We start from the raw sequence: 249,282 nt of genomic DNA, 5'->3' as shown, positions 1-249,282 counted from the left end.
TAGCTGAAATGCTGTCACATTTATTATTGCAAAGTGGAACAAATTTTAATATCCCTATAACATACAAGACTGCACGGCAGAATGCCTTTCATTGCAGTCCGCTTTCCTGTTTTCTTTCTCAAAGTCTTCCTTAGCTTAACCCAAGGTAGACTTTAATTTCTGCTATGTAGTCTTATCAAGGTGATTAGTTATACTTGACTGACAGATAGCCACAGTGAGTTGTGCTTCTTAGAAACAGAATGTAGAACGCAGGATGTTAGCATAGTTATCACCTCAACGAATAGTAGCAATGTTTCTGCAGATTCCTCTCCTTTTCAGATGTGTCATTTCTATAACATTTCTGTGACTTCTACAAATATATGTGGCAACAGTGTGGTAAGTTTATGTTAAGAACTAGAGTCATTTCTAGGACTTTTTTCATGTTATTTTATTGTAAATCATACAGCAAGGTGATAAAAATAAGCCACAGAATCTTCCCTATTAAAAAATGCTGGATAGAATTAAAAAATTTAAGCCCAATATCATTTTAGAATGCTACACATGTATTAATAATTCTTTCAATAATAAGGAGGAGAAAAACAATGTTATTCATTACATAGAGGAAGACTTAGAGCTATATTTTTATACCATTAAAATTATTAATTATATTGCTACTATTTAACATTTAGTTCCTTTATTTATCACTGGGGACTGTTTCTAAATATATCTGTACACCAGGAACCCTGAGAGCTATTTTACCATTAAATCCACTGGTTTGCCAGTGAGGTGATTCAGATAAAATTATCTGAATATATTCATCATGTTAGAATGGGAGGCTGGCCTTTGAAACTGCAGCGCATCATTGACATTTGCAAATAATTTGCTGTGAGATCTTTGCAAATGTCCAAATTCTTTCTACCAGGGAGTATATAATAATTCGAGGTTTTTTTTCTGTAGTAAAAAGAGAAAGAGAGAGAGAGAGAGAGAGAGAGAGAGAGAGAGAGAGAGAGAGAGAGAGAGAGAGAGAATACCTTAGTGTGACTGTGAATACCAATGAAGTTCAGTATCAATAAAAGAACATTAAAATTTCACTGAAAAGCCAATGCTTGGGGGTTAGTAGGCTAGGGCCAGCTTGAGCTAAGTTCCTTGTTTTCAAACATTTAAAAACCATGCTTAGAAGAAATACTGTAACCATGACGCACTTGGATCTCCAGGGTTGCATAAAAATGGGCAAAATAGTATTATATGGGAAGTCCCACTGTCTACTGTACATGAAAAATGATTTACCTTGTTCGTTTTAATATCAGTATTTTCCTTAGATGTGGTCATTTCTGTTATCTGTGTTATTAGCATACAGAATGAATGAAGTGCTTTTGTTTAAATATATTAAAACTTTACATAAAATTGCCATGGATCTCAAATAGAAGTATGTAATATGTTACCTATCACTTTCTTTGTAGTTTCACTCTCTGTTGAATATCGATTATTAAATATCAACTGATCTTCAAACCTATTTGTGGAGAGAGGAGAAATATTCTTCTTGTACTTTATAAATAACAAATAAAGTAAATACATGTTGAAGTTCTATGATGTGTTTGATGGTATATATATAATGTGAAGACATGAAAATTTACAGGAATATAGTGTAAGATATCTCTCAAGTCAGCAGAAAGGCAAAGACAGACTTCCAATGACATCTATTGGAATGGTTGAATAGTTACTTGAACAACTGAAAAAGGATCCATAATTTCTATGTGAAATGAACCAATGGAAGTTCTAACAGAAATACAGTGATGAAATTAGTTGCCATCTTGTACCGGGGGAAATCATTCTAAGTTTGACTCAGTACATAGCATCCTCCATGTGAAGATTAATAAATTTAATAAGAAAATGACACAAGAAAATTCTGCATAAAAATAAATGCTGAAGGAAGAGCGTGAAACTGGAACAATGATGTTTTACAGACAAGGCTGACATTCCTGCATGCAAAGAGCCCCTGAAAAACTATGTAGAAGATGAGTGAAAAAAAGAAGGCTATGTGCATATTGTTCAGGGAGAAATAAATTGTACTGGTGAATGATGAAATGCAATCATTTTCCTACCAGGCTAGTAAACATTATGATTAATTTATACTTTGTTTTTTAAAAAGTCTGAGAAGAATAAATCTCTCTCATATTATTACTGAGGACTAAAAAAAGGTAAAAATATTAAGGAAGATTTAGCAATATATATTAATATTTGGGGAGGTTTTTGGTTTGATCATCCTACATAGGCTATACATCCTAGAAAACAAATGTGTATGAACACAAGGTGGCATTTGCCCAAGGCTAGCAATTTTATTAGAAAACTTTGTAGTCACCCCTATAAGGAATGAATAAATTATGTAAATCTACATGACATAATATTATGATTGGATGAAACAGAAATCTATATATTCATGTGAGCTGGTCTCTAGGTTTCAGTGCTGTGAAGAGTCACTGTGACCAAGGCAACTCTCATAAAGGAAAACACTTAATTGGGGCTGGTTTATAGTTTCAGAAGTCCGGTCCACTGTCATCATGGTGAGAAGCATGCAGGCAGACATGGTGCTTGAGGAGCCGAGAGTCTACATCTTGATCCACAGTCAGCAGCAGACTATGTGTCACACTAGGTGTAGCTTGAGCATAGGAGACCTCAAAGCCCACCCTCATAGTGACACACTTCCTCCAACAAGGCCACACCTGCTAATAGTGCCACTCCCTCTTCACTAAACATTGGAACATTTGAGTCTATGGGGGCCATGCCTATTCAACCTCCACAGTTGGGTTATAAGAATTCAAACTCAGTACCTCATTTTTGTGTGGAAAACACTTTAAACATAAAACGACTTTGTCAGCTGAAGGTAGTCTTTATATTTCATTTTCTAATTTTTACCAAAATATCTTTACATATTTATGGAATATAGTATGATTATTTGGTACATATTTAAAGTGGTGTAACGATAAAATCAAGGCGATTTTACCTTTTCAAACACTTGTCATTTCTTTCTGTTGTGAACCTTTGGACTAGACTAATTACTTTGAAATATGGTATCAGCTATTGGAATGCATTGTTAATTTGCTATGCTGTAGCGTACCAGGGTACTCTGTCCTTTTGGCTGGATTTGGGTGGTTGTTATCTAGTCTCCCCACCACCATCCTGCCTGTCTTTCCCAGCTTCTAGCATCACTGTTTTCCCCTCTCCTTCCAAGAGATCAAAGCGGGAGGCTAAATTAAGCCTTGGTGTAGTAACGGGGAGGTCGTAACAGTCCAGGGAATGCAAGGGATGGAAGTTATCTGTTAAGTGCTAATGGGGAAACCAGTTTACTGAAGCAGAACTCTCTTCTTCTTCTTCTTCTTCTTCTTCTTCTTCTTCTTCTTCTTCTTCTTCTTCTTCTTCTTCTTCATCATCTTCTTCTTTATCTTCTTCTTATCATCATCACCATCGTTATTGTTATTATTATTATTGTTTTTATTAATATTATTTATTGGAAGTGTCATGTTGAAATGCCAGAAGAGTGATTGACGGGTAGTGAATTCCCAATGTGCTCAAACCACTCAATGGACCAATGGGCTGCTCATCCTTCTACATGTGACAGCACTCAGCACTTTGCACCTTGGTGCTTGTTTTCCTACCCAGCTAATAAGAAACCTTGTCAAGAACCTCACAGAATATGAGTGTGGGCATAATGTACCCAGGCCCAGGCTTTGAATTTTCACTTTTTTGAAGCACCACTCTATTTATTTATTTATTTGTTTGTTTGTTTGTTTTCAAGAAGATGGACTCCTTTCCTCCTCCCATCAGCTCTGGGTTCCCTTCTTTGTGGACCTCCGTAGAATTACAGCCATGAATGGCCCAGAGCACTAGGTAAAGGACTCTGACAAAGATGAGGAATTCACTTCCTGGAAGATGAACTCTGAGCTGTGAGTGACAAGTGAAGAGGCAGCAGGCAAAGTTGCTTCTTCCACCCTTGCTCTTCTCAGAGGTGGGGCTTCATTGACTTTTGAGTTATGACTGTGTCTTCTGATGGGTGTGTCTCACTGTCTAGTCATGGCTTCTGCTTGATTTATAGCTCACCTGCCTTACCTTACTTCTCTCAAACCAGTTCCTTCGGGGTCTTTCATTAGTGTATGCACATACATTTGTATATATTTCCTGATTAGCAAGGGGCTATTATAAGATAAAATAATTTTTCCTTTTTTATTATTAATTTATTCAAATTACATCTCAGTTGTTAGCCCATCCCTTGTATCCTCCCATTCCTCCCTCCCTCCTGCTTTCCCCCCTATTCCCCTCCCCTATGTCTGTGACTGAGGGGGACCTCCTCCCCCTGTATATGCTCATAGGGTATTGAGTCTCTTCTTGGTGACCTATTATCCTTTCTCTGAGTGCCACCAGGCATCCCTATCCAAGGGACATGGTCAAATATGGGGCACTCAGCTATTAAAAACAAGGAATTTCCGAAATTTGTGGACAAATGGGTTGAACTAGAAATTATCATAATGAGTGAGTTCACACAGAAGCAAAAAGAGTTAAATGGTATATACTCACTTTTATCGAGACACTAGTCCAAGGGGTACGTCCCCAAGATAAAATAACTTTAGCACATAAAAATCAAAAAAGACTTTTAACTGTTTCCTGTGCCATTTTGGGAAGAAGAATGGGAATCAAATTCTCGTCAACTGTTCTTATACATAATGCATTTCTGTCTTTTTGGTTATTTTTTGCTTTCTTTTCTCCCAGCCTTCTCTCATCTTGAACAAAGTTTTCTTTAAAATAAATAATGTTGAAATTCTTAGAATTTCTGTTTTTGGGTCTGTGGCGCTTCACATTGGGAAAGCCCAGGCAGGAGGATCACAAGTTCAAAATCAGCCAAGGTTACATAACAGGTTCAAGGTCAGCCTGAACTATCTAGTGAGAAGCCAATCTTAAGAAACCATGGTATATGGGTAAAGCTCAGTGATAGGATGCTTGTTTAGTATACAAGGGCCAAGAGTGTGATTCTCAACATACACACACACACACACACACACACACACATACACACATACACACACAATGGCATGCACACATACACACACACTCACACACATACACACACTCACATACACACACATACACAAACTCCACCCACACATATACATACATACATACATACACACACTCACACAATACACACACTCGCACACACACATATACACACACGTAACACGTTTAAAATTTGCAGACACGCTCATCCATGAGAGTGCGAGGTAGGAGGATTGTGAATTTTAGACCAGACTGAGCTGCAGAGGGAACCTTGTCTCAAACAGCAATGACAATGACATGTATCTCTCAAGAACTGGCTGAATTTGCCATATGGTGTTTGGATTGCGTGCTGTCGTGTTGCTGTAATTAACACCATGGCCCACAGCGACTTACGGGAGAAAGAGTTTACTTTGTTTTATGGTTCCGGTGGGGTTAGAGCCCACTTTGGTTGGAAGGCGTGGCAGCAAGTGTCAGGGATGGAGGCAGGAACAGGAACCAGAGAGATCACACCCTCAAACACAAACAGCAGACAGAAAAGAAACTGGATGAGGGCTGATGTTATAGGACCCATGAAACCTGCCCCCAGTGACATATTTCTTTCAGCAAGATCCTACCACCTAAACATTCCCCAAAGCCCCATCAAAGAGGGATCCACTTTAAATACATGAAACTCTGGAGGGATGGTGCTTCTCATTCAAACACCCACAGCATTCTATTAAAAAATGAATATCATACTATTTTAACTAGTGTCTTGAGGGAGATATCTCTATATTTTTCTATTAAAATCCATAAGGGTGAAATAGAATTAAAGTCTCAAATGACATCAACATGGAAATTCCTAGATATGTCACCAAGTTTGCCTTCTATTGACTACTTCTAAATCAAAGCTTTACTCAACAAATTTGTTTCCTTCATCTTTCATCACCATCATATGTTCCAGTTAGGCAGAAATAGATAAGCTAATTCAAATAATAAACAAAAATATCCATTCATAGGGCATAAGGGATCTGAATTTGTGAGATAATTCAACCTAGTTATATATTCACTGTAGTTTTTCTTTTGTCTATTCTTCTTTATTTATTTTCCCACATGGTAATTCCACAGTACCCTATAGAGATACAATTTTGCAAATATCAATTTACCTGTCTCATCTCCATCTTTCAGGCTACCTTTTAATTAAAATAGTCTGGCATACATGTTTATATTAATAGATGAATTCAAATTAATTACTGATTTATTCAATTCATTTGCTCTGAAAAGGAGAAAAGACAGATTAGGTATCTTGGGGTTCTAATGCCTAGCAAGGGAAAATAAGCCCTTAATAGGAGTTAAAAGGTTTTTTTTTTAAGTCTTTGTAGAAAATTAATTATCATGCAAAGCTTTACGATCATCGTTCATATTACACAGAGAACAACACTAAAGTTTGGAAAACCTAGGTATCTTCAAAAATATTTTAAAATGATTTGTGGTTATGCAGATTCAATAACTCTCTAAATATTGGCTAAGTGTCTAGCCTAGAAAGCTCAATGAACAGAGTAGATCCACACATATTTTCATATCCTAAAGCACTGTCACCGTCAATGGCTGTGCATTTTGAGTGTTTGATTGTTATTTCTTATCTGAGGTGCAAGAGAGTACTGAAGAATTTTGCCTGTTGATTAGCAAAGCTACCAATCTGTTTAAGCACTGTCATGATCACTTATTGAAAGTATCATGGTTTGATGAGCAAATGGATAAAAAAAACAAAACAAACAAACAAACAAACAACAACAACAACAAAAAAAAACCAAGAAGAGAACGCAAAGGTGTGAATATGACTAAAATATATCGTATACACATGTGAATTTCTGAAGAATAAACAGAAAACATTACTCAGCTCACGTTATGGCTTCCAAATTTGATCATTTTCATCAAAACTTAAATGCTGATTCAATAGCAAACGAAGTATTTTCATAGTGTAGGACCTTCCCATAGTTGGCATTCTTGAAGACTGAAAGGGTGCACAGAGCCCTTTGTCCACCTGGGAGTCAGGCAATCTGAGGATGGCTCATTTGTAAAGCTGCCTGATTTCAGATAGGTTTTGTGTTTTGTGTTTTGTTTGCTTGTTTTTGCCATCTTAGGCTTCTAATCTAGGTACAAACACAAACACATAAAAATAAATATTTATTCTACAGCAGAACAATGTTCTAGTATTAAAGTATTTCCTGATGTAATTGTTGTCTGGGAGGCTCACTGCCTCTGTCTGCTAACCAAGGCCTACTCCTGGAAGCTTCTAGCCTCCATACAATCTAATCTAGGCCTAGAATGTTTTCAGCCTCCGGGACTTAAAGCTGACTTAAAGCTCACCCTTTTTAGTTCCTTCTGAGCTCTGGCTAGCTGGTTCAACTCAGCTGCTCTGGCTCAAACTCCTCTTCTGTATTCCTGCCGGATCACACAGACTGAGAAGGTCTCTGGATGTGATCTCTAGTCAGAGCAGAACTGAAATTCCCCTACATCCTGGAAAACAGAAGTTCAGATGTTGGTGGTCTGTCACTTTCAGTAAGTGATATGTCAGGGCTCCATAAAAGAGAGAAAGGACAGTTGAATACTGAGCATGGTGAGCGGGCATTGTAAATGTCACACAGGCTTCTCAGTAAGCACTCTACATGCACATTTCACAAATGTTATTCTGGATAGCCAAGGGAAACTTGCAGAATCCAAAAGGGGAACAATCCAGACACTGGTTTTGTTTTTGTGCTTTTTTTGAAGTAACTGAACTGAGCCAAGGATAGCTCAAAGAGGAAACATCAAAGAGGAAAAGATCATGAATTTAGCTGTTTTAAAGATGGTTTTGGGTTCTGTGTGGGAGTCATCCAGATGGACAAATTACCCCTCCCCACCGAGCTATAAATACAGTTTTGAATCATTTGAGAGAAATGAAATCCTAAATAGTTTGCTTGGGAATCTTGGATATGGATGAAATCATCAAGATGAATGAAATAGCCCAGATGTCACTATGGATCAAGTATGGTTTTTAAAAGCTGAAATGTCAGAGGCTACAGTGAAGTGGACTAAAAAGACGGAACAGGAGCAAAACCCCCAGATAAATGAAAACAAGGCAGGTAACTGAAGAAGATGGTGACGATAAAACTTCATCAACTGCTGTAGGGCAAAAAGTCATGCTCAAAAGAGAGTGTGCCAGCACTCGGGAGGGGGGGGGAGGGGGGGGAGGGGGGAGGGGCAGAGGCAGGTGGATCGATGTGAGTTCGAGGCCAGCCTGGTCTACAACGCGAGTCCAGGACAGCTAAGGCTAACACAGAGAAACCTTGTCTCGAAAAACCAAGAGAGAGAGAGAGAGAGAGAGAGAGAGAGAGAGAGAGAGAGAGAGAGAGAGAGAGAGAGAGAGAGAGAGAGAGACAGAGAGAGAGAGAGACAGAGACAGAGACAGAGAGACAGAGAGAGAGACAGAGACACAGAGACACAGAGACACAGAAACAGAGACAGAGAGACAGAGACAGAGACAGAGACAGAGCGCATGCGTAGGTCCATAATGTTAGATCTCAAACCCCAAGATCTCAAACCCCAAATGGCAGTGCTGCTGACAATATTGTAGATGACAGTCTGGGCTCAGCTCAGGCTGGATTTTGATGGGATAAACTTTACTTGGCATTCCTAAGAAACCTTGTAAAATAGGCCAGTGCTTTCTTATCCGCCCTATGCCCGCTACCTCTGCAAAGAGCATCTATCTAGTCCTGTGTTAATGGAAACAAACTTGCAACAGAGCAAAGGCCCACACTGCTTCCCAGGCTATTCCAGCGAACTGTCTTCCTCACCTTTCTCCTGTGACAACATAACCTCTTACCATTGCCAAGACTCTCCAGCCATGGCAGTTTTGAATTCTCCCAAACAAAACCTTTTTTTTTTTTTAACACCATGGGGAGGTCTAATTAGGTGGTCTCACTGCACCCTTGTTTAAACCTACAAAGCCACTTGTATAAATTTAAACCCAAGGTAGTCTGTTTATAGCTATGTAATCCTCTTCTTCTTCTTCTTCTCCTCCTCCTCCTCCTTTTTCTTCTTCTTTTCTGGCTTTCATAATATGACATGTTCTTACTTGCTTGCCCTTCATTGCCTCTGCTTCCTCCCCTTGTAAGTACTGAGCACTTTCAACAAGGGTGCTTGGGGACTAGCCTCCCACTCCTCTCCCCTTCAGTTTTGCATCTCCATGGAGACCATTCACTCAATCCAACCCCAGGAGACAGCGTTGTGGTGATGGTGGGGGGTGGAGAAGTGGCAGAACAGCCAGGGAAGAGCCAGAGCTCTGAGATCTGGAGGAAGGGGCACGGAGGGCGATGGGGGGGTGCGGGGGGTGGTGGTGGTGGCCTTAGACTGTGCTTTGTGGTGGGGACCTGGAACCTTCCCTGCGACAGGATAGAGCTCAGGGCAAACTGTGGGGCTTCAAGGCACCAGAAGGCATCTCAAATGTGCAAACCCTGTGCTTTGACTAGCTAACTCTTTATCCTTCATTTCAGCCATTTTTAAAATATATTTTATTAATTTATTCATATTACATCTCAATGGTTATCTCATCCCTTGTATCCTCTCATTCCTCCCTTCCTCCCTCCCATTTTCCCCTTACTCCCCTCCCCTATGACTGTGACTGAGGGGGACCTCCTCCCCCTATATATGCTCATAGGGTATCAAGTCTCTTCTTGGTAGCCTGCTATCCTTCCTCTGAGTGCCACCAGGCCTCCCCATCCAAGAGATGTGGTCAAATATGTGGCAGCAGAGTTCATGTCAAAGTCAGTCCCCACTCTCCACTCAACTAAGGAGCATGTCCTGTCCATTGGCTAGATCTGGGTAGGGTTTTTTTTCCTGCCTGAGGGGTGCCTGTCCACCTCAGCCACCAAGGCCACCTTGAATGATTTAGGAAACAGTGCATTTGAGAACATCTGGTCTGTCTGTGTTCACCAAAGGGGTAAACACTGTGACGTATGGTCAATCAGAGTTTGCACCATAAGGGAGGGCAAGCACTTTCCGATCTTCAACAGCACAAATCTTTAACATCCTAATTTACATGTAGAGTTGGATGGACACCCAGAGTACAGAATGTTTACATCAGATCACCAGTAAAATGAGCAGTGTGAAAGCATTGTCATTTTGTGCCAGGGCCTGGGAGTTTGCTGGTTAACTGTGTCTTTATAACTGGTGTGTGTTTTCTCTAAGGCAAACACCTGCTTAATAGTAAATAAAGAGGATTTGCAGAAAGAAACTTGCTTCAGGGTGACCATTTGAATCGATTCTGGGGACCTGTTTGTTTGTCTCTGTATTGTTTTCTTTCCTATTTTAAATTTTGTTTGCTTCCTCCCTCTTCCTTTTCCTTTCTTTGTTTATTGAGACTTTGACACAGGGTCTTATTCTATAGCTGGACATATTCTATAGGTGGGCAATTTTTTAAAAAAGAATCTGATGTGAAAGTTGGGTTCCTGAAGATTTCACACATGCTTTTAGGCAAAAGTGTTTAAAAAGTAAAACTGCCCTTGCATAGCTTTCTAAAAGAAAACAAAACAAAAGAAGTACCTATATATATATATATATATATATATATATATATATATATATATATATATATATATACACACACACACACACACACACACATATAGTGTGTTTCTAAACTATGAAAAGAAATATTTAATTATCATAAAAATTTAGAAGCTTTCAATAAAAAGTCCTTATACTAGTACTAATGTGAAAAAAATTAAATTTCAATTTTATCCACAATATTTGAAATATTTTTCATAATGATGGTGTCATTGTAAAATGTGAGGGAATACTTGCAATGCAGTAGCAGTGTGTAGGTGTTTTAATTGTTCATCTATTGAGGTTAAGTAGTTTGCACAATGAGATGTAATTTTGTGTAATTGCTTGGTAATTCATTTTATTTCTACAACTTTCTTCATATCTAATTAAAACGATTTTCAGAAGCAAATTATTTTCCTACTTGCTGGTAAGTACTGAAGCCTTCAATTTTATTAGATGGAGAATATTATGTATCATGTGCTCATTAAAGCCTTCACAGTCACGTGGATGAGCAGTCAATCTAAAACTGAAAAGACAGAATATTGAAGTCACACACACACACACACACATACACACACACACACACACACACACACACACACACACGTGTGCGCGCACGCACGTTAAAGAATGTCAAATACTTTAATTTTGAATCTAAATATAGGCACGCTTGCTTGAACTGGACATGCATTATTTTCCAGGTGGAGAATCGTTTTTCTACTGCTCCATTTACATTTTCAGTGTGCCTTTTTGACAATAATTAATTAAGATATAATTGATTTGAGTTGAGCCTGTCACTTTGGAAATGAAGGACATATTAAGAGGGAATAAGTATATGAGGTTCAATTCATAAGACAAATTTCCTTTGTTGGGTGTTGCATCTGTGTGCATATGTATATAGCACCTGTCTGCAGTCCTTACAAGATGGGATTATTAGTCAGCGGGGAAGAGATCAGAGTTTGGTAAGGGGTGGCAGATGAAGCGTCTTGAGGTTGGCTTTTTGAGTGTGATGAACACAGATCTGTCTGTACAGATGCTGCAGTTGCTCAAGCGTTTGATGCTCAAGTTCCTTATATAAAATGACATGGTATTTGCATATAGCCTCTGTGTACACTGTTCTGTATTTTAAATCAGGCCTAGACTATTTAGAATATCTAATACAATATATGGTACACAATATTGTTGTGCTGCATTGCCTAAGGAACAATGCAACTATTCCCAAGGGTTTTTGATCTGAGGTTTGTTGGGTCCACAGATATGGAATCCAGAGGTCCAGAAGGCTGACTGACAGTCAACCTCTTGAAACTTAAAGTTTTTATTTTGTAATTTAAAGAAAGTAAGTCATGTTCGATTCTCTAGTTTATTGAACATTTTCATTATGCACAAATAAACCAAAGACAGAAAATGACTCAAGGTTAACCATTCTGCGCTCAAATGTCACATTGTGTGACTCATCCATGGAATATACACTATTGCTCTCATAGGAATTGAAAGTAGAGTAGTGGTTAGCAGAGCTGGGGAGAGTAGGGAAGAGGATGAGATGGAGAAAAGTTCACCAATGGGTACCAAGTTGCAATTAAATAGGAGTGTCTGCCTTATAAGAACGTGTCCTCAGACAATGGTCATGCCCTGCCTTCTCAAAAAGGTAGAGCACAGGACTTTGAATGTTTTCGCCTAAGAGAAGTGACAAATGTTTGAGACAGACATGTTCAACACGATTATGTAATGTATACAAGTAATGGTACATAGAATACCCCATAGATATGTATAATTCTTGTGTCCTGTGTATAATTCTTATGTCCTTGTGTATCCATCAAAAATAAGTTCAAAGAAAATGATAAGTACCCAGTAATACCACTTTACTTAAAAAAGTAAAGAATTGCTAGCTGACATATTTTTATGGTAGCTCATGAGTTACAATTAGTAATGTAAAACATCTCCCCACACCCTTCCGTTGACCATAAACAATACAAGAACTCCTGAGATGTAGGGTTGAGTCATCACTGATGGGCACATCTCCAAACTGGCTGCAGTCTCCAGTCTTTCTTAGTGCACATCATGAAAGACAAAATCAAGCAGTTATCCCAACTTTTTCTAGAAGGTCAAGATTTTTGAAACCAGGAGAACAAGAATAGAATTTTTGCAAGATTGTCTATTACCCTGAAATATAAAAGAAAGAGAAAGCATTTAAAAATGAAAGAAGAATAAATCTAAAGTTGTATTTCCTTTAAGAAAGGAAAACATCTGTGTTTTGTTCTAATGGATTTATAATTGCACACAAATTCTGCACAAGTAATTCTAGCAGCTACTTTAAAACTTCTTTAACTGGTGACAATTCTTTTCCTACTTGATTAATAAAAGCATTAACATTTTTATTGGTTTGGGAGATGTTGAGTAGAACACACTGAAAACTAGGAGGTTTGCATTGTTAAATCTCTACATATGTCAATAAGAGTAGTTGTATGACGTTATTTACTGAGCTGATCTTTAATGTGACATGTTTTCGTAGGTTCATGTTCACAAGGAAAAATAGCTGTTGTAGAATTACCAGTGTTAATAAGTCATGAAAGACAACAGTACCAAGTTCTTCACACCTTGTAGACATGAAAGACAGACAGACAGAAAGAAAGAAAGAAAGAAAGAAAGAAAGAAAGGAGATGAAGAGGAAAGGGAATTTGTATCTGCACATCTTACGTCAAAGAATCACATAATAATATGGAGTAGACTTAAGGATATGAAGGTCAGCAATGAGCTATTGTAATAAATGCAACTTTTGTCTATGTTCATTCATTCATTAGTCCTGACTTCATTATTCAACAAATGTTTATATATTATTTCATATACTAGACATAGTTTCTATTTCTGTAGAATATTTATATCAGCCTCCTTGATTTCAGCCTCAGATTCTTGGGATAATTATGTTCTCACAGTGGCCTTCCCTTGGTCAGACTAGATTCATATGGATGAGACTGTCTCACCCATTTCATAGCTTACAACCTTATCCAACTGAAATTGTTACTGACTTACTGTCTTCCAATGAGATTCAGACATTTGCATGGTTTTCTTAATAAGTGGTTGGTCTTTTCCACAGCTATTTCAACATTGTCAAACTGAATGTGTAATGTCCCTCCCCTCAAGCCTATTCTACTTTCTGTATTTGTCACCTCTTCTACAAAATAATAATAATAATAATAATAATAATAATAATAATAATAATAATAATAATATGACCCAACATAGGTGTTTGTTTTATTCTTTTCCCTCCATACACCTAAGGTTGTGATCTTGGTTATACTAAAAGACAAAGAAATGAGGCTTGTATGTGGCATTTTTCTTCCATTTTCCTAAAAGCGTGGAATGTCTCACAAACTTTCATTCTGGTCAGCGATTGGCTGAAACACCCAACCTCTAGCCCAATCCCCAAAGACAGTTGTCTCTCCTCTTCATGAACCTACTACCTTTCCTGGCACTCTGTTTTCCAGATGAGCTCCTCTCTGTAAAAGAAAGAGGAACTTTAAGTTGTTCCTGAAAACACACACAGGTGGAAGAGCCTGGGTATCCATTTTCTTTTTAAAATGCTGACAGCATATTTAAAAATATTATTTTTTGAAGCTTACATTAATTATTTGTGGTATACATTCTTACAATTGAGTATGGCTCTGATCGTCTAATTACAATTATAGGCGTGGATTCTAAATCCTAATTTACTTAGACCCATTGAGCTATTTTACATGGTTTTAATCTATAATTTTTCCTTCTAGATATTCCATAGTCATCTGATTTATATTAACTTTTACCAGAAAATAAATTAATCTCAAAATTTTCATGAAAAACTAAATGATATGACTATTACTCAGTATAGTAACATTCAATCTGAAGAGTAGATAGCTACATTTTAATCAGTTTCATTTCATTTCTCACACAATGTGGTGAGTTGACCTCTAGGGGTCAGTCTCATCACAGGATTTTTGAAAAATTCACTGCCAATCTATCACATGGAAATGTTTGAGCCCTTGTGTAGATCACAATTATTAATCTACTGTGTAATTAGTCTTATTTATACCATTTAATATAACACTGTATTTGTATAATATGAAACACTATTTTACAGAAACATTAAGCACATATTCTGAGTGTAGTCCATATTGAACAGGCTCTCAATAGTTACATTAATAATAGATTTTCACCATCTATATATCTATATCTCTCTCTATATATACATATATGTATACACACACACATTCTCCAGCTGAGATTGATAAAAATCCTGTCTGTACACATCCATTATGCACATCCTATATACACTGGGGATATTTGATGTTCTATGAAAATAACAGAAAAGTTTAATATTTATCAAAAACAAAAGCACACATTCCATGTCCCAAATACTAAAGAAAATATTTTCCTAACTGGGTGCTAGTAGGCATGTGTTTTATCTTCTTGGGCTTTGAAAAAGCATGCTTCAATTGCCAAAGGATTGGTTGGAACCCTTACATTTTGGGGTGGTGCTTTCCCTCCAACTAGAAGGCACCCTGGGAGGAACTGTAACCTGATGTGCAATGGATTGATTAATGGTGGAACAAGAACAGGGTCCAGGTGGCTCTGCAAGATTAATTTTTGGGTCCTTTGTTGTGTGCAGCGACTGTAATCTGATATAATAGCACGCGTCCAAGATTTAGGAGTCCAGCACTGTTTTACTCTCTTAAGGGTGAGAAAATAAGCGTTTATCATTTAACCTTCACTCAGCAAGCTGTTTACAATATCAAGAACTAGAGACAGGAAGATGAGAAATATGCATCTTCGATGGCACAAAGCAAGCTCACATAGTGACAACACTGCTTTATAATTGCTGTCATGTGGGCTTCACTCTGGATTCTCTGGAATCACAGAGAAACAGCTAATAATCCAAGGCCAGGGGTCAGCTCCATCACCAAAGACTTCATAAATGACAGACTAGGTCACAAAGAAAGAGAAGGAGTCAGCCAACAGGTGGCGATAGAAAGAAAGGTTATTTAAAGAAAATTGTTACACAATTTTAAAATCATATAACTGCCCTATTGACTGTACATCCCTCGGTATAGCCCCATCTCCCGATATATTGCTTTACTTCTTATCCCCTTCTTAAATTTACCACAATGTACGAAGATTTCACAAAGCTTTCAGTGATTACTTATTGAATACATTAATCATAACTCAGGAAACATGAAACGATTTTGTTGTTCTCAAACATTTTATCTTGTTAATGTACACGATGTTAATAATCTAATGAGATATGTGCCATTATCGTCCTTACTTTGCAAACCAAGGCATAATCAGGTTGAATATGTTGCTCCAAGTGACTCAAAGGGTGGGACTGAGATTCAAACCCAGGCAGGGCATTTTTTACTTTGAGGAATTATAGAACATTTTTAGGGGAAAATGCAGATTGCTCTAAGTTCCAAGATTGCTGTTAGGTAGGACACACCCAAAATGTACTTGAATACATGTAACCTGCTCCTGTAGGCTATTATCAAGGAATATTTACATTACCCTTCACTTATAAATATCTCATAAGTATGGAAAGTATTGGAATCTCATCTAGAGTCCACTCAGCAGTTACCAGCCCACTCTGGCGCCATGAATACCTGTTGCCACTCCAACAGTCCATGCCATTCTATGGATGAGTTGTTCAATCCTGAATCTATCTGATTTGTTTACATAACGCTTTATGATATGACTTGAATCTCACACAGGTTTGATTTCAGTGTGGATATCATGGGTTTCTTCGTTCTGGAAGTTTCCACTGAAGACCAAGGCAGTTTTTCCCACATCTCCAAGTTTAACACAGTCCTTTTGAGACTGATTAATACCTTAGAGAAACAAACAAAAAGAGGGACATGTTTCAGTTTGTTGCCATTTTTCATACTGTTGAGTAAAAGCATTCCAATTCCATATTAATTAAAGTTTAAAGTAAACTTGACACATATATGCACACATATATCAACATATCTTGAAAAAGATCAAATTTAGAGAAAAATATTTTGTTATGTGGAATATTTATCAGCAAGACTAAATATATGCATCAGGATTTGAAGAAAGCTGGACTATAAATCCTCGTCTTTGGCGTCGTCATCAGCCTTTTAAAGAGTGTCGTCAGAGTAATGTTCCCATTGTTGAAATGAATCACTCTCTCATTAACTCTGTATGGGTATGCACTCTATATCCATCACTTGCATGTGTGCAAATGGCACCTATAAAAACACTTCTGTCTGTGACATTTATATTCTAATGTGTGTAAATAGACAATAAATAATGCATGAAATAAAAACCATCCATTATATAGAACTATGTGTGTAAGTCCTTAAAAAATAAAAAGAAAAAAGAAAATAGAAAGAAAACCAGAATGAATATCAAAATTATTGTGATCTGGGGGAATAAGCCATGTTGTTACATAGTGACTTTAGGGCAACGGTCCATGAAAAATAAATGAAACTTTTAGTAAAGTGTTAAGGAGGTGAAGGAGTTAGGCACATGTATTTCTGGAAGAACATTAGAGCTTAAGAAAAACATGTGCAGAGGCCTAAAGTTGAAGGTTACCTTAATTCTCAACCTGTGGGTCACAACCCCTTTGGGAGGTCAAATGACTCTTTCACATGGGTCACATATCAGATATCCTGCATATCATATATTCATATCATGATTCATCACAGTAACAAAATAATAGTTATGAAGTAGCAATGAAATAATTTTATGGTTGGAGGTCACCACAACATGATGAACTGTATTAAAGGGTCACATCACAGAGAGGTTGAGAAACACTTGGGTAGTTAGATGTTTTTAGCATTTCAGAACTCATATTCTTTAAAAGGAAAGCTCCAGTTTTCTCTATATGACTTCCCTGATTTTCAAAGTTATTAAACATTTATAAACAGACAAGAAGTTAGCAGGATATGTATCATTCCATAAGAATATCATTGGAGACTCTTCTTTGTATTTCACAATAAGAACTGAAATGGGTAATTCAACATGTTTCCTTATCCAGTTTTTTTCCTGAATAATAAGTCTTGTGCTTTATGTGACCATGCAATTCTCATAAAATTGTTAATATCGTATAGTCCTCATTGTCTCACTTTATCTCTTTCTGGGCTTTCTCTCCTCAGACACAGCAGTAAATCAGCAGCCCATGAGGATGGAGATGTGGGAGAAACAGCCTCAGTCTTCAGTGGAAACTTCCAGAATGAAGAAACCCATGAGATCCACACTGAAATCAAACCTGTGTGAGATTCAAGTCATATCATAAAGCGTTACATAAAGAAATCAGATAGATTCAAGATTGAACAACTCATCCACAGAATGACATGGACTGTTGGAGTGGCAACAGGTATTCATGGCGCCAGTGTGGGCTGGTAACTGCTGAGTGCCCTCTAGATGAGATTCCAATGCTTTCCACACTTATGAGATATTTAATGTAAATAATGTAAATATGCATTGATAATAGCCTACAGGAGCAGGTTACATGTATTCAAGTACATTTTGGGTGTGTCCTACCTAACAGCAATCTTGGAACTTAGAGCAATCTGCATTTTCCCCTAAAAATGTTCTATAATTCCTCAAAGTAGAAATGTTTGCCCTGCCTGGGTTTGAATCTCAGTCCCATCCTTTGAGTCACTTGGAGCAACATATTCAACCTGATTATGCCTTGATTTGCAAAGTAAGGACGATAATGGCACATATCTCATTAGATTATTAACATCGTGTACATTAACAAGATAAAAAGTTTGAGAACAACAAAATCGTTTCATGTTTTAAAGTTATGATTAATGTATTCAATAAGTAATCACTGAAAGCTTTGTGAAATCTTTGTACATTGTGGTAAATTTAAGAAGGGGATAAGAAGTAAAGCAATATATAGGGACTACGTGAAGAAAGATGGGGCTATACCGAGGGCTCTAAAAGAAGGAAGAGACACTTGAATAGAAGTTGAAAGGGTGAAATGGTAACAGCATGGGACAAGATATAAGGGTGTCTCAGGCATGAAAGCAGCACAGACTGTTATCTAGAAGAACCACAAACAAACAACTCATATCTTTGAGTAGAGTATCTATTTAGGAGGAAGAAATGGAGGGGGGGATTGGAAATTGTGCAGAGGTACTCAGAGGTCAGATCTTTGTAACAGCCAATGACGTGCTTATTTTTCTTGGAAATAGGAAAATCATCAAAGTTCTTGTATAATTTGACCTGTGTTTCAAAACATCCCCTCTCTGGTTATGTATAAAAAATGATTTGTAAAGGGGTAAGGCTGTAAGCAGAAAACCTGTCAAGGAGGATATTTTAGATATCCAGGCAGAAGATTGCAGTAAGCAACATTATGACAGTACAGAAGGAAAATCCATCCATTTTTCTTCTCTCTGAAAACATTTAAGACATTGAGGCCATTATTTTAAAACACTGTTCATGACAAAATGCCACGTAATTCTTTAACTTGAGGATGCCTGGTTATGCTTTAGTCCCTCTTTATCTGAAATATACGAAATTTGCCATTTCTTTAAAGGTGAGTATCTTGCCAAATCCTAGGAAAATACTTAATTTTTAACCTATGTCCCCTAGAATAGATTAATACTTACTTATTGGCATTAGTAGTGACATTTCTAATAGCATTTTTACTAGTAGAATTTTTTAAAGTAGGACAGAGTCCTTGTCAATTTTCTCACCTGATTTACAGCTCCAAGTGTTGTATTTGAGTATCTGGGACTCTCATGGTTTACTTACATTAATTTCGGATTGAGCTTTTTTCAGGGAGCACTGCAGAGCCAGCCCCCTCCCCTGTTTACCCAAGAGCCTGTTAAACGTTACACATCCACTAGGTGTCCTTGCTTCCTGCACTGTTGTTCCTCTGGGGAAACTACCTCTATTTCTCCATATCCTCCAGGAGTTCCAATATGCCCCACACTGTTATTGGGTATTGTTTTTATTCCTAAGCTTGATAATCACTTTCAGCATTGGATTTTTTCTAGAATCATATTTAGTTCCTTTATTTGATGTCCTAAAAATATTAATCTATCCCAAACTGCATAGGTCTAAGGTAAGGAGTTAAGTATTTTTCTTGTAGTCATTCAAAAAGTATTTTAAAACCCCCATCTTTCCTCAATGATATTGTATTTATCTATCTTTGATACATTTTGAAGCAGCTGTGGACATGCAAATTGGGAACTAAGGACACTGCAGAGTCTGTGTGATCTCCATTGAAGTAACGGACTGTAGGGTGAGCCGGCTATGAGAGAACTCATGTTTGGGTTTCACTTTTTTTCATGTATGTATAGCATTATTATTATTATTATTATTATTATTATTATTATTATTATTATTATTATTATTATTAGTGACAGACCAAACATCCCTCAGATTCATTCTATGTTGCCTATAATTACAAATCCTTTAGTTTAGTCTAAGTCTAGTTTATCTCATATTGAAGAACCCATAAAATCCTTGATAGTGTCATTGTCTTAATACAGATACATGAAGACAGACCTCATAGTCAAAAGAGATAAAAAACCATGGGAAGCCCCTGAATGTTTATTATTATTATTATCAAAATATGTCATGTGAATGTCGAGGTGTTTTGAAGGGAAGACAGAACTTTCCATTTAGCTGTTTTTATGTCTGTTTGTCCTTTTCCCAGGATAAGTAGGATTGTTGGGAAGTCATATGATTATCCACTAGTGGCAGGGCCACTCTCTTCATACATTTTGCCATTGATATCAGACTATGCCTACCTGCTTCTTTTTTTTTCTTTCCCATTTTGCTATTCTTTTTTTTTTTTTTTTTTTTTTGGTATTTTTAAAAATTAATTTATTCTTGTTACATCTCAATGGTTATCCCATCCCTTTTATCCTCCCATTCTTCCCTCCTTCCCATTTTCCCCTTATTCCCCTCCCCTATGACTGTTCCTGAGGGGGATTACCTCCCCCTATATAGGCTCATAAGGTATCAAGTCTCTTCTTGGTAATCTGCTGTCCTTCCTCTGAGTGCCATCAGGTCCACCCCTCCAGGGGACATGGTCAACTGTGAGGCACCAGAGTATGTGAGAAAGTCATATCCCACTCTCCACTCAACTGTGGAGAATGTTCTGACTATTGGCTAGATCTGGGTAGGGGTTTAAAGTTTATTGCCTATATTGTCCTTGGCTGGTGACTTAGTTTGAGTGGGACCCCTGGGCCCAAATCTGCCTATCATAATGTTCTACTTGTAGGTTTCTAGGACCCTCTGGATCCTTCTACTTTGCTATTCTCCCATGCTTCTCTCATCTAGAGTCCCAATAGGATGTCCTCCCCTCTGTCCCAGTTTCCTGGTAAGTGAAGGCTTTCGTGGGACATGCCCCTTGGGCTAGTATGCAGATATAAGTGAGTATATACCATTTAAGTCTTTCTGCTTCTGGGTTAACTCACTCATTAAGATAATTTCTAGCCTACCTGTTTCTTTAAGAAAAGCTCATTAGCATTCAGAGAATGGAAGACATTTGTTCTTGTGACTATCCTGGCCATTCATTTCCCATCCCTAGGTCCTTTAATCCCTTTTCAAGATACATTTGGATGCCTTCATAGAGCATTGTTCACAAATGCAGAGGGATTACAGCTTTGAAAAGGCCATAGTTATTGTAAGGCCTTTGTAACTGAAGAAGGTTGTATGGAATTTAAAGAGAAAACCTACAAACATACAAGTGATGACAGAGAAAAATATAATTGGCGAGGGGAAAGCCTGGCAAATGCACCTTGAACCTCAGTAGGTACCATATGGAATCTGTTATGGGACGTTTATTAAACACTAACTTCCTCATTACCACCCAGGATGGAAAAGGCAAGAAGGTTCCAAGTTACAGCTGGAGGGACGGGTGGAACTATTGCATGACTTTTCATTTCTTAGGATACTAATTATAGACTGTGTGGAAATTCTTCCACACAGTATGGGCCCTGGGTAAAGTGGCAGAACAGCATTAGCAGCTACTACATAACAACTCGGAATAAATCCCATTGCATCACTCCAGATGTTACAAAGAGGACACTATCCTCTAGAGGGAAAACGTGCATCTTAGAGGATGGTGTCTGCTAAATAAGATCAACAGACTTGAGGAAGCACTGAATAAGATATCCCACCAATCCAAATATAGAATAGAAATAAAAATTTACTTGAAGAAATATGATATGAGCAGAAATCATCTAAAGATTGAATTTTTTTCCAAATAGCATAACAGGCAAAGTGTGACAGAGCAGAGGTCAGAGAGAGTGTTAGATGTAAACAAATTCTTCCTTTAGACTTGCCCAGACCATGTTTCTAAAAATGAAATGGCACACCTGTTTAGCAGCCCCGTTGCGTTCAGGATACAGTCTTACCTGTTGGCCTAGTACAGACTGTTGCTGCAGAGGTGGCATTTCCATGGCCAGAATTATTTGTTTCTCATGCACACTCCAGATTTTAACTACCCTGATTGCCTGTTATTATCTCGGCCCCCCCCCCCAGTTCCCAATAGTGACACAGAAACTTATTATCATTTATTATAGCTCTATTTCCAAACTAGCTGATATAACTTAATTATATGAATAACCAATTTATTCTATTCCATGTTTGCTACGTGGCCCATTACCTCTAACTCAGTCCTGGCATGCCAGCCAGACTTCCTCTATGTCTGGCTGGCAAATCTCCCATGCTTAGTTTTTTTTCCCCCCTCACAGTTCCTATGTCTGCCTGATGTTCTGCCTTTCTTCTTCTGCCCGGCCTTAGGCCATCAGCTCTTTTTTAACCAATCAGAAGGTGAAGGTAGTGAGTGTTTACAAAACATGATGTAGAAATTGCTGAGCAATAAGAATAACAATACTGAATTCTGGACCATACCTAGCTCTCTGCTGGTACAGAAGTCAGCCTTTGAATGGTACAGAGACAGCAGTTCCATGGTGCACAAAAAGATTATCCCAACAGTCACATGATGGGCATTGCTTGTGAATTAATTTTATTTAATTATTTAATTAAATTTAATTAGCATTTTTAATTATTATGACGCTGAGGTGTAGACACTACCTCTGCATTTAGGGATGAGATCCCCAGAGCACTGAGAAAGGAAAGAATCAACAGAATTTGGGCTATTGGATGCATGATGCTCACTTTGGGTTTTATGTATTGCTCAGGTTTTTGACTTTACGTAGAATTCCTTTATCTGTCACACATAATTTTTTTCCTAAGAAACTTGCAGTCTCTTGAACAATACAGACAAAATATGTTTGACCCCAGGAAACATTTTACCAAGAATAAACCTGATCACATGATGTTTTGATTATTACGTGACAGGAGGATTTTCTGGCTCAATCTATTTGGAGTTCTGTAAGCTTCTTGTATGTTTATGAGCATTTCTTTCTTAGGGTTGGGGAAGTTTTCTTCTACGATCTTGTTGAAAATGTTTTCTGGGCTTTAGAGCTTGGAGTCTTCTCCTTCTTGTATCCCTATTATTCTTAGATTTGGCCTTATTATAGTATCCCAGATTTCTTTTGTCTTTTGTGTTAGGACTGTTTTGGTTTTAATGTTTTCTTTAATTGATGTATTGATAACTTCGATCTTATCTTCCACAATTGAGATTCTCTCTTCCCTCTATTGTATTCGGATGGTGTTGCTTGTGTCCCTGATTCCTGTTCTCTTCCCCATGGTTTCCAACTCTAATATTGCCTCAGCTTGTGTTTTCCTTGTTACTTCTAATTCCCTCTTTAGGACTTGAATGGTTTTATTCATTTTTCTCTTCTGTTTGATTGAATTTTCCTGTAATTTGTTATAGGATTTATTCAATTCCTTCATCTGTTTGAATGTATTTTCCTGAATTTCTTTGAGTGATTTATTTTCCTCTTTCAAGGCTTCTATCATTTTCATCACCTCAGTTTTAAAGTCTTCTTCTTGCACTTTGTGAGTGTTCATATCATGCATGCTATGATAGGAACACTGGTTTCCGGTGGTGGTACATGGCTCTGAGTTTTGTTGCTAGTCTTCTTGCACTGGCCTTTAGGCATCTGTTTGTCTCTGGTGTTATCTGGCCTAGAAGTTGCCCCAATAGAGTTTCTGTCTGTGTACCATTTGGGCTAGGCAGGTTGGGAGCAAGAAACAAGAGTTCCAAGCCAAAGGTTGTTTGCTAGGGCTCCCTAGAGGCCTCCTCAGGATGTTGGACAGTGGGTGTTGGAGCCTGCACCCAGCTCAACTCAGCTAAGTTCTCTGGAGGAGAAATAAACCTGTTTTTTATGATCCTAAGTGTAGGACCGGAACAGTCTTGTGAGAGAACAGGTGAGGTTAATCCACTAGAAGACCAACCACCTCATGCGGGAGCTTGATTGCTGCCAGCTGAAAAGATCCTGTGAACGGACTCTGGGAGGAGATATATAAATGATCCAGAACTGGAGGAGGGAGCCACTGAAGACTTTGGATAGTTTTTGGCTGTTCTTTGCTTTACTTCCAGATGCTCCTAGAGAGAACTGCTCAAGAGAAGGCTCCAGGGTTCTGACTCCAGCTGAGGTTCTTGGATCTGGTTACTCCAGGTACCAGCAGAAGAAATCCTGCTGTTCATGCCAGGAGAATCATTCCTCAGAACTGATATCCATACGGTTTTGTTATTGTGTTCTTTAATTCTCTTTTCCTATTGTTTTGGTTAGTTGGGTTACAAGTGATGAACACTTGGTTAATAAGTTGTAATAACATATATTAGTTAAGAAAATTGACCATGTCCCCTGGAGGGGGAGACCTGGTGGCACTCAGAGGAAGGACAGCAGGTTACCAAGAAGAGACTTGATACCCTATGAGCCTATACAGGGGGAGGTAATCCCCCTCAGGAACAGTCATAGGGGAGGGGAATAAGGGGAAAATGGGAAGGAGGGAAGAATGGGAGGATAAAAGGGATGGGATAACCATTGAGATGTAACAAGAATAAATTAATAAAAAAATTAAAAAAGAAAAAGAAAATTGAGCCTACAGTTCCCTGTCTGTATCCCAGCTGGGTCAGGCAGGAAAGAAGTAGGCTGGTAGAATTCCAAACCCAAAACTTCTCTGGTGCCCTAAAGTCCTTTTCAAGATGGCAGGGCTCTGCCTATCTGCTCTGTGTTCCAGATGGGCTAAGCCAGTAAACAGCTGGGGAGCTGTGAGAGATGCCAGCCTGAAGTGATATGAGTTGTGGACCAAGCCAGACTCAGTTCTGCCTATCCTCTCTGTGTCCCAGATGGGACAGGCTAGTAGGCAGCTAGGGGGCTAAAGGGGATCTGAGTCTAAAGCTGCTGAGGTGCTCCACAGGCCTTCTTGAGATGGCAGGGCTCGGCTTATCTGCTCTGTGTCCTAAATGTGCTAGGCTGGTATGGTGGGTGGAGAGAGATCCAAACCTAATGCTGCTCAAGAAATAGCAGCCAATGTGGAGTGTGCCCAGGACTGAGACTCAGCTCTGCCTGTCCGCTCTGTGTTCCAGATCAGGTAAGCAGCCGATGATGGGCAGAGAGAGCCCAAAGCTTCATGAGTATCTCACAGTGTTTCTCAAGATGGCGGCTAATGTGGGCTGTCCTCCAGGACGTTTTTTGTGAGTTAGATGGGTGGCCAGGGGTTGAACCCACCTGTGCTTCACACAAAGTGTGGATCCCTCTCACCTGGGAATCAGCAGCACTGGTGTTTTGTAGCTCTCAGTTTGGTAGTTAGGTCGCTGTGCAGTCCTGGTTGCCCTGCTGATCAGAAGCGGTGTGTGATCAGCGCCGCCATCTTGGATCCTCCTGATCTTTCCGTTTTTATTTAAACTACCTTTCCATAATATAATACTAATTTGATGCTACAAAACCTCATTATTTTGATAGAATTTAGCGTTGTCAGCTCATTATGTTTCAAATTGCATTTATTTATTTTTATTTATTGTTTTTGTGTGTGCAAGCATGAATGTCACAGCATGTGAGTGAATGTCAGAAGACTACCTGCAGGGTTGCTTCTCTCTTCTGGTGACAGTTCAGTTGATAGAACTCAAGTCATCAAGCTTGACGGCAAGCACATTAATTCACTGAGACATCTTGCTATCCCTCCTTGTAGTGTGTGTGTGTGTGTGTGTGTGTGTGTGTGTGTGTGTGTGTGTGTGTGTGTAATTTTTGCTTGTGGTTTTTATGCCCTTTTAATATTAGAACTCTATTCTCTAATTCCCTTCTTTATATTATAAAGTGTTCTTCCCCCTATGAAAACATGTAATTCTCTCTCTCTCTGTGGTTTTTTTTTCCAGACAGAGTTTTTCTGTGTAGCCTTTTCTTCCTGGACTTGCTTTGTAGGCCAGGCTGGCCTCAGAATCACAGTGATCCACCCAAGTCTGCCTTTCAAAAGTGCTAGGATTAAAGGTGTGCACCAACATGCCTGGTTCCAAGTTATAAAATTTTTGATTACATATTCATTAGGTGATATGAATTGGCAAAAGAACTATATACAATGATAATTTAGCTTATGCCATTTTCCTAGATAATTCTGATTTATTTTTGAAGGTAGATGGGATCTTCAAAATGGTGCAAAAGCATACTGTATTCTTCCAGACAAAACTTGTTTTATTCTCTGGTGAATATTGAATACAGACAGGCTCCTCTTCTCTCCTTCATGTAGACTTCATGCAGCTGTCCTTTTAGCTCAACAGTTCTCAACCTTCCTAACGTCATGACCCTTTAATGCATTTTTTCATGTTATGGTGACCCCAACCATACAATTACTTTTGATGCTACTTTATAACTGTAATTTTGCTACTCTTATATAATGTAAATATTTATATTTTCTGATGGTCTTAGGAGATCCCCATCTCCTAAGTCACAACCTCAGGTTGAGAACCAGTGTTTTAGTCTATTCCGTGCATTCATGAAACTGCAATCTATTTTTTTATCCTTTGAGAGTATTGTAATTTTTCCTTTGGGTTTCTCCTGTGTAATTTTTGTTGTCACATCAAAATTAAATGCTTCCAATAGCATTTAAAGGGGATTCTCATCAACTGTAAGTCATTAGAACATTTCAAGAACTGATATTGAATATATAACAATTATTTTCAACTTGGATATAGATAGACTGATTGGTAAACTTTATCTCTTTCTCTCACTGTGCATTTTACTTTCTTTAGCATTATAAAAGTGTGTGTATGTGTGCGTGTGTGTGTGTGTGTGTGTGTGTGTGTGTGTGTGTGAGAGAGAGAGAGAGAGAGAGAGAGAGAGAGAGAGAGAGAGAGAGAGAGAGAGAAGGAGAGGGAGAGAGAAACCAAAAACAACAGCTAGAAAACATCCAGGAGTAATTTATTATTTGTGTTATAAGTTTGAATAGGTCTAGAGTGCCAATGATCCTCCATAAAGGCAGAATGATTGACTCTTGGTAGACATTGTCTGGCAGCAGCTGATGGAAAATTTCAGCATTATGAAATCACATGCAGAAACTGTGCTTCTGCTTTCATGGTGCATTATTAAAGGCGCTTGGAGGAATTAAACTTGATTTGCTCATGCTGAAACCAATATTACCGCATTCTTACAGCAGACAGGAGTGAAACTAAATACGCCTGAGCTATTTTGCTTGTGTAAGCTGTGCAGTCCTTCTTAAAGTGAACACCCAGTAGCTGATTCCTTGTGCTGGTCCAAAAAAGGTCCAGAAAGACATGCAAGACATGGCCCAGTTCTCTCTCTTCTGTCTGGCCACCCTGCACACTGTTTCTATTATGGTTGGAAACTGTTTTAATGACAGTCCTCTAAACATTAAAGAAATACTAACAGGTACAAAGACTATAAGCACATATTATATTTCAATATTCAAATAGCTCTCTGTCTCTTTAAGAATAATTAATTAGACTATTTTCAGGTTTATATTGTGAGCATTACTTCTGATTTTCCTTTCCTCCTCAATATGGACTTCTACAGTCTTTGCATTCTTTGCGGGTGTGTTGCCGGACAATAGAGTTGCTAGCTGCTTGTTGTGTGCCAGATTTTTCTTTCTTTTCTTTTCTTTTTTTTTTTTTTTTTCATTTTTCTCTTTTTTTTTTTTTTTTTTTTCTTTTTTTTTTATTAATTTATTCTTGTTACATCTCAATGTTTATCCCATCCCTTGTATCTTCCCATTCCTCCCCCCCCATTTTCCCATTATTCCCCTCCCCTATGACTGTTCCTGGGGGGGATTACCTCCCCCTGTATATTCTCATAGGGTATCAAGTCTCTTCTTGGCTACTGTTTTAATTTTACCATTGTTCCATTAAGCTGAGAATGAACCACTACTTTCCTACTGCAAGTAGCATTCCAGCTGCAGATGGTGGTTTACACTGTGGCAGTCACAGGAGCTAAAATGATCAACTATTAATCTCTATGAACATAAGTGTTTTAGCTGCTGTTGACACTGGCGCTGTTGTATTTATGGACTTAGAACTTGGCCATGGCTGATATTCTTTTCCTATAGTCAAAATAAGATTGAGAAGTGTATAACGGCAATGTAGGTCCTTCACTTTTATTATTCAGATGAGTATTAAGAAGGAAAAATAATCTTCATTACTAAGGATTTGAGGTCATTTTCTTATGAACTCTGGTGCCCCATATTTGACCACCTCCCCCTTAGTGGGGAGGCCTGATGGCACTCAGAGAAAGAACAAGCAGGCTACCAAGATGAGACTTGATAGCCTATGACCACATAGTGGGGGAGGACGTCCCCCTTGGTCTTAGACCTAGGGGAGGGGAGTAGGTGAAAGCGGGAGGGAGGGAGCAACAGGAGGATACAAGTGATGAGATATCAATTCAGGTGTAATCTGAATAAATTAATAAAATTAAAATTTAATAAAAAGAAGGAAAAATATGCAATATGCATTAAGTGATTTAAAGGCTTTTTTTTTAAATGAAAGAAGGGTGGCATTTTATTCATATTTCAGCTAGAAGAATCTACTCAGGATACATAGCAATAACTACATATGTATGAGGTTGTGTTTGTATAAAACTAAGATGTAGCGTATTCCCCACACTTTAGAAAATAGAAACATCCAAGATAGGCCGATTTGGGCCCAGGGGTCCCACTCAAACTAAGGCACCAGCCAAGAACAATACAGGCGGTAAACTTTAAACCCCTACCCAGATCTAGCCAATGGTCAGAACAGTCTCCACAGTTGAGTGGAGAGTGGGATATGACTTTCACATGTACTCTGGTGCCTCACATTTGACCATGTCCCCTAGATGGGGAGACCTGGTGGCACTCAGAGGAAGGATAGCAGGTTACCAAGAAGAGACTTGATACCCTATGAGCATATACAGGGGGAGGAGGTCCCCCTCAGTCACAGTCATAGGGGAGGGGAGTAAGGGGAAAATGGGAGGGAGGGAGGAATGAGAGGATACAAGGGATGGGATAACCATTGAGATGTAACAGAATAAATTAATAAAAATTTTTTTAAAAATTAAAAAAAAAAGAAAAGAGAATAGGGTACCTTTGGATGCTGCGACACTACTGAGACACGTTGCTCCTTTTAGTTCAAAGTTTAAAATGATTCCTCCTGTGGTTTTTCTCTTCCAACTTTTAGCTTCTCACACCTGCTAGGCAGAGAAAAGGACACGTCTTAGTTACTCTGAGTTTACACAGGGGTAGCACAAAGGACAAGAGTGTGTCAGTGCTGTCTTAAAGCAGGCACTATACACTGGAAGACTGTGATTTTATTGTCTGTGTCTTATTTGATATTTATTGTTTGCAGCCCTAAGTGAAGCTGAGCTTATGAACTATAATAGAAACGGAAAACAGGAGCTATTCATTGACTCCCAGCTAGAACTCTTCTGGGCGGAGGACGATAGTTCAATATTCTGTGAAACAGTTTGCCTTTCACTATGAGATATGACAGCATTGAAAATTATTTGTATTAAATTACTTAAACTAAAATATTAGCATTATGTGTGTGAATGTGTGCATGAAAGGTATGTCAATGTATTTAAATAAGCAAAAGTTAGAACAAATTTCAGGGTATTTTTAACCATAATAAATTAGAACAACTGATGCCAGCACACAGCAGCGTTATAACTGTAAGTACGTAATAATTCAAAGCAGTCTCCTATTCATACAGATAATATGAAATTTTGATTTAAATGAAATTTCTCTACAAAGAAAATATAGCTTAACCACTTGTTCATAGGCACAAAAATTATTTCCATAATAGACAATGAAATAGAAACACAGAAAGCATGAATAAAGTTATTTCTGCAGATGGTGTGAGAAAATAGTTTTCCAAATGTTTCTGAGATAAATGTTTTAATAAGTAGCTTTTCATTAACCCGGAGAACAGTGCCGTCTAATAGTGTTTCTCCAGGGGTGGACTTTTTAATTAGTGTTATGACTAAGAGAAACAAAAAAGAAGCTGTCTTACCGTCATCACCATCAGCATTGGTAAGTTCACTTTATAGTTAATTAACATCTACAGGATTAAAAAAGAAAGGAAATAGCTATGTTTGGAGTCAGCATCCCGTTAGAAACAAATGACTTCAATGTCGGATGCTGACAGCTCTGAGAAAAGGCAGTGGTTGCATGGAGAATGTCTGAATTAACAGTGCTTCCTTGGTCAGTTAGACAACCCTAGGCAAAACAATTAAACTCCCACTTGGAAAATAAGGAGAGTTATTCTTACATAGGTAAGAAAACCTTATTAAAAACAAGTGCAAAACTATTTGGGAAAATTAATAGTACTCAAAACTCAAGGCACTATTATGATGAAATACACAATATTTTCTGAATGCATTGGCTATTTATACCTATTAATATTTTATGAGAAAAAGAAGTCCTGGAATATGAAAAATGGAAGATGTTGCCTTTTAATTGCATTGTTTGGACTCAATTAGCCTTTTCCAACATTATGAATACCACTTACATATAAACTTGCTCTGAACATATACAATCAAGTAAAATATCCCTTTAGGCTGTGGGGTTCCTGGTTGTAATGAAGTATGTTCAAGTGCTAACGTTTGTTTAGTAGTGAGAGGAGACTTCTGCTTAGAACCTGACATGTGTAAGAAATGAAAGGACTTTAAAATGCAACCACAGTCACATCAATTGCGGACAATTAAACAGTTTGAGCAGTTATTACGCCGCAGCATGGAATTGCGCATTTACAGTACTGCACTGAGCAGGTGCACATTCCCCAAGTGTAGAGTAAGGCTCAGAATGTCTCATAACTCATCAAAGGTGTAATTTTAATCTGCTTATCTGACTTTAAAGCAGGTGTTAAACTTTTGTTTTTATCTGCCTCATTTTTCAATTTCTTTTGTCTTCCTCAGTTTATTAATAATTTTGTCTGTTTATATTTTCTTTGTGATCCCTCTCAAATACATTTAGAATTAGACAGATATTAATAAACAAACAAGTGGAACTAAAATATATTATAGGAATAAAAATGACCTTCAGTTAGAAGAAACTATGCATTGTAGAATCTAGACAAGCGGGGAGTTAGAATGGGGGACAGGGTTGAATATATCAGCAAGCTGAATTCTGATAAGCTTACATTAATCAGTGTGTGTTTAGAGACCAATAGTTTCCCGTGGATATAGACTTTCCGTGGTATAATTATTCCACAACCAATTTAAAATTAAATTTCTCCCTGTTGAGAAATGAAGTATGTTAAATAGAAACATGAGGGAGAAACAGAGACCAGGCCCCAGCTTAGAAAGTAAACCTCTGGGCTCTTTGGAAAAGGGAATGGAAGCTCAAAGAAGGGAATAGGAGCTCCACTTCTTACCTTCCAATTTCATCCAGTGCATAAATTATGCTAGAAAACTTAATGCTAATAACTTTATTTTGAATTTTCCTGTGTGAAAAAAGTAACATGAAAGTCCATTCCTTACCTGCTTTTATTCTTGGAAGAGGAATTATGACTTTTTTTTTCTTTTCTTGGCCTTGGTAAAATAGTTTACACCAGACCATATAGTGCTAAAATCTACTAGGAAACCCTGAGTGTTCCATGTCCTTGAACGCATATTTTTAAAAACAATTACTCTAGATTGAAGTAGATACCCAATCTCGATCTAATTGGACAAAACATGCATTTGGCCTCTGTCTTATAATGATTTAATTAACTGTAGTTTAAGCATAGAAGAAAGACAGAGATGAGATTTTTTTAAAAAAGATGAGTAATATATACACATTTAGACTGAAATAGAGAATGGCCATGGGGACAGAGTTCAATCACTAAACAAATTGATGATGAGCATTGGAAGAGGTCATTTGCTAATGGTGTGTTCTTGTCTTTATGGTGGCTGTGATCTGGCAGAACCATAAATAAAGGAAAGGATGCTCACTCACTACAACAGTGGCTCAAGAAAGGTAGGGGAGGGGAGGCAGTGCCTCCAAACACCCTTAGCTTTGGGAGCATCAGATAAAACTATTCTTTAAGAAACAGAAGCTGAGTCTCACAGCCAAAGTTTGGGCTGAGGGCAGTGAGTCTTATGCCAGAATGGGGGCATAGAAGGACCTGGAGAGGACAGAAGTGCCACAATACCAACAAAGTCAACAAATATGAACCCCAGGGGGCCGGTGGAGGCTGATGCACCAAATAAGGACTATGCCTCAGGAGGACCTAAACCTCCTGCTCAGATGTAGCCAACTGTCCTTGCTATGGACTCTGTTGTTTGCACTTTGTTCATTTCCGCCTGGTAGAGTTGCCTTACCACACCAGAGAGGAGAGGATAAGACAGGATAGGGTCAGTTGGTAGAGAAGAAGAGCTCCCCCTCCCTGGCGACTAGAGGAGGAGTATAGGGGAAAAGAGGGAGGGAGGGTGGAACTGGGCAGAGATGAGGGAGGGGGATACAGTGGGGATATAAAATGAATAAATTTTAATACATAAAAAATAATATTCACTGTGCTAAGGGGAAAAATAACAATCTTATCCTGTGGCTTATTATAAAACAACTTTAAATCGCTATTTTGCTTCATATGCCAAATTCAAAAGATAAGTAATGTTTACTACTATAGATAAACTGAAATTCATTAAGCTCCAAATTTTTCTCCTACTAAGTAATTCTCTGAAACTATTTGCTTCCTGGCTTTCCTTCCCTGACATGAGGAGTGAAGGAAAATTTGTATCTCCTAAGGAATCCAGAACTGTGGTAGAAGAGAAGGCTATCGTTATTCTAAGCGTTAAAAAACAAACAAACAAACATGTAAAAGAAATGTATTTGCTCACATATTTAAGACTGAAAAAAAGTTCCCTGTGAATTTAGATAAAACAGCAAAAAGGAACATGCAGTGGACAGAGAATGCTCACAGAACTTTGTCATTTCTGTTTCTCCACCTTCAGCTGGATTTTATGAATTTGGAGTAAATCTACATTCTATCAGGTCAGTACTGTACAATAGAATTAAGAAGTGTACCAGGAATGTGAGACACTTAACTTCAAATTGTCTATCAGAAACGTGAAAAGTATAAAAAAGGAATCAAGATAACTTAAGTAATATATTTTACCCTAATATGTATGCAAAATTCTAATTGGTAACCAGGATAAAAATAACTGAGGAATTTTACATATTTTTTTGTCATATTAACAATCTCTAAGCTGGCTTCTATTTTGTGCTTGAAACACATTTCACATCCACACCATGCATATTTGAGACATGCAATGACCATGGGTGGCAAATGGCTGTCACAGGCAGAATAGCCACAGAGAGTAACCATTGTCCTGTAATTTTCATAATAAAGTGGAAGTGTGCCAAAAATCGCTTTTTTTGATGTCCAGCTCAAATCTCACATCTGTTTTGAAGCCTCTCTGACATTATCAGTATGAAGTGATATGATCTTGTACAGGTTACTCATGAAACTCTCTTTTAACTCTTTTTCATTATATATATATTTTTTTCTTTTATTAATTTATTAAGATTACATCTCATTTGTTATCCCCTCACTTTTATCTTCCCATTCCTCCCTCCCTCCCTCTTTCACCCTTTTCTCCTCCTCCAGGTCTGTGATAGAAGGGGACCTCCTTCCCCTCCATATGGTCACAGCCTATAAAGTCTCATCCTGGTAGTCTGCGAGACTTTCTCTTAAGTCTTACTGTGTTCCTCGACTGTGTTTTTGTTACTATTGAAGTTTAAATGCTAACTTGCTCGTGTCGTTTTTCTTGAGGACACTTTAGCCTGTTTAGCAATAAAGTCACAGATCTGTGTACTGAATAAAGCAGTCATTTATTTGTCTTCAGAGCTTCCTCTTTCAAGACTCCAGGGGATAGCTACAAAATGCCATTCAATGCAATTTTGATATGCTAATCTTTGGACAGTTCTTAGGTGATTTTACAAGGTAGGATAGACTATGTGGAAGAGTCACGGGCCAAGAATTCCTTACTTTGAATTCTGATTTCATGCCCAATGCAAAACCCTGAACTACAGCTAGTTACACATAACCAGTTCTTCTGTGATCCAGCTCCTCACCTGTGAGAGGATTTTCTATAGATTGGTTGAGAAAAGCCCGCGATACGACGTTTAGTAAACATTCTGCTTTGCAAATTCCAGGACAAGAATTTCTTCTGCTTTTATCCCATTTTTTACTGAGACCCGAGGCTATGCACAAGAGAAAAAATAATTTAGTGAAAGAACTATATTCCCAGTACTTGAAAGCAAGCAAGCAAGCAAGCAAGCAAGCAAGCAAGCAAGCAAGCAAGCAAGCAAGCAAACCATATTTAGCCTTCTGCTCACTTTCAGGAGCATGGCAGTCATCTTTAACCTCGAAGGCAGACCCTGAGCCCATCCATTTCCACTATAGACCTGTTTCATTTCTTACCAAGACAAGCAATCCAAGAGACACAAGGTCTTCTCTTCTGACAGTTGGCTATGGTTTTAGTTGTCCACTTGTTTTTCAAATACAGCCTGAACTATGGTCTTGGAAAGCTATCCCGGTTGATCTTTATTTAATTTTCCATCCCACTAAGTTACTGTGCAGCAGGTGTTTGTATCTTGTTGTTCCTTAAACATCCAACCACATTGCCCTTAAACCTTAAATGGTAGAAACATTCACTTTGCTTGGACATTCCACATTCAGATTTGATTAACTTTTTCCCTATCATTGATCTTTCAGTTTAAACGTGGTTTTTTATCTTCCTCCATAGTTGTCAAATTCAAATAAAACCTCTCTTTCTAGTATATCTGTCATTTGGTTATGTTATTTGTTTTCATGGTCATTTGTCAGCAGGCACCAACACTGAAGTAACTTCCTTTGAGACAGAAGCCTTTCTGATTTGCCAAAACAACACCGGTCCTAGAATCACACTACCCTTTTAGAACGTGCTCAAAAAGTATTTGCTGAGTAAGTAAGTAAAAAACCACATACACAGTGATTTCCACATATGTTTGTGGTGGTTATGAAAAGCAGATATTAATTCTGGATGTCATTATTAGAGAAGAGTTGAACTTGAGATGACCTTGCCCTAACCCACAGCATCAGACTCATGGAAAAGAGGACAGGATATTCTGTATTAGCAAGGTCATGAAGTCAGGAGTGAGCATTCTATTTGTCATTTGTAAATGTCATTCAAGACAGAGACATCCTGAATAATAGATCATTCATGAAAAATTCTGTTCTTTCTACAATGATTCAATTCATTCCTATATTCAGTGTAAGTATTCTGAGGTAAATAGGAAGAAATTTTTAATGTTAACTGTAAAGGATTTTCATTTTTCTCTGTTTATCTGCCCTAAATTTTGTATTTTAGGTCAATTGCCATATGGAATGGACTTCTCATGTGTTGCACTGAGGCCAGTTAAAATTATTCATTGTTAAACGGAATATATGAACATGCAAAGGTATCTCACTATATGTTCTTCAGACTGATAATTATATATCTTTTATTAAGTAAAGATGTTTCTAGAAGCACATTAATCTTTGGAATTCAAATCATTCTTATGGACAACATTATGTTACCAATGGTTATCTGATCCACTTGCAATCAATGAGATTATTTGTTAAAGTTTAATGAATTGTGCAACAATATCCCAGTTGCTCAGTGAAGTGCACTTGCATAATTGGGATCGTTTCTCTCTTCATATAAAATTTATCATCCCAGGTCTCCAAACACCCTTTGTAAGTTCAAATAAGGCACAAATTATGTTTTCTTTAACTGCATTCTGGTGGGTGTACATTCTTTATGTGCTATTTTGGATTTTTGTTTGTTTGTTTTTTGTTTTTTTAAAATGAGAAGTCTGTATGTTTTTATTCCATTAAAAGGTTATACAATTTTATGATTAGATCACATAAAATTCTTTTTCTTCTACCTTTCATTAATGTGTCAATATGATTCACTGTGTCTTTACATAGCTCTTCATTGAGATAATAATTTCCATGTGTAATTGTGTGGTACTTCCTACTACTACCCCTCTCGTACCTCAGGTTCCTAGCATTCTACTCATTTCCCTTATCTTTCCACTCCAGACAAGCAAGGAATGTTGTCAGGGACAGCCATGAGTCAATAACCACTGAAACACATCTAGAGTTCATGAGTTTCCCCTTTCAGTAAGAAAGTTTTCTTCCCAGAAGATGGATGTGCTCGTCTGCCTAGGAAACCAGTTTCACTCTTACCACACAACAGTGTGTTTATCAAAGTGAATAAAGTCTAAATAATTTATAAAGTTAATATAATTGTTTTTTTATGTAGACTTAGAAGCATGGAGTAAAGAAGAATAAAGTCTTCAGTGAATAAAAAAAAATATTGGTTTTTAGAACTCTCAGATTACCGAACTGGGAATGTCTAAATTCAGTGGTGATCCTCATGGTTTTAATGAGCGATTTAATGGTGTGGTCCATGTTACATGAAAGATAGAGCAGCATGAAGTGTGTCATTTATCAGTCATTGATGCTTTTCACAGTATTTGTGGCGTCTTTTGTATTCTAGCTGCACATTTTTTGTAACTCTTTCCTGTTGATTTTTACTATGAGTGTGAGTCATGGACAGGCTTTCAGTGACATGTGTTTAATCATGGCTCTCTCCTTGTTAAATAATGTCCATATGTGGGTCTCTCCTTAGAAACATGTGTGAACTAGCTGCAGGACCCTGGGAGGGGAGGTCATGGTTCCCACTAGACCTTCTGCATTGACAACCCAGACCTGACTCTGGCTTCCCCTTTGTAGTCTCCTATTAGCTTTTCCTTGTGGCATCATGATCTACTCCTTTGTGTTGCTGGGGTTTCCTGGCAAGGCTTCAGAGGTGGGAATCGATAAGATGATTTGAGTCCAACCCCTCTAGGTGCTAAAGCAACTTAATAACTACATGACATCTGGCTGTAAGGCATTGTTAAATTGAGTCTCTTAAGCTTAAATGATGACCTTAAACTTTGAAAGAGAAATGATAGATCATCCTATTTGATGGTAAAGTGTCCCCTAAATGTGACCTCATTCTAGATTTTTGAGGATGCTGCTATTTTTTTACTATATGAAAGTTAGACATGGCAGCTCCCCTGTTGATTAAAACTTGAACATATTACCCTGGAGGTAAATTTTGGCTGTGTTACTTACCTGTTCATATGAGAATTGGTTAAAATTAACTAACTTAGTTTGCTATTTTGCATGGAAATAATAGTATCCATTGATCATGTTGTGTCATAACCTTTCCAAGAGTTCTTTTGTTTTGCTCTTCTTAAGCTTAGTTCCATTATCTATCAAAGTATATTATGCCCAACCTATAGTTTAGCCACACAAATATTTAAATGTGATATCTAAAGCTTATCAGGTAGTTTTTATACATAGCAAATATAAATTAAATGTCACAGTCTTTCACTTCTTAATGTGTTTTGGAAGATCTCTGTGAGCATTTATTGTGCTGTTGAGGGATACCACACTTCCCACTGTGCATATATTCTTTGGAAATGAGAATTTAACAAGACCCAGGCAATGGTACAATTCACTTTCATATTTTTTTATTTGTTCACAAAGGTTATTTATCTTTTCTGTAAGGAAAAATTCTTAACATCTTTGAATTATTTTCCTTATAGACACTGACTACATGACAAAATGATTCAATCACTCGATGTGCAAAGACATTGACGATTAACTTCTGCAAAGTTATCATCCAGGATAAACATCTAAGAGTAGAATTCCTTTGGCTAGCCCCAACCAAACTTAATTTTACCTGTTGATATTTTCATTATTATTTATAAAACAATGACGTTGTGAGAGTACCTTTGTACTTTGCTTTGTATTTTGCCACATCTGGGAGATTAAATTCCATGTGCATTTACTCATAGTCTTACTATGGAAAAGTCTTTTCAGGGAATCCTGTCTTCAAGCTACCCAGATGCTGCACTATTCCACATTACTTTGTCTCCTCCTTTTGTCTCCTCAGATTCCCACAGAACCCTACTTTTCATAACTCCATGATTCATATGCAATAATCCAAAGTCATTTTTAAAACCATCAAAGCAAGTAAGGCTGTTGTTTTTCTACTTAAAACTGTCCCTATTCCTTTAGGGGAAAACAATTTCATAATTCCTTATATGGCCTCCATGACCATCAGACTCAATGCCAGAAACAGTCTATGTTTTCTTGGTTATCCCATTTTCTATGTCTAGCCTGTTTATCTACTATTTTTAGGAAGGCCTTTTCTCTTGAACAGATTAGCATATTTCCAGACAAATAAATTCTTCCTCTTCTTCGTGAGAAGTGTTTCATTCCTAGTCAAGGGACTTTCAGTGTCTAACCTTGAACCACAGTCTAGGAGGCCACATCCAAGGTCAAAGCCATCCTAATCACTAGTCCTTCCTTTAGCTTTCCAAGTCTTATACTAGGTAACTTTTACTGCAAAGCTTCATGGACTTTGCTCAGTTTCAGAGATTCCCAAAGAAGATATTCACTCACAAATCAGGACTTGGGCCTGACAGTTGGTTGGACTGATCAGTTATGGTGTGCTTCTGTCTATTTTAGTATGCTTTAACATAAGCAATGAAGAAGGGCAGAACATCTCTTTCCCTTTGTCCCCAACTCTCTTCCCTCTATCCTTTCTCCTCCTTCTTTTGGGACAGGCGCTCCTGTGGTCCAGAATGGACTAGAACTCACTATGTAGTTGAGGATGATCTCGAATTCCTGACCCTTCTACCTCCACTCCTGTCCTAGTTAATGTTAACTCTCAACTTGACAGCCTAGAGTGACGTGGAAGAGTCACAACTGAACACCATGACTAAGGCAATTTAAAAGAGGAAGCATTTACTTGACTTTACAGTTCCAGAAGGATAAGAGTCCATCCCGGGAGGGAATCCCGGGAACATCAGTTGAGAGCTCACATCTACTGCTGCAAGAAGAAAGCAGAGAACGTGCCCCACAGAATGGAGAGTCTTTAAAACTCTCAGAGCCTTCCTCCAGTGACATGTGTTTTCTCACAAAGCCACACCTCATAGGATTGCACACATAATGCATTCAACTGGGGACTAAATAGTCAAGTGTCTGAGACTATGGGAACAATTTCATTCAAACCACTGCATGTGTGTACACATGTATGTGTACGCACATGTGTGGACACACACACACACACACAAAATAAACAAATAAGCAAATAAATAAGAAAAATGCAGTAAAATGTTCTCTCTAAAACACTGAAAAATTTATATTATGTTACTTTCAAATTTATGTGAGTGCAAAGCACTTTTGTGAAGAAGTCCGAATTTTATATCATTGTCAAAACCTACCTAGGAGTGGAGCTTTGAAATGGTAAATGGAGTTCAATAACTCATCGCAGACCCCACTTCTTCGGTGTTGGCTTCGGTCTGTGTCAGATGTGTTTTGACAGGCTTTGCTCCACTGCCTCTCACTCTCCAACTATATTGTTTGGAATGTGCTCTAAAGATAAGGCAGAGCCCAAACATGACTCACTGGCAAAACACTCTATGTGCAAGCTCTGGTTAAGAATTGCCACAGCAGAAACATCAGTGGGATACAAAGGTAGAATAAAATAACTGCAGTGGTGTTGACAATTGGTATTTTTAATTTAAAAACTAATTCCATTTCCAGTATGAAGACTAACTTAAAAAACATGAACCTAAATATTAATCAGAAAATGTATGAATTTTGGTCATATTTTTCTGAAATTTTTTCCTATGGGAAACTGTTTGTCAATCAGGTAGTCTACATTGAATTTTAAAATGACTTTAATGTTCATATAGATGATAAAGTTAAAAAATACAAGCATATTAACCAACTAGTGATATGAACTAAGTAATATCAAGGAATAAAAATAAATTCATATATTCTCATAACTATATTTAAAAATTAAGAAACTAAATGTCATTGAAGATATACTTTCTTTAACATCCCTGTATAAATACCATTTCGGAGTCACTGTTTATCAACAATGCGGTTATTTAAAAATGAAACTCTAGGCTGTTGGTTTAAAAAATTTGGGGGCGGGAAACATTTAAGAAAACAACTGTATTTGAACCTCTATTTTTTCAGTATCTGGAAAAACCTGAGAGCTGTAAAGGCTTCATTATGTCTACAAGATGCTTTTGTGTGCACTGGAGCCTGCCTGAGGTGTAGGGAGAGGCTTCTAGTGGATTTTATTCCTGGCTGGGGCTTTGTTACTATCACAGATCTTGGAGGTGGAGAATAGCAAGTTTAGTTTTCGTGCTTGTACTTGGCTTGCCTGAATGTAGTTATATTTGGTCCTGGCTGGAAATTTTCTTCAAGAAACTCATAAACTATGGAAACTTTTTCCTTGAGAGGTTTTTAAAAGCATAAGATGTAGAAAAAAGAAACCCAACCAAACAAAAAACAAAACAAAATAAAACAAACAAACAAAAAAAACCCATTGATGTCGAATTAATGAGTACAAGTTTCAGCATGCTGGAGTTTTATCTTAGCCATGTCTCTTCTGTCTTTGTCTCTGTCTCTGTCTCTCTATGTCTCTTTCCCTTTCTGCCTCTCTTTTCTACCTCTCTCACTCCTTGCCCCTCTCTTCTTCCCTCCCTCCCTTTTCTTCTCTGCTTCCCTCACTTGCTCCTCCTTCTCTCCTGCCCCACCCCGTGTGTGTGTGTGTGTGTGTGTGTGTGTGTGTGTGTGTGGTGTTGTGTGTGTCTGAACCTACAGCCATCCATCCAAGAGTTCATGAATAGTTTAACAAAGAAAAGGCAGAGCTATTGAGTAATCCAGGCTCATTAATTGTGTACTTGCCAGGAGGATCTGACTTTAAATCATTAATGCAGGCAACATTTCTCTTTAGAGCCATCAATGTGATTCTACCGCCTGAAAAATGTAAAAACGATGGAGTTTCTTTTATTTTTTCTTTTCCTTTTCATTGGAACTTCAGAGACACAGGTATTTTATATGTTCTCTTAAAAAATAAGGGGCTAAATAACAGGCTATAGATGTTTTGAAGATGTCAGTGCTTTCTTTGTTGACAAAGAGCTGGCTAAGGTAGAAATATTGATTTTGAGTTGATAACATAGGGTATTTCATAGGTTTTTATTTTATTTTATGTTAGTTAGTAAGTATATTACATAACAGAATCATATTTTATAGTGATGTGGAACTTTATTCTTGCTGTTTTGATCAGTACAGTTATGTAGACAAGTGTTAACTTTTGAAATGATGCTGGTTTATTATGTTAACTTGCTTTTCAGAAATGATGTGGTATTTATTTTTTGGCATCCTAGGTTGATGTTTCCAATACTGTTTACAGCACTGGGTATGATATAGAGCTCTCTTCACTTTCTGCTACAACACTCAGCTCACCCGTGAGCAGAACAGTGACAACGAATGTGACTAGTAAGTCCGTGTTTTAACTTACTTTTTATTGAGTGCATTAGATCATTATAACTCTGCTGAGTAGAGGTACTTACACTGGCAGCATTTGCATTACGTGTTAAAATCAGCAGAGAGTAAATCAAGGGAAGTGGAATGAATGTTAAGAAAATGTTTAGAACAAGCCTTCCAAGGGCAATCTTGTTTCCTTTATTTTCAAAGGGAAAATGTAATTATATTTGTTTGTGCAGTGGATTGGAGAGACCGTTAATGGTGACACTGAATTATTAGAGCCAAGAAAACAAACTCACTATTCTTGTTAAGAAAAGATTATTCAGTTTCTCAGGCTGTTTTTGTTTTCTTAGTTCTTACAGGTGTTCTTGTACTAGCAAAACCTTTCAAAAAATGGCTTGGCATCAGAAAGGATATTTGGCATGTAACATTTAGTAGCATTCCATTTTTTACATTTTTACAAAAGAATGTTTGTGGTGTTACCTCAAAGAATTTATTAGGTTTTTTTTTTTTAAATAGCAAAGCTCTAGGAAGAATAAATTCATACTTGTTTCTGGGAACTTCAAAAGTTTATGCTTATAAATATCTTTTTTTTGGGGGGGAGGAAATCGAATAATTATCTAATCATGCAATAATGTGAAATTTTAAAAATAGAACCAGGGCCTCCAGTCTTCCTAGCCGGGGAGAGAGTTGGATCTGCTGGGATTCTTCTTTCCTGGAATACTCCACCTAACCCAAATGGAAGGATCATATCTTATGTTATTAAATACAAGGAAGTGTGCCCATGGATGCAGACAGCATACACCCGAGCGAGAGCAAAGCCAGACAGTCTGGAGGTTCTTCTCACTAACCTTCATCCTGGAACAACATATGAGATTAAGGTAAATAATGTGTGAGTGTATGCTTAGTATTAAAACAGTACATCCATGAGAAAAGCGAAAGTTTTTGCCCACTTTGTAAGTCAGCTAGATGAACACACTGACTCACCGGAGAGTAGTGACAAGCTATCATGTGTTCAACATTCAAATGCAGAAAACAACAACAGCAACAACAACAACAACAACAGCAGCAACAACAACAACAACCCATTCAAATGCATGTGTAAAATCTGCTCAAGTATTCTGATCTATCATCTCTATGTCAGTGAATGTTTACATATATAATTATTTTTAAAAAAATTTAGCTTAATATTTTCTATGAAAAGCAAATTAAGTTTACAGTAAGTACTTTAGGTTTCAAAGTGAAAATATTACAAGCCATTTGTTTATTATTTTAAATATTTTGCTGTGCAAGGATGGAACCCAGAGCCTCATGCACGATAGGCAAATACTCAACAACTGTTTTATATCCCAGACTAAGATACTGTTCTTTTTAATCAGACTTAAACTTAGGGTTGGCATTTTTTCTAATTGTTGAAACTGGGTGTTTTAACTTTTGAACAGTGGATTGAAAATTTATGGGGAGAAACAGTTTTACTAAAAATAATGAATTCAGTTCTGTTTCTCTTAAAAAAAAACTTGCTGAATTCTTACTTTCTTTCGTGTTTCTAAAAGTTTGGGATACTTTACAACGTTAACTATTCCCAATTTAATGTTTATTTGAACATTAAGTGAAGATGAGCTTATACAAAGCAGCATTGTGTTAGATTAAATAGGAATCTTTGCAGTAAGGGGCAGTTATGACATTTGTAGATGAGAAAGTAACGAACAGGAGTTTCTGCTTCATTCCTTGCTATATTCAACCTAAGATGGACAGCTTTTCTCTTTAGGAAACATTTATTTATTGTTTGTTGGTTGGTTGGCTGGCTTGTTGTGCTGTTTGGAGATGTGCATGGCATGGTACAAGTGTCCATGTGTAAAAGTCAGGGAACAATTTGTGGTAGTTGGTTCTTTCCTTCCACTCATGGCTTACAGAGCTCTGCGTCAGGTTCTCAGGCTTGGTGGCAACAGCCCTTACCTTATGAGCCATCTTCCCAACATGCACTTTTTCTTTTAGTCTTGAAGACAAGTGAGCATATAGAAGGAAATTGTAAAATCTGAGTGTGTGGACTTATTAACTGTTGTACCCTTCCTTAATAATAAGACATGACAGAAGAGCTTTTCTAAGAAAGGTTTTGATGCCTGAAAACTGCAAAATTTATTTTCTACAAATATGCACATATTTAGGTAAACTAGTAATGCAAAATATACTCTTGGGTGTAATAAGTCAATAATAAATTTAATGAAATGTAAGAAATTATTGTTGAGAGAATGTCAATTTGCCCAGACTAGTTCTGCTTAGATCTATTTTTATGAGTTTGCATTTTATTTCTCTCAATTCTCTTATTTCAAGCTGATTAAGAAGCCTCCAGTGCATGTTTCAGCTCACACTTCATAAATCACTATTGTGACATTTGCTCTCTTCAAATAAATGTTAGCCATTGATGAATTCCAAAGGGAATTTGGCATGGTACATTTGATATCTTGAGTATTAGTAATAACTGTGGGGAAAGCCTGTTAAGTGGTCTATGTATATGATTTCAGCTAGTCTCGGAGCAGCCCTATGACATAGGTAAATTATTATTCCCAGTTACATATGAGAAAAACATGTACCTTAAAAGAGTTAAGCAAATTACTTGAAGTTTCCCATCTGGCAAGTGGAAGACTCCAACAACAAGGCCGTCAAGTTCCACTCATGGCGTTCTGTAAACACTTAGGGGGTTTAATGCCATTCTCAGTGTCTTCTCCGCCTACTAATCTACCTCAGTAAACAACGCAAGTAAAAGTAGTTATGACTTTGTACTCTATGTTGTTAATCAAGCCTACTCAATTTTCACTTACACTTTTTCTGAGTACTCATTTGCCCAATTATAGAATGTGAGCCTTAAGGTCTGACACCATATGTACAGCCAGTCCTATATATTGTATACTGTGGATAAAGACTGAACACTGCAACATGTATTTCAACTGAATTCATATTGTGCCATTATTTCTTGTATGGCCCTGACCAAGCCTTTTGACTTCTCTCACCCAGTTTTGTTTTGTTTTGTTTTTCATCTAAAGGATGTTGGCCAGACTAGTTCCTAGTTTGATCACTTGAACACCTTCCCCCACCCCCGCCACCATGTTGCTTTCTAGATGAGGAATGTTGTAAGAATTACAGGAAAATCCTTTTAGAACATACCTTGGGTTTAGTGAAAGTTGTATTATTTAAGATTCTATGTGTTAACCCCCTGATCTATTTCAGGTTGCTGCTGAAAACAGTGCTGGCATCGGAGTGTTTAGTGACCCATTTCTTTTCCAAACTGCAGAAAGTGGTAATTTTTCTAAGTCATCAATTCTTCATTCATTTAATCCTGAGGTTATTTTATTCTTTTAAAAATTGGAATGTAATGAGACTATGGGGCAAAATGTTTAAAATTATTGAGAATGGCTTTTAAATTCCTTTTAGTTATTTGGTACAGTAAAAATAGCCTGAAGATAACTTTGTTTTTAACCATCACAGCTACTTAGCATCACTTTTGGGGCAGAACATTTGAATGCACAAGAAAAAATAAAATAAAAAAACACTTATTGTCATGTTAGGCAAAACAGCTCTATTTTTTATTTTAATTTATCTATTTTAAGGGACGTTCTTTCTCAGCATCCTAGGCTAGACTTGAAGTCACTATGCCATCCAGTTTTGCCTTAGGCACAGGCTCTTCCTCATACATGTCCTGACTGCTGAGCTTATAAGTAGGTACCATCATGACCAAGTTATAAAACACCTCTATGCATGTTTTCATACATTGGTAGCTCATCTCCTTCTCTTCCCATGCATATATGTTCCTGTAACTATATAGTGATATAAGTAAGCATTTGCCATGTAAGCATATATCTCCTTTTGTATTAGCACCAGTGATATAAGTATTTTGTGACGTTGGACACAAATGCACAGACTTCAGTGATTGACACACCATTCTGTAACACTCAGCCATCATCAAGCCAGTTTATATACTTCCCTTCTTCCTGTGGCTGACAGGAATCTTGATGTCATCTTCAGCTCCTTCTTCCAAGTAATGTCTAAATCTATCAGCAATGCCTGCCAGTACTTTTGAAAAATTTATTCAATGTCCTAAGACGCACTGAAAATCTTGCTGTTCAACCTATTTTCGTTTCTTCCTTGGATGACCAAAATACCTTCTAATCCAGTTAGAATCAAATAAATGTATAGAAAAAATAGCTAATTAGACAACAGTATCTCCAATTAGCAAGTATTTAACATGAATCTTATTTTCTAATGGAACAAGATAAATGAATATGTGAATTAATATGCCAGGTAGATTTTGACTATATAATAATTTCTATGACTTTTTGCAATTATGAATGTTATGTGTATCTAAGTAAAATTCTCTCAGTTTCTAAGTGTAACTGGGCATGGTTCCTGATATGTAAAAAGGACACAACATTATAGTCAGTATAGGAAAAAAAATGTGCAGTACATTCAGCAATCAAGTTACTGGCTTAAAATATGTTAAATTCCACAGAATACATTGAATGTGTAATAATTAAATGTAGAAAAATTTGTTTTATTGTGAGAAAAGCATCTTAAGAGAAGAGCATACATATTAATCAGTGATTCTGAGCTGAGCAAGTATCCTTGTGCGCACCAACATTAAAAGCCCCTCACTTAACTCGCTAAGGAGCTTTTTTTTTCCTGGAAAGTAAGTGTATACCTTACTTCAGATATTAAAAGGAGAACTTATACCTTGAAGTCTAAATAGAAATGTACAAAATAAACAACCCCAGGAAAACCAACCAACAAAACCAACAAAACCAACAAAACCCAAAACTGAACACAAAACCCAAACTGTGGAAGCCTGTGTCTATACAGGTGAAAAGTTTTTGATGCATGGGACTTTTGGTACTTTGTAGTAAAGCTGAAGTGGGATCAAGATGATGAAGTCTCTCTCTATACGACGAATGCGATCTAGACATACAATTTAGTAGTAGAATATTTAAGTACAGAAAAGCACTCCACTCAGGAAAGAACCAGGATTAATTTTAAAATACAAAGAAACCTCAAAAACAAAACAAAACAAAAACAAAGAACAAAACAAAAACAAAGAACAAAAAACAACAAACAAACAAACAAAAACAAAGAACAAAACAAAAACAAAGAACAAAGAACAAAAAACAACAAACAAACAAACAAAAAAACAAAAAACCCAGAAATATTTCCTTGAAGCAAAATCATGTGAAAACGTTAATATAAACATGCTTCCTCAGGAATTTATTAATATATTGTTATCTGATTAATGTTTACCACTTACTGTTTTGGAAACCAATATTCAAAGATTGCTTTATAAATTCTATTGATTTGATCATTTATTTATGACTGTTATTATTATTATTATTATTATTATTATTATTATTATTATTATTACTTTGAGGAAGTGTTTCTCTGTATAGCCATGGCTGTCCTGGAACTCACTTTGCAGACCTTTCTGGCATGCACACAGAGATCGCCTGCATCCACCTCCTGAGTGTAGGGATTAAAGACGTGTGCCACCCCCCACTCCCCATTGACCCTCCTCCTACTCTTTACAACTCATTGAAGGCCCAGCTAGAAATATGTGTATTCATGTGCAGTCTGTCATTGGTTTGTAAATATTTCAAGGATATTCATGTAATCATGAGAAAATTTAAAATGATTAATATTTATGAAAATTAATTTTAGAGTTGCACAGCATCATGCATTTAACAATCTCTGCCTCTTTGTTTTATTGTACTTCATATACCCCAAGTGAATTAAATATTAACTATTAACAGACTTCCTAAGCTTCAACTCCATCTCATCAATTCTCTTTAAGAAAAGTTTACACTTATTATTTTATCTGTTAGTTGCCATTCTCAATAACTGTGGTAATTTTGTCATTAAATGCATTTTGCTTAGTATTTCTCCATTTTTATTGTCTAACTGGTATTGAATATTTCTTCTCAGGACTTAACTTCCTGTGTACATGCATGATTTACACAAATTTCTTTTACAAATCAGATTTTGGCGAGTTTCATACAATGAAAACCTAAACTCCAGCCATTTAGCATCTTAATACCAGTCACCATTATGGCTAGATGTAGTCTTACCTCAAGCACTGTTGTTTTATTCTATAATCTGAGAGAGCTTGGTTGTTTCCTTGCATACCTAAAGTGAGGTATACATGTTCTTTTCACTCTGATGAAATATAGTTTTCACTAAAGCTAGAAATACAGATTATCATTATAGATAATTAATAATTTATAATAAGAAATTGACAAAATATTGACTTTGAAGGTATATAAAATTCAAAATAAAAGAATCATGACCATGTCCCCTGGAGGGGGAGACCCGGTGGCACCCAGAGGAAGGACAGCAGGTTACCAAGAAGAGACTTGATACCCTATGAGCATATACAGGGGGAGGTAATCCCCCTCAGGAACAGTCATAGGGGAGGGGAATAAGGGGAAAAGGGGAGGGAGGGAAGAGTGGGAGGACACAAGGGATGGGATAACCATTGAGATGTAACAAGAATAAATTAATAATAAAAATTAAAAAAAACCATAAGTTATTATTTGTATCCACTTCATGTTAAGCACTAGATATTAATAAACTTTCAGATATGAATTTTGTATATTTTGGCCACTAGTTTGAATTTACCAAAATTCCAAAATTTACATAATTCCAAAATATTTAAAGAAGCACAACTTCAGTCTATATTTGTTTGCATCTTTACAAAAAGACACCCTACTGATTGAAATGTTTTCATGTGTATTTGAAATGCTTCATTGAATAATAGATGTGCTGTACCAATAATTCTGAAATATGTGCATATAGTTCAAATGCATTTTGTAAGACATCTTGAGGTAAAACGTGTGTGTGTGTGTATGTGTGTGTGTGTGAAGAAAGTTGTTTTTCTTCAATGTATTACATATGTAGTTTCATATTATGTGGGAATTTACTATCTCTAAAGAATGCAAATACCACTTTAAGTCCCACAGCAGTTCCCCCTTTCCTCCAATCTCTCTGTCACTTCCAGCTCCTGGTAAAGTGGTCAATCTCACCGTAGAAGCTCTCAACTATTCTGCAGTAAACTTGATTTGGTATTTACCTCGGCAACCAAACGGCAAAATCACCAGCTTCAAGATCAGTGTCAAACATGCCCGAAGTGGCATAGTCGTGAAGGATGTGTCCATCAAAGTAGAAGATATTTTGTCTGGGAAATTACCTGAATGTAACGTGAGTCTTGTGCAACACATATCATGCATCAAAAAATGTATAAGTTTACCTTTTCAAGTTTTCATATTTTGTAGAGTTATACTCTCTTGCCATAGTGTAATGCCTTGTGAAGTTGACTGTACTTCAGGGGTGTGAATTAAAAATGAGAATAGAACATCTCTAAGACAGAGTCAAAAGACTTCACTACTGGGGAAGCATTTGGTTCAGCAGTGGAGGAAGGGCATACGGGGATAGACTATGTGGTGGGCTGGATTCCAGCTGGTGGGACACTGAGGTGGTCAAGTGTCATTTTACTGGAGTAGAGGCCAGAAGTCTCTGTGAAACAGGAGACCGTGCCTGTAGGACATACATAGTCTAGGTTAGAGTAAACTGGTGGGCCATTTGGTGGCATATGTTTCTGAAAACATTGCTGCTTTTGTCATTGCTGTGAAACCTTCAGTAATACTATGGTAATGTTTTATCCTTCCTTCCCAAATTATCTTTGTAACTTTTTTATGTTGTTATTATTGACGGAGAAATAGCCAAGCAAAGTTGTTTTCTTTTAAATAGTTGAATGAAGTCTCAAAAATCTTTTTTTTTTAAATTGAGATCCATTTTGAATACTCACATGTGTATTTGCATACACACCTTAATATCTAGGAAGGTAAGTTATTGTTGTTTTATTTGGGTACTTATCATTTAAAAAATGGTAGGAATAGTTTTAAGAACATAAATGGAAACGATCTTAGGTTTTTTCTCCACTGGGTTAACATAAATTCTAAAAATTCTTATTGATGATTTAGCTGTTGTTTTACCTTCATTTTATGCTACTTTCAATCCCATGTAGGATTTCAAAATTAAAGTGTAATGAATACAATAGGTATATTCTGTACTAATATTATAGACTTTAGCAACTATAATTAAAATCTATCATTTTCATCTGGAAATCAACTTGTTAAATTTTTCACACATTGAGAAATGTTATTTATAGTATAAAGAAAAAAATAAATGGGTTGTGCTTTTTTTCTATGTTTACCTAGAGATACCATGTGAGTATTCCTCCTGCTGTCTCCTTTCCCCACTAGGAGAACAGTGAGTCTTTTCTGTGGAGCACCACCAGCCCCTCTCCTACCGTGGGCAGAGTGACGCCCCCACTTCGCACCACACATTCATCCAGCACACTGGCCAGGAGTAAGATCAGCTCTGTGTGGAAAGAGCCCATCAGTTTTGTGGTGACTCACCTGAGACCCTACACGACATACCTCTTTGAAGTGTCAGCGGTTACAACTGAAGCAGGCTATATTGACAGTACCATTGTTAGGACACCAGAATCAGGTAGGAGTTGATTTTCTCAGAAAAAGAGAAAATGACATGAAGTTATTTATGGAATAATTTTTCGTTCTGATCATAGAATTTGTTGTTAGCCTTATTTTCCTTTGAGTAACCCTTTCTCCCACAATAGATAATAGGCATCCACTGGGAATATATTCAGTGCTAAGCTACATATCTAAATGGAAAAGAGGTTTGAAAAGGGAATTCTTTAGTTAGTATGAATGACATTTATCTGTCCATGACCTCTGTAGTTCTTCCTAATTGTCTTCCTCTTCCAATGAGTCTTAGTTATTACCAGATGCACAAGCTACTACCTGAAACAGCAGAGCTAATGCTGACCAACATTTCCTTATTAGATGATAGCAGTAGTTAAATATATAACTACTCATGTCTTTATGCACAGTATTTTTCTTGCTTGAACAATGGAGGCAGTTATACAGCCTTCTGTGTGTTGGACTTTTAGGATTGAATGGGTATAATTAGACAGTATTACTACTATTAATTTTTAAGAAGTCATATTTCTAAGTATAATTTATGTATTCATGTGTTTAGGTGGATAGCATATAGTAACATGGCATATAGGGTAGGCACTATGAACATAATATGTACTTGATATTTTAGTATATATAGTAATACAAAATAGATATCTGACATGCATATTGTAACAGTAGGAGGCATCAGATATGATTGGTAATTTTTGAAGATACTGAAAGTTATTGGTAGGTTAATTTCACTAAAGAGCATTACCTTTTTTTACAAAAAGATATATTCTGGTCCTATTATTTTTCTTCATATGTTAATTTGAAACTATATTTGAATCATTTTTATCCTTCTTTTATATCTCATATATAATATAAAATAATTTCATGGGAGTCATGTAAAATGAAACTTATTGGACAAAAATTTTGAGTAAGTATTCAGTCATTTATTTCAATGAAAGAGAACAATATATAAACACATTTAATATGTTTCAGTGTAATAGTCATTATTAATTTTTGTCTTTCCAGTATTATATTTAAATCTATCTGTACATTATTCATTTCTTCTTAGGACAAAGACAAATACTAATTTTGACCTAATTTTGAAGTTTATTTCTTGACATTTCCACCTGTATGTCCATCAGATATTTGTTTCTCAGGCCAAATATACATATTGGTTGAAAAATATATGATTAATATATGTATTATATGTTATATCTGGATACACATAAGTAGCATGCATATGGCTACACTAGACTGACATTGACAATGATTATATTACAGTAATTTCAAGAATAAAGTACATTGTATCATTATATACAGTACTAAGTACTATATATGTGAGAACTGTGAGAAGAGGTTAATTTGATCTTTTCTTATGTCTTATTCAAAGTGTTCAATTCTAGACTATTCCGACTTTCCTTCATGATAAGCTGACTTTGCTCATAGTGTGTTTTTTATACTTCATGTTGTACTATTTGCTTTAGCATGGCATCTCTTTATCGTAATCTATGCCATATGTTTATTTTCTCTGTAATAATCTCAGTGCCGGAAGGACCACCACAAAACTGTATAACAGGCAACGTCACAGGAAAAGCCTTTTCAATTTCTTGGGACCCTCCAACAGTTGTCACAGGGAAGTTTAGTTACAGAGTTGAGTTATATGGGCCATCAGGTAAGACTTGGTTGATTCTGCATTACCTTTTAGAAAGAAACCTATAGCATACAAGGATAATTTTTAACTGTTAAAAAAAAACAGAACTTTTTGAAAAGACCCTAAATTGAGATAAATACCAGAAAATTCATGAGAAAATCAAGTCGGTTAGGTCCTCTGAAACCACACATGAGTATAAGGGTGTTCATGTGCTATTTATATTCAAAAGAACATTAAGTTTAGACTATGATGAATCAAGTTTCCGCATGGAGCAGGCCGTCCATTTCTACTCACCGGTGTTTTCTGGACACATTATGAGCGATCTGTGTACCCTGTGCAATGCTACTGTGAACCTAAATCTGCTGCAGAAAGGTTTTTCAAAATGATGGTGGTGGCCTTAAATGGTAACAAATCCTCCATCATATAAAGAAGCAGGGTTTGAGCACCCTCCTGTCAGGGGTAACTAGAGGAGTTCCAATACTGTACAGGAAGTAAAGTCAATCATCAGTTAAAAAAAAAAAAACTGAATATGAGATCCTGTAGTTCCAGTGACAGTTTAGTTGAAGCAGTGATCAAATAGCATAAACTCCCATATTGTTTGCTTGAAAGCACTAACAACCTTGAAGTTCCAAATCCTTTCTTTGTGAAATGTCTACGGTAGGCACCCTGTGAATAGGCTTATTTCTAAGTAACTTTTGCTTTTAAAAATCTGAAATATATGAATTTTTTAAAAGTAAATGATAGTTCATATACTGTATCTAGTCCCAGTGCAAACACACACACACACACACACACACACACACACACACAACACACACATACACACCTCACACAAGTACATACTCACACACATCTTTTCTAACTGGTAGTACTTTTCAGCTCTTGGATGATGTACATGTTCTTTTACTTAGAAGATTAAATGTGGAAAAATGCTAATGAGGGAGAATAGGCAGGGCAGTCAATAGAGTTGACAAATATATATTTATTAGGAATAGAAAAATTGCTAGGTTGCCAAAATGAGAAACGAAAGGAAAAATGGTAGAGGTAAGATCTTTTCTTCACAGACAGGGATTAGATTACGATATGAACATAATATGTCAATAGTAAGGCAGAACATAGAATTGGGGGGGTTCTGCTGGTAGGAGTGTGCAGTCAGACTTTTCTAAAAAAAAAAAAATTGATCTAAGTATTTCAATGTAATGGAAAACAAGACCACTACCCAAGATTCAAGAGGGGATAGAAGATTTTGGATGTCAGGAGGAAAAATGTAACATAATCATTGAGAAGGCCAGACCACTTGTCTATAGAAGTTGAAGACATGCAACGCACCATTTTAGGACTCGTTTTTGAATGCGGTCATGGCCAAAGTCGTGTACATTGGAATGGGTTTGTGTTTTCCTCTTCCTCCTTCAACAAGAACAGTTTAAGAGCACTGAAAGTTTATATGAGGCGAGTGACAGTGCCATTGCGTGGAAAACGAGTGGCTATCAGTAATGACTGTGCAAATAAAGTAAAAATATAGTCAGTGGTAAGATTCCTGCATTGTAGGTTTTAATGAAAGTAATGCTGTCTCGGGTTCTAGAGTAATTGGAATTCAGATAGAAACATGTACATGAAAATGATCTAATACAATTTTTGTAGCTATTGGTAATGATGATGTTTATGATCAGAAAGTTATTTAAGAAGTTTTTTTTTTTTTTTTTTTATAATTTAGTGTTTTATCTCAGGATAATGAAATCACCACACACTAAAATGGTAGTGTTGAGTTAAGAGCTATACCATATACAAAATGAAAGTAAGTGACCTGAGGCTGGTGGATATCATGTCGACATGGGCTTGAAGACTGACAATGTTCTATAAGACGGCAGAGCACTAGAGCGCCCTTCCCCTCCTTCCTCCATCCCCAAGCTCTTAGGTCTTGAATTACATACACATGCTCCTCATCATATGTGCTGGGCATCTAACCCAGGGCTTCGCGTATGCTAGGCAAACAGTATCCTAAATGAACTACATTTTTGCTGCGGTTTCCATTCATGTATGTTAAAAATAATACAGCGATTCAACAGAACCCTTTAATGTAAGAAAAGCTATTTAGGCACTTCATGCTGTTTCTACTGTTCAAATTTCAAGCTTTAGACAAAAATACATAAAATATATTCACTCATAATGACAAAATTTTAGTTTAATACTTTGGTTATTGTCTTTGCTTCTATGTGTAATATGAAGTAATTGTATATTTCTTAAAAGTAACCCATGGGTCTACTCTACTTTTTGCAGGGCGGATTTTGGATAATAGCACAAAAGACCTCAGATTTGCATTTACACACCTGACACCATTTACAATGTATGACGTCTATGTTGCTGCGGAAACGAGTGCTGGGGTTGGACCTAAGTCAAATCTTTCAGTATTTACCCCTCCAGATGGTAAGAACTTTCTCCTTTATGGTGTCAATGTGATATTTGTGAAATGCATGTGAATTTTATTGAATTAGGAAAGTGTAATTTGGGGAGGAATTTGGTTTATGTTTACTTAAATCTCATCTTTTCCTTGTGAAATCATTACCTACTTTCTTCCGAACCAGTGATTTCTAGAATATTAAGCCTGCAGCACGCTTCATAAAGGAAAGGACCCAAGAGCAAGGAGGAGTAGAAAAGACTGTGTGCACTGAAGGGGGCAGAGATTCACAGTGGCTCTTTAGCAAGATGCTAAGAAGTCCTAAGTGAATCACACACATTCAGTACTGCTTAACTACAGTATTAAGCAGACATGGGATGTATTTTCACACAGAAGTCATTTCCAGAGAAATCACAATATTCCTACCATCCAGAAATATGTATTTTTTAAAAATATTTTTATTATGTTTCTTTTTTAACACATACATTTATATTATTACACATGAGTAAAATAAACTACACACAGTAGGAAGAACCCTGAGACAATCAGGAACAATATAAATGTTACATTCATAGTGAATTGGCCTTTTGTATTTGGAAAACTTCAAGTAAACATCTTTCCTATCTTGTTGGGTATAAATTTCTGAATAGAGATTATTATCTATCATATCTCATCTCTATTAACTTGAAATATCTATCTTGATCTAAAAACATCTTAACGCCCTAACCTACTAAGCTTAATTGAAAGACTAAACTATCTGATCTTCAAACCCATCAGAGACTTGAGTCGTTTTCTGAAATAGTAAGGCTTCCTGGTGGGAACAAAATAGAAAGTTTTCAGCACTTATGGAAATTATGTAAACAATATGTCTCAAGGTATTATCATATGTGTGCTTATTAAACACCAATATTTTGGGTCAAATCTATTGCTGAAGTATTATTCACATTTTCATGGTTCATCCTAAATGTGCTCAGTGGCTTCCCTGCTGTTTACATACAACCACTGGCACGAAGGCCATACGTTTTGGAATGAACTAACACTAGGTAGTTTCCAGAGTTGGTGTGGCAGCTAACATAAAAACAACTGTTAAGTTACATATACATATATGCGCACACACCTACCTACACAATTCAGTTGGGTATGCATTCATTACATTATCACTTATGGATTAGACCATTAGAGGGCAGCAGCCATCAGGAAATTTTATCTATCTGTCCCTTCAAAAGAAAACGAAACTTGAGTCTATTTTGTTGTTGAAAGAATGTTAAAATAAAAACCTTATGTTTATATATTTCTAGTGAAAAAAATCTATGTATATAAACATATATATATATACTCTATGTATATATACATATGTTAGACATATGTATATTTTGAATATGCAGATTATAATGAGAATGTATACTCATGAGGGGAAATACTTCACTTGTTGATGTTGAGATTTTAGTGTTTTGCCCTGTTCAAGAAGCCTTTGTGTTGTGTGATTTTCCTAAAGTTTTCTCCAATTCAATCCAAAATGCTCTTGAGCATTTCCCAGAACACTAAGCAGATTTTTGGGTGGCTACAAAGCACAGCAGAGATTTTTCTCAAACAATGATTTAACCAACTATTTTTTAACATCTACTTAGTGTGTGTATTTGTGTGTGTGTGCATGTGCTTGTCTGTTCATTGCATGTACGTGTGTGTGTGTGTCTGTGTGTGTGTGTGCGTGCATGCTCCTGTGCCAAGGGGCATGTTTGAGATGACCAGAGAACAACTTTCGGGTTCAAACTCTGGTTGCTTTTACCTTTGGGTCCAGATCACTCTCAAGTGATCCTGTTTATTGATAAGTGCTTTTAGCCATTGAGCCATCTGGTCAACCTTATTATTTTAGTCTCAACTTATATAATTCAATACATTTCAAACTTTTGTATGCTTACAAGTCTGACTTGGGGGCTTTTAGATTGTTGCCTGGGCAGGGATGTAGCTCAGTGGCAGAGCACATGGTTAACGTGCATTAGGCACTAGGTTCAGTTTGCTACATGGAAATAATCAATGCAAAACAAGTTTAAGAAAACAATGAAAATCGTTGTTTCTTATTCTCGATCTTGCTGTCCACATTTGACTAAGACAAAGAAAGAACTAGATAACACATTGACACCAACAATGTTATCTTCCTTGGATTGAATGCCTCTTAAATTTTGCTTTTCTTTATTTGGTCACTTTTTATGCACAAAATACATAGACCCCTAAAGACCTTCTTCCGGATTTTTCACATGGGCTGTCTTTCAACCCAAAATATCTTGAATGAACCACTGTATTTGGTTTTCTTAAATTTATTGTAATTTGTATGGGTTACATGCCAATTGTTATTCCCTCGGTTGTACCTTCCTGTTCCCACCCTCCCTCCCTCTTCCCCCCAATCTCCTTCCTTAGCCTCTCACAGAAGGGGACCTCCTCCCCCAGCCATTTGAATCACTCTATTTGTTGAACAGGGAGAGCAGTTTGTCCTGTATTTCTTCGTACCTTCTTCATCAGCTGCTTATCTTAGAGACTACATCCTGGTGGCTTTTAGGGGGTGACCACCGGCTACAGGGGACCCCAACAAAGGCAGGAAAGGCATGGTTCTTACCTGCTCAAGCCACCTTCTGACATTAGATATTCCTGATCCCAATAATTAGGATTGTACCATAAAAGACTGCTGAAACCAGCTGAGCCTGGTGGCACATGCCTTTAATCCCAAGAAGCAGAGGCAGACAGATCTTGGTGAGTTCAAGGCCAACCTCTCCTACAGTATGAGTTTCTGGATAGCCAGGGCTGTTTTACACACACACACACACACACACACACACACACACACGCGCACACACACACACACACCAAAACAGAAAATAAAAAAAAGTGAGAATCCAAAACTATATCATACAACCAAATAATGCATCACTATAGTATTGTACAGGATCTGTATCTAAGGTTTTAATATATGTATTCTTACTATTTTACACAGTGCATATCTACTTAGGCATGAGGAGAGTTGATGGAGGATAAAATGGTAATTTAACAATATTCCAGTGTTCCAAGTGTCATATGGAAAAACCACTGAGAGTCTTATCACTTTGTGTTTCTCATAAATCTTGTTGCTTTGATTTTAGTGTTCCCTCCATGCTGTTTAAATAGAAGTTTAATCTGCCTACATTAAATTGTGGAGAAAAGTTATTTTCAAATATTTTCTTTGTTATAATATCATCATTCCAGTTCACTTTTTTTCTAGTAACTTCTCATCCAAAAGCATTAAATTATCCAGAATTTACCTTTATTAATTTTTTTGTGTTCTATTTCTTACTTATCCATAAAACTTAGAAACACATTGTCTTGAGAATGACTCAGTCTCTGTTGCTAACAGCTTCAGAATTGATTCTGCACTGTGACTAACTCCACCATGTGCTTGCTTTTCTTTAATTTTGTATCGATATTAAAGGGATCAGCCTAATCCCCACTTCTCTGGTTTCTCTGTAAGAATATGTGGAATACCAGATAAGTGTCTTTCTAAAGAAATAACACAGTGCAGTCAGCTCCACTTCCCTTACCCACTGAGTGTTTTGTAATCAGAAAAGCGATATAGTCCCCTAATCTTTACTTGAACTGCAATAGTAGGCATTAGTGTCATGATGCAAGTTTTAAGTTTTTTGGTAACTATATGTAAAATGTCTGATATTATTCATAAATTTGACTCACATATTAAAAAATACATGCCTATTTTTCTAAGGTATCTATATAGTTGATATGTTCCCACTATGCTTTCACAAAGAAAAAGGGACAATTCACCTATTTTTCTTTTTTTAATTAATTTATTCAGATTACACTTCAATTGTTATCTTATCACTTCTTTTGTCCTCTTCCACCCTTCCTCCCTCTTTTCACTCTATTCCCGTCCCCTAGGTGTGTGATAGAAGGGGACCTCTTCCCCCTCCATATGGTCACAGCCTATCAAGTCTCATCCTGGTGGTAGCCTGCTTATTCTTTCTCTGAGTGCCACCATGCCTCCCCATCAAGGGGAAGTAAAATTCACCTACTTTTCAAGTAGAATTATTGCCTGATTAAACAAAAGTTTAATTATGAATTGTGTTTTAATTGAAATTAATGGAAAAATGACTGATCTTTTCCATGATTTATATTATACCATGCTAAGTTCTTTGCTCTATAGCAACTCCAAAATAAGGTATAGAAGAAAGATAAAAGAGCTTTTCTGTGTCTTTCGTTCTTTTTATAGTTACCTGAAAAAATTTTCTATTCTTGGATATTACCTAATAACAAAGGATAAATATAGTCATAACAACACAAGTGCTAGAAACAATGATTTTAATAAAAGAAATCTTTTCTGAGAGACGAACTGTTGCAGAGGGCTTTATGTCTCTTTCTTCCTTGTGTTTTCAGGTACCTAGACTAATGATGAGTGGCTCACTGATCATGGGGTCCTACTCTAGAAATCTTTCCCCAACATCTTTCTTAGACCCAAATCTATGCTTTCCTCAGATCAGAGCATCAGCGGGGGAAGAGTCTGAAGAGTTAGCCTGTAGTAGGGACCATGTTTTTCCTCCTGGCTCCAAGCTCCTGGAATAATGACCCATGAGACTCAAAGTATAGTTACAAATAAACAACTAGGCCATATAGCTAGGCTCTTCTCTGACTAGCTCATAACTTAAAATAACCCATTTATACTAATCTCACATTCTTCCATGTGTCTAGTTACCTCTGCACAGGTACCATGTATCTGTCCTCCTTACATCTTCCCAGACAAATATCCTGCTCCTGGCTCCATCCTAGAATCTTTTCTTCCTGCTGTATGTCCCTCCTTCTATTCTACCATTTCCTATAGCCAGTGTTTAAAAAAATGACAGGCAATGCATCCATATAATACACAAGATACTCTCTCTATACTATCCTTCATTACAGACTCAAATTGGCACTAGTAACACCGAGCTTACCTCACACTTTTGATTATAGCTTTTGCCCATGCTAGATAATAGAATCTTAACAGCCAGAATGATGATTCAGTCCTACAGTATTCAACAAGTAATTAGAAATATTCACGTTGTTACATTGTCTAGGTGGTTTCTGTACTGATAACTTCATGGTGACAAAGAAAAACAATCTATTGGAAACAAAATTTACATAGTTATAGCATACTATGTGTTTGAACTTGAAATAAATATGTTCTCTGATCATAATAATACTGATGGGATGTGTGACATTATTTTCTGCTTCTATCTATTGCTTTAGAAATGTAATGGGTCCTTCACTTCTGTTTCTTTGTGAGGTAGTGTAGCTGTCTTCTAACTGGAATTTGCTAGCCCTAAACCAGTGTGCAATGGCTAAGTGAAATGAGCTCCATGTGCTATTATTTCTAGAGCATAGATGGCAATGTTTTCATATCATATTTCCTCTTTCTTAAGCCTGTGGTTTAGACATTATTTTGATTTTGACCTTACATTAACCTTATTGGAATTAAAGGAAAGATAAAAATGCATTTATACTATGTGTGTGGAAAGGAGGTTGCCAGGTTACTCACAAACATCATGTGCTAAAGACAAAAGTGATAGAATGCCCAGCCTTGCTTATCCTTGGTTTATCTTCTTCAAGGTACTGGGAGGTTTCCTAGATACCCAGCTTGGCAATTTTATTCACAAATCTTGTTTTAACTACTTAGTGTTTTACATCAACAGTTGCTTACTTGTCCTATTTTAGGACACCTTTGTTCTCACGTGGTTAACTTGTGAACTCAGTGGACAAAATTCAGTTGAGTCTTCACATAAGTTCACATACTAAATTAAGAGCCGATTTCACATGTCAACTATATTTCATTGTATCCTGAGCATGCCAGATAGTGGTTTTGGGTATGTTGTTATAATCTTTATAAAGACTTCAAGGTTTGACTGGCTATCTCTATTTATAAAGAGACTCTCTGGGAAATAATAACTATTATTATTATTATTATTATTATTATTATTATTATTATTATTATTATTATTATTATGTGTGTGAACTCTTGGAGGTGTGCACATGCTGTGGTGTGATTGTAGAGGTTAGAGAACAACACTGGGAAGTCTATTCTTTCCTTCCTTTCATCCTGAGTTCTGTGGATCCAGCTGAGATGCTCAAGCCTAGGTTGTCAGGCCTGAAGGCAGGTGGTTTAGCCCTTGCCTGGAAATTGTTTTAGCAATGTGGTTGGATCAAATGGTATGACATTTTGTTTCAGGGAAATAATTCCATGTTATCTTGTTCCTCATATTTTAAGAAGAAATCAGAACAAGTTAGTTTTAAATTTCCATGCATTTAAGGAATCTTTTGCCACACTTAAGATGCTAGTAATTATTCCAGTCAATTTTCCCAGAGCTCTTTGTATATCTAATAGCATGGCCTAAGGATTTAGGGCATATTTTGCACTTTCTATTACTAGTTCTATTTTACAATATATATATATATTTTAGTTCCAGGTGCAGTGTTTGATTTACAAATCACAGAGGTAGAAGCCACAGAAATAAGAATTACTTGGAGGAAACCCCGACAACCAAATGGAATCATCAACCAATACCGTGTGCAAGTGTCAGTCCTAGAGACAGGAGAGATTATGGAAAATACTCTGCTCACTGGACAAGATGTGGTACTACACTTTCATCTCCTGTTTTGTTGAGCTCTTCCTGTTGGTTCTGGTTCTGGTAATTTGGCTGACTTGCCAAACTTCTGCATAAAGTCTTGCCAAACTTGCTACCAGGAAGTAAAATAAATTGAGATATGTTGGGATATTAACTAGATCACAGTTTGTTTTAGGACTTGTTAAGTGTTACTACTCTTTTCCCTATGAAAAATGTCCATTGGACCATCACTCAGGACGGAAGGCACTTCTTCTATATGTGGGTTTTATTATTTTAACCAATTTATTGAGTTAGATGGAGACTATGATTATGATTTAAATGATCTTGCAGAGGCTTATAATTTAGAACAGTTGCAACCCGCCCAAAAAAAAAAAAAAAAAAAAAAAACCAACAACAAATAACAGCAGAAACAAGAGCAGAAACAACAACAAACCTAAAAAAAAAAAAAAAAAAAAAACCGAAAAAACAAAAAACTACTGTCTATCAGTGACTCTGTCTTATTTGAACTCTAGAAGCTGGAGGCCTCAGTGTTGCCTTTATTAGTGAGAACATGTAACAAAATGTACAGAAATCTTAGTGTTCCCTTTAACAGGAGAGGACTTGGTCCTTGTTAACATGTTGTGTTTAAACAGAGTGGCTATCTTATTTTCTTCTTTTGTCTCTTCTATGAAGTGCCGTCTGCTGATAGCTTTATTTCCTTGGCCGAGCCAGCCACACATCTTTGAGGACCTTTGACGTCCCCAGACTTCTCATGTCCTCATGTTGGCTGCTCCCTGTGGCACTCTCTGGCTAAGTGTTCTTAGGACCAGAGTCACAATCAGTGGGCCACTAGAAATATGTGTGATACTTATTAAGAAATCGGCTTCTGCTGTTTTCAGTTCGGAATTGCTACATTTGTAGCTCCTATAGTGCTACTGTAATGTTTTCCTCCCTCTCCACACTCGCTCTAGCTCTGGTAGCCCACTTCCTTTCCGTCTGACGTTGATTTTTATCATGGGACTCAGCAACACTATGCAGCTATCCAGCACCTCTCATTCCAAGTTGGTACCTACATTGTCCCCGGGTTAAACTTTAGTCCTATGTTGCATCCTTTCTTCTGCGTGATGGATACTGAGTTATATGTTGTTTGATATTCTAGCTGGCAGCTCATCAAACAGCATAAGCTTAAACATTTGTTCCTCCTGAGAACATCTTAAAATAGACACTTGGTTTTCTTTGAACCGGGTGACAAGCTCCCCAAATTTGCTAGTGGCATTTGTTAGACAAACCAGACACACCTGTTTTTGTCTAGAAGTGTAAAAGGTTCTGGAAAGGCCAGCTGGAGATCCTGTAGCACAGTGGAAGGAACGTGATTATCAGAGCCATTTAATCTGCATTTAAATATGGACCTGGGCTATTACAGGATAAGGTGCCTAAGAGTGTAGGTACAGAGGCAAATGCTTAGGGCTTAGGGTCTAGTTCTGCTGTTATTAATGGTTTAATCTTGGGAATGGTGGCCTGACTCTTCTGAACTTGAGATTTACATTACAGCCAAATGGTGGTGGTACACATTTAATCCCAGCACTCTGGGTGGAAGAAGCAGAAGGATCTTTGTGAGTTCAAGGCCAGCCTGGTGTACAAAGTGAGTCCAGGACAGCAGGGCTACAGAGAAACCCTATCTCAAAAACTCAAAATGAGAAAGAGAAGGAGGAGGAGGAGGAGGAGGAGGAAGAGAGAGAGAGAGAGAGAGAGAGAGAGAGAGAGAGAGAGAGAGAGAGAGAGAGATTATATGCACCCTTGCGTTCTTGCATTCCAGGATGCACAAGTGTTATATGAACCATGGGTAGTGGGGGGAGGAGTTTGGGGTATGAATATATTTAACTGGTTGAGGCTAAGGTGCTTGTGAGGCTCTATTTGCATCTAGGTGCCAGCTATTTGACTACCTGACCACCTTGGGGGGGGGGCGGGTCTCCACGCTACCTGCTTAGAGGCAGGCACAGAAATAGAAAGAGTACTTGTCCCACCCTTGCCTTCTCAGGATGAGATTTTACATGTCAAGTTTGACATTTCCAGGTTTTGAACATGTTCCACCTTGCCAGTCCACTGCCAGTTCTCTTGGTGGCACCGTCCATGTGCCCCACAAATGCCAACCTATAAAAATTTTTTTATTTCCATGATTTTTAAAAGTGTGTGTGTGTGTATATGTGTGTGTGTGTGTGTGTGTGTGATTTGTATGTGAGGTGTATGTGTGGTTGAAGTGCACATGTACCATGCATTTTTGTGGAAGTCTTATGTGACTCACACTTTTTTGTTTGAGGTAGGATCTTTCATTGGCCCAGAGTTTTGCTGCATGAACTGGGATGGCTGCCCTAGGAGCTTGCAGGGATCTGTATATCTGCTTCCTTTTCCTCCATCATGGTGTGCCATCATGCTCCGCCTTTCTGTAGGCTCTGAGGATCTGAACTCTGGCACTCAGGCTTTTCAGGAAGTTGCTTTACCCACCAAGTCACCTTGGCAGCTTCCGCTTCTCCTTTATAGCATTTTATACCCTTGTTCCTTAATTCTTCACCTGCTTTTATATACTGCAACTTTTCAATATTTTGAGTTTAAATGATTAAAGAAAACAGCAAAGCTAACAGCTGTCCTTACGATTTTCTAACACCTTTACAGAGATATTTCAAAGTTCTTTTTTTCATTCCTCTTACATCCTATAGAACTTTATTATGTAATTGTTTGTTTGTTTGATATCAGGTCTCCAAGTTAACCAGTGTGTACCACCATGTACCCTGAATATAGCCACTGTTAGAAATGTTCTCACATTTTCAATCATTGCTTCCTCTTTGTATGCTTGTTTTCTACCTTTTATTTCTGATATTGTGAATTTCTATCAGGGATGATTCTGCCAGGGTTCATGTGAGTCCCATGAAACAAAATAAGAGGAAACCAAACCAAACAACCAATGTTCCAATGAATAACAGAATAACAGGGAATAGGAAGTTAAATTAGGATCTTAGCAATAGAAATGTGGGACAGAAAAGCTGTTGTCATGTGAAGGTTCCATAGGCTACCCAAAAAAAGGTAGCCAGGGCAATTCATAGTTTTCAAGTGACAAGGACACTGTCTGAAGAGGGGCTGACCTAAAGCTTAAGCACCAAGCTATGGGCTGAGAATTACTTCATCTTTTGGGATGATTAAGGTTCGAAAATTGTTCTTAAAGAAGAGTGATTCAGAAGACTTTAAAATGAACATGATGACATTGTCTCAGCATTCAGGAGTCACACAGTCAGCTGCTTCTACTTTCAGAGCGTGACTCCTGAGCCTCTCTGTCTTATTTCCGTGTCATCCCCAATGCAGCATTGCAGTGTCTTTCATAGACTCTCATTGTTGTCTCATTATGTTAGTTTCCCACTGTTAGGTGACAATTTGGCAAAAGCTCATCAGCTACAAGCAATGCACACTTGTTACATCACAGCTTCTGACAGCTGGAGTGCAGAACAGATTAATCTAGACCTCTGCTTAGGGGTTCCTAAAGCTACGGTCAAGGAGTTAGCTGGGGTGAGGGCATATCCAGCAGCTTGACTGAAAGATCATCTTCTTCTAAGCTTGATCATTGTTTTGCAAGGTTTAATTTTCTTTTGGCTGTAGAACCAAGGGCCTTGGCTTCTCACTGGCATTTTAATTTAGTTGGTACCACTTTTTACTCCTGAAAGATACTACAGTTTCTTACTGAGGAACTGGCCATTCAGTCTGGTGTTTTACTTCATTAGACAAGCAAAGGAAGGTCTGTATAATGCCATGTGGCTACATCCCATCACCTTTGTAACAGTAACAGTTCCCATCACAGCAACAGGAGGGCAAAGAAACTACCTGAAGTATGACAGCAGGAGGTGGATGACAAGGGCCTGGCTGAGAGGATGCTCACTGAGGATGCCATGCACACTCTAATACTTACTGCACGATCTAGTTTATGATAGTGAGAACCTACTATGCGAGAACAGTTGAAGAAGCTGTATATGTATCTAAGTCATCATCTAGTCCCTTCCTGTCATAGCAACAAAGTAAAAAGACAGTAAAGGCATTTTATTCAGAGATTTTAGAAGTAAACATAGAACCCAAACCTGAAAGGCTTAAAATGCTTCTTAGGAACAAGGTCTGGAAAGGGAAAGCAAGGACAGGGCATGGATAGTGTCATTATAATATTTTATCATTCCTTTCATCCCCATCCTTTTGTTCTGTAGCTCATGGACACATGTCATAATGATGAAATTATAAGGAAACAAACCTATTCTATGCTTTGTCTCACAGGTATTATCTACTGTACTTTTGTGGTTTTCTTGTGTTTCTTTTTCTACATAGAAATTATTAAAATAATATGCAGTATCTTTAGTATATTAGGTTTCATATTTAAACAAAAATTAGAAAATATGTTTGAGATCTGAATACCAGAACTTGAGGACTTTTATTTCAACTTCTCAACTTGTATTTGAATCTCATTTATAATACTTTTAATCAGCAATTGGAAATTCAGACTCAACTAAATATTTTGCGAGCTGTGATATTGGGATATTAGCACCACAAAAGCAGCTGCTAGCCAATAAACTTTAAAACATTTAGCATTGTTCACTATGGCACACTGTTTTTGTTTGTTTGTTTTTAGCCACTATGCAGTCTTATGTACTCTGGTAAACCTAGAAGACATGTAGATGAATAAGAATCTTTTATCCTTTTAGTGTTTTGGGCTGAAGTATTTGCTTGGTGATGGTTTTTTTATTTTTACTTTTACATATACATTTATGTTATTACATATATATATATACAATAAACTACATACAGCAAGAAGGACCACAAAACAATTAGGAATTATATAAATGTTACATTCATAGTGTTTTGTCTATTTGTATTTGACAACCTTGGAGAAAACATCTTTCTTAGTGGGTCTACAATTCTGAATGTAAACCATCTATCTAGACCTAAAAACTTCTTCTTTTTTTTTTTTTTTTTTTTTTTTTGCGTGTTTTGCTTGCAGGCTAGAAGTAGGCACCAGATCACGTTATAGATGGTTGCCAGCCACCGTGTAGTTGCTGGGAATTGAACTCAGTACCTCTGGAAGAGCAGTCAGTGCTCCTAACCTCTGAGCCATCTCTCCAGCCCTAGACCTAAAAACTTCTTAACCCTAAACAACTAAGCTTAATTGTAAAACTAATATAGCTCATCTTCAACCCATCAGAGACTTGAGAAGGAATAAAATTAATTATCTGAGAAAACAGGAAGTGCAAGTTAGCAGCTTCCAAAATGAGAAGATGACAGAGACAGTTTGCTGCCTGAGCAGTCACCCAAAACTCTCTATAATGATGGATCACTGTCTTCAGCCTTCTTGTCCAATATATCTGACAGTCATATTTGTGAGGCAGGAACTATTGAGGACTTGCTTACCCTGTCTTGGCAGAGTTTGGCCATTGACTCTGCCTACATCCCAGATTCCCCCTTTTAGACCAAATTCTATCTGCATTAGAAACAAGAACATTTGCCCAGTGGCTTGTTTGCCACATCTGAAGCCATCTCCATAAGGAGGTTCTTTGATACTCATCATCTTCTTTGAGGTAGACTGGGCGTTGTCAGGAGTTAAGCGGTCTTATTGGCAAAGGATCCTTAAACTCATAAAAGCATCTTTAAATGCCATATTCTGTAGGTCTATGAGGTTTTGAGGACCTTAACTAACTATTTTACTTTATCTATCTATAGAATTATATCTATCTGTTAAACCTGGGGTGTATATTCTTGTAATGAAAATAGACTAGTTATTGGCATGACCATGAGTTGATCAACTAACAATTAACTTGCAGTACTTAATATCCTAAACAGCCTGCAATAGCACCTTCAAAGTATTAGAAGTAAATTGTGTATTATAATTGAGTTGTATGGGTGTACTACCTCATATTAGAGTAGAACTATGCCTAATGTGTGTGAAGAATATTTTTGAATTTGAATTCTATACCAATGTATCAAAATTGAACTCATTTTGCATCAATATACAAAATTCTTTACAATGAATTAAAAATAACCTTGTTTGTGAGTAACAATTAAGGCCTTAAGTTGAGATGTAGGTTCAATAATCTACTTTTTGTCCTATCATCTCTATATATTTCTATGTTCCTCCTTTCTTTTCAATCCATATTTCTATAAATAAGAAAGGAAGATAAAAGAAACGAGAGAAATCCCTGAGTTCTAGTCATGCCCACCTTTCTAGAGCAGTAGTATTTATTGTAGTGATTCATGGGGATTTGAGATCATGAAAATACAGTGGGACCCACTTTGCTGTCACTGACTTGATCAAACGACAGTAGAAAGGAGTTGAAATTTCATTAGTATAATCAAGGGATACTTCATGGGCACAAGTGTTCAACATTCTATTTTAGATATGGTATCTTATACTATACTATTCTGTATAGTAATACAACAGTACCTAAAGATTTAACTCTTTGTTGTTGATGGACCTAGGCTTCTTAAGCAATAGTATCCATTTTCATTAGCTCTGTTTTCCAGATCATCTCTACGGAGTCGTTTTTCTGTGTATACTTCATAATGTGACCACAATCCTTTCACCAAACTGAGTATGGTGTTCTGTATTGAGTTAAACTAGAACCATGCCAAGCAGAACTAATTTCTACATTAATGTAAAATTTTGTTCAATCTTTAAACAAAGATTAAAATTAATTTCTTTGGATTCCATATTCTTATAGGACTGAAGTCTGAAGACCCCTAATGTCATCTCTCCATGAAATGATGTTAGTTGATTATCACACTTTGATACTGCCTGAGGCACCTTTTTCCAGTTGTCATCTTCCTGCTTGCTAGCATCACATACTTCAAAGTTTATTATCGTTAATTCTTTTCATTCTACAACTTTCTCAGGTACATCAATCTTTTGCCTGATGACCCAGAAGAGAGAGCTGGTTAGTTGATACAGAGGCGCCTGGTTAGCTAGGAATGCCTTAGCAAGAGAATATTGAACAGTGATGAAGCAAAGCCTGATTAAAGCCTGAAGTATTTGTCCACCGAAGTACTGTCTAGAATTAGCAGCATCCTTTAGAATGCTTTTAAACATATTAGCTATAAACTTTCCTCTTACAGCACTTTTTTTTGATAGGAACACAAAAGATATATTGAAATAAAAGTATCTCCTAATAAGTCAAACATCCCATTAATTCAATCCAGCAGAACTCAAGTGAGGCTAAGTTGATAGGAACCCCACTTGCTTGCTGCAATGAAGGTTATTACATGTGAAATCAAGCTGGTTTATTCAGGTGGATTGGGAATTTAACTCTGCAGACTTCCACTTCTTTCACATAAATTCCAAGGATTCCTTCTTAACATATGCTAGGCCTTTCATGTTGATGAATTGTGACATCCCCTAACTCTGTGGTCCTCAAGCAGGGGCAACTTAGCTGTTTTTCGAAGCACAGAGTAACATCTGAAGACATTGTCTTTGTAACAACTGGGAATTAACTTTTAGTGGGTAGGCTCCAGGAATGCTGCTAAGATCCCTTAATGTACAGGGCAGCCTATGAGTAAGACTTGCAACAAAATTACTTACTACATAGTGTCAGCAGTTCTCAACTCCAGTCACTTGCACTCAGTAGGTGTCAAATTGTAAGTGTTGCAATGGTTTTATTTTTCCACTCTAGCTCCTTTATTTCTACTTACTTCTCGCTACTCCTTTCCATTTTTAAAAGTCTAATTCCATCTGGTATTTTTTTGCTCTTAAAATTTGCTGTCTTTTCTCTCTACAAGAGCCTAACATCTAACCTAGTGCCATTTTAAAAGAGACAACATGTGAGAATTATTCACAGCAGGAAACAATTACTGATAATCTCTAATATTCTAGGTTGATAGGAAGCCAGATTCAATTCATTGCCCAGGTTTAAGATGGAGTTTCCAGTGAAAATCAGACTTGGGGTGAGATTTGGAGTCAAAGTGTTCAAGCCAACTCTGACATCAAAATGGCAGTTTGTCAATAGGTGTGCTCAACTTAGTTAATTGAGGGAATGCTATGGTTGCCTGGCCATAATTTATTTGATGTGTGGTAGAAACTATTGAGAGATTTAATGCAGAATCACAGTTCAACAAGGTGAAGCTCTTTGTGCTAGCTCATGGTTTCCATAGTGCTTTGTGAATGGTAGCTTGTCAGAGGGCAAATGATTGATAGTAGCAACAGCTGTGTGGTTCTGACGTAGCCTATTGGCTGGAATACCAGAGTGTTTCTGAATCCTTTGTTTGCGATTCATGTCTTCCCCATTTATTTCTCTGTGGAGTCAGAGCTCAAATGAGATGTAAGAAAATAGAAAAATCTTTACTTTGTCCTGCCTCAGGTTCTCTTTTCTAGGTTCTTTAGCTGATAAGGGTGTTTTATGGGTGTCTTCTACTTTCCCCCCAAATACTTTAGGGGCCAAGATTAAAGATGATTGATGATGATGGTGATGATGGTGATGATGGTGTGGTGGTGATGATGATATATGCGTGTGTGTGTGTGTGTGTGTGTGTGTGTGTGTGTGTGTGTGTGTGTGTCTGTGTCCGTGTATACCTGTTATGGGTGAGCCTTCCCATGTGTGTTTATTTGGAGGTTGATATCAGAATGTCTTTCTCATTTGCTTAATGTACTTCTATAATCTTTTAATTAATTTCTTTGAGATTTTCAATGTCTTTTGACCATATTTACCCTAACTCTTTCCTTTATTCTTCCCAGATCCACCCCTACCTTCCTGCCCTACCCAACTTCATGCCTTCAATTTAATTTATTTATTTTAATTTAATTTATTTTTAATAGCTCTTCAACTTCAATTTGTGTTGTCCATGTAGTTCAGGGTGTGAAGATATTTACTGGAGTGCCATTGACCTACCAGGGGTCACACGCTTAAAGTAAATTGACTTTCTCTGAAGGACCTTTGCATCTTCAAATACAGGGTCTTAGTTTTGAGGCAGGATCTCTCACTGAACTCACATGACTCATGGCTTTGGTCACACTGGCTGATCAGTAAACATACTGCACCCATTTGTCTCCTCAGTACTATTTTTGTTTTGCATGTGCGTGTGTGGATGCACGTTCACATGTGTATGGGAGCATGTGTATGTTCATAAGTCTGTTGAGGCCCAAGATTGTTGGTAGGTATCCCCTCAGTCTTTTTCCACTTTGCTTCTTGAGGTGGGATTTTCACAATGAAACCTGGGCCAACATAGAAAGCTAGTCTAGCGTGGCAGCCTGTTCTGAGCACGGACATTGCAGGGAGGTTACCACACTGCCTGGTACTTGGGGAGGTGCTAGAGGGAGCTGAGCTCAGGGCCTCCTGATTATGCAGTAAGCATTTCTCTCTCTCAGCCATCTTCCCAGATTCTGGATGATTTTTTTAAAATTAATTTTAGTAATGTTATTAGGAAGACTTGGAGATCTCTTGACTCATTCATCCATTTTTTTAAAAAAGCTCAGAAAAGTTGGCATTTAAATGGTATGTTTTATAGGTATTTAAATTAATTGAACTACTCTAAAATTCTTTACTTTCTGAGTTTTTTTTTCTTGAGCATTGACTATTAGTATTACTTTTAAAACACTGAACACAATAACAACAACAACAACAACAAAAACAACAACAACAAAGAAAACAGAAAACCGGCTTTGGATCCAACAGTAAAGACAACCAAAAACATAAAAGAAACTAGTAGGCAGGTGTCCTAGTACAAAGCAATGATCAGAGCCCACCTGGCATGAGTCTGTAAAGAATGGACATTTTCTTTTTTTTTTTTTTTTTAATTTATTTTATTTTATTTTTTTTTTATTAATTTAGTCTTGTTACATCTCAATGTTTATCCCATCCCTTGTATTCTCCCATTTCTCCCCCCCTTCCCCCGCCATTTTCCCATTATTCCCCTCCCCTATGACTGTTCCTGAGGGGGATTACCTACCCCTGTATATTCTCATAGGGTATCAAGGATACAGAAGGTCCTAGAAATCTACAAGTAGAACAATATGATAGGCAGATTTGGGCCCAGGGGTCCCGCTCAAACTAAGGCACCAGCCAAGGACAATACAGGAGGTAAACTTTAAACCCCTTCCCAGATCTAGCCAATGGTCAGAATATTCTCCACAGTTGAGTGGAGAGTGTGATATGACTTTCTCACGTACTCTGGTGCCTCACATTGGACCATGTCCCCTGGAGGGGGAGACCTGGTGGCACTCAGAGGAAGGACAGCAGGTAGCCAAGAAGAGACTTGATACCCTAAGAATGGACATTTTCATCCATTGCGTAACCCCACTGCTACAACTAGGAAGATTATTGTCTTGACATCATCTAATCTACACTATAATCAAATGTTTCTGTCCGTCACTATGTTCAAATTAGAATCAAAGTCCATATGTTTCTGTGATTCCTAAATCTCTTGCGGAAATACCTTTTAATAGGGGTTAAAATTTGTTTAGAAGTTAACATTTTATACAGCATTTGAATAGATCATCTTTCCTCTATTCTGCCCTTCTCCATTATACTGGATTGGGACTGAGGAACAAGGCAGGAACAAGGACAGTTACTGACACTATACCTCAGAACCGTGGGCAGGTGGGCGGTGACCCCTGCTTGAAACCTGTTACCTTCAAAGTTTCTTTTGTCTGTAATTCTTTGGATTGAATTATGATATATATATATATGTATAAATTATAATATCACTATTATTGACAGCAAGCACATATGTAGCCACTCATAAGTAGTATATGACTGAGGGTGCTTAGATAAGGAAACAAAACTTGCTTTAGTAATATGCTAAGAATACTTACTATTTGTGGACCGAAAAGTTAAAATGCTTCAGCTATGAAACCATTGTATGGAATGTCTAATTATATCATGAAGAAAATAATACAGGTCTGAAACTAATACCTTCTTTCCCCCAAAATACAGTATCAATCTAATAGGAACTAGAGCGATCATATTATGTTACTGTGGTGCAAGATTTTAGTTGAGAACAAAATCTTGGAAAGTAAAGAACACAATAGTCATAGAAATATTATTTCCTTTTAAGATGCATAATTCCAAGGTGACAAACTTTTAAGTCATGGAGCATTGAATGCATTTTTATTGTTTGTAAATATCAACTTTTCATTACAGTATATAAGCAACCCCATGTCTCCGGAAATGATGAACCTAGTGGACCCAATGATAGGATTCTATGAGGGCTCAGCAGAGATGTCTTCCGACCTGCACTCCCTGGCTTCCTTCATATACAGCAGCCATCCACACAATGGCTTTCCTGCTGGGACTAGGGCTGAACAAAGTTCACCAATTGGTAGATAAAATTTTAATTCTTTCTGAACGGCTTTGAAACCAGTTTCTAGCAGAGATATGAACCTGAGCTTAGAGTTCAACCATGTTATTAATGGTCTGTGGGCTGGAGTCAGATATTTCTTTTTAAGTGTCAGAAAACCTCCTCATGAAACAAATGGAGAGGCCACACAAGCGGTGGCTGGCCCCTCCCAACCCATCTGACCTTCTTCCTAGAGAAAGTAGCACCCTAGGGTCTCTAGCCGAGCTGCATAGACAATCAGTTATTACAGTTGCCAAAGCAGGTGTGACGGGGAGGGATTAACATATCTTCAAATCATTTACAGGCCGGGCAGTCTCTGCAGCTTTTGACAAATAGGTTTTCAGATGTCACTAGAGGTAAATAGGTCAGAAAGTTACAACTCTAGTGCATGGCGTAATAAACAGGTGTAGGTGTCCCTGGTATGTGGTGATATCATTAGCGTGCACACTTGCTCTTCGGGGGTCAGTGGTTCTTATCGTTTCTAAAGGGAGAGTTGTTTCTAAAGCAATCTTATTGTTTCTAAATGGCAAATGGAAAGTATGTAGTTAGATGACACAGTGCCACACTGCTGCTTTTGGTTATTAGAAAATATTAGCTAGAAACAGCATACTGTTTCACAGCCTCCTGCATGATCTGGTGTGCACCTCATTCAAAACAGAAGTGTGATGCTCCTCCATTCATGGCAGAATTAGTAAAAGAAAATGACATTTCAATCAATACACCTTTCTCTTGTTGATTTACTTTTCCTGTGCAAAGTTGACTGGAGCAACACTATAACCTAAAAGACTCACAGATTTTAATACAGCTGCTCCCTTATGTATTTCAAATTTAGCTTAGTCCTTAGTTAAAAATTCATAGGCAATATTTATAAATAAAGTAAACATCTTAGACCTTTTGCAGGCACATGCATGTGCCAGTTAAGTCCTAAGCAAGAATACTTGCTTGAAGCAATCATTGGGACTGGTAAATGTTAATGAATTTTGTGTCTGAACAAAAGGTTCATTTTTTTTTTTTAAATCTGCGATTAAAGCTTAGCAGTGACTTATAATGTTTCCTTCTTATATTGTTGCCTAGTGTTTTAATTCAGGAAAAAAAATGTCAGTCTTTCTTAGAAAGTTTTTTTTTTTTTTTTTCAAAACACTGCTATTATGTTTTAAGACACTGTATGACAACTTACAAAGCCATGCGATGGGAATGAGATGTTTGTAGATGGTAGGAAGTCTAGAATGTTCATATTTACTACAAATCATATGTCTGCCATTCTGCATATGATAGCATATGAAGATATTAATGCAGAATGTGCTACTAAGTTTTATGAAGAAAAATAATTTTGATGGTAAATACAAATATTCTTTTTTTCTTGTTGATTTAAAATAGTAACCACCAAGAATCAGTATATTACTGATATCACCGCTGAGCAGGTGTCTTATGTTATCAGGCATCTTGCACCGTTCACTGAGCACACGATTAGTGTATCTGCTTTCACCATCATGGGCGAAGGACCACCAACGGTTCTCACTGTTAGGACACGTGAACAAGGTACAAATGCATTTCCTTTTGAACAATTTCTTGTGAATATTTTTCATGTGATTAATACTTTGGCTTTTTCATTCCTACTGACTGTTCATTCTTCTTTTCAAGTGCCAAGCTCCATTCAAATTATAAACTATAAAAATATTAGTTCTTCATCTATTTTGCTATATTGGGATCCTCCAGAATATCCCAATGGGAAAATCACTCATTATACAATCTATGCCATGGAACTGGATACCAACAGAGCGTTCCAGATGACCACTGTAGATAACAGCTTTCTCATCACAGGTAGAAGGAAAAGTTGTGTTTCTTCTTGTACTCCTACTCTTTTGATGGAAAATGTGCACTTCTTTGAACCTTAGATGCTGCAGGACATGTTCCAGATTTTGTGGATGTTTCCTACTTGGATGTTGTAGACATGTTTGTGGAAATGACAACATACCATATTTCTTTAACTATATCTTTCTACACAAAATGAAAAGAATATTAGCACAGCTGTTACAGAAATACACTTAACCTAAGAATTATTGTATTTAGTATGTGAAAATAATTCATTATTGAGGACCTAAATGAGTGCACTCACATGGAAACCAGGGTACATGTGTGCCAATTTTCCTTGCTGTGTGCCAATTTTTTTTTTCAGCTTTAGGTTAATGCCTTAACATTACAGGAAAGATCTCCAATATCACATGTATGGAAAACCCTGAAGCCAGAGGCATTTGGGAAACTAAGAGTTAGCTGACTTAGAAACCCAGTCCTAATAAAGTATTCACATTGTCCCTATGGTAAATGGCACTAAGCTAAGGATGCTATTTTTTGAGATTTTAAACAATATTTCTTTTGTCTTTTAGGGTTAAAGAAATATACAAGATACAAAATGAGAGTTGCCGCCTCAACTCGTGTTGGGGAAAGTTCTTTGTCAGAAGAAAATGACATCTTCGTGAGAACTCCAGAAGATGGTAAGAAGAGAAACTATATTTTTAACATAAAAAGAAAGGAAGCACACAAGGAAGGAAGGAAGCAGGCAAGCAAGGAAGCAAGCAAGGAAGGAAAGAAGCAAACAAGGAAGGAAGGAAGCAAGCAAGGAAGAAAGCAAGGAAGGAAAGAAGCAAACAAGGAAGGAAGGAAGCAAGCAAGGAAGGAAAGAAGCAAGCAAGGAAGGAAGCAGGCAAGAAGAAAGCAGGCAAGCAAGGAAGAAAGCAAGGAAGGAAGGAAGCAGGCAAGGAAGGAAAGAAGCAAGCAAGGAAGGATAGAAGGAAGCAAGGAAAGAAGGAAGCAAGCAAGGAGGGAAGCAATTAAGGAATGAAGGAAGCAGGCAAGGAAGGAAGGAAGGACAGATGGAAGGAAACAGGCCAGGAAAGAACGGATGACTTTCTCTTGCTGACTCTTCCTCATGGAAGTGTCAGTGTCTAGAACCACAAACATTAAGCACATGTTTTAAAGTTTTGCTCTATCACCCCTAGAGCCAGAATCATCACCTCAAGATGTCAAGGTAACTGATGTGTCTCCAAGTGAAATGAGGTTGCAGTGGTCCCCACCTGAAAAACCTAACGGGATTATTATTGCCTACGAGGTGCTTTACCAAAATGCAGACACCTTGTTTATAAAGAACAGCTCAACCACAAACATAATTTTAAGTGAACTGAAACCTTATACGCTCTATAACATTTCTGTCCGGTCATATACCAGACTTGGTCATGGCAACCAGTCATCCTTATTACTCTCTGTGAGGACTTCAGAGGCTGGTAAGTTTTTCCTGTTTGTTTGCTTAATAATTCTTAGTTATATAGTAACTTGAACGACAATTTCCATGCTGTTTGTGTTTTTATGAGACAAAAACTTCATTGTTACTTCCTATTTCCCATGTAAATTATTTTAAAATAAAAATCAGTGAATTGTTCAAATGAAAGACCATTAAAAAAAAACAACAAGGACTCATCCAATATGACCCCAGACTTTAACAAGAGACACACTCAGAAAACTAGTTCAGCCTGGGTCTTAATGATGAGTGTAGGATGGGCAGGAGGATTCTGTACAGCCTGTGGAATATGCAGAGAGAGGTGTGGTGGGCTACTCCAACTAACAACACAAGCATCAAAGTCATATGTATCTCAGTTTCAGTGGTGACTGCACAATTAGCACAAGACATAATGCTTTGTCTGATAATCTTGGTTTATTTTCTTTGATGTGACATGAACACACATTGGAGCAATTACTATCAGGCCAAATCTGCGGTGTATGTTAAGTAAGATCTAACTGTGGACTTAAACTGTTTCATCTACACATTCAAATGAATAAACTTACAGTGACTAGCTACTGTCTGAACTCCATAAAGTTCTCATTTTGGAGGTCACAAATAGTTGAATATTGGCAACGTCATTTAGGTTAGCCATATATAAGTATGAAATTCTTTCCTTGACCTTGAAGATCTAGAAATCTAGCAAGGCAATAGACCTCATCCATTGAGATTTTTTTTTTTTTTGCACAGATTTAATATAATGAGATGTCGCAACATTGCCTATATAGAATAATGATCATAATTACAACTGCAGTACTAGGAGTAGCGAAAGGAGTACTTTATAGCATTGAGAGCTGTTACACCCTTGAACTAAACTTAATTGATATTGGATTACATATTGCCATGCTTTGTTGCTTTTATGACTATTGAGCCTAAAGGAAGAATTTTTTTTTAGAAGGATAATTGCTCTTTTGTTACTCGGTTTTATTTTACAATATTTTTGCTTTTGTTTTTCTTTTTTTGTTTGTTTTTGAATGGCTGTTATGTGTCACAGTTTCTGTTCCTGGCGTTTATGTAAGTTATCATCGTATTTCTGGAGTAGAGTACTGCACTAAGTTATTGTTTTTTCATCATGAATAACCGAGGCACTATGAGGGTCATTCATTCTGGAAACATTTACAATGTTTCAAAACCTATTTTGCATACAGCACAATAGAAGGAAATGGTTTCCTTTCCCCCCATAGTTCATATTAACTAGTGGGAATTTAATTGCTTAAGGCTAGCCAGCTGGCAAGTGATAAAGCTGGAATTGAAACCAAGCCCATTAGTCATATAAAGCCCATTTTGCTCTCAAAGCACATGCTGAAAATTATAAAATGTACGGAGGATCTCTTGGTTCACGGTGGTCGTTGGCTATCTGAGATTTGCATAGCATGGGGAAGAAAATTAAGTTCAATTCTATTGTGATTTTGAAGAGCAAAGTGCTTATCAGATATTTTAATTATTAAGTGATAATCATATCAAGGGTACCCCATTTTAATAGTGAATTATAAAAAATTGTTTTCTGGACATTGCAGACAATATGATGTTTTACTTTGTATTGGAAAAAGTACACTAATTTCCATCTCATTATCTGTCTTACAACTTTCATCCTAAGGCATGAATAAGTGAATACAATAATTTAACTTGATATGTAATTTAAAACGAGAACTTTAGTCCCAGAAAATATTTAAGAAAACATGTTGAACTTTCTGTAGACAAGGCAAAGTAGGGCTATTTTAATAAAATGACCAATAAATCACAGCGGATAAGGTAAAGCTAACGCTTGATGGGGGGTCTCCTGAGCCCCATTTCAGGCTTCATTTATTAGACTGCTGATCTAGCTAAGAAATAATAGTGTGGATCGGAAAACCTACCCCTGACTTCCCGGACCACCTGTTCTGGTGGGTCACACAGGGCTGGCTTGACAGCCTCCTGAGAAACCGGGGGCCATCTCATGGAGGATTGTGTTCAAGGCTCAAGAGGCCCACTCCTCTGCAGAAGTAGTCGCAATGTCTCCTGCACATTAGCTGCCTGTGTAGAAGACAGTGGGATTGACACCAGTGAGATTTCCTAGCTCCTGTTGAGCTACTAGCTTTAGCTCCCCTGACAGAAGAAGGGTTCAATAGAATTCTAGGATATCACCGAAAGAAGAGTGAGCTCAAAATAGCTATCTTTCTATTCTTAGAAGCTAATAATATTATTAAAATAATTTTTTCTTATAAAAGGCCTGCATTTCCCTTAAGCTTTATGTATAATTGTTGTGGTAACTCATTGATGTGATGCTTCTGCTAACTGTAAGTAAGAGAATTAATAATGTGTTCAAGAGCCTCATTGGGTTTAGATAATTCAAGTTTATTTATTCTTGGAAGTAATACATAGAGTTAAAATAGGGAAGATTAGTACAGGTTAGTTTTCTTATGCTTAGAGTACAGTAATTACTAAGATAAGGAAAAAATGAATAAAAATGAATCCTCTAATGGGATAGACAGAGTCTCTTTCCCTCTTTCTATATAACATTCTTTATGGTAAACTTTTATGTAAATTTTGAACTTTTCTGACTTGGAAAAATAACTACTAGGGTGAGTGTGACACGTATGCACGCCAAAATTCTGAACAGAACTTTATGAATTTTTACATTTTAAGGAATAACATCCTTTAAGTTTGTCTATTGCCTCACAATTTTATATGCCAAGCCAATGCTTTTAGGGTATCTTCGTAATTACAGCCTTTTAATAATCACAACTCAAATACATCTTTTGTTGTTAGATTTTAAATAGATTCAGTTCATTTCAACTGGTAGATGTCAATGTGCTATTACTACCATCAGGATACTTCCAATGCTAGCTGAGAAAATTCTCAGAGTATCTTCACTCTGCAAAATCAGTGAGTCATTTCTGTGCCTGAAGACTTAGCTCTGGTTATCTCCGAAGAATATATGAATAAAACATGAAGACTGTCCTGCTGAGTTCACGGATGTATCTCTGTCCTGATTATTGATGGCAGGCAAGCAACGCTGAAGGCACACCTTTCCAAAGCATCTTCTAAAGTCTCAAGTTATACTGCATTAATACGTTGTTTCCACAGCATTGGAAATAGCTTGCCCCCTTATAATTAGAGGCGTTTCTTTCCTTTTTTTAAAAAAGTGAAGGGGATTATGTAATTATATTTTAATTAAAATTATTACTTTAAAAAGAATAATATTTTAGTTAAACTATAATTACATCTGTGACTAGGCTCCACAGATTTGCATATTGATTGGCTGTGGTTTTCTGTCATAGTCTCCATCTGTTGTAAAGAAAATTTCCCTTGATGAGGGGTCAAGAATACACTTCTCTGCGGGTATAAGGACAAAAGCTTATAGATTGTTGTTAGCGATAATGCTGGTTTAGCAAATGAGATTTTGTAGTTTCTCCTCCCAGAACCACACTTTCTCTACCTCTGAATAGTTATATAAAGTTCTCAGTACCAGGCATGGTCTCACTCTTTAATTGTTTTTGAGATTTTAATTTAGTATCATTCTCCCTTCTCTTTCCTCCCTAAAACTCTCTCATGTACCCCTCCCCACTCTCATTCAAATTCATGGCCTCTTTTCTTACTAGTGATATTGCATGTGTGTGTGTGTGTGTGTGTGTGTGTGTGTGTATGGAAATAAATAGATAGATAAATGATAGGTAGATGATAATACATACAATGTACACCCCTACAATATATTCCTAAAACTAGCTGCTCAGTCTGTATAATGTTACTGGTATGTATGTTTTCAAGGTTGCCTCTTTGGCTATGGGAAAACAACTGGTATGACATCCCTTCCCTACTCCCAGATTTCCTCACTGGCTGTAGTTTTTTTGTGTAGGGTTAAGGTCTCATGGACTTTTCTTTCCCACGTGTGGCATGTTCATTGGTGTCATTCTTGTTCAGCTCACATTTGAGTGATCCCCTTGGTGAGATTTTTATGGGTATAACTTCGGATATTACTGGGAGTCGCAATCTCACAGCAAGGTACTGGACTCTTTGGCTCTTAGAATCTTTCTGCCCCTTATTCCACTTGTTCTATGAGCTTTAGATGTGGATTTGCTTTGTGGCTGTGGAGCTGGGCACCACAAATCTGCATTTTGATTGGTGTGGTGGTTTCCATCTGTTGCAAGGACAAGTTTCCTTGAGGATGGTGAAGACTGCACGTATCTCTGAATATAAGAACAAATGTTCTTAGCTGGAACTCAGTAAGCCCTGATAAAGAGGGTGAGAAAGAGGCAGAGGGGTTAAGAACTCCACAGGAAAACCCACAGAATCAACTATACTGGACTCAAAGGCTCACTGAGACTGAACTGACAATTAAGGAGCATCCATGGGTCTAACTTTGGCCCTCTGTATATATGCTATATGGATGTATGATATATGTATACATGATATGTGTAGGGGGTCTAAGTCTGGCCCATGCATGCCCTTTGGTTGGTGGTTCAGTCTCTGTGAGCCCCCATAGGCCCAGTTAGTTTACTCTGTAGGTCTTCTTGTGGTGGTCTTGAGCCTTGTGGCTTCCTCTATCATTCTTCCCGCTCTTTCACAGAACTCTGTGAGCTTGACCTATTGTTCGACTGTGGGTCTCATGTCTGTTTCCATTAGCTGCTGGATGAAGCCTCTCAGAAGACATTTATGCTAGGCTCCTGTGGGTAAGCATAACAGAGTATCATTAATAGTGACAGGGGCTGGCTCTCTCCCATAGGGTGGGTCTCAGTTGGGTCAGTCATTGGTTTGCCATTCTTTCATTCTCTGCTCCATCTTTATACCTACATGTTTTGTAGGCAAGACAAATTTTGGGTCAAAGGTTTTGTGGGTGGGTTGGTGTCCCCCGCCTTTCACTGGAAGCCCCACCTGACTACAGGAAGTGATGACATCATCTCCTTAGCCCCCACTGCTAGAAGTCTCAGCTAGGGCTACCCATAAAGCCTATCTTGTCTTAGAGATGCCTCCAAATGATTTTTGTTCTCTCTCCTGTTCTCCTCCTCCCCAATCCTGCTCTCTGCACACTCGTAAGACACCCCATCACTCTCTCCACCCAGTTCCATCTGTCCATCTACTTCAGATGTCTATTTCTCTTCTAAGTGAGATAAAAGCACATGCTGCTGAGGATATGGTGCAAGGGGAATGCTCATCCGTTGCTGGTAGGAGTGCAAACTTGTACAACCACAGTGGAAATCAATCTGGAGGTTTCTCAGAAAATTTGAAATAGATCTACCTCAAGACCCAGTTATACCATTCCTGGGCATATACACAAAAGATGTTACACATGCCATAAGGACACTTCCTCAACTACGTTCATAGCACCTTTATTTGTAATAGCCAGAAACTGGAAACAACCTAGTTATTCCTCAAGCAAAGAATAAATAAAGAAAATGTGGTACATCTATACAATGAAATACAACTATTAAAAATAAGGAAGTTATGCAATTTTCAGGCAAGTGGATGGAACTAGAAAAGATCATACTGAGTGAGGTAACCTAGACCCAGAAAGACACACATGGCAGGTACTCACTTATAAGTGGGTACTAACCATAAAGTACAGGATAGCCATATTATAATCCACAGACCTAAAGGAGCCAAGGAGAGCTCAAGAGTAAGAATTTTTAAAAGAATCCTTATATTTTTCTTGAATTTGACATTGTAGAAAGGTCACAGAAATTCATCAATTAACCCTATTTGGATTTGGAGCAATGATACTTTCTGTGAAGAAATGAACACACACACACACACACACACACACACACACACACACACACACACACACATACACACACACCAGGAAAGAAAATTAAAATTATATGATAACTTAAAAGTGAGGCAGAGAGCAATTCTCACTAAGAAGATTGCATTTACCCGCATGCATTTATAATTCTTTGTATGGGAAAAGATAAGGAGAACTATGGAGAAGAACATATTCCACAAGGAGAAATTGCTACATTTTGGAAGTAGGAAGACATGCTCTATGCTTGAAGAAGGAAACTCTTGTCTCTTTCAAGCTGGGTGTTGCTGGCAGGGAGCTGACTGTTCTCTCCAGTGTAAATACAAACAGGCATAAGTGGGTAGAGCTGATGCCTGTGTGCCAGTCTAGGAAATCTGATGATTCTTGCTGAGGTGAAACTATTGGATAACAATGACACACTAACATGATACAATAAAGCTATTAGAAGGCTTCTGATGGACGTATTATATATGGGAACAAAGTACGATGATTGAACTGTTGTCACCTGAGTATCTTAACGAAATATAGTGCCATTTATTGTGAGAGAGAAATTCAAGAGGTCAGTTTAGAGAAAGTTTATTTCTCCTTTAGGTAGGTGTCTGTAAAGGGCCATCAAACAAATAGGTTTAAATCTCAAAGAATCCATAAGTTGGAAGAGATTCATATATCTCTGATATACAAAGCCAAAAGAAAAGAAAGTTCCTGGAGGACCAAGGGTGAAAAATAGGTCAAGAAGCAATAACATACCATGGAATACATGACAGAGATATTGTGGGGTTGAGGCAGAATCAATAAAGACCTAAGCATTAGTAGTCACTTATGAACCGGGAGAAGAACCCATGGCTACTTACTTGATAGGTGAAGAGGGATAAAAACATGCATTTGGTGGGTGCTGTGTAAGAGCTCATGGTATTAGTGACTTAACTGAAGTAGAATTCACGGCAGGGGGAACACCTAATTGAAGTTATGATTTAGAGAATATGATATGTAAGAGAAGTTGGGATTTCAAAACATTTAGATATTAAGTGAAAGAATGGAACCATATTTGAGGGGACAAGTATTTATGAAAACTGACTTTATTTTTACCAAGATAGTATTACAATGCAGGTGTGTTTATGTATATTTCTAGGTCATTTTAAGTGTAAAGTCTGAATAAAACAGGGAAATATCATCTAGAAGAATAAAGGCTTTGGAAAGCAGGAAGGAGGGGTAGGCAGTTTATAAGATTTATGGTAGGAAGAAGTCTTCTGGGTTTTGTTTTGTTTTTTCCTTATCAATGAAATGGGATACAAGTCTATCGGGTCAGAACAAGGAAGGGAAAGTTTATTGGTCTTCTGAGGGTAGATAATGGAGGGCATAAATGCACATGAAAGAGTAGAAGAGTGAAGTAACCAAAAGAAATATAGGTAACCAGGAGTGAAAAAGATCTACTCATGATTTCAGGTTTTAACATTCAAGTGGGGCTATTCCACAAGGAGAGATACTTCATGCAGCCATTTTCAGGCATTTCTCTGGAAATGTGCATATGGTATAGGATAGAGCTGGGTCACACATATATTGAGACTTAGCCAGGAAAGTAAGGCAGAAACTGGAGTTGGTGAAGGTCTCTGGGGAGTAATTACAGCAGATGCTGGGAACTAGCCTAATTGTAGCCAATAAGGTCACACCAAACAGAGTGGGCAATGAAAACCTGGTGAAAGGCAAAGAGCTTTTGGACCAGGAGTACAGGAGTCAGAAGACTATAAAGGTAGGAGGGAGCAGACAAACAGAGGAAGACTAATTACCATTGGTAATCACAACGTCTTAAATGTTGCCTTGAAAGCCAGCATTGAGATGAAGTGAAAGAAAATAGTATTAGACTTAAGGAGATCCAGGGATGGAGAATTTAGGGGATTGCATCATTTGTGTGGATGTTGACCACTCTAAAGGTGGTAGAGAAAAAACTAGTTTCCTGAGTGGCAAAAAGTCTTTAAGATTTTTGCAGAAATTATATCATGAGACCATCTTAGAAAAATGATACAACCTATTTAAGTAATGTGACCTAGGAGTATGTCTTAGCGATGCCTGATGCCAAGTGGAATATGATTGTAAAGGATCTATAGGTCTTTAGGAGGAACGAAGTCAAAAATAACTGCAAGGAAGAGAGGCATCATAAACATAGCTTGCCAGGTCTTGGGCCATAGTGCTACTTGGGTTATGATAGAGAAGCAAAGCCATTCTCTTGGGGCTCGTGTCCTCAGCAGATTTAAACTTTTATTTGGATACAGAAGATGCCGGAAACAGTTATGGTGGTTGCTGAGAATTTTTGTAAATGTGGCCCATTGGTTTGAAATGGCGCTAACAATTTGGAATTCTTTGGATGAGACAATAGGATTATATTGTTAGATATTGCTACTAATATCTATGTATTAAATTGTATTCTTATTAGAGTTTTAGACGCTTTTGCATTCTTGTGTCAGTTTTTCTCCTAATGCCTTAGTTATAATAAGCCCCCATAACTGGCAAACACTGAGGGAAAGATATTGTATCAACACTTTCAGGGATTTCTGAATCTTATTACTTTACTATGTTTGTAAGTAGGAATTTTATGTCTATTATATTTAGAATACCAATAGTAAAATGTTAAATTCCTTTCTTCACAGAGAAAAAAGTCTTATAATAGGACCATAAAATGCAATAATGTTTAGAGATTTAGTTTGCATTATTTAATTGCTTCATTGAATAGCCATTATTGTTAACTGCTTTGTGAAGGAACTTTTAAGCCAGTGCTGTTGTAACCGTGAGTGTTCCTCTCTGACAAATACTCTTTGAAAAATGTATCAACTTGTAGCAAAGATGTGTTTCTTTTATGACAGGTAAGAAAAACACTTATCTGTGAAGATAAAAATAAATATTTGGAATAAAGTTAGGGCTGCCATAAGATTATAAACATGTAACGTTACATAGATTGTATGTATTTAAGAACACATATAGATATGATTTGAATAACTGTAGGTATTAATTTTTGAAATTATAATAAACCACATTATCTCCCTTCCCTATTTATCTTAAATATACTTAAGGACAGCCACAAAATGTACCCATGCTCTCTTGTTTAAAATTTAGTATATATAAGATGTACTCATTGTATTCTCGTTGGGGTTTTGAGAGTCTGAATAGTTTTTCCTTTTGCTCTTGTTAATTTTTTGGTTGACTTCTGCTGCTAATACAACCCCTTCTGTTAAAATGACTCTAGTCATTTTTTCATAAATTATTTGGGACTCCATAGTGTATTTATTCATTGTGTGAAAATAATGTCAATTTGAAACTCCTCCAAAATTATATAAAGTTGCTCTGCAGAATCATAGATTGTATTTCACTTTGAGATGACCTTTAACCCTCTACAGTTGTTAGCAGCTGTGGCTTATGCACACCTCAGTCTATTTAGCATGGGTAGCACTGTAACTCTGGTTCTTGTATTTACATATCTTCTTGAAATTATATGATACTTTTAGTTGGTCAAGTTTAGGGTGAAACTGTTTTGTAAAATTTTATCTTCATTTTCCCTCAGTACCTGATAGTGCACCAGAAAATATTACTTACAGAAACATTTCCTCAGGAGAGATTGAAATATCCTTCCTTCCTCCAAGTACTCCCAATGGCATCATACAAAAATACACAATTTACCTCCAGAGAGGTAATGGCAGTGAGGCAAGAACTATAAATACAACCTCTTTGACTCAGAACATTAGAGGTGAGATACAATTCTACTCTTGGATATTTACCTTTATAGTGACAGCATGACCATGAAATATTAACCTAACATGTTAAAAATAACGTCATTGTGAGTATCTACATACTGAGAGTGAGAATTCCTTTTGGCAAAACAGAAAGAGAATTTATGTTAGTCATATGTAGAAATACTCTAAGATAGTATTTTCTACAATGTCTTGTATCTTGTATTCATCCTGGAAAGGTGTGTGTGTGCATGTGAGTGTGTGTGTGTGTGTGTGTGTGTGTGTGTGTGTGTGTGTGTGTGTGTCTGTGCCACTACACACATGTGGAGGTTAGAAGTATTTGTGCTTTCCTCATTGGAAATGCAATCTCTTTGTTGTTTGCTTCTGAACTGGATGTGCCAGGTCAGATGGCCTCTGAGCTTCTGAGGACCCTCCTGTCTGTGCCACCCATCTCTGTATGAGAACATTGGGTTAACACAGTACTGTGCCTGGCTTTACATGTATTCTCAGGATTTGAATTAAAGTCCCCAAGATTGTACAGATGTTACTTTACCCACTGAGCCATCTCCACAGCCCCGTTTTAGGATTTTCAGACTGCTAATCAATCCTAGTTTACTTTGCTTTTACTTTTGGAAGAGTGTTGGATTGTTTACCTCTTGCACCTTATTACAGGATATAGTGGTTGTGTTAATTTATCTGTTTATTTCTGTTTAGGGCTGAAAAAGTATACCCATTATGTGATTGAGGTGTCTGCTAGTACACTCAAAGGTGAAGGAGTTCGGAGCATGCCAATAATCATACTGACTGAGGAAGATGGTAAGATGATATAATACATACTGATATACTTAGATTTTTTAACATTTCAGGGACCCCGTGTAGAATATATTGGGCTATTAGGGGTCGTTTGTCCATAGATTGATGACATATGTAGAATGAAACATAGTGTAAAAATCCCTCTCACATAAAGTACCATCTGTACACAGCTCCATTGTAGTGGAGACTTCATTGTAGTGGTATAAGAGCTGCTACGAAAGCTAGATTTACATTGAGTAAAATCAGATAGAAACACTATTTATTGCCTTTGAGGCCAACTGTATCATGTAAATGTAAGTAAAAATTTTATGGGAGACTTTTAAGGCTCAAGTTTTAGGTTGAATAGTGTGCATATTATGTGTCCCAACAGTGTTCAGCGTTTTTAATGGCATTTACGGAAGTTTTGGAGTAGAATCTATATAACTTTCAACATGTCTTATGGTATTAGGATTAGTGTGTTAATATATTCATGAGATAGTTTTAGATTTCTCTAGTTGTTAGGCAGTGTGATACCCCTGAATGCTAATATTTTTTTCTTAATTGAAAATAGAGTCTTCTCTCATACAATGTGTCCTAACCAGTTTCTCCTGCCACCTTGCCCCTGCTCTCTCCCAGATCCACCCCACCCCCTGTTTCCCTTCAAAGAAGAGCAGGTGTCCAAGAAACAACAAGCAAACATGACAAAAACAAGATATAATAAGACAAGGCAAATACTCTCTTGTTGAGGCTGGGCAAGGCAACATAATAGCAGGAAAGAGGCCCAGGAAGAGGCAAAAGACTCAGAGACACACACTCTGACAGGAGTTCCTCAAATCCCACCAAGCTAACAGTCATCATCTTACACAGAGGAACTGGAGCAGACCCATGCAGACCCTGTGCTACCTGCTTTGGTCTCTGTGAGCCCAGATGAGCCCTGTTTAATCGATTCAGTTGGCCATGTTCTCACGGTGTCCTCCATGCCTTCTGACTCCTATGTCTACTCATGCATTTTCAGAACCTGAATGAAATCAACCTTTCTTCCATGATCACTCTATATTGACACCTCAGCAAACCACAGGCATATATTGCACTAGAAAGTGACTCTGAGAGACATACTTTGGAAAAGTGCTTGGAGTTTATGCTTTGTATGCTATATATTTTGAAATGATTGGCTTTTTATGTAAAAGGAACTCTTACTATCATGTTAGGTAGCATGTATGTTTATGGTACATTTTTCCATCCGTTCTTACAGGATGATTGTGTCTTGTGGATGTTCAGGATCTAAAATAATTCATTACCATGAATGTCCAATGAGTCTACTGACACTGCTGGAAGAAGAATGTATTTTCTCTGCACCACTCCTATTTTGTTTTACATAGTAAAGCCCATTTTAGTACTCCTCTTCTCTGCAATTCCTGCTTGTGTTGTCCTCACAAAAGCATTCAGGCCACATACACTGGCCTGTCAAAGTTTCTGAGAGCTTTGCCTTCATGGCTTAATATTTCCTCATCGTTACCAGATAGGCTATGGTCAGACTCAGTGACTATATTTTGATCTTACTTTTATTTTTCCTGACACATCTGAGGTTGAGGAGTGCCATTAGTCTGGGTGAAGTCAGTCATTCTAACTTTCTTCAAAATGTTATGCTTATCACTCTGAGTGTGTGACACCTTTCCTCCCAACTTTTCATTATCTGAGGAGATCTTTTACTCTGTGATACATTTATTTACCCCAATAAAGCATTTGTTTTTATTAGAGGATGATAATTTACCGAAATGTTTGTGAACAGTCAATGAGTCACCATGACAGACCCTTCTTGTATTTTCTCATGAAATACTTTTTTCCATTGAATCACAGGAGCAGATGTTCCAACAGCAGCACCATGAAAATTCTTCTTTCATCATTTTATCTGAACGTAAACAATCAGGTCCTGCTGTCTATGAAGAGAAGTGCCAAATCTGATTCATTTACCATAGAGTTTATCAGAAAAACAATCTATACACTCTCATTTTCACATTTCCATATGTATTTAATGAAATATGTCATTCTTTGTCACAAATTTCCAGCTCCTGATTCTCCTCCGCAGAACTTCTCTGTGAAACAGTTGTCTGGTGTCACCGTGATGTTGTCATGGCAACCACCCTTGGAGCCAAATGGAATTATCCTCTATTACACAGTTTATGTCTGGTAAGAATTTTTTGGAAGTGGTTCTGAGAACAAATATTAATTTGTAATATAATAGGAATGCAGTGTTTACTTCAGAATGGGATGCTGCATTAGGATCCTGATTATTAATAGGTCAGTTAAAATGCTTTTTATTAAGAAATAAGTTTAACTCATATTATGCAGTGGATCACCAAATAAAAATCTTTGCAACTAAAACAAAAGATTATGTTATGAAAATTTATACAAAATGTGTACTCTATTAGGTCTGGATAATCAATTTCTGTGATTGCAAGCATGGTTTAAAATATTTGAAAGTTTTAAAGAAAATACTCTAGACAACTATTTTCAAGTTTCCTTATCCAAACTAATTTCAGTTGAAATTGAAACCAGTGACATGCTCTTAGATATGTTAAGAGCGACTTTCCTTTGTTAGCAGGCAGTGATTTACTCGTCATTTTAACCTTCGTTACTTATTTATCCTTCAATTTTGAAAACGATAAAATCCCAAAATGTGTTAACAAACAGCTGTGCTGCTTTGTGGCAACCCAGAAGATTGAAATTCTCATTTTCGTGAACTGTGTGTTCATTGCACAGAACCCATTAGTCATGTTACATGTTTAAAATTATTTCAACTTAGAGAATAAAATTTATATAATATTTTGTTTAAAAACTGATACTTGCTTATATTTTTATTTCTGACTTGAGAAGGCCCAGTATTGGACAAAAACTTTATATTAGTTTTTTTTTTTATTTTCTAAATTAATATTCCCCCTAATTCCTCTGTAGATATTGTACATACTACTCTTTATAGTTTGCATTTCTTGCATAAATACCTGATTTCTCATTGTTTTGCCGAGTTTTGGAATACCATAAAATATGCTAGTGAATAGGAAATAGTGGAAAGGAAGATTTATATGCCATGCGTCTTTCCTCTTAGTTCATCCATCCATCCATCCATCCATCCATCCATCCATCCATCCATTCATTCAACAATATTGGTAAAATTCCTCTTTACCTCTATACCTGTAAAAAAGACTCTCTAGAGCCCCTGCCTCCTGGGTCTATACTGTGAAGAGACAGCTGGAGTGTATTCCCACAAAACAACCAAATGAGAAATCATCAGCTGAAAGAAGAGGACTTCTCCATCGCCTTTCTTCCTTGTGATCTGAGTTACAAAAAGATATCTCTTGTCTTGCATTGATGTGTAGGGATCTTTACATCAGGAGATAATATTAACTCCACTTTCCCCTGCGGGGAAACACGACTTGCCATTTTGAAGATCAGAGAGTCAGGATTGATAAGGATTAAGGAATCACAGGAGAGTAAAATTGTGACCGGGCACTGATGAAATTCAGGTACCAAGTCATGGAAACAATTTGGTTTTCATTTTAACCTGGGTTAGCCAGAACATTTCCATCACTCTGAATTCTTTCCAGAGACTGGATTGTAGGGGATGAAATTGTTAGCAGGATACCAGGAAGTAGGTTATTCAACAGCATAAGCCAGAGATTCTATTGGCAGGAGAGAAAGAAGGTGGCAGCTTTGTGCTAAATTTAGCAAGAAGAGCCCAGTGGACCTGGCAAGGCACTGATTTCTTATAGGGATAAAAATAAAAAGAAAACAGAGATGAGTTAGCAATCCCCTCTGGATGGTTTAACCATGCATGTTGAATTCTGCCCATAAGATAGTTTGGTACACACCTTGTTCTTTTGTGCTGTGACATTGTCTCTCTTCATAAAGCACCTGGGAGTCTCAGCATGATGCACACCACACATGAGACTAGAGAATACACCAAAGGGTACGGCTGCACCAAAGGGTTCGTGTCTTTCTGGGCTTGAACTGTGAGGATCTATAGTAAACACCTATTTCAGCAGCTTTGCTACAGTTCTAATTGTCTGTTTTTAATATTGAAGTATGTAAAACTAGGAGGACTTTGTGAAAACAAGCTGTGGCAGATATTTTATATTAACATTCTAGCAAGGCTAGATGCACACACTGGGAAGACATTTCAGGTAACTCTTACTTTTCACACTCTTTGCACTTAGTTTAATTTTCCTTGGATAAACAATACATTCAAAATTCAATTCTTCCACATCATTTTCTCTCATCTTTGAATAGGTTTTCCTTCTCTCATTCCTGTCAAGATAAGTTTGAGCACAAGAGAAGTTTGGTGAAGGCTGGGTGCGGGCATCTCCAGTGTGTGCTGCTGTAGCTCACTAAACCTGCCTCTTGAGAGTTTATCCGACACCGACCTACAGCCGTAGTTCCTTGCTTTGAAAGTTCTTTTTTTTTTTTTTTTTAACTTTTTAAAAATTAATTTATTCTTGTTACATCTCAATGGTTATCCCATCCATTATATCCTCCCATTCCTCCCTCCATCCCATTTTCCCCTTATTCCCCTCCCCTATGACTGTGACTGAGGGGGACTTTCTCCCCCTGTATATGCTCATAGGGTATCAAGTCTCTTCTTGGTGCCTGCTATCCTTCCTCTGAGTGCTGCCAGGTCTCCCCATCCAGGGGATGTGGTCAAATATGAAAGTTCTTATTTTCTGTTTTGTGCTTTATTTTCTCAAGACTTCCCCAAGTCTCCAGGTTCTCTTGGCACATCTGTCTTGACCCTCAGACACAAGGCTCTTTCAGTTATTTTCCTCAGCCCCAGTCTGCATCTGTGTAGTGCCTGCTGCAAGGTTCCTCACGGCTTCCTGCCACTCTGAACCTTGCTGTACAGGGTGATACAGGATGCTGAGATTTTCAAGCTTTTCACTTTTCTCTCTGCCCCAAGAAGAAGTCTGCCCTCTTTCCATGGAGTTTCCTTCCCAAATCTATTTGGGTATTTTCATCATTCCTCTGAGACACTCTGGTCTGACTTGCTTATGCCACTCAGAACCCTCTCAGAATGCTGTTGTTGTTTTTTTTTTTTAAATCATGACAACAGAACTTTCCTTTCTTTTTTTTTTTAGTTTTCGAGACAGGGTTTCTCTGTGTAGCCGTGGCTGTCCTGGCCTCACTTTGTAGACCAGGCTGGCCTTGAACTCACAGCGATCTGCCTACCTCTGCCTCCCGATTGCTAGGATTAAAGGCGTGCGCCACCACGCCTGGCTCATCTTTCCTTTTTCTTGAAACCTGGCAAAGGATCCTTTTTAAAAAAAAATTATAATGTGGTGTATGTTCTGCGCACATGTCCGTGCATGTGTTTGATTCTGTGTAGCGGCAGGAGGCCAATGGGTCGTGTTCCTCTATCCTTCTTTACGTTATTTCCTTGAGACAGCATCTTTCACTGAACCCGATCTCAATATTTTAACCTGGCTGGGAGGCTAGAAAGCTCTCAGTAGCTGCTAGTCACCACCTGCACTCACTCAAACGCAGGGCTTATAGGTCCACATAGCCGTGCTCAGATAGTTTTTACATTAATTATTCATTTTACATCCAGGGCATAACTCCCTCCCTCCTCTACTTCTGGTCCCATCTTCTCTGTTTCCCTCATCCTCCCTCCCCAACATTCCGGAGAAGGGAATCCCCCTACCCACCCACCCCAGCTCGTCAAGTTGCAGGACTGAGAGCATCCTATGGCTTGGCAGGATAGCCCCACCAGGAGGACATGAAGGAAAAGCAGGCAACAGAATCCATGTCAGAGTTAGTGCCCAATCCCCTTACTAGGGGACCCAAAAGAGGACCAATCTGCCCATTGGTTACATCTGTGTGGAGGACCTAGGTCCATCCCATGCATGGCCCTCGGCTAGAGCTTCAGTCTAGCTTTTTAAAAATGTGTATTGTGGATTGTAACTCAGGCCCTCCCTCACGTCTACAGAGCAAACGTTCTTGCTGGCGGAGCCATCTTCTCACGCTGGCTTATGACGTTTTAGAGTCTCAAATCACACCCTAGCTCTTAATCACAGAAACTCTGAATATCAAAGGGTATATGAAAAAACTTGCCAACACATTTGGCTTTGCTAATGAAATGCAAAAGCACGAGCCAGTGCACGCACACACAGAGAGATATAAATAGAATACACATAGCATGCCCACACACACACATTTAAAGACATACTTTGTTCATTGTTGAACTTAAGACAGTAAACTACCACTTGAAATTGATTGAAACTTTATTATCATTTGTTGAGTAGGCAAGTAATGAAAAATATTAAAGTTTTAAACTTAATCTCTACTCTTTTAGGATCTATGACATAAGAGTAATGTTGCTTACATATCCAATGGTTACTTTGGTGGGGTGACTTTTCATATAAATAAAAAGTGGAAAATACAATACAGATTATATAATGACACACATATGAATGATAATGAAATGGGTAGAAATATAGTTTTTAGTTTCTACCAACTTTTTACTAAGACATTCTTGAAAGGTTTAGACAGAATTGCTATGAAGAAGTTTTTTTTTTTCTTTTGATGACTGATGTTTTGGGGAACTTTTGTTCAAATGGGAAAGTATGCATGTATCATCATTCACTATACATGGATTTCAAATTAATGAGACATAGGATTGAATCCTGGCTCTCATGCCATCTGTGTGGTTCCGTGAAAGCAAAGGTTCTCAACCTTCCTAATACTGAGACCTCTTGATGCAGTTCCTTATGTTGCCGTGACCTCCAACCATAAACTTATTTTTGTTGCTACTTTGTAATTATAATTTGGTTACTGTTCCATATATATATGTATATATATATATGTATATTATGCAGGATATAAGTGACTCCTATGAAAGGGTTGTTTGAGCCACAGGGGAGTTGCTACAAGTTGAGAAGTGTTAAAGTCTTGAAAAGTGGTGTCTTCTGCATGGAGCCAGATCTCTATCCCAGAATTCCCATATTTCCCATGAATCTCAGTTCCCATCATTCCAATTGTTGCAATAATTATAAGTTCTCATAAAACCATCATTTTGGGCAGTTTTCTCTTTCACTGTATTTTTGAGATGAAGGACTTCGTATTAACATTCCAGATGACTCTTCTCCTTGTCATGACTATTTCCCTACAAAATTCTTCATGAGGCCTGATGTGTAATCATTTTGTTCCCACAACCATGTTAGTCACAGCTTGTAGATGAGTTATTTAGGAATCCATCTTAATCTTTTACAGTTTAAAATAATTTGTTACTCTAAAATTTTCATCATGAAACAATACTCATCATATCGATATGATAAAGCAACATTTTCCCTCATTTATGTCAACAAGTTATATGTTTTCAATGATACACAGCCCTTGATGAGGGCAAATACATTCATTAAATAGCTTTGTTAGAACACTGCACATTTATTCCTTCAATGCACTTTAAATTGAGACACAATGCTCTTGTAAAGTCATACAAAGCTAATTTACTTGCTATACTCCTGAGTGTAACTTGGATTTGTTTAACAATTTTGTCCCTGTATATGTCAGTAAAATTGAGAAGTAGTCTTATTCAAAATTCTCCAAAGGAATATCCATCAGGTATACATAAAAGATTATGATGTAGTGATGCTATGATCCTAGCTTATGTATAAATCTAGCCCTGAACATGTTTTTTTTTAAGTGAATTGCTATTTATTTATACTTAAAGTGAAAACATTGTATTCAACACCCTAACACAAAGAAGTGGATTAAAAAGTGTGATGATGTCACAATTGAACATGTTTGTTTCCCAAATACTATGAAAAGAATTATTGCATCGCAGCATGGCAGGTGTTTATTAACACATACATAGAAAATAAAATCTGTGTAGAACCTTAACGTGATTATAAATTCATTAAATATGTAGTGATATGCTAATGAAAAATAATTTAAAAGAACTTACTGAAGGTTTTTTGATTGGGGGCTTTAAAACAATTCTAATAGAGCTCTTTATGAAATGTATAGGTTTGAAGATTTCCAGCGTAATAAAGAAAGTAATCTTTATTCATAACTTTTTTTGTGTGGTGTGAAATTATGTATAGTCCCATTTTATGCAGTTTTCAAGATTTTCGTCCTATTGAAAATGTGATGGTATAATAACACAAGTAACAGCAGTACTTGGGAGGCAGGAGAGCCACAAGTTCACGACCAGCCTGGGATGCATAGTGATGTCATAGCTCAAAAGAAATATTGCCTAAAGTTTAAAGCATTCAGTATAAATCAACACTAAGACTGGGCTATTTCATGACTGGAGTTCTCATTTTGGAATGTTGGTTGCAAAGATAGATGAATGACTCTGAGAGTATCTCTTCAGAGGCAGCGTATGAACAATGAAGTCACCATGAGTCTTAGGAGGTTGGAAGGTAGCATTTATCTAATATTTGGGTTTGAGTCTCAGCATCTGTTTCTAACTGCTATTGGGTGGAGCCTCTCAGAGGATAATTATGTTAGGCTCCTGTCTGCAAGCGTAGCAGAGTATCAATAGTGTCAGGGGTTGGCTCTTTTTTATAGTGCTGGTCTCAGTTGGGCCAGTCATTTTTGGCCATTCCCTCAGTCACTGCTCCATCTTTACTCCTTCACATCTTGAAGGCAGTGTAAGTTTTAGGTGAAAGGTTTTTGGGTGGTCTTCAAGTTGAGCAGTGTCGGTATCTGACATGGACTCTATTGCCTACTTTTGAATCTTTTTCCCCAAGCTGGGCTGCATTGTCTAACCTCAGTGAAAAAGGATGCACTTAGTCTTACTGTGACTCGATGTGTCAGGGTGGGATGATATAGGATGTGTGTGTGTGTGTGTGTGTGTGTGTGTGTGTGTGTGTGTGAGTGTGTTCTTTCTCTGTGGAGAAGGGGAGGCATGGAAGGAGGAAGAAGGTCAAAGGGTGGGATCGTGAGGAGAGGAGGAAGGGGGCTTTGATCAGGATGTAAAGTGAATAAATACACTTGATAAATTGAATGATGCAAAATGTCTCTTTTAGAGATTCAGAATTGAGTAGCATTCATACACTTGAAATATGATATGTTCATGATTTTGGGTATATAAAGGTTAGACATGTCTTCCTGGTCATTTCCCTGCCACATTCTCCTCCTCTCCTTGATCTGTAGTATTTGGTGCAACTGACTTTTCTCTTTTTTTCAGTTTAACAAGGTCCTATTTATTTTTAATATATTTTATTAAGTTATTAATATTACATCTCAATTGTTATCCCATTCCTTGTATCCTCCCATTCCTCCCTCCCTCCCTCCCATTTTCCCCTTACTCCCCTCACCTATGACTGTGAATGAAGGGGACTTCTTCCTCCTATAAATGCTCATAGGGTATCAGGAGACACTAAATCAGTTAGAAGAAAGAGTGGGGAAGAGCCTGGAACACATTGGCACAGGAGACAACTTCCTGAACAGAACACTAACAGCCCAGGCCTTAAGGTCAACAATTAATAAATGGGACCTCATGAGGCTGAGAAGCTTCTGTAAGGCAGGAGACACTGTCAGCAGAACAAAGTGACAGCCTACAGACTGGGAAAAGATCTTCACCAACCCTACATCTGACAAAGGTCTAATATCCAAAATATATAAAGAACTCAAGAAATTAAACACCACCAAACCAAATAACCCAATTGAGAAATGCGGCTCAGAACTAAACAGAGAATTCTCAACAGAGGAATATCAAAAGGAAGAGAAACACTTATAGAAATGTTCAACCTCCTTAGTCATCAGGGAAATGAAAATCAAAACAACTCTGAAATTTCTTTTTACACCCATCAGAATGGCTAAGATAAAAAATTCAAGTGACACTACATGCTGGCGAGGATGCGGAGAGTGAGGAACACTCCTTCATTGCTGGTGGGAATGCAAACTAGTACAGCCACTTTGGAAATCTATCTGGCACTGTATCAGAAAACTGGCAATAGAGCTTCCTCAAGACCCAGCTATTCCACTCCTTGGGATATACGCAGAAAATGCTCCAGCACACAGCAAGAACAATTGTTCAACCATGTTCATAGCAGCCTTACTCATAATAGCCAGATCATGGAAGCAGGTGACTTTTCAAGTGAACAATTTCCAATATCTTTGGCTTTACTATATCCTACTTTCCTGTGCTTTGGTCATAATTAACTATTCATCTCTTTAAAAATTTCTTTTATCAGAGCATGGTAATGCACACCTTTAATTCTATGAGTTCAAGGCCACCCTGGTCTACAAAGTGAATCCAGGACAGACAAGGCTACATAGAGAAACCCTGTATAGAAAAACAAACAAAAAATCAAAACAAGAAAAAATTATTATTTTTTTACTCTGTGAAGGGAAAAATTGTTCTGTTCTTATAGAAATCACATTGTAACTAATGAATTTTTTATATTTAAATTGTTGATTGTTTCTGATTTGAGGATAAAAATTTGTTTCTTTTTAAATTTTTATTAATTTATTTATTCACTTTATGTCCTGATTGCAGTTCCCCTCCTCTCCTCCGAGTCCCCCCTTGCACACCCCTTCCCCCACTATGCTCTCGTCTCTGTCTTTGAGAAGGGAGAGATCCTCCATGGGTAGAGCAAGTTGCTGCAGAACTAGACATGTTCTTTCCCACTGAGGCCAAACAAGGCAGTCTGGTTAGGGGATCATGGTTCACAGGGAGGCATCAGAGTCAGAAGGGGCCCCTGCTCCAGTTTTGTGAAGATTCACATGAAGACCAAGCTGCTCATCTGCTACCTATGTGTAAAGAGCAGGAGTCCATGCACGCTCTTTGGTTGGTAGTTCAGTCTCTGTAAGCCTCCATCGGCCCAGGTTAGTGGGCTCTGTAGGTCTTCTTGTGGAGTCTTTGACCCCTCCAGCTCCCTCAATCATTCTCCCCAACTTTTCCACAAGACTCCCTGAGTTATGTATAATGTTTGGCTGTGGGTCTCTGCTGAGTGAAGCCTCTTAGAGGAGTTATCCTAGGCTCCTGTGTTCAAGCATAGCAGAGTATCATTAATAGTGTCAGGGGTTGGTTCTCTCCCGTGGGGTGGGTTTCAAATCAAGCCACTCTTTGGCTGGCCATTCCTTCAAACTTTGTTCCATCTTTGTCCCTGCACATCTTAGGTTGAAGGTTTTGTGGGTGGGTTGTTGTCCCTATCCCTCCACTGGCAACAGGAAATGACCACTTCAGGATCCATATCCCCCATTGCTAGGAGTCTCAGCAGAGGTGACCCCATAGACTTTCTGGGGCTTTCCGTATCCCAGGTCCCTGGCAAACCCCAGGGATACCCCCTACTTCTGATTTCCAGTCTCTCACCAAGCCCTCTCTCCCCTGATCTCCATGCTCCTAATCCTGACCTCTGATCCCCTCCCTATCCCATCTCCTGCCCAGTTTTCTGCCTCCATCCACCTAAAATTTGTTTATTATTATATTTATGCATACCATGGTGTCTCATAGAGAACAGGTGTTGAGTAAGCTTGGATAACCTCTCTTGAGTATTAGTTTCATATGATCATCTCTAGTTTGGCAAAAGTATCTTTTTTTTTTTTTTTTTTTTTTTTTCAGCACCATCCAAAGACACACATGAAAGACTGTAATAGGAGACAGGTAGGATGTGTGTGAATAGCTTTTATTAAAAGTGGACTACATGTCACCAATGGACACACGAGCACACATACCACGGTTAGGGAGATGCAAGTGAAAATTAGAAAATGTTGCCAATTTATGCTTGTTCATGTTAAGAAATTAATTATCCAGATCAATATTAGAGTTTGCCCAATGTATATGCTCAGATGACCTTGATCTGACTCTTCCAATAGTTTAGAAATTGAAATGGTAGTTATTCAGAAGCAACAGTCATGAAGACAAGTATTAAACCCATTTGGCTTAATGGTCACACAATTTAAAAAGGAGAAATAACACGATCATAACACAGAGATATCTGTTGAAGGATGATCACTGTTTTATCATTAGTAATAGCTAAGGAAGGACAAAGTAATATAATCTAAAGATGAATTAGGAGTATTCATGGTATGCCTCTATGAAGTAGTTACAAAGTAGAATGATGTCAACTATATTTACTAACATATGAGACAATGTAACTAACTTATTATATAAAAACATATATTTTATACATGAAAATGAAATATTATAATGGAACACGTAGAAATTCTATTAGATGTTAAACTAATGAGTACAGAGGACAGAAATAGAAACTAACACAGTGAGAAATAACCACAATTGCAGTGGTGTCAAAGCTAGGAGGAGTGACTTCTCCAGGCTAGAGACTTGCTCACCGATGGCTCTTCAGAGACAGCGATGTTACACTTGGTCCAGAGACTTATGTGCCCTTCATGCCTAGTAGAATCTACTAAGAGTCAGAAAAGCAGGTTTGTCATCAGTGAGAGTCCACTTCCCTCTCCTCCTTACTTCCTCTTTTTTCTGTTTTATGGCAAGCCATTCAAAGGAATCTGTGAGCTCTATAAATATATATTCATTTATTCTCTACCTAATTTCTTAAAATGCCATGCCACTGCTTCTGAGATAGCATGTCTAACAGTACTGTTTGTTTCCAGTCACACATTCTGAACTCATTTCTTTCACTATCTTGTTATCCAATCATTTTTTTTTTTCAGATGGCAGTGCCATTTGGTTTAAACAGGTTCTTTTGTGGCAGCAAAGGGAGACTGAAATGTGCCTCTGCGGATACCATCAGTTAACACAAAATCTATTATTCTCTTTAAATTTGAGGATTTGGATATTTTATTAACAAGGAAGGGACATTTTCTGTTCAGAGGGGAAATATACTTCATTTTGGGGGCCCTTATGTTTCTAAAGAGGCTACATGAAACATCTTTTTCTGTGATATTACTCTATTCCCTTATATAAATTATTTAATAATGTATCACTTTTATATTGTACATTTATTTGTAAATGCATGTTGTAGGACCACTACATAATTGTTCCTGTATTTAAATACTAATTAATACTCAATTCAAAACTATGGAGAAATGAGTGAATGTGAATGAAATAAAACAATTATGTTGCTCTACTATTACATTTTCATTCTTTTAAAACAATAATTCTTTCTCATAATATTTTGGTAGTTACTTAGAGAGCTCTAAGTAATATTTATTCAGTTTATTTTATTTCTTTTTTTTTTTCAGTTTATTTTCTTGTCAGAAGCAACATCCTAAGTACTTTGAAGATTTTAACTAAATAACATGTGACATTTCTGGTTATGTCTCTTTTTTGTAAATTATTTACTTTTAGGTGGCATTTCAGATAGATAGATAGATAGATAGATAGATAGATAGATAGATAGATAGATAGAAAGTATTAAACTCCCTCTGGGTATATATGTACTCTCAGTACTTGGTTCAGGGAAGTAGGAGGATCAGGAATCACAGACACCATGATTTTGAAGCATGTCTGGGCTACACAAGTCCTTGTCACTAAACAAACAAAACACAAGAAAATACTGTCTATTTGCTTATTTACAATACTCAGTACTGTCTATTTACTTATTTGAATTGGCTTAGAAGTAAAGCTTGTTCTTATACAACATATGAGAAATGCATTTATCTGATAAAATAAATAAGATATTGTAAACATTAGGAAGAATAAAACATGTGAGCAACTAAACAATGTGCAAAGTGTGCGAAAGTAACTTTGAATACATAGTATTTTTGGATGTCTGGTTTGCTCTTCTGTTACTGTGGCAGAATACCCAAGCAGAGTGCCTAGAGAGATTGCTCAGAGGTTAAGCATGTGTACTGCTATTGCACAGAACCAGCATTCAGTTTCCAGCACATATGTTGGGCAGCTGACAACTATCTGTAACTCCAACTCCAGGGCATCTGATGTCTCTGATTTCCACAGGCCTCGTCTCTCACCTGTAGACACCTGCAGACAGGAAAGAAAGAAGAGATTCTATTGTCATCATTTATGTGTTTGTTTGACTCATGGGTCACAGTTTTAGAAGTTTTAGTCAATCATGACATGGGGCATGGTTTTGCAGAAAAGTCTTGCCTCATGGCTGTCTTGAAGAAGAGAGAACTACAGAAGGCTGCCATTAGCTTTTCTCTTTTTTACAGTTTTTCTACCCAGACCCTCAACGCTTGAGATGAAGTCACCCACAGTCATGACATTGTTTTTTGATAGTTAATTCTTTCTGAAGACACACTCTCAGACATACCAGTTGAGCTATCTCAAGATCCACTAAAATTGGTCCAGGCTACTTGTAATTATAACACCCGATTAACACTTGATTGAATCACTAAATATACTTGGAAGCTAATGAAGTTAATTTATTGAAGTACTCTGAAATGTTCTATTTTTGATATTTAAGAATAATTGGCATTTTTATCAAGTTAAGTGAATAAACTACTGTATATGTGTTACGTATTTTCAATGTACTAATCCTCAAGAGTATGTGGCATGATTTCATATAAATGTCAATTTTACTCTTTCTCTGTTTCTCTTAGGGATAAATCATCATTAAAAGCCATTAATGCAACCGAAGCATCACTAGAACTGACTGACTTAGACTATAATGTTGACTACAGTGCCTATGTAACAGCTAGCACCAGATTTGGTGATGGGAAAACAAGAAGCAGTATCATTAACTTCCGGACACCAGAAGGAGGTGAGTCCTTAGGGATATCAATGAATTTGAAGACTACTCAGATCAAAAGATAACATCAAATGTCAAAACATATTATAAAGCCTAAAATTCATCATTAACTGGATGCAGAACTGCATCCACTTCCTATCTGTGTGCTGTCGCGAGATGGAGGTAATCTCATTATGCCTCAACTTCCCATTTGTTAAAGTGGAACCACAGTATATGACATCACAGGGGTCTGACGAGGAGTAAGACGTTGGACCCTGTGCATGGATTCAGCACAGGACTTAACACATGCTTTATCCATAGGCCCATATCCATATCCATATGAATTGGCACTTTCTCCATGGTTTGAATGTAGCAAAATAAGACACATGACGCTGACTTACTGTTTGCATTTAGCTTTTATTATGTCAAGACTACCAATTAAGAGTGGATTTTATAGTCATGTGCTCTGCACTAGAAATTGTCTACGATGTCATCTAAAATCAAGAGTGGTGGCCATCTTTTAGAGACAAGGTAGTATTTTGTGAGTAAGACACCCATCTCTGCAAATATTATACGGTGAAAGAGTAGGAGGAAGGCCCACTGTGTAGTATGGATTTCATTTCTGACATTCACGTAGATACTATTTGTTACTAAGGCACCAGCCAAGGACAATACAGGAGGTAAACTTTAAACCCCTTCCCAGATCTAGCCAATGGTCAGAATATTCTCCACAGTTGAGTGGAGAGTGTGATATGACTTTCTCATGTACTATGGTGCCTCACATTTGACCATGTCCCCTGGAGGGGGAGACCTGGTGGCACTCAGAGGAAGGACAGCAGGTTACCAAGAAGAGACTTGATACCCTATGAGATTATATAGGGGGAGGAGGTCCCCCTCAGGAACAGTCATAGGGGAGGGGAATAATGGGAAAATGGGGGGGGGGAGGAATGGGAGGATACAAGGGATGGGATAAACATTGAGATGTAACAAGAATAAATTAATAAAAAAAAAAACTTAAAAAAAAAAAGATTTTCCAAAAGCGATTATTTCCCTTTTCAATGTAAAACTGTTAGAAGACTCAAGTTCACTTCCGGCCTTGACTGCAAAGTTTCTGAACTGCTTGTTTTGCAGCACCCAGTGATCCTCCCTGGGATGTCCGTTATGTGAATCTCAGTTCTTCATCGATAATTCTCTTTTGGAAACCTCCTGTAAAACCTAATGGAATCATACAACACTATTCTATTTACTACCAAAACACTTCCGGTACTTTTGTGCAGGTAATGCTGAGTATTACTTTGTTTGTCCCTAATATTGTTGATATTGTGGACTATTTGAATTGATAATTGTCCAGAGATGTATTTTATAAAGTCTCATTGACGCATAAAATAGTGGTGGAGAAATGTCAGGTACTTTTAAATTATCTGCCTCAGCCCCCGCCCTCTGTGTTTTATGGATGTTAACATCAATGAAGCTGGAACCACATAAAAAGACTTCAATTCTATTTTCTACTATATTTAAAAGGAAAAACAATGGTTTAATTTACTCTCATTTACTTTTTAGCTCAAAACATACTTTTTAAACATTTTTTTATTAATTTATTCTTTTTTTTGATTTTTTTGATTAATTTATTCTTGTTACATCTCAATGTTTATCCCATCCCTTGTATCCTCCCATTCCTCCCCGCCCCCCATTTTCCCATTATTCCCCTCCCCTATGACTGTTCCTGAGGGGGATTATGTCCCCCTATATATTCTCATAGGGTATTAAGTCTCTTCTTGGCTACTTGCTGTCCTTCCTCTGAGTGCCACCAGGTCTCCCCCTCCTTCTTGTTACATCTCAATGATTATCCCAGGAACAGTCATAGGGGAGGGTAATAAGGGGAAAATGGGAGGGAGGGAAGAATGGGAGGCTCAAAACACACTCTAAACTCAACAGTTTCAGCGGTTAAATGCTCTTGCACATTTTAATTTTTTTCTTTTAGTTTTTGAGATTATAATATATTTACAGCATTTTCTTCTTTCCTTTCTTCCCTCTAAATCTCCCTATATAACCCTTCTTGCTCTCTTTAAAATTCATGACCTCACTGGGCATGGTGGCGCATACCTTTAATCCCAACACTCAGGAGGCAGAGGCAGGCGGATCGCTGTGAGTTTGAGGCCAGCCTGGTCTACAAAGTGAGTCCAGGACAGCCAAGGATACACAGAGAAACTCTGTCTCAAAAAACAAACAAACAAACAAACAAACAAAATCATGACCTCTACTTTTCATTGTTGTTACATACATATGTATATATATGTATATATTCTGAAAAACATAAAGAAACCTGCTTCGTATGTATAATGCTACATGTATGTATATTTTCAGGGCTGATTATTTGGCTTTAGATAGCTGAACTGGTGTGTTCTTCCCTGGACACTATTCCCCCACCTCCAGCTTTGTTTAGCTCTTTGTGTAGAGCTGAGGTCTCCAAGGCTTTCCGCATCTACTTTGGCATGTTCAGTGATGCTGTCCTGGTTCAGCTCACACTTGAGCAGTAATGAGGATGAAACTTGTGGGTGTGTCTTCTGACATCACTAAGAGACACAATCTCATAGCAATCTGTTGTGATTCTCTGGCTCTTAAACAATATTCCTTTTTATAGAGATATCCATTGTGTCTGGCCTCCACAACTCTGCCTTTTGGTTGGCTGTTCTGTTTTGTATTGTTCCTTGTCTGTTGAAAGCAAAGTTTCATTGATGAAGGCTCAGGACTATACTTATCTCTGGGTATAAGGAAAAATATTTAGAATATAGTAATTTTTATTCAATTGAAATATTTTTTTGATTGTGAGCCTACACTTTAACCACCGAGCCAAGAAACTGTGGTACATTTACCTATGAAATACTACTCAGCTATTAAAAAGAAGAATATCCTGAAATTTGCAGGCAAATAGATGGAACTAGAAATGATCATCCTGAGGGAGTTAACCCAGACCCAGAAAGATACACATGATATATATTCATTCATAATTGTACACTAGCCCAACAGAGATGTCCCCTGAAACTCTTCACTTAGCAGATTGGGATAGATACTGGGGCTTCCTATTGGGACTCCAGGTGAGAAAGGTAAGGGAGAATGGGAAAATAGAAGGATCCAGAGGGTCCTAGAAACCTAAAAGAAGACCATTAAGGCTGGCGGATCTGGACCCAGGGGGTCTGCTCAAGCTACTGTACCAACCAAGGACAGTGCATGCAGTAAACGTAGAACCCCTATCCAGATCTAGCCAATGGACACCATTCTCCACAGTTGTGTGGAGAGTGGGGACTGATTCTGACATGAACTCTGATGCTCCCTATTTGACCACTTCCCCTTGCTGAGGAGACCTGGTGACACTCAGGGGAAGGGGAAGCAGGCTACCAGGATGAGACCTGATAGGCTGTGATCATATGGTGGGGGAGGAGGTCCCCTCCTGTCACAGACCTAGGGGAGAGGAATAAGGGAAAAGAGGGAGGGAGAGGGGGAACAGGAAGATACAAGTGAGGCGATAGCAATTGAAATGTAATCTGAATAAATTACATAACTTTAAAAAATGGCACTGAAAAAAGAAATACTTTCTATTACTGGGAAGACAGCTTTTATAGTCACAATGATATTATTATTGCTTATGTTCAGATATAAAAAAAAAAAAAGACCAGTAGGCATATGGTTTTTACTCTGTAGAACATAGGTCATGAAACTATAGTTTATAGAAGAGAATCATCTTTAATATGAATATGGAGGTAATAAAAAAGCCAAGATGAATTTAATTTAGAGAAATGTTTTCAATTTTGCTCGTTATATTATTTTTACAAATTAAATATTTTTCATATTTTTAACATATAAAAAGAAAATGGTGTGAGTCAACCAAAGGCAGGGAGTTAGAATACAATCAGGAAAACAGGAATGCAAAGAAATACTGCAATTTACATAATAAAATTTATACTGGGAGAAATGACTTGCTGCGTTGTTTGGGACTTTGGCAATTCTTTTATTTATTTATTTATTTATTTATTTTTATTTTTTTATTGAAAAATAAAATCATTCATATTACATCTCAATTGCTATCCCATCCCATGCACCCTCCTATTCCTCCCTCCCTCCCACTTTCACCCCATTCCCCTCCCCTATGACTGTGACTGATGGAGACCTCCTCCCTTTGAATATGATGCTAGAGTATCGAGTCTCTCCTTGGTAGTCGGCTATCCTTCCCGTCAAGGGGACATGGACTTTGGCAATTCTTATTTCTGGGTGTCTTCCTAGTTAAAAGAAGAATGCTGATGCTCTATACTTTGGGGGTGGCTTAGCTCCATTTGCTGCTCAGGATGCTTACTTTGCTCAGTCACAGTCAGGACTTGTGGTTGAAGTCAGGTCAGAGGTCACATTCTGCCTTCTAAATGGAGTTATGTAATTTCATACCTAATAAGAAGACTAGGGGGTGGGGGAGGAGGGAATATGGAGAGAGGGTGGCACCGGGAGGAGATGAGGGAGGGGGCTACAGTCAGAATATAAAGTGAATAAACTAAAAATAAAACATTAAATAAAATTTGAGCAGGACCCCTGGGCCCAAATCTGCCTATCATAATGTTCTACTTGTAGGTTTCTAGGACCCTCTGGATCCTTCTACTTTGCTATTCTCCCTTGCTTCTCTCATTTAGAGTCCCAATAGGATGTCCTCCCCTCTGTCCCAGTTTCCTGTAAGTGAAGGCTTTGGGTCCCGCTCAAACTAAGGCACCAGCCATGGACAATACAGGTGGTAAACTTTAAACCCCTACCCAGATCTAGCCAATGGACAGAACATTCTCCACAGTTGAGTGGAGAGTGGGATATGACTTTCTCACATACTCTGGTGCCTCACGTTTGACCATGTCCCCTGGAGGGAGAGACCTGGTGGCACTCACAGGAAGGACAGCAGGTTACCAAGAAGAGACTTGATACCCTATGAGCATATACAGGGGGAGGTAATCCCCCCCAGGAACAGTCATAGGGGAGGGGAATAATGGGAAAATGGGATAAAGGGAAGAATGGGAGGATACAAGGGATGGGATAACCATTGAGATGTAACAAGAATAAATTAATAAAAAAATTAAAAAATATTAAATAAAAAGCCTATTTTATATAAGATGTATAAATATAGATACACATGTAGTTATAGGCAAAGAAATTTTAAACAGATGCCTTAAGAACGAAGAACAAAAGAATGATTTGCTTCCCCCCCCACCCCGTGCACCAAACAGATTTCCTGTACCTTTTTGAAAACTGAATAGAAGCAAGACAATTACTTCCTACCACAGGGTCACTCACAGACTTAACATTGTTTCAGTAAACCATGGAAGATTTCAACTTGATGATTTTCCTTCTTACACATTTGAAAGAAGCATCACAGAATTGTTGTGTAGTTTGAGTTCTTAGCAATGGTTTTGCCTCTATTCAATTTACACACAGTTGGTGCTCAATTATAGCTTGGTTCTTGTCTGCAACTGTACCTCGATTTTGAGCATCTACACACAGTTTCAGCAAGATCTTCTAAACTAAGGCTACAGTATGATCCCATTTTCCAACTCATCAGTCTTAAAACATGTTATCGCCTATTAAGTAATCTTAAGAATGCTTTTAAGTGTGGCAGCTGTGAGAGAGCCCAGGCCAACGATGCTGAAAACATTTTAGAAGTACAGTTTCATGCTGGCTGACATTCACCCAAGCATTAATGTACTCCTAAAATTAATGCTTGAAGTAGCATATCTTCTCTATCTGTTTTTTTTTTAAGTTGGTAGAAGAAATACTTGGAATGAACAATTATGTAGCCAGTTATGTATATAGCTTTTATCTTCTCCTTTCCCCTTCTCACGGACTGTGGAGCACCCCACGCTTAGAATGTTTTATTTCCCTCCTATTCTACACATCTGGTTCATATGTTAGGATCCTTCTGTTATAGCCAACAACTTAAAGAAATGGGACATGACATGAGACGTTTATATTCCCGCTATGCTCTTGGAATAGTTTCGCGCATAGGCTTAATGATCAACAAATATTTTAATTGAAATATCTTTAAATTATTGCCGTGGACCAATATTTTCATCACTTAGCTATAATTCAGAAGTGTTTGATCATGTACCAAAGCCATCTTCCCCTGTTTTCTTAAGGAGTTTAAGCTCTTTGCTCCTGCTCAATGATCTACCTCTGTTCCTTCAGTTAGCACCTGTTGTGTTTAGCAGAGCACCTTACCTCTTATATTGTTCACTTCCTGCTGAAATGTGTTTTGCTTCCTTAATATGTCTGACAGAATGCCACATATATTAAAAGTGCTAAAATAAGCTTTCCTGACAACAAAACTTGAAAGCATTTGTCAGATCCCTTCTGGACATATTTACATGATCAAAATACTAAGGTTTAGTTAGATAATTTGAGCATCCCCCCGCCCTGAGGCCCCCCCCAAAAAAAACCATTAAGAGGCAAAATTTAAAAATACAAGGTGAGGAAATGAATAAAATGATCACCTAGATAATGTCTAAAGTTTCAGGAATTTGTTTCATGTCTATGCATGCTAATCGTACATATATATATAACATGAATGAACTTTGGTGAGTCAAAATAATCTATTAGTAATTTGTGATGTGTATAGATAATTAAAACAAACACTATTCCAAAGCAACCCTAAAATTCAATCTAATAATCTTCTAGTAATGAATTCTTTTAAGTGTTGCTTATGTAAGCCAGTTATTCTAACTGTAAAGTTGATGAATTGGAAGGCATCCAAACTTATATGTCATATTTTTTGAGAAAATTTTACATGGCTTTCACAAGTCTCTTGTCAAATAAAATACCACAAAACCAAAGCAAATCCTTTCTTGTACTAACAGATGATGAAAAAAAGAAACCCTCAAAATATTACTGAATTTTTAAGTTGATGAATTTTAGAAACATCTTGAGTATAAACGTAATCAAATGGCATATCCTGCATTAATTTTTAAGCAAATTATTCTTGCTTTTATTGTGATTAAGCATAGCATTGATTAGCTTGTGTGTATCATTGGAGTCTGATCCTCAATAACTCCCTATAAAGTGGAAACAGTTATTCCTATTTTATTGTTAGAAAATGGTAAGCTTCAAGTTAGGTATTGGTCCAGCCCTGCATTGCTGTTCTTGAGTTTAGATCTGTAAGATTTAAAGTGATTTGTGTAAATTGTATGGTGCATCTTTCTCATTATACACAAACATTCTTATGAAAGTGTTGAGACAAGGTCTCACTATGTAGCTCAGGCTCCCTGAAACTCACTGTATAATGCAGACCGACCTAGAACTAGTCAGTTTTCCAGGTGCTGAAATTACTAGATGCACCACTCTTGACAAACTTGGTGTTTTTACTGAAATTTATATTCTTTATTTTAGATTGTTTTTGCTTGGTTATATATTTTATTTTAAATGTTCAAAGAGGTAATGGTGGCACAACTTCCTTAAATAACCAAAAAAAAAAATTGAATTTTCTTCTTACTCTGTATGTAAGAATGTATTAACTACCTTTTCTTTGTGTCCTACAACAGTACAATAAAGAGCCTCCAGGGATGAATAATAATAATGGTTTGAGTTTGTAGATAAGGCAAATACTTTCATTATTATTAATTGGAAGAAGAAAGTAAAAATGTGTTTCAATGTTTTTCAAATTTGCTGGGAAATATCCAATGCTTTGAAAAATACCTAAAAGTTTCTAAGGAAAACTCTGCTTGGTCAGCATAGTCATGGATTTTTCTCTTGACCATTTGGCATTTTCTGCTATGTAAAGCATAGTGCTTTTCTCTTTAATATTTTACTTATTGATCTGGTAAGAAAAACTGCTACCATCTAGTCCAATTTTAGTACAAGCATAATTCTGGTTTAATGTTTTAAAAGTGTTAACGTGACTTTATATTGTTTCTCCTAAGAACTGAAATATTAAAATGATAGCAGAAAGTTTCTGGTAAATATCTATTTTTTGCGACATCTGTGCATACTAACGCACACTCTGAACTACTAAAATAACGTGCTTATTTTTCAGAATTTTACACTCCTTGAAGTAACCAATGAGTCTGACAATGTGACAGTGTCTGCGAGGATATATAAGCTGGCCATATTCAGCTGCTACACATTTTGGGTAACAGCAAGCACTTCAGTTGGAAATGGAAACAAAACCAGTGATGTAATTCATGTGTACACAGATCAAGACAGTATGTAAATGAACACGTGTCTTTTCTTTAAGTAGAAAAATTGAAAATCTCATAATCACCTTAGAAATTCTCTCTATTTGTGTACATTGGTATTAAAAATCTGTTAGACATATTTAACTACTTATCCTAGGAGTTTAAATGTGTTTAATATGGCTCTAAGACTACCGCAACAATTACAGCTTGTTCTGTTTTTTTCTTTCCTCTATAATATTATTTTCACAGGGATGCTGGTAATAAATTCTAATACTGTGATTTAATGAGCGGAGGTTTCTCTACTGGAGGGTTCATCCTAAGCAAATGGAAGTCAAGTGCTCTTTCTATGATTCACTTCTAATGTACACTAAATTTCATTTCACCCCTTTGTTCAGTTACAGTGTCCTGTGTAAGATGTACCCCATTTTCTGCCCACTATACTTTATAGCAACATTTGAACAATGTATAGATTTAAAAAAGTCATATATTCACCAATATAAGTGTGACAAGAGAATACTTTGCTTATCCTTGGCAAAAATAACTTTTAGATAATGGACCGGTTTTCTTATCACCCATTCATTAGAATCCTGTCAATTCTGTTGCTTTAAGAGATGTCACTGTCATCCAGAAAGGACAGGGAAGAATGCTCCTGCAAACCTGGATGACCTGTGTTATAGTTTATACACCTGCTATTTGTTTCAAAAGTTGCTTTCAACGAATCTCCAGCATCTAATTTTCTTTTCTGACTTTGAGTCCATGAAGGAATTAATGAGATTTTTAATTAAAAGATGTTTTCATTTGTATACAGCTTTTTTCAGAACCCTGTGCAAGCTGAACATTCACAAGTTTATGATGACCGAACTCTTGATTTTATTTTTCGTTTGTTTCAGTTTCAGATTTCAGAATGCAATGGAAAGTGGATCACTGCACATTTCCCAAATGGCTTTTGTTTCCATTTTGTTTAATAGTAAAGATTGTGTGTGTGTGTGTGTGTGTGTGTGTGTGTGTGTGTTTCCTGAGTGTATGTGAGTGCATAGGTGATTCTGCCCTTGGAGGGCAGAAAAGAACTCCCCTCCCCGACACCCGGAGTTACAGAAGGTTGTGAGCCATCATGTGGGTTCTGAGAACCGAACTCAGGTCCTCTGGAAGAGCAGTCAGCACTGGCAATGTCTGAGCCATCTCTCTAGCACCTCTACTTGTTTTTAAAGATTATTGTCTTATTGAGAAATGATTTTGACTTAAACTTCTACTGAGTTAAATCCCAGTGTTTACTATTTGAAAAAATCATTAATTTTCTGATATCAACATAAAAGCTTTGCTTGTTCTTGGCAGAAATAACTTCAACAGTGGACGCGTTCACCCACAGAATATAATCAATATGTGAAAATCTGTAGCTGGTGAATGTTTAACAAAAACTTTTAGAATAACATTGTCAATATCACTTCAGACACTCTTTAATTATAGCTATCTCCCAAGATCATTGCAACCTATAATAAGTATTTATTATTTATTATTTACTGTGCATTGCACCTTGTGGGACTTTCAAATATACACTGAGTCTAGTTGATATCCAGAAATTAAAAATTAATAAGTGGAAGAATTTCTTAAAATTCAAACACAGGTTGCTGTTTAGTTGACCACGGCACTCAGAAAAGCTTACTTAGCACCAAATATTCTTACTACAAAAACGGCTTTGGCCAAGTCTCCTACAGATTCTGAACATCATTATATGTATATTCAAGAAAGATTATCTTTGGAATAAGGAAAGTAAAAGCATTGTTTGAATTATTATTAAACTCTTTATTCTATGTAGAAATATGCATTGTGTATAGACACATATAATACTCTCATAGTAAGAAAGGAAAGTAAGGAGAATATTATAGAAGTATAATTCTTACATGTCTTAAGAATGATAAGGCTTATTTCAAATAATTGTCATATTCATGTGAATATGCATTTATCTGCATATGAATAATGTACCAGATTCAGCTGGTGATGTGTTTCAGTAATCACAGTCAATTTGTAAATCGCTATAGCTGGGATAACTGATGGCTTTTGTGTTCTGGTCACTACCTACCTCAGTACCGGAAGGGTTTGTTGGAAACCTGACTTTTGAGTCCATTTCGTCAACTGCAATAGCTGTGAGCTGGATGCCCCCATCTCAACCAAATGGCCTCGTCTTCTACTACGTTTCACTGAATTTACAGCAGAGTCCCCCTCGCCATGGGAGCCCTCCTCTGATTACATACGAAAACAGCATATACTTTGAAAATCTGGAAAAATATAGTGACTATATATTTGAAATCACTCCGTCAACAGAAAAGGGATTCTCTGAGACCTATACCGCCCAGCTACACATCAAAACTGAAGAAGACGGTAGGAAAGACCCCATCATGTCTTATTATCTAGATTATTATTGTTCTTTGTTTACATTGTTTTAAAAACACTATTTATAATTATGTTCTCAAGTAATTATCTTTTCAACAGTAAGTTCTAAGTGACTTAAAACTAAAACACTCTCTAATAAAATTAAGTCCAATTATATTTGAAGCATCTTATTTACTAATGGAAATTTGGTTTTGTCTCATTTAACATTCACTCTTTCTTTTATAGTTCCAGAAACTCCACCAATAATCAACACTTTTAAAAACCTTTCTTCTACCTCAATTCTCTTATCATGGGATCCCCCGCTAAAGCCAAATGGTGCGATACTAAGTTACCATTTAACGTTACAAGGACCACACCCAAACCACACTTTCATCACTTCTGATAACCACATAGTATTGGAAGAACTCTCGCCGTTCACCTTATACAGATTTTTTGCTGCCGCACAAACTATAAAAGGACTTGGTCCTTCCAGCGTTCTTTTGTTTTACACAGATGAGTCAGGTAAGCTGGGAAATGTGCCACGCCCACTGATTTCTCTATCCAGCCTGCACTTTCTGTTTTTAAGGAGCAGCCTGAACAAAGAAGAACATTAGATACGTTTGCAGCCAACATATAGTCATTCACCGACCTTTTCCCTTTTCTTTTTTTTCCAAGTTCAAGCCTCAGAATTACCTGTTCTGTTTAAAGCTATTTTGAAGCATGGGGTTGTAAATATAACAGCAAAATTGCTTCTGGATTTTTTATAACTCGTTCTGAATTAGTTTCTTCAAGATGTTAGAATTGAGATAGTATTTCTGTGCTATACGTTTTATGAACACAAGTTTTACAATGTGTTTTCCTGCAGTGCCTTTAGCACCTCCCCAGAATTTGACATTAATCAACTACACTTCAGATTTTGTGTGGCTGGCATGGAGTCCAAGTCCTCTTCCAGGCGGTATTGTTAAATTATATAGTTTTAAAATTCACGAGCATGAAACTGATACTGTATTTTATAAGGTAGGTTGATTGTAACAGCGTATATTTATGTAAGATACTCAGAAATTGAATTTAAATATTTTGAGCTGGTGTCGGGTGAGCTGCTTCATGTTAAGCAAAGGGGAGGGTTTAAAGAAATACCTCAGTGGTGGGGTATTTGGCTTTTGTGTGCAAACCTCTGGATTTGATCCCTAGTGCCACAGCAATTAATTGAGCAAGATAACACTTATTTAAAAATCCTTTTTCCTGAACCAGGGGATGTTTGTGGAAAACATAGGGGACCATTTGTCACAAATGAAAATGGAGTACTTCCTAGAATATTTTGCCTATACTCACAGCTTCTACATTTTAAGAACTAATTGCTAATGCTAGTAAATATACAGTAATTTGTGCGGCTTACTTAATATCTGTTACATAACATGCTTCTTTTTATTGATAAAATAAGTATCAAATGAAGCCTTTTAACTTTTCACAAAAATGTTTCTTTGGTCTTGTGTTTGTCTCTCTAGATGGCATGGGGATACTACATCACTTGGTCTTTTGTAATTAAATTTTGCTCTATGACTTTCAGTGGTGATGCATCTGTAATCCTTGGTATCTCTTCCTTCTTCCATTTTTTAGGACACAGAGTCAATGAAAAATATTCAAAGAGCCAACAGAACAGTGTGTCTGAAACTTGGGTGCATGAGTACTAGGGCTTAATTGCCAAAATATATTAAAATTAGCTAGTAGTTATTTAAGAAAGTTGTCTCCTCCCCCCTTTTTTTTAATGACAGAAAATGAAGCCCTGGGGTATTTTCACTTGCAAGAAGGTTGGAAAATACAGAGTGAACATTCAAAATTGTATACATTATAATTTACATCTATGATATACCAGTTTTTCTAGAATGTGCAGCTTACAAAGTGAGAGGTAGAAAATCAAGTGCAACAATTACAGCTCATTATTGTCATCCAGAACAATGTCTCCCTTCTTGGAAGTTAATATATTATTTTAATACCTGAAAGGTTGAAGAGAATTTGTTATGTAACTTTCTAAATGTGGACCGATTCCCAGAACTGTAAAACTTGTATTAATGACACAAGCATGTAGCCCTTTATTATCTACCCTAAATTTAATCTCAGGGTTTCCTTATATTTTTATAGTGCCTGCGTGGGCTACAGAAAGTATTCATAGGAGAGAAATAATTTTCTTGAAGTAATCCCATCCTTAAGATTACCTTGTATGTGCATTTAAGTGTACACACACACACATTTACAAAACAGTATAGCAAAGTATTTGATGTCAAATTACCTGGTTCAAATCTTGCCATGGAGATTTACAGTAATGTCTCTATTTCCTTCAAGTGAGAAATAAGAATTACAAATCTTCATATGCTAATGAAGATTATAAGAGTAAATACTTATATAAAATTTTGAATAATTCTAAGCGTATAATAAATGCATTAGCAATCATTGCATACAGATTAAAAAAGAATAAAAATTCTCTCTTGTGTCATGGTAGGTCTGACATAAAAGAACAATATACTAATGCCTGAATATGATTTCAATATCTTTAAACATTTTTTTCTATTATGTGTTTTTTCATGAATATTTCACTAGTATCAATAACACAATTTTATGCCACAGAACATTAAGTATATGATTTTAGAGCAAGAATTTTTAATCAAGTAAGCAAGTACTTTTGATTACTTCTGTTTGTCATTATTTTCGATCCTTTTTAATGATTATATTTTCCTTCAAATACCTTTAAATCTCCTCTCAGGTTATCTCACCCCTAAATATTTAATTCACCATGTTAGCTGTTTTCCCTCCTTCTGTCTTTCACTGCTACGGTGTTTATCAACATTCCCGGCCGGGATCACTTTATGTTCTTTCTCATTCTTTCTGTGTTGTTTTATTCCTTTTTTCCTCCCCTCCATTACCTGTGGCTTTGTGGAGACAGAACAGCATTAGTGTCATTGCCACCTCTTCAGCCTACACAGGGACCCTGCCATTAGTTGGACACTTAGGTCACTGTGATGTCCAGCAAGAAGTCATTTATTCAGTGAAAATCTTTTTGAAGGCTTACTTTTGTGTAAATGTATTCAACAGACAATAAGCTAATTTATTACATTGAATAATTAAACTCTCAAGTGCGGTCATTTCCCTGCCCACTACGTCTTCTGAATCAAAACCAAAATGAATTTGTATTATGCTTAATTTCCTGTCAGTAACACATTTTGTGGACTTTAATAGTCAATATAAAGTGTTCTTGCTGACAGGGGCCATGCTTTATCAGCTCTTATAACTCGCAGATCATCTCCCATCGTGGTTCATAAATAATAAGTGTGAAATCAGAAAGAGGTGGTAGGAACAAGTCCCCATAGCTGCTAGTGACTTCCTGGAGATCACTTCCTTTTTGAAAATAAATTTGAGATTAAAATTGCAACATTTTTCTCTTCCACTCCCTTCTTCCAAACCCTCCTGTAAAGCCCTTTGTTCTCTTCCAATTTAATATTTTTATCATTAATTATCTTTGCATGAATATATATTCTTAAATATAAATGCTTTTCATGATGATGGCTTTAAAATGTGACTCTAGAGTTAATATCAATGTAGTGCCCTAAGACTTTGGATGGCCCAATAGTTACAATGGTTCTTGCTACCAACCCTGACTACTTGAGTCTAGTTGCTGGAAGTACATGGTGAAAGGTGAGAACTGATTCTCACAAGTTGTCATTTGACCTTCACACAAATGCCTTGGCATTCCCCCCAATAAATATTAAATGAATAAATAAGATAAGATCCTTGGTAGAAGTGTGCAATAAACAGTCAGTGTGGATTATATTTTGAGACATAGTTTAGTATTTGTTAGGCTGTTATAGCCTCCATATGAGTTCTTTAGCTTGACTTTTTACTTTTATCAGGGTACATTTTCAAATCAAATTTCTTATCATTAGTTGAGAAAACTTTATAAGAAAGCATATTTCTTTTGGGTCAACTATCATGCCTTTTTAGTATTTTCCTAAAAAAACTGCTAAAATAGAAATGAGTTGGATTCTCCACCTAAGTTCCATGGAGACAGAGATTTTGTTTCATCAGTGGCTTTCTTTCCACTGGCTATAACACTGAAGCTGATAGATAAGTAAACATATAAAGCTAAGTTGGTAGACACTAGAAAATAGATGAATGTGATTATGGAAGAAATGAATACTATTGACTGGCCGTAACTAGCATTTAAATTTGAAACTTTAACTTAGCAAAGTGAAATGGAATTAATAGATGATCATTAACATATGATTCTACAAAAAATTGTGAAATTCTTCAAGACCAAAATGACACCTTGTTCAGCCTTGTATCACAAGCTCAGCGTATCCCCAAGTACAAAATGTTAATAATTGTTTTAATCATACCTATTCATAAACTCCTAGGTTGAATATAAAAGGAGTGCATTCAGGAAACATTAAAAAATTTGTAATGCCTTGTGACTAAGGATCTTTTGTTTTTCAGAATATTTCAGGTTTTCAAACTGACGCCAAACTTGCTGGACTGGAGCCTGTGAGCACCTACTCGATTAGCGTGACTGCATTTACCAGAGTTGGAAACGGCAATCAGTTCAGTAATGTAGTGAGATTCACAACCCTAGAGTCTGGTTAGTCACAGTTCCCATCTCTATGACATGTGCTCTCATACTTAAAACTTTCACCATCCCTCTCTGTTTAATAAAGTGCCACTAGTGTTCCACTCAAAGGCAGACTGAATCCAGTGATGAAAATTGGCCTATGTCATATCTGGAAAATATATATTGATATAGACACATTCCATATAACACTTCGTTGAAAACTGAGAAGGACAAAAATGAAAGGCTGTTTTTTTTAAGGAAGTGACAAGGTGGGCTTCCGACATCTGTGAAAATGTCCTAATTCCCAGTATTACCTGTGGGGCTCAGAAGAGCTTCTATGAGTCAGTCACTGCTAATACCCTGTTTAGATTTTCATGAATTGTGACTACAACTTTCTCAGGAAGGTGAGCTGTAAAATCTGAGAGGCAAGAGTCAAAGTTTCCTCTTGTATGTCAAGGAGTCCCCTTGTCACATGAAGTGGTATAAAAGGCCACTTGGCTAGTTTCCCAGCAACTGAACTACTGAGGCACAATTACATGTGCCACACCTAGCCTTTTTTGGCAGGTCATGGGTCATTTTCATTTACGAATTACTTAACGTTAGGTTAAATATACCCCTTTCCTTCTACTAACTAGGTCATCTATTTAAAGACACCCTTATTCCTTTTTTTCTTTTTTAATAATGATTACTGAGTGACTGAAAAATTCCCTTTCTAGTCAGTTCCTAGCAGCCTCAGATGTCCTTGTTGTATTAGAACCTTCACACTGAGATTGGAGGCTAATGATGCAAAAATCAGTAATTTACCCCATGAACTTATGGGCACTTGAAATCTTCTTTCACAGCATGCCTACAGACGAGTCAAATCCCTTCTATTTTAGTGGATAAAGTCCAAGCTGTGCAATCAGTGTCTGGATTAGAGTCTGAGCTCCATGGTTTGCAGTTTGTGTCACCTTGACAAGGACTTGGGATCTGAGCTCTGTATCTTCAACTGAAAAGAAGCACACATTAACCATGTACATTGCAGGAGTGGCCCAAAATACATAAAAAGATCCATTAGATCTTGCTTATTAGAGAGTTAGACAGGCATAAAGTGCTGTGTAAATATTATTATAAGCATTCCCTGCTTTGCATGAAGGAGTCACTGTCCATGCAGAAGAGGTGGAACTTGTTCAAAACTTAGCGAGCAACCCAACTGGAATCTCATCCTTGTTGCTGGTAGGAACTGGTGCTGATGACTTGAGGGAAAATATCTAAGGATTTTCCTTTTACAAAATATTTAATAGAACTCACACAAAATGAATAACATTAAGGATTATCTTCCATAAACTACTGCATAAAGTAATATTTTTAGCAGTAACATAAAGTTGTGTCACAAAATGTAACGCTCTGAACTGAAACATAATAGAATTTTTATGTGTATATATAAATTGCTTATTATTTTTTTAGGGCATTTATAGAGTCAGTTAAGTAGATGTTTTCTAAGCCTTTGATTTCTGTATGTCAGACACATCTTTATACTGTTTTTATGCACTGTAGAAGAAATGTTTAAAAAGTTACACATAGGTCCAAAGAACAACTGTTGATAATGTACAGATTTTTTACACCTTCTTTAAATTACATTTATATAATAGCAGCAATCCCTTTGCTCTGCTATGCACAGTTTGCGAACTGTGAATTAAACAGACAGTGGTTTTCTTCCACCATGCTCATTTTACCCTAACAATGAAGTTGTGCTATTAATACTAAAACTAGGGGACATTATTGGATATTCCCATGGAGAGAGGCCAGTGTCTCTAGCCTATAATCATGTTCACGGATAGGGTATTTCTCTTCAATCATGTGAACTACATGGAATGTACCCCAGAGAAGAGAAGTTATTTCCAAGTAAATTGAGAGAAGTTCTAGTAGGAAAAACAGAAACTCTTTAAACAATCCCTCCAATGGCTTTCAAAGAACTTCAACAAAATGTTTCTGCTTTGTTGATGGACGTCCCAGCACTGTTGGGCCTGGAATAGCAATGATTGATGGATTTGTGTTGGAAAGTGCTCAGTGCTAAGCAATGAGATAATTGCACTGTCCTGTTTAAGAAAGCTGGTATCTGTGACTGTCTGGGTGTGAGGCCTAAAATATTTGTTTTTGTTTACTCAGATGAGGGGCTGAGATGAGAGTCATACCCAAGCCTTTCTAGCTCTTTCTATACTCTCACTGGCTGGTTCAACTCAGCTGTTCTGGCTTCAACTCCTCCCCAAGCTGACTGATTCAAACTGACTTCTCCCAGATTCTGACAGAATTCCTCTGCCTGCCCTCAAACTAGTTCTTGCAATAAGTATTAATCTCTGGATCCTTCTCATCCTATGGCTTGTCTTCACCTGTGTCTAACATCACTCTTTGCAAATTCTCTATGAAAATGTCCTGGTAGTCAACTCTCAAAAACAAAACAAAACAAAACAAAAATCAAAAATAAAACAAAACAAAACAAAACCCAAATAAGCCCAAAACTTTTTTCTCTCCCTGTGCTGTTCTTAAGTGTCCTCATTTTCCTGTCTTGTTCTCGTGGTAGCTTGGTGTGTTCTATCTCTGGTTCATTCTGTAAAATCTTACTCTGATTCATCACTATGTCTGTCTGCCAATTATACATCACTATTAAACATGGCTGCTTCCTTCTATAAACTAACCTTACCTTTATTGTTTGGGATTAAAGGTATGTACTAAGGATATGTCTGTATTCTAGCTAGATCACACTGTTATTCAGAATGTGTCTACATCCAATCCAAATCGCATAGACCTAGACAGTCTTTAGGTGTGATCCCTTGCCAGTGCAGCCATGTTGCTGGATTAGAATTCTTGTGTAGAGGCCAGTGAGTTTTTGAGACTATGAGAATATGTTTGCTGCTTGGGCCTAGGAAAGCATTTCATCAAGAGCTCGGTATTGTGAGCACTTGCAAGATAGGAGAGAAAATTGTCCATCAGCCATTTATGTTAAGAACTTGTAATACACACATTGGAAAAGTTGCCACATTACACATGTATTTTTATTTGTTTATAGAAATCTTATTTGTCTCTTGGTTGCATAGCTCAGTAGTTTACTATGTGTGTATAAATTTTAACTGTGGGCAAACGTTTTTCTCTTAAGTTCCAGATGTTGTTCAAAATACAGAGTGTGTGGCACGCAACTGGCAGTCAGTATCAGTGATGTGGGACCCACCCCGAAAATCAAATGGAATAATCACTCATTACATCATAACAGTTGGAACGAACTCTACAAAACTCACTCCCCAAGAGCACACGTACACGTTCGCAGGACTTCTTGCCAATTCACCATACAACTTTGAAGTAAGAGCGTCAACCTCAGCTGGTGAAGGCAACGCAAGCACATGCAACGCCAGCACGCTCCCCGAGACAGGTAACTAGGATGAAGTGCATAACTGACCTAAAACAGGTAACTGGTGCAAAATACTTAACTAAGCTGAGACAGGCAACTGATAGCAATATGAAACGAGTCTCGGGTGTGAAACAAGGAACTGACTAACACGACAGCAGGCAAACAGTGTGGAGTAGTAAGTGACATGGAACACTAGTAGGAAACAGGTTACTAGTTTCAAACAGGTAACTTAACATAAAATGGGTAGCTGATCTGAAACAGGTGTCTATGCTGAAACAGGTAACTAGTGTAAAGTTGGTAACTAACCTGAACAGTATTAGCCTGATAGACCTAACATTAAATAGCTTGAAGCTAGTCAGTAATCTGAAACATTTAGCTATTCATAAGTAATACCATACATTTGGCAATAGTATTTACAGGACACTTATTTTTATTAATATGTCTATGTAATAAGTATACCTTGCTATGTGTTTGCATGTTAGTATGTGTGTTGATGTGTGTATGAGTTGATAGACGTACATGCACATTTGTGTATGAATCTCAAGTTGCTTGATTTCTATCCACCTTCTGAATGGAGTCAGAGTCCCTCAAAGGAACACAGAGATCTTCAATATGGCTACTGTAGTTAACCAGCTTCCTCTAGAGAGCCTACATCTCCTATTCCTTCCAAGCTCTGGAATTACATGTAAGCCGCCATGCCTCAACAGCATTTATAGGACCTAGGGGTTCCGATATGGGGTCTTTTCACTTGAATGACAAGTGCTTTCCACATTCAGCCACTTCCCCAGTCACTGTAACACATTTTTATGAAGAGATAAATGTTTTGTTAGAAAATGCGTGTTTACTTAGCCTACCCATGAGTTCTCTGAGTACCGACTGACTTCATATTTAACCTTCTTCACTATGATGGGAGATTGAAATGGGAAAACAAACACAATTATACAAATATAAAATACCCTAACATATTCAGCGCGTTTCTTCATCAGTTAGATGAAGTAATTAACATGCAAACTTTCCAGGCTATGTCTTCTTAATAATTGTTTTCTTGGCATCTTTGATGCTTCTGTAGACTCTTAAGGCTTGCAGTATCAGAGCCATGTACATCCATTTCCCTTTTTAAACACTTAGATCTATCTCTCAGATTATCTGAAGAAAAATGTTACTCAGCTCTAGTCTACAAGAAGATGTCCCAGGTTCTCAGCAATGCTTCTCTGTGTTGTAGCTGCCTTCTTTCTACCTTCTCGTACATTCTACCTGCTGGTAGAATAGGTAAAAACTGGACTCACTCTTTGTCGCACTATTTCTCTGGGTGTTGTCCCTAGTGAGAAGCACAGTGTGTCATCATAACCGCGTACTATTTCACACATGCTTCTTCATCACCCCAGCTCCTGGTGAATGCCACAGAACTTAGTTTAGCGTCACACTTGTATCCATGGGGATACGTATCTCAGAACTTTGAAAGGCCTTCCTTTCTCTCTGGTGTCAGCATTAATTAAATTCCAATTTGCCCTTCCAGTGCAATGCTCCTTCCAAGCTCTCAATATCCTTCCTTTGCAGATTAGAATGGCCTTACTGCAATAGCATGTCCTGCCTTTAAGGTTTCAAACCATGTTGTGATCTTTCTCCCAGTAAGAGCATTAACTTTGAAAAGATTCTACTCTTTACCCAAAGTTCTACCTGCTGAATACCATTGGAAAAAAATAGAAATGGTCTCATCTATTAATTCTCCTTTCATGCTGCTTCATCATTTTTGATGTCTTGAGTTGAAACTCTCCCAGGTTTCCTATGGTGAAAAATGTTTACATATAGTAGTTCCGTTACTGAGGATTGCTGAAAGCCAGATGTATCTTACCACACCTAGTTATCCAGCCTGCTCTTCAGTCTCACCTCTCCACGTGAGGACTTCAGTTGAGTTGGTTCTAGCATACAGATACGATCTCCCATGTTTTGCCAGCTTTTGTCTGTCATATGAAGAATGGACTTGGCTATTTAAAACACAGAGGTGATACTGAAAGGCACACAGTGTGTGTGTGGGTATCCCAGTTTTCCAAGTGCTTCACCTATTCTCATATGGCCTTCTCCCTAGAACTTACCACCAGTTACAATTCTCTTCTCTATTTCTACGTTCTTAGACATCTTCACTATTTCTTCCCATGCAGTGAATGTATCTAACCAAACTTTATTCAGCACAGTAGACTTCATCTATTAATCTTAGAAAACATTAGCTAAACACCTACTACAGATGAGTACAGGTCAGCTCAAATATGGGCTCCTTACTAAATAAAGCTTTCCATGACACCCCAAGCTTTAGAGCTCCAGACTGCTGAACTATCATAGCTCGGCCTTGTTATATCAAAGCTTCAGATGGTGACGTAGCTGTCTTTATACATCTAAGCAAACCATAGACATTCCCACCACTATAAATTTGTTGAAGTATGAGACTAGAGTATACAGGTATGTCTGGTGACAGATGAACAGCTTCACACAGGTCCAACAAAGAGGTGACAATTTCCCAGTCAGTGGAAAGCAGAGTATTGCCAGAAGGAAACATTTGACAAATCCATGCAAGTGGTCTTTAACAGGAGCACCAGGTAAAAAAAAATCAGAAGCAGTCCAGGCAGGAGCTGAGTCTCAGAGAGCTGGTAAATAAGAATAGACAGTAATTTTGAAGTAAATGAGTTCAGATGTCCAAAAATTAGATAGAGTGGTTGTTATTATTTTGTATGAAGTTTTGTTCTAAGACAAAGCCAGTCAAGAGAACAAAGCAGATATTCAGTTAATAGAGGCAAGATACAGCCATGATTCAGTGTCCACTAGAGTACAGCTATTGTACTTCATGGTCCAGCTCCTTGTCACAGTTATATATTCAAGATTTTGAATAGGTCTTAATTTATATTTAGAAGTCTACCTAAATGTGTAATGGAGAGATAGCAAATAAAGATTTAATTGGTCACTAGCATCTTCATCAGTTTCTTGTGCTCCCATTTGCCAAAGTTTGCTCTTTTGACCCCTGTGTCAGAATGAAAAACCATGAGACTTTGCTCTATATTTCTGAAGTCAGAATTTCTATATTAGCACATATTTTTCATTTAAATGAGATAATGTAGGTAATAATATACTTAATTCTACTCTTTGTTCTTTACTTGGAAAGACCATGCCTTTTTGCTCCTGTTTAATCAAATATTCTGGCAGAAGAAATTTAGCATTCAGGTACTTATGTGTTTGTAGAGGAAGAAATGTTTTGCATTATTCTGGTAGCTATTTTCACTGGGGCTTTTCCTCCATTATTTCCACACACCCACCAGGCAAAAGTAGGAATGTTTTTCTCCCAGTCAAATGTAAAATTTCTTGTAATTAAGAAGAATCACTCAGATGAAATATTAATTTCTGCTTCAAAAGTATTTTTCATCTTTAAAGTAGACATTGAGTCTAGTGTATAATTATATTTATGATTACAATGCTCATTAGGCATTTAATTTTATATCAAGAGCCACATGAATTGCTTGATTATGAGATGCTAGTAAGTGTTAGGAAGTCATTGTTCAGATGGAAGCAGTTTTGTAGTTGTTGTAAGCTTCTAATTTGTGATGGAAAATTATTCACAAGTGTGCAGCTAGCTCTGAATGCCAGACTCTGTTCTTGTTCCTGTCATAAGAAGAAATCAAATTTAGATTATTCTTTTACTGTTTGGTGTTTGACCTTGACACACATTCTTTCCAGAGTTTTCTCTCTTTCTCTGTCTCTCCTTCCCCTCCCCTCCCCTCCCTCTTCCTCTTCCCCCTCCCTTCTTCCCTCCCTCCCTTATTCTTCTCTCTCTGTCTCCATCTCTGTCTCTCTCTGTGTCTCTGTGTCTTTGTCTGTCTGTCTGTCTCTCTTGCTCGCTCACTCTCCCACTCTACTCTCCCGTTCTCTTGCTCTCTTGCTCTGTGTATATAAACACATTCATGTGTGTAAATGATCAGGTCAGGGTAAGAGGACAATCTCAGTCATTCAACAGGCGATACTCACTTTGTTTTATGAGAAAGAACCACTTACCAGCATGGAACTTCCCCAGTAATCTAGGTTAGCTGTCTACTGTTTTCATCCTCCTGTCTTCACCTCTCAACACTGTGATTACAAAAGGCAAGAGCACTATGCAAGTTGACAGAAAAAGTTTTTATTGGGGTTTTAATGTAATATATCAGATATTAAACATCACTATGGCATTTTATTTTAATAATTGTCTTTTAGACTCCACCCAACTCTCCCACCTACCCACTCATTTGTTATTTTACCCACCCCCAGCCTCTTTTCTCTTTTATGCCCCATGTGTCCTCTGTCAACTCTCTGTTCTTCCTCACTGTTTGTAGTTGTGGGCATTGGAAGAAATAGGAAAGAACAAATCTGCCATCTTACAAGTCTATTAATGTGTGTCTTTTGAAACTCAATTGTGCTGTTTCCATACCCATTCCAGTAGACATTAATTGATGTGCATATGGCACTGTATAAGTCCCTATAAAATAGCAGGAAAATAAATATTTTTATTGTGCTTTAAAATGTGTAATGGTGCAATGCTTGGCCTTCAGCCAATTCGAAAAATAACTTTAGCAAATTTGCTTTGCAAGCATGAAGAACAAAGCAAAAGGAATGAGGTTCGTTGTGCACTTGCTTTCTGTGGCTGACTTTGACCTGAGATAATACTGGTCCAGAACATCCCTCCTACTTCATCATCTTCCCTCCCTTGGAAATTCATAACACCATCTGTATTTATTGGAATTTCTTTTTTTTTTTGTCATTTTTTTGATTAATTTATTCTTGTTACATCTCAATGTTTATCCCATCCCTTGTATCCTCCCATTCACCCCCCCCCCCCCCATTTTCCCATTATTCCCCTCCCCTATGACTATTCCTGAGCGGGATTACGTCCCCCTGTATATTCTCATAGGGTAGCAAGTCTCTTCTTGGCTACTTGCTGTCCTTCCTCTGAGTGCCACCAGGTCTCCCCCTCCAGGGGACATGGTCAGATGTGAGGCACCAGAGTACGTGAGAAAGTCGTATCACACTCTCCACTCAACTGTGGAGAATATTCTGACCATTGGCTAGATCTGGGAAGGGGTTTAAAGTTTACCTCCTGTATTGTCCTTGGCTGGTGCCTTAGTTTGAGCGGGACCCCTGGGCCCAAATCTGCCTATCATATTGTTCTACTTGTAGATTTCTAGGACCATCTGGATCCTTTTATTTTGCTATTCTCCCATGCGTCTCTCATTTAGAGTCCCAATAGGATGCCTTCCCCTCTGTTCCAGTTTTCTGGTAAGTGAAGGCTTTTGTGGGACATGCCCCTTGGGCTAGTATGCAGATATAAGTGAGTATATACCATTTGATTCTTTCTGCTTCTGGGTTAACTCACTCATTATGATCATTTCTAGCTCAATCCATTTATCCACAAATTTCGGGAATTCCTTGTTTTTAATAGCCTTATTCATAATAGCCAGAACATGGAAACAGCCTAAGTGTCCCTCAGTAGAAGAGTGGATAAAGAAACTGTGGTACATATACACTATGGAATACTACTCAGCTATTAAAAACAAGGAATTTCTTTTTCCACACTATTTCACAAGGTGAAAACAGAAAACTTTGGTTCCCTCATGAGAATTTTCTCATTAAAAATCTACAGCAATAGTTATACAGATGAGGTTAAGTAAATTTTTGTTCAAATATTGTTTGAAAGCTTTGGAAAACAATTCATGTTTTTTAATCTGTACTTGATCTAAAAAACAAAAAGTACTATATGTTGATACAATGAGATCTATAAAAACACTACAGCACTCTGGGAAATGTTTTAATGTTCCTAGAATTATGCCACATATTTTTTTTTTTTTACCTTGGATCAGTTCCAAAGGGGTAATATTTGATATTTTGAAACAGTCTTAGGTATCATATTTTAAATTTAAAAGTTCTTTTAAACATAATTTTTAAAGAGTAAATTTGGGTTACTCTATAAATCCCCTTGACCTCCTTGTTACTCTAATATCTTTCATTAAGTGCACTTGGGCATCCATTCTTGCCTTCAGCCAAGCACCAGCTAAAGCCAGCTGTTCCTCAGGCAGTTTTTAAAGACTTATTTAGGAACAAGGGCATATCTTATTACCTTATTTTCCATTCTTGCTCTATGTAGCTGATACTGTTTATAACAGGCTTGACATATCAACCTCCTTTCTCATTTTTTCTCTTGTTCTTTTCTGCTTCCATTTTTAAGTAAGTTGTGTGTATGTGTAAAAAACTTTTTCTAGTAAATATAATACTTGAAGCTTTAGGAATAAATCTATTGTTTTATGGGATTATAAACTACACAAATTACATTTAAAATTGGTATATTCTCAAATGTTCAATGAAGGAATAAAAAATATATAATTTCAAATGAAACATTAGTTTGGACTTAATTTAAATCCAATATAAGTGATTTGAACATGTAAGTCATACAAATACTATTAATCACAGATTATTGATTAATACTAAATACTAAATGTTCCTCAAATCTGTGTTTTTATAAGCCAATAAACTAAGTACTAAACACTAAAATTCCTTGGCTTATAAAAATATAAATTTGAGGAAGAATCTTATCTTTTAATGTAATACAATAAATAGTACTTTGCCTACAAATTAAATATAAGAAACTATGTCACAAGGCATCTCTGATGTAATTAGGGTAGTCTCAAATTTCCTTTGCTCTGGATCTATTGTACTCTTAAAGTTCATATGCTCTTTTTCCCTTTAAAACTCTATATTTATAAAATATCCAGAGGCACCAACCTCTAGCATTTTGGATATCTATAAAATGCACAAATTAGAATGTATTTAGAGTATTTTCCTGTACTTTTATGGGAAAGCTTTGCTCTTTTTGTTTTTATAGTACTTCACACTTATGGGGGATTTGCATGTGGTTAAATGCACTAAAATTTAGTTGTAAAAGTTTGGTGAGTTTTGAAAGATTTATTTCCTCACCCACATTATCACTTCCAGACAACATGTAGACTGCTACCTTCTTCCATGGGAATTCCTCTAGTATGTTTATACCTCAAGACAGCCCCTGTCCTCACAGACTGATTTCAGTTGTTCTTAAGTTGTGCATGCTCTTTTGGGAACTTCTTATTTTTTCTAATGTACATTAGAAACTTACTGTTATGGTCTCAGTACTTTTTTTCATTGTTAAATTCTTTTCTGTCATAGCAACATTTCATTATCTATGAGGTTTTTTTCTTCTCTTTTCTTTTGGGAAACGCCTGAGTTGTTCTGAACTTAATACTATGAATAAATTCTTGTACCTTCATGTAGTTATTGAATATTCATATATGAGCAGTCAGAGTTTATAAGCTAGTATGATATCATAACTGTTTTACAGTCTTTTTAAAATTTTTTTGTTTCGTTTAAGTTTTTAAAATTTTTATTAATTTATTCTTGTTACATCTCAATGGTTATCCCATCCCTTGTATCCTCCCATTCTTCCCTCCCTCCCATTTTCCCCTTATTCCCCTCCCCGTCACATAATAATCAAAACACAAAACATACAGAATAAAGAAAAAATTTTAAAAGCTGCAAGGGAAAAGGGCCAAACAACATTTAATGGCAAACCTGTCTTACAGTCTTTCTTTAAAAAATCCCCAACAACAACAGGGGCTTGCCATATATCCCATACTATATATATTCACTATATAACTATCTATGGCTGACTTAGAACTTACTGTGTAGACTAAGATCGCCTCAAACTCACTGAAATCTACTTTCCTCTGCTTCACAGTGCTAGAATTAAAGACATGCCTGGCCTCAAACAAAGCAATCTTAGCAGTAAATGGGGGAATTGTAATTAACCTTAGATCTTTGATGTGTTTGTTACAATACTTTTACCTGTCTGTATTTGTCACTTTTCCGTTACTATGATAAAACACCAGGACTAAGGAAACTTATAGAGAGGAAAGAGTTTATTTGGGCTTAAGGTTCTAAAGAGATAAGAGTCAGTCCTGTGGGGAGGCATGGCAGCAAGTCCTTCATATGTGAGCATGAGGCAAAGAGACCTTGAAGTGCAGCAAATCTTTACTCTCAAAGCCTACTTCCAGTGACATGCTTTTCCAGCAAGGCTACAGCTCCTCCACCTCTCAAAACACCACTACCATCTGGGGCCAAGTGTTCCAACACTTGAGGCTATGGAGGACAGCTGTGCAAACCAGCTCACTACGGCTTATAAATATATAGAATATAATTAAGTTATTTGTAGTCTTTCTAAAGATAATGGTTATCATTTAGCATAGTACAATTTAAAGCATTAAGTTCATAGTTTGTGTATGTATGTTCTTCGGTTGTGTTTGAGACAGAACCTCACTGTGTAGTCAGGTCAGCTGTCTCTCTGTCCCTGCTTCAGCCTCGTCAGTGCTGGGATTAAGTCACAGGCTCTCATACCTGCTTCAGCCTCGTCAGTGCTGGGATTAAGTCACAGGCTCTCATACCTGGCACAAATTTCTGTTTTATCTCTTTGCAAAAATTTAGCAAGGGTGACTTTTCACCTCGTTTTTAATAGACATGGAAATTGGGTATTTTCTGTGCTCAGGTCAACTCTTACACTGTTTTCAAAGTTTGGATTGTCTTACCACATTTTATTCTTTCCACTTTTGTTGAACTGTCTCCTTTACTGCACAGCTTTGTTGGCATTCCTTCCTATAGGTTACCATCCTATGTTTTCTTCAGCATAACCGCTGTCCTTATTTCCAACCAGTTTGCCTCCATTAGCTCTTCTCATTGACTTTCTGAAGTTCTTGTGCAGCCGCACTGTAAACATTTCTTAGTCCTCCACTGCATCGAAAACTCCATTTATGTTTGCTTGTCGCTCACGTCCTGCATCATCCCAGCATCATCGCCCCACTGCTTTGCAGTCATACGGGTTGACCCTGTGTGCCACATGAATGTATTGCTGTGAGAGAAGGAAGTCACATGATTACATAATTCTTTGCCCATGTCAGAACTGGATAAAAGAATGCATGATGAAAAAAAAAATAAAAGAATGCATGATGAACAATAAATGAGGTAAAGGAATATGATTGATTACTGAATTACTCATTTATCTGCTACTTAAATAGTGGTTTCATGACAAGTGGAGCAAGAGGTGTATTTTTATTTTATGTAATTATTAATAATGACCATATCATTGCAAAAAAACATAGAACCCTGCTTTGGAGGACTGGTCACTAACCTGTAGCAACAAAAATTCAAGCATACTGGAACACGTAAATGGAATGCTGCCTTACTTCTTTTGAGGAGGTTTCTATTCTTTTTCATTTGTTGTTATGTGCATATATATATATATATATATATATATATATATATATATATATATATATACATATATACATACATACACACACACACACACACACATATATATATATATATATATATATATATATATATATATATATACATTCCTAAATAGAACCTGCTCAGTTTGTATAAAATTATTTGTAGGTATGTTTTCAGGCATGACCCTTGGCTATTGGAAATTTTAATATAGTATATTTAAACTAGTACATTTACCCTTTTACCTTGGAAATCATTGTTTATTTCAATATCAGGAGTATGTTGCTTCAAGTTGTATGCTATATATTGAAATTTTACCTTTTTCTATGGCATTTTTTATTGTATTATTATACTGGATAGTTAGTGAATCATGAAATATTTGTTTTCCTCAAATAGGAAATGATTAGTCCTTTAGTATTTTGATTTATCGTATTGAGAAACACTATTTCTAGTTAACCATGCTTATTTATTGTTAAATGGGTACTAAATTTTATATTTAAATTTCTGAATTGATGGAGGTATCTTTAATATTCATCCAGTTACTATGAAAACTTCGGCAACTTAGTTTTGATTGTTAACTGAAATTTGCATTCTGTAGAGAGATATACTTGATCAGCTGTATTATCCTAGTAGATGTGGTTAGACTTGACTTGCTCATATGTTGTCTGATCAGTTATAAACTGTTGCTTCTTTTTAAAGTAGTATTTTTTTTAGTAATTTATACTATCCTAATAAAGGAGTTGAGAAATAGTTTTCACTTGCTTCCACAAATAGTTTCATTTTTTTTCAATCTATACCGTTTGATAGAATTATCTCATGAAATCATGTGGCCTTGAGATTTTGTATTATAGTAGATATGCTACAACTGACTTTTAAATATTATTTATTTTATTTTATATAAATGCATGTCTTGCCTGCATGTATATATGTACAATATGTACATACCTGTTGCCCCAGAAGCTAGAAAAGTGTTAAATGCCCTGAAACTGGAGCAAGAACAAGGGCACTTCTTAACTGGGCCATCTTGGCAGACCACCATGACTTTGATTATTCACATTTTACACATCAGTTTTTCTTAGGCGTCTTTTTAAGAAATTGAACCAATTCATCTGAGAGGTCATATTAATTTACTCAGAGATATTTTTGGCACAAAAAGTGATTTCCCTGTGTTCATTCATGATGTTAGCTATTTGCTTTGTCTTCATATATTTTAATATTTTATGAGCTTAAGTACTTTGCTTCAAAAATCATATTTTCAATTAATATTTCCCTTATTTGTCTGTTTTCTGCTTTATTTGTGGTTTCTTTCATTTTCATCTTTATCAATTTAATGGCGTTAATATACTATAGTTAATATACTATAGTTGCCAGCTGAGGATAAGATATGGAACTTGACTTTTACTCTTAGAATTTTTTATTAATAATAATTTATAGATATCACAGACTTGTGTGATGTGTTTAAAAAATAGTGTTATCTCTAAGTACGGCAAAGCAGCCATGGGCATAGACTTTAGTTTATACTGATCAAGAAATGTCTAACTAGCTTTCCTTGACCAAAACTAGAAAGGACATTTCCCATATCTGCCCTGTGGGGGTTTGTTACATAATCTGGGGCTCTTCAAACGATCATTACTACCCCATGTAGCATGACTTCATTTGAACTTATACTTTCAGTTAGGATAGTCCAGCGACCATGGGTTGGATACTGTCCATTGTGACCTGGTGAGCTCACCCTGTTTGGCATACAACTAAAGGCAATTGTTGTCCCTTCCACAGAATCCATCAGTGTCACTAGTGCAGCAAGGAAAAGCTGGGCCTTTGAGCTCCTCTCTGACCCATGAATGTCTGTTAACAGGATCAGTCTTCTGGCCCAGTTCAGGCCACCACAACTGTTATGAAATAAAATTTACAATGGCTACATAATGGCCTGAAGCTAGCATAATTTATATCTTCTCCCTAGCTTTTGGCTATTCCATTTTTCTGTTTTCTCTTCTTCAGTGTCCCATGAGCCTAAAATAGGGTAGTATAAATATCTTGTGTAGGCCTGAGTACTAAACCTTTATATATTTTATTTATTATTTAATAGCCATGAGTTTCAGTATTCACAGAAAAGTGAAGCTTTTCTGATTGAGACTAGTATTTGCCAATGAATATAAACATAAAATTTTACAATGCACATTTGTGCTATAACCATTTAGCTAAACTTCAGGAATTATGACCACCTATAGTCTATGATGTCCTCACCCATGGTGTTTTTTTACTGGAATTACAGCATCAGGCTGTATATATATCTCCCTTTATGTGGAGTAGTTAGGAAGCCAGTCAGAAAACACTTTGTAACTCCACAGTCATAACATGCTTGTAGTAGGTCATCAGGTCCACAGCTCAGAAGGGCCATTAACGACTCTTCTCTGTCAGTCTTCAAAGAGCCTTCTGGCCATACAAGGGCTAGCCAGGAGGAAGACCATTTCCAGCTCAATTCTAGCATGCCATCTCTGTTTGGCAACCAAAGCTTGCAGTATCTTCAGGAAAGAGGGTCTTTACATCTAGTTCATGTGTGCAACTAAGAACAATGGACATAGTCTGTATTGTATAGAGGAGCCTTGGTAGCTTTCCTCACTTGCAAGTCATAGGGAAGCATTGCATACTTGGTACTAGGATTTTTATTTCATAACCTTATGGCTTCTGGGGGAAGTATGATCTACACATTCATGGGGCCTCCTCCACTTAACATGTTTTTTAAAAACATTTTTTCATTCATTTATCTAATCACTTTACAACCTGATCCCAGCCCCATCTCTCCTTTACTCCCAATCTCACCCTCATGAGCCCCTACCCCAACGCCCCCTCTTCTTCTGAGAGAAGAGAAGGCCCCTAAAGGGCTCCTCAAATCACAGAAGGACTAAATGCTCTTTCACTGAGGGCTGACAAGGCAGCCCAGCTAGGGGAAAGGGATCCAAAGAAAGGCAAGAAGCAAAGACAACCTTTACTCCCATTGTTAGGGGACCCACATGTTGACCAAGCTGCACATCTGCTCCATATGAGAAAGGTCTAGACACAGTCCATGAATGCTCTTTGACTGGTGGTTCAGTCTCTGTGACCCTCCTTGGCCCCAGGTTAGTTTGCTCTGTAGATCTTCTTGTGATGCCCTTGAGCCCTCTGCCTCCCTCAATCCTTCCTCCCACTCTTCCTCAGACTTGTTCTAAATTATATTTAATAGACTTATACAATAGTAAGTTTCTACAGGAGTTCTACATACCCCTTAGTTGAGATAACTCAAAGTTCTCATCTGTAGAGGAATAAGTTTGATAAAACCATGATAAGATCAGAGTTTGCTAAAGTTATCCAGTGTAAAGGATAGAATATATTCAGATTGGTTTGAGAATCTTTTCAAAATTATTTTGCAGATATATGTATCTGACATTGTGTTGTGATCCTAATAATCATTCTGTTCACACAAAGTGTTTTGTGTAGAATATTACATTGAACATAGGCAAGGAGTACATAGAATATATGTTTACATCTTAATAGTCTATTTGTTTGTTAAAAGAGTAATATAAATTCTGTTTATAAATGTTTTAGCAACTGAAGATTCTATTTATTGTTTCTTCCTCTCCACCTTACATCTTATAGGATGCCTGAAAATTTCAAACCCTTAACTGTTTAGTGTGCATACATTCTTACAGTTTATATCTAAGTAGGGCATTTTTGTGTATATATCTTTCAATCAATTTTCTTTCTGTAGAGAGATAGTCCTTTGAAGACAGAAAAAAATTAAACCATCATTCTGTTAGTGTTAGTATTGTGGCAGACATCTTACTGCAATACATTCATTCACCTATACATGTGTTAAATATTCCACGTATCCCTTAATTGTTAAAGTAACACTTATTAGATATCAATGTTGGCCAGATGTTATAGGCTAACCTGAGTGCTTTCTGACATTTAAAAAAAATTCTATTTAACACAGGTCTCCACCAACTGCTATTCTGACACTGTAAGTCCAGACCATTCATTCATTATCATGATTCAATTGTTTATACGTACATAGATTTTTGCAAGTTGCTTTTACCTGGCCTCTTCCATGCCTAAGCCTTTTCTTCCAAAGAAACTCTAGTTATGCTGAAAGGACATGAAGCTAATATTTTATTTACATACATACCTTGAACCAAGCAAATACCTACAAATCAGTATCCCCTTCTAATTTGATCACCGCAGTTCAAGCTCACCTTGATGAGATGTGATAGGAGTGACCTTAAAAGACTATTATCTGGCTAGGACAATTTGTATCAAAATTAGCATTTTAATAGATATTCTCATGTTATGGATCGTTATAAAGCTGTCAAAGCTAACGACTACAGACCATAGTATTTTGCATCCACACTGAATACTTAAGATGATATTTTATTCCATTATTTCCCCAAGATTTGGCTTTATTCTCTAAAGTTTTATTAATATATTTTAATGAAGCACTATGTTCAATAAAACTTGGCTTAAAGACTGAAGATATTGTAGCCAGAGTCCATGGGATCCTGGACCTCCAGTTTTCCATCTATCTGTGCATGCACTAAAACAGATCTATAGACTTTTTGGTCTTTTCCCATTGTGAATACTTCGTCAATCCTGTTTCCCAATGTTTTAATAAGCTATTGAAAATGAATTGATTTGGCACTATTATATGTCTTTATTTTCACTATGTAGTGTTATCTAGACAATGTTTATGTAGCACAGTTTTGGTAATGTGTATGATTTTTCCAATATTTCAAAATTAAGCAGACAACCAGAGTAAAGGAAATTTGTACTACGTTATGACAAATAGTGAAAGCAACAATTTTATTAAGAGACATAATAAGAAAAGGAAAAATTAAACATACTAGTTACTGTATAAAGCTGCTGTTGATGACATTGTTCATTAAACAGTAACTTTCTTATGTGATTTTGCAGAAGATATATGTATATATGTAAATATATTACATTTCAGTGCTGGAGATTATTACATTTTTGTTCAGTTATTTTTGTCGTAATGATTGTGAAGATTTATGATCTCTATTTTCTCTAAGAATTATTCTTATACCAGAGTCACATTCATGCCTTATTTCTGCAATATCCATGTTGTTACTAACCTAATACTGAGCTCATTTAATTCACCGTGTTTCAGTTTTCTCTCTACGAAATACATCATCACATTACCTTGTATTTCCTTAGTGCTACTTATAATTATTCTTTATCATGATCTGTATTAATTTCTCATCAGTAATATGTAACTGGTTTATACTATACTAAATTTCTATTTCATGAGCTAAAGAGATGGCTCAGCACTTAAGAGTGCTAGCTAATTTTGTAGAGGACCCAGGTTCAGTTCCCTGAATCCATATGGGAATGCACAACCATTTACAACTCTAGTTCTAAGAGATTAAATGCCTTCTTCTCTCCTTTGTAGGTACTTTATGCACATGATACATAAATATACATGCAGGGAGAAAGCATGCATATAAAATAAAAGTAAATGCATATTTTAAAATTCCTTTTTATCAACACCAACTAGATTACATGTATTACATCTTCTTCACCTTACACTTTACCAATGAATTTCTATTGACTTTTATCTGTTATCTGTTTTAATCAACATTCCTTCTAACCTCACTGCCTGTCAATAATAAGACCACACCTTGTGATCTCCAGTTTCTTATTACAACCTTATGACAACTATTTTTCTTCTATATTGAATAATTACCAGCTCTTGGAAAACATTTTATTGCTACTTAATATGGTTATCCATTTCAAGCTTCTAGAATATCCTCTATTGAACTTTGCTTGTTTTCATAGATCCTTTATAGTGGTTTCTATAAAATAAGTTATTTTTTATAGCTATGAAAAAGAACCCATGGAACCTACAAAATTTGAGATGAGTGTATAATGAATGGTATTAATTAAATTCAAGTCACTGTAAAATTTATACTTGGTATCCTAAAATTTCATATGTAAATTACTAATATTAATATTAAGCCATATATGTTATTTTAGCAAACTGATATTTGTGTGTGCTTATATTTCTATAGCTCATATTTTAAAATAGATCACATGAAAATTTTAGAAACTAAAAATTTCTTAAGGGATAGAAAATTGTGGTGATTTTTTATTTTCAATAAATATAATTACTAACAATTATCAGATAGCATAGACTATCTGTGACAATGTCTATGTGAGAAGATGCATAGTGCATCTAAAAATAAATAGTTACAAATCAAGAATTTTAAAACCTGATTTTGCACATTAGTGTACTTAACCCGGTCATGAGAAATCGAACCAAACTACTACCAGCATCCTGTATAAGAGGCTAGCTCTCTTATATTAACATCTTAAAATATGGCACTTATAAATTAACATAATAATTAATTTTTATACGTACTTTCATCTTCTCAGTAGCATACTGTAATTTAGTCTGTGAAGGCTGGGGAACATGTAAATCTTTAAGTTTTACATAGTTACACAGACTCTTCAGTTTGACCGTGATGAACATGTTTTCACTGATACAAATAATTTATGAATAAAAATGTAATTTCCTAAATACCTTTGCCATTAATTTTCTTCGCTTCATCATTGTTCAGTCATGTTTGGAAAATCTAAGCAAGCTGTGTGATTACTTCAGGAAACATGGAATGATGTGTTCAAATCAGTACCATCTGTGGATAGAAAGAGCTTGAGGTTTTTAGTCATTCTTAAGGAATGGAAATCTGATTCTCCATGCTAAAGTGAGTGTAATCCTCTGTATCTGTAACTCAATAGTGCGGCTGCCTTGAAATGGTCCAGTTCCATCCACAGTTCATCAAAAGGGAAGATACTGCTGGTCACTTATGAGTGCTTATGAAGATGCCGTGTTATAAATTATCTGTGCATAACAGCATATATTTGGGGGTACGGTCATTTCTGGTTCTTCTTTCTAGATACATTCAATAGAAGGAATGTGTGCTATATTTGATGCTACACCAAAATCAGAGGGCTTCTCAGTAAGTTATAATTTAGTCACACAAATATACGCGGAGGTCCCATGCTCTCCGGCGCTGAATCTCTGTGGCTGCCCTACAGGTCACAACAGAACAGTGCGGTGCATGTGGCCTTATGTTTCCCCTGCCCATGGCGAGAAAACCTCATATCTCAGCTTTGCTTCTTTGTCAGAATAAAGTATTTGAAATCGTCTTCTTCTTGAAATTGATTCTTATCTGAATCAACAGTTTACTGAAATATTTATTCTGCATCTAATTTTGTTGTTGAAGTATCATTTCCTAATACCTATCTGAACAGTGAAGGAAAAGGTTGTTGCTAGAGCTACAGACAACATCCTGATGAGAAAAGCCTACTTCCTTTGCCTTTTCTAGTTCATTGGCTAGGGTACGATCTTTAGTGTATATTTTCATATGCACTGCAGAGTCCTCTGACAAGTTTACATAGTTCTGGCAGAATTTAGTTCCTTGCCCTGGAAGGTCAGAGTTACCTGGGCCTTGGCTCCATTGGTTGGCTCCACCTCTAGTGACTTACCGCACCCTCAGGAAAAAGATGAAAACATGGCAATGTGTATGTGTGTATGTACATTCTAGTATTTGGGAGGCAGAGGAAAGTGGATCTCTGTGAGTTCGAGGCCGGCTTGGTCTAAAGAGTGAGTTCCAGAACAGACAGTGCCACACTGAGAAAGGCTGTCTTGAATAACTTAAAACAAAACAAAAACAAAAACAAACTCCAAAACATAAAACAAACAAAAGAAAACCTGGGAGGAGTGCTTGGTAGTCAACTTAAGCAAAGTGTCCGGGCCATAGTACTTGGCTCGCAGGGAGAACAGACAATCAATTTGACAAAGAACAGTTGCAACTTTCATTAAAATACAATAAAAATCTATCACCTCTTTACTGACCTTAGGCTAAAACTAAAAACTTAAATCATTCTAGAAGGCCTTATCCAATGTGATTCTGCTCCTATGTCCAACTTTCTCTCTTCCCATTGTTGTACTTGTGCTCCCAAAGTTTCCCATAGGCCAACTTTCTCTCTTCCCATTGTTGTACTTATGCTCCCAAAGTTTCCCATAGGCCATGCTCTACTTCCCCTTGGGGTCTGACTATGACATGATGGTGTCATCTGGCTACTTCTCATTGTCTGTTCTCTTACTAGATTATCTCTCAAAAGCAGAGCCTGTTCAAGCCTTCTATATGAAACCCCAGAGTACACTTTGTATTCATTTAATTGTATGATGAAAAATATTTATTGAATGACTAACTTAGGTCATGATAGACAGTAGCCAATATGTACATTGATATTTTATATGTGTGGTAGCTTATCATATTTTATGATTATTGTTTAATATTTTATTGATATGGGCACAGATGCAATTTTCTAAATTTTTTTTTTTTTTTTTTTTTTTTTTTTTAGCTTTTGAGATTATAACATAATTCCAGGACTTCTCACCACCTTTTCCTCCCTCAAAACCCTTTCACTTATTTTATTTTTTATTTAAATAATTTATCGAGATTACGTCATGATTGCTATCCCCTTACTTGTATCTTCCCGTTCTCCCCTCCCTCCCTCTATTGCCCTATTCTCCTCTCCTAGGCCAAACACTTTCATGTATATTTCCTTGCTCTTTGTCAAACTCAAGGCCTCTTTTTTCATTGACTGCTGTTACATGCATGCATACATGCATAATTACATACATCTATGTTCCTAAATATAACTTCCTCCATCTATAGAGTGTTACTCACATATGTGCTTTCAAGGCTGACCATTTGGTGTTAGATAACCACTTGAGCCCTTCCCTGGAGAAGACTATTTCTCGCACACTCAGCATGCTTCAGTTGATTGTAGGTTATAGATCTTCCTATCAGGCTGAGACCTCACAGGCTTTTCCTTGTCTGCTTTCTAGATCTTTTATACAGAATATCAGAGTGAAACTGTGAGGAAACTAAACTACATATCTCTAGAGTACATTTTTTCAATGCAAAGTTGAAGATTTATAGGAAAGTAGATATCAGTTCGGGATGACAAAAGCGGTACACACTAATAGAGTTCTTTCTGGGTTAACTTTAAAATTAATACCTGCTTTAGATTTTGAGTTTCTCTTTGTTCTGCTATTTGTTTTAGGTGCTGCATAAATAGTGACTGATAATTTATAGAAGAAAATGGCGATGGGTTGCTATATTAACAAATTATCACAAACATGACAGTTTAAACCAAAGTAGATTGTTAATTTAAAATGCTAGAATTCGAAATCCACCCATTTTGTGTCGGATTCTCTGTTCAGTTTCTGGAGTTAAATTCGAATTGCTAATAAACTATATTTTAAAATGGAACTCAGAATCTTCTCCTAGTTCCACATAGTTGTGGCAGAATTCATTTACTTAAAGTCTCCAGTCACCTGTCTTTTGATTGGCTCCTGACAAGGGGCTGCTCTCAGATCCAAGACTCATGTGATTTATCATCAGGACCCTTTTTCTTTAGAGGAAGGAATAGAGGTGCTTTGTTTCAGTGTTGTTTTAATGTTAAATATATCACTTACTTTAATTCTCTTCTTTACTCTTCTATTGCAGCCAAATAAATTGTTCTACTTTAAAAGAATGCATGGTCAGGTCCCATGGATGTCCTTTTATTTTAAAATATATGGATTTGGATTCTTCATTAAAGGAGCTGTGTTACTCCACTTCTATCCCTGGATCAGTATTTGGTGTGTACAAGCAATCTTGCAGACACCTTTATATATGAAGAGACAAGCTAACCAATATCGTTGGTCTTTAAGCTTCCTTTGAATTCCAAAAGTCGATGATTTTAGCATTCATTTCCCTGTCTTGTGGATTTAACCAACAGTGCAGAGATAAAAATCAGAGCTCGTTCCTGCTGCTACCATCTAGTTCTTTCCTTAACAAATCAAATATTCAGTGAATTTCTCTCTTCCTCTTGAATAATTACAGGACTACCCTTGTTAAATTTTCCTTCTGAGCATCTCACTGTGACACTCTGGTAGCCTTGCACCACAATACCAGCTATCTGTGAATCTGTCACAGAAAGTCCCCAAGCTATTATGCAGTTCTTCTTTTGTTGCTGTTAAGACTAAATCAAACTTGACTTAACTCATATCACCTATTTTCAGATCTCCATCATTACAACCTGAGGGATTTGGTCCCACGTGCTGACTCTTTTCTGAAAATTTCTCCTGAGCCCTCAAGACATTTTTTCTTCTCTGATTTAGGTTTTAAAATATATACTATGTTCAGGTGACCTTAGTTTAATACTAGTCACGGAAAGATTTGAATAAGCCATGGAATTGTTAAGTAATTAGACAACTCTAAAATGGCTTTTCCCATATTATATTGTCCCAGAATATTTTCTGATTGCTTTTTCATAATTTGTAAAGATTAAATATAATGTGTTATAAATAACATATCAAATATTTTATTGAATATGCACTATTTTTAAAGTAATATCATTATCCAATAAGACTTGGTGTTAAGTATAAGTACTTAAAATGAGTTGAAGCAGATTTTGTAACTTTAAATAATGTAATAATGTTTTTCCAATAATGCATACACTCTATTATCTACAGTTAGGTACCAATATATAGATAAGGATTTATCTGTGAGTGATTTAGTAAAACTTTAAGAGCAAAATAAAAAAATATTGGCTCTTAGTGGCACAAATGTTATGAGTAATTCAAATATTTAAGACACAAAGAATACATCCCATTCCACAGAACTCCAGACACATATAACCATCTATCATTTCTATTTCCTGTTGAGCATATGGGAGGCGTTTGAGAGTCACCACAGTGAAAATAAAATCTTGTTGTTTGTTTCAAATCTTACTCCTTCCACGGGGCTCCCATCTTTTGATTTGCTCTTGTCTTTCAATTTGCTCAGTTCCAGGATGTAGGAGCATTCATTTCTCCCTCTTTTTCTCACACCTTCCAAGTCACACATGACCTATTTCTGCCATCTCTCCTTCAAGACTTATTCGGGATCTGACGGTTTCTTTCCCCTTCTGCCACCACGGGAGTCCAGGCCACTGAGGCCTTTTGCATCGATGTTGCCGAGCGCACACATTAGTTTTCCCAACCTTCTCTCTCTTTAGTCTATCTTAACTCTGAGGCAGTAGTGGGCATGTGAACGTGCTGGAGTGTGACAGTTCTCTGCTCACGTGACAATCATAACAATACTCTGCAATAATATACACCATCGGGCCTGCAACTCTCAGAGCTTCCCTCCTGCTAATCACTCCTTGTTCCTTGTTATTAAAAAAACAAAACAAAACAAAACAAAATTAAGCATCATCTCATCACAGGGACTTAATCATAGTTTCCTCTATTAGGGATATTCTTTGTAATAGTTATATAACTCCCCCCTTTCCCTTCATCAGCAATTTAGCCTTTCAGTTAGCACGACATTATCTATGACATGTTCTTTCTTTCTTCCATCAACTATTTTTCCCATATCGGGGGTCACCTCCAATATACTATATTAACACTGTCTGCATATATTAAGTGTTTTTTAATGTGTATGAATGTTTTGTGTGCATGTATGTGCACTGCATGTGCCCCTTCTGCGTGTGGAGACCAGGAGAGGGCGCCAGATCTCCAGGGACTGGACTCAAGGAAGGTGGCAAGCAGCCCTGTGAGTGCTGGGAAGAAAATCAGGGTATTCTGTGGGAATAGCAAGCTTTTAAAATTAATATAAATTTCAACAAGCAAAGATCTATGTCTTGCTTTGTATAGTGTATTCTTGGTACCTACAATATTACCCATTCTAGCAGGTGATATTTATATGTCCAGCAAATATTTTACTAATTTGACATAGTTAGGAATGAGTGAGTTCCATTCCAAAAATGGTTATCATTCTTTTTATGTCATTTTAGCAAATATATTACAGATATACATGAGGAGGCATGGTTGAGAACAGTTCCAATACTACTTAGTCTATTGCTCTTTCATATATCTAAGTATAATATGCTTTTAATACTTTCCCAATAGATTGCCTTAAAAACATGAGCTTTACTGTATCCTGGTTCCCTAACAGGGGCCTCAGTGTCTCATAAATGATTCCCAGTTAGCAAACTAAAGCGCTGTTGGGCTCCTAGTAAGAGCACATGGTTGTGACAATATATTGTTACTGTAGCTTGTACATTAATGCCTGTGTATTGGGTGATATTACAGAAAGTGCCATTATACACAATATAAACAGAGTTCAATTGATAACATTAATTCCTTAAGTAAGCTTGTTTATTTAAAACAGTTTTTTAGTCAAAACTTGCAATATAGAGAATGTCCTTGTTACTTTCTAGATACTCAAGTAAGTGAGTAAATAATCTTTTTTGGGAACTGAAAAATAAACTTGGAGGCCATATTTAGGAAAGTTGTTAACATGATGTGAGCTTATGACTATCTTTGTATCAATACATTTTGCTATGCAAAGCCAGAGTGCTTTCCTAGAAACCACTTCAAAGTGGGTTGTACAGTCAAGTTAGAAATGAAAGATAATCAAAATGTTTGTCCTTTTCTGTTTTGAAATAATGGCACCCCAAAGACTCAACCTGGAATCCTGTTCATTCATTGTAACAATAACAGTCTGAGTGATGTCATCATGTGACTGATCTCCACGGGTTGAATTATAACGTTTGTTACCTTTCTCTTTAATGTCTAGTTCCCACTGTTCCCAGAAATATAGCTTTTTCCGATGTCCAGTCAACTAGTGCAACACTAACATGGACAAAGCCTGATACCATCCTCGGATACTTCCAAAACTACAAGATAACCACTCAACTTCGTGCCCAGAAATGCAGAGAGTGGGAATCTGAGGAATGTATTGAACATCAAAAATTTCAATACCTCTATGAAGCAAACCTAACAGAAGAAACAGTGCATGGATTAAAGAAATTTAGATGGTATAGATTCCAAGTGGCTGCCAGCACCAATGCTGGGTACGGCAATGCTTCTGATTGGATTTCTGCACAAACTCTGCCTGGTTGTAAGTATTGTCCTGCCATATCTATTCATGCTGCTTTCTGCGTACTACCTCTATATTAATGATTTCTACTTACTCCACTGTGTACAAGTTGGTATACCAACTAACTTAAGCAACAACACACCTATTTTGAATTTTTAAAAAAGATGGAAAATTACATTTCAGTGATTGTTAGGGCTTTAACAAATTCTCCTAGAATTGTGTCAACCTCTTAGAGTTTAATGTTACAATGAAGAATTATGGGAACACTCTCTTGCGGAAAGCCATTAAGTCATATTGATAGCCATATGCTTCTGCCCTTGATTGATGCCTACACATTCATTTAAAATATATTGCTTTTAAGAAGAATTTTCAAATCTTTTTATTGACTTCAGACCCATACAAACGTACATAACATGCACATTGTAAATGTGATGACCTTAGGTGATGACCCTGGTGTATCTGGGTTTCTGGAAAAATTAAATATTAAGTGTCTGATACCTACCTTAAGAGGAGAAGAAGAAAAACAAGGATACAAAGGAGCACAATATCTCACAATAATATTTAAAGTTCAGCACTTTTAGATGCAGGGAAAAGTTCTTAACATGGTGTTGTTTTGTTTGTATTTTTTCTTTTTTAATATCACTGAGTCTACATAAAGTTTGCTCTTGAACCTAAGTGTCATATTTTAAAATACTTAGCCATAATTAAGTAAATAGATTTCTATTATTTGTCCTGAATCCTGACTTCAGAGAAGTGTGATGATTTCCATGAAATTTAAATGAGTTACACGCAAATGTTGACTGCCAGATTTATGGAGCTGTTCTCTGAAAAGCCATCTCCCTCCCAGACCCAGCACTTCAGAAGAAACATAGCTGCCCACAGCAGCACTACTCATTGTAATAAGTCCTCTCTGCCTTAGCTACTTAATACACACTGACAAAATATCTGATCAAAGCAACACACATACAGTCCACAACAGGGGGAAGACATGGCGGCAGGAGCATCCCTATGACTAGGCATACTGCATTTGTAGTCGTGAAGCATAGGAAGAGCTGGACGTAAAGCAGGCGATACAGCCTCAAGACAAGCCCTTCAGTGTTGTACCTCCTCTAGAAAGACTCCTTCCATTGAAGGTTCCATGACCTTCCGCGAAAGTTCCAGTAGCTGGGAATAAAATATTCAAAGATAAAACCCATCAGAGATATTTGGTATTAAAATGCAACAACATCTTCTGAATACAAAATTTATGTTGTTAATCTTCATTTTCTTGATCAAGTCTCTTATTCAGAGATTCCTTTCAGGTTAAAGTAAGATTTTCCTAAAAGAATTTTGTTATTAGCAGATAGATAGAAATACACACACACACACACACACACGCACACGCACACACACATACGATTTTTAGTGACAAGCGGACTCTGTTTTGGTCTTTATGGATAACAAAATAAGCTTCTATCTAGAGCCTTTGTTTGGTCTCTTGAATGTATCTCTTGTTACAGTTCCCTGGAGTGGCTGGCGTCATTTTTGTCATAGTGATTAACAAATGTTGTTTAGTGTAATTCTACACTTGGCATAGAATCCCCCCAAATCAGCTTTCAACACATTGCTTATCCAAGTTTTTTTTTTTTTTTCTTTAATACTTTCACTTTTGTCTCTGGAAGGTTTTCTCCTTTAGGTTTTTTTTTTTTTTCTTCTAATCTTCCTATTAGTCCTTTTTTGTCTCCCTTGCTTGTATTTCATGCTGTGTTTTATTAATTCTAAATGTTGGAATACCGAGAAATTCATACTAGTATTTTCTTTAATATTACATAGCTCCAGGAGCTCTTACCTTGAAGAGTCTTCTTTTGTCCCATGGCTTAAAACTTACATATTGATTATCCGCAAGTGTCTATTTATAGTCCCAAATGCTCCCAAGAATTGCAGGTCAGTATATTTATATGACTGACAGCAGTAGGCAGGAATGTCTAACAAATTCTTGAAATAACAATAACTTAAACACCAAATCTTCCCATCCTCTACCCTTTTTTAGCTTGGGATAAGCTACTATTAATTTGCTTGCAGAAAACGAAAGTACAGATAATGTTCTTTTCCTCTTACATCTGTTCACCTCAACTCAGTGCACTAATTGGACTGGCTCCCTAAGTATGAGACCAATTTTTTAATGCTAAAATAGATGACTTAACTTTTACCTCCCATTCACATGATAGTATTTTTATTGCTAAAACCCTTGGTTTTTTTTTTTTTTTTTTTTTTTTTTTTTTTTTTTTTTTTTTTTTTTTTGCTGCAGTCTTTTGCCTTGCCTTTCTTTGCATGAACAGAAGAAAATATTTATAGAGCCATCTACATAGTGGGTTTATGCATAGAATTCTTTATGGCAACCCAATTTAAAGTATTCATGATGAAAGTTGGCTGAATCTACTATAGTTGATAAAGGCAAAGAAATTGTTTTTTAATGCAGATGATAGTAGTCCAGTGCTAAAACAACAACAACAAAAACAACAACAACAGAGAACCATGGGACAAATTAGAGTCAGTTTAGGATTAGTCAATAAGAATATTTATTTTAAGTGCTATGTTTTGATAATAAATTGCCATTCTTTTTATTTAACTCTTTGAGAATTTCATATACAAATATTATATTTACATCATTTCTACTTCTCCTTCTTTTCCCTCAAACTGCTCCAGTGTCCTGCTTGACTGCCTTTCAGACTTATGACCTTTTCTTCCATAATTATTGTTACCACACTCACACACACCACGGACTCCTCACACAAACCATGGACTCCATTTACTTTTGCTCTTATGTATATGCGCCAGGGTTTGGAATTAGATAACCTATCCAGAGGCTCATATTCTCTCTCTCTCTCTCTCTCTCTCTCTCTCTCTCTCTCTCTCTCTCTCTCTCTCTCTCTCTCCAGTCAGAGGTGACACCTTGTGAAATTCTCCCATCTTCATTGGCATGCCAACCGGTTGCCATTGTGCAAGTCTTACGTCAGAAACTGTGTTATTGAGATTTCATTAGTGCAGCTTTGCTGAAATGTCTACAAACACTATCTCATGGAAGGCATCCTCATCCTCTGGCTCTCTTCCATGGTGTTCCCTGAACTTTAGGTATAGGGTGGCATTGTAAATTTAACCAGTTGGGGTTGGTCACCTATTCTTTGCATTGTGACCACCTGTGAACGTTGGGAATAATCTCCATCTGCTGAAAAAGAAACTTCTTGGATCAAGGGAGAAACACAGCTAACCCTGAGTATAAGTATTCAGAACACTGTTAGAAATTCTTTTGGTTTAGGAAAATGACAATAGTGTTTTTTTTTTCTCTCAGGTCTTGGACCTTTGCAGTCACATTAAAATAGAAAGCATAAAGAAATAGATATTTAATGATTAAAAACATTGCCAAAGCTGTGGATCTAAAGTACTCAGGTGAAAGCATTAGGTAAAAATCATAAACTAGGTTTTGATAGAAAGTAGGACATTCAACTAAAAAAAAAAAAAGAAAAAAAAAAGTAAAGCCCCAGAAACTGTATATTATTGTAAAGAGTAACATAATGAATGACGTTACCTGACACAAAATAATTGAATGATAAGAATTATGAAAAATTAGCAGAGAATGTATCAACTGAAGGGGACATGTTACCACTGGCCCAACTATTAGGTCCTCCGATATTTGGTAAGAAACAGGAAAAGTTTGATCTTTTTAGGTGAAGATGCTCAGGTTTTTATTTGTAGCTAATTTTTTTTTCCTTTTTAAATTAATTTATTCACTTACATTCCAATCGTAGTTCTCTCCCTCATCTTCTGGTCTCACCCTCCCTTCCTTTCCCTCCTCCCCTCCCCTAGTCGACAGACAGGGGGAGCCCTCCTCCCTTAGCTGCTGATCCTATCCTATCAAGTCTCTTGAGACTGCCTGCATCCTCTGCTTCTGTGGCCTGGCAAGGCTCCCTTGCCTGTGGGAAGTGATCAAAGTGCAGGCAACACTTCATGTTGGAGCCAGCCCCTGGTTCCCTTACAAGGTGACCTACATGGAGACCGAGTTTCCTATCAGCTACCTCTGTGCAGGACGGGGCCTGGGTTCTCTTTATGCCTGGTCCACAGCACCCCCACCTCCAAGGATGAGATTTGTTAATTATAATTTGGTTGTATATCTTAAACACTTCATTTCTGGCCTGTTTATTTGCACCTTTGGGTTAGACTATGCCTGGCTATGAGTGTCTTCTGCATCGTGTAAGCAGCTTGCTCACGAGGTGCCTGCTTCTACCTGCTCACTGTGTCAGAAGGTGAGCTCTCTAAATGTACTGTCTCTTGCAGAGAGACTTAGGGCTTCTGTAGAATTTGTTTAATTTGCATATATCATATTAATTCAGATTCTGGCAAATGAAATTAGAAAGTTGGATTCTTAATGTTTCATGTGCTAAGGAGTTTCTAGTTAAATACTATTCATTACACCACTTTCCGTCACTGCTTACCCATTGTTAAGATTTTATCACCATATGAAATTTGCAAAAACACATGAAAAAATTATATTCACTTTGAGACTAGTCAGTCAAGAAAGAAACGTGGCTATTTTCAACCCCTCCTGGGGTGGAGAAGAAGTAATTTTCCTCATCTTAGTAACTGGAAAAAAATAGTTGCATAGTGACTAGAAATACATTATATGTATCTTACATATATATTATATAAAGACAAAAAATATACTACATGTGTTATATATTTAACACATATGTATCTTTGTACATGTATTATACATACATGAAACAACATTTAAAAATAAAAAGTATCAGAACAGTCCAATACAAAAATCTTTAAAACCTCTCCCCTATGACTGTGACTGAGGGCGACTTTCTTCCCCTATATATGCTCCTAGGGTATCAAGTCTCTTCTTGGTAACCTGCTGTCCTTCCTCTGAGTGCCACCAGGCCTCCCCATCCAGGGGACATGGTCAAATATGAGGCACCAGAGTTCGTGTGAAAGTCATACCCCACTCTCCACTCAACTGTGGAGAATGTCCTGTCCATTGGCTAGATCTGGGTAGGGGTTTGAAGTTTACTGTACGTATTGTCCTTGGCTGGTGTTAAGGCAAAATATTTAACCATATAACTGAACTAGAGGGAAAGAAAACCCAAGTAACATAAATGTAAAAAAATCAATGTTTCAAGTACGTGTGTGTTCTGTCCTAACTGTGGCAAGGTGCACCTAAGGACTTCCTGACACACCTTCCTAACCCTCAGAGGTTCTACAAAAGAGCTGGAGCATCTCTCTTGGTTCACAAAGATCTCTGTAACTGAAGCAACAAGGTTTTCTTAAATCTTCCCTGTAGGAATCATATCTCTCCTTCATTCTGTGTCCACAGACACAAAGCACAAAATTACAAGGCAGAGATATTTAACTTAGAACATGAACTCACAGACTATTATATCCATCCATTTTTTCCTAATTATTCATATCCTCATTTTGAGTTGTGTGGTGGGAAAGTACAGCATAGAAATCTGTTAAATCTATATGTTGTTCAACAGGCATGCCTAATATTAAGGAAATATTCAACATTAAAGAGTGTGGGTGTGAAATTAGTATGGAATGGAAGAGGAATGTCATAGTGTGCATCTCCTATGGACCACCAGGACAGAGAGACTGTAAGGAAGGAAAATTCCTGGGGTAGCGCTTAGGTTGTGAAAACCACAGGATACCATACTCATGAGGAATTTTAACTACCCAAACATCTGTTAGGTTAAAAAAATTTCAACAAAACACACCTCATCAAAGAAGTTTCTAAGGAATGTGACTTTACACACTAAAAAAAAAAAAGGGGAAAGCAGAGGGCTGAGCTCACCTTAACGTGGCTTAAACTAATCGTTAACGCATTGCTGTGTGTTTACTTTTCTTAATTTCAGCTGTAAAATACGCTTACAAGCAATGTTAGAGCAACACAAACTGAGAGGCACAACGCCAAAGTGATGTTACCCATAAATGAGAAAATTGAATCCAAGACACACAGAAACTCACCAGATAGAAGAATAGGGCATTGCTAGAAGGGTTCTATCTTGATGTGACTAGGGGGGAAAGCAGAGAATCATTCGTTCTCTAAGTGAAATTAGTCAGATGCTGTTTTTTTTTTTTAATTTTTTTTATTAATTTATTCTTGTTACATCTCAATGTTTATCCCATCCCTTGTATCCTCCCATTCCCCCCCCCCATTTTCCCATTATTCCCCTCCCCTATGACTGTTCCTGAGGGGGATTACGTCCCCCTATATATTCTCATAGGGTATCAAGTCTCTTCTTGGCTACTTGTTGTCTACATTAGCCATCCAGAACTTCCGAATCTTTCTTTCTTTCTTTTTTTTTTTATGTTGAAATTTTATTTTTATTTTTTTTTATTTTTATTAATTTATTCTTGTTACATCTCAATGTTTATCCCATCCCTTGTATCCTCCCATTCCTCCCCCCCCCCCCCTCATTTTCCCATTATTCCCCTCCCCTATGACTGTTCCTGAGGGGGATTACCTCCCCCTATATCTCATAGGGTATCAAGTCTCTTCTTGGCTACTTGCTGTCCTTCCTCTGAGTGCCACAAGGTCTCCCCCTCCAGGGGACATGGTCAAATGTGAGGCACCAGAGTACGTGAGAAAGTCGTGTCACACTCTCCACTCAACTGTGGAGAATATTCTGACCATTGGCTAGATCTGGGAAGGGGTTTAAAGTTTACCTCCTGTATTGTCCTTGGCTGGTGCCTTAGTTTGAGCAGAACCCCTGGGCCCAAATCTGCCTATCATATTGTTCTACTTGTAGGTTTCTAGGACCCTCTGGATCCTTTTATTTTGCTGTTCTCCCATGCGTCTCTCATTTAGAGTCCCAATAGGATGCCTTCCCCTCTGTCCCAGTTTTCTGGTAAGTGAAGGCTTTCGTGGGACATGCCCCTTGGGCTAGTATGCAGATATAAGTGAGTATATACCATTTGATTCTTTCTTTTAAAAACATCTCTCCATTAGACTTGTACATAGATGTTACTGATCTAACCATTTCAGCTTTCCAAAGATTCAATCCTGGCAGACCCTTCAGCCCACTATCCATCCTTTCCTTCTTTTTGTTTCCTGGTTCAACATAGTAACCAGTTATCTAGGTGTTGAACAAAGCAACCTAGGAATTATTCTTATTTCTTGTTTTTTCGCCATTCTTATCCCCCATGAGTCATATCTGTGGCCAATGGACTTTCCTGTTTAAGCCTTTGTCTTTGTATTTAATTTTCTTTAGTGAAGTCTCTAGGAATATTCTTTATATTCATCTTCAAGATCAGTACAAAAGATACTTGAATGTCTGGCCTGTTTTCCAATTTTTACGGCACCACTTCTATGCCCACTTTACTGTTTTTTGTTTGCCTATATAGAACACATATCTTTGGGTGATTTTTAGACTACCGTTTATGCCTTTATGCCCCTGTACCTCTGTTATTCACTTAGTGGTGTTCCTATTACCTTTTGAAGACCGGCTCCCTTTTCTCTGCACTTTGAATTTAATAAAAAGCTTTTTAAGACACTTCCTTCCCTGTTCGTGACTCCCAAAATGTATTTCTGAAATGTTACATTGTATCACGGTTCATCTTTTGCTTTGATGGGACTTTGAGTAACTTAAGAGCAGAAATGATCTGGTGGTCATTGTTTATGTGTGCTTCTGTCCTTTGTGTCTTTGTTCCTACACTCTGCTATATACGGGAAAAAGAGGTGTGACTTGGTGAGCAAACATTTCAAAAGTCAAATCTATATGTCAAAATGATTCATATAAATTTTGTTTTCTGAATCTTTTCCTTCAAATATTTGCACGGGTATTGTTAAAAGTAAAATCTGTCTGGTGAGTTACTGCTCGCATAGGATTGGCTTTGTTCCTTTTATTTTAAGAACTGGTCTACTTAAAATTTTAAGAATTTGGGGCTTTCATTTTACTAATCAATATAAGTCTGAAATTTTTATGCAGGAAAGAAGTATGTACATACTATTTCTGACAGGATTTCAAACTGTAAAGGAATCACATCTGAAAATGAATCTAAGCATTGACAATAATTGATACCTTTTAGAAGGATTAGGGAATTCAGAGTATATAAACAATTTGCTGAAATAATGAAGTCTAATAAATGTATAAGGAAGATTACCCATACAGGAGACAAAGAGAAAGTGCGGTGTTATACAAGATATGCTAACTTCCAAGTAAAAGACAGTTGGGTAAGGTAATCTTTAGAGACAAATAATAAGTATATAAAATTTGTGATATTCTTTAATATTGTCAAATGAGCTTTTCCAAATTATTAAGCAAATGCCCTAGAATTCAAATACATTAAAATATTTTTATTAAAAATTATACTAACATAACCAAAAAGTCTGTTTTGCAGCAAACTTACTAAACTCAAGCAAAAGAAAATATAAAAGTTATAACTTTTAAAAAAAAAATCAATGTTTTTAGAGACTACCCCTCAGAGTAAGAATGAAAAGGCTTCTGTCCTACTTATGGACTACTTAGCGCTAGTTTGTTCTCTCAGAATTAAAACAACCCCCTCCTTTCTCATCACCAACTTCAAATCTCATTTTCAGGTGGATTTGCTTTCACTCTACAGAGAATAGTCTTTCATTTGGTTCAGAAAAATGTGTGAAGTAGGATTAGTTCATTGGGAGTTTGGGTCTTTATATTTACCTCACCAGTATTAGTTCTCAAATCAAGATAAATTCAACTCTTTATTCACTTTCTAAGATATAATAAATACTCATAGTTGACCATGTACAATTCTAAATTAGAAAACAAAAAGATTGATCTACCTCAGGTCTCAAGTAATGTTTTGTTACTGAAAGTATTTTCATTTAATGCTTTTCATAATATATATTTTGACCATATTCTATTTTCCCTCCCTCCCTGCCCACCTTTTACTCTCCCAGTTTCATTCTCCCCTCTCTTTCTCTCCCTCTCTCTCTCTTTCTCCCCTCCCCTCTCTCTCTTTCTATCTCTCTGTCTCTGCCTCTCCTCTCTCTCTCTTTCTCTTTCTCTCTCTCTCTCTCTCTCTCTCTCTCTCTCTCTCTCTCTCTCTCTCTCTCTCTCTCTCTCTCTCTCTCTCTCTCTCTCTTCCTCCTCGTTTCTGTTTCTCTCTGTCTCTGTCTGGCTCTCTTTAGGGAAAAACCCAAAGAATAAAAATCCAAAACAAACAAAAATTAATAGAGCAAAAATGTTAAAACAAAACTAATGGTACACAAAGGACACAGACTCTGTTTTATGTTGGCTAAGTGCTTTTGGGAATAGGTCATGCTCTGGAATACAGTTGGTATGCCAGTGACACTCCATTGGAGAAAACTAATTTTCCTTTTTCTAGCGGGTATCAATTGCAAAAAGCATCTTGGTTAGGGGTGTGACTTTGTATGCACTTCCCCTCCTCCTTACTTGGTTGTTTGTTGTTGTTGTTGTTGTTTTGTCTTTTTGCTGGTTTGAACTTGCACAGACAAGTCTTGTGCATACTGTCACAGACTCTGTGAGTTCATATGTGCATCACCCTGTTGTGTCTGGATGGAACAGTTCTGTTGGAGTTAGCCATCACCTCTGACTCTTACTGTGATTTGGGTTTCTCTTTGTTATAGATCTCTGAGCTTTGAGGGTAAGAGTTTGATAAAGGCATCACCTTTACGACTGAGTGCTCAAAAGTCTCCTACTCACTTCACGTTATCCACTTATGAGTCTATGTTAATTCCTGTCTACTGGAAGAATCTTTTTTGATGAAAGTTGAGGAACGTACTCATCTCTGGATATAGCATTATGCTATTAAGAATCATTTTTATTGCTATGATCCCTTAGCAGAATAATACTGATGAATTTTTCTTTAGGCCCCTGGCTTACCTGGTCTCGAGTCCTTTGCCACTTTAGCCTTGTCAGTTATGTGTCCCATCTTATGGAATAGGCTTTCAATAAAATCGAAGCATAGTTGGTTACTTGCATAACATTTGTGCATCAGTATATTTTACGGGCTGGTCTCTGTTGTAGGTTGCAGGATTCCTAGCTTGGTGATACTGATGATTACTTTTCTAACTGAAATTAGAACAGGAATCGTAAGGCATGGTCATGCAATGCACTGAGTCAGTCCTAAAGACTATACAGCTGAGCAATCATGCACTTTGTTCATCTGCAGCATTCGGCCTTCAGCCTCAGACCTTATTGGGACTGGGAAAGCCCTACGGGTAGTATAAAGGCACCAGTAGACCAAGTATGTCTGTGCACACGTGAAATTTTAGTACTTGTGGAGTGGAGGTGGGAGACAACAAGGTTGAGGTCAGTCCAGTCTCCATACGGGTTTCAAAAGCAGCCTGCAATACTCAGAGAGACATTTTCCTGAAAATAAAGGGGATGGGGGAAGAAAGTCAGCACAGTAACAATATAGAGATTATCAAGAGTGGAATGAGGCTAAATATTATTACAAAGAACATCTGCCAAAGTAATAATCGATAAGAAATATCACCAAGTTTATAAAATTAATCTAGCAAAAACCATTCAAATATTTCTTGGCTAAAGAAACTGATTGCAATTTAGCCAGTTTTTCAATAATGAGGAGGATAGTGGAATTACTGGAAACCATTCTTGGTGCTTAGTGATAATATTTTAAGTTAGTGTATATACAAATTATTGTCATTTTTAATTAAATTTACCAGTTAGGTAAAATATTTTTTCCATTTTGAAAAAAAAACCCCAAATTCAAATATTCTGTCAGAAAAGGATTTTTTTGAAGATTATTAAACAATGTTTTCAGAATATAAATAAAATATTTAAAAAATCTCATATATACATATGTATATATGAGCAAGTATATGCCTTTTTCTATGACTCTAAAAAAAAGACATCTGGGTGTGATGGCACATGCTTGTAATCCCAGGACTCAGGGAGGCAGAGACAGGTGGATCACTGTGTGTTCAAGGACAACCTGGTCTACAAAATGAGTTCAGGATAGCCAAGGCTACACAGAGAAACCCTTTCTTGAAAACAAAATAATAGATAATAAAAATAATAAAATTTACATGAAATTATAAGAATTGTCAGTGTGTGGTATTATTAGCTGTAACTAATCCATCTAAAAAGATCTGAATATATTTGTCCACATTTTTAACAAATAATCCAGATGTCTCCAATCATGAATGAGATGGGGGTTCCTTTAACACACACAGCTTCAAATATCTTTGAGGTTTTTCAGTCCTGAATTTTAAAATTGTCTTTGATAATACCTGCATGATTATAACACCTAAATCAGTTCTGCAAACAGTGAGCACGAGAGCAAACTGGCTGTGTTTGTTTTAGCCCCCGTGTTCTATTGTGCTTACGGTCTGTCTTGAACAATTTTGCATTATTTATATGTCTCTTTCCAAGACAGAATGGGGTTGGGTACATTTCTCGTATGCTTTATTGGAATGCGATGACCCATTTTGCTCCAGACACTTTGGAGACTGGAAGAAGCAACGGATATCAGTACACTTACTTCATAGTTTACTCACAACTAAGATACTAGAGTTAACATAAAAATAGGCAGTCTGTGCAGTGAGTTTGTTCAGAGGCATACATCCTCAAGTTGATCACTGGTTCCCAAACTCCTGCATGACTGTCACCCTCGCCTTCACAGGAGCAGAATGTAGGCTCAATTTTTTAACAAATATATTTTATTATGAACTTATTAACTGAGCATATGTCACTTATAACCCGACTAGCCTAAACAATAGGAAAAGAGGATTAAAGAATGTAATAACAAAACCATGAGGATATCAGTTCTGAGGAATGATTCTCCTGGCGTAATCAGCAGGATTTCTTCTGCTGAAACCTGGAGTAACCAGAACCCGGAAGCTCAGCAGGAGCCAGGAGCCCGAAGCCTTCTTTTGAGCGGTTCTCTCTAGGAGCATCTCGAAGTGGAGCGATGAACAGCCAAAATTATCCCAGGTCTCTAAAGGCACCCTCCTCTAGTTTTGGGCTCATTTATATATCTCCTCCCAGACTTTGTTCACAGATCTTTTCAGCTGGCAACAATCAAGCTCCCGCAAGAGTTGGTTTGCCTCTTAATAGATTAACATCATCTGTTCTCTCACAAGACAGTTCCCCATCCCACACTTGGGATCATAACAAAAACAAGTTTTTCTCTCCTCCAGTGGGAAGCAGCTAATCAATCCCCATCTCTACCATTGTTACTATGTTTGCAAAGGCATGTTGACACTAGGAAGCAATACCACTGAAATATGCACACTATCTAACTGTCCTGGGTGAATATTCATTCATTGTGCCCTTCCACAGGGTTCAATTTGTGCAGTGTGAAGTGTGGCACTGGTAGTTGCTTCTTTCATGACTATTATTGTTGAACCAGATGCTCCTGGTCTAAAGTTACTACTTTGCAAAGTAATTTGGTAAATATGATACAATTCTAGAAAAAGATGTATTATTCTAAATCACTAATACAGTATTGGAATATTTTCATTCATCTGGCAAAGCTAGTGTTAAAATAGAATTTGTTTGTGTTCTGCACTTCTGTCATTGCAATCTTCTGTAAATGGGCCTGAAATGATAACAGATAACCCCTTTAAGAATTTAATGAGATAATTATATGGTACAGGCTAATAGTGTGAACATCCACTAAATCACTTTCTATACTTATTATATGGTAGATGTAATGTGACAAATTCTTAGGTTCACAAGACCTGCTATCTTGTTGCTGTGAGTAGCTGTACAGCAAAATGAAAGTCTGTAAAGTGGGGGGGCAATATTTTATATACCAACAATGTTATCTCATCCTGGCCAAGGAAATTCCTGGGCCGTAGGGAAAGACAATGAGTTACCATAGTCATGGGACCACTGGACAGAAGAAGCCTGTAGTGAGATGTACTTACTGTGTAGAAGCATAGAAAAATCTACTGCCTGGTTTATTTGGGGGCTTTTGATGTCTCAGATCCATTAAGGTACAAATACTCTACAGAGCCAGCTAGATTTCATCTACTGTCTAGAGCAATGGTTCTCAACCTTCCTAATGCTGAGAGTCTTTAATACAGTGCCGCCTGTTTTGGTGACCCCCGCCCCAGCCCAAAATGTCTTTGTTGCTACCTCATAACTGTACTTTTACTACTGTATGAATTGTAATGTCAGTATCTACCACTTGGCCCCACTTGGGGTTAAGACCCGCAGGTTGAGACCAACTGCTCTGACGATATCTGAAGCATAAAGCCAATTCTTCCAGATCTTGTCACTATCATCTCACAATCCTAGATGTTGATACAGTTGCAACAGAGAATTAAAGGGCCCATCACTTAGTGATGATGGTTAATAGGATTCTGATGGTCTTAGCACAACCTTCCTAGGAGGCATTTTAAAATAGTTTAAACTGAACTTGAATGAAAAATAGACATATAGAAAATTTAAATCACATTGCATAGAGTTCAAGATTTTCTACCTTGTGAACTGCTTTCACATTTTATTTTTATTTAATATCGCCTCTTATTTTTATTTAACACTTACATTTTTAGGAAAGTCATCCATAGAATGACATACTGAAACAGCTATTGAAGACTTACTATAATGCTTTCAACATTAACTGATGGCAACACTCTGAATAAGTCTTTGAGTGTGACACTACAGATACTGTCATGCCCAACACACCCAAACACCCAAACATGCTGGTTCTTAAGGTGGCTCAGAATTGGGGGCAGTCAAACTTTTATATGGACTAGGCAAAATGATGGTCTATCCAGACTCACCTTTCAGCTAAGGCACTTAGCATGGAGACACAGATGGATGGGAGAGATGACCCTGGCCCACATAGGACCCGCATTCCTGTGCAAGGAAAGAAGCATGGTAATCAGGAAATGATGGTTGTTAGTTACAGAAAATGCATTATTGTGAAAACCAGGGGGAAAGTGCTTATGAGAGGAAGTGATTGGATTATGGGGAATGAGAGAATAAGGATAGATCATGCCTACTGAGTAAATTGCTGTGATTTATAAGAGAAAGGGTATAGTGATATCTTGGCCCATTAGTGACTAGATTCATTTCACAAACAATCCTAAATCAGAGTGTGACAGTTTATGGGGAGACAAACAATGTCTCCCAAAGATGCTTATAACTTACGGAGCTTTCAAAGCGATGTAGTTTGAGCTCTTCATAGCTTTAACGCTCTTAGCTGCCTTTATGGTAGTGCTCAGCATTCCTGAAGGGTATTTTGTGTTTTCTTTTTATGTGACTACAGTAATAGATCACCACACACTGTAGCCAGAGGGAAAAAAAATGCTGATATATTTTCTTCGACATTTTTGGAATTTTGATAATTTTTTCAAGAAATGTACCTAAAATCCCTGAGAAGATATTTGAGTGCTTATATAATTTGAAAAATGATAAAATAATTAAATGCTTAATTATATAAAATGATGTTTTGATATTCCAAATATTTATTTTAAATTTCCTATAAACTAAATAATTATTTTTATTTCTTCAGGTAGAATAAATATTGTTATATACAGTTTATATGTTCATATATTTGTTGTATGGATTTATTTGCATTTAGTAGCTTTAATTTAGGAGTTCTAATTTTTCATAGTTCTAGTTGATTAAAATTTTCACAGAAGTACTTGGCACAAGTTACTTTTGTGTAAAGTAGGCAATTTTATCATTAAATTTACTGAAAATGCTAATGTACTTTAGAGTGATTATTTCTTTAAAAGAAAGAAACTATGAGAGAAGAATTGTGGAGAGTTCAAGAAATGACATTTTAGCACAGATCAGCAGCGGCCTGGATAGACTGCTTTAAAAAATGTTTGATCCATGTATGGAACATTAAATATTTAGGTACATGGGTGAGTGGATGTGTCATGAGTGATTTCTGAATGCCACGTCTTTTTCTGCTCTGCTTGGGGTAGCTGGCACTCCATGGTGACTGCTTTGATTTCTTTCATTAAAGAAATGTTTGCAGGGTTGACATTTTATAGTAAGAAATAAAAAGTCAAAGCAATGCATTTTTGCTTCTTTCTGACCAGGTAGGTATACAGATGTACTGGTGAGTGCAAGTCATCCTGGGAAAAGGTTCTTGGTCTGCCCTGAGCTGAGATTAAAAGATGCATACTGAGGACCAAGAAGATGTAGATGAATTCTCTTTAAAATGTTTCCAAAGCCAATCTATAGAAGCAAAACTCAAACCAACATCTTTAAGTCAAGGAAAAAAACTCAATAATTCCTCATGATGTCAGGGCAATAACAAGGAGAAGAACTTGTCTGATAGGCATCTGTCTTTTAAAATTTTTTTTCTTTTTTTTTTTTTTATTAATTTATTCTTGTTACATCTCAATGTTTATCCCATCCTTTGTATCCTCCCATTCCTCCCCCCCCCCATTTTCTCATTATTCCCCTCCCCTATGACTGTTCCTGAGGGGGATTACGTCCCCCTGTATATTCTCATAGGGTATCAAGTCTCTTCTTGGCTACTTGCTGTCCTTCCTCTGAGTGCCACCAGGTCTCCCCCTCCAGGGGACATGGTCAAATGTGAGGCACCAGAGTACGTGAGAAAGTCGTATCACATTCTCCACTCAACTGTGGAGAATATTCTAACCATTGGCTAGATCTGGGAAGGGGTTTAAAGTTTACCTCCTCTATTGTCCTTGGCTGGTGCCTTAGTTTGAGCGGGACCCCTGGGCCCAAATCTGCCTGCCTATCATATTGTTCTACTTGTAGATTTCTAGGACCATCTGTATCCTTTTATTTTGCTATTCTCCCATGCATCTCTCATTTAGAGTCCCAATAGGATGCCATCCCCTCTGTCCCAGTTTCCTGGTAAGTGAAGGCTTTCGTGGGACATGCCCCTTGGGCTAGTATGCAGATATAAGTGAGTATATACCATTTGATTCTTTCTGCTTCTGGGTTAACTCACTCATTATGATCATTTCTAGCTCAATCCATTTATCCACAAATTTCGGGAATTCCTTGTTTTTAATAGCTGAGTAGTATTCCATAGTGTATATGTACCACAGTTTCTTTATCCACTCTTCCACTGAGGGACACTTAGGCTGTTTCCATGTTCTGGCTATTATGAATAAGGCTGCTATGAACATGGTTGAGCAAATTTTCTTGTTGTGTGCTGGAGCATAATTTAATTAATTTACTCAGATTATAACTCAATTGTTATCCCATCACTTGTATCCTCCCATTTCTCCCTCTCCCTAGCTTTCACCCTATTCCCCTCCCCTAGGTCTAAGACCTAGGGGGACCTCCTCCCCCACTATATGGTCATAGGCTATCAAGTCTCATCTTGGTAGCCTGCTTATTCTTTCTTTGAGTGCCATCAGGCTTCCTCACCAAGGGGAGGTGGTCAAATATGGAGCACCAGAGTTCATGTCAGAGTCAGTCCCCACTTTCCATATAACTGTGGAGAATGTCCTGTCCATTGGGTAGATCAGAGTAGGGGTTCAATGTTTACTACTTGTATTGTCCTTGGTTAGTGCCATAGTTTGAGCAGACACCCCTGGGCCCTGATATACCCATCAAGATGTTCTTCTGGGACCCTCTGGGTCCTTCTATTTTCCCATCTCCTATATTTCTCTTACCTAGAGTCTCAGTAGGATGTCCTCACATCTATCCCAAATCTTCTGGTAAGTGAAGACTTTTGTCTGGCATGCCTTTTGGGCTAGTGCCCATTGTAAGTAAGTATATACCATGTGAGTCTTCCTGCTTCTGGGTTACCTCACTCACTATGATCCTTTCTAGTTCCATCCATTTGTCCACAAATTTTGGGGTTTCCTTGTTTTTAATAGCTGAGTAGTATTCCATAGTGTAAATGTGCTACAGTTTCTTTATCCATTCTTCAACTGAGGGACATTTAGGCTGTTTCCAAGTTCTGGCTACTATAAATAAGGCTGCTATGAATATGATTGAGCATTTGTCCTTGTTGTGTGGTGGAGCTTTTTCTGGGTATATTTCAAGGAGTGGAATAGCTGGGTCTTGAGGAAGCCCTATTCCCAGTTTTCTGAGAAAGATCAAGATAGATTTCCAAAGCAAAGACACAGTCCCCACGGGCATCTGTCTTAAAATGCATCCCAGTGGTTCTGAGCATGGACATTTCATAGAGATGAATCAGCTAAGTTCCAGAGATTTTTTTTCTCTTTTGATCTAATCTAATTGATTTAAAGGTTAATAAGGACATGCAGGTTCCTTCATTCATGCGTGAGATTAAGGTCCCTGTAGGAGAGACCTCCTAAAGTACTCAGCAAGCTTACCCTTCTGCTCTCTAGCATGTAAGGACTTAACACACATCTGAATATGAAGTAATATCTACAGTGGCCTCTTCTACTTCCTGATATTAATCTATGACGTTTGGACTTATTTATTTATTTGATCAGGAGATTCTAAAAGGACTCTAGCAGTAGCCTTGAAGACCCTGAACCTTAAAGGCCTCATTTCCTCTTTCATGTTCATTTATTTTACATTCCAATGCTATTATTATTAAAGATTATCAAAATGTTTCATGGACTGAAACTGCCACCCAAATCCCACACTTTGCCCAATCTGCTATGCTTGAGGCTAGGCAACTAATAAAGAATATGGAATTATTTACTGGATAGTTCTGTAGGATGGCAAGTGAAAGATAGAAGCAACAGGATATTCGGTCATGTGGTGAGGCTTGCATTCCTCAGGAAGAAAAAATGCTGGATGCTCACAGAATGGAAGGCTGAAGGGCGAATTAACTGTATGCTCTGTGAAGCTTCTTCGTTATGATCCTTAAAACTTCTCTCTATGTGAGGAGCTCTCATGACATCATCACTGTTTAAAGGCCTTGCCCCTTCGTACCGTCACTGTGTGATGTTCCAAAACCGAACTTTTACAGGAGCACATGAAAAACAGAGAGATGCATAAACACCTATCTGGGGTTGAAGTAAACTGGAGTCTCTTTAGAGCATTTTATTCGTTTATACTGCGTGTGCCAGCCTTATTAATGGCATGCCCGTGTGTAAGGAATTTCCTAAACTTTTAAGCCATTTTTTTCCAGAGGTTGTGAAGTTTCAACATCATGGCCTCAGCCAATTTTGTCTGTTAATAGTGACTTGACTTAGTTCATATTAAAGCATTTAGTCCTACCTCAGATACCTGAATTTTCTTCCTAAATGCTGAACAAATACTCGTTTTCTCAGTTGTGCCATCCTCTTATGTAAAAAATAAAATAAAATAATAAAATAAAATTAAATTAAATTAAAAACTCAAAATTCTTAGTGTAGAGATCAAGCATTCTATAACTAGGTTCCAAATTTACTCTTTGGGGATTATTCCTGCTATTTAATTCTACGAACACAGGACTCCCTGTGGCTTCTCTGTTTCCGGAATTTAGAGATTCTGGAACTTTTCTGTACTGTTGTCTCTCTGGCAGCCCAGTGAACTTCAAGGGCTCATTTCCAGAATAATATATCTGTAGCCTTTGCAGAGAGATCCTAAGCAACAGCATCTTGGTGTTGTGGAATGGAAAAGAGTATTAAATCATATTTAAGTGTGTTGGCTAGTTTTATGTCAGCTTGACACAGGTAAAAGTCATCTGAGAGGGAGGAGCCACAATTTAAAGGAAATGCCTCCATAAGTTTCAGCTGCAGGGCATTTCCCTAATTAATGATGGGGGCGGTCCCAGCTCATTGTGGGTGGTGCCATCCCTGGGCTGGTGGTTCTGGGTTCTTTCTCTGAGAACAGACTGAGCAAGCCATGAGGTACAAACCAATAGGCAGGACCCCTCCACAGCCTCTGCATCAGCTCCCGCTTCCAGGTTTATGCCATATTTGAGTTCCTGTCCTGACTTTGTTCTGAGATGAACATCAGTATGGGAGCGTAAGCCAAATAAACCATTTTCTCTCCCATCTTACTCTCACCATGTATTTCACCACAGCAATAGAGGCTCCAACTAACACATTTTAAGAATGGAAAAGGATGTGTGGAATAAATAAACAGAAGAAAGTTAAGCGAGGTAGTTATACAGAAATACAATTCTGTTTCTACAGATTTATTTGTGGTTTTGCTGCTTTGCTATGACTCCTGAGCATAGAAGTCCCATGAGCCCTGCTCTTCTGAGTTTGAAACCCACCTCATCATCCAAGGCCTAGTATTCATCCTACCTTTCCTTCAACTCTCAGCTCCGTTAACACTAACACATGGACTTTTCTCCCTCGTGCTAGATTATTTGTATTTCTAGTTAGTCCTTGCACATCACAATATATCACTAATCGACACAGCAGCACCAAGCACTGTAGCAGCTACTTCTACATATTTTGCTTAAATTTGCTTAAACTTAAAAAAAATACTATTAAATATAAGTATGGCAGCAAAATGAGGTCAAAAGCTTCATTATTCTAAAAAGACTGTACAGCTTGTTCCTCTCCATAGATTAGAAACTACTTAAGGAAAGTGATGTCTCAGCCCCATTTCATGCTTTCTCAGAATGCACATGTTAGCACATGGTCAGTGATCATTCCTATCTTGGATTTAAAAGTTCACATCAGAACAATTGGCCGGAGTCCCTGGGCCCAGCAGCATTGCTATGTTTACCCCACGTCGGAGCCTTCTCAGTATTCTCCTCACCTTTCTAGCTCTGGTTGTTTCACAAACTGAAAGCACACAGGACTGATTTCAGCAAATTTCCTAAATCATGGTAGATTATGGATATAACCATGGTGTATGTGCCTAATACAGACCAGAATGAGTGCATAACTTTATCTTGCTCTACCCCTCAATGAAAACATAAAACCAAAGCAGTTTGCATTCACAGGGTGATATTTTAAACAATGCCAATGTTTTATACGACTTACCATCGATAATATGATTTTTGCCTCTTTCCATAATCACCTGTTTCTCAGTTTTTAAACAGATGCGCCAAGATGTTTACTTCTAAATTAAATATTTATTTATTCAAATGAATATAATTATGGTAATGACATGCTTTTAAATGTTATGCCCAATTTAAATATCATGTGTTATGATTTTCATTAATCATTTTCATACAGAAGTCACTCATGTGTAGTAACTAGTCTTTAAAAATCTAGTCTTATGATTGCCCTTTAGCCTGTTTGTGATCTGTAAATTAATGTAAAATTAATTCATTGTGACCATCCATTTTTCATGGTCCCTCCTTTTATGCTGCATTAAGTACTAACTAATGTGGCAGAGTAATCAATTTCCTATTGTTGCAGCTCCCGATGGGCCCCCTGAAAATGTGCATGTGGTGGCAACATCCCCCTTTGGTATCAATATCAGCTGGAGTGAACCTGCTGTCATAACTGGACCAACATTCTACCTGATTGATGTCAAATCGGTAAGGCATGTCTTACCTACTCTGAAAGGCAGTATAAATCACAGTTCACAATGTGGATTATTTACTCTGAGTCTCTAATTTTACCATGATTCTTTTTTTTTTCTACTTTTTTTTTATTAATTTATTCTTGTTACATCTCAATGGTTATCCCATCCCTTGTATTCTCCCATTCCTCCCTCCCTCCCATTTTCCCCTTATTCTCCTCCCCTATGACTGTTCCTGAGGAGGATTACCTCCCCCTGTATATGCTCATAGGGTATCAAGTCTCTTCTTGGTAACCTGCTGTCCCTCTGAGTGCCACCAGGTCTCCCCCTCTAGGGGACATGGTCAAATGTGAGGCACCAGAGTACGTGAGAAAGTCATATCACACTCTCCACTCAATTGTTGAGAATGTTCTGACCATTGGCTAGATCTGGGTAAGTGTTTAAAGTTTACTTCCTGTATTATCCTTGGCTGGTGCCTTAGTTTGAGCGGGACTCCTGGGCCCAAATCTGCCTATCATATTGTTCTACTTGTAGATTTCTAGGACCATCTATATCCTTTTATTTTGCTATTCTCCCATGCGTCTCTCATTTAGAGTCCCAATAGGATGCCTTCCCCTCTGTCCCAGTTTCCTGGTAAGTGAAGGCTTTCGTGGGACATGCCCCTTGGGCTAGTATGCAGATATAAGTGAGTATATACCATTTGATTCTTTCTGCTTCTGGGTTAACTCACTCATTATGATCATTTCTAGCTCAATCCATTTATCCACAAATTTCGGGAATTCCTTGTTTTTAACAGCTGAGTAGTATTCCATAGTGTATATGTACCACAGTTTCTTTATCCACTCTTCTACTGAGGGACACTTAGGCTGTTTCCATGTTCTGGCTATTATGAATAAGGCTGCTATGAACATGGTTGAGCAAATTTTCTTGTTGTGTGCTGGAGCATCTTCTGGGTATATTCCAAGGAGTGGAATAGCTGGATCTTGAGGAAGCCCTATTCCCATTTTTCTGAGATAGCACCAGATAGATTTCCAAAGTGGCTGTACTAGTTTGCATTTCCACTAGCAATGAAGGAGTGTTCCTTTCTCCCCACATCCTCGCCAGCATGTGGTGGTCGCTTGAATTTTTGATCTTAGCCATTCTGATGGGTGTAAGATGGAATCTCAGAGTTATTTTGATTTGCATTTCCCTGATGACTAAGGATATTGAACATTTACTTAAGTGTGTCTCAGCCAATTGATATTCCTCTGTTGAGAATTCTCTGTTTAGTTCTGAGCCCCATTTTTCAATTGGGTTATTTGGTTTGGTGGTGTTTAATTTCTTGAGTTCTTTATACATTTTGGATATTAGACCTTTGTCAGATGTAGGGTTGGTGAAGATCTTTTCCCAGTCTGTAGGCTGACGCTTTGTTCTGTTGATAGTGTCTCCTGCCTTACAGAAGCTTCTCAGCCTCATGAGGTCTCATTTATTAATTGTTGACATTAAGGCCTGGGCTGTTGGTGTTCTGTTCAGGAAGTTGTCCCTTGTGCCAATATGTTCCAGGCTCCTTCCCACTTTTTCTTCTAAGTGACTTAGTGTCTCTGGTTTTATGTTGAGGTCTTTAATCCACTTGGATTTGAGTTTTGTGCAAGGTGGCAAATATGCGTTCAGTTGCATTTTTTTTACACATAGACCTCCAGTTAGACCAGCACCATTTGTTGAAGATGCTATCCTTTTTCCATTGAATTTTACCATGATTCTTATACTTGAGAGATTATTTAGCTTAGGTAGTTGCTAACTTCACAACAATAGGTTTAATTCAATGCTGTTGTATTTATTTTCAGGGAAAAGAATATGTATATTGGAAAGTTGATGAATTTGATTTAAAACATAGTGACAGGGTCTTTTAGTGTAGACTGAGAAGTAGGAGGCATTCAGGAAGCAATATTCTAGATAAATTCTAAAGAGCTAAATTTTGAAAAAATTTCAGAGAATAGAAGGGGGAAGTGAGAACAGAGATATCAAAGAATAGTAACCTTTTTTTTTTAAAAAAATAATACAACCATCCCATATCATGGTATTAAAAACTAGAGGTTCTGATACATGAAGCTAGACTCATGTTTTGACCTTGTGTTTTATGTTCATAGTGCCACTTGAATAACTGTAACAGCGACATGGTACAATTTTTTTTTTTAAAGATCACACTGACAGGCTTGTTGCTTGCTTAGATAGTTTGTATTCTATGTTTGGGATGCAGTCAAGGTCAAGGGCATGAATACTTAGACAAAAAAAAAAAGATAAAAGCAGAGGAAATATAGCAAAGGATCTAGACAAAAAATAAGGTAAGTCTGTGAGATTATCAAAATCTCATCTAATGCTTGACGGCGAGCGAGACGATGACTCAAGGGTGGTTCTAAGGTATGGTACTTTGGAGATCAGCAAGGAGGAATAGATCTGAGCAGGACAATGTAGACAAGAGTTTGAGAATCCTGGGAGTGAGCCTTCCACATACAGCTACGTTAGCAGAACTGCATACATGTGTAGAGCTCACAGGAAAGAAACCATTGGTATTTATTACAAAAATAGCTTATATTCTAGGGGCAAATGAGGCTAACTATGGAACAGATAAACATATTAATTCTTTAAAGAAGATACTTCTGTCTCAAAAGCCCCAATATCATTAAAAATCAAATGAGGTTTTTAACGGCTTCTCTCACATATTCTGCAGTTTTTGCTTCTTTTTTAGAGTTTATTTGTGAAAGGCTTAGTACATTAGCAGATAAAAATAAATAACATGAACACCCCGGGAATGTGCATTTAATGCAAATTATAGAAAGATAATTGTGAATGGTTCTTCACAAAAGAAAGAAATTATCTTTTGGAATTTGGTTATGACTAGAGAAAAGAAAAATGAAAAGTTATAGGATGGTTATGTAATCTCATTGTTACAGCCTTCAGCTGACCTTAAAAGTGAGTGAGTGGAGGGGCTGAAGAGATGGCTCAGAGGTTAAGAGCACTGACTGCTCTTCCAAAGGTCATGAGTTCAATTCCCAGCAACCACATGTTGGCTCACAACCATCTATAACAAGATCTGTATGCATAATAAATAAATAAATCTTAAAAAAAGTGAGTGAGTGGGAGGAAGGAAAGTGGGATAGGAAGATATATAGGCACAGGTACCAACTCAGTTAATTCCACTAGGAATTCTTTAATGTACTTTGTGAGTTTTTAAAATTACATTTAATCTCTGACTTACATCATATTTGAATGACTTCTATACACCTGGACAAAAACAGGTGAAACGTCTTATAGCTCACCTTCTAGTAGACCAGATGGCAATATAAACAATTACATGGTCAGGCATGACGCTGTGTGGAAGGCAATGAAGTAATTAGAAGTTTTGTGGGGAAGAGGCTTTTCAGAGTAAACCATTCTGTGGAGAGAATTGGTGATTGAGCAGCCATATAGTAAAAGAGAAAGAGCAGCAATGGGTCAGGGGAAAATGTAAATAGGGGACAGAGTAGGGGAAGAAAAATCTGGAGTCTAGTTTCTAAGCATGTTATATAATGTTATAGTTAGAGACTAGAGTCCTTTCATCACAGTAATGGGTAATAAAACAATGAGGAAGCAAGCCTAGGTAGAGGACTCACATGACTTGAGGATTCATTCATGGGTAAGTAGATGTAGTCACTAACAACCAAGGTGGAGCGGGTCTACGAAGAAGAGGTAGTAGACTTTTGTAGATACTGTTTGAGGAGCCACAGTTACTTTTTTTTTTTTTTTTTTTTTTTTTTTTTTTTTTTTAGGATTTTAAAATATATTCTTAAAAATACAGTAGAGCACCCATGTGCCATTACTGGATTTTTTTATACTCCTTTAGGGAGATTGACTATTGACAATTTTTCCTCTGGCCCCAAGCTCCCGAAATAAAGTCTTATGAGACTCAATTTATTATTATTATTATTTTTTTTACAAATATTAGGCTATATAGCTAGGCTCTTCTCTGACTAGCTTATAACTTATAATCACCCATTTTACTAATCTACATTTTGCCACTGTTATCTCTGCTTAGGCACTAGGCATCCATTCTACCCACACATCCATCCTCATCTTGCTGCCAAATCTTCCTGCACCTAGCCCTCTCCCCAAATCCTTTCGCCTGCCAGTTGTCCCACCTCCTACTTCCTGCTTCAGCTATAGGCCACCATATTTATTATTGACAGGTGAAGTTTCCATACAGACACAAGATATTCTTTCAACAACTGACTGTTATCACTAGATAATTATTATCAAGAGTGGATAAGAGCTTAAACATAAGGAAAACTTCAAAATTCATATATTATGTGAATTTAAATGTTGACAACTAGTTAAATATTCATGGTTTTTTTTTTGTATTATGGTATTGTGCTTGATGAATAGAATTCGTATGCCGAAAGATTTTTCTACCATTTTAGAGAACAGGATCATCTCTCTCCACTACTTTGTGTAATGAATGAACTTTTTGACTGCAATTCTGGTTATTTATTAGCCTTTTAGTGTGTTTCCTTCAGCAGCATCTTTTTTTTTTTTTTTTAAGTGAAAAGCTGTCACAACCCAAAATTTAAAGAAACAATCCAGTAACTCCAAATTCATTCCTCAGTTTTTCAAATGGTTGGAAAGTTAAAAATTATCTTCATAGTGCTAAACATACGTAAAACCAACATGCTTAGTACAGTTACCTGTGATTAATATGCCTTGAAGAATTATGACTTTTTCTCATGATTGTATCTGGAAAAGCCCTTCCAAATATGTGTGTGTGTGTGTGTGTGAGTGTGTGTGTGTGTGTACATGTTTACACACTTGTGGAGGTCATGGGTCAACATTGATGTGTTCTTCAGTCACTTTCCACATTATGTTTTGAGGCAGGATCTCTCACTTAACTTGTAATTTACAGTGTGGCTGAGCCAGTTGGCAAATGGACTGTAGAGATCTGTCTTCTTTTGCTGTCCTACCCCAGTGCTAGGATAACAGTCATGTCCTGCCACACCTGACTTTTATATAGACCCTAAGGATACAAACTAAGGTCCCTCTGCCTATTTAACAAGTGCTTACATGCTAAGCCATCTATCCAAATGCCTTCTATTTCATATTAAAAACTCTAGGCATATTTAATGTCTAGAGTGATGGGCAAAAACTTCCATTAAAGACAAACTACATTTGAACAATACACGTAGCCAAATTTAATGTACCTACAGATATTCACTTGTGCTTGTGTTTTAATTATGATATTCATATTTAGTTGTGTCCATAACCATTTTTATGCCTAAAAGTGGTAGGTTAGAGGTCTTTTTGATCCTTACTTATGACCAAATTTTTAAAATGAATATGCATGCAATAGCAATTAGTGAAGAAAGAGGCCAAAGCAGAATGAATTAGGAGAGTGGGGAGGGGTATGTGTACGTGTTTCGAGGGAAGAAAAGCAAGGAAGAACCACTGTGATTGTAACCTCAATATAAAAATAGTAAATAAAAAGTAGAAAAGAAGAAATTTAAATGGCAGAATGTATTAATTTGTGTTTCAAAAGGAAACTCTTTCTCATAATTATAATTATGATTCAGTTAGAAAGTACATAAATATAATTTAAATATCTATGCCTTCTGAATTATGTTGTAAAGTATATTTTTTTCAGAGTAATTTTTAAAAATTAAAATCCCCATACTTCAGATCTATTCTGTATGAATTCTCAAGAAGGTAGCATTACTCACATGAGTATAAAGTTAGACAGAATAAGTGACTTGCCAACTGGAATTAATTGACCAGTTTGGAATTTGAATGCTGGGTGATAGGGCACCAAAACAAATGTGTTTTCTTCTATAAACTATTGAAGTGGAAAATAGTTTTATTGATTCCAAAAGTGACTAAGTGACTTCTGCTTATTTGGTTGATAGGTTGGTTTATCATGTTGAGTTGATTATATTCTCTGACTTTCAACTATTAAAATGATTACAAATGAAAAAAATAATTACAAATGAATTAGCTGTTACAGTGCTCAGGATTTCCCAGAGCAACCTGATTTCAAGGCAAATGAATAAATATTGGACAAATTAGTGTGCTTTGGATTATTATCATCCTTGACTCTAACAACTTTTTCCCACAGGTAGATAATGATGACTTTAATACATCCTTTGTGAAGTCAAATGAAGAAAACAAAACGATACAAATTAATGACTTAAAAGTATTCACCAGGTATTCTGTGGTGATCACTGCATTTATTGGCAATGTTAGCGGGGCATATGCAGAAGGGAAGTCAAGTACACCAGTTATAATCACTACGTTAGAATCAGGTAAGAAACACTTTTCACCATTCCTATCAACTCACTGAGACTTAGCTGCTGGTCTTTTTTTTTTTTTTTTTACACTCCCTCACACTCTTCTTGAGACATGTATAGGGCATTAAAAATAATAATAACAATGACAGTGCAATTGACAAAAGCAAAACCTGCTTACACTTTTGAGGCAAGGAAGCTCGTGTAGAATATTCAATCCTCATAAATAGAGGACTGAATTAAATGTGTCCCACTGTACTGTCTTTTTGGTATTTATCAAATCTCCTGTTTTAGAAATTGAATTACTGTGCACAAGATGTAATTTTTCTAAATGTTTTCAGCTAACACTGTTTCATCTAAAATTTTATTTAGATGATTTCTGTCCTGATTTTTTAAAATGAAAATTGACTAATAATTTTCAGTAATCTGGTATTAAAAGCCAGATCGCATATATTATAATTGTTTTCTTAGTCAAGTGGCATGCTATATTATGCAATTATTTGATAAATGTCAGAGTCCATACAGATTTCCGTCAGTCCTGTGAACAGTGTCTGAAGGGATAAAAACACTGTAAATGGAGTAGGAAGTGAGTGTAACTAGGGCGGTTGCCGGGGCACACTTGTTTGCTTTCTTCAGGATGATGCTCTTCGCCACCAGATATGTCATGGGAACAATGAGGTGAAGGGGTGTGTTGCTATGGTCTGTTTGTTGCTGTCTCTAAGGTACATAGAGGAGGTAACTATAGTTTTCAGCAAGTCTTGTTCTATTTAAAATATATTATATTAATTTATTCATATTACATCTCAATTGTTATCCCATCCCTTGTATCCTCCCATTCCTCCCTCCCTCCCTTTTCCCCCTTACTCCCTCCCCTAGGACTATGACTGAGGGGGACCTCCTTCCCCTGTATATGCTCATAGGGTATCACGTCTCTTCTTGGTAGCCTGCTATCCTTCCTCTGAGTGCCACCAGGTCTCCACATCCAGGGGACGTGGTCAAATATGGGGCACCAGAGTTCGTGTGAAAGTCAGACCCCACTCTCCACTCAATTGTGGAGAATGTCCTGTCCATTGGCGAGATCTGGGTAGGCGTTTGAAGTTTACTGCACATATTGTCGTTGGCTGGTGCTTTAGTTTGAGCAGGACCCCTGGGCCCAGATCTGCCCATAATAATATTCTTCTTGTAGGTTTCTAGGACCCTCTGGATCCTTCTGTTTCCCCATTCTCCCATGCTTCTCTCACCTAGAGTCCCAATAGGATGTCCTCCCCTCTATCCCACTTTCCACAAGGAATTCCCAAAATTTGTGGACAAATGGATTGAACTAGAAATGATCATAATGAGTAAGTTAACCCAGAAGCAGAAAGAGTCAAATGGTACGTACTCACTCATATCTGGACACTAGCCCAAGGGATATGTCTTCACTTAGCAAGTCTCGTTCTTGTACTATGTTTTCCAGTGTTTAATGCAAACTGTTGACTCTAATTTGCAAGGTACTTTTCCTTCTCATATTCCGAGATTCCATTTATTTCTATTTCACTGCCAACTATCAAACAGGTCACCTGTATTTCATTTTTGCTTTTGGCATTTCTTCCTGGCACTTTTCTGTGAAGGAAGAGTTGGTGAATAAACTCACATGTATACCACAAAGCAGGGCTCGTCAAATCGTATATACCTATCTTGCCCCAGGGCAGTGTTTTTCAACCTGTGGGTCCTGACTCCTACCAGAGTCATATATCAGTTACCTTGTATATTCAATATTTACATTATGATTCATAATAGTAGCAAAATTTCAGTCGTGAAGTAGTAATAGAATAATTTCATGACTGGGGTCACCACATGAGGACCTGTATTAATGGGTCAGACGTTAGGGAAGTTGAGAACCCATGCCCTAGGTGGTAATTAACAGCAACATGAAAAAAATATACAACAAAAGCAAAGCCCAAGTCTCTGAGAATAGCACTTATTATGTAAAGCAATGTGTGATTTGGGGATAGGAAATTGTTGCCAATATTGAGAGAATTCTTTCCCTTATTCAGCTTTAAGCCTGATCCTCAATTTACAGAAACACTTTCTATTTTAAAAAAAGGATATATTTCTTAAATATTGTACATGTGTAAAAAAGCAAGTGGGAAACTGTTTAAACCAAACTAAGCTTTATTTTGCATATAAAACTTTCTACTTAACATGGGATGTTCTGCAACATGATGTGAGGTGTGTTTTTTTTGTTTTGTTTTTTTTTTTTTTTTGCTTGCCTTTTTACTCACCATTTGAGAGGAGCTGCAAGATTGTCTATACAAAGAAGGTTGAGGCTCACAGAGCTTGAGGGTCTGCACTGTGAGCCCACACCTCAAGACTTCCTCCCTGGAAATTTTGAAAAAAAAAAAAACTGTTTCCGTATTATTCAGATCATAATAGATGTACAAATTCATTTGGACTGTATGATGTAAGGAACAGTATCTCTACAATCTTAAAATGATGTTTTCTCATGTTTTTATTTAATAATTTGTTACAATCAGTGACATACTAAGCTGCTTTTTTTAATGGGTGGTTTGTGCTGTTTTAATAAGGGAATATTTTATTGGCACAGAGTATAAAACAGAGCAATGGGTGTCATTGCGGCAGTTGACTTTGACCATATGTGGCACCCTTAACCTCACCTATTTGGCTACTGTCTCCTCTAAAATATTCTTCTAAAAGGAAAAAAAAACCATGTTTTTTTTTCTTAAAATTTAAATCAGTTCCTTAAGCATTTCATACAATGAGTTTTGATCACATTTACTGCCATACCCCAACTCTTCCTACATACACCCCATTCCCTTTTGCCCCCCGTTTTCTTCCCCTATCTCATCAAGGCTAATGTGTGTTGCTCAATACTTCTTGGATATGCGGCCTTCTATGTACTCACCTTACTATGGCTCACAATTTTGGAGAACTCTGAGCATTTCTTCACAGCAGCTGACTGTTGCTCACAGCTCTTTGGTCAGCAGCTGACTGTTGCTCACAGCTCTTTGGTCAGCAGCTGACTGTTGCTAACAGCTCTTTGGTTAGGGTGGGACTCTGTGCCCACCTCCCCCTCATTATGCTGTAATTTGGACTGGCCTAGGCTTTTGCTAGTCTTATGCATGCTATCATAGCCAGTATGCATTAATGAGTGTAACCACCCTGCTGAGTTTTAATTCTTGGCCAAATAATCTGGAATATTGCAAATTTCGGCAATTAATGAATCCAGTTAGAAAGTTGTTAAAAGACATAAAGATACATTTCATCCATCAGGAGGTATGGTTAAGAAATGAACACACCATCAGCCCTAGCTAAATGCAAATTAAATCCACAAAATCCTGTAACCATGCAGGTTCTGTTTCAGAATTACATAATAATTTAAAAAGTAGCGATAATACCGAATGGTGGTAAAGATGTAACCTGAACTCTGACACTTGAAAATGGGAATATAAAGTAGTATAGAGACATGGGAAAATGCTTTGCCAAGTCTCTTGTAAAACTAAACCCATACTTCCCATATGGGCAAACAATCGATAGTCAACAATGATCATAAAGAATCAAAAACGTGTGTTTATATATACATGGATAGTAATGTCAACCTTACTAGTAATGAAAAAAAACTGTAGACAGCACAAATGTTTTTCTATGCTAAATAAATCCTGTTAAGCTTCAAAAAGAAACACTTCTTGGTGACAAACAGGAATGCCGTCCCTTTCTCCTATGATTGGAGACTGAGGTTGGGAAGATGCCTTAGTGAGTGTAGATACTTTTTACCAAGACTAATGACCAGAACTGCATCCCAGGGACCCACATGTTGGAAGGACAGGACAAAATCCTGTGAGCTGTTCTGTGCCTTCCGTGTGCTCACCATGGCACCCACATGGCTCTCCCAACAAATAATAATGTTTTGGAAATGATGAAGCATTGATACATATAAATCAGATGAAGGTTGATTGCTTTTACAGGGAGGCATGTGGTAAAGTACAAAGACATCAGAGGTAAGAGCTTCTTTAAGTGATGAGCTAGTTTTATCTTTTCCACATCAGTGATTACAAAAACATATGTATGGCTTATGATTCCATAAAAGTAAGTCACACATGAAGCCATGACACACAAAACCATTGGAAAAGTGATGAAGTCAGAATAAAGGCTCTTGTCCTACCACCAGCATTGCATTGATGCCTGTTCTCTGGCCTGACACTGAAAAAAGCCATATGCCATGTCACTTCTGGGAGTTCCACAAAGGTTATGTGGGCCTCTGTTCCTCTTGTGACAACTTCCTGTGAGTCTGTGTGGTTCTTTAAATAAAATGATTAAAAAGTCAGGGAAGCACACTCTGTAGAAGTCTGTGGAGGCTGGACGGAGATGCAAGGGGAGGGGCTGGATTTAATACCCAGTCCCAAGCACAGAGCACATGCACCAAGTAAACAAACAAACTGAAGTAGCAGCAGAATTTCTAGGAAATAAAGTAATTCCTTGACCGCTTTTCTAGAATCCATAATACATGATTTATATAGTATGTGTAATTGGTCTTTAATAACAGATGTTTGGAGGAAATAAATTTATATTTATATATTTTATATATATAATATCGATGTTAAACAAGTGTAACATAATACATTTAAAATTATAATTTTCAACATTTTATAGTGCCTAAGGACCCACCTAATAATATGACATTTCAGAAGATACCAGACGAAGTAACAAAATTTCAGTTAACCTTCCTTCCACCTTCTCAACCCAATGGAAATATCCAAGTATATCAAGCGTTGGTTTACCGAGAAGATGACCCTACTGCTGTCGAGATTCATAACCTCAGCATTGTCCAGAAGACAGACACATCTGTCATTGCAATGTTAGAAGGACTGAAGGGTGGACATACCTACAACATCAGCGTAAGCAGCCACAGCACTTAACTGTTTACTGACCGTCTAAGACAGTTTATAGAGTCAGCGCTCTAATAAATTGCACTTTGTATGCCTACCACATCTCAGTCTGTTTTCCTGCCAAAATATACCAAGTACAGTGAACTACAATCCTTGCACAAGAATAGTGGGCACCCAGAAATAAAGAAGGAAAATGCATGTTGAACCTAATAGAGTAGGGCCATGCACAGAGACAGATACTTGAAAGAAAATTATAAATGAAACATGCAAAAGCCAATTTTGGAGGAGGTGGTAGAAAGAGGACATTGATTCTTCTAAATACTTCTTTTTCTGTTGATAGGTTAACATTAATTTTACAAAGAATATGAGACAGGCACAAAAATGTGTGCAAGTTAACATGCATGAATATATATCCAAATTATTTTGGTCTATACTTATTTTGTGTCACACCTTAGGGATTCCAAGTAAAATTGTTTTGGTGAAATTAAAGATTAAGCTTTCAGCATCCAATATAGCAATCCCTGTAATAACTTTCCAACTCAGAGAAATTCTTTGTAATTGTCAATTTAGTTGTAAGAATGTTAACAATACGTAAATATGTTCTTTGCTTCAACTTTGTATCTTACCTGAATGAGGTTCTTGCTGAAATTCCAGTTAAGTAGACAAGTTTGATAAAATACCTATTAGAAGGTGAGTGGTAATTTAAACCCGAGTTCAAGTCCTGGCTTCTGTGTCCATCTGAAAAACCTCTTCAAATGTGTGATGCAACATTTTGCAAGTTGCTTGAAAATTGCTATATAAACAGCTCAGGACATTAAAGTTTATCAAGAACATTTGTATTTTAAAATATTTTTAAAGTAACTTTTATGCATCCTGCTGTTTATGAAGTACTGCCCATTTTTTTTCACTTATCACCACAGTTAAATTTAAAATTGTATCATTTTTGAAAATCAATTGGAATAGTTCCTTTAGAAAGGTTACAAATGACACCACTTTTTTGTTTTTAGTTATTTTTTAACCACATTTAATAGGAGTGGTATATTTATTATAGCTATCATATAGCATACATTATTATCAGTTTAATTTAACAAAAATAGTTCCTAATATTGACATGTAAAATGAATGGCCCATTAATATATAAAATGAGTTAATTAAAAAGAATACACTACATTGGCAAATTGTGTTTACTAAATCGAAGGAAGTTAGACTACCAATGGCATCTTTGTTTTGTTCAGCAAGATGAGATGAAGGCAAGGACTCAGTGTCTCCAGCTTCCTGAGCACAAAGCTAATTGAAAGAATTCACATTTGTGTAAATCACCTCCTGTGTACACAAACAGAAATGTTTTATGTGTGTATGCTGCATTATGCAGGTTCTGCATCAGATACTTTGGGGCAGGGGTGAAGAAGGGCATAAAGGCCAACTTTCAGGAGGATGATTTAATACAGGAAAATAGGGAGGCAGGAGGAATTAGGTTTCATCTAAGGAGCAAGAAGAAGAGCTTGAATATGGATTTAAAGGATGGCAAAATGTGCTAGCTGCAGAGAGAAGTAACAGATGTTAGGGTAGAGGGAGAGTTGGTCTAAGCATGGTTGTGGTTTTCTCCTCCGTTTTTCCTGTGGGCTCAAATGGCAGCAGACCCTTCCTGGTCTTTGAGATGGGAACCTTTGAGTCACTGAGCATTTAGTCTCAGGAATTAGTACCAGAATATCAATTGTAAGAAATTCCTGAATTCATATATGTAGTATTAAATGGGCTTGAGAAAATACAGTTAATAGGCAGCATACAAATGTTCTTAAGGAGAGATCATTTTAAAAATTGTTTGTAAGCATGTTCACTTATGCATATATAGAAAGGCAGCTTGGAGTAGTGGTAATGCCTTTCTTTGTTCCAGGTTTATGCTATCAACAGTGCTGGCGCCGGGCCAAAAGTGCAGATGCGAATAACCATGGATATTAAAGGTATAAATGAGCTGCCTCCCGTTAAGTTCTTGTTTCCTTAACCAGATCTCGATTGTCATCTGAGTGACCTGCAGGCTGCTAATCTGTCTGTAATGCATGTGATATGCACACATCAAGGAATGATCTGTGTATAATGAAAGTATAGTTCAAACAATCTAAATGATGACATGAATTATTGTTGAAGAGAATGCCTGCACTAAAAGTTTTCAATTAAACTTTGTTTTTACTGGAAAGAGATTTTCAAATTCACCTATGCCTAAACTGAGTCCAGGCACCCTCCTTAACTAATCTCTGTGTTAGAAGTTACATTTTGACGTTAGAAGTTGATCAGGTGATCAAACAGTGACTACCATTAAATTCCCATATAACAAACCTTGTAATTTTAACTCTAAAGCAAATCTATCACTTCACTATTCTGGCGGGTATGTTAGTAAAATTCTTCACAAAACCCCAGGAGAAATTTAAGCCTATTCGACCAGTAACTGCATGCCCAGATATTGAAAGCAATTGTTAGCTTCTGCTCTTTCTATCACCTAGGGGAATATTAAAAACGAAATAAAGCAAATAGCCTTCAGATGTTTAAGAAAAGCCCTGTCCGGCCTTGATATAAAGAGCTTGTACCTCATCTTATTGTATGATCAAGGAAGATACGCAACGTTGACTTCAGGCTGTCTAATGCACACAAACACACTTGCAGACTTGTGCCCCTGCACACATATATTATAGGTACACCACCTCTGTGCAAATCTAAAAGTGCACATTTCTTAAATTCTACTGCTTGGGATGAATCTCATCTATAGACATGAAAGGCAAAAATATAAGTTCAGCTGTTTGAGGTTAATTATTGCAGAAAAATGCTGAAAGCAATAAGAAAAGTAAATTACCATCCTTGGACAGGTAGAACTATTACGCAGCTGTACCACTTACTGTGGTCACTAAGAAGCAAGTGTTAACATAGTGCCTCTGTCTGGGAAGACTCACACAAGAAACCAATATTCAGGATAATTCCCGTGTACGTGTATCCACATTAGAAAAACCCAACAGTAAAAACTCATTCTGTATGGATCTGTGAAATTTTATCTGATAAATGTGACTATTAAAAACAATAAGGGAAATGGTTATCTAGATGTTTGACGTGGGTGAATAGTAGGAAGACTGCTGCTATGACAGGAACAGAAATTAAACAGCTAACAAGAGTGAAAGAAAAATAACACAAAAATATTATGAGATGTAAATGACTTTTGAAAATAATTAGTGATAGCATTTATATTCTGAGTATTTTAACACATGAAAAATAGTCACATGCCCGAACAGTTGCACCTGGGCTTCAGCTTCTCAGGCAAGTCTCAAGTATAATAATTATATGTTCACCAGATAATAATTATTATATATCTACAGTACCCAGACACAACTGTCTAGTTTGATATTTGCATGTGCCATCATTGTTTTCTGTTAGTTACCTAAATAAAGTGAAAATCTGAAGTATTTTTTTTCTGCTCAGGAAAAACATTATATATAGTCATATTTTACTGTTTATAGCTCCAGCACGACCAAAAACAAAGCCAACTCCTATTCATGACGCCACAGGAAAGCTGCTTGTCACGTCCACAACAATTACAATCAGAATGCCAATATGCTACTACAACGATGATCATGGGCCAATCAAAAATGTCCAAGTACTTGTGGCAGAGACAGGAGGTATCTCAGATTTCAGTCTACCTCGGGAGATTGTGTAATGTACATTTCTGAAGAGTGAAGAGAGTTCAACTCAACATTAACACATAGAGTTGACTTAAGCTCCTTATACAGCATAAGATTGTCAATAGAGTATTAATATTATCAGTAGTCATGTTAATAATTTCTATATAAAATATTATGCTCAGTTGAGGAAAAGCCCAATCAAGGTGTGTGGTTTATTTATCATGTATGCTGGTTGAACTGATTTGATTTTTGGCAAGATAGAGTCTTGATAGCATCTTCGGAAATATGAAAACTAGCGACAACTGGCTGATGGATGCTTTCTGTCTACCTCAGTGGTTCGCACCCTTCGCAATGCTGCGACCCTTTAATACAGTCCCTCATGTTGTGGTGACCCCAGCTGTAAAAATATTTTGCTGCCACTTCATAACTGTAACTGTAACTCAATATCTGATATTCAAAATATTTGATATGAGACCCCCGTGAAAGGGTCATTTGACACCCCCAAGGGTGTTGTGAACTATAGGCTGAGAACCACTGGTCTACTTGATACATGAGGCCCCACAACAGTACTTCACATTCCTGTGTGACGGAGAACTGTCCTGGTTCATAAGCTCAATTGTCCTGGTGGTTCATAGCATGGCTCTTGGTGCAGCTAGAGTTCCTCCATGGAAGCATGAAAGTGCTGCATGGATGTGACTATCTCTTCAGTGTGACTTGGGATAAATGTTCTTTTTCTTTCCCTCTTCTAGCTCAGCAAGATGGAAATGTGACAAAGTGGTATGATGCATATTTTAACAAAGCAAGGCCGTATTTCACAAACGAAGGGTTTCCTAATCCCCCGTGTCAAGAGGGAAAGACCAAATTCAGTGGTAATGAAGAAATCTATGTGATAGGTGCTGACAATGCTTGTATGATCCCTGGCAATGAAGAGAAAATTTGCAATGGACCTCTGAAACCAAAAAAGCAATATTTGTAAGTATGGTTTATGTCAATCATGCACTACACTATAAGTTCATTAGTACAGGTCACCTCCCCATCCATCCATCCTTTCATCTCTCTGGTGAGCAAAGGACATCTCTTGTGGCTAGTGGGCCTAGTTGTTCATTAACAGGAAATGAAGAGCTAGACAAAGAAGCATCCATTCATAGCACAGACATGGGGTATTATAGAAATGGCATACAACCCTGAAAGGAAGTATAATTTGATGTGATAAGTTGATTAAAAGCAATATTCACAGCAGTGAAGAACATGCAAAGTGGGAGGACTTAGTTGTTTCTATAGTGAATGTTGTAGCTGATGTGCTGGAACTCAGTGTTTTGCTTCTTTTGCCATGGACGATGACGTACAGGCTTTCAGAAACGGTCTCATCATCTCTCCATTAATTAAGGTTTCCATTTATGATGCTAATTCCAACAGCTCTCTCTTTTATCTCATCAAACATCTTGTGAAGGCTTTATTGACTCTTATTGAATCCATTTTTATTATTTTCTATTTAATTGTTGACATGATTTCCTAAAGTGAGGCTATAATTTAGGAGAAACTTAGCCTTAATTCTTCAAAATCTTTCTGTTATTACTAATTTTTTAAAATGCAGGTGCTCACATTTCAGCATGCTAGTTAAAATGTTTGAAATTCCTTATGAATGTTTTAGGCTGAGTTAGAATCAGAAATTTTAGAAAAACTGGGCAATTAAAAATAATATTTTATCATTTATTATCAAAGACAGTTAGTTGAATTTTTGGTTATTATAGGAACTAAACATAACAAATTTCATGTTTACTCCTATTCATTGTTTCTTTTGCATATTTGTTTTTAAAAGATTGTTTTCGTAATAAATGTTATCATAAGAGTCAATGTTGGAGAGCTAGTCACACACTGAAAACTATTTGTTTTACACACTTAAATAGCTTTTGTGTTTTAGTTTTCACGTTAGGTAATTTCAGGTGTCTTCAAGGATGAACTTCTGTACCTTTTCTGTTCTAAACTTGTGAAAAGGCTAAATACAACTTGATATATAATAAAAATAAGAAATATTGTTTCTAATTTGAGTATATGTGAACAAGACAATTCTATATAATCTTTGTCATTTGAGTTTATAATATTTCCAAATTATGATGTAAGAGTTACTTTGCTTTAAATTTGTTAATTATCATATCCATGCTGTTGCTAATTTTAAATAATTCCTCCTAAATACATCTATGAGTGAGAATATTTACGTAACGTTCTTCAAATACTGCTGTTTCATGAGTTTGGTCAAAATCCTACTCACTTTTCCATCAAATTCAGTGAGCCGACAGCAAGATAATTATTCACTTGATATCATATAGATTTTCCTTTATGGTAACTTAGTCCTAAATTTATGTCTTGTAAATTAATTTTTTGAATGAACTATTGTTTTTCATAATTATTCGTTAAATATTTTGGAATAGAAAGGGAGAGGATAGTAGGACCGAGGGTGGAAATCAGGAAACAATACTGATCACTAACACCTAAAAAATATCTTAGAATGCATCTTTTTTTCTTTTATAGGTTTAAATTTAGAGCCACAAATGTCATGGGACAATTTACTGACTCTGATTACTCTGACCCTATTAAAACTTTGGGTAAGATTTTGTAATTTATTTTATCTATAATTTTTAGTTTTCATGTCTCTGTGCGTAGGTAGCATCTGTGCATGTATCGTGCATTTTTACCTGTGTGAGGTGCGCATTTGTATACAGATGAGCGTGCACTAGTGCCCATGGGCATGTGGAGGCTGAGAGTTGGAATAATGTCTCTCTCAATTTATTGCCTACCATATTTATTGTGATAGGGTCTCTCGCTGAATTCAGAGCCCTCGGATTTTGCCAATTGTAGCCAGCCAGTCTTTTCCAGGGATGCTGTGTTGGGATTGCAGACAACTACCACTGTGCCTTTTAAGCTGTTAACAAGGCATCTGGGCATCCAAAACCTAGGACACTTTATCCAGCAAACTGTCTCTCCAGCCTTTAACTATGATTTCAGTGTGTTTGTATGGTGATAACAGTGAGTAAAGGTCCAGCACATACATCAAACCAAGGCTTTTTTTTTTTTTTAAAGTAAATCAGCTTTTTAAAGGAAAATGGTGTTTGCAACATTCTTTTAAAAGACAGATGCTTATATTCACTTCTGGCTACAACTTTTCTTAAAATGTTGGTCCCTTGATGATATTCTAAATAAAAAGACATCTGGTTCTTTAAATATATAATTGCATACATTAAAGGTCATCATTAAAGAGAAATAACGTGATCATGTTTTCCCTAGAAAATTACTCAAAACTACATTCTTTTCTTTTATTTAATTCTACTTTTACCAGTTTTCCAATTGCATCTACAGAAATTGGGCTTGACTAATGTCAGTTGTACCAGGAATCAGAAACCCTGGGTTAAGTGGTACTTTTTGCTCCAATTTACAAATGAGGAAGCCAATGCCCACATTGTTTAAATCATCAAGTGTTTGACCAGGATTCCAGCATTTTATCCCAGAAATCTATAACTAATGTGCTGCAAATGAAGGTTCAAGCCCTGGATTTAAACCTTAGCTCTGTGACTTGCAATAATAATTTAATTTCTATATATATGCTTCTTGTTCAAAAACTGAAGATACATTATCTGAAGAGTTTTTTTGATGTAGTAAGATTAAAATTGTAATTTTTTTCCCTTTTTTTATTAATTTATTCTTGTTACATCTCAATGGTTATCCCATCCCTTGTATCCTCCCATTCTTCCCTCCCTCCCATTTTCCCCTTATTCCCTTCCCCTATGACTGTTCCTGAGGGGGATTACCTCCCCCTGTATATGCTCATAGGGTATCAAGTCTCTTCTTGGTAACCTGCTGTCCTTCCTCTGAGTGCCACCAGGTCTCCCCCTCCAGGGGACATGGTCAAATGTGAGGCACCAGAGTACATGAGAAAGAGATTCCATCTTACACCCATCAGAATGGCTAAGATCAAAAATTCAAGCGACACCACATGCTGGCGAGGATGTGGGGAGAGAGGAACACTCCTTCATACTGGTGGGAATGCCAACTAGTACAGCCACTTTGGAAATCTATCTGGTGCTGTCTCAGAGAACTGGGAATAGGGCTTCCTCAAGACCCAGCTATTCCACTCCTTGGAATATACCCAGAAGATGTTCCAGCACACAACAAGAAAATTTGCTCAACCATGTTCATAGCAGCCTTATTCATAATAGCCAGAACATGGAAACAGCCTAAGTGTCCCTCAGTAGAAGAGTGGATAAAGAAACTGTGGTACATATACACTCTGGAATACTACTCAGCTATTAAAAACAAGGAATTCCCGAAATTGGTGGATAAATGAGTTGAGTATAATGAGTGGACACAAACTCACTCATTATACTCAACTCATTTATCCACAAATTTCTGGAATTCCTTGTTTTTAATAGCTGAATTGTCCCCTGGAGGGGGAGACCTGGTGGCACTCAGAGGAAGGACAGCAAGTAGCCAAGAAGAGACTTGATACCCTATGAGAATATATAGGGGGACGTAATCCCCCTCAGGAACAGTCATAGGGGAGGGGAATAATGGGAAAATGGGGGGGGGGAGGAATGGGAGAATACAAGGGATGGGATAAACATTGAGATGTAACAAGAATAAATTAATAATAAAAAAAAAATAATGAGTGAGTTAACCCAGAAGCAGAAAGAATCAAATGGTATATACTCACTTATATCTGATATTAGCCCAAGGGGCATGTCCCGCAAAAGCCTTCACTTACCAGGAAACTGGGACAGAGGGGAGGACATCCTATTGGGACTCTAGATGAGAGAAGCATGGGAGAATAGCAAAGTAGAAGGATCCAGAGCATCCTAGAAACCTACAAGTAGAACATTATGATAGGCAGATTTGGGCCCAGGGGTCCCGGTCAAACTAAGGCACCAGCCAAGGACAATACAGGCGGTAAACTTTAAACCCCTACCCAGATCTAGCCAATGGTCAGAAATTTGTAATTTTTATATTGTTCAAAGTTTAGTGGCTTTTGATTTTTTTAGATTTCTTTCTTTTATGGATGAGCATGTGTGCATGCGTGTGTGTGTGTGTGTGTGTGTGTGTGTGTGTGTGTGTGTATGTGTATGTGCTTGTGTGTGAACCACATGCATGCCTGGTGCCCGGGGAGGTCATAAGAGGGTGCTAGACTCCATGAAACTGGAGTTAGAGATGGTTATAAGCCATTATATGGGTTCTGGGAGCAAAACTTGTGTTCTCAGCAATGAAAAGTGTTCCTAACCACTGAGCCATCTCTCCCTGATAGCTTCTTTTGATGAATTATAATCAAAGACTAAAAGCATTTTTACTTCATTGACTGACTCCCTAGAATTTCACTCAAGGGAACACAAATTTTTAATTATGTTCAGCAGCTTAAAAACTCTAAATTACCTAACAAAAATACTCAGGTGGGCATATCCCCGGAACATTACTTGAACAAAAACTAAGTTTATGGATGGTGCTGACCTTGGGTCATTGCTCAGTGCACCATGAGCTACAATATAGTTCGTAACCACTGTAGGCACAAGACAGTGGATTGTCCCACCACTTTCAGTTGGTCTCCTTAGGTCGTGGAAGTGTTTGCTGCCTAAAGAGCCAGCCTCTGTCACCTCTATATAGGAAATTTTAAAAAGCTACAATTAGCCTCATTTGAATAACAAATCTCTTAGGTTAACATGTTTGGCTATAAACTCATTGGTTTGGTTAATTGTAGCCAATATATGGAGTAATGAGAAAGCAAGCTGATTTGACTCGTGGATTTAAAATTGTGTGGAACATTTCCTCATTTGATGGCCGATCTTACCACACTCCGATATCACCATGGTAAACTATATATGCTGTGGTCAACAACATAATCAGAATTTGGCAGCAATCCCTGCAGCTGAATAGTGATTGTTCTGTTATATTTACAAAAGCAAGATAAAAGACAGACAGGATGCAGAACTCAAGTACCTTCAGAAGGTAGCATTTTATAGGGAAAAGCTGAGAGGAGCTAGGTTCGTTGTCTGGGTGTCATGTGCCTTGCCTATTCCTACACAGGTGGTTTTATGTCCGTTGTCAGTGGAAGACCTGGCTCAGTCATTTGTGTGAGAAGGAAAGTTAAAATATCAGGGTGATTCAGATAAACTATCTTAAAAAAAAAAAAAGAGGGGGGCAGCCAACAATCAGAAACCATGTAGTTCAAAGACACAGTTACTTACAATTTTCCAGAAAGGGCATCATCTAGAACACGGTCTTAAGGTACTTTTCAACAACCGCTTTTGCTTTATTCCCTCTACTTGCAACCAAAGGAGGGAGCTACAAGGACCAATACAGAAACACATACTGATTTTCCCCGCCTTGGATACAGGACAACTACCACCAAGTCATCCAGACACTAATTCCTGGAGGAGGCCTATAGCATGTGAACGACGTGGAATGATGGATAAAGCTCAGGCTTCCATAAAGGCCACAAAAGAAGGGACCAGTGGGATATAGACTAGACAAAGCAAACAAGACTGCCAGGGACCTCATAGTGACCAAGAAGGCTCCCATGTTTTTATTATCTATTATTCTATTTATAATTTCTCAAAGTTCAGTGTAATACTCATAGATTAGTGTTGTAAGGACAGCCTTTTTGGACTCTCTCTTAGACTAACTTTTTCACAGTCTCCTTCCTGATATATAGTGGTTTCATAATTGGCTTTTGCCCTGGACTGTTTAAAGGGCTATTAAAATAGTGACGAATTAGAGAAGAGGACATTAACAGAGGCCATAGAATAGAAAAAAATTACTCTTGGCAAAAGAGCACTGAAAAGAAGATAAACTAAAGGGACTTAAAAAGGAAATAATATTGATTGGTTCAGCAATGAGAAAGGACCCACAGATGGAATGAATCACTGTGCACCTGGCAGCAAGCAAAGAGGCATGTATTTGCAATAATACCTCTGTGTAGCCAGATGATGACAAAAGAAGCCTGGGTCATTTTCTGTCTTGGTGATGCCGTGTGTCAGGACAGACGGCATCGTTTACAGCATGCTAGTGGAACCCAGCACTGTTGACAAGCCTGCCGAAAACTTATGCCTGAATGTAACCCTAGACTTCAGTGGTGAGAGTACAGTCCCATCAAAGTTATCCAATTATGGCCTGATGAGTCTTCACTTACAACATTAGCATACCATTGGCAACAAACACTGCACTGAATAGCTTGTCAGTAAAATTTTAATATTTGAGAGGTTTTTCCAAAGCTATACTTCATCAGATCATGCGGGAGGCTATTGGACCCTTCATGGATGTTAGCATGTAGGTTGAAAGGACCAAAATAAAATTCAAAACTCATCTTAGACCAACTAACTAAAAGGGGTTAAAATTTAGTAAAAAGCTTACCTTGAGAGATATCTTTATACCCTGTAGTGGCAAATCGGAAATGACATACACAACACTTTTGTGTGTGTGTGTGTGTGTGTGTGTGTGTGTGTGTTTGGTTTTTGGTTTTTGAGAGAGGGTTTCTCTATGTAAAACTGGCTGTCCTGGAACTCACTTTGTAGACCAGGTCTCTGACTTCAAAACCAGACATCCCTTTCGGTACCTTTCTAAAGCAGAGCATGATGAGATCCTAAACCCTATGGCAAACACAATCTGTGGTTGTTTTCTTTTGTCATACATTTCTCCTTTAATTACTGAGTGAAAAAATGGCCCAATGTGTTGTATTCAGGCTGAGAAAGAAAGAAAGAGGGAGAGGGATGGAGGGGTGTGTGTGTGTGTGAAAGAGAGAGTGAGAGAGAGAGAGAGAGAGAGAGAGAGAGAGAGACAGACAGACAGACAGACAGACAGACAGACAGACAGACAGAACGCATAGTCACATTGATTACATCTTCCAAGGTAATAGAAAAGCAAAAGGAATGTTTACCTACTTAGTAAAACAGTATTAATGTGGGGCGAACCTCACAAACTCTGCAGTCAGACAGGAGTATTTAATATGCTTTTAGTATGTGTCGAATTTAGACAACCTCAAGACAGCCGCGAAAATGCCTAAAGTATTTAATTTCTAAAACCCCTTTACTACAATGACAATACTAATACCTACTTTATAAATCAACTGGGAGATTAGTTCAGATTAAGGAATGAGTGTATGAATATGAAATGATTGCTAGCAAAGACACCTGAAACTGTTGCACAAATTCAAAACTGGGAAGTGGCTTTAGAAATAAAACCCTATGTCCACTCTTAACTCTGTGGTATGCATTCCTACAGAAAATACTAACCCATAATCAAGAAACCTGATGCAGTGGGTCTTAACTCAGCAAAGGCGAGGGCAGCATCAGTTTTCACATCTACACAGCCTGACTCTGGTCAGTGTTGTGCCGCTAACCACTGGACAGCACTATCGGAAAAAAAAAAATCACCTCGTCCCGAAGCTACTTCCAATTTCACTGTGGCTGGATGCCTCCGCTTGCTACATTGTGCCATTTTCTCTTCTTGATGTTTTAAATTATTTCTAGCTGTTCTCTTTTCTCACCATGTTGTCTTGGCTTTTAAGGTTAACATTTTTCATAAAGAAACATGTTTTGGGGGGTGTGTTTTGGTTTATTGGATTTTGAACAAAGATTTGACAATAGCTTTTTAAGTTTTTTTTTTTTTTTTTTTTTTTTTTTTTTTTTTTTTTGGTTTTTCGAGACAGGGTTTCTCTGTGTAGCCTTGGCTGTCCTGGACTCACTTTGTAGACCAGGCTGGCCTCGAACTCACAGCGATCCGCCTGCCTCTGCCTCCCGAGTACTGGGATTAAAGGCGTGCACCACCACGCTCGGCTCTGCTTTTTAAGTTTTTAACGATGAATAAATGACTTTTTTTCCTCACACTCTAATAAGCATTGTTTATCTCCTTTCAAAATTTTGTCAATCTGACTGGAGAAACATGTACTTATAGACCATTTTAAGGTATATTTATTTTTAAATAAAATGATTGGCCATTAGGAAAATACTTATTCTGAGCTTTACAAAAATGCCATGATGTGTGTACATAATGTAGAATACTGAATCCTGCTAATCAATGCATGCATCACCTTAAATTCTGATTTCTTCCTGTATAACTATATTTCTGAAATACTGACATTAGTGTTGGCAAGACAGATCAAAGTGTGATAGCCGACTACGCCCGCCTGACTACCCGAGTGTGATCCACAAGTCACAGTCAAAGAAGAGTGCCAAATCCCAGAAATTGCTCCACTACTTCCACTAGCTTGCCTTCTCACACTCATGACAAGAACACACACACACACACACACACAAACACACAGACACACACAGGCATGCACGTGCATGTGCACACAGACATCAAAATACCTTAAAATGATAAAGTAATAAAATTAACTTTTGGTTAGTTAATAAGATAGTTTAATAAGATAAAAGATTGTCTCCCCATATGTTAACTTAAGACCATATACAAATGAGGAGACCAGAGCGAGGAGACCAATGTTGCAGTAGGAGATTAATATCTCTCATTTAACTCCAAGTTGCTCTCATTTTAAAGTGTAGAATCCCTGTTCTGAATTTAAGCAATTTAAGCAGAGGATAGTAGTTAGGAAAAAATTAGTGCTTTTTATTATAATTTGCTAAATTACAGTGCTGGAGTATATTATGCAAACAAAGCAATTTAATTAGCAGATGCTAAGTCTATGGAGGAAATGGCTTATGCATATTATGAAGAAAATCGCATAAAAGAATCCCACTTTGTATGACAGGATTGGAAGAAATGACCTCATTGATGCTCAGCAGTAAATCAGGAAATGTGCCGGACAACCACGGTACATTGTGTCCCTTCCTGAGGACACTTTTGTAATGCATGTGCTCAGAGGATTACATGCTGTTTATTAATATATTACATGTCATTTCCTTACTTGGACCAGTGCTTTGAAATGGTAGTGTAGTCTGAAATTTCATTTTGTGGTCTATGAACACCAAGTACTAAGGCTGTGTCTCATCAGCACATGAGCGACATGAGCAACAGGATCCCTTATTCATCCTGCTTCTTTTGGCATGAATATCTGATTAGAAGCAACATGTTAAAAATTCATAAGACAAAGCACTGGGATTTTAGGGAATAAGAAGGTGTAGCTAATATGTTACGAGACACTTGGTCTTATAGCATCCTTTAAATGGAGCTGGATATGCTAAAACCCGCAGGATTCGTTCACCTCCACCATACAGATCCACATCCACAGGAACTTGGTAGCATTTTATAATCACCAACCTGGAGAAAAAAGATAAAGCCTTAACCCTTGTTCACTTTGTAGACATTGAAATTATTTTATCATCGAAATGAAACAAATACAGCATGCGAGCACAAAGATTTTCCCGTATGGGTTAGAGAGAGCAATGCATTTAATCTCTAACAAGTCATTGGGATACATTAGAGCGATCCCCTGCGAAAAAGGAGAGAACCAGGGGCTGCAGAGGAGGAGAGTCAGTGGCTTAAAAACTGGCTGCTATATTATAGAAGAGAAGAATTAGGTACCAAACACCCACATCAGGATGCTTACGATGCATTTAATTCCATTCCAGTGATGCTTGGAACACATTTTATTCCTTACTCTCTCACATTGAAATGATCATATCCCCCAAGAGACTGTGATTTTATTTAGTAAAAAGCAGATGTGTAATTTCATATACATTAAAGATAGCGCCAATGAGAAGTAAACTATTAAAGAAGAGAGTAGGATTCATTGAAAAGAGAAAATACCACATTTTGCACATACTGATTTTAAAATTATAACTATAAGTCTAAGTAAAAATATCTGGTACATAATTACATAGAAAAGTCTGGAGTTTATTAGTAAAAAATTAAGCCATTAGCATGTAAATGAAATTTAAAACCATGATGCTGAATGATTCTCACAGAGCCATAAAATTTATATAGAAAAGAAAAAAAAAAGGACTGAGCCCCTAAATTAAAAGGAAGAAGAGGAAGGGAAGGAGGAGGAGAGAGAGAAGAGGCAGCAAATTTAATCAGTTTTGCTGGTACTCTTAAGTAATATGCCTCAAAGCAGCCTATGTGGTTTGAGACTCAAGACAGAATTCCAGGCTAGTGTTAATGATCATCTCTCCATCTTTCACAGGTGAAGGACTTTCAGAAAGAACTGTAGAGATCATCCTGTCAGTCACTTTGTGTATCCTTTCAATAATCCTCCTTGGAACAGCTATTTTTGCATTTGCAAGGTAAGAAGTGGGCATTATATCCATCATAGACCTATCAAGGAACAGTAGACACTGCAGTTATACAAATGGATAACATGTTTTATTTTTCTTATATTTATAAAGCAACCAACCTACCTGGAATATATATTATGATGCTTCGAAGTGTATATGCATTATGAATCAAACTAATGTAGCCTTTAAAAAAGTAAGTTTTGCCATTTTGATAGAAAGCATGTGATAGAAATGCTGAAGAGAGCAGAAGTAAAAGAGAGCTAAAAGGGACCCAGATTTGAAAGAGCAACCAAGTAACCAGTGTCAATAGTCTAGGGAGAGAGGAAACGATGGGAACTGTAAGCCAAGGAAATCTCCCAAAGCTCTTACAAGCACATACCACCTTCCAATGGCCAAAAAGCCTGGTGGAGAGAAGGCAGCTGTTTGCAGAAGTTACGCATCCTTCTTGGAGGGGTGAAGATTAGAATTGGTTGTAGCTGTACCTCATACATATAGAATGGTTTGGGCAGACTGGGGCTTTGTGGAATTGTTGGTTAATGAGTTGCTCAGAGGGGCCTTAAGAACTCCTCAGTTAGGCTGCTGGGCTCCCACATGGAATATTAACATCTTAGTGCCAGTCAGATATGTGGGTACATATCTTTAATCTGAGCACTTGGGGGACAGAGGCAGGTGGATCTCTGTGGAGTTGGAGGCCACCCTGATCTACACAGTGAGGTCCAGGTCAGCTAGGGCTACAACATGACATCCTATCTTAAGAAAAAAAAAAGAAAAGAAAAGAAAAGAAAAGAAAAGAAAAGAAAAGAAACATTCAGGACTAGAACCCAGAAAAACTGACTCCCTGACCCTTTACCTGGTCAGGTCACCAGAGTGCGCCTAGGGACAAAGCTTAGCATTCTGGTAGGAGACAAAGAAGAAATGCGATCAAGCCCCACCTAATTATCATTTGTAATTTATATATATTATATTTATATGTATGCGTACATACACATATATCTATGAGTGTGTATATATATGCCTTGCACCACCATCTTTTGCATTTTATATACTTCTGTTCTCTTCAGTATTATATCCCATGTTTTCTCTCAAAATGGCAGAATTTACATTTTAAAGGCTAGAGAGGGAGAATGACTGAGTAGATTTAAGATGTTTCAATCAGGTACATAAGTCCTAAAGTTCTTAGAATAAACAATCATTATATTAAAGGCATCTCTTTAGAGGTCTAGCTTTTTTGCACTCTTGTCCCCTTTCCTTGAGCAGCATGCTTGTACTTGTCTTCTCTTTCTTTCTTTTATTCTTTCTTTTTATTCATTTAAAATTCTTTTCTATTTAATCCATTTATAGCCTGATCCCAGCCTGATCCCTCCTCTCTTTCCATTCCTACCCTCATTCCTCCCTCCTCCCGCTTCCCTCCCTCCTCCTTCTCAGTGAAGAGGAAGCCCCATGGGTACCAAGGCACACTAAATGCATCCCCTCTCACTGGAGCCCAGCAAGGCAGCCCAGCTAGAGGAAAGGGATCCAGGGGCAGCCAACAGAGTCAGAGACAGCCCCTACTCTCATTAATAGGGGACCCACATATTGACCATGTTACACATCTGCTCCATGTGGGTAGTAGGTCTAGGTCCAGTCCATGCATGCTCTATAGTTGGTGGTTGTACTTGTTTTTCAAAGTGCCTTTTCTATTCTCAGTACCAGTGCTCTCATTCTCTCATTTATGAAACCTCAAGACAAATCTCTCTCCCAATGCCCTAAAATGCGGATTCATCAGATAAATTGCTAAGATAAAATTATTTTTATTCATGAACATAACTAGTGTACTAGTTTTCGAAATAGCTCTATGGATTTAATTTTTAACTTAAAAACAAACATTTGCCCTCTGGTTTTGATACAGCGCACCACCTTTTTCATCTTGAGTCTCTCTGATGAAAATCTCACCATCTTAATGTACGGTTTAAAAGTCTCTTTTAGAAGACAGCTTCCCCGTGACATGCAGTGTTTTCCAATTCCACCAGAAGATAACAAGATGATGTCTTGTTATGTTAACAATTAGAAAGTGCGTACATCTTAGTGAAAGTTTTGGTTCATTCTCAAAATGACCTTAAAATGAAGTGATACTCTCTGCCAACAGGAAAAGGCTAAAAGAATATTGTATAAGATATGGGGTTTGCCCATAAGAAGTGCTCATGTTCAGTATTCATATCATTGGTTTGCTATGAAATTACATTTGACCCCCTATTTCCCTGTGAGGTGAACCCTTGTGTGGACAGGAAGGGCTCTTACTCAATACAGCCTCCCAGTATCTTTTTTCAGTCAAAGGAAATCTGTTCTCCAGTGACTATCAAGCCATATGAGTTTTGAAACTTCTGTTTTGGTTCATCTAAGTGTGTGCTCTCCTGTCTGGCTCCATAGCACCCAATTCTAAATAAGCTTGTTGTCTGAATATTAGTAATTGTAATCACTTAAAATACGTGGTCAAGGAGTCAAGTACTGCCTCCTGAGTTTAGCTTCAACATTTTTCTTTCCTCTTATGCATTTTGTACATACTACTATGCAATTATATAGTGTCTGTGAGGATGGGGGCCACATTTTATGCTTTTGAAATTACCCTAGGCATCAATATCTATCACACATATCACATGTGAAATATTTATGTTTACACAGATCCAAAATAGTGCCTTGTAATATGCCATTCGAAAAGGCTTTAAATTAAAAAGATCTTGGGCCAGGTATGGTAGCTCACTCCTTCAATCCCAGTATTCTGGAGGCAGAGACAAGAGGATTTCTCTGAGTTCAAGGCCAGCCTGGATTTAAAAAGAGAGCTACAGACCAGCCAGAACTATACAATAAAACAGTCTCAAAAAAGAGGGGCGGGGGAGGGGTGGGGCAAGGTTTGGTTAGGTTACCAGGGTTGTATTACTCAATTTGGAACCTAAATCTAAGTTTTTGGATCATAAAATAGAGATAGTATTTTATACCTCATATTTCCATTAAAAACTAAATGAGACAATTTAAAAAACAATTCACATATTTGAGATGTGTAAAATGTTCTACTATAAGAAACAACGACGCATTGATTTTTTTAACAGTGATATTTAGAGCCCACCCCCCACCCCCAGTTATTTCCTCTTTATTTTTCATTTGTGACACAATGAGGGAGCAGCTAACGGGAGAAGGGGTATGTCACATCCAACAAGAAAATCATTTGTCTAAATGACTTTTCCTTAAAGAACAAAAGAAAACCCTGAACCTAATCTGCCATGTTTTCTGTGATTGTTCCTGCTTGATTGCATTGCTCTGGTTTCAGAATCAGACAGAAGCAGAAGGAAGGTGGTACATATTCTCCTCGGGACGCAGAGATTATTGACACTAAGTTCAAGCTGGATCAGCTCATCACCGTGGCAGACTTGGAACTGAAGGACGAGAGATTAACGCGGTGAGCACACTCCTCTGGGCAAGCAGTGGTTCTGAGGGCCTGGAGCCATGACCCTGTTCTGACCTATGCTTGTTGGAAGTGTTTGTGGGGCTCCAGCTTACACAGGTCACAGAGATCTTCTTTCAAAGGGTAACCTCCGTCTTCTACACACTTCTCACTGCCTGTACAGAGACCACTTAATGTTCCTAAAATTTTGAGTTCAGTATGAACAGTTTGGGACTGTGCTACTCAAACAAGAGTTGGGTTTTTTTTTTTTTTTTCCTGAGATGAAGTTTTTTTGTTTTGTTTTGTTATTTTTACCCATTAAGCCTTAACTTTTTGTTACATAATTCTTCTCATAAGATATATTTTCAAACTTGGATTTTCTCCAGAAATGTCCATAAATATCATAGTAAGTTCACTTTAATTATACTTCTAAAGGCTTGATGTTGTTTATATTATTCTGAGAGCCTTATTCACAGTTCCTTATTTCAGCATAAAGTTACATGAATGTCAAAACTGTATGTGACTTTTGCATCTATAAACATATTTAGGATTTTAAACTAAATGCAAAATAAAAGCATGTTGTCTTTAGAAAGGGAAGTATCAATGTGCTGGACGAGTGACATAACTTTAGTGAAGTACTTAGCTTTTAAAAAATAATTAAATTTAAATCTCTTAAAAAGCGTTTATACTGTTCACAGTATTAGCACATTTTAAAAACTTGTTTAAGGCGATTCCCCAAATTCTTAATAAATGCTGTCATAGCACTTTTAAATTTACATTTACCTGAGCTCCAAGAGCAGGTGGTACTTATACGCATATAATTATTACAAGGCGCTGTCACAGTCCTCTTGGCATTTTAAAAGCTGTAATTAATTTGTACAAGACAACATTGAAATCTTGAACATCGAAAATAATTTGTGGTGACTGCCTATCAAACTTGGTCTATATTTAATAGGCCAGCTTTGTAAACATTCATTGTTCTGGTGGCTAGAAGATATGCTGGCTAGGGAGGTTCTCCAAAACCCTAGGAAGGAAATGAAAATTACTCAGTGTAACCACCCTGTAAGGATGTGTGGCTTGAGGGTTAGCCTCTTAACTTTTAGATATTGACTGTTGCTTATATTCTAATATAATCTGTTTTCATCCACAAAGGACGATACTCAAGACTTATATGTAGAATGGTATATTATCTAGTATACAGTTGGATTGGTTTTTTTTTTGTTTTGTTTATTTTGTTTATTTTATTTTTTTTTACACAAGCAAAACTATATGTAAGAGTACAATGTATTCCCAAGACAGCCTCCATAGTAAACAGTGTCAAAGGAACACTGGAGCATCAACAGCCCCAGCTCACCTCCTGGTCCTCCCGGGGTCATGCTCTGCAACAGAAATGTCTTCTCTTCCCCTGTGGACCACCTGAACTCCAGCACTTACCCCCTCTCTTTATGTTTCTATTCCTGTGTCTCTTCCATGGGGCCAGGCCAGCCACACTCTTTCTGAATGCTTATGAGGGACTAACTTCAAATCTCCCAGTGACATCAATTTGAACTGCTTGAAAAATGGAGCGGAATTACAGAGGTTTTGGGACACAGAAATGAGGGCCAGTTATCTACCAATTCTTTATTAGTGGGTATTTATAATTCAAGGGTGACCTTATTTGGCTGTGGCTCTTTATTGATTTTCCTGCTTTGTGTTATTTTATCTATATATCATATTATTCATTAAAACCTGCAGGAACAAAAATAATGCTTTAAATGTATTTCATTTCTGCATCAAAATAAATTATTATTACTATTATCATTGTATTGGAATTGAACACATTAATTTCCATTCATTTCACTCTCCCATTTGTGTATAAACTCTAGAGTATATATTATAAAATCTACCCCTGTGAACCAACTGAATTGCTGTAATTACCCTCTTCTTTGCCTTCTGTACTATTTTATCCATTCCTGGAGTTGGGCTTCATCCATTCTGAGACAATATAAAAAGGAGTTATATGTACCAATGGTGCATAATAAATATGACTTGCTGTATTTAGCACAGAAAATCATTAAAAATTTCCCTGTTAGTAAAGTCACTAATACATTAGACAAGGTTAGAAAAAATAATTACTGAAGATTTTTTAGTGCATTAGGCACATTTGCATGGGGCTGGTCATCAGTAGTGTTTGAGGTGCTGCACAATCTAAATTTATTCAAAGTCAGAAATGAAAATTTAATTCTGGAAACAAAAGTCAAAGTGATCGACTTTTCTCCCACAGTTGCTAGGTAACTTACACCAAGCTTTACTATCTGCAGGAAAGAACTCAGTTTCCTAGAAATCTACCCAGTTCACATGGGCTTTCCACACAAGTCATGGGTGCATCCTCCCAAAGCGACAGGATTTTCATGTTAAAGTGAACTTGCCGCTGTGCTTAGAGTTACATCTCTTCACCTATCAGGAAGAGAAAACATTAGAGACCATCTAGGCAATGATTTTTAATTTTAAAGAGATACATGGTTGACAAAAAAACAAACAAACAAACAAACAAAAAAAAAAAACCAACATCGAAACAAAGTCAAGGGGATTAGTATTGCATCATGCTGAAGACTTGAACGTTTATATTATAAAAGTCCTTAACATTTCTGCATTCTACTGTTTACTTATGCCTTAAAACCCATTATGGAAATGGTCATCATGTGATTAATATCCACTCTGTGTCACAAAGAGAATCCATTCTCTCACATTATGCTTTTTTCTTTCCCAAAGAAGTTTTTAAAATGCAAAAAACAAACTAGTACTCATTGATTCCACGAGAACTTTGAGAGGTCTGTTAAGCAAATGTCTTCGTAACCTTAGTCAGAATTCAAAACCAGCTTGTACAACTTACTGGGATCTTGTCTCTGAACAACAAAAGTGGTAGGACAGGACAGGAAGAAAAGATAAGGCAAACAATTCTGGACAAATAGCTGAGTCATATAGGGTTTATCTACCTTTTGAAACCATAGACTCATCTTCATTACTGGAAAAAATAATGTATTTGAATAAATAATATGCTTGTATAACCATGCTTGGTAAACTATATATCAAAATGTACTTGGTATTGTTGCTGTTATTTGTATTTTTTTTTAAATTAAAAACTGTTCTACTCTACTTTCTTACGTGGAAATGAATACCATGTTGGGAAAACTTGCAGAAACAAGTAAACTGTAGAGATGCAATGTTTATTCTGACTTTAGTAAGTACCTGCTGGCTGTGATGGTGCAAGCCTTTAATCCTAGGACTGGTGAGACAAGGGGAGGCAGATCTCTGAATCCAAAACTAATCTGGTCCTCATGGTGCATTCCAGGTGAGCCAGAGCTACATACAGAGACACTGTTTCAAAATAGAACAAACTGTAACTGAGAGAAGAAACTCAATGTAAAACAGTTTGCAGCATAAATCATCACGGTTGCTCGACAGACTCTGATCACTCATTTTACTTCGGTGCTAAAGTTAAGATCTCTTTGCAAACAATGGCAAAAATATCTCAGTCCCTAATACAATCAATAGCTTACAAGTAGAATGAAGTATAAGCTAAGCAACGCCTGTGCTTCCATAGTAGTGGATAGAAAATAATGCAGTGCTGTGCACTAAGTGAATAATGAATCTTTACTTTCAGATACTCTTCATTTTTCTTTAGACGCAAGGAGATATTTGTCATCCAGTAAGTTGAGTGGTAATGCAGAGTTCTGCTGTGGTTATTCTTATTTTGCCGGGTGGTGTGGTATATATTTTAAAATACAGGATATTGAGCATTTTGTTGCTTAATATGCCCATTCTTTCCAATGCCGAAAAGAAAAGAAAATGTTTGCTTCTTGTGATGTGTTCTCTCTAAGACTGCATGCTGTTGCTATGGTAAAATTCTTATCAAAATGCACATTGCCTTACAATGTGTGTGTTCTGAGAATGTGTTGTGTTAATATGTTGGGATAGTTTTGATGGTAAATTGGGTTTTCATCTAGATTTCTCCAGGGCTTCTCATTGTATTCTCATATCTCTGTAACGCAAGAGTTTTCTATCAGATGATGGAGAATGCTTCACACAAGCCCATTCCTTAAGTTCAGGTGTCAATCTGTAGGGACCAAGGCAATGGCTTTTCTGGACCTCTCTTCTCTGACTGTGCTTTATGAGACTTTAATTTCTGTCCTCACCTGTAGGTAACCAGTGATGTGCACGTCCTGGGACTCCCCTAATATTTGGTAATCCCATTTGTGTCTTGGCGTAAATATAGCAGAATAAACTTATTAATAATATTAATAATAATGGTGGGGACGGACCACAGCTAATTTAGGTCTGCAGATAATAAATGTCTACTGGTGAGAGTGTAGATGGAATCAGAAGGATGAAAAGGCATTTGATTAAAAAAAAATCACAACCTATTAAAGAGGAGTTAGTTTCCATAAACCATAAGGCAAGGTGAGGCCAGAACTCCTATCACTCTACTCGACAATGTATAATATATCCTGTGATTTTATAGATGTAGGCCTTTCTACTCTAGGCACTTTTGATATTTCAGAATTATAACTAACCTTGTTTTATTTTAGCTTAGCCAGAGAGCAGGTTAACATACACATAGTTAGACATTTTGTGAAACATTTTATTTTCAGAGACTTCCCTAATGGCATAATGTTATCAACAGAATACGCTCTGAGCCTGAAGAATTCGTTGGTCACACATCACACATAAAATATCCATTTCCAGCCAGCATTAAGAGCTGACCATTGGGAGTTGCAGATTCATGGTGCACTGGTTGGTTAGTTTAACTTTGGTGAATGTTTACCATCATCCTAAAGTATAATGATTTTATTGTTGCATTCCCTTAATGCAATTAGTACCTCTCCCAGAATGGAGGAAGGCTGAATCCTGCTCTTGAAAAAGCTGAACTTCATATTTTGGGTCAATCGGTTTCCACACAACTCCTTCCCATCCATATACGGTGCTAGGGGATCTGGCCTTCTATATTTGGTGTCTGCGGTGCCTCCTAAGCTCTCATGCAGGGCTTCCATGGGTCACCTGCAACCCTCATAGATAGTTTCGGCTGGAAGATTTCCTGGACAGTGTGTGAGACCTTCTACCTCCTCCATTACATCTGCACTGCGGATGCTTGCCCACCTCTTAACACAGCTGTTCACAGTTCTCCTTGCTACCCTCTGCTTCTGTCTAGTTGTTGTTGAGACACATAATCTGTGCCCATAGTTAGTGAAATAAAACATCTGTCAAGAATTTGCTTTCCAACGTGCTAATGTGGAGAGGCTTTGTAACAAGGAAAATGTGCTGCCTGCCACACGGGGAGTTTCAGCTCAGCTGGTTCGCAGCAGTTAGAAAGCTGCCTTCTTGTCTCATCTAAAAGCCGTTTTTCCTTGCCTAAGTGAGAGGAATAGCAACCTGCCATTGGTTGCTCCCTGTTGGAGGTTATTTCTCTTATAAACTGAAGCTTGAGAGTCAGTGTCAACAGCCAACGCTTTGGATACTTTTTTGAGACCCACAGAGCAATTACTGGTTGATTAAACTAAAGCGTGAAAAGGGACTCCTATGAGCACTATTTTAAAGCCTGAAACAGATGAAAAAGATTAAGATAGGAAAAATATCTAAAAGTATGACTGATGACACTTTGGGCAAGTGACAGGATTACTTCAAAGAGGCAGAAAAACCCTAGGAATAATTAAAGATGGTGCGATACACAATGTAGAAACTTACTCCGAAGAGCTTAAAAATTTCATAAAAAGTTAGTATTTCCCAAGTCTTATAAAATTTAATTTATATGTTTTACTGGAGAGATCCTTCATAGGTTCATTATTTGAATATCTAGGACATGTTCTGTTATACAATCCATATATTATATGAAAACAATAGTTTATTTGTTTATTTTTAACCTTACTAAGATGTTTCAACGGGGCAAAAAACAAGTTTCTCAATTTGTCCTGTATCACTGTTAATGATGATTCGAGCTGGTTCTACATGCCCCTTGTGGGCTTATCTCTATGAAGACTATATTTTAATTCCCTGTAGATTTCAACTAATTGGCCTGAGGGAGAGCTGAGTCTCTGACAATACAGTCTTTCATCACCACTGCCAACATAAATAAATGGTTCCTCTCTGGGTCCATGAGAGTAATCTGAGTGGAATTTAAGTTTTTGATAGACTTTCAAGAAATGAGCTCAGCTGTGAAATAATACTCTTTCTACCAGAAGATAGTGGACTTAAGGCAGACAGAATGTATGTAATGAAAAGATTTGGGTGATAAAAGAATTTAGCCATTTATATAAAAAGTGGCCAGTAATCTTACAAACAATCTGGCCAATTCCAAACTTGGTTTATCCACTAAGGAGCTGAATATAGTTTGACAGTAACCATCAATACTAGAAGTGAATATGACTGAGAACTGTCCCAACGTGACAATGAGTGCAACAATTTTTTTAAAGTGGTAAAATTTATATTTAAAAGAAAATTTCCCCATGAATGTGGTTGCCCCACCCACCCACTCAGATCACTTTATTTGAAAGGGTCACTGCTGAATTAGTATTGTTGGGTTTTACACACAATCTCAGTGAGCTTTTTTAGGCCTATACAAGGACTCAGCCCTATAAACAATTCAATTATTCCTTCAGTGATATACACGTTGGTGCACTTTTCTCTCATTTCTCTCGGTCAGTGACACCTTCTGTTCTAACCATACATTTTACAAATTAATATTTTCTAGTAAAAGTGAACATTCAGGACCTTGACGATAAATAAGTTTTTTATCTTAGGTGCAAGTGGCACCGAAAGTAGAAATATAGTCACGCAGAACACAAGAATCAAAAACACCATCTAACATGAAGGTAAGAATCTAAGCAACGGTATAGGCAGCAATAAGAGGGAGAAATCTGATTTTTACTTGAGAGAGCTGGGCTACAAATTCTCAAATATCTTCTCTATTTCAGTTGTTTATGTGAAAATTTCAAATTTTTGTTTTATATATATCTAATTGTGGCACAAGCATAGACTAAAAGTTACAAAAAAAAAAAAACAGAGTTCTAGAAGCCTGGTTTATTATGTTACATAAACATAATTGTGAAAAAAAGATTATAAAAAGTTTATTGAGGTTAAAGGGGCAATAGGGAAGAAAATGAAACCAAATCAGAGTCCATTTCATTTATTCGTTTTCTTCTTTCTTTTTTTCATTTGTGGGGCTGTAGAAGGTCCCTGGAGTCCCCCCGATTCAACCCTGAGGGTGTCAGTGACAGGTGTGTACCACCATACCTGGGAAGTGACTTTCCTTTTCTATTTACTTGAGAAGGCAAACATAACTTTGTTCTACTTCTAACTTTCTAAGAGTTGAGCAGTCACTAGATTTTAATGTTAGGAGACCTAATATAGTAACATATAAGGGCTTTATTTAGAATTTACTATTTGTTATTGGTAAATCCAATAAGTACACTTATGCCAAGCGTTGGTTTATGACTTCCGAAAAATAGTTTCTTTTTTTTTTATTTTAATTTTTTTATGTTTTCTTATTAATTTATTCTTGTTACATCTCAATTGTTATCCCATTCCTTGTATCCTCCCATTCTTCCCTCCCTCCCATTTTCCCATTATTCCCCTCCCCTATGACTGTTCCTGAGGGGGACTTTCTCCCCCTGTATATGTTCATAGGGTATCAAGGACAATACAGGCAGTAAACTTTAAACCCCTACCCAGATCTAGCCAATGAGCAGAACATTCTCCACAGTTGAGTGGAGAGTGGGATATGACTTTCTCATGTACTCTGGTGCCTCATATTTGACCATGTCCCCTCGAGGGGGAGACCTGGTGGCACTCAGAGGAAGGATAGCAGGTTACCAAGAAGAAAAATACAGTTTCTTAAGAATTGAATGAGAAAATCCATTGAGTCCCAGCATCTCACAATCACTAAGGCATTTCTAACTTGCTTTGAGTGTGTCTGAAGTCGTCCATAGTTTATATTTAATATCAGGTTCATTATTATTATTATTTATTATTATAAATAATGTTATAAGGATATAATATAAGCTGAGTGTTAGTCCTGTCTGGACTGTGAAGTATATATGAACGCAAATCCAGGCATCTTAGTCCATGAACTGAAATAGCTTTAGCACACACTTGAAGATTATTAGAGCTTAATTTGAAGATTATTAGAGCTTAATAATCAGACTGCAGTCATAGGGGAGGGGAATAAGGGGAAAAGGGGAGGGAGGGAAGAATGCGAGGACACAAGGGATGGGATAACCATTGAGATGTAACAAGAATAAATTAATAATAAAAATTTTTTAAAAAATTGAAACAAAATAAATAAAATATTCTTTCACTGTGTAAAAAAAAATAATCAGACTGCACAGAAAGAAGACTCTATTTTCTAGTCATTGCCCTTAGATGAGTTCCACTGCAAGTTAACTTCTGAACAGGATATTAAGAAGCGAGTAGAATTTGGTTGTGAATAAAATACGTAGAATTAAGGCGAAGGATGATTATAAGAATATGGCGATCAGAGAAAGGGCCTGTGATGTGGGTGTGTGGTCATGGTCAAAAGTACCAAAACCTTAAGAAAAGTGCTGCCAGGTGGAGGTGGCACATGCCTTTAACCCCAGCACATGCAAGGCAGAGGCAGGCGGATCTCTGACTTCAAAGGCAGCTTGATCCACAGAGTGAGTTCCAGGATGCCCAAAGCTATACAGAGAAACCCTGTATCAAACTACCTCCCCAAATAAGAGAGAGGGAGACAGAGAGAGAGAAAGGGAGAGACAGAGAGAGAGAGAAACGTAAATGTACGCAAGATGTCATAGCTGATGATGGAATAATACTTAAAGTCAGAGAGACTATCATATTTTGTAATGAGGCAAGATTAGACAAATATCTATCCAATTTCATAGTTAGATGATTGAAATTTAAAATTAGAATTCATAGAGGAATATTTCACGCAAAATAAAATTAAAGCAAAATATCTAATTTTTTTACTGAAAGAAAATGGCCTTAGAAAAACAATGTGTTCCTTATTTTTAAGTTGTAAACAAAGGACAGCACTTATTAATGAAAACTACCAAGCATGTTAATAATATTGCATTTTACTAGACCTTGCTTATGTATGCTTTCATGCTATTCATATTTCATTTCTCCTGATTTCCTTAATGCCTTGTCCATGACTTCCTAAAAGGCAGCATCCATTTTAAAATTCAATTAACCAAGTGAAATAAATTTCTCTAGTACCACCTTAATAATCCCAGATCTTCCCTGAAAGGAATAGGTCCTCATCTACACTCAGGTCAAGAATTTCCGCTTCCATACAGCAGCGTGAAAATCAATAAATGTCTCAAATGCAAAGATCCCAGTCATTTCTCAAGTGCAGGTCATGAAGATTTTGCTAGCCTAACACATATCCTCTTTGTTATTTTTGAAGAACAGGGCAGCATGGAAGGCTTTGCCAACCATCATCTAGGGGGGTGTAGGTAGTCTGAGGCCTGCCCGATTTTGCTGGTCTTTGCTGAGGCTAACTATTTCCAACAGGCACAGACTCTCTCGTCTGTCTCTATTACATATGTTACAATGTCTATGACTTCTGTTTTTGGTTTCATAAGTAAAAAGCTCTCTGTTGCCTTCTTGAAATCACTTTAGGCTGTTGTAGGAAACTCCTCAGCTGATCCAGGTAGCGGCCTTTGCTGCTGGGTCTCTACCACATTTGCTGCTAAGATGCTCTAGCAGCCAAATCCTGAGAAAGGAGGAGGCCATATTCTCTCTGAACCACTGAGCACTGACTTACAGTTCTAATGCCCCAATTCATATTACCTGCAACTTTATCTCTACAAGTTCCATTAAATCTTTTTTGTCATAAGATGTATTTCTTTTTTATCCAAGCTTTCTCTATCGGACATAAGTCCTTCTGATCATTTTCAAATCATTCATCATGTCTTGTTTGTTCTTCAATCCAATTATTTTGTTTCATGTATCCATGATTTCAAAAATAGATGTTCCAAAAATATTTTTACTGGATGGTTATTGTAAAATAATTTGTAATATCATAAAAAAGTAAAACCTTGAAATGGCTCTGTTCTGCATTTTGTTTGTGTGTATATTTGTGTCTTTTGTGCTATTTTGCAGTGCAAATTTGTTGTGCATGATATTTTTTTTGACAGGGATCATATCTATAAGTGTGTGTTGCATTATCTGCTAAAATATTTCATGTTTCAGAGTATAACTTTGTCAATGACCCATCATGAAAGTGTACATAAAATACTAAAATTAATATGATTTTCTATGGCTGTATATTTAACCCAAACTCAGTCAGGAAAAAAGATTTGGGCATATAATGTAATTTTGAATTTCTGTTTCACATACTCTACACTCTTTATAAATAAAGAAAATATCTCTTGAATCTGTATTAACTATTTTTTTCTATGGAATATATTAAAAAGGTGGCCTGCTTTATGCATTGTCTTAAGTTATAGTGCTGCCTTTCTAACTGGGAAGAGAAGCTAAAGTAATTTTTCTCACTTAATATAATTTATAATGATGAAATTAATAGCTACATGTTAGCTGAAACCATAATGTACTTAAGCAGTATTGATTCACTATAATCTTCTGATTTTAATCTAGAACTCTTTCAGAATAAGCCACCTACTTCCTCTCACAAAACATCTAACATGGTCTTTGTTACAGGTTACTTAGTTATAGAAAATCCATCAAGTAAGTTTGTGAATTCCCTACCCCCCCATCTTTTTGAATATCAACTTTAGACTCACTGACTCAATGACTCTTAATGTGTGGCTCTCTTTCTGTGTGTTTGTTGGAAAAAAACCTTTAAGCTGGATATAAATCATAAAAGCATGACTAATTGCATGGTAACCGGAGAAATGCTTTCTCTCTCTCTGGGGTGAAGCCTGCATGTCTGTATTTTAGCTTGGGAAGGAATATGGGGCTATTTAAACTCCTTGGGGCTTAAAAGCCATATCATTATGAGAATGAGGTCACTACAGTATTTTATATCTTCTAAAACCTTGTAATGTGTAAAATTCTTCTGTATGACAAAGAAGTATTATATGCTTTTAGGAGTCAGTGATAACTTTCATGCTCTTATATTTACTTGAAAACTTTTGTTCATTTAAATGCTAACTCTTTCCTTTAAAGCCACTAAAAAACTGAAAGAATTTTTGCATGATGAATGAAAAGAAAGTGAACTCAAAGAGGGGGATGCTCCTTTTGAAAACAGGATAGGGTGGCTTTAAAGGACTGTAGGATGGGAGTTTACAATGTTCCTTGTTGCTTCAGTGTTAGCCACGCAGTCAGTGCCCAAGCTTTCTCTTAAGAGAAAGAACACAAGCTAATGTGGTTCCCTTTAATGCCTTTCTTTACTCGGAGGCCTGTAAGCAAGAAATCCTTCCTGCAACACGTTGAAGAGCTTTGCACAAACAACAACCTAAAGTTTCAAGAGGAATTTTCGGTATGTTACCAGCAGTTGTCACAACATTGCGAGACCTCTGGTAGTTTCCTGTGTCACGTTTCATGTCCATTTTAAGTATGCAAGGCCATGAAGGAACCTGGCCTTGATAATCAATACCCAATTACCAGGTTGATTGTTTAGATAGTAATGTTAACCCTGGGTGGCCTTCAGTGCAACCTGATCAGAGCATTCACCTACTGTGTTAGGAGAAGGTGGTCTTCTTCAGGCCTCCCTGCAATGGCAGCCTGGCTACAGATCCCTGCTTTTTCACTCTGATGGAAGTGCAAAGCCACAGTGATGGATTCATTAGTTTGTACGTGTGTATGAGTATTCGATCCTACTGTAAATGTAGTTTTATATTTAAATAATTTTCTTTTATTCAGGCACTTGATGACTCCATATTGCATTTTAATATAAGTGCATTGAATATTGAATATAACAAGTGCTACTTAGTGTGTGTTTGTGGTGTAAAGTGATCAGGGAACAGAGCTGAACATTTGCCGACACTGCAAATATTGTGACTACTTCTAAAGCTCTCACAATATATATTAGTGTGTCTAAGTCCAATAAGGTCTATTTCTAAGTTATTATGAAATAAATACTTTATCCCACATGGAAATATGTAAAACTAAGACACCACTGTTTAAATTATTTTAAAGTTGAAAATAATTTCAATTAAAATGTATTGTTTCTTTTTAAATGTTTGTATTAATTATTTCATTATTGCATAGCAATAAAATTGAAATTATTTAGAAACATAAAGATGAGAGCTGCAATCTATTTTGAGACTCATAAGTACTTTATCTAGATGACATGGTTATTTTACATGGTGAAAGCAAAGTATATTTTATATTGTACCCAGAAACATATTTTTACTTTTTCTCATAAAATCCTTAGTTCGTGAACTTCTGAAACAAAGAAAGAGACAAATGGCTTAAGTAATTCAGGATTATAAAATTTCAGTTTCTCAGGGAGTAATAACAAAATGTGAAAAGAAGAATGGAGCCCCCTGCCGCTTGTTGGTTATGCCTCTTAAGTAATACTGGATTGGACTTACCAAAGTCAAAGGAACCATGAAGTTGCCTTAGCATTTATAAGAAATAAATTTCAAATTTTTAGAAGCAAAAAGATAGTTTTTCTAGAATAGGAGCAAATATAATAAAATTATTCATGCCTAAGTAGATAAATAGTTAAATGTATTTCCGTGTATTAAGAAAAATTCTAGCCTAACTTTTTTTAGGAGGCCATGTTGTTCTTTTGTAAAAAACAGAAACCAAAACAACAACAAAACCCTTAACCACTTTTATCCAATGCTTCACTGAGGTTTTTATTCAGAATTATTATATAGTAATAGGTATATATATTAGAGGGACAAATTTGGCTAATCTTTTAACTCGAGTTCTATTTTTTTATCTTTTAGTAATTTATTGGGGTTTATACTCTGGCATGCAATGTGTGTGACAAACTGCTGTTCATCGGCTTAGCATTTACAAGCTAAATGACTTCAGACAAATTATCGAATCTCTCTGCACCTCAGTGTCTTCGTTTGTAAAAATATAATATTTATATTACTGAATGGAGAATGCTAAAATCACTATGTGTGGAAAAGTATTTGGCACAAATATCAGTTACTACGCTTATGATCTCCACCACACATAAATTCAGATTAGAGTAAGAACTGGAGCGGTGAGACGTGTTTTAAGCAGAACAAATGTATCATTATTGAGATCTGCATAAAGATGTGAGAATCAAAGCCAAATGGTAGGTAGGAAAGGCTAATGAAGGTTGTGATGCCTAAAACGGACAGCAGCGTGAGCCCAGTTCCAAGGAGAAGACAAAAGAGCATCAAACAGGAGCAGTAAGAGCTACCTAGGGAAAGTCACTGAGGCTCTATGTCCTAGTAGGACCAGCCAGAATCATGATGCTATGTAAACTACCAGCAGCCTAGTAACTGAGTGGTGGTTATCAAAGCCAGAGTCACTTGAAATGAACCCTGTATGTGAAGTACTTCCAAACTGTACCATCTTCAAGTCTATTTCAAACACCTCTTTCTTTACCTTTCTCTTTTCTATGCCTCTAAAACCCTGATACAAGGAAGTTACTTGGGGCGGGGGGAGGGGGGCCTCTTGGTTATATTTTTATAAGCCTTGCTGCCTTTACCCTACCTTGTCCGTGATATATACCCATATGAAAACAATTGTTCAGAATCTTTTTTTTTTTTTTTTTTTGAGGATAATGGTGAAGGGAGAATTGTTGAATAAAATGAAATAATTTATAATTACATTAAAAATGGAAAAACAGTTTAATTTCTTTACATAACTCGGAATAATTTCATGAACGGCAATCATCAGCCCAATAAAATAATCAACCCATTTTTCTCGTGCCAGCTTCCTTAAAGATGCTTGCATGAGAAAGAGCAAGGTAGGCAGAGTGCAGCATTGTTTCTCTTCAAGTGTCAACCGTAGGTCTTCCTGACCCTTCATCTGTGTCTGATCATTCTAAATCACACCTTTGCATTCCACTATCAATTTAACAAGGCGAAGTGAGTGCAGTATTGACCTCTGACATCGTCTCAAACTGACCAGGGTTGCGCCAATTAATAGGCATGAAATCACACTGTCTGGGGAGAAAAAACAAAAAATAAATCATTCAACTCCCTTCCTCCCTCTAACGGGGCATTAACATATTAAATAACAGTCATGCACACCTGATGAAGCCATGGGTAGCATGTGGCACCTTAGTGCTCTCGAGAGCTCAATGAAATTATCCCAAGGGAAAACAATAGCCTGGCTGATCAGCATCATTCAGAAAAGTAATGTTGACATTTAGGGAAAACTATTACTATTTATTTGACCTTCTTCCTATACCTATATTGGTGATTTTTACTTAGAAATGAAAAATGTGGTCTGGAAGAATAGCTCTTCAATAGTGATTGCATGCCAAGCACAAGGCTCAGGATTCAATACCCAGTATAAAGGTACAAAATTAAAAATAAATTTGTAAAAATTACAGCCAGAATGATAGTTCAGTAGGCTAGCCTTATAAGTATGAACACATGAATTGGATACCTAGACTTATATAAATATTGCCCATAGGGACAGGTATTTCTAATCCCAGCATTGGGGAAGTGGGAAGAGATGGGCCCCTGAAGCTTGCTGGCCAGACAGTTAACCTATTTGGCAAGCCTTAGTTCAATGAGAGATACTTTATTCAAAGAATTTTAATAAAATAAAATCTGAGACATGACAGCCATGGTTGTCCTTTATCCTATAACATAGATGCACGTACACACACGCACACAGATACACACGTGAAAATATACAAACTAAACGAATGAAGGATTTAGAATAAGAAATTGTGTTTTAATAAGAAGAATTTTATACTTACCAAGTTTAAACTTTTAAATGCCTTTTCCCCCCACAGGAATTACCAAAATTTCTTCAAGATCTCTCCTCAACTGATGCTGATCTCCCTTGGAACAGAGCAAAAAATCGCTTTCCAAACATAAAACCATGTATGTGCAATTCTCACCTATATTCTAACTACAAAGCATTTAAAAATGCTCATTATCTTCACTTTTAATGTTTTCTTACACATTAATTGAATTACAATAATACACTTCATTATGGTGACTTTTAAGTTGTATCACATTTGCTTTGTTCTTAATTGCTGAACTTAATTTACATGGTTTTCAATGTGTTCACACAAGGCTCACTTATGCAGGTGCAAGAAACCTGCTTCTTAGATTTGTAATTTAACCCTTTTGACATCTTCCCATAGAACATGTCTCAAAGGGAAGGGAAATTCAAACTTAGCTTTGTGTATTAGTTTTCCTAAAGAGCAGAGTAGCCTCATAAAACATAAAAATGCCTGGCGAAATACTAGTTGGTGATCAGAGTCATCGTGTGTTGATTGGAATTGTTTCAGCAGAGAGGCAGAGGTGCACCTTGCTGTAAGACAATACCACTTTTCAATTCAAGGAAAGAAAACAGTTATTGTTTTAAGAATTAACGATGGCTTGTAGCGGAAGATTTGATATCCCCACATTGCTAATATGTCTGTTATTGTGGTCTTTGAATGCATAGTAAGAATGTAAGGCTTTTGATGCTCTGAAACTTTGTTCCAATATATCTTGGGATGCAGCTCCGGGCGATGCAGCTCTGTAATCTCACGTAATTGGGGTCTTGAGCATGAAGTCTAAAAGTCTAAGAACAGCCTTTTCTACCTAAGGAGTTCAAGATTCAGCCAAGCAACTTACTGAGACTCTGCCTCAAGTTTTTAAGTTGAGTGGAGAGTGGGATATGACTTTCTCACGTACTCTGGTGCCTCACATTTGACCATGTCCCCTGGAGGGGAAGACCTGGTGGCACTCAGAGAAAGGACAGTAGGTTGCCAAGAAGAGACTTGATACCCTATGAGAATATACAGGGGGAGGTAATCCCCCTCAGGAACAGTCATAGGGGAGGGGAATAATGGGAAAATGGGAGGGAGGGAAGAATGGGAGGATACAAGGGATGGGATAAATATTGAGATGTAACAAGAATAAATTAATAAAAAAATTTAAAAAAAAGTTTTCACAAAAAAATATAGTTTGTTGATAGAAGGCTTCCCAATGTGCACAAGCTTAGTGCTTCAGTAAAAACAAACATACTGAGGGAATTCCTATAGGTCTTTTAGCTAGGGAGATGTTAAATTAGAGGAGACTATAATCCCATGAATAAATCATATAGGAAGAAACAGGACACAGGCTGATACTAAAGGATAAATTATTCACAAAGGCAACCCACTTTAGAGGATTGTGTTATCAGAGGTTATAAACCACACAGCCTGCAGTGCCTAGAAATTAGAATAGAAGGAAGAACAAACAGCATTAACTATTGGAGATTATTTCTGCAACAAAACAAATCATAAGGAAATGACTTTAGCAGCAAGATGAAAAATAGACTGTGAAGTGAGAAGAAAAGAATATGACTAATATCCTCTAAATGCCCAAGGTCGTGACTTCTCAACATGTTTCTTATTCTAACTTTAAGAAAATTAACTTGAGTTGGATGCAACTTACGTTCAAGTGAGAATGCCCATGTTGTTCGGTGTATTTGCACTAAATTTCTGTTAGACTGCTTGCAACAGGTTCACTGAAGTGACATTTTATGTAAATAAATATACTCTTTTTCAACAGGCAACTACTAAGAATTCATTAGTATTTAGTTCTAGTTGCATTATACATTTGGGACTAGTTTGCAATGTGTCAACACATATAAAGTACCTCAAATAAGTCTAACTTAATTTCTAAGATGTTTCCAACTTGAAGTATGAAAGTTTGAGTACGTTGTTATTTTGTTACAATGTTTTGTTCTTTTGTAATGAAGATCTTGGTTAATTATATAACCCCCATTTTAGCTTAAAAATTCAGGCCATCAGCTTATTACTTACTTTCATGATGACAAGGGGACAGCAGTGGTTGATGGATATAAATGTTCAACCTCAAAACAATAAATGGGAGGAAGGAGCATAAATGTCTCAGGCCTCCATACTGAGGCTAAGCTAAAAAATAAGAAACTTCCGGGGATGCAGGCTTGTTTTGTCACTGTCTGTCTTTGTGACTACCAACATACTACTTGTTTGTCTGTTCCTCCAGAGGCCATTAGAAGGATTAGGTAAAAATAGTCACACAAATCACTTTACCCAGAACTGGAACTCATAACGCATTCAGCAAATGTTAACCCTCATGGTTAATAATCAATAGATCATCTCCTTTTAAATGCTGATAACTTCCTGAGTGGGAGAATTGCAACCATGATACCTCCTGGAGCACTGACTTCTGAAGACAGCAAGCCCCCATCCCTCACTAGGGTTAGAAGTCCACGTGTAATGTTATAGCCATGCCTATGGGAAGAAGGGCTTATTTTCACACACAGGCTCACACAGAGACAGTTCCACAAACACTAGGCGAGCAACCAAGAGTTTGTGGTTATGTGCTGTGACTGTGCTTGCACACAAAACCGGAAAAAAAAAAAACAATAACACTGGAATATGGCATCCTTCCTCGCAGCGAATGAATATATTCCAATAGAATCTGAAGTTCTGCTTGAGGCAGCTTTGAGTAGTGCTGTGTTTCCCCCGAGTAATGTCAGAAAGAGAATTTCAAATATCACAGTGCCTTTTGAAAGATATTAGCTTGCAGGGCTTTGGGATGCTAGAATTAGCAGCAAATACTTGCAGAAGTGATTGCCAAATCTCTGTCTGATGGGACACTATGACCTTAATATGCCAATACCACGAGAAAAAGATGAGTGTGCTGTTGACTCCACTCATTATAAACAGGCATATAAAGTGAATAGCAGTCCAATGGCCTTACTTCCTGAAGTATAAGCCTAGCTACAGTGTCATTAGGTAGATCAGAAAGAACTCAGTCTCACTGACGTGTAAATGATTTACAGAAATTTGTTTAGCATTACGAATCTCTAAATATAATTGCATTGACCACAATTCACAATATAAATGAAGTATTTTAAATAATTAATATTGGTATATGCTTAAGCTTGGGGAATATAAGAGCATTATTAAATACTTCCTATAAGGCTTCATGTTTCTTCAAGAGAGTTCTACAAAACAAATATTATAACTGCTTGATACAGTTGAGGGCAGAAACAACTAGAGAAGATAACAAGTTCAGTGAAGACAGTATAAGAATTCACGTCCAATCCTCTTCCTATTTTTCCTCCAAGAATATAATGAAGCCTTCCTTCTTTTGTTTCCCCAGTGTTGTTAACCCAGGGGAAAGATTAAGCATATACTGACCACTTAGGTGCATAACACAGCCAAACCTCTGGATTATTCTGTCAAAACTACTTTGTGATTCTGGTGTGTAAAGTTATCAGTAAACATTATGGTCATAAAATCAACTTAACAGGAATCCCCCAAGAAAATTTATGGCTCTCCTTTTTGAAAAATATCACTGGGCACACAACATCTATTTAATGAAAATATTTCTTAAAATTGCCTCAAGAAGAATAACTAGAAAATTTATATTAAAGAAAGGATAGGCACGTAATTAAAAAGAATAAATGGCTTTGAAATAGATCCAAATATATAGATAATCTGATATGTGTTAAGAACAATATTTTCAATAAAATAAAAAAGCATGGAATATATTAAATGTGACTATTGTGTCCCAGATAATAATAATTAGTAAAAGGTAAATCTACACTTTATTTTTTAAAAATCTGAGTTCATAAAATACTTAAATATTAATTAGAAAAATTCATTCAAATTTGAAGCATCTATGGATAAATACTAGTATAAAAACACTGTAAATAAATGATAAATAATCTAGAAACTTTAATTTAAAAGAAAAGAAATTTGGTTACAACACAAAAAATATTTAATGAACTCTTAAATCAGTGACAATTGGTAACCTGAGAAAAATCTGTTTGTAGCCTCGGCATACAATTTTTAAAGAAGAAAATATGAAAAAATTGTTAATAGGAAAAGCACATGAAATGATCAGTAAATATAAGCAAACTTCAATTTGACTTATATATAAAGAAAATAAATACTATGGCACATCAATGTGTGTTTGTCAAAAGGATGCTTTTATTTTGTGATAGAAAAACAAGAAAGAGAAATTTTCAATTACTCGGAATGCTCAGTGATTAAATTATGAAATAATTAGACAGTATCTTTCAAGCTATGAAAGGTATACCTGTGATTTGGGGAGTTTCTTCCTAGCAATACGTTGTATAAATGCAATCTTACAAATGCTCTATTATGTAATCTAGCATTTTGAAAAGCAAGTGGGATAAATTTAAACCATAATTAAATAGGTATGCTATATTAAAACTACCGTAGATCTTCTTAAGAGCACAAACTACCTATAGTTATGGTTGTGCAGAAAGATTAAGTAAATAAAATCTTTTCAAAAGAGGGCGTGTAGCACAATATTTGTAGCAATTTTGTACTAATATGTGTAGGAATTCTATAAATATATGCAATGTCTTATTAATTGATAAATTGTGTAATAGAAATGTGGGACATGAGCAAATGTTTTTTTTTTTTTAAGTGTTACACTCCTATACGAATTGAGATTATTAGATCATGAAATGTTATGTTATTTTCATAGTACAGAGGTGTTGGCAATTTGAAAATCCAATTATGATTTCTTATGTTTTTTTCTTAGACAATAATAACAGAGTGAAGCTAATACCTGACGCAAGCACTCCGGGATCAGACTACATTAATGCCAGCTACGTTTCTGTGAGTTATTTTTTTCATAGATAATACATGTTGTTGGACCACAAATACTAAAAATTTTTTAATATGTTTAAGACAAAAAATGCATTAAAACACTGTGGAACTGAAGATGCTATTTTCCTAACAGCAGCTTAATGCACACATAGTTTAGAGATGGGGGACATGCAAGCTTTTACTTCATTTATTTTACTAGTTTATGCGAACGGAAAATATCTTCTTTTTCCTATACTTGATCTTTGCACCATCTCACATGCCTCTTTTAATATATTCTCTGAACACGAAGTAGGCTAATTTCTCTATCAATGAAATATTAGTCAAACTGGCAGGCATGCTCATGCAATGTAAAAACGTGTTATGTACCCTTCCTTTGAGATATGGAGTCCATCAAAAGGATGATGATGGTATAAAATGTATACTCCATACAGCCTTTCAGTAAACATAACTGAACCAACATAGGGACAATTGTGACCAACATAGGGACAATTGTGACACGCTCAGAGCAGCCTCCTGCACATCAGCGACAATACACTCTTCCTGGGTGAGACTGAAAGCCGAGTGAAGCCACTTTGCCCTTTCTCTCTCTTTTCCACTGTGCTTCTTTGTTGTGCAAATATTCTTCTCTGTGCTGGGGACTCAGAAACCTCTCTTCACTTAGGACCTCAGCTTGGCTGACACATTCTTGCAATTTCGGGGTGAGAAGAGCCCTTTTGGTGACTTACTGTGACATTCTCGTTGGAACCTTCTCTAAATATCAGTGGAAATTAATCATTAGTGTTTTGAGGTTCACTTCATTTATTTTCTCCTAAGTCAATGACTTTATCTCTAAACAGCTATGTTATAAAATTTCAAGATAGTCTTTTTTGGTTTTTTTTTTTTTTTCCTACCGTCTTCAGTTGGAGTGGTGAGATTAATCATTGTCTTGTGAGCTTACAAATACTTGACAATTTCCACTGTTGCGCACGCTCTTCAGTTTTGTATTATTTTCCTATACTTTGGTATTTTCCTACTCACTGACCTGTCACTTTTTCAATTTATTTCAATTTATTTGAGATCCTTCTGTGACACTGCATCCTTTTCTTTACATCAGGCATACCTGTATTGTAGTTATTGTTTCTAAACTTCTGTGAAGAAGTCTGTATGAAGACTCCATTTTAATTCCTTACTGGTCAATATTAACTATAAAATTCTAATTATGTATTGGGTATTATTGCTGATGGAGCGAATAATGGAGAAGTGAAGACTTCTTCCCACAGCACTTAAAGAGAAGCACTTCTGGAGACGATATGGATATCATTCCATTTTGATGCTAGACCTTTAGGTCTCTATTCAAATGACCATGTACATGTAAAGTTTTATTCATTTAGTAAATGATGGCGTCCGTGTGATTCTTCTTTAAGTGTTGCACTGAAGTTTTATGTTTACTAATTTTGATTGCAGGCGAGGCCCTACAGCCTTAAGTCTTACTGTTTGCAACAATGCCTAGAAATCTAGATTTTTAAATATCGCCACTGTTCTAGTGATCAAATAAATATCTTGAGATGCTGTAGAGTAGGATAGAGCTAAGTTGCCTACTATTTTCAACCCACCTCTTTTTGTAATGTTTTTCCAAATTTGGGACAAATGGTATAGAAGAATATGATACGGGCTCACCGAAACAGCAAGCACAGCCTTGCACGGGTCTGCACCGGGTCCTCGGTGTATATGTTATGGCTGTCACCTTGGTGGTTTTCTGGGACTTCTAACAGTGGGAACAGATGTGTCTCTCACTCCTTTGTGTACTCTTTGGGCTTTTCTTAGTGGGTTGCATTGTCTAGACTCTAGATGAGGGCTTCTGCGTTGCCATCTTGTATCTTGTTTTGTGGTATTTGGTTGTTGTGTCTTGGAGTCAGGCTGTTTCCTGAAGGGAACAGGAAGGAGAGTGTATCTGGGAGAGAAGGGGGGAACTAGGAGGGAACTGGGAGAAGTGGGGGGGTGGAGGGGAAACTGCTTGGGATGTTTTGTATGAGAGAAGAGTCTATTTTAAATTTAAAGAAAAAAGAAAAGAAAAAAAAAAAAGGGAAGCAGTTCTAGTCAGCATGACAGAAGCATACAGATGACGGAGCAAAGTAATGTTCATGAAGCTCCGGTGTTCTCTCTAAGTATTATAGATATCCATAGGCAACCATTAGCAAGTAATGAGATGTTTCAAGCAGGAGGCTGAGGGAAATGGTTCAATAACTAAGAGCACCTGTGGTTCTTGCAGAAGATTCAGGTTCTGTTCCAGCACCTGCACAATGGCTCACAACAACCTGATGCTCTCCTCTGAGCTCAGAGGGCACCATCCATGCATACCGCACACATCCGTGCATTCAGAAACAACACTTATAGACACAAAACAAATATATGCTTTAAAGATAGATGATTTAAACAATCTTTTGCTGAACTAGAAAGTCTACTTTATTGGAGCACACATTCTGTTACAGTAGGGTAACATTATTAAATATATGAAATCTTGTAAGACAAACAACCAAACAAGCCCCAGAAGTTCCTGTGACTTACATGGTAAGCAGGACCACGTTGGGGGGAACTTCATGTGAAAGCAGGTTTGCATCTGTATTGTGCATGTGTGTCATATTGCTAATACTTTCCAGGAAAGCATCCTTTACTGGAGATACCAGAAACAAAGGAAAAACACACAGCGATGATATCATAGTGATTTTTCACTTCTCTGCCTCCAAACAGGCTTTTTTTTTTTTTAACCTCAGAAAACATGGGACAGTTCATTTTCTCTAATTTATCAGTTTTGTGATGACACTGTCAATGGAAAGTTGATGAAGTATCCCAAAAAGCAAACAACAGAGATCAGAGTGGCCTTAGTGTCCTAATTTCTTTGGATCTGGGATGAAAAGGAAAAGGACTAAAGGAAGGTAGCACAATAAGGTATCTGCATGAAGGAAAACAGGCTCCCTGGGCAGGAGAAGGGAGGAGCAGGTGGCAGTCAGGAGTTTCTTAGAGCCAGGACCTATCAGGAGACTCTGATGGCAGTACACGGTCGTCTGTCCTGGGCCAGTCTGGGAAATTGTATTTCTTTCGCCAGGACTTAGTGATGAGCAATTTTGATAAAGGATGTACCATGTGAAAGGAAAGGGATGAGCAATTGCAGCCTCACAGGCAGCTAATTGTATCGATACATCTAGAAACAATTCAGTGGGGCAGATGATAAAATGAGATTTATGGAAAAGAGGAAGTCTCTGCTGCCAAGCATGGTACCAGAAATTCTCTATCAACAACTTTTAACCCCCCGTGCACTTGTGCGTACCATTATCAATGGTGTGTTAAGTTTGGAGCCACTAAGATGAAATATTAAATAATTAATGTATTTGAAACTGAAAAAGAAAAATACTACTTTGTTTTAATACTTCAATTGCTTTCTTTGACATATTCTACAATGCCTGAGACTTAGTACACAGTGAGCAAATGGGCTCACTAAAAGGGGCATTTGCCTAACATTTTAATTACTTTTTTTTTACACATATATATATAAAGTAAACTACATACAGCAAGAAGAACCACAGAACAATCAGGAATTATACTCATGTCATGTTTATAGTGTTTTGGCTGTTTGTATTCGAAGAAAACATTTTCTGCTTCTAAGATTCTGAATGTAACTCAATATCTATCATATCTCATCTCTATCAACTTAAAACTTGCACATTCTATTTACTCAGGTAATTAATTTTACTCCTTCTCAAGTGTCTAATGAGGTTGGAGATGAAATAGTTTAACTTCACAAAATAAGGGGCACGTTTAATGAGTTAGGTGGGAGTGTTATACAGGGACTTCAGAACTTGGGCTGGACTCTTTCCACCTTCCTGTATCTGTGACCCTAGGCCCTCCAAATCTCTATATCTATAAATTAGGAAGAAAAATAAAATCCTAAAGGCTGTTAGAGACTTAAAGAAATTAATCTGTGCCAAGAGCTAATCACATTGGGAGTCCCATGAAGAGCACCTAATGAATGCATGTTACTTTTATTGTAGTGGATGTTTACTTACAGTAGATCTGACACTTCTTGGCTAGTCACCCAGAGGCAAATCTTAGGAAATACCTTAAAGGCTGCCATAAAAACTGCCAAAGAGAGTCAATAATGATGATGAGAATTTAAATCTGCAAAAACCTCTCCTACTTTTTTTTTTTTCTAATTATTATACAGCTTTAAAACCCGTTAAACTGTACATTCCAGTTTAGGGAGAGCTTTCGAGTTAACAGGTCTCTTCTCAGAGGAAGTGAGTTTTATACATTGATACTCAAAACTAGAGGGTAAGTAGTAAAAGGAAGTAGCGTGCTTCCCCAGCACTAATAAAATATGAGGGAAATGTCTGGAGCATTTCCCCTGGTGCTGCAGTTCACCTCTCGTTAGCCTTCCTTTAGAATCAAGTTGGTTCAACCAAAAAGAAAAAAAAATAGCTTAAATCTACTTTTCCTCTCAGTATGAAAAGCAAAATGGAAATGGGGCTATAAAAACGGTGTATTAAGAAAGATTAAAAATAAGATGTATACATTTAAAACACCCTGGCAATGTTTAAGGTGACTAGAGCACAGGTCATTGGCTACAAACCTTCATGTTCCACCACAGGCCTTTGCCTTCCCTAACACATTTCTTTTTAAAATTTTAATTAAATTTACTCTTTGATGAAGAAGAAGGAGGAGGAGGGGGAGGAGGAGGAGAAGGAGAATAAGGAAGAGGAGGAGGGAGAGGAGGAGGGGGAGGAGGAGGAGGAGAAGAAAAAGAAGGAAGAAGAAGGAGGAGGAGGAGGAAGAGAGATGAAAGAAAGCCCAACAACAACAAAAATAAAGGCATAACAAAGCATATTGACAATCCAGGAAAATAAGAGACATTTAATGTGATTTTTGTAAATGTTTGCTAAAAAGTTTTAAAAAATGATACTATATTTATGTGTTTATGCCTGAGTTTTTACAGAATAGAGTATAGCTTGTAGAATGAGGCATTGATCAGTCTCCGAGCAAGTTCCTTCCAAACCTGTCTCACTAGTTAGTCTATTCCCTCACTCATAGTCACTAAACAGAGAAGGGGCAAGCTGCCCTTCCTCATTGCCTATCTGCCTCCCTCCTCACTGAATCCACGGACTTGAGTCTGTGGTAACAAGTAGAGGATACTCTATCTGCACCTTTTTGTTTTAATCACTATCTCAAAGATTCTCAGATTAATCTTCAAAATCTATTGCTCTCTCAACATTACCTCTCTCCTAACTCTTGGTAATGTCAAAATCCAATCAGAATGTTGATTTACTGCTGCAGTAATCATTTTCCTGATCTCTCCCAGTAACCTGCCCTGTACTTAACAACATCACAATGTCCACAGCACAGACCTCACCAGCACCTGCAGTAAACCTCCCTACAACCTTCAAAACCTTTCCTTCCAGATCACATGTGCTGGACAGTTTGCCCTCTCTGCTATAAAGTGTAGTGCATAAATCTTAGCAGATTTTCTGTCTTTTCCATCCCAACCAATACTTCACCTTCTTCCAAAGTTTATGTTTCACACATTATTATTGTTGTTCATTTTGCTTTCTATTTTTCTAAGGGTTTTATTTCTTCTCTAGTTTTGCATGCTTGATAATTATACTATTTATTTTTAAATATTAAACTCTGTGTGAATTCTCTGTTCCACTGATACGGTTGGAGAAATACTCATGACCATACTACAAGGTGCACCACTTTAAACTCAGCTTTATTAACAGGAGATTTTTAAAAATTATGCACAGTCCCCTAACCCATTCAAGTCCCTGCCGTCAGTATGGTTTCATGACTTCTCCCAGCTCCAAGGCTTGTCTCACATGTCCATCTAAACCTGATGGCTGAGCTGCCTCACTAATACAGTGGATGAAGTGAAAAGGCTTGTCTTCACCTACATCCACAGACTCACTCTTTCTTCTGTGGCCAAAACAAACTGCCCCAGTCTCTAGTTAGCCAATTCCTCCATCTCTAAGAATATATGCTGAGAATTCTCCTTCTCTTTGCTGCCCCATTAGTGTTATTCTTTGAGAAACCATGCAAACATATTGTGATTTCCTCCATCTTACAGAGAAATATCATAGTATTATATTCCAGATTCCTAATTACTTCTGGATTCATTCTGTGGCTGCTTTCTTCCTTTGTTAATTTTTTTAACTCTTTATTTTTATGTGTATGTGTGTCTGCCCATGTGTGTTTATATAATGTGTTGGGGTGGCTACCCATGGTGGATAGAGGAGACTTAGAATAATATCTTGGGACTTGAGCTACAGGTGATGGTAAGGAGCTCGATGTGCATGTTAGAATCTACACCCAGGCTCTCTGGAGGACTAAAAAGCTCTCTTAACTGTTGAGACATCTCTCCAGCTTCCCTCCTCACCCCCTTTTTGGAGACAAGGTTCCTTGTACATTGGGATGGCCTGGAACTCACCATGAGGATGACTTTGAACTCCTGATATGTCTGCCTCCATACCTCAAGTGCTGGGATTCTGTACCTACACCGTCACACCCAAACTTTCCATATAGTGCTGTGCCCCTCTCAGACTAGAGCCCCTTAAAAAATTATCTGTGCTCACCTTTCATTCTTTTTCTTCTTCCTTATCTATTCAGGCTACTGCAATCATGTTTTGATGCCAAGTGAGCTCAAAACAAAGAAAACAAAACGAAACAACAAAACAAAACACTTCCTCTCCAAAAAACTGCCCTATATGAGATCAGCTAACTATTCAGGAAACTTGCATCTAATGTCAGGACCTTTACCCTTTCATTAGAACAGTCAGATGCTCTGACTCACTCATCTATTACACACTGACCATCTCTCAGATTGACCTGCAAACCTTGGGAGGATCTAGATCACAATCATTGAACTGTCTCCTAGTAAACTCGTGTTCCTGATGGTCTCAGCTAGTCAGATGAGTTTAAGTCACACTGCCTTCTTCTTAGAATGCCTTCCTTAGTTCCAAATGCATATGCCTAGTTGTGTAATGTTTCAATTTGAACATTTAATGGTTCAAATTCAATATATTCAATTTGAATTGCCGATTTTCCATACAAATTCACTTATTTTTAAACCTTCTCTTCCTCCTCCTCCTCCTCCTTCTCTTCCTTCTCCTCCTCGTCCTTCTTCTTCCTTGGAGTCACTGTTTGGTTTACCTGTTCATCTCATGCCCCACATAGATGTACTATCAAATTCTTTGCATTATATTGGATTGTGAGTTTTTTAGTTCACATTTGGGGTTTGGAATGTCTCAGAATATTCACCACTCAAAAGTAGACAATACTTTTAAATAACCATGTCATTTTACAACTAATGTATTTCTAGAATTGCTTGAAAGTAGAAAGTATGTTACTTCAATGTAAATACTGATGCTGTGTGTGTAATTGCATCCTTCTAGGGATATTTGTGTCCAAATGAGTTTATTGCTACTCAAGGCCCATTGCCAGGAACAGTTGGAGACTTTTGGAGGATGGTATGGGAAACCAGAGCAAAAACATTAGTAATGCTCACACAGTGTTTCGAGAAAGGACGGGTGAGTTATATGAAGTATCTTCAAATAATGTGCTGCTTTACAGTTGTATTAATATTGGTGAATATCCAAGCTAGTGCTATGAATAGGTCATCAAACAAATATGTGTATAAACTGGGCAGGGTAGAACATGCCTTTAATCCCAGCACTAGGGGAGGCAGAAGTAGGTGGATCTCTGTAAGTTCAAGGCAAGTCTGGTCTAGAAAGCAAGCCCAAGACAGCCTAGGCTAAACAGAGAAACTTTGTTTCAAAAAAAATCTGTGTATAAAGAAGCTTTGCGGTGCTACGATGGCTCATGACTGCTGTTTTTTCTGGGTTCAGATCAGATGCCATCAGTATTGGCCAGAGGACAACAAGCCCGTGACAGTCTTCGGAGACATAGTAATTACAAAACTTATGGAGGACATTCAGATCGATTGGACCATCAGGGATCTGAAAATCGAAAGGGTAAAAACAAAATAAAAAGAAAGAAATAGTGAATGTGGCATAAAATAAGAGTGACCTAGATGTATAAAGTAAAACTAATACCTGAATTATCTGTGAACATATAGCTATGTACTTAACTATGCTTTTCCACTGTTCTATAAATGTTCTGATTTGATGCAGGCATGGCAGTATTCATGTTACTGTCTCATTTTGAATCATGTGAATACAGTATATATATATATATACAAGCACCAGACTCAGGTTGGAAAACAAATAGGAAAAGAAAGAAAATACAAAGCACTGTGTTTGTTTTATGTGAAGAAACTTTATTAACATAGCATGTGCATGCGTGTGCATGTGTGTGTGTGTGTCTTTTATGTGTAGTTCATGTATTTATATACAGGTTTAGGCACGGGTTTAGGTGCAGGTGTGCATGCACAGGTGCTTGTCCACTCATTGATCACTTCCCCCTGGTGGGGCCACCTTGCCAGACCACAGGGGAAAGGAGAAGCAAGCAGTCCAGATGAGACTTGATAGGCTGAGGTCGGATGATAATGGGAGGAGGGCTTCCCTAGGAGAGGGGGAAAGGGTATGAGTGAGAGAAGGTGGAACTGGGAGGAGATGAGGGAAGGGGCTAAAATTGGGATGTAACGTGAACAAATTAAATTTTTTAATTAAAAAAAAAAAAGATAGCATACCCATGGCCAATGAGCAATGTTGGGAGTCTTTCTTTGACTGCTTGTCACCTTTCTGTTTCTAGACAGAGACTCACAAGGAACCTGAAGCATATCAACTTGTTTAGGCCAATGAGCTTCAACAGTCCACTTGTCTCTGACCCTCCCTCCCACTGCCACAATATTTGGGTTTACAGATGTGTGTCACCATGCCTAGCTATTCATGTGGGTGCTGGGAATCGGAAGGCTGGCTCTCATGTTCTCATGGTAGCCATCTCCTCAGCCTCTTGACTTCCTTTTTAATGCGGAACTACCAGAGAAGAGTCAGTACAGGCTACCAATGTATTAGTATGTAACTATCTCGTTTCATAAAGTCTTTCCCTTTCTGAATTACTAGACACTAAATGTCATTGTTATATATAGATAGCGTATTTATGTACTTGTTTTACGTCAAAATCTAAGCTCTGCTGAATGTCATGCTACTTTATAGTAGATTTTATTATATGTCTTCAAATCTGTTTAAAGCTCTTTTACTTTACACATTCACACATAATTTTATAATACACCATAACAAATTCACACATAATTGTTTAAATTTTACAAACTCACACATAAATTTTATAACATACCATAAGAAACCATTTCCCCTTTTCCTTCTTTTGTTTTGTGCTGGGAATTGAACCCAGGGTCTTCTGTATCCTAGGCAAAAACTCTGCCCTTGAGCTATAGTGGCAGCCTCAGTCCTGTTAATTGTGAGAGTCAGAGCTATCTTATTAGAAATTATGTAAAGAGGATTTGTTCTGACTAGAAAAACATAACTTTTATAAAGTAATCTGTGAAAGCTAAGACACCAGTAGTCTTTGTCCGGCATGTCATTCTAACTCACGTTGTGACCCTTTCATCTGCCACCTTGTCTAGCATGGAGATTGCATGACTGTCCGGCAGTGTAACTTCACTGGTTGGCCTGAGCATGGGGTTCCTGAGAACACTACCCCTCTGATTCACTTTGTGAAGCTGGTGAGAACAAGCCGAGCCCAGGATGCCACCCCTATGGTTGTACATTGCAGGTAAGTAAGGCGCTGTAGAACCCATTGGATGCTTGGAATGGTCCACAATCTGATGAGGCCTTATCATCATCACAGTGCTATTTTAGTTTTTTTTTTTTTTATAGAAGATGCATTTAGATTCATTTCAATTCATATCCAAGCATTTGATTGGCTACAGTAAACCAGAATATAGCTTTTTAAAAGTTATATCAGAAGATGAGTGAAGAGTTAATGTCTCATAAAGCAAAGTTGAATCTCTATCAGTATAGAATTTATTATTTTAATCTATTGTCTAGATAGGCCTCAAAATCATTTAAAAATACCAACCCATCACTTGGCATGCATGTATATTTCTGATAAAGGCAACAGAATAAGGCATCTTCCTGTATGTCAACACAGTTTTGATTAAAAATATCAATATCCAAAATCTCCAAATACCAATATACTCCCAGATAAGAAAAGCTTCTCAGAATGTACTATCATCTACATCATCAACATGGATTGGCCTTTGCTGAAAAAGTGCCCCTATAACTTCATCCTCCTTGCAGTGCTGGGGTTGGAAGAACTGGAGTTTTCATTGCGCTGGACCACTTAACACAACATATAAACGACCATGATTTTGTGGACATATACGGACTAGTAGCTGAACTGAGGAGTGAGAGGATGTGCATGGTGCAGAACCTGGTAAGATACCTAAGCTCACACTCAATTCTTGGTTGCCAGCTCTAGGATTCCTACATGGGAGCATCTTCCTGACACAGCCTGCATTGTGCGAACCCATTTCCCTCTGTTTCAAACCCTGAGTGAGGTGAAGCAGGTGCAGACTATGGGATAACTAAAGATATGCCTGAGAACTTTCACTGACTGCTCATCCTAATTAATTGATACTGGTAGGTGCGTAGAAAGCAATTTAAAGCACAGCTTAGTATTTAACATTTAGCAAATTTGAAAAATGTAGAAAACAAATTCAAAGCAATTTCTTCAAAATGTACTAAAAGCTGTAGTTGGAAAAAACTGATTAGAGTATTGACTTTAATAAGTTTCTATGTGCTTCATTTGCCTGCATTTATGTCATTGCATATTAGTATTAGTGATTATCACAGCATGTCATCAACTGAATATTAGGAATTTTTACTCATCACTTTGGATAAAATATCTATAATATAGATTTCTTCCTTCATTAATAAAGTACACAGTATAATGGGAATGAGACCAAATGGAAATGAGTCATTTGATGTCTGCTGGCTTTCTAATAACATATCAAGTCCTTTACATACACGGTTTTATGCAGTCCCAGTATAATCCTTATCAGAAGATTGGGTGCAAAAAAACCAAGCAACAATGTAAGCCTTACTGTCTATGCTTTATGAGCAAAGAAGCAGAGGTTCCCAGAAGGACAATGACATTTCCAAGGGTTGGAAGCAAAAATTCAAACTCTCATATCTTTAACCAAAATATAGACGTTGTTCCAGTCTATCTCTTTTCACTGGACTTTGTACACTGTACAAATACAAAGACTCTTTTCTACCAATAAGCACAAAGGTGTGTTGCATCAGACTTTTCCAAAGTGTACAATGAAATACAAGTGGGTACCAAACTTATTAAAATCTGAGAAAGCAGAACTGGTGCTAAATGTGAGGGGGAAAAAGGCCTTTAAATGTGGAATTTCATAGAACCCTTAAGCTCCTCACTGACAATAACAAACTAAGTTTCTTTTTTTTGCAGCATTTCTCATGCTTGTGTGGCCTCTCAGTATTTTTGGCCTCCTGCACACCTACGATGCCATCCCATGGTACATTACTTGTGTTTGGAAGCTGATGCCATAGGCTTCAGATGTCCAACCTTATCGGGGAAAGTGTTTACATATTTAGCTCCAACACAAATTATTTATTTTTCACAAATAAAGTGTATGACTATGTAAATTATGGAATGAAAGCAAAATAAGAAATAGGAAAACATGGACAAGCAGGGAACACGTCTCTAATGTTTGTACTAGTTGTTTGGGCTTCATGTCGTTACAGGCTTTCTTAAGCATATTTTAAGTTGCTTATAATTTTTAAGACAAAATGGCTCAGCAGTTAAGGGCACTGACTGCTCTTCCAAAGGACATAAACTCAATTCCCAACACCCACGACCTTCTGTAACTGCAGTCCTGGAGGAGCCAGCACCCTCTTCTGGGTTCCTCAGGCAATACACACACAGACACGCAATCAGGCAAATACTTGTACCCATCAAATAAAAGAAAGGTTTAAAAAAGTGGTAAGCCTTTGTCATATCTTATTACAGCATTGTTGTGAATAATGTTATTTTCTACCTGTGATTTGGTGCAATATTATTTTAGAAGCATGAAGAGTGCTAAGCATACCAATGTCTTCTTATTTATTGGAGCTTGCACGTAAAATATACATCTTAACCTCTTGCGTCTTTGAACGAGTCATTCACAGAGATTCCTAGATCTTGTCCACGTCCATTACCTCGTGTGCTGACAGGGGACAAGTAGGTGAAGCATCTCTCTTCCCTCAAGGTGGAATTCAGAAATGGAATATGCCACGAGACAAGGGCTGCCATCATGGATATACAACCTAAGTATTTATAGATCCCCAAACACAGAAGCACTGTGCATTTGGATTACTTTTTATGTCACCGACTAAATTACTTTTGATAAAGAAACTTTTGACAAGCTTAATCTAAAGTCACCATTATTATAATTTTTAATACATTATAGACACAAAATTCCCACCAGCATATCCTTATCCTAAATTTAAATACTTTTTTCTATCATTATTACACACACACACACACACACACACACACACACACACACACACACATACACACGCATGCACACACAAACTCCTGAGTTCACTTAGCATTGCCTGTATATACCTGGGTTTAGGGCTGACCATTAGACTCTGGCAATCCTAAAGGGAACTGGCTCTTCCTCCCTCAGCAGCCATTGACCGCCTGCAGCTCTACAAGTAGTGGTGGGGCCTTGTGAGCCTTTCCTCCATCCATGCTGGCATGGTTAAAGACTGCATGTGCATTCTGTAGTAGGCCATGCAAATCAGATGGCTGTTCTTTTTCCTGGGGTCTTAGGAGGACTCCAATATCAATCCAACTCTTGGCCATTATAAAACTTAGATTTTCTTTTTCATTTGAGTTAAAAATAGAAATAAGGATAAAAAGAGAGCTAACATTTTCTTCTCAAATCATTAATGATAAATGCTGACATCTTACAGTGTTGACAGAATTAGTAGTTGCCGCTCTTGTCTAGCAGTTGATTGGCTCCCGAGCCCAGATTCCATCTTCAAATAATAAAAATGGAATCATTTGCCAGACTTTGCAACTTTGTGGAACTGACCTTTATGAAGAGCGTGTTCAATCAACAACTAACAAACATGCCCATTTTAGCACTTGATGTGTGTCATGAACGTCTTACATCATATTTGTTAGCCAGTTGAAGTAAAACCAGGCTCTGGGTCAGGGAATGGCATATTCAAGGTTTCAAAGTCGGAACCAAGTTCATACTCGAGCTCTGATGATTTTTGGTTCTGCAGCTTTGAGCTGTTTTCCTTTAGTGAGCTGTGTGATTTACACAAACATGGTATTGGCATTAGTTAAAAGCAAATGTCTACAGGACTAAGTATCACGTCCAGGATGTAGTGCATACTACCCTGCAAGATTTCTCTGCATCTCCTCCTTGCAGGAAATCAGATGCTCTGAAGTTCATTCATCTGTCTTAGTTCTCTGACATTAGGCCTTATCTATTCTCTGTAATAAAAAAAAGGGGGGGTGAGTGGGTGGGTGAATGACTACTTCCTCGCTCCAGTCCTTATAAACCCGTGTTGCTTTGCCAAAGAGTCATGCCTTATTTTCTTCTGTTGCACTGAGGAGTGATTTCAGCTTCCATGAGGAATGTTCCTGTCTCGGCACGCACTGCAGTTACTGAGCACAGGAGTGGGAAGGCAGCAACATCCTGCCGCTGAGAGACACCAAAGATACACAGATCTTAACTATCAGTGAATAGCCATTCTGAAAGAAGGCTCTGAAGTGTTAGGACATCCTGAAATATTCTTGATGCCTTGACTAATGGTCGACCCGGATTAGTATACTTCCTGCTTTGGGTTCTCCTGGAAGTTAGTGGACGTAAACTCGTGTGGTAAAAAGAAAAATAACTAATCGTACCTTTACCACGTATTTTATGCCCGTGATGTCTTTTAAATCTCCCAGCACAGGTTTTATTATTCTTGGGACCAGGGAATCGAGCATCAGATAAAAATATGAATTCTTAAGGTAGTATAGTATGGTTGTTTAAGGTAGAAACTGCACTTTTCATGACGTTCCACTGACTGCTTGGCAATTAGATACAATGCCAGAGGGATTGTGGACCTACAGGACTGTCGCACACAGCTTGGCTGGCTCCCCTGGCAGAGCTCCCAGCCAGCATTCTTTCCAACAGAGAAGATGAGATCCCAACAACCCAAAGCCTCAAATATCAAATGTGACTTCAAGTTCAAATGTGACTTTTAATGATACCCAAATTCATGAGTGTAATTATTTTTAAATAATTGTGTTGTGTTGACTTCTATTAATAATGTTATTCGCTGCATGATGTAAATTTGAGAAAAGATCATTATTATGACAAGGAACACTCTGGAAACTTCAGGAGAATTGTTACTTCCTGACTACACTTCACATCTAAACAAAGTCAAACACTGTAAGTTGATCATCTCTGAGTACAAAACTTGATCTCTAATGACTTTTTGTGTGTTCTCTAAATTACATCTGCCCTTAAGTGGTAAAGATTGGGCAGCTGTGAAATTTAAATGAGATGAAGTAAACAAATGCTTATTATACAATTGCTGTGTGCCACGAGCTGTTATTGCCAATTGAAATTGAGCACTAAATATCCAAGGGTTCTTCTGGTAGAGATGCCTTTCTAGTGGTGAAGCTTGGCTGGAAAAGTTTTGGAATCCTCAAAGAAATGAGTTCTGCTAATAGCAACAAGCAATTTCAGTTAAGAATTTCAATTGAAAAAATCTCCCAAAGGGTTTTAAGGCATTATGCTAATAGATATGACTATAACCACTTAAAATGATCATTCTTAAGGATTTTCTCAAAAGCTGTCTATAAACGTGTATGTGTGTGTGTTTTGAATAAAACATTCAATGATATTCTTTTAAAGCCAGGTGGGTTCTGTGGGCATGAGTAAGGACAGTTTAAAATAATCACTTTCATAGTCTGAGAAACTTTCCAGCAATGCTAACAGGTCATCATTAGCATTTTCGGTGTAGATGGTAGTGAGTTCAATGTTGACATGCCCTTGGAACATTAGAAGTCTTTGCCCAGCACTTGCATGTTCAAACACTTCAATAGCCAACTAATTTGTGTTCACAAATTGAAAACAGGTCTTTAGCATTGGGCTAGCCAAATGTCCCCTAGATTAGCAGAATTACTAAATCTATTTAAAAAGTGCACTCATAACTTTGCACAAGTAAATATAACATTTATTTTTATACATTTATTTCATTTTGACATTTATATATTATATAAACATCTATATAAATATATAAACATATTTACTTTCATAAGTAAGTATATTTTTCAGAAGTAAATTGTAAAGGTTTTTTTCAAATAAGTAGAAATTACTAAATTATGGGGAAAAGGAAGCTCACATATAGATTCAATAGGATTAGCTACTTCTTTTATACAGCAAGAAAGAAAATATTAATATATATTTTTTAAATATTCTTCCTTTGTTGCTAGGCACAGTATATCTTCTTACATCAGTGCATCCTGGATCTTTTATCAAATAAAGGAGGTCATCAGCCCATCTGTTTTGTTAACTACTCCTCACTTCAGAAGATGGACTCTTTGGATGCCATGGAAGGTAAGCAGGCACAATGCACACCCAATTCTCCGGTTGACTGTCTATTGCAGGACTATTAAGGTCATAATCACTGCAATTTCAGAATGCCTGAGAAGCTAGGTTAGTACCTATATCATGGTTTTCATTTCTTCATTATCTAAACTGGGACAATAGCCTTTCCTGTCTTGAACATGTTTTGCTGTTTAAAAAAATTCATCAGCAATTGACAGGGAAGCTATGAATTTGAAAAAGAGCAAGACGTGTGTGGGAGGGCTTAGATGGGGAAAAGAGAAGGTGGAAATGATGTAGGTATATTATAATCTCAAATGTAAAAGAAGAATTTAAACCTTTGGAACTGTTGAGTTCAGTACTGTCTTTGACATCTTACTATCCACGCTAGGTGATGTAGAGCTGGAGTGGGAAGAAACTACCATGTGAAATCTGGATCAAAGATTACAATCGGAAGATAGAATTTTCAGAACCCAGGAGCCAAAATTACCCCTCTTGCTTCTGAATTGAACTGGGCTTAGGAAATCTTTATGCTTCCCATCCTGTGCCTCACTAACTGGATGGACCATTTTACAGACGCCTGGAGGAAAATGCTTATATAAGATAGTTTTTTGTTTTATATGGAATTAAGTATTATGTATTTAAAATGTTTAAGAAAATGCATCATGAAAGTTATTTGAGGTCCTTAATGCTTTTTTGGAATGAGCCAAATATAAAATTATTATTATTATAGTGTACATGTTTCAGCGTGCACTTTCTCTATGTATTGGATTTCATTTTGAACAAAAGCTGTGGATGTTAATTTGGTGGTGTTATTTTGGCCTCTGGGGTGCTGCTGTTTCTTGTGGATGACTTCCAAGACTGTCATGATGATCTGTACTTCCATGCACGCCCCTGTGTTTTGAATCCTCTGTTTTATGAGTGCTGAGATATCATCTACTGACCCTGAACAGCTGAAGAGTAACCCCCTGACACTGCAGAGACCATTCGGCCTTTACTCAGCACACAGTGGCGCTCTGAGAAAGATTAGGGCTACTTAAATTGTACTGTGCTCTTCAGTTTACTAAAACGAAAAGAAAATTTCAAAGTGCGTGCAACCTCACACAGGAAGTTATAGAGTATCTTTCTAGCCTGCCTGCACTTGCACACCACCAGGCACAGATTGTATGTACCCCTCTATTGCTTTAAAAGACATTGTCAAGTGAATAAGAGTATTTGCCTGCTAGATTTACACTAAACCGAACACTAACAGTTTTGTAGAGTTTCTGAGTAGAAATGTATAAAAATGGCTATTAAATAATATTTGTTGTAAGATTGTAAACTGATGAGTGGCGTACTGCCCTAGCGCCAACAGAAACTTCTACATAGATGAATTGGATAGCTTTGCCTTCCTTCCCAAGGGCTGATTATACAGGAGAGTACTTGGTAGAACTTAAAGAAATTCATAAGTCTGGAGAAAATAAGACATCTTTTAAAAATAAAATCATTTTAACTCTTTTTTGTCTATGTAATAATGTATTTAATTGAACTATATGAAATTGTTTTGTCACAGAGTCACAGTCATAATAACTCAATATTACTCATTAGTCTACTTATATTATACTTATTTCTGCAGAACTATACATATAGAAAATGTGATGGCTAATAAAAGTGAACATTCATAAATTGAGTTACCTTGAAGCATGATTTGAAACATTAATTAAATGTAATAATATTAATATAATGACAATTATATTACAGCAAAGAATACATATTAATGTAAATATTTTCTATATTAGTACAACAAAATTATAATTTATAGGCTATATGTAATTCATATAAAATTATTTCCAAAGGCACCCTCAAAAATTGGTACTAATATGGAATGAACTACCCAAGCAACTAAATACCTTATTCTTAAAATCAGTCTCAGAAAAGGTGCAAAATTTATATACTGTTTTTATGGGAAGCAAATATAAACAAATACCAACTACAAATCCGACCAACATGTTGATGCTATTGAGAGTTACAAAACCCAACAATAACAATTAATGCAAAGTCTAAGAGGTTCAAATTTCAGCGAAACTCTCTATTGAAAATGTATGGCAGCAGAGTTTTTGTGGTAATTAAAGACAGAACGTAGTCTATGGAAAGTACTCATTGTATTTACCTTTTACATAGATAATAATAATAATAATAATAATAATAATATAATGACATTAGTAGTAGTAGAAGTAATTTGATTTAACCACGGGATCACCGTCTATGATATCTGCAAATTGGATGCAGGAGAATTTTTTCAGGGTTCGCCAGAGTGTTTGCATATGAATGTCCATGAAACAGACAAGTAACATCAGCTCTCTTCTAAAATAGCCCTGACCAAGCTTCGGCTTTTGGTAGAGTCATCTGTGGATTATCTTAAAGTGAAAAGGCTGCTCCGGAGAAAATGAGATAGCCTTAAGAACCACGTGTACATATACTCCAAGTATACCACTGTCTGATAGCAAACCATATGCTAAGTAATAATCAATCTATAGAAGACATTGGTGTCTGAATAGTTTTACATCTCCCAGAAATTAGTGAGGAAAATTTTTCAAAAAGACTTGAATTCTTTGCCAGAAAACAATGTGTAAGTTGTTACATATGTACAACTTTGTGACGTATCGAGATATCTTTGCTTAACAAGGATGGAAACACACATTAAGGATAGATAAATGATCTTCTGATTAGTTGGGAAAGGACCCATACGTACACCAGTTTGACGGGTGGCTGCTAAAGTGTGGATTAAAATGAAGGACACCTGTAGCTTTTTTAGATCTAATTTGTCAAAGTTCATTGGAGCGCATGTAGAACAAATGAGCAGCATGTGTTTCATAGGAACCAAATGAAACTGGAGCCTCTCTGAATGGTTCGCCAGAGACCAGAACAGCTGTGGGGGTGGGGCGTCTCCTTCATGTTACACTTAAGTGCATACCTTTTTTCTGTTGCTTTATGGGAAATGGACATAATAAGCCTTTTGCAAAAACACTAAATAAACTCTGACCTCTACACCGAAGAATGAATCACACTCCACGAACTATACCAAACACTTGAATTTTAAAATGGAATTTATGTTTAGCAAGGTACAACATAAGTCCCTGCAGCCAACGATATAAGCAAATCTATTTACAAAGTCTTTCAGAAATTTCATAGTAAATATTTTTAATAGAACTGAAACACAAAAATGACTTGAACTACTCAACTGAATGATACCAGTAATTGAAAATTGAACATTATGAAGCATAATCTCAGCAAAACAGCTTGCTTTCTTCGAATAAATAATATTTCAGGCTAGATGATTTTGTAAATACAGATAGTTCACAGCTGGAATCCACTCTAGTATATCGACTTCTGAAGATATTGTAGGCAACACATGGGATTACACACATGAACGTGTTTTGAAAAGTAAAATAAACTGCATGGAATTAGAATGGTCTTCTATCCCGGCTGGTTTATGTGTAGTATGAAATCACACCACGCTAGGTCTGGTGGCACATGCCTTTAAATAAGACCATGGATATCTTTATAAACGAATGGCCGAAAACATGCCAAAGGACTGTTTCTATTTAAATAAATACATAGACACATACACAATGTGAAATGTGATTTGGAAAACAAGTTGAGAACTTTTTCATTTTAAGTGACTCAACTTGACATGCTGAATAATGCCTGAAATATTGTTCTTTGAAAATAAAATGAAGGGCTGGAGAGAGAGAGAGAGAGAGCTCAGCAGTTAAGAGAACTGTCTGCTCTTCCAGAGGTCCTGAGTTCGATTCCCAGCAAGCACATGGTGGATCACAACCATCAATACTGGAATCTGATGCCCTCTTATGGCATGCATTCAGGCAGAACATTCATATACATAAAATAAATACAATCTTTAAAAAAAATACTTTAAAAACCTAATGCAGTAGAAAGTCTCAAAGTATATTATTGTCCTCTGTTAATAAGATTATGTTTACAAGGTCACATCCTATTTCATCTTAATTTCATATTACCTGAAGTTATTTGTAGATTGAAAAGTGATTTGTGTGGTTTATAGAGCTTTTTACAACATTTATATCACCGTGCTACTTAATCCTTACCAAGCCACTTAAGCTTTTCTAGATCATGTGTAATAGTTAAAGATAATAAAATATTAATTGTTGTTCCATAATTCACACATAAAGGTGAGGGTTAAATTTAAAACAAGTTTCTTTCATGGCTAAAAGATATCACCTTGCCCTGTGCAGGCATCTCCCGAAGTCACGTAGATGGAATGCTTTGAATGATGTGAAATGTTCTTTATAAAGGAAAACAATAATTGTGCTATGTCTCAATTTCCAACTAGCTTTATTTATAATTACTAAAAAGAAAGAAATTGAGTGTTCACCACTGATAATAGGCAAATGAATTGTGGTTTATTTGGACAATAAAATGAAACTGAGCAGTAAAGTACTAATGAACTATAGATACCTTCAAGAATAGAGAACTTCCAAAAAAACATGCCAAGGAAACAAAAATAGATAAATAAGAGTTCATACATACAATTTCTGTGCATTTGGAGATATGTCAAAGTAATCTATACTGTGAGGAATAAATTTTTACGTGAGAGGGTAATGGCAAGAATAAATGGGCTGACGGCAAAATGTAAAACGTAATGAGACAGTTTTTTCTTGGATGGAGTGATATGTTCATGGGCAAATCGGTGTACAAAATGTTTTAAAACTATAGGCACACAATCAGTGCATTTTACTTTGTGTAAATTGTGTAAATAAGCACAATAAAATAGGTTAAAGAAACAGAAGAACAATGAAATATTTACAAGATAAAGTTTGTCTCTTATATAACCACTTGCGATTCAGTAAGTCTTATTTATTTATGAACATACCTAATAGGAACATAAAATAGAAATTGAGTTGGAAAAGTTATAACTTCCATTGTGAGAGAGGAGTAGCGGTCAGGAGTTTGCATAGGATGTGACTGGGACTGTACAGGAATTTCCAACTCATTTCTAAATCTTTCTTTTTCTTTTTTTTTAGTGTGAAGCATAGTTGGCTATATCATCAGACTTGCTGAGTTAAGTTAAAAGTAAAGTAATTTATTCTCTATAGACCTTTTTTACATTTTATATTTCCTAATGTGCATAACTGCAAGACCATTTATCCAGAGTCAAGGTTTTAATCTCAGAAAAGGAGTGGGAAAGTGGTTATCAAATGGTGTGCTTAGTGGGGTAAAGGGAGAGGGACAGATTTCTTCCAAAATAGCATAGTGACACTAATTAATAATAATGTATCAGATTCCTGAACAATACAGATAGTAAGTGTTTGCAACATCACTACGAAGGTAGCCGTGTGAGGTACTGCATTTGGTAATTAACTAGATTTAACCATTCCATAGTGTGCACATATTTATTTTTCAATTTATAAAGTTATCATTTTATAATTGTAAAATAATAGTAATATTTCATAATCCTTAAAAATTAATAAATTTTATACATTATTGGTTTGTTGTAATAACGTATATGAAATGTCTGTAGATTTTTCACAAACGTAACATAGTTTCATTCTATCCTGCTTCTATAAGCTAAATGCGGAGACAATTATTAATTCACATTTGTTACTTACTTATTCTGTCCCCAAAGGTATTTCTGCTAAAAGACTGATATTTTACATAGTAAATATAGTATTTGACATTGTCTAAGTACTTTCAGAGAGCACATTCGAGGGCTGCAGAATATTTATCACGTCTGAGTTTCTGTAGCTGAGATGGTGCATTCACTCACTGGACTTCCCACAAACACTTATTTATCAGACTGTAGTTCGTTCATAAAGTTAATGGGCAGTAAGAAGATTATTATTGATGCCCTGGTCTATTAAAACAGAAGTGGTGCACTCTTAAAGGATACACTTAAATGGCGATATGAATCTACGCATAAAACGGACTGTTGAGATTTTATTTGCCATTAAGTAACCTTAGAGAATCACTACCAAGTCCCGGGAATCTTCCTAAGACGTTTATATGAATTAACTCATCTTATGACAGTTCTTTGGACGAGATGCTATTATCTGCCTTTCCCTGACTTGTAAAAGTCTAGCCTTGGGTCACAGAAAGCCATGTTTCCCATCATATCTTGCTGTATTACACTGAGACCATTCCATAGATAATCATATGTCTGTTCTTACAAGCTTGGGCTTAGTACACACACATGAACACTAAACCCATTCTCAAGACAGATGCTCCTGGCTATTGGCTGTGAAAAATCTATGCAAGTAGATTGTCTTGCATGGTCAGTGCTAGTGCCAGCCTTTGCGTTCAGATAGCTAGTTCACTATCCTCTATTGTTTGCTGTTTCTTCCAAGATATGTTTGGTCCTAGTCAATTTACTTTTAAAATTCCGTACAGTTTGTTGCCATAATTATGCTCCTCATTAACATATTTTATTATTTTCCAGCTCTTTTCAGTTGCCCATTGAATTAAACTCGGATTAAAAATACTTTTCCTGTAATATCATTCCTGTTTATCTAGACCAGTGCTTCTCAACCTTTCTAATGCTGTGGCCCTTTAATACAGTTCCTTATGTTGTAGTGACCACCAACCAAAGAATTATTTGGTTGCTGTTTCATGACTGTAATTATGAATTGTAATGTAATATCTGTATATTCCAATGGTCTTGGTCCAACCCAAAGGGATCTCCACCCACAGGTTGAGAATAGCTGATCTAGGGATAAGTCAAATTGGTTTATGAAGAGACATACAGTGGTTGGCCACAAAGTTGCAATTAGATTGGAGCAACAAGTCCTGGCCTTCTGTTGCTTCCTAAACTACACACAACCCAGGCACCCACTGCCCCATTTCCCTCTCCTTGCTCATCGCCTTTTTGAAGACAGTTTTCCATGATCTTCTCTGATGGAATTAGTCATTTACTATTCTCCATATGTTTGCTTCTTTTAAACACAAACTAAATGCTTTTTGTAATTTTATATGTGATTTTTTTTTTTTTTTTTTTTTTTTTTTTTTTTTTTTTTTTTTTTTTTTTTGCTGAGCATAATTCTGTATGAAAGAAGAGTGCAAACAAAAATGGTCAACTGAAAATTCACTTTGCAGAAAAGAAGTGACTTGTCTGTTTGGTGATATATTTTTATATCAACCCTTGAATATTAAAATTAGTACCTTTTTGGTCAGGGGAGAAAACAAACATTTTGGCTCAATGTTAAATGAATGTGAAAAACTGGAAATATTGGCATCCTGTACTATATCAATTGCTCATAGTTATCAGTTATCCAGATTAAGAAACAAGGACTCGAAACTACCCAAAAACCTTAACAATGGAAGCTGACAAAAAGAAATTCTGTATGGTTAGGCAATTTATAATTCCATAACCATCTAAATTATTTTGTTGTTGTTGTTGTTGTTTTGCATTGTAAATATTTCCCAGTTGGCAGAAATGTCCATGCTTCAAAACTGACAACTGTATTCTTTTTTAGAAAATTAAACTGTATTTAGATTTTATGTGTATGGGCATTTTGCTTGCATATATGGCTGAGCACCACATGTGTACAGTAGCTGAAGAGGCCAAAAGAGGTTGAGCCTCCAGGGACGGGAGTTACATATAGTCATGGCTTCCATGTGTATGCTGGATATTAACTTGGGCAACAGCAACCAGCGCTTGCAATTGTTTAGCGCCCTCTCTCTCTCTCCTCTCTCTCTCTCTCTCTCTCTCTCTCTCTCTCTCTCTCTCTCTCTCTCTCTCTCTCTCTCTCTCTCTCTCTCTCTCTCCCTCTCTCTCTCTCTCTCTCTCCAGCCCCAAGAGCTAAACTCTTAAGTGTGTATAAAACACACATATACAAATAAATTCTAACACCCACTGAACAGAATGAAAATCATATTGCTATTCAATATCTCTTTGTCCTAAAGGCAATATTTTTTCTTCTAATCTCATTATGTTTACACCTTAAGGAGACAGAAATGAGACAGGATTTAGCTTATTCTTTTCAAAAGCGGTCTCGTCAAAACCAACTTGACTCAAAAATAGGATGAGGTAGTTTCAAGTTATCCCCAAACAAGACATCCCCGAGTGTTAGACAGGTGCTGGAGATGTAGAGACAGGTCTGGAATGACCTGCCAATGTGCACATGCGTAGAGGCTGACACCAGGTCCAGAAATTACAGTAATGAGCAACAGGTGGTAAACCAGGGTAGCGGGTCACTTGGGAGGCACTTGATAAGAGGTAGTGTATCATAACAGACAGGTGAAGCAAGGCTAAAAAGAGTCCGGCAACTGGCACTACGCTGAGCCAGAGACAGGGAAGTGGGTCAGCAAGAAGCAGGACTCTGCCCACCAGCTAGACTCGGTGGTAGCTTTTTTTCTCTGAGTATACACAGAACAGAGGCCCAGGCAGAGTTCAACATCTGCTCACCTTCTGAATACTGAACGCTATGAGCCTATTTGCACATAGATATATATGCATATCCTTCCCAGTGCCAGAGCATGAAATAAATGTGAGATAGTGAAAGAATAAATAAACTGTTAGATATTAAAGTGTACTCGAGAGATTTAGGTTTAAGGCTAACCTAATCAGTATAATAATAAACAGAAAGGACAGGAGACAAAATTACCACTAGTTACTATGAAAATATTATATACCTAGAAGATGAAAATAAACAAACTGTAAAACTGTGTAAATAGTTCAGACTCCAAAATAAATATATTCCAACCATGAGTGGCCATCTGTCAAACAGAGAAAAGTAAGCTTACTGACAACATCCAAAATATAAACACAAGGAATTAAACTTATGGATAATTTCTGAAGAAAATTGCAGAACAGGAAATTTTTTAAATACCTTTTTTTTTAGTCACTGAAACCTGTTTTATAATTGTGAAACAATTTTATGGAACCCAATTTTTCCTTTGTTACTTTATAGGGTTAATATGCCCATTAAATATTTTTGAGTCATTTTAAAGTAAATTAAAATATTTTGTGGCTACAAACAAATCTAAGACTTTGTGATTATGAATAATGAAGCCCAGTAAGGGGTAAGGATGAAGGCTTCCCACCCAGTTCTGTTTTTCCTTAGGAGCCAACAGAGTCCAGAAGGTGAGAAGGGAGCAACAGGGCAGACTTTTGGAGAGTGCTGTGCAAAGTGGATAAGTTAACAACACATTCTGGCTCTGTAATAGTCGAGCAAAATAATGATGCAGAGCTGAGGGATATGGGTGACGACAACAATTCAGGAGTTGGATGACTGACCAGGAATAAGAAATTCACCACTAGTCCTGTGATGGTGGCACACACCTTTAATCCCAGCACTTGGGGAGGCATGTGTAGGTGGACCTCTGAGATCGAGAACAGCGTGGTCTCCAGAGTGAGTTCCAGGGCAGCCAAGGCAACATAAAGAAACCCTATCTCAAGAAAAGGAGTATCAAGTCTCTTCTTGGTAACTAGCTATCCTTCCTCTGAGTGCCACCACGTCTCCCCATCCAGGGCACCAGAGTTCGTGTGAGTCAGATCTCACTCTCCACTCAACAGTGGAGAGTATCATGTTCATTGGCTAGGTCTTGGTAGGGGTTCGAAGCTTATTGCCTATATTCTCCTTGGCTGGTGCCTTAGTTTGAGGAGGACCCCAGGATCCAGCTTTGCCTGTCATAAAGTTCTTCTTGTAGGTTTCCAGGACCCTGTGGGTCCTACTATTTCCTCTTTCTTCCATGCTACTCTTGCCTAAAGTCTCAATCGGATATCCTCTCCTCTGACCCACTTTCTTGGTAAGTAAAGATTTTCATGGTACGTATCCCTTGGACTAGTGTTTTGATATAAGTGAGTATATACCGTTTGTCTCTTTTTGCTTCTGGGTGAACTCACTCATTATGATAATTTCTAGATCAATCCATTTGTCCACAAATTTCGGTAATTCCTCGTTTTTAATAGCTGAGTAGTATTCCATCGTGTAAATTTACCACAGTTTTTTAGTCCATTCTTCTACTGAGGGACACTTAGGCTGTTTCCATGTTCTGGCTATTATGTATAGAGCAGCTATGAACATGGTTGAGCATATGTCCCTGTTATGTGGTAGGGCATTTTCTGGGTATATTCCAAGGAGTGGGATGGCTGGGTCTTGAGAAGAGACTTGATATTCTGAGAGCATATATAGGGGGAGGAGGTCTCCCTCAGTCACAGACATAGGGGAGGGGAGAAGGGGAGAAATGGGAGGGAGGGAAGAATGGGAAGAAACAAGGGAAGGGCTAACAATCGAGATGTAATATGAATAAATTAATAAAAAAAGAAAAAAAGAATTAATAAAGAAAAAAACAAAAAAAGGAAAAGGAGGATGAGGAGGAGGAAAAGAAGGAGGAAGAGGAGGAGGAGTAGGAAGAGGAGGAGGAGGAAAAGAAGGAGGAAGAGGAGGAGGAGGAGGAAGAGGAAGCCCCACTGTGCTTTTAGAACAAGCAGTCGATAACCATACTGTGGGAATTCTAATGGTGTTCTGTGATTGAGCTCCGACAGCCACACTTGTGGCTTTTAATATTTTACAGCAAAAAGAGAAGCCTTATATTCATTCATTTAGATGGAGAAGATTATTCAGTTTAAAACTGATACTACACAATCGTTAGTTGTATAGTATAGGTTCTATTTAAGTAAGAGTTCTTGGAAATTTTATGAGACCATTGTAAATTGCCTACTGAAAAAAATATATTAAAATAAGACTTCTCTTTTTTTCAGAAAGTAAGCAAGCATTATGTCTTTCACTGATTTAGGTATGGATTTTGAAGGCAAAGCACCAATGTAATTTAAATAAATATAAATTAGAAATGAATATTTAATAGGGAATATTGATAATTTGTCTCAGAGAAAATGAAAATTTTGAGAAATATCACTCACATCCATTCCTTTGTAACGATTGTATAGTATCAGTTTTAAATTGAATAATCTTCTCCGTCTAAATGAATGAATATATGTGTCGTACCCTATGTAGGTAATGTGACCAAATAAACACCAAATGGTGATAGGTCCATGGTGGAATATAAATAACCATAGGACCAGAAACTGTTACTGGTATGATCCCTGTGAGAAGTCAGTTCAGACAGCTGGATAGGCTGTGGTCAACCACCCGCCCACAGCAGTCTCCTTGCCTTTCCTTACATGTACAGTGGAGTGAGAAAAAACAAGTCAACTCCAGATTTCTGTAATTGATGTGCTCATGTTTCACCAAATTTGGTTCAAGGAAGCAAGCCATCCAAAAGAAGTTTCCTACTGGCAATTTGGCTCAATATGAGAGGCATTAGATTAAACCTTCATCACTATGCATCAGTGAAAGATAAATAGATTGATAAGAGATAGATAGATAGATAGATAATAGATAGACACTTTATTCTAAGGCCATTTTCTGGTAAGCTAGAAATAGTGAATAAGTCAAGACAATTGTGAATTCTGTATGAATTTTTGAAATCTTACCAAGTTTTAAAGGGCTGAGTTTTGATAGTAGTCTAATAGTCAATTTGGGGCTCAAAATGACTTCACAGCTCTACTCTTCCTCTTCTAGCCTCTCTTTTACCCTCTCCCCCTTTTCTTGTTTCTGTCTGTATTATTTGTTTTTATTCTAGAAGATCATACAAAACCCCTGAGTCTCAGCACAGTCCTGCTCCCCACTTCTGAAGCTACATTTAAACCTCTGCTTCCTCACAAAACTTCATGCTAATCTTATAAAATCTCTTCGATCGTAGTAAGGTTCTTACTATAAAAACGTATTCATAAAATGTAAGACACTTTAGGTAACACACCCTGCCAAAAAAGAGCCTTATGGAAATACCATACACCCCACATCCGATTCTAATCTTTAATCTTCAAAAGATACTTATCCCATTGAAAAACCTGGGATTTTCTTCAAAGTCAGGGGGAAAAAAAAAACAAGAATTTTGGTGAATTGACATGGACCAGACTAAATAAAAAATATGGTATTAAAGTTTTAGAAAATATTAAAAATAGAAAATCCTCAAAGAGAAAAAAATACAGTTGGGAAACATGAGAATGTCTAGTTATGCTGGAATCATATAGATAAGATTAAAGATGTAATATCTGAGAAGAATGGAGCTCTTTTTCTTTAAGGAAGACTATTTTCTTACTGTTATTCTATCACAGCAGATATTCCGAAAGACTAAGCTATATTAATTGATCTGCATAAAATGGTAAAAGAATGTCAGAACAGCCAAATATCACCATCTCACTAGTTTTTAAATGTACCAACCATAAAATAATTGCTGGGTTTTGGCAAAGCTCAAACATAAACTTTTCCAGGAATAGCACGACAAATTGATAAAGTGCAAAATGACCCTTTCTTCTTGCATTCCTCCTTTGTGATGTAATGAGTCTCAGTAACTTGAAAACAAGAACTAACAAGAAAAATGCTTGTTGTGTCATGGGAAAGGCCAGCAACTTAATGGTGCCACTTCATCCATTACTGAATACTGCATGCAACTGCAACCATTATTAAATACGTATTATCCTTAAAATGGGAGTGTTTTCTGATTTCAAATAAAACCTAGTAAGGTTGTCCATCTTTTTGGGGAGTGTGAGGGTTAGCCTTGGCTGTCCTGGAACTCACTCTGTAGACCAGGCTGGCCTTGAACTCACTGAGATCCACCTGCCTCTGCCTCCCATGTGCTGGGATTAAAGGTGTGGGCCACTACCTGGTGGCATACCTTTCATAAGGAATAAAATCGTTAGCCTCCTGCCTAGGGTCCATGTGCTCCTAGTCATTGCTGCGAAGCCAGCCCACTGCCACATGCCTATGCACACATGGCTTCCAACAGAAGGAAATAAAATCTGGAAACAAGCCATAATCAAAGATCTGCTGGACGTGCTGAGGTCAGGCATGTAGATGACTGCAGGTTAGGAAACGAAGTTCCCAGGATCAATGACTCCTCATCCAGAGACTTATTTTACTCTTTTCACTTTTTTTAAGAGGCCAGAGTGTAGGGTGGAACCAGAGGTGAACCATGCAAATGACTCTACAGCATACTGTTGAGCACAGGCCCCTGAAGGCAGAAAGAATTTTCCACAATGAAACTTATCAAAAGTTTGTAAAAAAACCTTATACTGCCTCAACAGCTGAAAGAAGAGAATAGTCCCATTAGAAGGAAATTATTGATAAGTGTCAAAATGGACAATTGATGTGGATTCGAAGAGGGTTTGAAAGCGAGAAGAGATGAGGAAATCACATTGAAAGAATTGTGCTTGTATGAAAAGTGCCTACCTTAGTGATATCCACCACATCTAAAGGATCTGTTCCTCACATTGATGTGGATTTACGTAGCAAAAAAAAAAAAAAAAGTTTCTTATAGGAACACAAATACCTTGTTTTGTTGATTTCTGCCCTCGGTCTACATGACTTTAAAGCAATGCACCTACATGTGAAGAAGAAGACACCTAAACTGGACTATTTCTAAGTAATTTAGAAATATTTAGAACTACATTGTTTTAAGTTTTAACCTTTTAAAAGAACAATGTGTGAAATCAGTTCTCTCCAGTCTGTCAACTACTAGCATCCAAGGTTTAAAAAAAAAAAAAAAAAAAAAAGGCTGGTTTTATTTTTATTTTTAGATTATTAAATCTGATCAAAGAAAAAGGGTAGCTGAAAATTTGAAATATATTCCATATCATTTTTGAAAGACAGCATATGAAAAGAAAGTGTACAAAAGGGAAGATATCAAAGGACTTCTCAGGAAGGTTTTTATGCGTGGCCAACATGATATATTTTGTTTAATTCAATGTAATCATGTTCATAAATAAAATATGTCCACTTGATTGGACTGCAGTTAACATTCTTTGAGCTTACCAAAATTATGGGCAACTTTTAAAAGGTAAAGTTGCTCCTTAAAAAAAAATCTTCCATGTACTCATTTGAAGTGTCTTCTGTTTTCTATTTTTCTTTAAAGCTATTGACCACTTTTGAATTTTGACACCTCAGTAATTGAAATGGATCATGATAGTTTGGAAGCAAGTTACATTCAACTAAGAAAGATGTTCATCTAGGAGATTTGTAGCTTTAGGTCGGATGTGCAGAGCATCCTTGGGTCTGTACACTGTGTATCTACCAGGGTCCACCGCTCAACCACAACCCTGTCCTTATGATGACTTCTATAAATAGGCCTGAGCAATGAGGACAAGTGTATAGGGCACACACCCTGGGACTCAGTACTTGAAGCACACTGTCTCTTGACATCACACTTACTTTCATCTACGATGTGCTGTACTTTCCTATCTCTGTCCTTTTTTTTTTTTTTTTTTTTTTTTGACACTGTTTTTAATATTTATATTTTGAGTAGACTTAGAAACAATAAAATAAACTTTGTGGTTTGAGGTCCTTTGTTTAAAACATTTAAAGTCCTCTAACTGATATTTCTTTAAAGTTAAGTAACTGATACTTTATAAGACATAAATATGTGAACGTAGCATTGCTTTTCTTTTAACTACCTTTGAAAGGGGCAGCCCTCAAACCTTTTACTATTATCTAAGTACTTCACCTCCCATGGTAGCTTATGCTTAATTACAAGCAGATAAAAACATCTATGTAAGTGTTTCATCAATGTAATAAAATATTATTCTTATAATGTGATATCATACAGCAAAACTTTCCTAGCACCTAAACATCCAGGAGTAATCACAAGGTCAGAGAAGATGAAGATGTTGTCACTGTGTGATCCATGATGTGCTGACCATGGGATGCCTGCACATGTTTCCAGATTGTATGCAATCAAAGATTTTTTTTTATAACCATTGGAATATTTAATTTACTTACCTAAACAAGATATATATTGCCCATTCCCTAAAATATCTTGTTTCTGAAAAAAAATAGACAATGTAAATATGAATACATGATTAAGCAACTGTGTCCCAAAGTAGAAGAGAAGTTTTATGGGAGAGTGTGTTTGTACAGTGGTGACTATCTGTCACACTTGGCTCTGACACCAGCATTAAAGTACCAACCAAACTGGACAATATGTCATAAGCAGCCAGTTGTGGGAGGCAGGGCAGTAACAAAATACTTGGATAATCATTCTATACCTGAGACATCTGCTTATCTTAGCGAGGCGGTAACACCAGGCATCTCTATAATCTGGATACTGTAAATATCAGAATTCACTTAATTTTTAAAAGATGTTAGCAACCTTGAAAGTCTATCCACCTTACACATTTTAAATATTAATTGAATGCAGCATTGTGCAAAAGAATTTATGTAATATTTTAAGAAGGCAATATAGTTAAATAAAAATTATGTAGTATATACTTTGCATATAATGGTAAATGAAATTCCATTCATATAATTTATTTGGATGATAGACCTTTTTTTCCCTTTCTAATTGGCGGTCAAATAATGTAACCCTAATTATAATGAACTTACTATCTATTGATACTATATAATTGTTTCAATGAAATTCTTTTAATCTTTGAACAATTTTCTCATTTTAAGATCTGGTTCATTGAAACTTAGAGAAATGATCTTGCTCGTCCAAGGTCAAGTGAAGGACTCGAACTCCCCCTTTAACATCAAGCTTGACATTTGCCATCCACAGTAATTCTTAAAGGAAAAGCTTTCTGTATGTACCGTGAACACTATACATTACTGTCCTGAATGAATAGACATATGTAAACATCTATAGTGTTTTTTTTTTTCTGGAAGGACAGCAACCAGCCTGTTCTGATAGCCCCAAGACTGCCCAGTTACGGAGGTTTCTGTCAGGGACCCTACCCACCTGCTCAGTGCTGAGCGAACCTGTGTTGATGGCTCACTCACACAAAAGGAACGCTTAACCTCGAAACATTCTTATGGTTCATAGTTCCAAGAGTACATACACTAGGTAGGTGTTTGGAATTTTATCTTAACTTCAGAAATACGGATGAAAGAGATAGAAGTCACTATCTTTTTCTAGGAAATTATACCTCTGAGAAAAAAAGAAACAGCAGCCCGAGGGTTGGTGTGTAAATGACACTGGCTCTTAGGAGCCTCTGTTTCTTCTCTCAAAAAGTTGATAAGAGCAAAGAGTTGAAGTGTTTCATGAGAGATCTAGAGAACAGCTTCAAGTTTTCCCTTCTTTGGGGCTTCATAAAAGCCTTTACAATTAAAGTGCCCTCTGTCTAGGACCTACCCCCATTTCTTTGCGTAATTTTGGGAGTGTAGAGCATTGAATTTTTCATATCGTTCTTTTTCTCCGCTTGGTTTGCACCCTTCCCCCATGTCCGAGAAGTGACTCAAATGTTCTCTCTGTCTAAGTGCAAAGCTATTTTTACCACCGTGTTTGGGAATCTCTGAGCACACATTGCTGGCAGCTTAAGTAAGTTACAGGTGCCCGGGGTTCATGTTTCTCGGCGTCCACAAGTTTGAGGCACGACCTCTTCTTAGTTTTGCCATGTACTCTCAGGCCGCCCCCTCCCTTTTTTCTTGCCTAGGGCCACCCATCCACTTTTTTGCAGACTAGTCTTACGTTATATTCATTTCCCCAATCTCTTCTAACCAAGTTTCCTTTTGTTCCTTTTCATCGCTGGCCCCAAGCTCTACCTTCCCAACTGATGGTTTCTTTGGATCCAGTTATATAATAATCTAGCCCCAATACCTAGTGATAGCCCACCAAGACTTCTAGAACAAACTCTCATCCAGATATTGGTGTCAATCTCTTCTTGGACATGCCAAAACACAGTTTTCCAAAAGCCTCAATTTCTCCTCCCAGAAATACCAACTTAGCATCTTCAAACCTCTGTCCCTAAATCATTCTCCCTCAGATTCCGACTCAAAGACTCTGAACTATTACATACCCTGAAAGGAGTGTATTCCCCTTAAAAGTCCCTCAGCTATTCATTTCTGTGAGTTTTAGCCACTGTCATTGTCCTCAGTAAGTCGAAATTTTTGCAAGGGTATACCCACATGAAATACTATAAGTAGAATTGCTACTGTATTATTTTCACGTTCATATTTTTAGAAACAAATAAATCCCCAAATTTATCTTAAACATGTTCTGTACTAGGTTTTACAATCTATTTGGTATGATTAGCGTGGTTAGTTCAATTAAAGCCTCATGAATCAAGGACTAAAATTGATAATTACTGAGTAAGCACTGCATATTATGCATGCACACTATGTGTGTAATATATTATTTAATGCCAAATGCTAACATTAAACTTATGAGATATGTATCAGTTATTCCACTTGATCTTTTATAGACAATCAAACAACAACAACAACAAAAACTAAGGCTTGGAAGGTCGGAATGGGAAGATACAAGTGAAGGGATAATATTCAAGATGTAATCTGAATAAATTATAATGAATTAAAATTAAAAAGACTGTCTTGCTCCAAAAGACTGTTCCTTTCCCACAAAACTGAGGTTATGAAAATGATTGATAATATAGGCAGTAAGCTTCGAACCCCTACCAAGACCTAGCCTACGAACATGATAGTCTCCACCGTTGAGTGGAGAGTGAGATCTGACTCTCACATGAACTCTGGTGCCCCTTTTCTGACCACGTTCCATGGACGGGGAGAGCTGGTGGCACTCAGAGGAAGGATAGCAAGTTACCAAGAAGAGACTCGATATTCTAAGAGCATATATAGGGGAAGGAGGTCTCCCTCAATCACAGACATAGGGGAGGGGAGAAGGGGGGAAGTGGGAGGGAGGGAAGAATGGGAGGAAACAGGGGAAGGGCTAACAATCGAGATGTAAGATGAATAAAGTAATAAAATTAAAAAAAAATGATTGAGGCCCTAAAGGAGGACAATAAATCCCTCAAACTAGAACAAGAATACACAAAGAAAGAGATGAAACAATTGAGCAAATCACAAAACTCCTTTGTTAAAGGCTAGTATGTAAAACCTGCTGCTTACTAACTTATCTACAGACTTTTTCTTCTCCTTTCCTTAGACAAGCATTAGACACATTCAAGCTATTGAGGGAAGATGACAAAAAGAAATGCATTTGAAATGATCATGAATTACAAATGACAGGATAAACTATTGGAAAATGTTCCACCATTTACCTAGGGTAAGATTTTATAACGAATGAACTCAGTATTCTTTCAGGCTCGTTGCTAATGACAATATAATTCTTGTTGCTATTTATGAAAGATACGTTTTAGCTACTTGAAATTGGATGGTTTGAACTTACACCAACCTACTAATTGTGAACATGTGTATCTCCCTCATATTCTATGGAGAAATAATATAATTGCAATTACAAGCCCCTCACATTTTGTAAACAATTTGAGTTCCAAGAGTACACTAGGTAGTTGTTTGGAATCAGTGCATATTTTCCCACTGAGCTAATCTAAAAGGCCAGTTATTGTTTGTGCTAGAAATATCATATTCTTCAGTCCCCTTTCCTGTCCTCATCTTCCAAAGCAAAAATAAATAAATAAATAATAAATAAATAAATAGAATAAAGTATGAAGTGGGAGTAGAAATATTTTCATTCCAAGGACAATCCTGACACTACTTCACTATGGACATTCTGCAAGCTGGTAGGAATAGGGATTTACAATTTAGTAGGGGAAAACGTCTGTGGGAAAAGGCTGACTTGACAGCAAGAAAAGTCACCCTTAGCAGCCATTCGCCAGTTCCCTGAATCTTCTCTGCTTAAAATTTAGAATCTTCTTTTCCTATGTTTCTATACTGACTGTAAAATAAAAAGAGTAAGAAGAGAGCTTCCACACGGCAGGCTTCCCATATGTGTTATTTACTTCATACACCTTAAAGTCAGCAGAGTCTAGGGATGGATTGAGCTTGAGGGGCATTTCTACAGTCTTCGCTTCAAAGTTTTTTTGTGTTTTTGTTTTTTGTTTTGGGGGGGGGGAGGGATTGTTTTTGTTTTTTGTTTTTGTTTTTTGTTTTTGCTTTTTAGAAGAGGCATATTTTTCTGTTCTTGTTTCTCTACTAAATTCAGTAACACAAGTATTTTATATGCCATGCTAGTTTTTTGTTTTGAACTTAACACGCAAGTGTGATGTGAAGTGCTTTGATACATATACATGTTATATAACATTTAAATTAACTTTGACTTATCTTCTTAAGCGTTCAACACTTTTTCGTGCTGAAAAATTTTTAACATGCTTTCTTTGAATGTGTGTATGTGCACGTAGGCTGAAGCCAGTTTCTGATATCTTATCATTCTCCACCTCAGTTTGTTTGTTTGTGAGACAAAGTCCCCCTCCCACCCCACCCCCTGAACCTAGGGACCACTGAGCATTATTTTCTGTCTCTAGCACGGGGTCAGAAAGCCCCAACGGAACCTCTCTCCCTTATCCACCTTCTCTGGTGCTAGATTCACTTACAGGAATGCACCTCCCTGCCCAGAACTTTATGTGGGTGTTGGAAATCTGAACTGAGGCCTTCATTCTGCACAGCACGCATTTTACCTACAGAGCTATCTCCATAGACCTTTCTAACTGTTTTTATTAATTTTTTTCATATACATTTGTATTATTACACATAAGTACAATAAACTACCTACAGCAAGAAGAACCATGAAACAATCAGGAATTCTATAAATGTTACATTCTTAGTGCTTTGGCTATTTGTATTTGGCAGCCTTGGAGAAAACATCTCTCCTATCTTGCTTAGTCTAAGATTCTGATGTAAATCAATGTCTCTCATATCTCATCTCTATCCACTTAAAACATCTGTCTAGACCTAGAAACATCTTAACCCCTAAACAACTAAGCTTAATTGTAAAACTAAACTATCTGGTCTTCAACCCCATCAGAGACTTGAGAATGAGTAAAATTAATTACCTGAGTAGAAAGGAAGTCCAAGTTAGCAGCTTCCAAAGTAAAAAGAAAGAAAATGACAGAGACAGTTTGCTACCTGAACAGTCACCCAAAACTCTCTATAATGTTGGAGCATCATCTTCAGCCTTCCGGCCCAACACCACACTTCAGTGCTGTTTTCTTGCTCCTGTTTGCACTTGTTCCTGTTTACAGAAATCAAGTTTGCCCCTTCCCCTACTCAAACATGCTCCATTTTAAAAGTGATTTCATCATTTTAAATGTTCCATTTTTATAACAAATTGAAAATGCAGCCATTTTTCTGCCATTATACAAACCTTAAGGACAGACAGACTAGGAGAAATTGAAATGTCATGTGTAGGCAAATACCTTTTAGATTTTCCCCACCTCAATGCCAGGGCCATTTCCTTGCCCTTTTTTTCTTCTCCTGCTTCTGCCCCTTTGTCAGAGTGATTAATTATTCTAGATTTAAAATCCATGGGAAGAGATAGAATTATGAGAAGAAGGATCAAGGCATGGTTTTAATTATTTGAGTAACAATGCTGTATTATTCCCCTGTGCAGAAGGTTACTTTTCAAATCACCGTCTATGTATAAGAGACAGCATAACATGTAGCTAAAAACAAAAGCTCATGTTCCATTTGAAAATCTAGATTGAACCCTTAGTTTCAGAAGCCTTCCGCCTACGGTCTTAATCTTGGTGACCAGGCAGCTGGTAAAAAGGAAGGAAATAACACAATGAGTGTTATGTTCTCCTCCCCCTAGTGCTTTCTACCACCCCAAAGTCTAGCGATGACTCTCTGGCTTGATAAGGAATTACACTGTGACACAATGCCAAGTAGACAAAAACCAGCCCAATGTGCTCAAAATTAACATTCAAAGGTCAGGTCTCAATGGAGGTTGTGAAGAGTTACCTTCCAGAATAAACAAAACACCTTGAATTAAATTTTTTTAAAACTAATTGCTAAAGGATATGATAGTGATTTTTTGCACTGCTTTTTACTGTTTATTATTTAGTTTAGTTTCTGAAAAAGGAAGCCATTGTTAAGGGTTATAACCTACCATTATCAGTGCTTGGGGTAGAATAAGATCTTATATTTTCCATCTACTTTTCAGGCACTGACTATAACGTGTGACCTTTATCCTCAAAGCCATCTATTTGTAGTGGAAGAATTCCTACCAGAATTCTCAGGGAGGATAAAAAATCAAAGAAAGAGGATCAGTGGTTATGGGAGAGAAGAGTAGCCAAACAGAGAGAGGGGAAAAGACCAGTTGTAGTTTATTCACCTTGTAAAGCTTAGTCCTAACACAATTCTATGCTATCCATAACCACATAAACACAGCTACATGCCCCATAAGTCATATGCATAATAATATTTTATTGAATCCTTACCCAAACTGAGTAAAGCAACCACCCTCACCCTGAAGCAGCCCAAATAGTATTTATCCATAGACACAGTAATAGAACCCAGCTAGGACTGACAGAGAGAGTTCTTTGAAATCTGGGAGCCCTCTTCACTTCATCCTTGCACTGGGAGCCGCATGTGTATTTCTTGAACCATGGCCACGGTGCAATAAAAGACATTTGTTTCCTTACATGTGCCTTGGCTTCTTCCTTTCTCGTTTGAATCCTCCCAACCAACTTTGGTGGAGTCGGTGCATAGTGAGATAGTCAGTTAGTGCAGAACAAGCACACTTGGGTTGAGGCCAAAGATACACTGGAAATATCAAGCGACTGATGTGTGTCTTGTTTTTTTAACCACAACTATTTTAAGGGGGTTGCCTCCTGTATTTTATCATTCTTGTATCTCACTCCTAGTTTTATATGCTCCTTCTCCAACTGGAGCAGGAAGCAGAATTTAGATTCTAGTTGTCACTCTCTAAAACAACAGGTAGCCAGGAAGTTCGCTATGAAAGAATCCTAAGTCATTCTAGACAGTATCGTGGGAGGTGAGCACCCTTCACCCACTCCCCAACTCCCACCTCATCTTACAGATTTAGCGAAAGAGACGAAAGAGATTATTTACCTGCTTCTATTGAGGCTGAGGCCTGAAAGCCATGTATAACCTTTGAAGGACTGGTTATGGTTTTAATCACAGGGATAGCATCTTTTTGACAGGCAGAACACAGAAAAGAGCCGACGCACACTGGGAATATTAAAGAGGCTATTTTGGAGCAATGGCTACTGCCTATGAAATCTCTCATCATGAGTCTATACTTAGAATTCAGATGAACCCTGAAGGGAGGGGACCAGGGCAGTGTTAATCCCCCGGTTGTTTTGAAGTTGCCCTGGTTAACAGGTTAGTGTCTAAACTGTCCCAAATGGAAGCGTCGAATGCCCTCGGTGATGCGACTCAGTGTGTGTGTTGTTTTTAACCTGTTTGCCATACGGACTGTCACATCACTCTGAGAGGTGACATTTCTCCGTTTTCTTTCAAACTAGATGTTCTGGTGGGCGCTGGCTGTAATCACTTTGGGAGACTGATGCTCCATGACAGCTAAAAGTTGGATTGAGTTTCAGTAGCTACTATATATAAAGCTGGGTCGACTTATGTCACCGCACTAATTAAATGCCATCTGGGTGGCTCCTCTGGGTTTTGGAGTCCATCACCCAGTTCAGCTCAGCCAGAGGCCAAGGAAGAGAAACCATGATGATGGACCTTTTTGAAACCGGCTCCTACTTCTTCTACTTAGATGGAGAAAATGTGACCCTGCAGCCATTGGAAGTGGCAGAGGGCTCTCCTCTGTACCCAGGGAGTGATGGTACCCTGTCCCCTTGCCAGGACCAAATGCCCCAGGAAGCCGGGAGCGACAGCAGTGGAGAGGAACACGTACTGGCTCCCCCAGGCCTGCAGCCTCCCCACTGCCCAGGCCAGTGCCTGATCTGGGCTTGCAAGACTTGCAAGAGAAAATCTGCCCCCACCGATCGACGGAAAGCAGCTACCCTGCGGGAAAGGAGGAGGCTCAAGAAAATCAACGAGGCCTTTGAAGCACTGAAGCGTCGGACTGTGGCCAACCCTAACCAGAGGCTGCCCAAGGTGGAGATTCTGCGCAGCGCCATTAGCTACATTGAGCGGCTGCAGGACCTGCTGCATCGCCTGGACCAGCAGGAGAAAATGCAGGAGCTGGGCGTGGACCCCTACAGCTACAGACCCAAGCAAGAAATTGTAAGCCCAGATGCTGCCAAGGCAGGGAAGTGTAAAGGCCAATTAAACGCCTTCCTGCGGCCTTAACCTCCACCTGCTTGGTGGTGCTCCTTTTTGCCTGGCCCTCGCCCTCCCTAATAAACCCCTAGTGACCCGAGAAGGCCAAGCCGCTGCCCTAAGCAGGAAATGCAGTCCGTCCCAAGGAAGGAGGGGAGAAACCCCCAAGCCTCCCCCTTCCACACCCACCCCCACTCCCACCCCCCACCCCCGACGCCGGAATTTGTTTCTTTTCTAATCTTTTTCTTGGGTTTTCCTTCCAGCTTGAGGGTACAGATTTCCTGCGCACCTGCAGCCCCCAGTGGCCAAGTGTTTCGGATCATTCCAGGGGGCTCGTGATAACTGCTAAGGAAGGTAACACAATAGAAAGTTCTCTGGGCTGTTCTGGAAGCATCTGACTCTGCACAGCACAGGGGTGCTCTGGCGGAGCAGAGAAAGCTCAAAGTCTGCTCAAAGAGGCAGTGTCAAAGCAGGGTGTTTTCTTGCTCTCAGGGATGCAG

At 37.2% G+C, this 249,282-nt stretch overlaps 2 protein-coding genes across 2 annotated transcripts in view; both read left to right on the top strand.

Annotated features, from left to right (window-relative positions):
- Positions 1-40,637: 40,637 nt before the first annotated feature.
- On the top strand, positions 40,638-226,469 carry Ptprq (protein tyrosine phosphatase receptor type Q). The gene is made up of 44 exons (XM_051139929.1): positions 40,638-40,843; positions 41,182-41,293; positions 41,936-42,162; positions 44,507-44,576; positions 48,315-48,514; positions 49,579-49,828; positions 51,350-51,478; positions 53,735-53,881; positions 60,320-60,492; positions 71,611-71,788; positions 73,184-73,345; positions 73,448-73,627; positions 74,191-74,298; positions 74,803-75,084; positions 84,407-84,589; positions 85,287-85,388; positions 87,431-87,551; positions 99,846-100,006; positions 101,105-101,250; positions 108,021-108,189; positions 110,245-110,538; positions 110,776-111,051; positions 111,395-111,546; positions 115,015-115,156; positions 118,260-118,529; positions 140,501-140,824; positions 160,989-161,110; positions 167,210-167,396; positions 172,029-172,273; positions 174,159-174,225; positions 175,765-175,923; positions 176,676-176,898; positions 178,456-178,529; positions 187,043-187,142; positions 190,435-190,563; positions 201,919-202,000; positions 205,424-205,514; positions 210,180-210,256; positions 217,663-217,797; positions 218,116-218,241; positions 219,813-219,961; positions 220,489-220,624; positions 225,707-225,830; positions 226,210-226,469. The coding sequence occupies exons 1-44, from the start codon at positions 40,790-40,792 to the stop codon at positions 226,245-226,247; spliced, it is 6,876 nt and encodes a 2,291-aa protein (XP_050995886.1). The 5' UTR covers positions 40,638-40,789; the 3' UTR covers positions 226,248-226,469.
- A 21,585-nt stretch (positions 226,470-248,054) lies between these two features.
- The window catches only part of Myf6 (myogenic factor 6), a 1,649-nt gene continuing 421 nt past the window's right edge, over positions 248,055-249,282 (top strand). Inside the window, exons 1-2 of the mRNA XM_051139921.1 lie at positions 248,055-248,746; positions 249,046-249,136. Of these exons, the coding sequence (XP_050995878.1) occupies positions 248,150-248,746; positions 249,046-249,136 (688 nt within the window). The 5' untranslated portion in view covers positions 248,055-248,149. The remainder of the gene's footprint in view (positions 248,747-249,045; positions 249,137-249,282) is intronic.

The sequence above is a fragment of the Acomys russatus genome, chromosome 31 (genome assembly GCF_903995435.1).
Source record: "Acomys russatus chromosome 31, mAcoRus1.1, whole genome shotgun sequence".
Classification (NCBI taxonomy): Eukaryota; Metazoa; Chordata; class Mammalia; order Rodentia; family Muridae; genus Acomys; species Acomys russatus.
The sequence above is the reverse complement of the archived record's forward strand: the minus strand, read 5'-3'. Positions and strand labels throughout refer to the sequence as shown.

What these genes read in the sequence shown, in the direction of transcription:
- Ptprq (XM_051139929.1), top strand. Translation starts at nt 40,790, where the DNA reads ATGGAGTTTCTTTTATTTTTTCTTTTCCTTTTCATTGGAACTTCAGAG. An exon ending in GTTTTACACAGATGAGTCAG is followed by an intron (nt 111,052 to 111,394) that starts GTAAGCTGGGAA and finishes GTTTTCCTGCAG; the next exon opens with TGCCTTTAGCACCTCCCCAG. An exon ending in CTTTCCAAACATAAAACCAT is followed by an intron (nt 205,515 to 210,179) that starts GTATGTGCAATT and finishes TTTTTTTCTTAG; the next exon opens with ACAATAATAACAGAGTGAAG.